The following is a 288,358-nucleotide window of genomic DNA, read 5'->3' on the forward strand; positions in this document are numbered from 1 at the left end:
ACATATAATTAAAAGTCGGTCCATTTATAAAATAGGACTAAAATTAAAAAAAATGGTGTTAAATAAAACATTAAACCAAAATTAGTATAAAAAGAAATAAAAATAAACCTCTTTAACGAAAATCAAATAAATGAGATTTATTAAAATGGTGGGTGTTACAATCTCCCTCACTAAAAGAAAGTTTCGTACTCGAAACTTAAAAGTAGAAAACAAAATTTAAAGAACAAGATTTTTTTTTAAATCATTTCAGTTGACACTTAAATTCGAGAAATCATCGTTGAGGTCATACAATTTTTAAACCAGTTTTCATAATTGAACTATTAAAAATCACTTGTCACATCTCATGGAACGAGGGAATACTGTCGCGAACCAGGATTCTGTCGTCCAAGATAAGGGTAAGTCGACATTGGGAAAATCAAATCTTATAACCATGCATCAGCAAGTACTGAACCGGTCATTAGTCGTCTTTAATGACAAGTCCAAGCATCCACAAATGTCGAAATTCAAAAGTAAATGTGCCAATTTTACTTAAAACCTTTGAACAAATCAAATTTTGAAAATACAACACCACTTTTGAAAGTTTCTAAAGACACCAAAGTATTGAAAACAAAAATTCGGAAGTATTTTCAAACGAATTTCAAGTCATTTCGAAAGAAAACCAAATTTAAATGATAACCCAAAACTAAAAGAGAAAGAGAAGTTCAAAACTTTGAAGCTAGTCATAATTCAAAATTTCCAAGATAATCAAAATATTTTTATAAAAGTCAAAATATTTTGTGTAAAATGGAATTTCTCAAAGAAAAAGGTTAACGAGAAATCAAATTTGTATATACAACATAACATTTGAATGTTTTTTTTTTTTGCATTAAATAACTTTATTTGAAACAATTCCGGTATATTTCCAAACGAGTTTTAAGACATTTGAAACAAAACAAAGTTTAGACACTAATCCAGAGTAACACTAAATATGAAATTAAAGTTTTTAAATCATAACTCAAAATTAAAATATCCGAGAACCAAACTTTGTAAAAGCCGAAACTCTTGTATAAAATGGAAATATCCGAGGAAAAAGGTCAACGGTAAATCAAGACAAAAGTTTTGAAACTAAAGCAAGGGAGAGAAGGATTTAAGAGTCATATATCTCTCTCTCTCAAGGATTATGAAAGGGGATAAACATCTCGAGATTCAAAAGAAGGAGTGCAAATTTTACTTAAAACCTTTGTACAAATCGAATTTGTAAATACAACATAACTTTTGAAACTTTTAGAAGCATCCAAACAAAAACTTTTGAAACAATTCTGAAATACTTTCAAACGAGTTTTAAAAACATTTCAAGACAAGACAAAATTTAGATACTAACCAAGAGTAAAACGAAAATAGAAGTTTAACACTTTGAAATCATAAATTTTCAAGATAATCAAAACTTTGGAGTCAAACCTTGTATAAAATAGAAATATTCGAGGAAAAAGGCTAAAGGTAAAAGTTTTCACACTTAAGCCAAGGTTAAGGTAGTAACAGATGCTTAGGTGAAGAAGTGAGAATGAGAGATTCAAAAGCTATACAAAGCTCTCTCAAGGATTACAGAAGAGGTTAAAGATCTCAAGATTTTTGGTACGACTCCTCTATGGAACCCAAGCTTTTTCTATTTCCATCGAAAGAAACACCAAGGTTATTAAACTCAGGCAACTAAGTTGTCAAGCTCAGAATTGCCAAACTTCCTAGTCTATATCCTCCAAAATTATCGATTAACACAACTTCCATCTCAAATCCTTACATGACTGATCATCCACTCAAAACATCATGGTAAAAATCCATCAAGTACTTCAACATCCAACCAACTAACTAAATTCCTCAAGTTATCAAATCCATAAGACTCCTCGAAACACCAAACAGAAAACATCGTCTAACAAAGCTCTGATGAGAATTCCTTTGAACTGAAAGCAACAATGCCTCTAACATCCAGAAGTACAATCTAACGAAGATAAAGCTCTCTTAGAAGTCCATCAAATGAATATAAATGTCTTTAAGCAGTTCATTAAATTCCCAATCATAACAATACAACAGTTAGGGGTTAAGAACTCAACCAAGCAACAATTTCGATCATATAAGGTCATCAAACAACAATTTCCTTTAAGGTAATACAGACCAAAATATTCTTCAGAGAAATACATGTACTAGGGTTAAGACATTAAGATATGATACGTATACATAATTCCTAACTCCGGGTTCATAATTCTTCAAATCAATATAATCAATCCAAACTGCAGTTGGGCTAAGACACTCCTTATTCTCGAGGTTAATACTTAAACAACCCAAATAAAGTTAAGTCACACAACCAAAAGTTCCAAGGTTCCAACCTTACATCAGAACTCAACAATCTAAATCCATAAGAATAGAAACTGAGATTAATCTAGATCAACCAAAAATGACACACGGATACTATAAAGCCTTAATCACCTCAAGTCCAAAATATGTAAATTACCTATAATCCGAAACCATTAACTACGCCAAAATTCTAACTCCATAATCCACTACTCACCATTGAAGTTAATCCTTAAGAAATAACAGTTCTTACAAGATAGACATTAAGGGTAAAACTCACTATCCTCAAACCATAAGTAACAATGCTTCACTAGACCTCAAACCTACTTAACTTCCATCACATTTCTCCAAGAAATAGTCAATTTAGCCAATGAATCTCAAGAGAATAGATACAAATGTGGAGGAATCACAAATAAGGATTAATTCATCAAAATAGGAGATGAAAATTTATAATAAGGACATAGGAAGAAGCTAAGACTGAAAAAGATTGAAGGAATAAGAATGATGATCGCAGACTAATAAAGTCTGAGACCAGAGAAGGAATCTTCAGGCATCCAGAGTACGCAATATGGCTCGTTGGATCACTCCATCACCATGTAGAGAAAACAAACACACCAGTCTTGGGTCGTTCCATCTGATGGATCCATAGTGTAATTACTCCGGGTGTACTGCACCATTATGGAACTTGAGTCCTCTCTTGGCCATCTGGTCTATAGCTTGAGCAAAACTGAATCTGGGCTGGAACAACCATTGTCACTTCCTTGTGGCATCAAGTTCTCCAAGTGGTTAGCTAGGTTGTTGAGCGAGTTCAATATCACCATAATGACCGCGTTCTGGTCCGGAAAAACACAACGTTCACGTCCACCTTCTTTCATCTTCTTCGTCGGAGAAAAAAAAAACATAGATTCAATGCCAGTCATTGATTTTGCAGGAACACATAAACTAACATTCAAGTCCTTATGGTTTCTACCCATCTCTCACTAAATCATTTATTTAGTCAAATCATTTATTAGACATTTTCCTAAAGATCAATGTGTGAGCGTCGGGAGCAGGGATGCTCTGATACCAACTTAAACCCCTATAAAATCTAGTGCAAAACAGTGGCGGAAACACTGTCGAATGGGATTAAATACACAAAGATAAAAGTTCTAACTGTTATAAATTGAGAATGTATAAAATTCTCATGGATAAAAAAAAATTAAATGGTTAAGTCTAAACAAATGCCACTTTTATAAAAGGGCGAAAATAAAGAAAACCTCCAAAAGTGTTCAAGACTAAAACCATAAAAGAAAGCAGAAAGAACAGAGCAGGATCTGCAAACTACTCGCTAGCTCACACAGAAATCCCGAGCAAAGCTAACACCTGTCATGTTATAAACATAACAGCCACAATCAGTGGGGAGTAACTCGACGTTCTCCCAGCCATATCACATGATATAATTATTATTGAAGCAGATAATATATCAAAGTAAATTGAAATGTTATAAAACATAACTAACAAAATATGATTACCAAATCACGTTAAAACAACGTGTTGCATGCTTAAAAGCAAAATATTTAAAAGACAGAATGGAAATAATTTAGTTCAGGCTAGATATCCACTTTAGCTATAATTTTGACACCGCAGCATCTTTACTAGTTTCGGGAACCTAGTGTCACGCTAAGATGACCAACTCAAGCTCGCTAACTAGACAACAAACTATAATAGGACACGACTTACCACGCAGTGCGAAGTCCTAGTTTAAGTACATGTACATAACTCTACGACGATCTGTACCGCCCGCGGGATACCCAACCATATAGCTGTTTTAGTAAAACCGTATGCCTTAGTTTATTATTCTTTGCCTTTACTTTAATTATTCCAAACTTAAAAATATCCCAAGTGATATAGTAAATTATTCAAATGGTTCGTAAGTGGACTACACTTTTATTTTATTTTTCAAATTAGAAAACTTAAAATTAAATCCAAAAGTATAAAATTTATTTAAGGACTTTAAATAAATTAAGTTATTGAAATTAAACTTTAAAGGCCATCCTTTGACGTAAGGCACTTTAGTAAAGATTTATTACTTAGGCTTTAATGAGACGGAGTTCTACATTAGTTTATAAAACTGAACAGCGGTATTGTAAAATTCATAATTAATTACAGAAACATCAAAATGACGCAAGTCCAATTTTTATGGTTTCCTGTAGTTTTTAGCTACAACTTTCATGTTTTGACCAACTTAAATTACGAAAGTATCAGGGGTCTAAAAATTCATTTCTAAAAACTGTCAGAAAACGACACCCATAATGTTTCAGTTCATAAATCCACTTTTAGAAAACATTTTAAGGCAAGGGATAATTTTAAACATAATTAAACATTATAAATATTCTTTGAGAAAATGATTAGCTACTGTATCAAAAGAAAAATATATTTTAAAAATGAATCTTTGAGAAAAGACAGAAACGCGTTTTACAGGCGAGCTGTTCACAAGTAATTTATTCTGACCAAACCGTAAGTTTAATTCTTATGAAATTTTTTATGCAGACTCTACACTTTAAAATAATAGGAGTCTATTCTTTACACCTTTGCAAATTCGAAATAAAAACAAGAGATATGAATTTTACAAACAGACGAACATATTTGACAGATTTAACAACGGTTTTCATCAAACTTGTAAAATACACCATAAATCGAAAATAATGATCCAAGACCTAAAACTTTATACAAAACCTAATACTCCATGTCTCTGCCACGTATTAAAGTTTCGTGAATTAATGATTTAATTTAGTATTTTTAACACAATTAAAACCGAACAGAATCGCTATAATCGCAAAAACTGCATCGCTACTTTAAATTATGAAATAAATACTAAAACTCCAAAACAATTACCATGAAAATTCATGGTATCTTAAAATCAACTATTAATTCCAGAAAAATAATTTACATCAGTTTAAATTATAAAAACGAATTATTAAAACCCTAATATCAGAACAATCGATTTGATCATAAAAATTGTAAATCAACCAAAATAAATACCCTATTGACAAAATAAAATCATACATAGTCAAAATAAATTATGGATATCAAAAGATTAGAAATTAAAGGTTTCAAAAATAATATGTATCAATAAATCATCATAAAACATTAAAAATCCAATAATACATACAACTACAACAATTAAATCGATGTAATACCGAGCAACGTTGAAGTTACATTCATTGTCAAGATCCGAATCAACAAAATACTAGCCTTCAAATGGATTCTCTTGAACCCTACAAAAAAAAATCAATCATATGAATAAACCATATGATAATTAATATAAAATGAAAACTAACCCTAGATCGATAAGAGTAATTGAATTACCCTTAGAATTAGGATGATTAGAGGAAGAATTAGAGCAATAAATGATGAAGCTTGAATGGGGTGTTGGTGGATGAATATCACGGCATACTCAAAGGAAAAGGGTAGGTTGTTTTTCTTATTTTGTGAGTGATAAATGACCTAATGAATTAGTCATAAAAGTAGAGTGTTTAAGAGGGAAAGAATAAATATAAGAAATAAAATCTCCTTGAAAGCTCTAGAAAAACGAGCCACAAGAGGGAATAAGTCAAAGAAAATACCTTCTAATTTTTATTGTAAAATAACTAGAAGTCGAATAAAAACAATTTATCAAAGACTTAAAGTAAGAGATATAAAACAAGTTTTAAAATAAATTTTCTAGATATAAAATACACGGTCCAAAAAGGTGATGCACCAGAATCGTTTTCCCATTTTATAAAAAAAAGTGACATATAATTAAAAGTCGGTCCATTTATAAAATAGGACTAAAATTAATAAAAATGGTGTTAAATAAAACATTAAACCAAAATTAGTATAAAAAGAAATAAAAATAAATCTCTTTAACGAAAATCAAATAAATGAGATTTAATAAAATGGTGGGTGTTACAATGTTAGCTCATAAATATACCGGCTCTATTATGACAGCTTGATTCATGTAATATGCGAGTCTGATCCATGTAATTTGTTAAATAGACTTGTTATTTTAGGTATCTCCAGGTTGACCCTCCAGATTAAAATAAAAATCCCCAAAAGTGAGTTCAAAAACTCAATCCGACTCAAATTAGTTTGATTTTATGGGTAGTGACATAAGGTCATAATAAATCAAATTCATTACTTTGATATTTGCCACCACGATCGGATCGTAATGTTTTAATACTTTTGTTCAATTGGCTCTCTACGTCATTTAGAAATTTCTCAAATGCTTCACTTTATATTTGATTAAGTAAACATATCCATATCTACTTAAATCACTGGTAAAAGTGACGAAGTAGTCATAATTTTCCTTTGCGGTGATGCTCATTGGACCACATACGTCGGTATGTACTAGTCCCAACAAAACACTTGCTCGTGTCCCTTTACCACTAAAGGGAGTACAAATCAATTTGCGAAGGAGACAAGATTCGCATATTCCATATGATTGAAAATCAAATGGTCCAATAAATCCAGTTGACACTAGCCTTTTAATGCGTTTCTCATTTATGTGACCTAATCGAAAAAGCCAAATGTACAAATCATTTGGATCACTTGATATGAGTCTTTTGGATTGTATGTTATAGATATCTTTAGTTGAGTTGGAGGTGTCTACAACATAAATACCATTTATAGAAGTGGCTTGGCTCACGGTCAAGTCATTTACAACAAAATACAACGATTGTTTTTTATGGCTAAAGAAAAATCCTTCTATGTCTAACATAGAAATGGTAATAATGTTTTTAGATGAAGTGGGATATAAATGCAACCTAAAATAATTTTCTAATGCCATGTAATTCGTTTTAGCTATTTATGCTAAAATAGTCACTATTTATGACATTTTTACACAACAAATTCAAAAATCATGCTAAATGAATCAAGTTCATCTGAAATTTTACACAGTGAGTAAAATATGCATGTAACAACATATTAAAATTTCATGGCCTATTTCGAATTTTAACTATATTTAACCATTTTACCTCCATTTAATTCATTTTTATCTCATAAAAATCATAAATCATGCAATATTAATCACATTAATACGAAATTTTACATACAATAAGTAAACTATGCTTGTGAGGTCATATAAAAATTTCAAGATCAGAGACTTAGTTTAACTATTTTTAGCATTTTAATTTCCATTTTAGTCATAAAAATGTAATAAAATAACTAAAAATCATTCAAATGAGCAATAAAATACCAGAAATCATAAAAATGACCCAAAAACATTTTAGGACCATAATATACAACATGAAATATGATATCGTGAGTTTATCTAATAAATCACAAATTTTTAGTTTTAATTAAGTTACTAATAACTCGAAAAAACTATAAATCGATTATGCATGCAACATCCTATGCTCTGATACCAATTGTTAGGTTCATATACCTATTATTAGACATTTCTAATAGTGATTTAATTAACATTTTAATCATTAGTTCTTTAGATCTAGTGCATGCATAACTAAATAAGGAATAAAATGAGAAAACAATGATTCTTACATTGTTGTATAGAACGAAATGGGCACAAGTAAGGTCTCCTACCTTCACTTGTTCTTGAGCTATTATAAGTATTAGGATGATCCTCTAAGACTCTATATTAGGAGCCCTCCTTTTGATTGCACCCAAGATTTAACCCAAAAATTACTACTAATATTAACTAGATATTTTGTAGTAATGTACCCTTAATTATTACTAATATTACCAATACTACTACATACTCTAATAATATGTCACAAATATTAGTATTTGAGTGGTAATTTGAGGTTTTGCATGTGTTGAAGATGTGAGCATCTTTTGGAGAGAACAAGTGAGGAAAAATTAGAACAACAAAAGTGTTCTCTCTCACTTCTTGATTTCGGCCAAAATGCTCTTATTAGAGCAATTTTTGTCTTCTCAAAAAACACATGCAATTGCTTTATGGGTAATGTAATATTATATAAAGGCAACCTCACAAGTGGTTCTTGTATCATAAGGTTTTTAGAGAAAATAGAAGACTTAGGACAAGTGTCCTATATTGTCCAAAAACCGGTGCCCTACTGTGGACACGGGGGGCCCACGGGGGCGCTTGGGAAAACAAGCGTTTGCATTTGTGGAGTCGCCACCAATTTATTGTGGAAAATTGGAAACCGTTCGAATACTTCGCGTCATGTCAAGACACAAAGTAGTGACATAGACACTAAGAACTCGTTACCCTTAGCATTCTATGTCTAGAATGACTCTCATGGATGCCAATGAACACGGATGTTCACAGAAATCTGGAGTAAGTGGTGAGGGTACGTATTAGGAAGCTCTTTTGATCGAACACCTAATCCCGCCCGCCTCGATAGCGCCCTCTACTAATGATTAGGGAAATTATCTATACTCGATATGTTGTCGATTATATGCATGCAATGCAACATCTAATAAATTAGTCCTAGCATGTGAGAATTAACTAAGTCGGTGAACATGTAATTTAGCATACATTAGGTCGAAATAGGGATTTAGATTGATTACATGTGAGAGCAAACAAACGATAATAAAGATAAAATAAATAAAATTACAATGGATACAACGATTTAATGATTTACGTCGAAAATATATTTAAAACAGATAATTTGAGAAAAGAAACGAAAAATAATTAAATAATTAAGGTTAGAAAACAGACAGACTAATGATGATATTACGAATAATAGTCGATTAATACGTAAACTAACAAACTAGGTAAAAGCAAAAACGGAAGTTCAGAGACAGAAATCACCTCGGAACAGGCGCAACAATGCTGCGTCCCTTGGAAGAGGCGCAGTGGTCACTGCATCTGTTCCTGAGGTGAGTTCTTGCTGTGAAGCCGGAACTGCATATTGTTAATGTTCGTTGGTGATTTAATGAACGATTATTGATATTCGACTCAAGTAGAAGTGTTTTAACAGATTATTTACATGTGAATTGGTCATAAAAGCGAATGAAGAATGGACTGAAACTAATTGTGATTAACCATAAATTATTAATACAAATTAATACAAATTAAAACAAACTTTTTAGGTTTATTTATGTTAGACTATTAAGAAAGATTGTGATAAACAGATGAAAATATACAAAAGGCGAATTCTAGAGATTTGATATGAACAAATCGAATCTCTAAAATCCGGGTTTGTTTCAATGACGAAAACCCGCAAATTTTGATTATAAGGGATTTAAGTCGTTTTAAAGACGACAAATTATTTTGAATCATGTATTATATTTAATTATGAACGAAACATGAGAAAAAATAAGAAAAGACGGAACAAAAGAGACGAATCAACAAAGGAAGAAGAAGAAGAAAGGCAGAAACTGCGGCAGCCTCAGGAAGAGGCGCATCAGATGCTGCGACTCTTCGAAGGGGCGCAACAGTTGCTGCGTTTATTCTCGACGTCTGTCTTCTGTTAATCCGTGAAAATAGGTTTGATAAAAGGTTTTATAAATCGGTTTTAAGCATATTTTCGACGCAAACCTTACATTAATTGATACAATAATAAAATACAATAATAAAATATGGGATTTACACCCTCAGACTTAGATGTTTGAGGAAACGAGATTAACAAAGTTAATGATTAGTGATTGCTCGACTCGAATGTATGATGAAAGTGCCCTCGTAAGAGGATTTAAATTAAATTGATTTGATTAATGAGTGGAGTTGGTCAAATTGGTCGGTCATGCAACGAGACTGGTGCTCATAAGGATCCGAGCTTACGTGGTCGATTGATCGAGCACGTAGACGTCAATAAGCTTAGAGCGCGGTCTTAGAATGCAAAGGTAGAAGAGAAGAGCGGACACTCGCGTGAGAAATATGAGGAACGAAGGTCCCTATTTATACTAATCACACGGAGGAATTATGGTATGACTAAAACTTTGGAAACAAGTCTCGAAAAGATCTGAAAATACGTAGAAAAGAGCTGGGGAAGAGACGCAGCAGCCACTGCATCCTTTGGAAGAGGCGCAGCAGGTGCTGCGTCCTTTCCCCAGAGGTTTCCTCCTGCGGAAGAAAGATTTTCCGCGTTTCTGTTATGGAATTGCGGTAGATCTCAACTTCCTTATTGTTCAAAATAAGATTTCGGGATATATTTTACCAAAAGATGAAAAGATTAAAATTATGGAATAGAAATATCCAGAATATTCCAGAACATTCCGACTCGGCATTTTAAACGGCTTATTAGAAAATGAAGACGGTTTTTGACCCGGACTCCAAATGGACTCTAATTACTGTCAAAACGACCGCAACGGCGCATAGATGATGACCAAGGGGTAGACACAAGTATTTGAGCTTTCACTTGATGATAAACTTACGAATTGTCATAAATCGTTCCGTGTACCAAACACGCGGCCCAATCATCACCGGGTGGTTTGCGGGAGGTGCAGAAATGAGGTATCTACAGAGCCCCCACTTTGACTGAGGCTTGGACAAGGCGAAAGTTAAAGTATAGCCATCAGGTCAATCGAAGATTACAACCTGACGACGCGAGGCGGCTCAAGGGGTCTGAGCCAAGGACCTATCGTCGGGAACATTTTAGAGTCTGTATACCATCGGGGAGGGTTGTTTAAAATCCATTAGACTACGTAAGGAAGCTTGCCAGCCATAAGAAGAAACCATACCTGAGACTTCTTCCTTTATCGAACTCCGAGGGGAAAAACGTAATATTGAAGGGCAGCAGGACGTCGGTAGAAACTGCTGGGGGAAATCTGCTTGTGTCGGTCTCAAGGAAAGTCCATATCTAGAGAAGAACAATCGGCTGTCATGAACTCTCGCTGGGAAACTAATTGAGGTGTGTCGAAACACCGTCGAAGAAAACCTGCTCGTTGTTGCAAGCAAAGTCTTGATAAAGTACTGCGACAATTCTTAGTCTGCTCGAAGGTAAAGTACTGCGACAATTCACAGTCTACTCCAAGATACGGGTCCGAACAAAGAATAAATATCAAACGGAATAAATGCATGATATATGGTGTTAGGGAAGAGGCGCACCAAAGATGGGCCCACGAATAACGAACTTGTAACGAATTTTTGAAAATCGAATTGGAGGGAAGCTAAGGAAAAGGCGCAGCAAGAGCTGCAACTCTTGGAAGAGGCGCAACACCTGCTGCGTCCTTTGCTGGGTTCGTCCCTGTCTGAGTAAAAACTCGACATAACCCGTGTTATATCATAATAATAAAACACAAATTCTCTTAAAACTCTCTCAAATTCCAACGACATTCTGCCAAAACTTGATAAAAATATTGCATTAATCATGACTAATCGAGGTATGTGTCTCATTCTTGCTTGAATATCCGCATTTTGCTTAATTTGGATCGAAAAAAACTAGGGTTTTCAACCCTAATAATTCGAAAATTTGGAGCTTTTTCCCCAAATGAATTTGCCTTGTAAAATTGACATTAGAAATGGATAATTGGTAGTGTTAGGAACATAACCATGTCTTCTTTTTGAATTTTCATTGAGTATTGAGCATTTGAGTAAAATTGAGACGGTTCCTCAGCTATTTCAAAAATTGCTTCGAAAATGGCCTTAGGATTGCCCATTTGTGACGACATTTGGTATTTGGAATCCTTGTATGATGGGTAAACTTCCTACCATCTCGGATTTTTGATTTGTGATGACTTTTTCAGGACACTTTTTTAGGGCATAATCGCCATTATAACGAAATGCTACCGAAATTTCGACTCAAACCCATGACTAGGCTCGAACTTAGACTTGACTTAACCCACTTTACCACATGAGTGGTCGGGTTCTGAAAGAACTGGCCAAAGATAGCGAGAAAAGGCCACATTCGGGACTTGAAAGGCTTGAAATCACCTTCACCGAGGCTCGTCGTCATTTGACGCAGCCTAAATTACTCTAATTTTGCAGGTGACATGGCTTCTACGTCGGCGAGGGCTCCCATGGACGTGGACACCGACTTAGACCCTTCTCTTGCTTTTGAGGAGGTGTTCGAGGAGGTCTTCGAGGAGGAGGCTGCTGAGGAGGAGGTCCCGAGGCGGGCCAACGTCGGACGAGGTGGTCGCCAGCTAGCGAGGGCACCTGAGTGGGCTGAGAAATGGGATGGTCGACATCTCATTTGGGCAGCGGAGAGTCACCTGTCTTACAGGACGGTGAGGAGTATGGTAAGTCTTGAACTTGTCATTCCCTCATCATCTTTCCTTATTCATTTCTCGTTTCATTTCTCTTTTACTTTGAGCTTTGAGCTAAAGATAGCTTTGAGTCAAACTGATACAGGAGACTGGGAACATGAGGTCCTTTTATGGCTACACGACGATGATGGAGAACTACAGGAAACTGTCGGAGGAGGAGCGGGCCATCATCGAGCTAGGAGCTTTCGGAGCCTTGGTGGGAGCGTGGAGGGAGATCAAGGAAAGGAAACTTTGGGCTAACCTTTGCCTGATTCGAGCCTTCCTTGATCGGTACTGGGACACGACCTCGACCATTCACATGCCTTTTAGCGAGGTCGGGGTCACGTTGGAGGACTACGGCATGATTTCTGGTCTGCCGTGTGGAGAGGATGCTGTGGTGTGGCCGTCGACGGCTATGAGGGTGGATTCGGCGGAGGTCAGGAGGCTGATTGGTTGGAACCTGCCGGCGAGTGCTGCTGCGGTTCCCGGGCTACTGCCGAGCACTTACGTCAGGGATTACTTTGCGAGTAAGACCCCGACGTTGGTGACGATGGATGGGAGGTAGGTGGCTCCTCCTACTTGTACTGCGAAGCAGAGAGCTCGTATGTGGCTCTTGTGGTTCTTGTCTTCACTCTACCTTGGAGACAAGGGGGAGAGGTGACGGGTGAGATTTTCGTCGTGTCTCCCAATCAAACACATTTATATTCTCAACAAACAACTAGTTAGTGGTTAAGTCGAGGTCGGTCAATGGGACGGTGTGCTTTGGGTTCTAAGTCTATCTATCTCAATTTATGCTAGTGTTACAATTTGTTTGGGTTTGTAGTTGTGAGTAATAAAGTAAAACAAACAATAAATTAAGAGATGTAAGAAAATGACTAAAAGTGCTAGAATATCATGGGTTCATAGGGGATTCATGGGAGTTGATCATACAAACATGTTCTCTACTAGATGCAAGCACTTATTGTTGGGATGGGATCGAGTTAGTGTATATCTGACAATCCCTAAGAAGGTTTTGGTCCCGGAGCTGAACCGATTAGATTGTACAACACCTACAAGTCGACTTAGTCCTTCTTATTCAACTATATGCATGGTCTAATGAGACTCGAGTTGGTTTATGTCTTACAAGTCTCATTGAAAAGATAAGTGATGGGTAAAAAATGCAAGGATTCATAGGCTCGCATTTATCAAACATAACATGTGCATAAGTTGAAATCACAACAAGTAAGCAAATTAATTATGAAAACATATTAGATTAAGCATGAATCATTCCCCATTTTTGTTTCCCCTAATTACCCATTAACCCTAGCTAAGGCAACTACTCACTCATTATCAAGTTTAACATGTTAATAAGGTTGTCAATCATACTAACAAAGCAAAATATGATGAATAAATGATGTGATTAACAATAATTAAACAAGGGTGAAAGAGAATTATACCTATGAAGATGATTCCAAATAATAAAGCAAAGAATAAAAGAAGAGAACTTGATTGATTGATGAAGAGTTGTCAATTCTCCAATAATAATACAATAATCATCAATTACCCAATAATAAACTTGAATTACCCAATAATAAACTTGAACAATAATTAAGGAAAGATTAATGTGTGATTTGTGGAATGATTAAAGAGTAATATATTCTATTCTAGTCTTAATGAAAGCTTAATCTAATCTAAGGAAGGATTTTATCTGATCTATGGAAACTTGATTCTTTGATTATTACAAATGGAGTATATATAGTGGTACATCATTATGTTAAGCAAGGGTAGATTAGTAAATAATATTGCTAAGTGTTGAGTATGGAAATGCAAGTCTCGAAGGGAGATGCGCATATCATGTAGCTAGTCCCGCCACAATATGCTCGGATCGTCTTGAAGCACGGTCGATTCTGCCAAGGGATCCGTGCATCTCTGGGAGAAGACGCTCGGATCATGGGTCTTGGAGACGCTCGGATCGAGCACGGGACGCTCGGATCTAAGACAATGTTCTTTTTCATTTTTGTCTGCCTAACAATCCGAGCATCTTGGAGAAGACAAGACGAGCGTCTTGAGTCTCGGGACGAGCGGATTGGCGGACAACTTCTCTATTTGAGCTTGGATTGTAAAACGGACGTCATTTCCTCATCCGGACTCCTATGGGAGTGATTCAACAGCCTAGACCACTTTATTTTTCAACGCCGTTTCATCTAGCATACTTTCAGAGCCAAAGGAGCAACTCTTGGTTTGGGTTCCGACCAATTTCTTCTTGCAATGGCTTCCTTCTCGTCATCCTTGCCTTTAAGCTTATGATCCTTCTATATACTCTTTATTCCTACATCCTTGGTCATCATTCTTGCCTCCTCTTCATACTAGTCGATCCAATATCGTCAAAAAGCTTCCAAATATGCATGGGAGACGGGAATTTTCGCCTAATTATCTTCTTTCCTACAAAACATACGAAATGCACTAGGAAAGCAAAATAGGAAGGAATTGACGGATAAAATGACCATGAAATGTTATAATAGTATGCAAAATAGGCTCAATTAGGGGACTAAATGTGCGCAATTATGAGTCACATCAAATATCACCAAAGCGAACCTTTACTCGTCCCGAGTAAAGAGGTGACTAAAACTAGACCTTTATTTAAACTATCCTACTAATATAGCCAATGTGAGACAATTAGCGGGTCTCACTCCGCCCCTTCAACTCACAACAAGACACCCATGAGATAAGATGCCTTCTTGGAAGGCAAGGTGGAGCCTGCCAAATTGGCGACACATCCAAGCATTAAAGCACACAAAACAAGTAATGGATGCATCTACAAAAATGAATAACCACTTTCCTCATCTAAGTGGCGGAAATTATCTACAAGGGAAGCAATCTAAGGGTACACATTCCATCATAGGTATGGTTTCTTCAAACTACTAAGCCTAGAAGGATACCAATAAATCACCTCCAAGTTGTGTCAAGCTAGGGTACCTTTGTCCTCAATTGTTAAATGCTTTCATCAAGAGTAGACTCCCTATGGTGTTAGAAACACTGGAGGATCGCGGAATTCCCCTTCTTGCCTGGACAAGAAGAAGGGTCGTCCCCTCTCTACCATGCACACAAGTGGATACGATGGAAAAGGAATCATTAGAACTTGAGTTTCATGTGGGAGTTTGCTTTGTTGTTGTTTTTCCCCCCAATTTGTGGCATTTGACATTTTGAGAATACTTTCTTTTTGCCATTTCTTTGATGTTTGGCATTTCAATACTTGACAATTTTCAACTTTCTGCATTTTCTTTTGAACATTTTTAAAGCTACCCCATTTGTAGGGAGGGTGCTTATTTTTGAAGCATAGGAGTTTTCATTTTGGTTACTCCTCTTTTCTTTTGATGCAATTGCAAACTTTCTTGTGTTTTCATTTCAATTCTTGAACTCAATTTTGAACAATTTTTGTGCCCATTCCCCTTTTGATGACAAAATGTGGTAGAATATGGAAGATGGTTGCATGGCTTCAAGGGTCACCTTGGAATAAACGGTAGCCAAAGAGTTATCACACCACAAGGTACTCTAGACTAGGCCTTAATCTATAGGTCAAAGGATACTAGCATGACACATCCTAGGGTGTTTTATAAGTATTCTAACAAGCAAAGTCTCAAGAAGAAAAAGTATTTACAAGGGCCTTATATACACTTGTCAAGATTCCCAAATAGACGGTTTCACAAAATTTTCCTAAATGCAACTATATGCCATGATGCAACTAACATTTTTACAACCTAATGCATATGCTTCTACCAACTAGTATGCCAAATAATCTAAATGCAATCCTATAATCACATTGTTTATACCGCATCAATCAAAATAAAGCCACATAGTCATCAACATAAAGAGGGAAAAGGAGATTGGAAAGATTATACCATGCGGTCTTCAATATCCTCATGTCTCGGATGTGGCGTAGTCGATCAATGTTAGAAAGGATAAACAAACACAATATATACACTATATACAAGACTACACTAGAAAGGAAATGAACATGTTTTTGGGTTTTTCAATTTTTCAAATTTTTATGGTTTTCATGTTTATGAAACAAAAAGACATGTTTTTGTATTTTTAAAAAAAAATTCAATTTTTATGCATTTTGGAATATAAATTCCCATCCCCCACATTATTTTGGACATTGTCCTCAATGTACATGTAGGAGTAGGAATGAAAAAGAAAAACATGTTTTTGGATTTTTTGATTTTATGAAAATTGAAGTACAAATGCAATGATATGATATGAATGCATGCTCTAACTAAATGCAATTCTATATGACATATATAACAAATGAATGCAATATAAACTATTCTAGATGATGCATGATTAGGTCACCTATGATCAAACCTCCCCAAACCGATTTAAGCACTACTTCTAGTGTAGGAGAAATGAGGTTGGGTCATTAGTGACTTTGCATGAACTCAAGTCTATATGCAACTAACTACATGAATCATGTGAGATATATTACAATGCAAACTATACTATATGAACTAACTAATGTGAATGCAATATGGAGTATTTCACAAATGCAAGCTAAATGTATGTATGTATATATATATATATATATATATATATATATATATATATATATATATATATATATATATATATATATATATATATATATATATATATATAACTAAATGCAAGTGCAAAATCAAAGGATAGGATATCTTATAAATGGTGGTTTGAGGGAGGACTCCAACAAACTCCATGGTTATTGATGTTGTCCATGTTGCTCAATGCTATCAATAACCGGTCAAAGGCTCGAGCACAATCTTCAAACAAGCATGAATACGGTTTGTTCCAATTCAATATGAAGCTTGGCCAAGGGATCTTGACACTTACTCTCTCATTCACCTTGCCCTTGGCACTTGAGTCTTTGCAATGCTTCAAACCAATAAGCCCATGATTCTTGTCAATATAAGGTATGCAGTATGGTTCATATTCGATCGGAGACTTCAACTCACCACCTTCTCCTTCAATTTGGGTTATGATGATAGCATTTGGATTTATCAATCCTTCAAGATTAGAAGGAGAATTCTCATAGCATTGATGATGGAATAGCTTAGGAATTGAGATTGTGGGTGCCAAATCTCCACAAGTAAGCTCATTTTCGACTTTGTTGTTGAGCATTTCCACCAAGTACCTTTTATATGATGATTTGGCTTTTTGGATAAGGTCTTCGATATCATCTCCAACAATCATAGGTCCTATGGTGGGTGCAAAAAGGTCTTCATGGTCAATAGGAGAGAGGAATTCATCTTCTTCATGGAAGCATTCCTCAAACTTCTCAAGGATGGGGTCCTCAAGTGAGGCAATATCACAACTCCATTCCTCTTCTTCATTCCATAAGTCCTTGCAAGACACATATTCCACATAAGCTCCTTCCTTAGGCTTGTCATCATCGCTATCTTCATATGAATCATAAATGGGGGCTTCACTCTTCTTCAATAATTCTTCCTCCACCATCTCAATATTCACATCAAAAGACACCATCTCATACTCACAAAGGCTAACAGTATTTGGGGTACTCAACCTCATATCTTCTTCATCAAACACCACACTTTCATACTCACAAGAGCTCAAGATGATTGGCTCTTCCCACTTCACATCTTCTTCATCAATGGTCATTACCTCAAATTCACATTCATGGTCAATGCTCAAGGATTGGTGGGGAGTGTTTGTTTGGGTTGTTTCTTGGGTTGCTCTCATTTGGGCAATTCGAATTGCCAACTCCTCACCATGGGTAACGATGCTTTGGAGAACATTGTTCCTATTTTAGCTCTCCTCCAGAATTTGTGTGAAGAAGTTTTGTTGATCTCCCATCATTTGGAGGATCACATTTTGAATGGGTTCATCTTCTTGTTGTGGGTGGGTGTAAAAGTGGTTGTATTGTGGCAATTGAAATTCATTATGAAGTGGGTATTGGGTGGGTGGTTGTTGTGGATATTGGATGTGGTGATTTTGGTGGGAAATTTTGGGGTAGTAGTTAGGATTTTCATTGTATGAATACTAAGGTAGGTTTGGGTTGACTTGCTCCTCAAACTCCCCATACCCATAGTCATACTCAAAAGATCCACCATATACTCCATATGTCAAGTCTTGAGCTATCATAGCTAAGACAAGGAAACAACTACAACCAAGGAAACTACACAAAAATGGTAAGAACGATCCTTGAGGAACAAGTTCCTCAAGGTTAGAGCAAAATTAAAATAGACAAACAAGTAAGAACTTAATCACATAACACCGTCCCCGGCAACGGCGCCATTTTAATGATGAGGGTGTAACACCCCGATATTCAGAGGAGCCTTAACTAGGCCTTCCTTAGCATATAAGGGCGTTACCATCTCGGTTGCCCGAGGTAAGTAATTATCAAACGTCAATAAAAGAACTATTGAGTTGTGTTACAAGTGATTTAAACCAAAAGACGATATAAAAGGTACAACTCAGAAGCTACTCTACACTATAAACAATCTCGTGAGGACTCGTCCCTGCCCGGACTCCAGCTATCATCAACACCAGCACCTGCTAAGACTGACTGCTCACCATAAGGGATCACGGCAGACACATAACAAACAAACAACCACACAAGGTCAGTACTGAGATAGGACAAGGCAACGGCAACTACAACAACAACACAAACCATGACATCAGATCAACCACAATCATAACAATCCAACCAAATCTATCACCGACTGTCCACTGGACCAGTCCTGCCAGTGGGGGACCGCAGCCGTTCCCACCTAAGCCCCGCTCATCGTACGAGCGATAACCCTGCTCATTAATGTGCACATCCCCTTCCGTGGCGGGTTCCACGAAGGGCGAAACTAGGGCGTGAGATCACTCCCGCAAGTGACCCCACTCAGCCGAGAACGCATCTCGAGAACCATCAACAAACACAACCACAATCACAATCACATTACAATCACTATGTCAAGCAACCACGATACTATCACAACGACCGACACACTAGACGATCTACAGCAACTGAGTAGGCGAACCTACCTTTACGCATCCGCAACCAATCCATGCCGACAAACACAGCATCCAGCGCACAAGCAAAGCCTATTACCATCATGCAAATATCTATTACTACAAGCAAAACCCTAACTATGGAAACAAAGGCACGGATGATGATTATGACATACCTATTAGGGAGAGACAAGACAAAAGACCGCTACCCGACTCAAGAGACGCTCTCCTAAGGCTTGAGGAACTTCAAGAGGCATCCATGGAGGTTTTGAGGTGAAAGGGAAGGGAAAGGGGCGACTGAAGGATAGGAGGAAAGTGGCGGAAGTGGTATGCGGATTTAACAAATCGCGATATATAACCCTCGGCTGAAACCGGGCACTCGATCGAGTACCCAACATACTCGATCGAGTAACCCCCTACTCGATCGAGTGTCCTAGCTACTCGATCAAGTAGCCTCTACTCTATCGAGTACCACCCTTAAAACGCACCCCAAGATGGTTTGGTATACTTCCCTAAGGTTACTTCCGCCCCCAAGGGCAGTCAACGCTGGTCAAAGGGATCCCTAAAAGGGCGGGTATTACAGTCTTCCCCCCTTAAAAAGAACTTCGTCCCCGAAGTTCAACTCACCTCTCCCGCTCATGGCACGGATCCAACACAATCTCACCAAACTTCCCGGTCAGACCATCACTCCTTGTAAATACTATTTCCCCCCCATGTCATCATCATCACCGTCCATACTTAAACCTATTGACTTTTGCCACTATCATGCAAGCTTTATCACATTCAACCGTTATTTTACACACATCTAAAGCATCCAACTCGGAATGCGAATCGTCGCTCACGATCTCCCAGCATACAATAATAACTATTAAATTGTCAATCTAGAACATGTCTCATATCAACTTCCATGTGGTACAACTAATGCCACCATGTTACTTGGCAACATGATTCAGATACAATCACACTCACTTTAAAGAACCAAAGAAAATAAGTCGTTATAATTCAACAACAAAATAAATGTATATATATTATTTTTTTTTTTTTTACACAAGACACCAACCCCTTCATAAACAACTACTAACAATATTATAAATCAGCAAAACACTATACGAAAACAACCTTTTTATTCCGCGACATTACTCTTCCCCTCTAAAAAGGAACTTCGTCCCCGAAGTTCACCACCTAAACTATTACGCAAATTAATTATTATCTGCATCTTAACCATTAAGGAGGACCATATTATTTGTTGTGGACATTACTCGTTAACTACATACTCACTAACCCCGAAATCATACATGAATCACCTAATAACTAGTTACCGTTGACAACTCATGTTAAATGATATGCACAATCATAGGCGGAGTTCTGACTCCGATTAGTGGATCGTAATGAGGCGTATGCCATATTAAAGTCACCGAAAAATGATTACCGCTTCACTAATCGTAACAAGAAATTACCACCACATCACCAATTGTAACAACTATGCTTATAAAATTCCAATCATGACTTGTAATGTCAGAAATTAGCGGCTCAAAGGCGTTACTATGCACTTACAACAACTTTAAACATGAAACTTGCAATTATAGAACAATTGAACATTTTGAATTTTCAAAAACCCCCTGTAACAGTGACACTCGATCGAGTAAGTTTAGGTACTCGATCGAGTGCCATGCTACTCGATCGAGTGTCTTGGCTACTCGATCGAGTAGCCCGAGATCAGAATGCTTTTTCTCATGTCATCCTGCAGCTACTCGATAGAGTACGGGGTACTCTATCGAGTACCTACAGGCCAACTCCTCATAAATCTGTCACGAGCTAACACCAATGCGCATACTTGACATATAAAATCGAGTCGGGACGACTCCCCGACGTCTAATACCCTGCAAACAGTTAGAATATCAAATTCGGCCTTATGGCCAATCATACAGATCCAACTAAGTCTCAAAACAAAAGGAAACAACTATCAAAGTCTAACAACAATACCACCATCTAACATCAACTACTATCAACAATCACGAACGAAGATAAAAACAAGGAGTATCACTCCTGCTGCTGCTGCTGCTGCTCGAACATCACCTCATCATCACCACCACCACCTCCAGATGAACCTACTCCCGCATCACCCCCGCTCCCGCTCCCGGCCCACGTACCAAGGCGTCAAGCCTCCATAAGGAAAGGACTGAGGTGCTCCCCATGTCGACTGTTCCACCCCGTAGGAATGGAAAACCCCCGAGTAATTCCCAACGCCACTCCACCAGACTGGATGCGGTCCCTCGGTCCCTATCCCCTGAGCGTACGCCATCTCATGCATGTTCCGGAGTGTCAAGGTAGATGACACTCTCTCCGCTAGGTAACTGGATCGCGTCTCCGGGGTGTCGAGGTAAGGGTAGCACGGGAAGGGGGCTGCTGCTCTTTGCGGTGGTGGTGCTCTTGGGCGAGGCCTAGCCTCTGGAGCCCTCTCCCTCACTCGACGGGGTCCCCTCACCACTCTGGGTCTCTCCACCCTCTGAACTTCCGCATTCTCTCCCTTCGTTGGCTCCGGCATCTCCTGGAGGATCGTGCCATCAATGAGATAGGTCTGCAGCTGGCGGGGTGTGTCCTCATCCTCCTCCTCCTCCTCCTCATCGTCCCCATCCACAGTCACCACTGCCGGCTCCAAGGGCTCTGTGGCTGGGAGGTGCTCAGGAGCTGGAATCTTCATCCAACTCATGCCAAGCACCCTCCACGCTAGGCTACCGTCAGCCAAGGTTCTCAACCATTTCAGGTCGAGATAGTACTCACGATCCATGGTAGGCACAGGGGTAGCTAGAGGCACGTACGCCAAAGAAGCCTCAAAGGAGGTTAGCTTTTCAGCTAACCGAGTGGCAATGGCACCACACTCGTGCAGAGAAGTAGAGGAAGCCATCAAGGCAAGAGCAAAGACAAACTATGGAAGGAGCATTAAAGACCACTTTCCTGGCCCGCTCCGGATTGAGGTACGACATCAAAAGTAAAACCTCATGGTTATTCAACTTACTGATATCTTTTCGGTCATAGAGGAGGTTTGAAAGGGAACGGAGAAAGATTCTCAAAGTGATGTCTTTGAACGTCATTAATCAAAGATATTGCTCGCGGTGGGAGCTTGCTTCCCGATCAAGCAAGGCATTAGGCGGCGGACGCCGCACTCACCGGAATGTCGGTAATGGAGTCCTTGGGAGGCTTGGCCAACCCAAGGTGAGAGGCAAACAGATCCATGGTCAAAAGGAAACTGGTATTCATCGGTCCCGAACTCCATATCGACCCGGCCGGGTCATAGTTAAAGGAACTCATGAACTCTAGGGTAAGAAAAGGGTAAGTGTGCTTCCTCACCTAGACAAACCAATAAAACCCAAGGTCTCGAATATATGACGAACATCCGTCTCTATTTCCTACTCCTCTAGCACACCGGTGTCTATACACTTTGTGGGTCTCATCTTGCGTTTTTGTAAAGCTACAAAACGCTCTCTTTGCTTAAAGTCAACAAAGACAACAGAAGGGTACTCAGAGACTGCGGGTACTACCGGTCCACTAGCCTCCCCCCTCTCAAGTGGATCAACCCTTCCCCGTTTACTCTGACGGGTTCCAAGGTTTAGTCTCGGCATCTGTTTTAGGCATAAGTCCAAACAACTTGTATAAACATCCAAACACTTATTTCATGTAATTTGAATTCACATACCCAACTAAGCACACAATTTTCCAACAATTTGACATGTGAAGCGCATAGCTCATGTTATTAAACTTGAATATTGAGATAAGTGCTCATGTTTATCAACAACTTCTAACATTTTAGCATACCAGGTCAAATTACTACTACTTCACAAGTCACGGTGGTGACGGAAATTATCATGGCGGTTACATATGTTCGACAAATTTGAGTCCTATATACTTAGCAAGTTCACTAACTCATCGACTAGTTCTATATTTGAAGCACATAAATTATATCATTAAACGTAGATGTTCAGATAGGTACACACATTTCATCAATGGTGTCCTCAATTTTTACATATGGTCTCCGATTGTAGGTTCTTATAAACTATAACTACGAAAGTTTAGCATGTGCACACATATACCCAGCAATTCGCATAACCTAGCATGCCTCTAACGGTTGTTCCATTTACATTGTTAATTACATGTTACTAAATCAAGAGAATGAACAATTTATGACAAATCAACATCATCCTTCACTTATTATGTAAAAACAACTCAATTAAAACTCTTGAGACGGTCTTTACAAACCGTGAAAATTTCGGTATATATTCCTCAATCATTGTTTCTATTAGCATATTGAAGTTCAATTCATACTTATACTGTCAATTACAACATAAATTTTCAGTTATAAATCACGAATTTCCATTTAAGGCACTTTTAAGACGGAGTTTTAAGGCAACTTTCTAAGGTGATAATCATCAAAATTCATTCTTCCACATGATATAAACAGTGTATAGTACTTAATTCCATCATCTAATCAATGTAAAATAATCAAAAATCAATTTCAAATTTGTAACCCTAGAAATTTCGATTTCATCCTTGCAACTTCCTAATCTAATTTACAGCATTTAATCTCCAACAAACATGTAAAGAAGGCATGTGAATCAAGTTTCAATCATCAAAACGACAACTTACTCATGTGAATCGAAATTTTCAGATTATGTCACTATTTTAACACATTCAAAATAATAAATCACATAGATTGAGAAGAATAACTTACCTTGATTGGTTAGCAAGATAAAGAAACGAATTAACAAGAAAATCAACCCCCAAGACTCACTACCAACCCAAGAGAAAGAGAGGATTTGAGAGAGATTAAGGGATTTGAGGGAGGTTAAGATGGTTGTGTCGAAATAAGGAGGAATAAGAAGGAGATATAGGAGGTTTAGGGGTTTTAAGAAAACCCGTAGAAATCACTGCACAGTAACCTACTCGATCGAGTGCCTGGGTACTCGATCGAGTACCACCCTACTCGATCGAGTAGGAGCTAAATCATCGAGTAACTGGGGGATTTTCCCTCATTCCGACGTTATAGCCTCCTAACTGGATCGAGTGAGGTCTACTCGGTCTAGTACGCACTCGCACTCGGTCAAGTATAGCTAAGTGCTCGATCAAAAGAACGAAGTAACTTGAAGATTCCTGCAAAAACAACACCGCGTGTCGATTCCAACTAAGTTCGGAATTCGGCACTCATTATCAAATTCATTCACGTATTACCATCATTAACAAAATCTACCGTATTGCCAAACAAATGAAGCTTATCCCACGTACACTACAACCTTTACCCTACTCGATTTACCTGCTACCGACTTTCCGTAAACATAATCACACCATCATACTACATTTAAGCTCACTTTATGTATATTACTATTAAATTGAGACATTTAAATCAATATTAACTCATTCCTTCACGTATTACATAAATGCGTACTTTTCTAAACAAACTAATCTACCATGTTTCACATTCAATCACAAGCAATTTATTTTGTCCAAATCAAATATTACGCAATGGGAAAATTTCAACTGAATAACAAGACATAAACACATTACCACATACTTGATGCGGGTCATTACCCATCTACACTATAATTATCATTATAGTCATCGCGGTAGGATATATAACCCCCCCCCCCCCCCCCCGTACAACTCCCGTAATCATAAATTCTATGGCAACTACCCACGTGTTCACTATTCCTATTACACATTTGCTTTCACATTTTCACGCATTTCCATGACGAGAAATTTCGTCGCGCATCACATAGCTATCATATAAGTTCACTAATCATTCAAGAACTCATAACTTCATCGACAATTACCATATTCAATCCAAACATTACTATCACACCGCTACTAATTCTAACAAAACTTAACCGGAGGTAGCTCCGGTACAGTTAACATACTTAACACGCATAGACACACGGACTCCACATTCCCATCCCATGTGACTGGCTTAAGTATCATGGGGCCAAGATTTTGGAATGAGGGCGCCTACTCACCAAAATCTAGCATCAGTAGGGCTCCCATCTTACATACACCAGGTTCATTTTATTAGACTTTCTATGTTCATTATGTTCATTTGTTACAGTTCCAAAATCGTCGCTCGATACCACTTTGTAACACCCCGATATTCGAGGAGCCTTAACTAGGCCTTCCTTAGCATATAAGGGCGTTACCATCTCGGTTGCCCGAGGTAAGTAATTATCAAACGTCAATAAAAGAACTATTGAGTTGTGTTACAAGTGATTTAAACCAAAAGACGATATAAAAGGTACAACTCAGAAGCTACTCTACACTATAAACAATCTCGTGAGGACTCGTCCCTGCCCGGACTCCAGCTATCATCAACACCAGCACCTGCTAAGACTGACTGCTCACCATAAGGGATCACGGCAGACACATAACAAACAAACAACCACACAAGGTCAGTACTGAGATAGGACAAGGCAACGGCAACTACAACAACAACACAAACCATGACATCAGATCAACCACAATCATAACAATCCAACCAAATCTATCACCGACTGTCCACTGGACCAGTCCTGCCAGTGGGGGACCGCAGCCGTTCCCACCTAAGCCCCGCTCATCGTACGAGCGATAACCCTGCTCATTAATGTGCACATCCCCTTCCGTGGCGGGTTCCACGAAGGGCGAAACTAGGGCGTGAGATCACTCCCGCAAGTGACCCCACTCGGTAGAGAACGCATCTCGAGAACCATCAACAAACACAACCACAATCACAATCACATTACAATCACTATGTCAAGCAACCACGATACTATCACAACGACCGACACACTAGACGATCTACAGCAACTGAGTAGGCGAACCTACCTTTACGCATCCGCAACCAATCCATGCCGACAAACACAGCATCCAGCGCACAAGCAAAGCCTATTACCATCATGCAAATATCTATTACTACAAGCAAAACCCTAACTATGGAAACAAAGGCACGGATGATGATTATGACATACCTATTAGGGAGAGACAAGACAAAAGACCGCTACCCGACTCAAGAGACGCTCTCCTAAGGCTTGAGGAACTTCAAGAGGCATCCATGGAGGTTTTGAGGTGAAAGGGAAGGGAAAGGGGCGACTGAAGGATAGGAGGAAAGTGGCGGAAGTGGTATGCGGATTTAACAAATCGCGATATATAACCCTCGCTGGAAACTGGGCACTCGATCGAGTACCCAACATACTCGATCGAGTAACCCCCTACTCGATCGAGTGTCCTAGCTACTCGATCGAGTAGCCTCTACTCTATCGAGTACCACCCTTAAAACGCACCCCAAGATGGTTTGGTATACTTCCCTAAGGTTACTTCCGCCCCCAAGGGCAGTCAACGCTGGTCAAAGGGATCCCTAAAAGGGCGGGTATTACAGAGGGTTTGTCGTCGTGTCTCCCAATCAAACACATTTATATTCTCAACAAACAACTAGTTAGTGGTTAAGTCGAGGTCGATCCATGGGATGGTGTGCTTTGGGTTCTAAGTCTATCTATCTCAATTTATGCTAGTGTCACAGTTTGTTTGGGTTTGTAGTTGTGTTCTAAACTAATGAAAGTAATAAAGTAAAACAAACAATAAATTAAGAGATGTAAACTAATGACTAAAAGTGCTAGGATATCATGGGTTCATAGGGGATTCATGGGAGTTGATCATACAAACATGTTCTCTACTAGATGCAAGCACTTATTGTTGTGATGAGATCGAGTTAGTGTATATCTTACAATCCCTAAGAAGGTTTGGGTCCCGGAGCCGAATCGATTAGATTGTACAACACCTACAAGTCGACTTAGTCCTTCCTATTCAACTATATGCATGGTCTAATGAGACTTGAGTTGATTTATGTCTTACAAGTCTCATTGAAAAGATAAGTGATGGGTAAAAAATGCAAGGATTCATAGGCTCGCATTTCATCAAACATAACATGTGCATAAGTTGAAATCACAACAAGCAAGCAAATTAATTATGAAAACATATTAGATTAAGCATGAATCATTCCCCATGTTTGTTTCCCCTAATTACCCATTAACCCTAGCTAAGGCAACTACTCACTCATTATCAAGTTTAACATGTTAATAAGGTTGTCAATCATACTAAAAAATCAAAACATGATGAATAAAATGATGTGGTTAACAATAATTAAACAAGGGTGAAAGATAATTATACCTATGAAGATGATTCCAAATAATAAAGCAAAGAATAAAATAAGAGAACTTGATTGATTGATGAAGAGTTGTCAATTCTCCAATAATAACACAATAATCTTCAATTACCCAATAATAAACTTGAATTACCCAATAATAAACTTGAACAATAATTAAGAAAAGATTAATGTGTGATTTGTGGAAAGATTAAAGAGTAATCTATTTTAATCTACTCCTAATGAAAGGTTAATCTAATCTAAGGAAGGATTTTATCTGATCTAAGGAAATTTGATTCTTTGATTATTACAAATGGAGTATATATAGTGGTACATCAGTAGGTTAAGCAAGGGTAGATTAGTAAATAACATTGCTAAGTGTTGAGTAGGGAAATGCAAGTCTCGAAGGGAGATGCGCATATCATGTAGCTAGTCGCGCCACAATATGCTCGGATCGTCTTGAAGCACGGTCGATTCTGCCAAGGGATCCGTGCGTCTCTTGGAGAAGATGCTCTGATCATGGGTCTTGGAGATGCTCGGATCGAGCACCGGACGCTCGGATCTAAGACAATGTTCTTTTTCATTTTTGTCTGCCTAACAATCCGAGCGTCTTGGAGGGGAGACGAGCGTCTTGAGTCTCGGGACGAGCGGATTGGCGGACAGCTTCTCTATTTGAGCTCGGATTGTAAAACGGACGTCATTTGCTTATCCGGACTTCTATTGGAGTGATTCAAAAGCCTAGACCACTTGATTTTTCGACTCTGTTTCATCTAGCATACTTTCAAAGCCAAAGGAGCAAATCTTGGTTTGGGTTCCGAGCAATTTCTTCTTGCAATGGCTTCCTTCTCGTCATCCTTACCTTTAAGCTTATGATCTTTCTATATACTCTTTATTCCTACATCCTTGGTCATCATTCTTGCCTCCTCTTCATACTAGTCCATCCAATATCGTCAAAAAGCTTCCAAATATGTACGGGAGATGGGAATTTCCGCCTAATTTTCTTCTTTCCTACAAAACATACGAAATGCACTAGGAAAGCAAAATAGGAAGGAATTGACGGATAAAATGGCCATGAAATGTTATAATAGTATGCAAAATGGGCTCAATTAGAGGACTAAATGTACGCAATTATGAGTCACATCAAGAGGTTGTCGACGAAGCTTCTTCCCTTCCTTTCTGACCTGAGTAACCTAGGTCGTTGGGACTGGGTCACTCCTGGCTTTGCGGTCCTCACACGCTACATGAGGGCCTTGGTCCGTCCTGAGCTGCTGGAGAGGAGGACTTCTCCTGCTACTGTCGGTCATGGACTGCTGTTGGAGGTATGAACCTTCACTTCGTATCATGAAAACTCATTTCTTCTTCTTTTTCCATCTTTTATTGAATTTGTGAAAGACCATCATCGATTGTCTTGCTTTGTAGGTGTGGGTGTACTCCTACTTTCCAGGCTTCGCGCCCAAGAGGACGGAGCCTGAGCCGAGGGCTTACCCAGTTGTTTAGGACTCGGTGATGTGTCGTAATAAGAGCCAGCGTTCTTCTTACGATGTTTGTCGACGGGGCGTGAATGCCCTGAAGCTGAGTGACGTAAGTATTTTTAATCACTTTGCCTTTATTGTTTACTCATTGCTTCTTAGAAGCGATCATAAAAATTCCCTCTTCTTTGCTTGTCTTAGTTGGTGCCCAGGCCTTGGGTGGACTACCCTGATGCCCCTCCTTTCGTGGCTGAGGTCCTTCGACCTAGGACCGCGAGTCGGTTCCGAGGAGGATCGATGGGAATCGATGGGTCCAGTGTGGTATCTGGGCGAGCGCTTGACTCGTCAGTGCTCTCGTGATGCTTTCACGGTTCCCATCGATCCTCCTCGGACGATGTTTAGAGAGCCTTCTGACGCTGAACGGGAGGCTGACTTGGCAGATGTTGGTGGCGACGCTCTTCTCCTTCCTGGTGAGGAGTACTCTCTGTTTGTTCGCCAGAGGCTGGCGTACTGGCCGGTCGTGGTAAGTGTTTCATTTTCCCTTTTTGAATTGACTTGACAAAATGATGAATGATCATCAAATAAAGACTTCATTTGAATTTTGCAGGAGGTTGAGGAGGTGGGCGTCGAGCCCCCAGCATACCCCGAGACCCTTGAGTACACTGACGCGGCGGGGATGACGACGATCTCTGAGCTTCGCGACTTTGGCGAGGCGGTGACAGATGCTGGCCTGGAGGAGTGGCAGCACTTGGTTAGGAGGGTAAGCCCAGATTCGGTTAGCTTTTGTTGTTGCATAAGAATACAATTGTTCATTTCATTGAAAATCTTTTGTTTATTCAAATGCTGGTGGCTCCGTCTCGATATGTGGTGCTGTGGAGGATAGCCAACCGGCTATGGGCTACAGCCATCGAGGCACTTGCTGGCGGCCGAGGACGACAAGTATGAACCTCTCATTCATTTTATTTTGAATTTTGTTGTAATTTTCTCGCATTTTGTTTGAAATGATTGAAATGAGGCATTTGTTTGCCATTTGCAGAGGGAGCGCGAGCTGGCGCAGTCCCAGGAGGATATAGCTCGCCTGTTGAGCGAGTTGGAGGTCAGGGACGCCGAGATTGCTGCTCTCGAGGCGAGGGTCACCGAGCGAGGTGGCAAGTAGGAGTGGTTGTCTTTGCTTGTGTTGTCGTCGGCTGTATTAAATATATCTTGTACATTTAGGACTTCATTCTGGACTTTTGGACTTGTTTTGGGCAAGAGCCCCGAGTTTGATGTACATATAGCATTTTGGTTGTGTATATGATGGCCTGAGTGCCTTTGCTGCTGGGTTGTATGTTTGTTCCTGCAGGTTAGCTCAGAACAGGTTTGGTAGATGACGGTTTACGCCGTCATGCTGCCGAAATTTACATAGACTTACACGTAAAACACACGTAAAACACACACTGTACGTATGGCTTAAACTAGCGCGAAATGAGAAGAACGACCCTAAAAAAAATTGCAAAAAATTGCCCAGAAACGAACGAGTGTGAAAACATTGCTCGAAAATGAGCGAAATGCAAAAGAATTTGTCAAAAATGACCGGACGCTAGGGAGGGCTACCTCCTCAAAAAACTTAAAAAGAAATGTGTAAGTTTGAAATGAAATGTGAAACGAGAGTGAAATGATTCCCCAAACAAAAAAGGAAATAAAATGAAATATGTAAGTGAAATGATTCCCCCAAAAAAAAGAAAATAAAATAAAATGGATAGGTGTGCTCGGTTGGCAAAAATGTCGATTTCGTCTCGAAAAGCGTGCGCGAAAAATTAGGAATCGTAAAATATGGTAATTTAACGGAATTACCAAAATAATAACCTATAGGAATAGGAAATTATATCCAAAAGAAATTAGGAAAGATCCAAGGCGAAAAAATCACGGAAGGCCTTCTGAGGAAGAGGCGCAGCAGGTGCTGCGCCATTTCCCCAGTCGGTCAGTTCTGACGGAAATTAGGAAACAGTTTTTAGTATAAATATAGACGTCGAGGGAGCTTTTATTCACATAATTCTTCCGTCCTTTTTCCGTCTATTTCATAAAAATTCTCCTATTTTCATAGAAGAAAATTCACAAATTATGGATGCCTTTGAAAACCGTCTCAAGGAGTGGACAAATGAGTTTACAAACGTAGAGAAACATAACATGGGTGCTTTCAATTTGGGGTCAATCTTGAGTCTTAAATTGGTGAAGATTGTGAAACCTTTCTTGGATGCTTGTCTCAAATATTGGGACCCTAATTTCCATGTGTTTGCCTTTCCTGGAGGCGATATCTGTCCGTTTCCTGAAGAAATTGCTGCAATTGGAGGATGGGACCCAGAAAATGCGCCTGCCATACCCTCTAGCCCTCAAGGGTATAAAAGCAAGTTTAAAGATTTGCTTGGACTTACTAAAGCTGAGGTTGACCGTGTTGTGACCTCAAAAGGAGTCCGTATGCTTGATTTCATTGATCGATTCATAAACAAGGATCACCCTTCTATCTCTTATGTGGCGAGGCGTAGGGAATTGGGGTTTTGCCTACTGCATGGTTATGTCCTCCGCGGGTATGTTGATAAGGAAATGAGAGGGGATCCTCGTTACTTGAGCTTGGTTGAACAGATGGAGCTGCGCAGGAGCCCGACGTGTCTGTGCCAAGGAGAGATCATTTTGGGGCTGGATAATAGGAAAGCCAACCGCGAGCTTCCTTATTTGGGAAGTCCTATCATTTTGCAGGTAAGAACCTCTTTTTTTTCCTTTTTTCTTTTCGTTCGTTTTTTATTTTTATTTTTTTTGATTGGATATTAATTCCCGTCTTTGGTAGGTTTGGCTCATGGAGCGTCTGCAGTTGATCGAGCCTCCAGTTAATGTGCCAGGATATCATGCTCGGTCGATTGCGATGAGGACCAGGCTCTATATGGCGGACTTCACTCGGGTTTGCAACTATTGGGAGAACAAGTTGAAGAATGAAGATGGTCCTTTGATTAGATGGATTATGCCATGGTGGCATCTCAAGTCAGTCACTGGAGTGTCATCCTTAGATCCTACTCGGTCAGTACGCATTCCTGGCTTGGAATTTATGATATGCATCTTCCCGGAGAGATTGATGAGGCAAGTGGGCCTTAAACAGAAGATTCCTAAGCTTGATACCGTTCCTCAGACTGCATTGGCACATACTACCGAGAGTCGTCGAGAGTGGGCCCTCAAGTGGGCTCAGAGGAACATGTGGTTCATACTTTCTCCTGTTGGTTCCTTATGGATATCGGATTCATACTTGCAATCGAGGAAGGCTACTACTCCCGAGGAGCGCGATAAATTGAGGAAGCGCAAGCCCGTTGACTACAAGATTCGTGAGGTAGCAAAGGAGAACCAGAAGTATTTGACTAAAGGGGGGGAAGAGGTCGGATTCCGAGTCGTTCATCCGTCGAAGAAACCGAAGATCGCTCCTGCCGCAGAGATGGTGGTTGATCGAAATGGTAAGGCTAGACCGCGAGAGAGACCTTTGGTGATTAGGTCTGAGATAGCACAGGAGCGCCCGGCTCGTGGTCGAGACAAGAAGTATGATAAAAATGACAAAGGCAAGGGTAAGATGGAAGAGTAGTAATATTTATTATTATTATTATTATTATTATTATGTAATAAATGGTGGGGTTTTTAGAATCCTAGCCTATTTATTTTCAGCATTTTATATTATGTGGCGTATTATTATTATTTATGGAAGAAATGAATAAAAGATTAATTAGTTATGAAACTGTTGTGATTTTTTCTTTTATTATTCTTGTCGAATTTCAAATGCAAATGCAAATGTCCTTCCATTTACATTTAAAATAATGGTGGTGGGTTGTATCTTGTGAAGGATTGCCTACGTATTCATTTAAAAAATGAAATCAAACCCTTGTGCGTAGTTCGAGTAAATGTAAAAGAATAATTGTTCTAAGCAAGAGCTTGTAGTGAACTAGAAAATGAGCATGTGCTTTACTTACTCCTAAAATACAATTCGATTTATTTGATGATGTGAGGATGACGAATGGTCAAAATGCAAGAGCAAGGTTACGTAAGCTTTATTTCAGCGGGCCAGGGGTCGTTTTTATTTCGTGTCGCATGAGCGGCACGTGGGTGTTACGCGAGGCGCGTGTTTCGTCCTATGTTAGGCATAATATCGTTTCAGTTGGTCGAGGTTAGTTGGATTAGAAAATTCATTCCCATTTAGGTCTGTGATCCTAACCGCACCCCTCGGGGATATGGCCTTGACTAAGAATGGTCCGGCCCAGTTGGGTTTGAACTTTCCTCGTGGATCGACAGGTAGAAGCGCTCTAACTGATTTGAGGACTAGATCTCCTACTTTGATGTTTCTAGGCTTAACCCTTTTGTTGAATGCTCGTTTGATACGTGCCTGATATGTTTGCACATTATGTAATGCGCGCAATCTTCGTTCATCCAAGAGGATGAGTTCTTCGTACATATCTCTCTTCCAATCGGCTTCTGGAATTTGACTTTCGAGCAGGATGTGTAAGGATGGGATTTCTAGTTCAACTGGTTGTACAGCTTCCATGCCGTGAGTTAAATAGAAAGGAGTAGCCCCAATGGGCGTCCTAACTGATGTGCGATATCCCCATAATGCGAATGGTATCTTACTGGGCCAATCGCGATAATTATCGATCATTTTCTTGAGGATTGTGATGACAGTCTTATTAGCTGTCTCTACCGTGCCATTGGTTTGAGGTCTGTATGGCGAGGAATGGTGATGCTTGATTTTGTACTTGGCTAGCAATTGCTCAGTCTCAGCCTGGAAATGTGATCCGTTGTCACTGATGATTTCATGTGGGCAACCATATCGACAGATGATATTGGTTTGTATGAACTTTGCCTCGTTTTTGGCTGTGAGACTAGTGTAACATGCCGCTTCGACTCATTTGGTGAAATAATCGATAGCCACCAAAATGAAACAGTGACCTCCTGTTCCGGCTGGGGTGATCTTCCCGATGATGTCAATTCCCCAAGCAGAAAATGGCCAAGGAGATGGCATGGTGTTTAGTAGTGAAGGAGGGACATGTTGCACATTCTCGAAGATTTGGCAGTTATGGAAATGTCTAACATACTTGATGCAATCGGATTCCATTGTGGTCCAGTAATATCCCAGGCGCGTGATTTTCTTTGCCATCATTGGTCCACTCATGTGAGGGCTACACTCTCCATCATGAACTTCTTCCATCACCTTCTGTGCCTGTGAATGATCAAGGCAACGTAAAACTACACCAAGAGGTGTTCTTTTGTACAATTATCCTTGCATGAGGAGATATTGAGAGGCTAGTAGGCGTATAGCAAGTTGTCCTCTCTTATCCATATCTGATGGATATGTACCATTGACTTTGAAGTTTAGAATGGCTTGAAACCAAGGTTCCCTTGGGTTTTCCTCTTCGTCTGTAATTTGGTGCACATAGGCTGGTTATGACCGTAGTTCGATGCATAAAGGCATTTCTACCATTTGGTCTGGCATGTTAATCACAGATGCAAGTTTTGCAAGAGCGTCTGCAAACTGATTTTCTTCTCGAGGTAGGTGTAGATAGGTTACTTGATCGAAGAATTGGGCAACTTGATCTATCCTAGCCTGATAGGGTGCTAGACTCTCACTTCGAATTTTCCAAGATCCCGTAATTTGGTTGATGATCAAGGATGAATCTCCATGAACTCGAAGATTTTTGTACCTAAACTTACTGCTGCTTGTAACCCGATAAGGCAAGCTTCATATTCTGCTGCGTTATTTGTCACCTCGAAGTCGAGTTTGACAGAGAGTGGCGTATGCTCACCTTCAGGAGAAATAGAAATACTCCTATTCCAAATCCTCTTAGGTTTGATGCTCCATCAAAATAAAGGTCCCAAGAGTCTACATTGGTTTGTAGTATATCATCGTCTAAGAATGACCATTTGTCTACTGCTTGGGTGTCGTTGATGGGATTATCTGCGAAGAACTCGGCAACAGCACGTCCCTTTATAACCTTCAGAGGTACATATTTGAGATCGAATTCTGAAACCATTAAGGTTCATCTTGCCAAGCGTCCGTTGAGAACGGGTTTCTCGAAGCGGGATTTGACAAGATCCATTTTGGAGTACACCTTGACAGAGTAGCTAAGCATGTAATGGCGTAGCTTTTTCGTTACCCACACAAGAGCGAGGCATGTCTTTTCGAGAGGCGTGTACTTGCATTCATACTCCAAGAACTTCTTACTAAGGTAGTAGATAACTCTTTCTTCTTTCCCGACGGTTTGTGCTAGCATAGCCCCCATGGCTGTTTTGGTCACTGTGAGATATCAACCAAGAGGTTGATCTCGTTGAGGAGGCATGAGCACTGGTGGTTTGGCTAGTATCTCCTTAATTTTGTCAAACGCCTTTTGACAGTCATCATCCCATATGGTATGATCTTTTTTCTTGAGCTTCTTGAAAATGGGTTCACAGATCACGGTAAGTTTCAATATGAATCGACTTATATATTGCACCTTGCCTAAAAATCCCCTAACTTCCTTTTCTGTATGAGTTTGTGCCATTTCGATTAGAGCTTTGATTTTTGAAGGATCGATTTCTGTTCCCCGTTGACTGACGACATATCCCAGAAGTTTGCCTGATGTTACCCCGAATGCGCATTTCTGAGGATTGAGCCTCATGTTGTACTTTCGCAGCCTTAGGAATAATTTGCGAAGGTTATCAATGTGTCCCTTCCTATCTTTGGACTTGACAATCATATCATCCACGTACACCTCTACTTCTTTATGCATCATGTCGTGTAGCAGCATGGTCGCAGTGCGTTGATATGTAGCTCCAACATTGATTAATCCGAATGGCATAACAGTATAGCAATAGGTGCCCCATTGAGTGACAAAGGCAGTCTTATGCATGTCTTCTATGGCCATCTTGATCTGATTATATCCTGCATACCCGTCCATGAAGGACAACAACGCGTGATCTGCGGTATTGTCTTCCAATATGTCGATATGTCGTAGAGGAAAATCGTCTATGAGACTTGCTTTGTTTAAGTCATTGAAATCAACACAAACTCGGATTCGCCCATCCTTTTTGGGTACGGGTACTATGTTGGCCACCCAGTCTGAATACTCGAAACCTTTGATGAACCCGACTTTGAATTGTTTATCGACTTCTTCTTTGATTTTAAGAGCCCATTCTGTCCTCATCCGACGAAGTTTCTGCTTTACAGGTTTGAAACCTGGTTTGATTGGAATTCTGTGTTCTGCAATATCCCTATCGATCCCTGGGATATCTTTGTAGGACCAAGCAAAAACGTCTTTGAACTCGTGTAGGAGGTCTATGAAATTGGCCCATTCGGTTGGGCTTAAGGTTGTCCCTATCCTAAGTTCTTGGGGTTCTAGTTCGGTTCCTACGTTGATGGGTTCAGTGTTCTCTATAACTGGTGCCCCTTCCCCCTCTTGTAATATTTCTTTAGCTATGTAGGGAGGTAGTTCGATTGAGTCTGGGTCTGGATCATCCTCATTATCATCAAAAATAAAATTGCAATCAGAATAACACAAAGCGTAAGCAGAATCTGATTTATTCATAATAAATTTTGAAAAGAGTTGAAACAAAGAAACCATTTGTTCAGTAGTCAGTGGCGGTAAAGGGACGGCTGTTGGGACACTTCCCAAACTACTGTTACTACTTGATGCTATGCTAGGAGAAACAAGGGGATTGGGAGTGACGACAGGAGGAGACTCTCTAGGGACTTCTCTAGACTCCGACTCTGATTCCAACTCCGACTCCGACTCTGACTCGAATTCATTGTCTTCGGGTTCTCCTTTGAACATCTCTGTTGGGAAATGTGTCCTCAACAATAGTGCGATCACATGATTTAAATATCATAATTAAATCTCAAATTAAGAATACGTGAGGGATGATTTATATATATATATATTCGACTGATCATCATTAACCGGTAATGATTGGCTGACTAGAGTTTGACATTACTGTCGTGCGACGGTGGTGGTCAGTTGATCCCTTAAGGTCACACCTAAAGGACAATTCCCTTAATGGATAAATTGATTAATTGTATGGCGTCGAGGTAATCGGTTCCTTAAAAGTGAACAATTTACTTGTGAGAGAGAATATTAATATCTTATTATAATGGGATTAAATAAGATTTATTTTAGTGATAAAAATACATTATTACTAAAATTGCTCATTGTTTGAGAAACAATAGAGATAAGAATGAATGGTTAATTATAATTACAAGATGTTGTGAATTATATTTTTATGACCCATTTTACTTAATGATCAAGTATCACTAGTCAATTTGTTGTATGTAATTTAATTAATTTGTAAAATGATATTTATGTGATAAATATGCATTAAAATTAATTAATAACATGTATCCTATTACATGTGACATATTGTGTGACAAATGACAAATTGACAAAATAAAATGGTAGTCCATTTTAAGAGCATGGACCGAATGGAGGGAGTTATAATGGTGTAAGATTGACTTATTTTATGATAAATAATTCATAGGCTTTACTTTTATAGCCTTACACCTATCTTACAATGTCATACACTTTTATACATTGTGAAGACCAAAAGAGAAAAGGTAAGATTCCCCTTTAGCTCCTTCCTACCCGGTCTCACCTCTTCAAATGAGGACTTTTGTCCTCATTTTTCATACAACACATTTTCATTCACATATACATGCAAGTGTCTTTGCTCCTCCTTCTCTCTAGCTTTCTCCAAGAAGTTTTTGGAGATTCACAAGTTCTTGTTTATATTTTCTAATATCAAAACTACATTACTAGTGTAGTAATAATAATAATATTAGAATCATTTTAAGGATACTAGTATAATCATCTAGTTAATTAGTATACTAGTTTAAGGGTAAGTCTTGGGTGCAATCTAAGGAGGATTTCTATACTTGGGATCTTGGAAGATCATCCATCATTATAAGCTCAAGAACAAGTGAAGGAAGGTGACCTTATTTGTGCCCATAATTTCGAACCAACCAACAATGTAAGGAACATTGTTTTTCCTATAAATCTTTCATTTAGTTATGCATGCACTAGATCAAAAGAACATATAATTAACAAGTTAATTAGTTCACTATTAGAGGAGTCTAATAATAGGTATATGAACCTAACAAGTGGTATCAGAGCATAAGGATGTTGCATGCATAATCGGTTATTGTTTTTTCCGAGTTAAAAGGTTAACATATAAAAACTACAAATTTGTGATTTATAAGTATAAGCCACGAAATCACCATGCATGTTATATATTCTGGTCCTAAAATGTTTTTAGGTCATTTTTATGATTCATGGAAATTTATTGCTCATTTTAAGGATTTTTGGTCATTTTATTACATTTTTATGACTAAAATGGGAATTAAAATGCTAAAAATAGTTAAATTTCGTTTCTGACCTTGGAAATTTTATATTATCTCACATGCATATTTTACAAGTTGTGTGTAAAAGGACGAGTTAATTTGATTAATATTGCATGATTTATGATTTTTATGAGATAAAGATGGATTAAAAGAGGTAAAATGGTTAAAAATAGTTAAATATCGAATTAAGCCATGATCTTTTAATATGATGTCACATGCAAGATTTACAGAGAGTATGTAAATTTCTATATTTAAATATCTTCTTTAGCATGATTTATGGATTTTTGAGTAAAAATGGCATAAATAGTGACTATTTTATCAAAAATTAGCTAAAACGTATTGCATGGCTTGAGAAAATTATTTTAAGTTGCATTAATATCCCACTTATCAGATCTAAATTTGTAAAAATTATTGGTTTATTTTTCGTATACTTTATACATTTTATGAGATAAAAACGATAAATATGCAACTATATTTTCTCAAAATTAATTCGAAAATTTTAACCATTATTTTTGACATTATGAGTGTCATGGATTTATTCCAGAATGTTCAAAAATTTAAAATTCATTTTTTTGAAACTTTTGTGAATTAATTTGGATTTATTTCATAAATATTGTGTTTTTAAGGTAAAAAATGAGCATAAAATTAAATCAAGTTGAATTATTGTCAAAAAATTTAGTGATGACTGATTTTTGAGTCCTAAAATGTGTTAGGATAATTAAATTGAGCTTAGATGTGATTTAAGTGTTAATTAGTGATTTTAAAAGGTTATTATCACGCATTTCCATGAAACCGGGTTATATGTACGACATAAGTTAAATAGGGCGATTTGGCACATGATTTTGCATGATAGGTACATATTATAATGCTGCATATTTCAATTGTTGAATGTCTTTTATTTATATAATTTTGAATTATGTAATTTTATCTTAGTATGGCCTTAGTTTTAATCGATATTACCCGTAATGAAAGGGAATATTGATTCGGTTGTAATTTAATGTGATCTCGTATCATTTTTATTTTTTTTTATTTCAGTAGTTTTTCCATTTTACAAATGTATAATAGGAATAGTTTTGTATTTTTATTATTATTTGTAATTATGGAGCATCTTTAAAGACGGTGCCATTTGGAAAGGTGATCCGACAAAGACGGTGTCTTGGAAGGCGTGCCAATTGAAGATTCAAGGGACCAAAGAAGTTGGTTTCCGATTATGTAATAGATTATTTGATTTTCTATTTTTAGGAAGGCCATACTAGGAATTTTATTTATTGCTTTGCATTTCTTTAATATGTTGCATGCATTGCCAAATCGCCATAACAACACATGCATATCATATCGAGTCATCGACCGTGTCAATTATAATTATCATAGTTCACCGCTTTAGTTCACTTAAAACGTGATAGATAATAAGTTGACAAGACCTCTCACATATAATAATTGAGATAAAGCCTTACCAAATAGTAGAAACCCATGAAGTACCAATTTCATAAGGGAGTTAATCCGGCTTCACCGTAATACAAACCTTGTTACGTTGGCGAAGTGGGGTAGTAAAATGTTATTACATCAAAATTTGGATTGAGCTCAACGGAAGTATTGTTGAACGTAGTCGCATGTGTTCCGGGCTAAAGATGAGAATTAGAGTAATTTTTATCGACCGAGAGTTCTAAAAGTAGAATCGATTAAAAGGTTAATCCACCGAGTTATATTAATAAGGGATGAATCGGCTCACCGTGCCCGAGTTAATATGAATTTGGATCTCGGAATCATTTATGTAGTTGGGTGGAGGTCACTATATAAATGCAATGCTTGTAGTTAAATTTACGAGTATTATTAAAACGATAGATGATAATTAATTCCTTCATTTCCTATTTTGTAGTCAAAAATTTGTTTTAATCAATCACAATGGCAACTCCAATCACGTCCGCATCCACTAGTTCCGCCACGCTTACCAATGTGTCATGGCTCCGATCCTTCATGGATCGATGTAAGTTAGAAAAATGGGTCAAATTTCGCCGATTGGGACGCGCAACTTCGCTTGGCCGCGCAAGGTGATGACAAGCTTCGTTACCTTACCGAGGCACCACCCAATGAAATTACTATTAGGTCCACCCCCGCCGCTAGGAAAACCTATGAGGTTTACCAAAGAGAGTCGGCCGCGATAAAAAATGTGTTGATCTTTGCTATGGAGGCCGAACTCCAACGAAGTGCTATAAAGATTAGCACCGCTCATGAGATCTACATGAAGCTTGTGAACATGTTTTCACGAGCTTCTAGGGTCATTCAATATGAGGCGGCTTCCACATTCTTTGATCTTAACATCAAAGAGGGCCAAAAGGTGAGCCCACATGTGCTCAAGTTTATGGAGCATGTTGAGACCTTGAAAATTCATAAGGTGGAAATTCCCAATGAACTCGTAATTGATCGAATTCTTCATTCCCTCAGCAAAATCAAAGCATATGTTCAATTCCGGGTGAATTTTAATATGCAAGATAAGAAGGTTTCCCTTGATGAGTTTCACAAAATGCTTGTGCAAGCCGAAAGGGACATGGGGCTAAGTGTTAGCACCACCAAAGATGTGCTCAATGTTAATCATAAGAGCAAAGGAACATTCAAGAAGAGCGGGAAAAAGGGAAAGAAGCGAACACCCAACAGGAACATAGCTAAGACTTATGAAGCAAGCTCCTCCAAGCCCAAGTACAGTGCCCCCTCCCGGGACAAGTGCCACTATTGTTGTGGTGTTGGACATTGGAAAAGAAATTGTTCCAAATACCTTGGCGACATCAAAGCTGGAAAGGTTATTCCAGTAGGTATATGACTATCCCTATCTTTTATGTTTCAATCTCAATTAGTATGTGATACAAGTTGTGATGATTACCCTTTTTATTGTAAATAGGGCCCCCTCCTAGCAAGGACAAAGGCAAGGAGAAGCAAGCCTAGAGGATCACGAGGGAAGCTAGTGTAGCCGACCATGGTGATGGATCATTGGAAGCTTGGATTTTATTTGCATTGTCTTTAATTTTATGATGTATTTCATGTTTTAGAACTATTTTGATTTCCTTGTTTGACTCGGAAATTAGCATGTATCCTTTAAACACGGGTTGTATTTTGGATATTGGTGATTTGGTTTTCAACCCAAATCACTTGTTTTATTATGTTATTTGTTCTAAAATCATCATCATTAATTACTTGCGTAGAGAAACATTAGATAAACAACTTAAATTGATTGATTAGACGATTATGATGATGGGATCATTATATGTCCATAAGCTATGAATTTGATTCTCCTTATGCCTTTGTCACTTAAAGTAACAACTTACTTATATAAGATCAATTCTAAAGTTGTAATGAGTTTTTGAACTCATCAAGTAGGGAATTCACGATACCAAATGGACATATTATTCTAATTGGATGGTCAACCATGAGATACCTAGAATAGAGAGTCTATTAAATAGATGACATGGATAAGACTCGTATATTATCAAGCTGCCATGTTGGGATGGCCTTTTGAAAGCTAAACTCCGTTAAATATATAAGTTTGTGCCTCACAAAGCTATCTCTCAAGAAGTTAGATGTATTTATGAGAGATAGAGTGGGAGTAGAATGTATCGTCACAAACATCTCTTATAGTTGAAATGTTACTTTGTGAAAGTAATAGAATTATAGAGTGGGAGTTGGTATTGAACTATTATCTATGAAGATAGAATGAAAGCATAGTTAAGTGGGAGTTTATCGCACATGTCTTATTGTTCAAAAATATTACTTTGTGAAAGTAATAGTATCATGACCTTGTTACATACGAGCCGAAGCATTACAATCCGAAAATTGTTGCTCATGAGTAGATTTACTTTATAGTGAGGGTCTCTTTAAAGGTAAATAGAGCTTTAGAGTACACAAATGCATAAGATTTACATGAAGATGTTGATCAAGATAAATTGTGGTAGGAATTGCCGCATTTCATTTTTATGAAGAAGGCAAATATAATTCGCTTTTCTAAAATGGGAATTTAGAGAAGGAAGTGTTTGAAACACAAAATCTTAGATGAAGATCTAAGAATCCTAACATATTATGCGTAGCTTTCTTCAATCATCATTAAAATGATCTTAAGCAAGCATTATAGGATTTTACTTTTCGTTCATGTGATTATAGTGAATTGTTTCATTCACATGATTGAAGAATCATGATATACATGAAGTTAAGTGGGAGCTAGAATTGTTTTTCCATGTCTTATACATTGAAGACATATTACTTATTGAGTATTATGTACCAATGCTCTCTTCTGGCGAGAGTAATTGGAAGACTTGGAAAGGGATGCAAAGTATTCTAGATTTTGAATCTATGTGAGAGTAAATTGGCATAGAGCTAAGAGTCTTATGAAGATAAGTTATTTCGTATCTGTTTAACATCAACAAAGTTGAATGGCTTATTCTTGATGATGAAAGTGGAATTACTATGATGGAATCATAGTCGTTCACTGAACCCATTAAGTTGTTGATTACATGAAATCGATTGCTAATGTTTCCGCCATTAGAACGATTATGTATATGCAACAGACGACGTCTTTGTGATGTACCATATGCTAGGTACATGATAAATCAATAATAAGTTAATTCATTAGATGGGCTTGTGAAAGCCTTAAAGTACAATTGATTACTTGTACACATGTTTGGATGATAAACTAAGTTAGGCGTTGAAGGGTTGCACAAACTTTAGTGTCCAAGCTTAAAAGGATTTGATGAAATCCTAAACTAATGTTATTGACTAAGGAGTAAGAAACTAAGAAAAGTGTTTTAGTTTCACGCATTGTAAATTCTACAAAAGGAATCTAAGTAAGATTGTGATAAATTGATCAACGTAGGGATTAAGGGTGAATCCCTCTACAAATGACTTTATCACAAGTTATGTGATAACAGTGGGAGCTTCTTTCAAGTTAAAGAGCCCAAGTCTAGCAAAAAGCCTAGACAAGTACTTAGAGAAATTCATGTCATTCGAGATGACATTGAATGGAAGGAAATTGCAATTAATTAAGTTGGAATATATGGATATCGGGTATATCCACTTGCCAAGCTTGTATTGCATTTTATCTAGTGTTATAATACACTAAAGATTATAAAATATGAAGTAGTAATAGTGTATTGACTGTTCATATGTGATAATCACATTTATCGTTTGAGTTTTATTAAACTCACCCGCTACCTTGTCGTATCCGAATGGGTTGTAGAGACAAATTGAACCCCATTAAAGTGAATTGGATTGATATGGTATTCGCCCCTAGTTACCTATATGAGGTGACGTCTCGAAGTGACTAAAGTGTGATGCGATTTATGGCAAGTTCAAGTGCCATAGAGTCATATGGGATGACTAGTCGATCACATAGGCAGACTGTATGGGACAATCTGTCGGGCAGTGACCGCTTATAGAGTTCTGGTAATTCATAAAGCCTGGTCGTGGCAAGAGCTACAATAATATTCTTATGAGTCAATTCTTTTGACTAGAGACTATTCGCCCAAGTTGGCACAACTTCTGATTAGCTTTGATTTATACTCTACGATTTCGTAAATGAGGTCAAACTGGGTATATTTTGGGTTATGATGGACTGTGGCTGAACGAAGGCAATAGGGCGATAGAAATTGTCCACCCTTTGTCAGGGTTGTTTGAAATCTCAAGGCCACTCGAGGAGTAGTTAACTGGAAATGCGTGGCCACGCTCGGAAGGTATCTATGATGGATAATTCCGGTCAGACAGTTAATCTCCAGATCGAGAAAACCACTCAAGATATGATCAAATATAAGTACGACCTGCAAGACACCTTACATTGAGTGGGAGATTGTAATAGGACAAGAGAATTGGTGACGCACACTTGTCGAGGACAAATGGGAGATTGTTGGGAAATGTGTCCTCAACAATAGTGCGATCACATGATTTAAATATCATAATTAAATCTCAAATTAAGAATACGTGAGGGATGATTTATATATATATATATATTCGACTGATCATCATTAATCGGTAATGATTGGCTGACTAGAGTTTGACATTACTTGTCTGCGACAGTGGTGGTGGTCGATTGATCCCTTAAGGTCACACCTAAAGGACAATTCCCTTAATGGATAAATTGATTAATTGTATGGCGATACGAGGTAATCAGTTCCTTAAAAGTGAACAATTTACTTGTGAGAGAGAATATTAATATCTTATTATAATGGGATTAAATAAGATTTATTTTAGTGATAAAAATACATTATTACTAAAATTGCTCATTGTTTGAGAAACAATAGAGATAAGAATGAATGGTTAATTATAATTACAAGATGTTGTGAATTATATTTTTATGACCCATTTTATTTAATGATCAAGTATCACTAGTCAATTTGTTGTATGTAATTTAATTAATTTGTAAAATGATATTTATGTGATAAATATGCATTAAAATTAATTAATAACATGTATCCTACTACATGTGACATATTGTGTGACAAATGACAAATTGACAAAATAAAATGGTAGTCCATTTTAAGAGCATGGACCAAATGGAGGGAGTTATAATGGTGTAAGATTGACTTATTTTATGATAAATAATTCATAGGCTTTACTTTTATAGCCTTTGTAACACCCCGGTTTATGAAGGAGCCTTTGGCAAGACATTCCCTAATAAACCGAACTGTTACCATCTCGGTTTCCCGAGGTAGTGAATAACAAATTAAACTCCAAGGCAATTTATTTAACATCTTAACTTAACTATTACAAATTCTCCTTTTAAATTAAATTACAAGAACTGACGTAAATAAAAGTGAATTCTTCTAGATGATGAACTAGCCACTAGGTCATCTGATCCAGTGTCTCACGCCCATCCAGCTCCCGTCCTATCTCATAAACCTGTCAAGTCTGCTCCCCATAAAACGGTTCATCACAGGTGTTCACGAATACACAGGGTCAACCACGAGGTTGAGTAGGGAAAACAATAAAACAGTAAATATGATATGCATGATACTCCGTCACCTCCATCTCCACCTCAACTCATCACACACAACCCCGACGCCCACCATACCGATCCCCTAGACTATATATATCGACCGTAGTCGATCCGCCCGCTCGCAGCGGAGGACACCAGGGCAAGTCCCGCAGAACCACTGGCCTTATCACAACATCGCATCATATCTCATCATCGTCACCACCACACCATCCTCCAACTCCAATGCATATGCAATGCTCAACAGTAATCAATGCAACATGATACGTATATCAATGAATGAAATCATGCCAGCTATCAAAATAATGAAATAACATAATCAACACGAACAGTTCCAACCATACTCCGATGTATGAATCATAACATAAATTACAACCACGCACAAGTCACCGATCACAAATTTCGGTCACATGTAACTCAACAACTCAACACAATTTAACAACACCGGTAAGTCAAGTGTATTTCCCTACCTCGGATCTGCAGTCAAATAGCCGGATGCTCAGTGATTATCCACAATAATTCGTCCTCTGAAAGATAATGAAATGATAACCAATTACTTAACTATTCCCGTTCCCAAAATAGAAGTTACTAAAAATAGAAACTTTCCCGATATGGAAACTCTTCTCTTTTAACAATCCCGACACAAAACCCGTTTCCAATTATTTAAATGCACTCGGGAATTAATTAATTAAATTAGAATACGACCCGATACGAAATATAACGATTAAATGATGAAAAACCCGTTTAAAAACCAAAACAGCCCGTGCCCCCTTCACCCGCACCCACTCTCCTCACGCACCACCTAAACCACCGCGACAACCGCCAGTCGTGGTCCCCACATCAACCCAGCCACCAACAACCACCCCCACTGGGGTCGACTGCCGCCGGCGAGGTGAACCACGGCCGCCACTTGGCCTGGTTCACCACCACGCATCACCAACACCTCCCGTTCTCAACCTGACCACCACCGCAACCCACAACTACCCCCTGCCCCACAACCACCATTCGACTCGCCACCAACCCACGCACACAGACAACCCAAAGACCACCTTGTCGACCTCCCCTAGTCGACGGTGGCACCACCCCAAAGCTACCCTCTACACCCGTCCGAAAATCAAAACCCAACCTCGCTTTGTCCCCTTTACTCGATGCCGCTTTTTCCGCCACCCTAACCACCTACAACCACCCCGACAACCACCAAGACACTCGTCCCTCACCACACTACCCTTATACCCCTTTGACAACCCCCATGAACGCCCCCATAAGGCACGAAACAACGGCCAACAACTCGACAGAAAGAGGAGAAGGGTTGAGCTCTTACCTTTTCTGCCGCCACAGCCGCCACCAGGGTTGCCACCGGACGTCGACAACCACCCCTAGATCCTCCCTGCTGCGCCGCCAACACTCACACTCACTCTCCCTCTCTCGATTTGCGTGAAGGCTGAGTTATGGGCCGTAGAAAAGAGGTGGACGGTTGAGGGAATAGGGTTTAGAAATGTTAGGGTAAAATTAGGTTAAATTTAGGTTAGATGATAAATGGGTCGTGGGTATGGGTAACGTGATATGGGTCATGGGTATGGGTAACGTGATATGTAAATGGGTAAGTCATCGTTCAGTTAAACCCGTCTCAACAAGTTTACGAGTAACTTGGTCTTACGATATCAACACGACTACACAATTACTCGACTCGATAAACAATATAAAATACGGGGTATTACAGTCTTTCCCCCTTAAAATGAACTTCGTCCCGAAGTTCGCTCAACTACCGAACAGATTTTCTAGTACAAGGATTCATGGGCTCAAGCGGTTGAAACGGAATGTTACATTCTACCCTCCTAAAAAGAAAGTTACGTCCCGGAACTTACTTCATGCAAACCCATCACCCCTCATGAACTCATGCAAACTATCAGAGCACCATAACAGCAGCAGTTTAATTACACAGCATAGAGGACTCATTTGTGTGGGTACCACGCAACGAAACATCAGCTTGGTCAAAACTACGATCTACAACTTGATCAAAACCACAATCTATAAACAAGTGGGACATAAACATTAAGATTTTACAATCCTACCCAACTAGAAACATGGTTACGTCCTCGTAACCTCTTCTCAACTTTCATATTCCTATGTAACAAAACACCAAACAACATGTAACGAAAAGAACACGTGATAAAAGATTGCGCGAAAACATTAACGTCGAAAACAAGGTTTTATTATGGGATTAATCGATTGTCAACAAGTAACACTTATTACTTATCTCATGCTTGACTTAAAACACAACATCAAACTAAAAGAACAACAAGAAAGAGCCAAAGGTTCACACGGTTTCATAACAGGCCGATCATGGTGTTCATAGCCCTAACCTACGGTTCTTAGGTCGCGCCTCCACTGATTCTGGTGACTTCTATGTCATTCCCTTCCTGGTTCACCTCTTCCCCAATGTCTGACATGGGTGGTTCAGTCATACTTTCGGCATCAGATACATTAGCGTAAAATTCGTGTCTCAGGTTGCCTGATATAAAGTCGAAGGTATGTTCGGGCGGGTATTTGGCCCCGCCGCATGAATGGGGTCACGGAATAGCCTCATGTAGTGGGTGGACAACTCTCTCATGTACATGCGCTTGTCCCTTTAGTATACCAGTCGGAATAGAATCGATAAGGGTATATGCTCTTAATCGAGTATTAGTTAAATACTCGGGGTGCCCATTATGGCCATACATGTCCATGGCAAAGACAAAGTCTCTCACAATGTTCATTAAAGTCAGCATCAAGTGACATGTAACGATCTTGCGGGTGTACATTGTAGGGATCCATCCTACAAAATGGAAAGTTAACAAATTAAGACCCAAGGGTGTTAAGACAAGGATTCGTCCTCGAAGTTTAAGTGTGCGAAAGCTATATAACAAGTTTTCAGGGTAATCGTTGTAATACCATGGTTTTGGTCAACTCAAGATCATCACAGTTCGCATTATCTACCAGGGAACAACCACTTTAGGAATATCAACCGCAAGAATGCACGTAAACCAGCATACAATCTAACATTGACTCCACCAAATTCCTCTCCCAAGTCAAAACCATTACCAATTTCGAACAACTGACCCGCCCTACCACTAATAAATCACCGGGAGTATTAAAACATGTGGTACATAAGCACTACTTAACACCTAGAAACCATAGAAAACATAACACGTAATCAAAACCTTTTGACTCATCAGACATACAACACGAATTAGTCAATTTGTTTGATATAAATTCTGAAACGTATTTGTTGATAAAAGTAACAACGTATGATTCATAACATCACAACATTACTTCCATATCCCACATGTGTTTGACATCATAGCAACCATATCGTTCAATTGTGTTCAGCAACTTAGTACAACTCATTTTCAGCAAAACAAACGATATCGCATAACGAGTTTAAACATACATTCATCATCTTATACTTTGTAGAATTCTAGCTATAGTAAAAGATTAGCAACTTGGACACTTCACTGATTTGCACTACTTAAATACTTGGCAACTTGTAGACTCAATTAGATGTAACTATATCGACTATCATTTAAACCAAAGCATATCATGTGAATCATCAGAGGATTATCCTATTATAATTGTCAACATAGTTATCATAACAATCTTTATGTTAATATAATTGATAGTAACGACTCGAGAATATAAATATGCCAATTGTCGTGTTATATCAAACAGTTTCCTTTATATCACACTCATGCAATTGCAAGAATCACTTTAGTATTTTTACGATATTGTAATAACGAACATATTCAATAACAAAAATAACAACACTGTTTATTATCATGTTATAGGTTTAGGTTCAACCGAAATAACTTAATGCAATGGAAGCAATAGGTATAACTATAGGCACACAGGCTCACAAAAAGGACCTTAGGACTCAGATGACATCCTACATGTGGTAATATTTAGGCATAACCATTACTACCATTCATGTGTAGACATTTAGACCTAATTATTATAATTATTCATGCGTGTATGTTAGAACAGTCAATTAACTTTTAACGCTATCAACTTACCAAGATATGACAATATAGTTTTATATTTATATATATACCCGACCACTATGCAAATAAGATGCACACCCAGAGACATTACATCATGCCAAATGTTTACAAAGTATGCAAACAACTGGACTCGTATAAACATTTCACCCTCGATTAAGAATCAAATTAAGCTATCCAATTTTACTCATGCTATCATGCCAACAATGTTATCAACTAAGTTTTAATTTTATCACTTGTTAAGATACATAACTACTGAACATGCGTGCTACTATCATCATATAAAACATTATAATTTCACCTTACTAAGGCTCATGAATTACTCAAACAACTGTGTGAAAACTTAGCATAGAACGCACATTTTACAGGTCATGATTCACGTTGTAACTTTCAAAAAAAAATCACGAATAAACAGCCGTTCAACGAAAACTTAAGTTATATTACTTTTCATAACATACAGAGAGTTAATAATTTGTGATAAAAAGAATGAGGTCGAAAATTCAAGAATTAAATTTTTAAAGAATTTTACAACTCAGTTGGTCCAAACAAGTATGTGACAGCAATTGGTCCGAAACTTGGGTCAGTTTGAAAAACTTACCATTTAATATAGAGACATCAAGAATTTTCGTGGCTTATCAATTTGAAAACATATGCGAAACCTCTAGTCGATGGAGTTGGAATTATGCAAAAATCATTTACACAAATTAAATGAGGATTTTTACAAAATCGTCGGTCAACACATCACTGCACAGGAACTTCCCAACCACAGCCAACTAAAACATTTATTACTCTTAATCTGTATACCCTATCAGCATGAAACCAACGCCAAAAGAACACTAACTCACGAGGCTATTTCTCATAAAATTTTCATCCGTAGAAAATTAACAGGAAGGAAATGACAGCAAGATCAATTACAGAGTAAAATCAAACAAAACGGATTTCAACACTAAATCATTCATTTTCCATGTTCCAAGCTCTTACAACCATACTATCGATACTAACTCATCCTAACTTAATCTCACACCTTTGTATATACATAAACGTCCATCCCATAGAAATCCCTTCGCATCCCGACCTGCCCCTCACATCTAATCACGAACGTTACAACTAGAAACAAGCAATTCAACGGTGTCTCTCATTACGATCACGATAGTATACTAGCATGGCTTTGGGATCACATAACCACATATTACCAGACATAATAGCCCTATCAACACGTCATTCACATCCATCCAGATAAATATCATAATTTCAGCACTAGGTCTCAAGGTATACATCACTCGCTTATATCCAAGGTTTTCCTTCTAACTACCCCATTCACTCGTTTTCTCTAGGGTTACCTGGTTCAAAACTGAGAGGGCAAAAGAGCACGCATTAAGGGCGCCTTCTTAACCGCACTGTGAGCTCCTAGCAGTTTATTCCCAGGGGTTCATTTTATTTAGACACATCCTACGTTCATTAGGTTCATTGGTTTAGGCCTGAGGATCGTTCTCTCTGATACCACTTTGTAACACCCCGGTTTATGAAGGAGCCTTTGGCAAGACATTCCCTAATAAACCGAACTGTTACCATCTCGGTTTCCCGAGGTAGTGAATAACAAATTAAACTCCAAGGCAATTTATTTAACATCTTAACTTAACTATTACAAATTCTCCTTTTAAATTAAATTACAAGAACTGACGTAAATAAAAGTGAATTCTTCTAGATGATGAACTAGCCACTAGGTCATCCGATCCATGTCTCACGCCCATCCAAATCCGTCCTATCTCATAAACCCGTCAAGTCTGCTCCCCATAAAACGGTTCATCACAGGTGTTCACGAATACACAGGGTCAACCACGAGGTTGAGTAGGGAAAACAATAAAACAGTAAATATGATATGCATGATACTCCGTCACCTCCATCTCCACCTCAACTCATCACACACAACCCCGGCACGCCCAGCCATACCGATCCCCGGTAGACTATATATATCGACCGTAGTCGATCTGCCCGCTCGCAGCGGAGGACACCAGGGCAAGTCCTGCAGAACCAGCCTGGGCCTTATCACAACATCGCATCATATCTCATCATCGTCACCACCACACCATCCTCCAACTCCAATGCATATGCAATGCTCAACAGTAATCAATGCAACATGATACGTATATCAATGAATGAAATCATGCCAGCTATCAAAATAATGAAATAACATAATCAACACGAATTTCAACAACCATACTCCAGTGTATGAATCATAACATAAATTACAACCACGCACAAGTCACCGATCACAGCTCGGTCACATGTAACTCAACAACTCAACACAATTTAACAACACCGGTAAGTCAAGTGTATTTCCCTACCTCGGATCTGCAGTCAAATAGCCGGATGCTCAGTGATTATCCACAATAATTCGTCCTCTGAAAGATAATGAAATGATAACCAATTACTTAACTATTCCCGTTCCCAAAATAGAAGTTACTAAAAATAGAAACTTTCCCGATATGGAAACTCTTCTCTTTTAACAATCCCGACACAAAACCCGTTTCCAATTATTTAAATGCACTCGGGAATTAATTAATTAAATTAGAATACGACCCGATACGAAATATAACGATTAAATGATGAAAAACCCGTTTAAAAACCAAAACAGCCCGTGCCCCCTTCACCCGCACCCACTCTCCTCACGCACCACCTAAACCACCGCGACAACCGCCAGTCGTGGTCCCCACATCAACCCAGCCACCAACAACCACCCCCACTGGGGTCGACTGCCGCCGGCGAGGTGAACCACGGCCGCCACTTGGCCTGGTTCACCACCACGCATCACCAACACCTCCCGTTCTCAACCTGACCACCACCGCAACCCACAACTACCCCCTGCCCCACAACCACCATTCGACTCGCCACCAACCCACGCACACAGACAACCCAGCACCACCTTGTCGACCTCCCCCTAGTCGACGGTGGCACCACCCCAAAGCTACCCCTCTACACCCGTCTGAAAATCAAAACCCAACCTGCTTTGTCCCCTTTACTCGATGCCGCCTGTTTCCGCCACCCTAACCACCTACAACCACCCCGACAACCACCAAGACACTCGTCCCTCACCACACTACCCTTATACCCCTTTGACAACCCCCATGAACGCCCCCATAAGGCACGAAACAACGGCCAACAACTCGACAGAAAGAGGAGAAGGGTTGAGCTCTTACCTTTTCTGCCGCCACAGCCGCCACCAGGGTTGCCACCGGACGTCGACAACCACCCCTAGATCCTCCCTGCTGCGCCGCCAACACTCACACTCACTCTCCCTCTCTCGATTTGCGTGAAGGCTGAGTTATGGGCCGTAGAAAAGAGGTGGACGGTTGAGGGAATAGGGTTTAGAAATGTTAGGGTAAAATTAGGTTAAATTTAGGTTAGATGATAAATGGGTCGTGGGTATGGGTAACGTGATATGGGTCATGGGTATGGGTAACGTGATATGTAAATGGGTAAGTCATCGTTCAGTTAAACCCGTCTCAACAAGTTTACGAGTAACTTGGTCTTACGATATCAACACGACTACACAATTACTCGACTCGATAAACAATATAAAATACGGGGTATTACAGCCTTACACCTATCTTACAATGTCATACACTTTTATACATTGTGAAGACCAAAAGAGAAAAGGTAAGATTCCCCTTTAGCTCCTTCCTACCCGGCCTCACCTCTTCAAATGAGGACTTTTGTCCTCATTTTTCATACAACACATTTTCATTCACATATACATGCAAGTGTCTTTGCTCCTCCTTCTCTCTAGCTTTCTCCAGCAAGTTTTTGGAGATTCACACGTTCTTGTTTATATTTTCTAATATCAAAACTACATTACTAGTGTAGTAATAATAATAATATTAGAATCATTTTAAGGATACTAGTATAATCATCTAGTTAATTAGTATACTAGTTTAAGGGTAAGTCTTGGGTGCAATCTAAGGAGGATTTTTATACTTGGGATCTTGGAAGATCATCCATCATTATAAGCTCAAGAACAAGTGAAGGAAGGTGACCTTACTTGTGCCCATAATTTCGAACCAACCAACAATGTAAGGAACATTGTTTTTCCTATAAATCTTTCATTTAGTTATGAATGCACTAGATCTAAAGAGCATATAATTAACAAGTTAATTAGTTCACTATTAGAGGAGTCTAATAATAGGTATATGAACCTAACAATCTCTCCTTCTCCAGTAGTGAGTTTGAAGAGTCTTCGTTGATTGTTCGTCCATTTTATCGACTTTCTCCATCCTTTTTGCTGATTTGAATTGGTTTCGGTGATTAATGCGGAAGGGTGACCGTCCCGAAGCATCGTGCGATGATTTCATCTGTAAGACTTTCCGCACTTTTGATCAAGAGAAGATCCTAGAGGTAGACATCTTCATCGCTGTCTGCCCATATTCCATTGACTTCCCCTTTGATCGAAGAGATAAGGTGTGAACAATCTAAAGTAGATTCTTCATTTGTAATCATCAGAACTCCAAGAGGATTCTGAGTATTGTTAGGCTTACCTCCAGGAGGTATGGGTAGGCGACCGTCTTCGATCATATCTTGCAGGACATGTTTTAGCTTGTAACATTTTTCTGTATCGTGTCCCTTACCTATATGATATTCGCAGTATGAATTTTCGTCCCAGAACTTGGACTTCTTTTCTAGGTCAGGTGTAGGCCCTATGGGTTGGAGCTTACCCTGTTTCATCAACCTTTTCAAAGCATTGGAGTACGTGTTGCCAATGTTTGTGAACTTCCTTTGGGGGTTATTCTTCTTTGATGATTCGAGAAGATTAACCTCATCAGTCTTGCTAGTAGAGCCGTATGAACGACTCATTGAGTCTTGATATCCACGACCCATCATTTTGGACAAGAGTCCTTTACGGATGTCATCTTCAATTCTTGTCCCAAGCACAGTTAAATCCTTGAAGGTCTTAATGTTTTGGTACCTCAAGTGATTTGCATAAATGGGTCTTAAGTTATCCATAAACTTTTCTACCAAGGTAGCTTTATCTGGACGCTCCACAAGTTGTGCGCTAGTCTTCCTCCACCTACTTAGGAAGTCGGTGAAGCCTTCTTTCCCATTTTGGGTAAGAACCTCTAGAGTGCGCATATTAGCTTGGATTTCAGCATTATCTGCGTATTGCTTAGCAAACTCGATTGCGGCATCATTCCAGGTGGCAATCTTATTATGCTCTAGTGAGTAGAACCATTGCTTAGGAATGGTGTCGAGAGATGAAGGAAAGATCCTTAAGAACATCTCAGGTTTGATGCCTTTGATAGACATGTAGTCTTTGAAAGCGCGAATGTGGTTTAAAGGGTTTTCATGTCCCTTGAACTTTGGGATATCAGTCATGTTGAAGTTGGTTGGCAATTTGGCGCTGACGGCCTCATACTTGCGATTGTTTTCCTTATAGATATCATCTCCTTTGAGGTACATTAGTTGCTCCTCCAAGTATTGGAGTCGCTTTTCAGCTTCAGTAAGACCTACTGGAGGATTGATTTCTGGTTGTCCAACATAGGGTAGAAGGTGATGCTCCCTAAGCACTCCTTTTTCATTTGGTTAGTATCTCAGAATCGTCTACTAACGCAAGACAGGTTTTGCAAGATGAATATTATTCGGGGTAATTGTTGCTGGCTGTGTGGGGATGCAGAGGAAACATTACAGCATTTATATTTCCAGTGTCCTTTTAGTAAACGTTGTTTGGAGCTGGTGACTGCTTGGATACATATTGATGTACCTGAGCAGGAGGTTATTGAGTGGTGGATCTCTTTACGGGAGAGGGCCTTATTGATAAAGAAGATTATTGCTACGATTATAGCTAAGTTGATATATGATATCTGGTTTGCTAGAAACAAATGTCGTATAGAGCATGTAATACCTTTGCCTGTTGTCATTATAAAACAGATGCAAGGGTAAATTAGGATGCAAATGAAAATGTTTAAGGGCTTAGGACATTCTAATCGAGTGGAGAGATGTCTTGATAGATTGGATATTGGCTTGTAATCAGCTAGGGAGCCTGTTCTCTAGTTGCTCAAAACTGGTTTGATGTGCTTAATATAATTTCTTACATTTCCCCCAAAAAAAAAACATAGGGTGGAAGGTTATCGTGCATAAATTCACTAGGAACTTCATCTTCTGCAGGAGGGATCTAGTTTCTATAGCAACAATTCGGCCTTCAATTGTGTTGAGGCGATCATAATGGTCTTGGCTTATTTGGAGACGAGCGAGCGCAGCTAGGATTTGAGCATTACCATTTGGGGGTTGACCGATGGCGCTTGTGGTACTAGTTTCGGGCATCTTGGAAAACTGGATAAGAGATCGACGATGAATCAAAACACGATCGACCACTCTAGCACACTTACTCAAAGAAAAGACTCGATTTGTGAAGTGGGAGTGTGCCACTTGTGTCAAGTGCGGTTTGAAAATGACAAAGTTTTGAAATGTTTGTCCTAATCAACTATAGTGTAGTTGAAGGAGTGTTGACTCGAAGTGAGGTTTTGAAATGGGTTTTGAGGCCCGAATTTTAACTCGATATTTGGACAGGGGTTTGACTCATTTTGCGCTAATTTGGGCATTTTTCGAAAATATTTACATCTTGAAAAAGGTTTTTGATTTTACAAAATTCGTCATGGTTTTGTTTAGAAAATGGTGATCACATATGATACAAGCATTAAAACAGGCATTATAACGATATGCTGAGTGCATTTAAAGGGTTTTGGCTTAAAAGGGTGTGTTGCCATACCGAGCAATCAAACCCGGGTCTGTGGAGAGGTCCATGCCAAACATGAGTAAGGCCGGTTCCTAGTCCATTCCCTCGAGTAGTGAAGGCCCTTGATACAAACATGAGTAAGCATCATGGTATGGTTGACATCAATCGCTATCCATCCTTAGGCCTAGATAAGAATTTGGACCGTCCAGACGGGACGATTGGTCGAATAGGTTGGGTTGGGCCTAGGAAGGCCGAATAAAATGATCTAAGAAGATCGAGTAATGAAAACCGACAACTGTCTCATATAAACTATCCCCTAACCTTGTTCGAGTTTCACCCTTAGCAACACGTAAGTGTATTACTCCCCAGCAGAGTCGCCAAACTGTGGACACGGGGGGCCCACGGGGGCGCTTGGGAAAACAAGCATTTGCATTTGTGGAGTCGCCACCAATTTATTGTGGAAAATTGGAAACCGTTCGAATACTTCGTGTCATGTCAAGACACAAAGTAGTGACATAGACACTAAGAACTCGTTACCCTTAGCATTTTATGTCTAGAATGACTCTCGTGGATGCCAATGAACACGGATGTTCACGGAAATCTGGAGTAAGGGGTGAGGGTACATATTAGGAAGCTCGTTTGAGCGAACACCTAATCCCGCCCGCCTCGATAGCGGCCTCTACTAATGATTAGGGAAATTATCTATACTCGATATGTTGTCGATTATATGCATGCAATGCAACATCCGATAAATTAGTCCTAGCATGTGAGAATTAACTAAGTCGGTGAACATGTAATTTAGCATACATTAGGTCGAAGTAGGGATTTAGATTGATTACATGTGAGTGCAAACAAACGATAATAAAGATACAATAAATAAAATATAATAAATAAAATTACAATGGATACAACGATTTAATGATTTACGTCGAAAATATATTTAAAACAGATAATTTGAGAAAAGAAAAGAAAAATAATTAAATAATTAAGGTTAGAAAACGGACAGGCTAATGGTGATATTACGAATAATAGTCGATTAATACGTAAACTAACAAACTAGGTCAAAGCAAAAACGGAAGTTCAGAGACAGAAATCACCACGGAACAGAGGCAGCAATGCTGCGTCCCTTGGAAGAGGCGCAGTGGTCACTGCGTCTGTTCCTGAGGTGAGTTCTGGCTGTGAAGCCGGAACTGCATATTGTTAATGTTCGTTGGTGATTTAATGATCGATTATTGATATTCGACTCAAGTAGAAGTGTTTTAACAGATTATTTACATGTGAATTGGACATAAAAGCGAATTAAGAATGGACTGAAACTAATTGTGATTAATCATAAATTATTAATACAAATTAATACAAATTAAAACAAACTTATTAGGTTTATTTATGTTAGACTATTAAGAAAGATTGTGATAAACAAATGAAAATATACAAAAGGCGAATTCCAGAGACTTGATATGAACAAATCGAATCTCTAAAATCCGGGTTTGATTCTAATGACGAAAACCCGCAAATATTGATTATAAGGGATTTATGTCGGATTTAAAGACGACAAATTATTATGAATCATGTATTATATTTAATTATGAACGAAACATGAGAAAAAATAAGAAAAGACGGAACAAAAGAGGCGTATCAACAAAGAACAAAGGAAGAAGAAGAAAGGCAGAAACTGCGGCAGCCTCAGGAAGAGGCGCAGTAGATGCTGCGACTCTTCGAAGGGGCGCAACAGTTGCTGCGTTTCTTCTCGACGTCTGTCTTCTGTTAATCCGTCAAAATAAGTTTGATAAAGGGTTTTATAAATCGGTTTTAAGCATATTTTCGACGTAAACCTTACATTAATTGATACAATTATAAAATACAATAATAAAATATGGGATTTACACCCTCAGACTTACATGTTTGACGAAACGAGATTAACTAAGTTAACGATTAGTGATTTCTCGACTCGAATGTATGATGAAAGTGCCCTCGTAAGAGGATTTAAATAAAATTGATTTGATTAATGAGTGGAGTTGGTCAAATTGGTCGGTCATGCAACGAGACTGGTACTCAGAAGGATTCGAGCTTACGTGGTTGATTGATCAAGCACATAGACGTCAATAAGCTTAGAGCGCAGTCTTAGAATGCAAAAGGAGAAGAGAAGGGCGGACACTCGCGTGAGAAATATGAGGAACGAAGGTCCCTATTTATACTAATCACACGGAGGAATTATGGAATGACTGAAACTTTGGAAACAAATCTCGAAAAGATCTGAAAATACGCAGAAAAGAGCTGGGGAAGAGGCGCAGCAGCCACTGCGACCTTTGGAAGAGGCGCAGCAGGTGCTGCGTCCTTTCCCCAGAGGTTTCCTCCTGCGGAAGAAAGATTTTTCGCGTTTCTGTTATGGAATTGCGGTAGATCTCAACTTCCTTATTGTTCAAAATAAGATTTCGGGATATATTTTGCCAAAAGATAAAAAGATTAAAATTATGGAATAGAAATATCCGGAATATTCCAGAACATTCCGACTCGGCATTTTAAACGGCTTATTAGAAAATGAAGACGGTTTTTGACCCGGACTCCAAATGAACTCTAATTACTGTCAAAACGACCGTTACGGCGCGTAGATGACGACCAAGGGGTATACACAAGTATTTGAGCTATCACTTGACGATAAACTTACGAATTGTCATAAATCATTCCGTGTACCAAACATGCGGCCCAATCATCACCGGGTGGTTTGCGGGAGGTGCAGAAATGAGGAATCTACACCTACACAGTTTATGGGTCCCTTTCTATCTTATAATATTTGTACCACAAATGCTTATAAGTCTTATGTTTAATTATCTTACATAATTAAATATTAATTTGATCATACAACAATTATATGACAAATTAATAAACATATATTCACTCAACTTATTGAGTAATATTTTACCATTATATCGATATATAATGGGTCCCATAATAGCTAGTTAGTTAAATTTACAGCATCTTGTAAATGTAAATAACTAATTACCTCTACCTCAAAATATTTATAAAACCTCAAGATAATTTAGTGAATTAATATATTAATCCACTAAATCGAATCTTATTTAATCACATTACAATAAGATACAAAATCCAACTCTTATAAATAAGGGATTAATTAATCCGTATCGAATACAATTAATTAATTATTTGTTTGGGTCTCATCCTATAGGTGTGACCTTAAGGGATCAACTGATCACCACTGTCAAACGACAGTAATGTCAAACTCTAGTTAGCCAATCATTACTGATTAATGTTGATCAGTTGATTATATAATTTATCATCCCTTCCGTATTCTTATTATGAGATTTAATTATGATTTTAAATCATGTGATCGCACTATTGTTGAGGACACATACTCCAACACAAACACCAGAAATACAAGCTCCAGATTTTTATCTGTCCAATAAACCTCTTAATACCAAGCTTCACATTCCAAAATGCCGAAGCCTTTTTCACCTTAACCCAGATACGGAGTCTTCAAAAAATATTTCTCCCCGGAACGGGACATGCTCATTTCATTCTTAGAGTCCACTTTTTAGTGTGCTCACATAACAATAAACATTTTCACAAACTATGCCTCTTCGATTCATGATCAAGAGGGAATTCTCTACAATCAACTTTCGAGTCACCCGACAGAATTTACCGTCGTGACCCTCAACTCCAGATTTTTATCTGTCAAACAAACCTATTATGACCAAACTCCACATTCCATAATGTCGAAGCCATTTTCACCCTGACCCAGATACGGAGTCCTCGAGTGCTTTGCTATATAGAACGGGAGATACCTAGTCTACCCTTAGGGTCCACTTTTAAGTGTGCTCACATGATAAGGAATATTTTCACAAATTAGACCTCTTTGATTCATGATCAAGGAAGAATACTCTCAAATCAATTTTCGAGTCACCGAACGGGTTTTACCGTCATGACCCTCACACTTTAAGGTCCTAACAGCTAGCTTAGGCACACACTCAGAACTACGATCTAGTTTGATTTCACATCACGTGAATACGTAGGCAGTCCTTCAAGGACGCAACCATACACCTTAAAAGCAATTATCAACACACACTCAGAACTACGATCTGGTTTGAATTCGCACACACGCGAATACGTAGGCAGTCCAAATATAAGGACACAACTACACCCCCATACACATTCAATTTTCACACCTTCAATTTGCAACCCATTGCACACACACGCAGAACTACGATCTGGTTTGATTTCGCACACACGCGAATACATAGGAAGTCATATTACGAGGGCACAACCACACCCTCACATACATTCAATTTTTACACCTTCAATTTGCGATCCATTTCGCACCCAGCAGAACTACGATCTGGTTTGATTTCGCAAACACGCGAATATGTAGGCAATCCCCCAACAAGGACAGAACCGCATACCCCTTTCAATCTCAACCATCAGCATCATTCCTCAAAAGCAGCCAACCCAGCTACAAATATTAATCTTATACCTCTTCACTGGGGGCTTCTTCCTTAAGACGTCGCCCATTCCTCCTTTTGCCAAATTCCCATATTCTCACTCGGGGAGCTTCGCTTTCGAGACGCGACCCGTCCTTTATCCTCAAACATCTCTTGAGTCTCAACTAGGGTCCAAAATAAACCACCTTTAGTCTAGTGCTCGGTTTGGATGATGACAAGGTCTTGGTTCTGCTCTCCGAATCATCAAAACTCTAGAATGGATCTCAAACGGGCAAATGGTGTCAAGGATATCTGGAGAAGATAATCAATTTGTGTTCCCCAGCCGAGCGGACCTTCTACCTCAGGGATCTGATGCGCGTTGTGACCCTTTCTTGGCTAAGGGGTTGCACACACATAAGCAGAGTTTGTAAAAGTCACCCCCGTGTCATGTCAATACCAAGTTTGTATCACGTTCACGGCCGTCTGTTTGTCAGTCTGTCAGTATGCGTCCGTGTGAGTCAACGTCGCAACGGTCACATGTCTCCAATCTATCAAATCAAGGATCTACGAGCAACAAGTCTCATTACTAAGCTTCACAACTTTCGAAACTTCTGTCTCCCCTCACGTGAGATATTAAATGCTAGTTGCTTATATGGTAATTGCTCACATGCTTATGTTCTTACGTGCTTATATGCTCGCATGCCTATGTGGTTGTCTATACGACCGCGGATTTGTGTGGTCACTAACCATGAGGATAATCTTGAGAAGAAAAACGCACTCCAACTGAATACTCGGTTCTTCCCAACAAACGCTGACCCGTCAAGTCCAAGTGCTTTAACCGAATCGATTACATGGCATACGCTACCTCCCAACGAGCGGCAACTCATATCCCCGACGAGTCCTGAGAAGTTTCTAACTCCCCAGCGAGTGCCTATTTTCAAATGGAAGTCACACGGGTCTTTCAAATATCTTCACAACATCGTTCATGATCCCGATGCAGCGCTCTCACTAATTAGTTTTCCATAGAGCCTTGCTCAGATGATTTATCCCCACGGAGTTCATTTAAGGACCCCAACAAGTTGGAGTTCGTTGCTCCCTAGTTGAACCTATCAACGTCAACCTGGTTGGAAGTCATTACCAGACAATATCTTGAAATAATCCCGATGATTCAGGCTATTTCCCATAGTCGGTCATTCGACATTCAACATGGCTGGCGAGCCTCACAACGCACATTCGACATAGCTGGAGAGCCTCACAACGCACATTCAACATGGCTGGCGATCCTCAAAATGCATCACATTCAACATGGCTGGCGAGCTTCACAACGCACATTCAACATGGCTGGCGAGCCTCAAAATGCACATTCAACATGGCTGGCAAGCCTCACAACGCACCTTTAACATGGTTGGCGAGCCTCAAAACGCACCTTCAACATGGCTGGCGAGCCTCAAAATGCATCTTCAACATGGCTGGCGAGCCTCAAAATGCACCTTCAACATGGCTGGCGAGAGTTTGCGCGCAAATGATTCAAGGACGTATCCCGAAGATGCCTCTGGTATGACTCTTTCCTATGGCTGGCGAGCCTTTATACGTAGTCTAATGGACTTTAGAAGACCCGAATCGGAAGTCGAAAGACTCTAAACTATTCCTAATGGCTGGTCCGTGACTCGAATCCTCGAGTCGCCTCGACGTCGCCCTTCCCGACGGTAGGTCCTTGGCTCAAACCCTTTTGAGTCGCCTCGACGTCGCAATGGTCTTCAGGTTGTAATCTTCGATTGACCTGGGGGCTATACTTTGACATTCGCCCCATCCAAGCCTCAGCCAAAGTAGGGGCTTTGTAGATACCCAGTATCTGCACATTCCAAAAACAACCGATGATGATCGGACTATAACATGTTTTTGATATGCGTGCGTGGATCGGCTATACATGAGACGGTTTAATGCATTACTCGAATATTAAAAATTATTTCAAAAATGGTTTTCTAACTTTATTTGCATTAAAATAACACTATTTAGAGTTAAAACCGTCTTCGGACCCAAAACTGACTCAGAAACCCGCAACTCGAGTCAACCTGAGTCAACCCGAGTCAAACTGAGTCTCGAATGTCCAAAATATTGCCACGAATGTCGTTATCATGCCATTTGAATTAAAATGACACTAATTAGAGTCAAAACCGACACCGGGTCAAAAACCGTCTCAAAATTCAAATCCCGACTCAACACGGGTCAAACCCGAGTCACGAACACAAAATACCTATCCCAAATAACACCCAAGATCAAGCTTATACGGCTAAGAAATCACCTAAGACAACAAATCACAACCAACAAAAATTGGTTAGAACAAATGGAAAATTCAAATTTCCGAAAAGGACAGGGCACCCCATTGCGTAACAGGGTGGCTCGCGCCTCTTTAGGCATCCTCCTTAGCCTCCAAGCAAACTCAACCGACCTACTATCCCACATTTCCCTATAAATTCCAACCTTCACACACCACAATACTCACGCGAGCGTCCGTGCCCTCACATCTCCCTTAAACTTCTATACTCGACTTCTTAAGTCACAAAATCGACACGTGTTTCGACCTAGCGATCGAAAACACAAGCCCTACACATTTTGTTCAGTACCGTCGCCGTGCATTCGACCGACTCATTCGACCAACTCAACATTAATTAACATGTTTTTCAACCACATGTTTTCAACTCATTTTCAAAACAAAATCCTTTTCTAAGGCACTCTTTTGAAACTTCTTTGATCGCGAGTAGTCACAACGAGAAAACCGTCTCTAAAGTCGTCTACCTCACAAACATCAATACACGTAAGTTTGAGGGTGTAAACAACTCACTTATTTCATATCTTTGCTGTTTTTATGAGTTTATAAGCATGAACAATGCATAACACGATCCAAAAATAGGAGAAATGAGCCAAAACCAGATTTTGGCCAGAGACAGAGGCTACTTGCGTAGCAGGGGAGCTCGCGCCTCAATGTCCTCTCAGACCTTAATCCAGCCGTGTTTGTGTTCATCTTTCCGCAACATTTTCCTTTTATTTTCTTTTACGGCTTTTACCGGTTTAATTCATTTTTATGACAAATATTTTAACCATCTCGAAAATCATCGTTGGTTAAATTATACCATGACGGTTTATACCGTGACTCGATGATATTATTGGTTAATTACATTTTAAAGGGTATTTTAACCCTCTTTTCTTCCATTTACCATTTTTCTCATTTATTTACATTTGCAAACACATTAGTCATAATTCATAATCATCCTTGGTTCTTTATACCATGTCGGTTCAATCCGAGTACGATGACAAACTTGACTAATTATAAAGAAATGAACTTAAAATATTAGTTCATATCAAACATTTTACATTTTTATTTGTAAACCTTACTTTTCAAACTTGCAAATCCGACAATGAATATTACTAAGATAATAATAATTATTCCGAGTCGTGTAAATCATTTAATCACAAATACGGTTTTAAACAACCTTTTTAACAACCAGGAGATGCCCCTTGGGTCGTCGTCTGACTCGCGCCCCAAGGAACCTCCTGTTTTCTACTTTCCAAACTTGGACAGGAAATGTTGCCTCGCCGTATGGCTCGCGCCCCAATAGGGCTGTCTGGCACTGTTCTGTCTCATTTTACTATTTGTCTAGGATGATCCCCGTTACGGTTAATCCGAAAACATGACGGATCAGATCGACAAGTTTACGTTTATACACTTTGTCATTTGACACCTTTTTTCAAACAAATGGATCGTGTTAAGCATCATAATCCGAACTTGGTAAATGGATGTTTAATTTCCGTTTATACATGCAAATAAATCTAAATCCAACTCGACACAAATTTCTTGGTACATGGATAAACAAACCGACTTAGGAAATTCTCAGATGTTAGGTTAAGCTTTTGGATGCGCATTCATGCATTTAAACCGTTTTATCAATTTGTGCACTTAAACAACCACGATTGATCAGTAGAGGTCGCTAACGCGGGTGGGATTGGGTGTTCGATTAAAGAGCTTCCCAATACGTGCCCTCACCCCTTACTCAGAACCTTTGGATTTTGGATGGCCTTATCGAGGGCGTACGAGGGTCATTTTAGATATAGGATGCTAAAAGGGGACGACTCATTATCTTTAGTACCTATGTCAAACACCGCTTTTTGCCTTGATTGACCTAGGTATAAAGTAGATTCGAACGGGTTCCAAGCATCCCATAATTGCTTGGTGGCGACTCCGAACATCTCTAACATCGTTTCGTGATCTTTGCCGAGACGAAACCGACCGATCTAAAATGATCCGGTCGAAAGCATCTTTTTACGCCGCCGAGCGTGGCTTTCAAGAGTCTGATGTACATCCACCGTGGCGTGCATGTGGCCCATGTCCTCAAAATCATGCTGGGGGCAGAAGTCTGTCTAACAAAGCTCCGAGACAGGGTTACTTTTCGCCTACAATGAGGGCAGACGCCATAGATTATGTCAAACGATGCGACTCATGTCAAGAGGCAGCTCCAGCCATTCACCAACAAGGAGAACCATTGTATCCCATTATCTCACCATGGCCATTTACGATGTGGGTGATGGACATAGTGGGAAAATTACCCAGAGCACCAGGAAACAGAGTGTACATGCTTGTCATGATGGATTATTTCTTGAAATGGATTAAAGCGGAAGCAATGACTGAGGTAAAGGAGACCCAACTGATCTCTTTTATAAATCGTAACATCATCTGCAGATTTGGGATACCATTCGAAATCATATGTGGTAATGGATCTCAATTCAAATACGATAACACTGAAGGATTTTGCTCACGATAGAACATAACGCTAAGAAAGTCTTCCTTCCAGTACCCACAAACAAATGGACAAGTAGAATCCAGCAATAAGATCATAGTAGAGAACCTCTGGAAAAGATTGGAGGAACTTGGAGGCAAATGGGCAGACGAATTGCCATTAGTCCATTGGTCAGATAGAACAACGCCGAAAACAGCAATATGGCAAACACCATTCAGTCTGGTGTTCGGAGCAGAAGCCGTAATTCCATCAGAAGTTCTGGTACCAACACACAGATATGGGTGCCAGACAGCAAAGCAGAATCAGATCGAAATAGCAAGGAGTCTGGCCAGAGTTGACGAACTAAGAGAAAGTGCTTACATACGCATGACATCATACAAGTAATCCGTAGCAAGAACGTATAACAAAAACTTCAACATAAGGACCCTCACAGTAGGGGACCTGGTGCTCAGAAGGGTGTTTGAAAACACCGAGAACCATAAGGTAGGAAAATTTGCTTACAAATGGGAAGGACTGTATCAGGTCGAAAGCATTGTTGGGAATTGGGCATACAGGTTGATGACCATGCAAGGTCAAATCCTGCACAAACCCTGGAACATTCGTCATCTAAAACAGTACTTTGTCTCACAAGGTGCTGAAACTTAGTGTACAAAGGACCTTTCAAGAGTCCGTGAAGCAAAAGGGTTTTTTATTCTTTTTTCAAAAAAAAAAGGGTGGGGGTTATATATATTACACTTATTAAGTTATGGTTAGTTTTTTCTTTTTTCCGTTTTTCCTTTAATTAGTTTTGAACAAATTGAGTCATTTTGAAAGCCAAGTAGTTCAAGCTGTGGCTTCCTGGATCCAGTCGTTGGCCTGGAACACCATGAGACAGCATCAGGTAATTTGTACTACTTGGAGTTTTTGTGCTTCTTGGAAGAAACGATTTGAGTACTAACGTCAGTTATTTGTCAGGCAGAATAGAATCTTGAGGGTCCAATCCCTGCCATGTAGGGTAACCAGACGTGACAAAGTCAACCACATGCAGGACGGACGAACTGGAAATGGCAGGACATGGCGATACTAAGACCATCTGCATCTCAGCGTTAATCCCGGATAAAACGTAGCTACGACAAGGGCATTGAGATCCCGGGGCCATATACATATGTGCATGAAGACAATACAAACGCTGGAACCACAAGGGATGCAACAGCCCTTGTTAACCAAAAAAGGACAATGAGAAGTACGCTTTAACTAGCTCTCCTATTGATAAAATATTTTACGCCGTGGGTAAAATATCTTATCAAAAACCTACATCATAACCAGGACTGTGTACCTGGTACCAGGGCAGTCTCCTAAAAAGTATAAGAATGGGTACTAAACCCTAGACAAAGAGGACACACCACAAAGCAATGCAAAGTATGGAAAAAGAGGCATGCGAGCCAGGCCTAGAACATTTCAAAATAAAGGCACATGCTGCCCAGAGCAGATGCCAAGAGTTTTAGCCTGTACACCGGCAGACGCAAGGAAAACCAACAACGAAAGTAAAAGTCAAAGTATAATTACAAACTTGCACCACACAGGAAAAGTCCCCAGAAACATGATTAAAATTTTTAAGACAGATCAATCCTCTCAATAACAACATCTTGATTTTTACCCTGGCCCCCGTGCTCTGTCTGCTCCTTCAATGTAGGTACCTGATCAGCTTCAGGAATCACAACAGCATCACCACCAGCCACCTGTGCCAAGACCTCCTCTACAGCATTTGTCTCACAGATGGTTCCAGAGGTATCCATGGCAAGAAATTCAAGCTCAGGGTCAGCAACCTCGGCCTCAGGAGGGCATAGAGCACTTAAGTCCATACCATTAAGGAAGGCACGAGCAAATTTAGCCTGCTCCTCCTCCAGGTTCCATGTAGTATGCCTCCCCTCAGTAAAGGCCCTGATGCAGTCAATCCTCCCCTTGAAGGCAGTATAGGCTCCCACATTTCTGTCGAGGTCTGCCATTTCCTCAGCAAGAGCCCCAGCCTTTCTCAGCCATGTGGTTAGAACACGGTGTTGGGAAATGTGTCCTCAACAATAGTGCGATCACATGATTTAAATATCATTATTAAATCTCATTACAAGAATACGGAAGGGATGATACATAATATATATATAGTCAACTGGTCCACACATATCGGTAATGATTGGCTGGCTAGAGTTTGACATTACTGTCGTGCGACGGTGGTGATCAGTTGATCCCTTGAGGTCACACCTAAAGGATGATTCCCTTAATTGAAAAGGTTAATTAATTGTATACCGATACAGATTAATTAATTCCTTAAAATTGAACAAATTATTATAAAAGAGAGAATAATGACATCTTATTATAATGTGATTAAATGAGATTTCATTTAGTAATTTAAGAAGTTATATTACTAAAATTAATCGGTGTTTGCGAAACACGCGAGATGAGAATGATAAGTTAGTTATAATTACAAGATATTGTGAATTATACTAACTAGTAATTAAATGACCATTTTATGAGAAAGTAATTTTATATTACTAGTCAATTTGTTAAATATGATTTATTTAATTTATAAATGATATTTAATTTGTTAAATATGCATTTTAAATTGAAACAAGACATAAGACATGTCACATGTCACATGACATACAATTGTACAATTGACAAAAATAAAATGGACTCAATATTACAAGGAAAACCGTTTTATATGTAGTGAGTGGGTGTTGATGGTTTTTGTTATTTAAATAATAAAATAAACATCATGATAACACCTACTACTAGCTAGCTTTTCTTGTGAAGAACAAAAGCAAATTGGGAAGAAAAATTTGTCTACTCTATGCCCTCCCAACCGGTTTTCTATACACAACATTAGAGAGAAAATTTTCTCTAATTAATTCATTCTCACTTTTTATGAAAAACCTCCCTTCTCTCTCTTGTTCTTCACAAAACTCATTTTTGTGAATCTAATTTGTTTAAATCAAACACTAATAATACTAAAAGTAGTATATGAGTATTAGTATTAGATTTTAAGGTAAACCACAATATAAACATCTAGTACATGTTAGTTTGTGGGATTAAGGGATAGTTTTGGGTGCAACTAATTGGAGGGCTTCTAATTTGAAGTCAAGTATGTTCATCCATTAATGGAAAGCTCAAGAACTAACAAGAAGGAGATCTTGTTGGTGCCCAATATGACCGAAATTATTATGGTGAGAAAATGTTTTCTTATCTTCTTTTATTAAAGTTTGCATGCATAAAATCCACCTTTAATTTTATGACAAATTAATTTTACATATATGAGTATGTTAGTATGTATATAAATCTACATTTCTTTCAATCGGTATCAAGAGCCAAGGTTGTTTGCATGCAAATCGGTTAAAAGTTTTTCCGAGTTATAAGAATAACAAATAAAACTTGTAAAATTTGTGTTATTATGAGATATCACGAAATTAATTAATGCATGTTAATATTTCTGGTCCTAAAATGTTTTAGGATATTTTGGTTAATTTTTCGGATTTTTATTGTTCATAATTTACAATAATGGCATTTAAATGTGATTTTATGAGTAAAAATGTCATTTTTGGTCTAAAATTAGCTATACTTCGAATTTTCTATTGATTTTTGGATATGTTGTCACATATATTATTTTGAGATAACCTGTAAATTTTCATAATATTTGGACTTGTTATGCTCGAAAAATGAATTTTTCATTATTAAATTCGGATTTAAGTGAAAAATAGGTTAATATGAGTTAAATTTCGAATCTGGTCATAGAAAATTAATATGTTGTCACATGCAATTTTACAAGATGTGTGTAAAATAATTGGCTATAAAGAAGTTTTTTTTGCATGATTTATGAATTTTTGAAGAAAAATAGCATAAATAGTGACATTATTAGTGGAAAATTAATAAAAACATAATCTATGACTTAGGAAAAACGTCTAATGTTGCATTTTATTATATTTTTCAGATCTAAAATTGAAAAGTTAATGAAAATAATTTTTCCATGTTTTTATGATTATTTTATTAAAAATCGATAAACCGCAACATTGTTTTTCCGGTAAATTTTCGAAATTTTTAACCTAAGATTTTGAACATTATGAGTGTCATGGAATTTTTCCAGAATGTTCATGAATTTAAATTTCAAATTTTGAATTTATTTGAAATTTTGTGATTTATTTGAAGTTTAATGGCTTATTTTTGTATTTTTGGTCCATTTATGAACAATTTTGTATATATAGGTTAATTATGGTCAAATTATTAGTGAAGACTATATTTTGAGTCCTAAGAGGTTAGGGTAATTAACTTATGCATAAATATGAGTTTATGCATTTTTGTGATTATAAAATGTTGAAATCACGCAAATCCGTAAAAACCGAGTAATATACGATATTGGCTAATTAAAGGCGATTTAGCATAAAAATTGAGCATGTTCATACATATTATAATGCTGCATTTTTCTTTATGATTGTCATAATTTTAATTTATGTAATTTTGAATTATGTAATTTTACTTAGTATGGCCTTAGATTTTAATTGGTATTTCCCGAAATGTATGGGAATATCGATTCGGTTGTAATTTTTATTGTGATCTCGTATCACCGTTTTGTAATTTAATAGATTTATTTTATTTTAGTTACAAATGTATAATAGGAAATTATGTAATTTATTATGTAATTTTATTCATTCTGGAGTTCCCAAAGACGGATTTCTTCAAGAATGGCGATACATAAAGACGGTGTTACCTCGAGATGCGTGAAACAACCGAAGTTCAAGGGACCAATGGAGTTGGTTTCTGAATATGTAATAGATAAATAGTTTTCTATTTTAGGAAAGGCCATACTAGGATTTATTTATCTTTATGCTTGCATTTTATTTTATGTCACATGCATCGCTAAATCGCCATAACTAAAACATGCATTTTTTTATCTTATCGAGTTTATCGACCGTGTCAATTCAAATTATCGTAGTTCACCGCTTTAGTTCACTTAAAACGTGATAGATAATAAATTGACATGACCTCTCGCTAAAACAATTAATTGAGACATAGCCTTACCAAATAGTAGAAACCATGAAAACCTATTTCGCGAGGGAGTGCACTCGGCTACCCCGGGTACAAACCTTGTTACGTAGGGGAAGTGGGTGATGAATGTTAATCCACCGAATTCATGTTGATAAGGGATGTATCGGCTACCCCGTGCCCAAGTTGATGTGGGTTTGGATAATGGACACATTTATTCGAAATTTGGATTGAACTCAACAAAAGTAATTGATAAGGGTTGCATCGGCTACCCCGTGCCCTTGTTGATGTGTTTTGGGCTATAGATAAACATTAGAGTAATTTTATCGACCAAGAGTTCTAAAAGTAGAATCGATTAAAAGGTTAATCCACCGAGTTATATTAATGAAGGTTGCATCGGCTACCCCGTGCCTAAGTTGATATGAATTTGGGTCTTGGAATCATTTATCATAGTTGGGTAGAGGTCACTATGTAAATGCTATACTTGTTTACAAGTATTTATAAAACGATGAATGTTAAGTTTTCCATTATTCCGTTATAATATTGTTCTATTTCTTTACCACAATTCATATACGATATCATTTCGATTTTTGATTCAAATCTCCATTAAAACATCGTAACTAAAGACAAAATTTGAATTTTTCTTCTAAAAACCTCGTTTTATCCATTGGAAGGATCTCTTGTAGAGAGTATAGATAAAAGTTATTCGTTATCAAACAGGTTTTTGATTCTTGACTAACACATCTACTTACAATGGATTGTTTTTCATATACTTAAATGAATTAAGTACCTTGAAAAGATAAAATTGTTTTGGTGATTAGATTTTCAGAATTCGTAATTGACCAAAATAACGCAACCACTTCGATGAAAGTTTTAAGACTAAAACGAACAAATGAAGAGTAATCTTCATGAAATTCAATTTTGCTTCTCAAAGCAAAGACTCATTGAAATAAGTGGGAGCATTCTCTTAAACCGTTAAGATGAGGACGAGGTTCAAGAAGTAAAGATTATAATGGAATTGATACAAGGTTATGTTAAAGGTAAAGTTGTTGAGAATGACGATACTAAACCTATCAATCCCGACTGATAAAGTTTCCGTTGTCTTAAATGTTAGACACGAGAAAGGAAACTACCCCAAATTATTGAAGAATCAACAAGTTAGTTGTGGGACATCTAATGGGACCTTCTTCTTTAAATGTTTATTTGATTAAACATAAATTTTGCTAGTACTACTTCATCAATATTAGAAACCAATGGAGGTTTTCATCATTGTACTTGATACATAGGATGATTAGAATATGACGACTAGCAACAATAATGTCGAGAGATAGAGTAATTGTGTACTCAATCTATTTTTTGGATTTAAAGTTGTACTTAATTATGACTATTAAGTGCATAAACTCTAAATAAGAATATAAACTTGTTAAGATACAAAAGAGGTTTCACTTTTGTGACCCTTTACACCACGATTTGATATATGGCTAGCCCATTATCAAGGTGATTATATTCTAAACCAAACTAGAATGATATATCATGAAGATGATGCAAGACTCAAATTGGTAACCCAAGATTAAACCTTAAATTTTGGAATGATGAACGCAAAGAGTTATCAAGTACTCTTGAAACCATTAGATTGTTAATGGTATATGCGTATCTTGTATTCAAAGCAAGATGTCTCGTGCCTTTTGGTTGAAAAGGAGATCGAGGTTTTAAATCATTGATCCAAAATAGGTTGATCATTTTCTTTTACCAACGATTTAGGTTGACGCTAATGTGTTCACTTAATAAGGTAAATAGAGAAATCTTTGAAGAATTTCAAAGAATTCAAGGAATCACGATTTAAGTCGTGATGGGATTATCAAAGTGAAGACTTTGATATAAGCCAAAGGAAATGTGATATAGTATCACAAGTTAATCTCTCTTAGCACGCATTATGGAATAATGTGATCAAACGCTATTCGATATGGTTTGGATTTCAATCAAGTTACTTTGAGTTACTTGATCATTTTGGGGATTTTTGTCTAAATTATTTTTCCACTAAATCGAATCATATGAGATATGAAATGGTAAAGGTACCATGTTTGTAAGTTTTTCACAAGAAACAAATGCTCATTTTTCCCTTGCAATTATCACGAGCACGACGGGTTTGCGGCTCATGAAGTCAGTCTTTCTAAAATACGGGTTTATTTCTAGAAGACAGAGTGGGAGAAATTATTCAAGAGCCACAAAGAATGTTATGTCGCAAGAAACTGGTCTTTCTTGGCTACATGAGACGTTTTGTGTAAGACGTTGTTTCTTCAAAACCGAGCCACAAAGAATGTTATGTCGCAAGAAACTGGTCTTTCTTGGCTACATGAGACGTTTTGTGTAAGACGTTGTTTCTTCAAAACCTAGGAGGTTAAATTCGTCACTTGTTAAAAATGATGAATTCATGCTACTTTTAAGAAAGTAAAGAGCTTATAACTTACAAAAGAAATTGTTTGATTCAAGTTGATTACTTCTAGAAAGTAATGAACATATGACTTACATAAGAGTGTTTAAGTCACAACTCAATACAAGGCTTAGAGCCATGAAAATCCGAATCAAAAGGGCTTGATTAGTGACAAAGGGTTTTGCACTAATAAAGAGATATTTCAAAGCAAATTGGTTGCAAAGGATTTTGCACTAATTGAAATGATTAAGTCTATTTGGATCTTCTTAGGGATTGTGTTTCATTATGAAGTTATGAAATACATAGCGAGTGAATCTAAAACCCACTTCTTCAATAGAAGGAATGTATTCAATACATGTCTTGAGTTTAGTAGATTTTTGCAACCCTAAGATAATGTGAAACTTGAGAGAGGGTCTTAAGTAGGACATCAATGAGTTAGAATCAACATTTTGATCATGTGACAAAACATTTCTCGATAAGTCGAGAAATTGTGTTTATACATGAAGTTTAGTGGGAGTTACGGAAGTTTTAATTAGTCCGATATGTGGATGACATATTGATCATTGAGAATGATTTAAGACTCTTGGAGTATTATAATACATCTTGAATATCCGGATTTATGAAGATAAATCCACATGATATTAGCGTCATTAAGAAGTCTTATGTTGATAAGATTCATGACTAGTTCAATTAAATTGAACATATTTGATTGATTTCATTTTGCTTCCGCTGCCGAATCAATTAAAAAGAAATGATGTATAACACTTCATATGCTTTGAGTATGATGAATTGTTTTCAAAATCGAATTTAAGTAATCTTTACCAAGTAAGCTATAAAGATTACCCTTAAGTGCTTGCAGAAGCATTAAGGCTATGATGCAAAGTGTTTATGATGCAATATTGTAAGGGTGTTACACAAGTGACAATTGACAATTGAGATTGCGCATGGTTTCCGACAAAACCATAATCAAAACACATTAGGATGGTTAAGATACCATTGTGGCAATGTTTATTAAGAAGTAGATTTTCTAGAATCGTTCTAGGCAATAAAGAACAATGAGAGATATTTATAACGGAAATTGAGTACACTTGCGATCATGAGATGTGCAAGAGGATGAGTCCCGCACACTGTGAAAACAGTGGGAGCTATTCTTAGGCTAGAGGGCCTATGTCTTGATTGGATCTCGACACGTACTCAGAAAGTTTTGTAATGCAAATGTATACATTACAAAGGAAAACGAGTATGTAGTGAGATTAAGTAAGGTACAAGAAATTGATAAAACCTACTAACCAAAGCCTTCTCAAAGGCTAAACATGATGAGTCATGTCATTTCAATTGAATTGAAATGAACAACTATGTACAAGATCAAATTAGATTATAGAACATGAAATAGTAATCAGGCATTGACTATTCATATGTGATAATCGCATTTGTCGTTCGAGTTTTACTTTAAAACTCTTTTATTATACTTTGTTACATCCAAACGGGTTGTAGAGACAATTGAACCCCGTTAAAGTGAACACGGATTAACATTGTATTTGCCCATAGTCACTTGTATGAGGTGACGTCTCGAAGTGACTAGAGTGTGATGCAATTGATGGCAAGTTCAAGTGCCATAGAGTCATGTGAGATGACTAGTCGATCACATAGGCAGACTGTTAGGAACACTTTGTCGGGCAAAGACCGCTTATAGAGTTCTCGCAAATTTATAAAGCCTGGTCGTGGCGAGAGCTACTATAGTATTCTAATGAGTCAATTCTTTTGACTAAAGACTATTCACCTAAGATGGCACAGTTTGATTAACTTTGATTTGTGTTACTACGACCTTCGTAAATGGGGTCAAATGGGCATATTTTGGGTTATGATGGTGTGGCTAGTCGAAGGGAATAAGTGCGATAAGAATTGTCCACCCCCTTGTCATGGTTAAAACAATATCTCAGGGCCACTCGAGGAGTAATTAACTGGAAATGCGTGGCCACGCTCGGAAGGTATCCAGAGTGGATAAATCCGGTCAAACAGTTATTCTCCAGATCGAGGAAACCACTCTCGATATGATCACTTGCAAGTACGACCTGAAAGACACCTTGCATTGAGTGGGAGATAGTAATAGGACAAGAGAATTGGTGACGCACACTTGTCGAGGACAAGTGGGAGATTGTTGGGAAATGTGTCCTCAACAATAGTGCGATCACATGATTTAAATATCATTATTAAATCTCATTACAAGAATACGGAAGGGATGATACATAATATATATATAGTCAACTGGTCCACACATATCGGTAATGATTGGCTGGCTAGAGTTTGACATTACTGTCGTGCGACGGTGGTGATCAGTTGATCCCTTGAGGTCACACCTAAAGGATGATTCCCTTAATTGAAAAGGTTAATTAATTGTATACCGATACAGATTAATTAATTCCTTAAAATTGAACAAATTATTATAAAAGAGAGAATAATGACATCTTATTATAATGTGATTAAATGAGATTTCATTTAGTAATTTAAGAAGTTATATTACTAAAATTAATCGGTGTTTGCGAAACACGCGAGATGAGAATGATAAGTTAGTTATAATTACAAGATATTGTGAATTATACTAACTAGTAATTAAATGACCATTTTATGAGAAAGTAATTTGTATTATTAGTCAATTTGTTAAATATGATTTATTTAATTTATAAATGATATTTAATTTGTTAAATATGCATTTTAAATTGAAACAAGACATAAGACATGTCACATGTCACATGACATACAATTGTACAATTGACAAAAATAAAATGGACTCAATATTACAAGGAAAACCGTTTTATATGTAGTGAGTGGGTGTTGATGGTTTTTGTTATTTAAATAATAAAATAAACATCATGATAACACCTACTACTAGCTAGCTTTTCTTGTGAAGAACAAAAGCAAATTGGGAAGAAAAATTTGTCTACTCTATGCCCTCCCAACCGGTTTTCTATACACAACATTAGAGAGAAAATTTTCTCTAATTAATTCATTCTCACTTTTTATGAAAAACCTCCCTTCTCTCTCTTGTTCTTCACAAAACTCATTTTTGTGAATCTAATTTGTTTAAATCAAACACTAATAATACTAAAAGTAGTATATGAGTATTAGTATTAGATTTTAAGGTAAACCACAATATAAACATCTAGTACATGTTAGTTTGTGGGATTAAGGGATAGTTTTGGGTGCAACTAATTGGAGGGCTTCTAATTTGAAGTCAAGTATGTTCATCCATTAATGGAAAGCTCAAGAACTAACAAGAAGGAGATCTTGTTGGTGCCCAATATGACCGAAATTATTATGGTGAGAAAATGTTTTCTTATCTTCTTTTATTAAAGTTTGCATGCATAAAATCCACCTTTAATTTTATGACAAATTAATTTTACATATATGAGTATGTTAGTATGTATATGAATCTACATTTCTTTCACACGGTTAGCCTCCTGCGTCCTGGCCAGTTGATCGTTGGCCACCTCTCTCTCTCCTTCTTGGCTATATGTAGCTGCTCCCTCAACTTAGCACAGGTAGCCGACAGCTCCTTGTTCTTCCCCACTACTTCAAAGCATTTAGTTTTAGCCCTCTTCAGCATGTTGCGGAGGTATAGTGAAGATTGCAGAGTCTAAGACAAATGGGAAGCAGTTAGCAGAGAAGCAGTGGAGCAATAATGAGAGCAAGAAAGAGAGTGAACATGGTGAACTTGCAACAAAAATTTGTTCAGCAGCCAAGTCAACCATCTCCTGAGGATCCATCTCATCGAAGATCTGGGAGCAGGCTGGCGTCAGGAAGCGCTCCATCAGGGGCCAATAGGCGACGTGATCTGCGTCACCATATCCAGTAGGGAGGCGAATCAAGTGGTCCTCAACATGAGGAGGGGAACCAAGGGCACGGGAGATAGGGTGACCTCTATCGGTTCAGGAGTAGGCCTGGGGGTAGGTCTTCTTTTCGAGGAAGCATGGGATGGGGTAAACTCATCAGCAACCCTATTTCTTGCCTGACGCATCAGGATCTCAGAAGCGCTGGGCCGGGTACTTCCTGCAAATTTCAGGAAGCAGGTGCAGAGTCTCAAAATTAAGAGCCGCCAGAGTTAAACTTGGAGCAGAAAGCAGACACTTACCAGAAGACATGGTTTCTTTGGTGGCAGAGGTGACAAGACCAGAAAGCAATGCAGGGAATCTTCTTTGTTCCTCGGGAATGGAGAACAGCTTAGCAACCAAGGTGTCCTTGTCTAGAGACTTCTCAGGGTTCTTAAGTTCTACAGACAAGCACAGGGTAAGGGGCATAATTAGTAGAAGGAATCAGAGAAAAAGACATACAAGCACACTTACTTTTGGTCTGGATCCAGCGCTCAAAGAGATAGTCAGCATGCAGGGGGATAGAGTCAAGCTTGATGTAGAAGAATCCCTCATACCAACCGTCATCTTTGCCCTAGGCCGCGGACTGAAGAAAATTTGCAGTCTTCTCCACGACCCTGAAGGTGTACTGGCCGTTTCCTAGGGATCGGCACTCAAATCTGTGAGCCAGATCTCCTAGCCCGATTTCAGCACCCAGATTGTTGTTTAGGCGATGGTGGACAGAAGGATTCTCCATGCATATGGAGCAATTTGAGCCATGGGAAGGGAGTTCAGACAAATGAACTCCTGGATCATGGGTGGAAAAGGAAACATGAAGCCGAGAACGAAGGGGTAAGTGTATAGACATATCCAACTCCTAAGCACGGCGTCGGCTTTCTAGTCGGGGCCAGGAATATGAATTGTCACATCATCTCCTAAACCCAGAAACGCTTTGATCTTGGGGAAGTCATTTTGGGTGAGGGAGGAATCGCAGTAATGGGGTTTTTTGAGGATACCTTGAGAAGGGAAGGTCTCGTCTGAGGGAAAGTCGTTAGGGGCAGATGAAGAGGAAGCTTGACGAGTTTTAGCCATGGTAAATTAAAAGACAAGGTGGAAATGGAATACCTGGAAGACGAAGAAGATTGAGCGGCGGCGGCGGCAAGATTAGACGGAGAAGACGTTTGGGAGATCGAGGGTTTTTGTGGGATTTGAGGAGTTTTGGATGATTGATGAGAGAGGATGAGGGGGAGACGGATGAAGAGTAAATAAGAGGTAGTTAGGTTTATATGAGAAAATCTAGGGATTGATGAGGAGTATGTGGGAAGTCACTCAACGATACACTACAATTTCCCGCTCAAATGCTAGAAAACGTTTTTCGCGAAAAATTGGAGGCAAGCTGTTAGGCCCAATTTCTGGATATGGGCTGAGCCAGTGAAACAGGACTGAAGCAGAAGAATCCTAGATGGAGCACCATGCGAAGAAGAGTCTGATTTGGACTGAAGCACTAAAAGGCCCAAGGACGGAATTGTTGGAGTATGTGTCCTCGACAATAATGCGATCACATGTTTAAATCTCATATTAAGAATACATAAGGGAATGTAACATTTTATTGTCAACTGATCCACATTAATCGGTAATGATTGGCTGACTAGAGTTTGACATTACTGTTGTGTAACGGTGGTGATCAGTTGATCCCTTAAGGTCATACCTCTAGAGAAACATTCTTAATTAACTAATTAATTAATTGTATGACGATACAAGTTAATTAATTCCTTAAAATTGAACAAATGATTTTGTGAGTAATTTAATGTATCTTATTGTAATTCGATTAAATAAGATTCGTTCTAAGTAATTAAATTGTTTTATTACTTAAGGTTTATTTATTGTTTATAAAACAATTGAAATAAGAATGAATTGATTATTATAAATACAAGTAGTTGTGATTTATAATTATATGACCCATTTTAAGTAATAGTAATTGTGAATTACTAGTTAATTTTTGCATGTGATTTATTTTGTTTATATAATGATTTTTAATTTGTTAAAGATGCATTATTTAAACAACATGTCTAGTAACATGTCCAATATGTCACACAATACATATTAACAAATTGACAAAGTTAAAATGGATCCATATTATCCATATGTGCCGTGAAAATGAAGGGGAAGTAGTTTGTTGTGCTTAATTATTATAATTAGTGGGATACCTGATCATTGCCTACTAATTATAGCCTTGCATACATATTGTTCTTGTGAAGAGCAACTACAAAATCTATTGGGCACTCTTCCCCCTCCCTCTACCCGACCACCCTAGAGAAGAGAAGGGTTTCTCTTCTTATTTTTAAGACTAATTCATTCTAATATAATTCATTCACTTGAATACAACCTTATCTCTCTACTTCTTGTTGTTGAAAAAAAAACATAAACTCTCACAAAATCACTAATATTATTCTCTTAATACTAGAAGTAGTATACTTATAATATTAGTAGTATTTTTAAGGGTACAAATATTAATTCTAGTAATCAAATTAATATTTGTATTAAGGAGGTTTTCTTGGTACAATCCTTGAGGAGAGATTTTAAATTGAATCTTGTTTATCCATTAGGAAAGCTCAAGAACTAAGTAAGATAGGAGACCTTACTAGTGCCCTAATAGCCGAAAATACATATGTAAGAAACCGATTTTTCTTCACTCTTGTATATTGTTTTGCATGCATAAGATCTAGAACTAAAAATTAATTTATCACATATTCAATATGTAAAATTTTGAGATTAACAAATCCTTACAAGTGGTATCAGAGCAACACGTTTGTTGCATGCAAAATCGGGTTAGTTTTTCGGAGTTAATTTGTTAACAAATAAAACTTGTTACTTAGGATTTATGAAGATAAATCATGAAATAATTTTGCATGTTAAAATTTTCTGGTCCTAAATGGATTTTAGGTCATATGGGACAATTTATGGATTTTTATTGTTCATTTTATATATTATTGGCATTAAAATGTGATTTTTATGAGAAAAATGTCATTTTTAGACGAAAAATAGCTAAACTTCGAATTTTTTAGTGGTTTTTGGATATGTTTTCACATATATTATCTACTGATGGCATGTTAACTCTCGTGAATAACTAAGTTGTTTTGCATGAAATATGGATTTTATAAGCTTAAATTGAATTTAAAGGGTTTATTAGGTTAATATGAGTTAAATTTCGAATCTGGTCATGGAAATTTTATATGTTGTCACATGCATTTGTACTCAGTGTGTGTAAAAATCTTAGATGAATTGAACTTTTTTCCATGATTTATGGATTTTTGAGTAAAAATTCAATAAATAGTGACTTAAATGAGCCTATAATGCTAAAATATATTTCATGACTTAAGAAAAACGTCCTATGTTGCATTTTATCCCACATTTTCAGATCTAAAAGTGAAAAGTTTATTAAAATTGATTTTCTCATATTTTATTGGTCATATTAAATAAAACCGATAAACCGCAACGATGTTTTTCTTGAAAAATTTTCGAAATTTTTAACCTAAGTTTTGAACATTATGAGTGTCATGGTATTTTTCCAGAATGTTCATGAGTTTGAATTTCAAATTTTGAAATTATTTAGAATTTTTATAATTTAATTTGGAGTTTATAGTATAATATTGTTTTTTGGTCCATAATGAACGATACTAAGAAATCAAGTTGAGTTATTGTCAAAATATTAGTGAAGACTAAGTTTTGAGTCCTAAGAAGGTTAGGGTAATTAACTTGAACATAAATATGAATCACGCAAATCCATAAAAACCGATGATAAATGCGATATTGGCTCTTAAAAGGCGATTTGGCCTAAAATTAAGCATGTTCATACATATTATAATGCTGCATTTTATTTATGATTGTCATATTTTTATTTTGTATAATTTTTGAATTATGTAGTTTTTCTTAGTATGGCCTTAGTTTTTAATTGGTATTACCCGAAATGATGGGAATATCGATTCGGTTGTAATTATTGTGATATGGTATCACCGTTTTGTAATTTAATAGATTTATTTTTATTTACAAATGTATAATAGGAAATTATGTAATTTTTACTTATTATTTATATTTTCCGGGAGTTTTCATGAAGACGGTGTTACCTCGAGATGCGTGCCAAGACCGAAGATCAAGGGACCAAAGGAGTTGGTCTCTGAATTTGTAATAGTTTATTAGATTTACTATTTTAGGAAGGCCATACTAGGACTTTATATTTATGCTTAGCATTTTCTTTATATGTTTGCATGCATCGCTAAATCGCCATAACTAAACATGCATATTATTTATCGAGTCATCGACCGTGTCAATTATAATTATCGTAGTTCACCGCTTTAGTTCACTTAAAACGTGATAGATAATAAATTGACATGACCTCTCGCTAAAATAATAATTGAGAATTAGCCTTACCAAATAGTAGAACCATGAGCCCCAATTTCATAATGGAGTTAAGCCGGCTTCACCGTAATACAAACCTTGTTACGTTGGGTAAGTGGGTAATAAAATGTTATTACATCGAAATTTGGATTGAGCTCAACGGAAGTATTCGTGACCGTAGTCGCAGGTGTTCCGGGCTAAAGATAAATATTAGAGTAATTTTATCGACCGAGAATTCTAGAAGTAGAATCGATTAAAGAGTTAATCCACCGAGTTATATTGATAAGGGATTAATCGGCTCACCGTGCCCGAATTAATATGAATTTGGATCTCGGGATCATTTATAATAGTTGGGTAGAGGTCACTATATAAATGCTTAAACTTGTTTAAAATATTAACAAGTATTATTATTATTGTTAAAACAATAGATGTTTATTAATTCCTTCATCTTTATTTTGTAGTCGAATTTGTTTTCTCATTTGCAATGGCAACTCCAAATTCAAACACATCCACTAGCTCGAACACTCTCACCAATGTTTCATGGCTCCGATCCTTCATGGATCGTTGTAAACTAGAAAAGAATGGGTCAAACTTCGCCGATTGGGACGCCCAACTTCGCTTAGCCGCGGAGGGTGACGATAAGATTCGTTACCTCACTGAGGCCTCTCCCACCGCACCGACCGCTAGGTCTACTCCCGCCGCTAGGCAAGCCTATGAGACTTACTAAAAAGAGTCGGCCGCGATCAAAAATGTGTTGATCTTTTCCATGGAGGCCGAACTCCATATGAGTGCTATAAAGATTAGCACCGCCTATGAGATCTATACGAAGCTTGTGACCATGTCTTTACAAGCTCGAGGATCATTCAATATGAAGCGGCATCCGCATTCTTCGATCTCAACATTAAGGAGGGCCAAAAGGTTAGTCCTCACGTGCTCAAGTTGATGGAACATGTTGAGACGTTGAAAATGCAAAAGGTAGACATTCCCGAAGAACTCATCATTGATCGGATTCTTCATTCCTTGAACAAGGTTAAAGCATATATTCAATTCCGGGTGAATTTTAATATGCAAAACTTGAAAGTTTCCCTTGATGAATTGCACAAAATGCTTGTGCAAGCCGAGAGGGATATGGGGCTAAATGCTAGCACCACCAAGGATGTGCTCAACATCAATCAAAAGAGCAAGGGAAAATTCAAGAAAGGTGGCGCAAAGGGTAAGAAGACAACCCCCGTTAAGAACAAAGGAAAAGCTTGTGAAGCTAGCTCCTCTAAGCCCAAGAAGGGTGCCCCGTCCGGGGACAAATGCCACTATTGTAATGGCATTGGGCATTGGAAGAGGAATTGTCCTAAGTGTTAGGATTCATTAATCTCATAAGTTTACATATTCATATATGAATTAATTTATTTAGTCATAAATTAAATACAAGATCTTATGCATGCAAACATAAAACAAAGTAGAGAAGAAATCGTCACTTCTTACATTCGTGTTTCGGATTTTGGGCACCAACAAGATCTCCTTCTTGTTAGTTCTTGAGCTTTCCAACAATGGATGAACAAGGTTCAAATTAGAACCTCTCCCAAAAGCTTATACCCAAGGAATACCCTTAATAATTATAATTAATATGATCTAGTATTAATTAAAATCTTAACTTAAAATTGACACAAAAATGGTGATTTTTGTCCTCTCTTATTTCGGTTAAGAGAAGAGGAATTTGTGAGCTTTTCTTTCTCTAAAATATTTCACAAAAATGTAGAGAGTGTGATATTTTTCTAACACTAGAAAAATAATGTTGAAGTAGTGAATAATAAGAGAAAAGGCCTTGGCTTTTCTATGCATAAACCGGTTGGGGGAGGGGAGAGAGCCAATGCATGAGGCCAGCTTTCTTCCCAAGAAGAGAAGGCTTGCATGGCTACATATGGGTAGGTTATCATTGTGTTTCTAATTGTTTAAAATATAAAAACACAACCCTAATACTCCCTCCACTAAAACCTGTTTCTACCCATAAAATGGAGGTCCATTTTATTTTTGTTATTTGTCAATTGTGACATATGTGACATGTTACTTGACATGTTACATTATAATGCATTTTTAACATATTAAAAATCATCATATTAATAAAATATGTCACATACAAAAATAACTAGTAATTAATAATTACTTGTACCAAAATGGGTCATATGATTATAAATCACATCTCCATGTGGTTATAATAATTATTCATTCTATTTTAATTGTTTCATAAACAATAAATTAATCTAAGTAATAAAACAATTCGATTACTTAGACCGAATCTTATTTAATCAAATTATAATAAGAGACGTTAACTTTACTCACAAAATCATCCGTCAATTTTAAGCAATTTAATTAACTCGTATCGGCATACGATTAATTAAATAATCAATTAAGAGTATTTCCCTATAGGTATGACCTAAGGGGATCAACTGATCACCACCGTCGCACTACGACAAGAATGTCAAACTCTAGTCAGCCAATCATTACCGATATGTGTGGACCAGTTGACTGTAAAATATTACTTCCCACATGTATTCTTAAAATGAGATTTAAACATGTGATCATTATGATCGACAGTTGTGATCGCATTATTGTCGGAGAACACTTATTCCAACAATCTCCCACTTGTCCTCGACAAGTGTGCGTCACCAATTCTCTTGTTCTATTACTATCTCCCACTCAATGCAAGGTGTCTTTCAGGTCGTACTTGCAAGTGATCATATCGAGAGTGGTTTCCTCGATCTGGGGAATAACTGATTGACCGGAATCATCTACCATAGATACCTTCCGAGTGTGGCCACGCATTTCTAGTTCATTACTCCTCGAGTGGCCCTGAGATATTGTTTTAACCCTGACAAGGGGTGGACAATTCCTATCGCACTATTCCCTTCGATTAGCCACAGCCATCATAACCCAAAATATGCCCATTTGACCCCATTTACGAAGGTCGTAGTAACATAAATCAAAGTTAATCTGAAACTGTGCCACCTTAGGCGAACAGTCTTTAGTCAAAAGAATCGACTCATTAGAATACAATATTAGCTCTCGCCACGACCAGGCTATATAAATTTGCCAGAACTCTATAAGCGGTCATAAGGCCCGACAAAGTGTTCCTAACAGTCTGCCTATGTGATCGACTAGTCATCTCATATGACTCTATGGCACTTGAACTTGCCATCAATCGCCTCACACTCTAGTCACTTCGAGACGTCACCTCATACAAGTGACTATGGGCAAATACCATGTTAATCCGAGTTCACTTTAACGGGGTTCAATATTGTCTCTACAACCCGTTTGGATGTAACAAAGTATAAAAGGAGTTTTTTAGATTTAAAAAATCGAACGACAAATGTGATTATCACATATGAATAGTCAATACCTGATTACTACTTCATATTTTTATAATCCATTTTCATCTTATATGTAGTTGTTCATCTCAATGCAATTGAAATGACATATGACATGACTCATCATGTTAAGCCTATTAGAAGGCTTTGGTTAGTAGGTTTTATCAACTTCTTGTACCTTACTCAACCTTACTACATACTCGTTTTCCTTTGTAATGTATACATTTGCATTACAAAACTTTCTGAGTACGTGTCTAGATCCAATCTAGACATAAGCTCTCTAGCCTTAGAATAGCTCCTACTGTTTTCACAGTGTGCGGGATCCATCCTCTTGCACATCTCATGATTCCAAGTGTACTCAATTTCCGTTGTAAGCATCTCTCATTGTTCTTTATTGCCTAGAACAATTCTAGCAAATCTATTTCTTAAATAACATAGCCACAATGGTTCCTTAACCATCTTCACGTGTTTTGAATATGGTTTTGTCTGAAACCTTTCGCAATCTCTATTGTCATTTGTGTAACACCCTTACACAAATTAGTTAATTGCATCAAAAACACTTAACTTTCCATCCTTAATGCTTCCTCAAGCACATAAGAATAATCTATATGGCTACTTGGTAACTATTACTTAAATTCGATTTGAAACAATTCATCATACTCAAAGTATATAAAGTGTTATACATCATTACTCATTTAATTGATCCGGCAGCGGAAGCAAATGGAATCAATCAAATATGTTCAACTCGATTGAACTAATCATGACTCTTATCAACATAAGACTTCTTATTTGGCACTAATATCATGTGGATTTATCTCCATAAATCTGGATATTAAAGATGTATTATATTTCTCCAAGTCTTAAATCATTCCCAATGATCAATATGTCATCCACATATTAGACTAATTAAAATTACCGTAACTCCCACTAAACTCCATGTATGAACACAACTTCTCGACTTATCGAGAAAAGTTTTATAACATGATCAAAACATTGATTCCAACTCATTGATGTCCTACTTAAGACCCTCTCTTAAGTTTCACATTATCTTAGGATTGCAAGAATCTACAAAACTCAAGACATGTATTGAATACATCCCTTCTAATAGAAGAAGTGGGTTTTAGATTCACTCGTTATATGTATATCATCATAATGAAACACAATCCCTAAGAAGATCCGAATAGTGCAAAACACTTTGCAACTAATCAAGCTTTGATATCTCTCTTAGATATCCAACAATTCCACTCGAAATTTATTTCTGATTATCATGGCTCTAAGCCTTGTATGAGTTGTGACTTAAACACTCTCATGTAAGTCATATATTCATTACTTTCCAAAAGTAACTTGAATCAAACAATTTTTTTGTAAGTTGTAAGCTCTTTACTTTCTTAAAAGTAACATGAATTCATCATCTTCAACAAGTGATGAATTTAACCTCCTAGGTTTCGAAGAAACAACGTTATGTAGCCAAGAAAAACCAGTTTCTTGTGACATACAATTTTTGACACAATTTTTTTGTGGCTCTTTAATAATTTCTCCCACTCTGTCTTCTAGAAATAAACTTGTATTCTAGAAAGACAGTTTCACGAGCTACAAACTCGTTGTACTCGTGATTATAGTAGGGAAAAATGAGCATTTGTTTCTTGTGAAAACTTACAAGCATGGTACCCTACCAATTCATATCTCATATGAATTGTTTTAGATTTAGTGGAAAAATAATTAAGACAAAATGATAAAATCCCCAAAAGGATCAAGTAACTCAAAGTAACTTGATTAAAGTCCAAAACATATCGAATAGGTTTTGAGTTTTTTATCCAACCACACATTATCCCATAATACGTGCTAAGAGAGATTAACTTGTGATACTATATCACATTTCCTTTGGCTTGTATCAAAGTCTTCACTTTGATAATCCCATCACGACTAAATCGTGATTCTTTGAACTTCTTCAAAGATTTCTCTATTTACCTTATTAAGTGAACACATTGGTGTCAACTTAAATTGTTGGTAAAAAAATGATCAACCTATTCTGTATCAATGATTTACATTCTTGATCTCCTTTTCAACCAAAAGGCACGAGATATCTTGCTTTGAATACAAGATACGCATATACCATAAGATTAACAATCTAATGGTTCCAAGAGTACTCGATAACTCTTTGCTTTCATCGTTCATGAATTTAAGGTTTAATCTTCGGTTACCAATTTGAGTCTTGCATCATCTACATGATATATCATTCTAGTTTGGATTAAAATATAATCACCTTGATAATGGGCTAGCCATACATCAAATCATGGTGTATAGGGTCACAAAAGTGAAACCTCTTTTGTATCTTAACAAGTTTATATTCTTATTTAGAGTTTATTCACTTAATAGTCATAATTAAGGTATAAATATAAACCCAAAACTAGATTGAGTACACAATGACTCTATCTCTCGACATCATTGTTGCTAGTCGTCATATTCAAATCGTCCTATGTATTAAATACAATGATGAAAACCACCACCGGTTTCTAATATTGACGAAGTAGTACTAGCAAAATTTATGTTAATCGAATAAACATTTAAAGAAGAAGGTCCCATTAGATGTCCCACAACTAACTTGCTGATTCTTCAATAATTTGGGGTAGTTTCCTTTCTAGCGTCCAACAATTAAGACAATGGAAACTTTATTGGTCGTGATTGATAGGTTTAGTATCGTTATTCTCAATAACTTTACTTTTAACATTACCTTGTATCAATTCCATTCTAATTTTACTTCTTTGAACCTCGTCCTTATCTTAATGGTTAAGTGAATGCTCCCACTCATTTCAATGAGTCTTTGCTTAGAGAAGCAAAATTGAATTTCATGAAGACTACTCTTCAATTCATTTGTTTAGTCTTAAAACTTTCATTGAAGTGGTTGCGGTATTTTGGTCAATTTTGATTTCCTACAAATCTAGTTACCAAAATGATGTAACGTTTCAAAGTACTTAACTCAGTTAAGCATATGAGAAACAATTCATTGTAAGTAGATATGTTAGTCAAGAATCAAAAACCCTTTTGATCACGAATAACTTTTATCTATACTCTTCACAAGAGATCCTTACAATGGATAATACGAGGTTTTTAGAAGAAAATTCAAATTTTGTCTTTAGTTACGATGCTTTAATGGAGATTTGAACTAAAATCGAAATGATATCGTATATAATTTGAGGTAAAGAATTAGAACAATATGATTAACGAAATAATGAAAATAAAACATTTATCGTTATAATAATACTTGTAAATAATTTAACAAGTAAAGCATTTACATAGTTACCTCTACCCAACTATGATAAATGATTCCAAGATCCCAATTCATAATAACTTGGGCACGGTGTAGCCGATTCATCTCTTATCAATATAACTCGGTGGATTAACTCTTTAATCGATTCTAGTTTTATAACTCTTGGTCGATAAAATTACATTAATATTTATCTTTAGCCCAAAACACATCCGGCTATGGTCGAGAATACTTTTGTTGAGTTCAACCCAAATTTCGAATAAATGTGTCCATGATCCAAATTCATATTAACTTGGGCACGGTGTAGCCGATTCATCCCTCATCAATATGAATTCGGTGGATAGACATTTATCACCCACTTCCCCTACGTAACAAGGTTTGTACCCCGGTGTGGCCGAGCGCACTCCCTCACGAAATAGGTTTTCATGGTTTCTACTTTTTGGTAAGGCTAAGTCTCAATTGTTTATTTTTAGCGAGAGGTCATGTCAATTTATTATCTATCACGTTTTAAGTGAACTAAAGCGGTGAACTACGATAATTGTAATTGACACGGTCGATAAACTCGATTTAAAAATGCATGTTTAGATATGGTGATTTAGCGATGCATGCAATATATAAATAAAATGCAAAGCATAAAAATAAAATCCTAGTATGGCCTTCCTAAAAATAGTAAATCTAGTAAACTATTACAAATTCGGAAACCAACTCCTTTGGTCCCTGGATCTTCGGTCTTGGCACGCATCTCGAGGCAACACATTCTTGATGGACCGCCTTCTCGAATGGCACCGTCTTCAAGGAACTCCGGAATATTAAATTACAAAATGAATTACATATTTTGCTATTATACATTTGTAATTAAAATAAAAATAAAAATGAATCTATTAAATTACAAAACGGTTATACGAGATCACAATAATTACAACCGAATCGATATTCCCATACATTTCGGGTAATACCAATTAAAACTAAGGTCATACTAAGTAAAATTACATAATTCAAAAAATACATAAAATTAAATTATGACAATCATAAATAAAATGCAGCATTATAATATGTATGAACATGCTTAATTTTATGCTAAATCGCCTTTTAAAAGTCAATATCGTATATTAAACGGTTTTTACGGATTTGCGTGATTTAACTTATTAGAATCACAAAAATTAGATAAATTCATATTTATGTACAAGTTAATTACCCTAACTCACTTAGGACTCAAAATTAGTCTTCACTAATATTTTGACAATAATTCAACTTGATTTGATAATATTGTTCATAAATGGACCCAAAAATACAAAATTATGCTATAAACTTCAAATTAAATTATAAAAATTTCAAATAATTTTGAAATTTGAAATTTAAACTCATGAACATTCTGGAAAATTACCATGACACTCATAATGTTCAAAACTTAGGTTAAAAATTTTGAATATTTATCGAGAAAAACAATGTTGCGGTTTATCGGTTTTAACAAATATGACCATTAAAATATGAGAAAATTTATTTTCATCAACTTTTCACTTTTAGATCTGAAATATATGATAAAATGAAACATGTGACGTTTTTCTTTAGTCATGAAGTATGTTTTAGCATTATTACTAATTTTAGTCACTATTTATGTGATTTTTCATCAAAAATTCATAAGTCATGCAAAAGACTTCACTATAGCCAAATATTTTACATACATCTTGTGAAATTGCATGTGACAACATACTAAATTTCCATGACCAGATTCGAAATATAACTCATATTAACCTATTTATCCATTTAAATACGATTTTAACTTATAAAATTCATATTTCGAGCAAAACAACTTATTTTAACATGAAAATTTACAGGCCATCAGTAAATAATATATGTGAAAACATATCCAAAAACGACTGAAAAATTCGAAGTGTAGCTATTTTTCGTCCTAAAATGACATTTTTCTCATAAAAATCACATTTTAATGCCAATAATATATAAAATGAACAATAAAATCGATAAATAAACCAAAATGTCCTAAAAATCACTTAGGACCAGAAACTTTTAACATGCAAAGTTATTTTTAGGTTTATCTTCATAAATCAAAATTAATTAGTTTTGTATGTTAATCTTATAACTCGGAAAAACCATAAACCGATTTGCATGCAAACAACCTAAGGCTCATGATACCGCTTGTTAGGATTCATTAATCTCATAAGTTTACATATTCATATATGAATTAATTTATTTAGTCATAAATTAAATACAAGATCTTATGCATGCAAACATAAAACAAAGTAGAGAAGAAATCATCACTTCTTACATTCGTGTTTCGGATTTTGGGCACCAACAAGATCTCCTTATTGTTAGTTCTTGAGCTTTCCAACAATGGATGAACAAGGTTCAAATTAGAACCTCTCCCAAAAGCTTATACCCAAGGAATACCCTTAATAATTATAATTAATATGATCTAGTATTAATTAAAATCTTAACTTAAAATTGACACAAAAATGGTGATTTTTGTCCTCTCTTATTTCGGTTAAGAGAAGAGGAATTTGTGAGCTTTTCTTTCTCTAAAATATTTCACAAAAATGTAGAGAGTGTGATATTTTTCTAACACTAGAAAAATAATGTTGAAGTAGTGAATAATAAGAGAAAAGGCCTTGGCTTTTCTATGCATAAACCGGTTGGGGGAGGGGAGAGAGCCAATGCATGAGGCCAGCTTTCTTCCCAAGAAGAGAAGGCTTGCATGGCTACATATGGGTAGGTTATCATTGTGTTTCTAATTGTTTAAAATATAAAAACACAACCCTAATACTCCCTCCACTAAAACCTGTTTCTACCCATAAAATGGAGGTCCATTTTATTTTTGTTATTTGTCAATTGTGACATATGTGACATGTTACATTATAATGCATTTTTAACATATTAAAAATCATCATATTAATAAAATATGTCACATACAAAAATAAGTAGTAATTAATAATTACTTGTACCAAAATGGGTCATATGATTATAAATCACATCTACATGTGGTTATAATAAATTATTCATTCCATTTTAATTGTTTCATAAACAATAAATTAATCTAAGTAATAAAACAATTCGATTACTTAGACCGAATCTTATTTAATCAAATTACAATAAGAGACGTTAACTTTACTCACAAAATCATCCGTCAATTTTAAGCAATTTAATTAACTCGTATCGGCATACGATTAATTAAATAATCAATTAAGAGTATTTCCCTATAGGTATGACCTAAGGGGATCAACTGATCACCACCGTCGCACGACAGTAATGTCAAACTCTAGTCAGCCAATCATTACCGATATGTGTGGACCAGTTGACTGTAAAATATTACTTCCCACATGTATTCTTAAAATGAGATTTAAACATGTGATCATTATGATCGACAGTTGTGATCGCATTATTGTCGGAGGGCACTTATTCAAACACTAAGTACCTAGGCGACATCAAAGCTGGAAAGGTTATTCCAGTAGGTAATTTAATCATCCCTATCATTTTATGTTTCGATCTCAACTTTGCTATTATGATACAAGTTGGGATAATTCCCTTTTTATTGTAATTAGGGCATCCGGGCAAGGACAAGGGCAAAGAAAAGCAAGCCTAGAAGATCTTGAGGGAAGCTAGATGTAGCCGCCCATGGTGCTAGATCAATGGGAGCTTGGCCTTATTTGTTCTTTATTTTGTGTTGTATTTTGGAATTTTAGAACTATTTTCAATTTCCTCGTTCGACTTGGGAATTTGCTATTTCCTAAAACAATGGTTGTATTTTGGATTTTGGTGACTTGGTTTGCAACCCAAGTCACTTACTTTCATCTAGAAACATAAGATTATCGACTTAAATTGATTATATAGACGATTATAATGATCGCGTCATTATATGTCCATAAGCTATGAATTCGATTCTCCTTATGTCATAGTGACTAAAAGTCACAACTTACTTATGAAAGATCAATTATCAAGTTAAGATTGAGTTGTTGAACTCATATAAGGGAACATTACCAACCTCATTTGATTCACCTATCCAACTCAAATCGTCTTGTCTAAGTTATCCTTTGAAAATGTCTCGACTAAATCACTATTAAATAGATATATGATTTATTTTTCTCCTTAACCACTATTATTTGTGGCTCAAAAGCTATCTTTGGAGAAATAAGATATTTTTCTAAAGATAGAGTGGGAGAAATTTAGCCACAAGCCTTGAGAAGGTAGATACTATGCGAGGAGACCAAAAGAAGATGTTCTTGAGGATACTACGCGAGGAGACCAAAAGAAGATTACATATTGAATATGTGATAAATTAATTTAGTCATAAAATTAATTCTAGATCTTATGCATTCAAAACAAAATACAAGAGTGAAGAAAAATCGGTTTTTTACATATGTATTTTCGGCTATTAGGGCACTAGTAAAGTCTCCTACCTTACTTAGTTCTTGAGCTTTCCTAATGGATGAACAAGATTCAATTTAGAATCTCTCCTCAAGGATTGTACCATGAAAACCTCCTTAATACAAATATTAATTTGATTACTAGAATTAATATTTGTACCCTTAAAAAATACTACTAATATTATAAGTATACTACTTCTAGTATTAAGAGAATAATATTAGCGATTTTGTGAGAGAGTATGTTTTTGTTCAACAACAAGAAGTAGAGAGATAAAGTTGTATTCAAGTGAATGAATAATATTAGAATGAATTAGTCTAAAAATAAGAAGAGAAACCCTTCTCTTCTCTAGGGTGGCAGGGTAGAGGGAGGGGGAAGAGTGCCCAATAGATTTTGTAGTTGCTCTTCACAAAAACAATTGGTATGCAAAGCTATAATTAGTAGGCAATGATCATGTATCCCACTAATTAATTGATTAATGCACAATAATCCTCCCTTCCCATATTACACGGCTCACCCATATTAAAATGGGTCCATTTTAAGTTTGTCAATTTGTTAATATGTATTGTGTGACATATTTGACATGTTACTTGACATGTTTAAATAATGCATTTTTAACAAATTAAAAAATCATTACATAAACAAAATAAATCACATATAAAAATTAACTAGTAATTCACAATTACTATTACTTAAAATGGGTCATATAATTATAACTCACAACTACTTGTATTTATAATAAATAATTCATTCTTATTTCAATTGTTTCATAAACAATAAATAAACCTTAAGTAATAAAACAATTTAATTACTTATCACGAATCTTATTTAATCAAATTACAATAAGATACGTATTACAACTCACAAAATTATTTGTTCAATTTTAAGGAATTAATTAACTTGTATCGTCATAGAATTAATTAATTAGTCAATTAAGAATGTTTCCTTAGAGGTATGACCTTAAGGGATCAACTGATCACCACCGTCGCACGACAATAATGTCAAACTCTAGTCAGCCAATCATTACCGATAAATGTGGATCAGTTGACAATAAAATGTTACATTCCCTTATGTATTCTTAATATGAGATTTAAACATGTGATCGCATTATTTTCGAGGACACATACTCCAACAATCTCCCACTTGTCTGCGACAAGTGTGCGTCACCAATTCTCTTGTCCTATTACTATCTCCCACTAAATGCAAGGTGTCTTGCAGGTCTTACTTGCATTTGATCATATCTTGAGTGATTTCCTCGATCTGGACAGACAGGAACAAACCGCGAAAACAGAGTGTATAACACTCTGTTTTTCGAGGGATTTCGTGTATTCTCAAGGGCAATTTGGCTCGTAAATCTTTGTCTAATGTGTATATGGATGTTATATGGTTAATTAGGAACAAGAAACTCGAGTTTTGATGGAGGTTTGAAGGAGGAACGAATTGTTTTTCGAAGAGGACACACAAACTGTTCCAGTTTGGATGTCGGTTTTGTGGAGGGTTTTTGAGAGGCAATTAGGGTTCGTTTCTGAGGTTTAAAGCTTGTGAGTGAAGTTAGGATGTATGGAGAACTTCGAGGAATGAATGTATGGTGAAGGGTGGGTATTTATAAGGAGTTAAGGTAGGGTAAAAGAGAGGGAGAGGCAGTCGGGCCTGCTCACGCATAGCTGCTGTCCAGCAGCTTTTGTGAGGGTTTGAGAGGGGTTTTCTTGGTGATTAAGCTAGGGTAATATGGGTAGGATACTAAGGTATGGGTTAGGGTTAATGGGTACGGCTTTTGGTGGTATTTGGAGCGGGTTTTGGGCTCGGAATTTGAGCTGCAAAACAGGGGGGCTGCTCGTGTATATGCGGGCTGTTTGGGGAGTGTTTGGGATGGAATTTGGGTCGTGGTTATGGGGTTCGAACTGGGTTGGATGGGTAGAGGCTTAGGTTGGTTAGTGTACTCGATATTCGTGCCAACTCGTAAAGAAAACGGGCTCAAAAACCGAGCTAAAATCGAGCTCAAAAACACATGTTCAAAACGAGTTTTCTTCACTTTTGAAATCGATTTTTCAAATCAATTAACACATTAAAATAAATGATTTTTCAAACCAAATATACTCATAAAATGATTTTTCAAATCAAATATTTATTTTATTTTCAATAAAATAAACTTGGAAAAATAAATTCAAAATAAAATAAAATAAATTGAATTCACCTAAAAAAGCTATAATTTAAATATTATTTAAATTAATAAAATGAACTCACTTAAAAAAAACATTAATTTAAATATCATTTAAATTAATAAAATACTTCATCGACGACGCCCATTCTACATCGTAAAACGAGCTTCAAATAATGACAATGACAACTAAAGAATACATGTGTCCTATCATCATCGGGTGTTTGTCGGGTTCTCTATAAATTCCAATATCGACGGATACGGGTATCTACAGAGCCCCCACTTTGACTGAGGCTTGGACAAGGCGAAAGTCAAAGTATACCCCAGTCCCTCTCGACCGAGGATTCTTCGGTCGTTTATAGTCCATTAGACTTGCGTATATAAGCTCGCTTGACCATAAGAAGAGACCATACCTGAAACTTCGTTGGGGATTGACTCTCGCTTCTATTGTGTCAAATTATCGTCGTTGGTCGTCGACCCATAAAATTGCATATATGGTGGATTGAGCCTTATCCTTAGGCGCCTACGTATCCGTTTCTCGACGGAATCAAACCCGCGTCGTAGTTCGGCAAGAATCGCGACACATGCCCAAAGTTTATCATCGGCTGGCACTTGTCCGAAATTCATCATCTGCTGACATTTGCCCAAAATTTATCATCCGCTGGCAGGTGTCCAAATGGGACGGGACTTTCCAAGGAGGTTGCCGCCGCTTTCATCATTTGCTTTCAGCTATGGAATTCTTCCATTTCATACTCTTGTATCGAATTGAATTCTGAGTGGATGTCATCCATTTCATCTTGATAACGGTCTCTGAAGCCAACGGCTTCAGAGCCCCCAGTTTGTGATGGCTCTAAAGTCGAAGACTTTAAAGCCCCCAGTTGAAGCATATCCTGCTATATTTGAAACACAAAAACGTACTAGCAATAATCATCACATAAGCACATTTGGATCATCGATCTTAAAATTGGATTATTTGAAAGATTGGGTCATCGACCTGAAAATTGAACTTGAAAATTTTGAATTATTGGGCCATCGACCCGAAGTTTAAATTTGACATCACTTGGTATGTTGGGCCATCGACCCGCAAAGATTCTATTACTGAATGATTGGGTCATCGACCCGCAAAGATTCTATTACTTGGATCATCTATCCGCAATTCGCAAAAGGTTGAAATTTTTGGAATTTTGGAATTTTTGAAATCAAACCTTGATGGGTGAGCATGAAATACGACACAGACGCTCTGTATGACTCGTAAACAACGTGGGCGTAGCCCGCTACCGTAAAACAAAAAAAGAAAATAAAACCGTAAGTGTGCGCGGGTTTTAATTCAATTATTGACTTGTTGGGGGTAGAAATGTAAATTGGCCATTCTAGCGCCAAAAGATGGGAAATGGGAATCTCAAGGTCGTCGGACTTGGGACAGAGACATCGTAAGGCATGGGCGTGCTCCCGAGGGCACATGGGAATCAAGATCACTTGGCATCGACAAGGTGGATTAAACTCACGGAGCAACAACGTTGGCTTCGCCCAGACACTAAACACAGACTGATTTTATGAGAACAGTTGGACATCACACATCACTCTTGTTGGGAACATTCTGCCACTCTTCTCCTCGCCTCCTTTCTTTTCAGCGAGTATTCATCATTTCTTGCCACCGCCTTCTTTCTTTTCAGCGGGCTTTTACTATTTTTCTTCCACGCCTTCTTTCTTTTCAGCGGGTTTTTCATATTTTCTGTTCCCAACACAAACCTACATCTATATGACTCGGCATCTTTGCCTAAACCGTTCGATAAAGCTCATTCTGAGACTTGATACTATTCATCTGAACCTATATCCTTATCCTAGCTTACATCGAGTACTAAGACCAACTCAAACAAAGGTGGCTTCATTTGGACTTGGTTAAAACCCGTAAGAAACCGACAAGAGGACAACTTGGATGATGGGTGGATTGAATCCCTTATTCTGAAGGACTGCCTACGTATTCGCGTGGAGCGAAATCAAATCCGACGTAGTTCGATCAAGGTGCATTAAATTGACATTTTTATTGTGTGTACACACTCAAAGGTTTCACCTAAGGTATCATGTCGTATCCCATTCTAGTCTGTAAGGTACTGTTAAATCCCGTGTCTAGGGTTGGTACAAAAGGTTGTGGTTCTTTGGGATGTGGAGCTTGGTAATAACAAGTTTGAATGGTTAACCATCATTATGAAGGTTCGTTTTGTGGTGCTAAGGCCAATGGCTATGGCTGCTGATGTGGTTGGAATGGGTGTCTCGGGTTTGATGAACCACGAGTGCAAATGGGTTGGAAATCGATGTGGGATCAAATTTCCATGTCTGGACCCTAAAGGCTGGGTGTAACAACACAAGCGGAATAATTCTCAAAATTCCCGACCATCCCTTTGTAACTGTCTCAGGAAGGACTTAGAGGGTAAAGAGGTTACTACTTAAGCTTTTGGGCTTCGCCCATTAAACTTCAACTATGGGTACTTGACTTGACTTCTGGCTTCCGTAACTTCGACATTCAACCAAAAGCGTTCTGCAATGACTTCAACATCTTTTTTCTTTTTTCTTTTTCTTTCATCTTTTTTTCATTTTTCTTTTTTTTTCATTTTTTTTCATTTTTCCAATTTTTCCCTTTTTCTCATTTTTCATTCTTTTCCATCTTTTTTCTCTCTTTGAAAATGATCTTCTATTCATTCTCTTAGTCATAAATGGATACACCTTGAAAACTGGGCTTCGCCAACTAATTTGGGTAGGAACTAACAATTCCTTGTTAGAACGGGTTGATATCTTCTCTCTTCGAGATGGGATGATTTTGCTGGGGAAAAGGCTTGCCTTCCATCATCGATAGGGGAAACAAGGAGCTAGTCCGGGTTTGTCATAGAATCATCTAAAAGCTTGTCACAAACATTGGTTCAGATGGAGGTTTTCTACCACCAGACATGGAATAGGTAAAGGAATCAAACACGGGATCCTAGTGTACCTTACATTTTGAAACAGGACATATTTCTACCCCAGGGATTCCTTTGAGTGTGTTGTGCGATTTATCATGTTTCGGAATGATTGAGGATTGGAAACAAGACATATTTGGAAACGAAACTGCAACTTTTTATTGGAAAGGCAATTGCTTAACAGACTCAAAGGAACGATTCCTAGGACACACCCTAGGTCATCGCGGGACAAACGACTCAACTTCAAGAAAAGAAAGTCCTAGACTCGACTCGACTAAGAAAAGAAAATAGATCCCGACTCATAATTTTCAAATCTGGTCTTGAGCTTTCTCTTGTTCAGCTGTCAGCTTAGATGCTCGGCTCTTGTCCTTGATCCCTTTGATGGTCTGCCTCCATCCTGAGGTAGTCCTCTGAGGATCTACGCTAGTGATGGAGGTTGGTGAATCGAATTGTCTTTTATTAACTTCGTTAATGAGAGAAGTACAGTCTAGAGCAAGACTCCCGACTTGAATTTCATTCTTCGGGTTTGGCAAGAATTCAGAGAAATCCACAAATATCTTCCCGATGAACACCCCTTTCAAGTGACATGGGTTGATAAGATGGGAATAATCGACATTGTCTTCGACAGAAACAAAGTTGGCGTGATCGCCAAATGGATTAGTGATGTTATTGGGTTTAATGGCTGGGATCGGGAGTGTTCCATTCTCGATCATGTCTTGAATTTCGTGCTTCAGTCGATAGCACCTTTCAGTATCATGGCCTTTCCCTTGATGAAAGGCACAGTAGGCATTTGGTTTATACCATTTACCTTGTTGCTCAGCGGGTGGGTCCGGAGTTGGACCAATAGGCTTCAGCTTTCCTTGGGCTATGAGCCTTTGGAGAGCGTATGTATAAGTGCATCCAATATCGGTGAATGCCCTAGGTGTTTGGCGTTGCGACTTCTTCGATTGCCCTTCTAAGAGATTGATGGCTTCATCAATATGGGTCGTTGTTGGGGCCTTGCCCTTAGACGATGAGGCCCCTTGGTACCCTTTCGGCTTTTCAACCTCTGCCCTTATGACATCATCTTCTACCTTTATCCCGATTCTTATCAATTCTTTGAAAGAGCCAAAATTCTGGTATTTCAGAGCATTGCGGTAAATAGGTCGTAGATTCTTTACGAACTTATCTACCATTTCAACTTCGTCAGGCTTCTTGGCTAACTTCACGCTTTCAACGCGCCATCTTGCAAGGAATTCCGTAAAGCCTTCCCTTTCTTTCTGTGTCATCACCTCCAATGTTCTTATGTTGGTTTGAATCTCGACATTGTCAGCATAGTGCTTACAGAACTCCACCGTAATATCTTCGAAAGTGGGGAAGTTATTAAGGTCAAGATTGTAGAACCACGCCTTCGGGTGTTCATCCAGAGATTGAGCGAAAATTTTAGAGAGCATGTCGTGAGCACTCCCTTCAAAGATGCTAAGTACCCCTTATAGGCCTTAACATGGTGGACTGGATCTTCTGTGCCCTTAAACTTTGGGATATCAGTGAGTACCATGTTTGTGGGCAACTTATCTTGAACTGGGGCATAGGCCCTAGCATTCTCATAGTGGATGTTTTTCCCCTGGGAGATTTTCAGACGGTCTTCAATGAACTTGAACCGTTTCTCCAGATCAGTCAGAGGTGGGGTAGATAGAGGGGAATCTTCACCCAGCTTAGATTCGATTGCATCCATTCGGGTCATCATGAGGTTCACGGCCTCAGTGAGCTTGTTGACAGCATCTTCCATTGCTTGACGTCGGGTTTTGGGCGGCCTTTCTACAAGAAAACCCAGAACCGAGTCAATATTTAAAGTAAGAGCCCCGACACACTTAAGGACACGAAACCAACTTGACTCAAACAAAGACTCGACTTGAGACGGATTAACCAAAGGTTCGACTCACGGTTGGATTTAGACCTTGGTTCATTTTAGACTCGGCAAAACGACATGACTCAAACTGTCATAGCACGATTCTAAACCGGACTCGGTGTGGCCAAACCCGTGATTGGAATAACATAGCCCATAGGATCGGGTGAAATGCCCTAAGTGGCCTAGCTTGGGCGTTTTTGTGGACTATCCTAGACCAAAAGGTCGACCAACATGACTCAAGGCCCAAGAGGTGAGCTTGGGTGACCCAACAAGGTCGTGTTCTAGACTCTTAGAACGAAACACACCCGGCCTAACACGGCCATGACCCGGACACGACTTGACGCATTTCATGCTTGGTTGAGGTTCGAGAGGCACTTTGGATTGATTTTGAAAAACGAAAGATTGATTCGAAAATGAGATTTGAAATGGGCGATGCATTATAAAAGCTCATTTTGGGCCGAAAATTCTAGTCCTATTTGGGCAGCATTCCGCGTTTTTAAAACCATGTTATTTTGAAAGTAAGTTGTTCAAAAGTTCGGTTTCGAAAAGGACATGGAAAATTTCGAAAAGACTCGGGAAAACAATTTGCACATTGTCATTCTCATGTTATAAGGATGTATGCTCCTAGACATCTCTAAGTCTCGGCAAGTCTTCTACAAGAAGGTCTATGCCCTCCATCCTTTTGCGGTCTTATAGAGCAAGGTGTCTTAAGGTAGAGTGTAATACTCCGTATTTATAGTCTTGGGGGTACTCTATCGAGTAGGCCTTACTCTGTCGAGTAAGGGTAAGTGGCGAAGCAAAATAGTTTCTGACCTGTTGGGCACTCGATCGAGTAGTCGGGGCACTCGATCGAGTAGAAATACTCGATCGAGTACCTTGGGTACTCGATCGAGTGTCCGGTTTTACGGGGGAGTTTTCTCGGGTTTTGTTAATTACGCGATTAAGGTATTTAAACATATTCGTAATTGTTCTAAATCACTTTTTACAAAGCCTAAAACCTGTTTAAGAGAGAAAGCAACTAGTCTTCTTCCTAATCGCGTTCTTGACAATTCTCGGAGTTCAGACGGTCAGTTCGTGTCGTAGTTCGTGTCGTTGGATTCCTTGCGTCGAGGGTAAGCTTTTAATATAATTTCTATAATGTTTTGATATGATTGATGAAACCCTAATTTAGGAATTGGGGGTTTTTATGAGTAGTATTTGAATAGTAGCATCTATGTGTTGTATGATAGGAGGAGAATTCGTAGAGGAGCCGTTTTGATACAGCTGTAGATACCGTCTGCGTGTTGTGCTTTCCAGGTAGGATTTCCTACTCAGTATTAGTCCCATAATGGGATATTGGTGATGTGCTGTAGTTAGTTGTTTGATATGATGATTGTGATTGTGATTGAGATTGTGATTGGTTGTTGATGGTTCTCGAGATGCGTTCTCGGCTGAGTGGGGTCACTTGCGGGAGTGACTTCACGCCCTAGTTTCGCCCTTCGTGGAACCCGCCACGGAAGGGGATGTGCACATTAATGGGACAGGGTTATCGCTCGGTATGATGAGCGGGGCTTAGGTGGGAACGGCCGCGGTCCCCCATCGGTGGTGGTCCAAAGTGGACGGTCGGGATTGAGATGATGGGAATTGGTGTGTGTGTGTGTGTGTGTGTGTGTGTGTGATTCAAATTGTCTGTTATCTTATTATTGTTATCTATGTTGATTGTGTGATTAGTACTGACCCCGTTTAAATGTTTTAAAAACTGTGGTGATCCATTCGGGGTGGTGAGCGATTGCTTAGCGGTATATCTTGGATACGCGTGGGATCTAGTCAGGGATGGAGTCATCACATATCAGAGTCTTTAGTCTTCCGCTGTGTTTGTTAGGACAGTTCCTTTCGGTTGGTTTATAGTTTGAGAACAGTTGTATTTTGCTTACCGTTGGTTTTGTAATGTAATCACTTAAACTTATTTAATAAAGTATGTTTCTTCATTGTCATATGATTATCATGCCTCGGGTAACCGAGATGGTAGCATCCTTATACCCGAGTGGTCCTGGTAAGGCACTTGGAGTATGGGGGTGTTACAAATGGTATTATCGAGAGCCGACGATCCCGAAACCCGTAACCAATGAATCTAATGAATCTAGGGAGTCAATTAAAATGAACCCGGGTAAAGGTTGTAGGAGCTAATGCAAAGACTTGGGAGACGTCCTAAAGTCGCGAACTCGCCCTACAATTTTGAACCGGTCACCATGGGATAAGTGTCGGGATCGTTATGTGCATATTGTGTGCTGTGTGTATTTATGTAGTAGTATGTTGCATGAATTGATGATGATGACGTGAATTATATGTTGGTGGATTGTAAAGCATGAAAGTATAATGATTGATACATGTAATTTGGCATGTTATAGTTATGTAAGGGAAAAGTGTTTTGTCTATATATATATAAAGCGATGTGTAAGTCTACATGTTGTTGTTGTCGTGTTGAGTAAAAGTACAGAAGGTTGGGAGTGTGAATTGAACATGTGCTGAGTGAATATGTTGAACGAATATGATGGATAAATATGTGGTATGATGGATGAATTAGTGGAAAAGATGAATCATCGTGGTAGTAACATGTGAATAGGGGACTTGATGTCATGTATTTGTGATTTTGTTTACGAAAAGTGATAGAATAAAAACATGTGGGTAAGTCATAATTGGCAAGTTAGATAAGTTATGTGCATGATGAATGTTGTTGTTTGGCTTTTGAAAATAGTAACATATGATTATGAATACTGGTTTTATGAGTTTTGGACTGGTTTTGTTTGCTTGGTTGTTGTTTAAGTTGTTTGGAAGTAAAAATCAAGTAGTTGTGTTTTTCGATTATAAAGAGGTTGTCTTTAAACTGTTATAACTTGAGATTCATAAATGATTTTGATGTGATTCTAATTGGAGGTGATAGCTTGTCCTTTTACGATTCTAACGATAGGTCACATGCCCAAAACGACCAAGAAATGAGTGAGTTATGACTGTTTTACTGAAAAACTGACAAATCTTGAGAATTGGGGTACTCGATCGAGTATCCTCGGTACTCGATCGAGTAAGGGGGCACTCGATCGAGTACGTTAGTTACTCGATCGAGTAGCCCTGGTGATTTGTTTTACGTGCTTCTGATCTTGACCTACTCGATCGAGTAAGTCCCTTACTCGATCGAGTGGCCTGTACTCGATCTAGTGACCCTTGTTTTGGGTCATATGCTTATCTTTTGACTTCGTTGCATATTATGTTTAATTCAAAGTTATTATTTTGCTTCTTTATGCATTGTTTTACATGTATGTTGGTCTTGACGCGTAAGTTACCCAATCTTGTGGTGTAGTGAGTGACACCTGTGGTGAGTATGAGTTCGGTGGGAGGACATGAATTATACGTGGTTGTAATAAGACAGTGGAAAAAGAAAAGGAAGATTGTTATGGCTTAATTGAGACATAGAGCATGTTTTCTGAGATGAAACGAGATGAGTGACATGATTGTATGTTGAGTAATGAAAATGTAAGTGAATGTGGGCAAGGCATGATGTAAGTTTAAGGAACGTGAGAATGAAAAGATTGAAAGAAAGGATGTGGATAGTAGCAACCTGAGATGTATAATAAATTATGGAGGGAGATGGTTAGAAATAGTGTTGAGTAAGAACATATGTAATGAAAGGTCGTTTGGAAATAGTGGTATATAGCGAACTTAATGGGACATGTCGCGACGTGGATTTGCGGTGTAGTGACCGAGTTTGGAAATTTGTGTTATCGAGAGACGAAACTACTGTGTGATTTCCTTGGGTAATTAACGGTATTAAATGAATTATGATTTCTAGAGATGTAAAAAGGGAGATGCAATTGTTTGAACATTAAACGTTGATTCTATGGATAGATTAGTGGCAAGTGTGAGTGATAGCATAATAAGAGAAGATCCATGGTAAGAAAGAGTGGGATGATGTCGGTAGAAAGTAATGGAATTTGAGTTTTGGAGCAACGAAAGGGTAACTGGATTTCTAAAGAGTTAGCTAGAAGGAATAAGGAGTTGAACTATTAATTGGTATTATTGAGTGTAAAGAGAAAAGAAGGATAAAAGTAAGCTGAGGAAAATATTCACCGGAGTTATGTGATATAAAGGTAAGGAATCATCGAAATGTGTGATATTATCATGAGGATGTTAGTTAATGGTTATATGGGAGCTTCAGGACAACATGTTTAATAATGAGTTTCGAGAAATTAAGGAAAGTAAGAAGTTAGTAGAATATCTGCATGAGATGAGATTTTGGTGGAAAAATGGATGATGATTCAATTAAGGAAAATATTGGGAAGAATGTTGAGGTAATTTTGTTCATGGATTCGATGTTCGTTGTTTGGGATGTTAACCAAAGATAGAAAAGAAATCATGATGTTTAGAGATGAGTGAAGAGGTTTGATGTCCGGACAGTGGTAGTGTTATGGTCTTTGACTAGTGGTTAAGGGTAAGGGTATATTAGAAAAGTGGCAATTCTAAAGAGGCTGATTTTGTAAAGACTGAATTGATAAAAGTATGGTTGTCAGGAAGTATAAGACATAGTCTTAGGAGGTGGTTTCTCATAATGAGTGTTAGCGGTATGGTTATGTATGGCAGAAGGTGCTGGTGATGCGAATGGAAGAATGTGATGAGGGGCATGCGAGTTAAGCTCGGACAACAGGTAACCTTTGTTGAGTGGTAACTTACGTGGTCAGGATTGACTATTTGGTTGTGATTACGGGTCTATGATATGTGTAAATGTTTGTGTGAGGTTCTGACCTCACAAGAAGTGGTATGGTGTGATAATTATAAAGCTGTTTTATGAACGTTCTGTAATATATATGTTGGACACGGTAGTTTAATTGAATGATATCCAAAAAGGTAATAATTTGATTAATTTGACATGGCTAGTTATAATTTTATGTGTATTAATAACACACGTGTATTCCGTGAAATGGTAGAGATGATGTTCATGAGATGCTTATCTGTTTAATTCATATAATATGTTGCGTTGTGATTGAGTAAAGTGGATTTGAGTAAGTTTTCTTGTCCGAAAGGTTATTTCCGAGTCAGTATTTATGGAATTGTATGTAGCTGTGATGTCTATCGATGTGGTTGTGGTGCCTCCGGTGGTGATCCGGGCACGGTATTTAGTATTGTGATGCGGGTATTTTCGCATTGTGGTGTGGCTGTTGGTGGCGGTGTTATGATGCCGTCACCGGTTGTGGTGGAGTAGGCGGGATGATTATGATTCGAGTTTTCGAAAGTGCATACCAGTTATACATAGATTGTTGTTTTGTTTGCTGTTGTTCTTTGTGAGTTTTGGTTGAACATGTAGACAGTTGTCTTGCTTATTGATGTTTTCTTTACCAGGTTAAGTTAAGAATGAGGTAGAGTATGATATGAAATAGAGTTGAATATGTTTTCGTTGTTGTCGTGGTATAGTGATATTCTGTTGATGGGACACGGTTGTGAGAGGTTGTTACAATAATTATGATCTTGTTCTAGTTAAGGTTTCAGTAGACATGGTAATGGCAAGTGAGTCGTAGAACATGTGTGGTAATGACCCGAAAGATGCAGGTGGTTCATAATCTTTTGTTGAGACAGTGAGTGTAGGGTATTGGGAATTAGTGTCATGTTAAGTTGTGTATGAGTTTTGCGGTAATAAAGGAAAGAACTTGAGGATCTAGTGTGAGTATACGTAACGAGTGTGGATCGGGAGTTATGCTTCTGGAAGATAAGTGCTTTACATAGCGAGGTATGTTGGTTTGGCAGTAATAATGAAGAGTGGGTATGGCGATTTGCTACGAGTTTATGGTATAGGTTAGGTGCTATGCCGAATGAGTTGAGGAATGAGAAATGTTTATGTACGGGAGCCTTGGATATAAGAATAGTGAGTGTTTGGTTTATAAACGGTTATCTTTGACATGTAGTGGTAAAGAGGGTAATGAAATATAGCTAAGGATTTAGTATTAGCGAGTTACGAGGACGTAACATTTGTCTTAAGAGGAGTAGGATGCAATAAAAGAGAGTTTCATGGTGGTGCATGCGGTAATATAGTTGGAAGTAGAGTGTTAGCGTAGCGTAAAGGAGGGATTTGTTTTGTGGATAATACTTATAAAAGGCCATGGCCGTGCTTGTAGTAGTGTGATGCTTCAGAGTGTGGGAATATTTTTATATAATGTTGACAGTTGGAGGATGATGTTATGAGTCTGAGTAAACTTCGAGGACGAAGTTCCTTTTAAGGGTGGTAGAATGTAACATTCCGTTTGATGTCTAGGAGTGTCTTGATTTTGGATTTGATAGTGGACGAAATTATGGAGCTAGCAGCATTAGAGGATGGTAGTTGATTATGTATGAAGTTGGTGTCGTGAGAGATATATATGTGGTGGATACGATATCGTGAGTCATGTTAAGGAAATAAACATAGTTGGTGGAGTGGGTGTTAAGAGTTCATGTTTTATGTTTGGTCGAGTTGTTGAGTTCTTAGTTGTGTTGTTGTGTCCGGTCGAGTTAGTATGGTTGTTTTTAGAGTATGGGTTGAACTTCGGGGACGAAGTTCTTTTAAGGAGGGAAGACCGTAATACTCCCGTATTTATAGTCTTGGGGTACTCTATCGAGTAGGCCTTACTCTGTCGAGTAAGGGTAAGTGGCGAGGCAAAATAGTTTCGACTGTTGGGCACTCGATCGAGTAGTCAGGGCACTCGATCGAGTAAGGGGGTACTCGATCGAGTACCTTGGGTACTCGATCGAGTGTCCGGTTTTTACGGGGAGTTTTCTCGGGTTTTGTTAATTACGCGATTAAGGTATTTAAACATATTCGTAATTGTTCTAAATCACTTTTTACAAAGCCTAAAACCTGTTTAAGAGAGAAAGCAACTAGTCTTCTTCCTAATCGCGTTCTTGACAATTCCCGAGTTCGACGGTCGGTTCGTATCGTAGTTCGTGTCGTTGGATTCCTTGCGTCGAGGGTAAGCTTTTAATATAATTTCTATAATGTTTTGATAAGATTGATGAAACCCTAATTTAGGAATTGGGGGTTTTTATGAGTAGTATTTGAATAGTAGCATCTATGTGTTGTATGATAGGAGGAGAATTCGTAGAGGAGCCGTTTTGATACAAATTGTAGAGATACCGTCTGCGTGTTGTGCTTTCCGGTAGGATTTCCTACTCGCATTAGTCCCATAATGGGATATTGGTGATGTCTTTGTAGTTAGTTGTTTGATATGATGATTGTGATTGTGATTGAGATTGTGATTGGTTGTTGATGGTTCTCGAGATGCGTTCTCGGCTGAGTGGGGTCACTTGCGGGAGTGACTTCACGCCCTAGTTTCGCCCTTCGTGGAACCCGCCACGGAAGGGGATGTGCACATTAATGGGACAGGGTTATCGCTCGGTATGATGAGCGGGGCTTAGGTGGGAACGGCTGCGGTCCCCCACTGGCGGGCTGGTCCAAAGGGATGGACGATCGGATTGAGATGATGGGAATTGGTGTGTGTGTGTGTGTGTGTGTGTGTGTGTGACAGTTCAGCTGTCTGTTATCTTATTATTGTTATCTATGTTGATTGTGTGATTAGTACTGACCCCGTTTAAATGTTTTAAAAACTGTGGTGATCCATTCGGGGTGGTGAGCGATTTGCTTAGCGGTATATCTTGGATACGCGTGGGATCTAGTTGGGGATGGAGTCATCACATATCAGAGTCTTTAGTCTTCCGCAGTGTTTGTTAGGACAGTTCCTTTCAGTTGGTTTATAGTTTGAGAACAGTTGTATTTTGCTTACAGTTGGTTTTGTAATGTAATCACTTAAACTTATTTAATAAAGTATGTTTCTTCATTGTCATATGATTATCATGCCTCGGGTAACCGAGATGGTAGCATCCTTATACCTGAGTGGTCCTGGTAAGGCACTTGGAGTATGGGGGTGTTACATAGAGTACCTAGAAGATCGTCCCCACCATCAAGAACCACGCGAGGTGAAGTGGAAGCGAGCAATGTGCAGCTTCCTAGCATAGTGGGACGTCGCCCCCCACGCATCACGAAGAAACGCTGGGACGGCCCGGGCAAGTCCTTAAGGGTTTATGCATGAATCGTAGCACTATGAGTAATGTTTTACTTTCCGACACTTTCTTTTCAAGTTTCACCTCGGAGGAAAAGACCCTAGAAACAAAGTGTAACTAGTCCTCTTTTCCCCAAAGAGTCGCCAAATCGTGGACAAGGCCCTCGGGATCTGCGTCCGCGGGATCCACACTAGGCATAATCGACTCGAGGTTCTTTCGAATCGAATTAAGACAAATTAGAGTCTCCACCAAGTTTTTTGGGAACTTGGAACCGTTCAAGTCAACTTTACACCTTTCATCGAAAAGCATAAAGCCAATCGACTACGAGTGATTAAAGATAAAGACTTGTACCCTATATCACTCGATTTGAATGACTCTCGTAATCCAATGGTATTTAGACGGATCCACAAACCATAGATCTTGAGTAAGGGGTGAGGGTACGTGTTAGGAAGCCCATAAGGACACCTAACCCCGCCCGTCAATAACGGCCTCTACTAAGTCAAGTGTCGGATTTCAAACAAGGTCATAGCTACAACGATATATGATATGCAAACATCGTTTTAAAACCCTAACATGTGAAGTTTCTATGTCGATTTAGACGCAACTAAACTAACTTTGTCGAAGTTGTAATTTAGCATGTGGGTTGATTGATCTAACAACATACAAAACAGAGCAAACAAGGCTTGATGGGAATGGAGGAGCCGTTGGGATCTACCCTATTACAACCCAGGCATTTCATGCCGACACAACGAGAAATGAATTACAACTCAATCTAATTACAACAACTATCGTAATTACTTTGACTCAGATTACAATACAAACTAACAAAATACAACTTAAACTATTAAGTCTTAATAAACGAAACAAATGTAAACAAAAAAGCTAAAGCTAAGTTAGACTAATTAAAGATGTTAGCCGAATTATTAGTTAATAAACAAATTAGATTAGAATTAAACTAATTAAATTAAAATAAATAAGTACAAAGGCTTGAAATAAATTAGGTACAACTTATTAATTAAATTGAACCCAACTTATTAAAATTATTCACCAATCCATATTTATTAAAATAGGATTAGTAAACAATTAAAGAAACAAAAGAAGAAAAGAAACTAAAACTGGCAGACCCGTGCAGTGCACGGATCAGAAGTCAGACAGACCCGTGCAAGGCACGGTTTTTGTAGAAAAGCAATGTTAATTATGTTTTAATTACGAAATCAGTAAAATAAATTACGAAAAAATTCATTAAATTAAATTTACAGATTTTGAACCATAAAAGATAATTAAAACGACTTTTAAAAAATTAGAAATAAATAAAACAAATTAAAGGTTAATTAATTACAAATTGAATTAAATAAATACGAACTAGGTTAGGTACAATTCTAAATCGTCAACGAGTGCAAATGGAAAGGTGTTAAGCACGCACTTCCATGCTAGCGAGAAAATTAGTGAAAGGGAAGATGAATTCAATTATTTACAGAATTGTTAGTTGATTTTTAAAGCTATGTCGATGTACCCTAAAGTGTCTAATTAGGTTATTAAACTGATCTAATATCATCTAAACGAGTTATATGTTAACAATCAGAGGTCATACTAACATGTGAATGGTCCTAGGGTGGGTCGAATCACACGAGAGAAGAGAGGGGTCAAAAGCGAAGAGCGAAGTCAGAATTCATTTTATTAATGCCCTACCTTGAACACGAGGATATGTAAATGAGACGGGGGTGTACCACTGACTGATGTAGCGGTTTCTTTCCCATCTCAAGTCAACGCGGGTGTTCATGGTGGTACTTTAACTCATACTCGGACTAAACTAGTTTCGTAGTTAATTAGAACAAACGATAAACAAAAAACGATAACAAACAAAAACGAACTATAAAAAAACAAACATAAAAAAAACGAAATAAAGGGAGAAAGAAGAGGATTTGATGCACCCTCAACCTACATGTATCGTTGACACCGTCTTGGGTCGTAATCGATGGTAGATTTTATCTCGAGAGGCCGTCGTCGACGAAGAAACAAAGCAAACACGCGTTTTTATCGAATCTGGACAACAACTTTCAAACAGCGATTTCTCCCTCGTTTCACGATGAAAATTCGATTTAAAAGATGTTTTAAAAACTAGAAAGAGAGGAGAACAGAGATCTTAAAGTAACCCCTGCTCGTTTTGAGTTATTGGGTACGAAAAACGAGCACAAACAGAACTGGACAGACAGGAACAAACCGCGAAAACAGAGTGTATAACACTCTGTTTTTCGAGGGATTTCGTGTACTCTCAAGGGCAATTTGGCTCGTAAATCTTTGTCTAATGTGTATATGGATGTTATATGGTTAATTAGGAACAAGAAACTCGAGTTTTGATGGAGGTTTGAAGGAGGAACGAATTGTTTTTCGAAGAGGACACACAAACTGTTCCAGTTTGGATGTCGGTTTTGTGGAGGGTTTTTGAGAGGCAATTAGGGTTTGTTTCTGAGGTTTAAAGCTTGTGAGTGAAGGTAGGATGTATGGAGAACTTCGAGGAATGAATGTATGGTGAAGGGTGGGTATTTATAAGGAGTTAAAGTAGGGTAAAAGAGAGGGAGAGGCAGTCGGGCCTGCTCACGCATAGCTGCTGTCCAGCAGCTTTTGTGAGGGTTTGAGAAGGGTTTTCTTGGTGATTAAGCTAGGGTAATATGGGTAGGATACTAGGGTATGGGTTACGGTTAATGGGTACGGGTTTTGGTGGTATTTGGAGCGGGTTTTGGGCTCGGGATTTGAGCTGCAAAACAGGGGGGCTGCTCGTGTATATGCGGGCTGTTTGGGGGGTGTTTGGGATGGAATTTGGGCCGTGGTTATGGGGGTTCGAACTGGGTTGGATGGGTAGAGGCTTAGGTTGGTTAGTGTACTCGATATTCGTGCCAACTCGTAAAGAAAACGGGCTCAAAAACCGAGCTAAAATCGAGCTCAAAAACACATGTTCAAAACTAGTTTTCTTCGCTTTTCAAATCGATTTTTCAAATCAATTAACACATTAAAATAAATGATTTTTCAAACCAAATATACTCATAAAATGATTTTTCAAATCAAATATTTATTTTATTTTCAATAAAATAAACTTGGGAAAATAAATTCAAAATAAAATAAAATAAATTGAATTCACCTAAAAAAGCTATAATTTAAATATTATTTAAATTAATAAAATGAACTCACTTAAAAAAAACATTAATTTAAATATCATTTAAATTAATAAAATACTTCATCGACGACGCCCATTCTACATCGTAAAACGAGCTCCAAATAATGACAATGACAACTAAAGAATACATGTGTCCTATCATCATCGGGTGTTTGTCGGGTTCTCTATAAATTCCAATATCGACGGATACGGGTATCTACACCTTCATTTGGAAATGACTTCCCAAATACTCCTTGACGGAGGACAACATTGGAATGTCATTTCCAATGAGTAGTATGTCATCCACATACAATATTAGGAACACAACATTGCTCCCACTGAACTTCATGTATAAACATGGTTCCTCAACACTTCGAGTAAAACCATTTTCTCTTATAACATGATTGAATCGATGATTCCAGCTTCTAGATGCTTGCTTAAGACCATAAATGGATCTCTTAAGCTTGCACACCTTGTTAGGATTTTTGAGATCTACAAAACCTTCAAGTTGCATCATGTACACCTCCTCTTCTAAATGCCCATTTAGAAAAGCGGTTTTTACATCCATTTGCCAAATTTCATAGTCATGAAATGCGGCAATCGCTAACAATATCCGAATGGATCTTAGCATGGCTACAGGGGCAAAGGTTTTATCATAGTGAAGACCCTGAACTTGGGTAAAACCGTTTACAACTAACCTAGCTTTGTAGACATCATCATGTCCTTCTATGCCATTCTTTACTTAGCATGGCTAGATGTTTTTAGTTCACTTAAAACAAAGTAAACTTAAAATCCCTTAAAACGTTGTTACATTATCAAACTATGATAAATGATACCACTTGTTAGATTCATCAATCTCAAAAGTTTACATATTAAATATGTGAATAATTAATTTAGTCATAAAATTAATTCTAGATCTTATGCATGCAAAACTTTCGAAATTAGTAAGAAGAAATCGTTTCCTTACCATATAATATTTCGGTTTCAAGGGCACAAGATAGGACTCCTTCCTAGTCTTGTTCTTGAGCTACCCATAATAGGATGATCTTCCAAGAGTGCTCCAAATCTTCAAGCTCCATAGTGGGAACTTCTCTTTAAGGATTTGTACCAAGGAAATCCTTCTTAATACAAATATTAATTTTGTTACTAGATATTAATATTTGTCCCCTTAAAATTACTAATATTATATATATACTACTTCTACTATTGATTGAATAATATTAGAGATTTATGTGAGATTTTATGAATTTTGTTCAACAACAAAACTAGTGAGATAATTATTTTCTCTAGTTCAAAACTAATTAGAATGAATTGATATATTGTAGAAAATACACTACTTGAGTGTATAGGGGAGGAGGCCACGGTTTTTCATGGCATGGGTAGAGTGCCCTATATTTTATATAATTTTTGAATTATGTAATTTTTCTTAGTAAGGCCTTAGTTTTTAATTGGTATTACCCGAAATGATGGGAATATCGATTCGGTTGTAATTATTGTTATCTTGTATCAACATTTTGTAATTTAATAGATTTATTTTTATTTACAAATGTATAATAGGAAATTATGTAATTTTTACTTATTATTTTTAATTTCCGGGAGTTTCCATGAAGACGGTGTTACCTCGAGGTGCGTGCCAAGACCGAAGATCAAGGGACCAAAGGAGTTGGTCTCCGAATTTGTAATAGTTTATTAGATTTACTATTTTAGGAAGGCCATACTAGGGCTTTATATTTATGCTTAGCATTTTCTTTATATGTTTGCATGCATCGCTAAATCGCCATAACTAAACATGCATATTATTTATCGAGTCATCGACCGTGTCAATTATAATTATCGTAGTTCACCGCTTTAGTTCACTTAAAACGTGATAAATAATAAATTGACATGACCTCTCGCTAAAATAATAATTGAGAATTAGCCTTACCAAATAGTAGAACCATGAGCCCCAATTTCATAAGGGAGTTAAGCCGGCTTCACCGTAATACAAACCTTGTTACGTTGGGTAAGTGGGTAATAAAATGTTATTACATCGAAATTTGGATTGAGCTCAACGGAAGTATTCGTGACCGTAGTCACATGTGTTCAGGGCTAAAGATAAATATTAGAGTAATTTTATCGACCGAGTGTTCTAGAAGTAGAATTGATTAAAGAGTTAATCCACCGAGTTATATTGATAAGGGATGAATCGGCTCACCGTGCCCGAATTAATATGAATTTGGATCTCGGGATCATTTATAATAGTTGGGTAGAGGTCACTATATAAATGCTTAAAACTTGTTTAAAATATTAACTAGTATTATTATTATTGTTAAAACAATAGATGTTTATTAATTCCTTCATCTTTATTTTGTAGTCGAATTTGTTTTCTCATTTGCAATGGCAACTCCAAATTCAAACGCATCCACTAGCTCGAACACTCTCACTAATGTTTCATGGCTCCGATCCTTCATGGATCGTTGTAAACTAGAAAATAATGGGTCAAACTTCGCCGATTGGGACGCCCAACTTCTCTTAGCCGCGGAGGGTGACGATAAGATTTGTTACCTCACGGAGGCCTCTCCCGCCGCACCGACCGCTAGGTCTACTCCCGTCGCTAGGCAAGCCTATGAGACTTACCAAAAGGAGTCGGCCGCGATAAAAAATGTGTTGATCTTTTCCATGGAGGCCGAACTCCAAAGGAGTGCTATAAAGATTAGCACCGCCTATGAGATCAATACGAAGCTTGTGACCATGTTTTCAGTGGCTCCGAGGATCATTCAATATGAAGCGGCATCCACATTCTTCGATCTCAACATTAAGGAGGGCCAAAAGGTTAGTCCTCACGTGCTCAAGTTGATGGAACATGTTGAGATGTTGAAAATGCTAAAGGTAGACATTCCCGAAGAACTCATCATTGATCGAATTCTTCATTCCATGAACAAGGTTAAAGCATATGTTCAATTCCGGGTGAATTTTAATATGAAAAACTTGAAAGTTTCCCTTGATGAATTGCACAAAATGCTTGTGCAAGCCGAGAGGGATATGGGGCTAAATGCTAGCACCACTAAGGATGTGCTCAACATCAATCAAAAGAGCAAGGGAAAATTCAAGAAAGGTGGCGCAAAGGATAAGAAGCCAACCCCCTTTAAGAACAAAGGAAAAGCTTGTGAAGCTAACTCCTCTAAGCCCAAGAAGGGTGCCCCGTCCGGGGACAAAAGCCACTATTGTAATGACATTGGGCATTGGAAGAGGAATTGTCCTAAGTACCTAGGCGACATCAAAGCTGGAAAGGTTATTCCAGTAGGTAATTTAATTATCCCTATCTTTTTATGTTTCGATCTCAACTTTGCTATTATGATACAAGTTGTGATCATTCCTTTTTTATTGTAATTAGGGCATCCGAGCAAGGACAAGGGCAAATAAAAGCAAGCCTAGAAGATCTTGAGGGAAGCTAGATGTAGCCGCCCATGGTGCTAGATCAATGGGAGCTTGGCCTTATTTTGTCTTTATTTTGTGTTGTATTTTGGAATTTAGAACTATTTTCAATTTCCTCGTTCGACTTGGGAATTTGCTATTTCCTAAAACAATGGTTGTATTTTGGATTTTGGTGACTTGGTTTGCAACCCAAGTCACTTACTTTATCGTATTGGTTGTTCTAAAATTTACCATCATACATTACTTGCATCTAGAAACATAAGATTATCGACTTAAATTGATTATATAGACGATTATAATGATCGCGTCATTATATGTCCATAAGCAATGAATTCGATTCTCCTTATGTCATAGTGACTAAAAGTCACAACTTACTTATGAAAGATCAATTATGAAGTTAAGATTGAGTTGTTGAACTCATATAAGGGAACATTACCAACCTCATTTGATTCACCTATCCAACTCAAATCGTCTTTACTAAGTTATCCTTTCAAAATGTCTCGACTAAATCACTATTAAATAGATATATGATTTATTTTTCTCGTTAACCACCATTATTTGTGGCTCAAAAGCTATCTTTGGAGAAATAGGATATTTTTCTAAAGATAGAGTGGGAGAAATTTTAGCCACAAGCCTTGAGAAGGTAGATACTATGCGAGGAGACCAAAAGAAGATGTTCTTGAGGATACTACGCGAGGAGACCAAAAGAAGATGTTCTTGAGGATACTACGCCAGGAGACCAAAAGAAGATGTTCTTGAGGATACTACGCAAGGAGACCAAAAGAAGATGTTCTTAAGGATACTCCTCGAGGAGACCAAAAGAAGATGTTCTTAAGGAGACTATATGAGGACACCAAAAGAAGGCGTTCTTTTGAAATTTAGATCATGATCTATGAAGTTACAAGAGATCTTAAAATTCGACATTTTACTTATGAGCCCTATGAAACTAAAATCTATGCAATTAAATGGATTTATTTGGGATAGTTGAGAACAATCCAAAGTAAATAGAAGTTTATGATTAAGAGTTGCATAGAGTGGCATGTCGATGTCTACAAGAACTAAGTTAATTGTTAACTAAGCTAAGGATTCAAAACATTGCTATTCATTATGAAAGAAAGTAAAGTATCAAAGCCACTTCCTAAATGGGTATTTTGAAAGTGATATGTGAATGACAAATATGGTGTTGATTAATACTTATTGCTATTCATTATGAAAGTAAGTAAAGTATCAAAGCCACTTCCTAAATGGGTATTTTGAAAGTGATATGTGAATGACATATATGGTTTTGATTAATACTTAGAGAAGCAATGAACATTCCATTATGTAATGTTTCCATGGAGAAACATGTGTACACATGGACTTGAGTGGGAGCAAATGACTGTCATGTTTAGACATGAAGTTCAGTGGGAGCGATCATCCTCCATGAATCGTATGACTTATTACTCATTAAATAAAAAAAAATGACGTGCAAATAGGTTTTCAATTCTGGATGATATTTGGCATTATGTATATCTATTATAACATGGGATGTTGGATTGACACTTAGATAGGTATCTTATGATGATAATGATCCTTCTTAAAACAATCAGTTAAGTAGGTTGTTCATACTGATGAAATTTGAATTATCATAGAGCTATGATTATTCACTTGAACCTAAGAACTATTGTCTACATGAATGTGATTACTAATGTTTCCGCCATTAGTATAATCATGTACACCATTATGCATATGTCCTAGATGAATTAAATGCTTGGAGCATGATAAGTCGATAACAAGTCTACCCATATGAGAGTTGTTGGTAAGCCTTAAGGAACCGTCATGAATTCTCTAAGAGAACTAGTGATATGTTCTATAGTTTGGAAGGGTTATTAGTTGTGTGTTAAGAAGTTACACAAACTCAAGTTTCCAAACTCATTTGGATTTGTGAAAATCCCAGGCAGATTATTGACATAAGGAGTGCAAGACTAGAAAAGAGTATTCTATTGTCATCCATTGCAAGTTTCTACGAAATGAACCTAAGTGCGTTGTGATTAAGTGGTGGACGTTAAAACTATAAGTAGTGTTGTCTACCGAAACCCACATCACAAGTTATGTGATAACACTAATAGCTTCTTTTAAGCTTAAGAACCTATGTCTAGTATGAAGTCTAGACATCTACTTAGTAAAAATTCATGCTATGAGGGATAACATGAAGTTGAAGGAAATCGCAATTCGGAAAAGTTTGAACACTTGGACACATGGTATGTTCACAAACTAAACTTTTATTGCGTCATACAAGTGCATAAGTGCACTAATGATTATAAGACATGGAGTAGCAACATGGTATTGACTACTCATGTGTGATAATCACATTTATTGTTTGAGTTATTATTAACTCATCTTATACCTTGTTACATCCAATTGGGATTGTTGGGACAATATTGAACCCCATTAAAGTGAACTGGATTAACATAGTATTCATCCCTAGTTACTTATATGAGGTGACATGTCGAAGCAACTAGAGTGTGATGCGATTGATGGCAAGTTCAAGTGCCATAGAGTCATAAGAGATGACTAGTCGATCACATAGGCAGACTAAGGGACACTTTGTCGGACCTATGACCGCTTATAGAGTTCTGGCAATTTTTATAGCCTGGTCGTGGCGAGAGCTACTATGGTATTCGTATGAGTCAATTCTTTGACTAATGACTATTCACCTAAGATGGCACAGTTTCAGAGTGACTTTGATTTATGTTCGGCGACCTTCGTAATTGGGGTCTAATGGGCATGTTTTGGGTCATGATGAGCTGTGGCTAGTCAAAGGGAAGAGTGCAATAGGAATTGTCCATCCCCGTCAGGGTTATCTTATATCTCTAGGCCACTCGAGGAGCAATGAACTGGAAATGTGTGGTCACGCTCGGAAGGTATCTATGGTAGATAAATTCCGGTCAGACAATTATTCTCCAGATCGAGAAAACCACTCACGATATGATCAAATGCAAGTACGACCTGCAAGACACCTTGCATTGAGTGAGATATAGTAATAGGACAAGAGAATTGGTGACGCACACTTGTCGCGGACAAGTGGGAGATTGTTGGAGTATGTGTCCTCGACAATAATGCGATCAAAAGTTTACATATTCATATTGAATATGTGAATAATTAATTTACAAGGATACCACTTGTTAGATTCATCAATCTCAAAAGTTTACATATTGAATATGTGAATAATTAATTTAGTCATAAAATTAATTCTAGATCTTATGCATGCAAAACTTTCGAAATCAGTAAGAAGAAATCATCTCCTTACCATATAATATTTCGGTTTCAAGGGCACAAGATAGGACTCCTTCCTAGTCTTGTTCTTGAGCTACCCATAATAGGATGATATTCCAAGAGTGCTCCAAATCTTCAAGCTCCATAGTAGGAACTTCTCCTTAAGGATTTGTACCAAGGAAATCCTTCTTAATAGAAATATTAATTTTGTTACTAGAAATTAATATTTGTCCCCTTAAAATTACTAATATTATATGTATACTACTTCTAGTATTGATTGAATAATATTAGAGATTTATGTGAGATTTTATGAATTTTGTTCAACAACAAAACTAGTGAGATAATTATTTTCTCTAGTTCAAAACTAATTAGAATGAATTGATATATTGTAGAAAATACACTACTTGAGTGTATAGGGGAGGAGGCCACGGTTTTTCATGGCATGGGTAGTGTGCCCAATACTTTTCCTTGTTGCTCTTCACAAGAGTTTAGGTTAGCATGCCTATTATTTGTAGGTTATGACTATGCTTCCCACTAATTAGAATAATAAAGCACAACACCTCCTATCCCTTCCATTTACACGGTTCAAGTGTGTAATATGGATCCATTTTAACTTTGTCAATTTGTCAATTTGTATTGTGTGACATATTGGACATGTTACTAGACATGTCATTTAAATAATGCATTTTTAACAAATTAAAAATCATTATATAAACAAAATAAATCACATATTAATGATGCTCCCACTAGCTACTATTTCTCAAAAATTGCAGCTAGGAAGCATCAAAGTCTTGTTGGAAAAATTAAGGATCGTTTGGGTAATACTAAGGAAGGTCTGCCTCAGGTTAATAGTGCTTTTATTGACTATTATACTTGGTTATTGGGTCAGAGAGTGCATATTGATACTTCAGAGATGGATAATCTTAAAGGACCTACTATATTTGAATCTGATTGGGATGGTCTCTGCAAAATTGTAGAGGATGCTGAAATAAAAACTGCTTTATTCTCTATTGGATCCAATAAGAGCCCAGGGCAGGATGGTTTCTCTGCTCAATTTTTCAAAAAGTCCTGGGATATCATCAAGCATGACTTCTGTAATGCTATTAGGGCTTTCTTCAGGTCGGGTTCCCTATCTAAGCAAGCTAACACCACTTTGCTTGCTCTTATTCCAAAGAAAAGTGTTGTGGACACTGTGATGGATTACAGGCCTATAGCATGTTGCACTGTGTTTTATAAGACTATTAGTAAAATCCTTTGTTCTAGACTACAACCCCTATTACCTGGCATTGTAGGACAAGAACAAGGTGCTTTTGTGACTGGGCGTAGCATCTTTGAAAATATTATGCTCACTCAATCTTTGATTAAAGGGTATGGACAGAAGGGTATTTCTCCAAGTTGCCTTATTAAAGTTGACATTAAGAAGGCCTTTGACTCCCTTCAGTGGGATTTCATTAGGAAAATGCTGCAAATTTTCAATTTTCCTCTGCAATTTCAAACTTGGATCATGGGATGCATTACCTCTACATGGTTTAGTTTGAAGCTTAATGGTGATCATGTGGGGTTTTTTAAAGGAGAGAGTGGTCTTAGGCAAGGGGACCCTCTTTCTCCTTTTCTCTTTGTTATGAGTATGGAGGTTTTGTCTCGACTTTTAAGAGTCATTCATCAGAAGCACCAGGTTACTTATCACCCCAAATGTGGTAAATTGGGTTTGAATCATTTGATTTTTGCAGATGATCTCATGCTGTTTGTTAGAGGGGATCTACCTTCTGTTCTTGCTGTAACTGAGTCTTTGAACTCTTTTGCCAAAATGTCTGGTTTACATGCTAATCCTGAGAAAACCAGCATCTATATGGGAGGGATCAATCCTGGTATTAAGCAAGCTATACTTACTAATACTGGATACACTGAAGGAGCTTTTCCCTTTAGATATTTGGGGGTCCCTTTAAATGAAGGTAAGCTTAATAAAGCCATGTTTGCTGATCTCATTACCAAAGTTCAGAAGGCTTTGCATCATTGGTCTAACTATAAATTGTCTTATGCTGGGAAGATTAGCCTACTCAATTCTGTTATTCTCGGGCTTGAACAGTTCTGGTGCTCTACTCTTTTGATTCCTAAAGGCGTGATCAAACTCATTACCACTTACTGCAGAAATTTTCTTTGGAATGCTGAAGAGGGGCATAGAAAACTTATTCTTAAAAGTTGGAAGTCTTGCTGTAACCCCTATCAGGAAGGAGGGTTTAATATTAAGGAGGTTTTAGCTTGGAACAAATGCCTTATTTGTAAATGGATATGGCATATTGTGCAGCATTCTGACAGTTCTTGGGTTTCCTGGAACTTCACTTATAATATCAAATCTGGAGATTTTTGGACTATGGCACCCAAGAGCTACCATTCAGAAAGTTGGCGTTGTATCCTCAAAGTCAGGAATGATTTATTGGCAATTGCTGGAGGGGTTCCTGAGGCTATTACTGTCCTAAATGACTGTATGCAGCAGAAGAAGTTCAAACTCCATCTGCTGTATGACAAATTCAGATGCAAAGGGAGACTTGTTAGCTGGGCTAAGAGTATATGGACTCGTGCTGTACTACCTAAGCATAGTGTCTTTACTATGCTTGCTCTGCAGCAGAGACTTGCTACTGTGGATCAGCTCCAAAGGAGACATATAATGCTTGTTAACCGCTGTGTGTTATGCAAGGAACAGTGTGAGACTCATCAACATTTGTTCTTCAAATGCAAATTCTCTACCTCAGTTTGGCAAGGTCTACTAGCCTGGATGAATGTTGCAGCTCGAACAATGAATCTCAAAAAGGAAGTGCATTGGATTGCTGCTAGGAGACATAGTCGGCATTGGAAGGCTAAATGGTCTGTAAGCTGTCTTGGTGCTGTGGTATATAGCCTATGGGAAGAAAGAAATTTGCGTATTTTCCAAGGTATAGAGCATGATTGTGCTTATATTATTCGCAAAGTCCAGTATGTTGTGAAGATCAGATTGTTGTTTGTTAGTAATTCATCATTGGATGATGACATAGTTGAGTCTCTTAATGTATGAGGTAGTCTAAGCTTATTGGTTCTACTTTTGTAAGATTTGCCTTTTATTCCCTATATGGATGAATATATGGCTTGCTTTTCTTGCAAAAAAAAAAAAAAAAAAAAAAAATAAATCACATACAAAAATTAACTAGTTATTCACAATTACCATTACTTAAAATGGGTCATATAATTATAAATTACAACTACTTGTATTTATAATAAACAATTCATTCTTATTCCAATTGTTTCATAAACAATAAATAAACCTTAAGTAATAAAAAAATTTAATTACTTAGAACGAATCTTATTTAATCAAATTACAATAAGATACATATAATCACTCACAAAATCATTTGTTAAATTTCAAGGAATTAATTAACTTGTATAGTCATACAATTAATTAATTAATCAATTAAGAATGTTTCCCTAGAGGTATGACCTTAAGGGATCAACTGATCACCACCGTCACACGACAGTAATGTCAAACTCTAGTTAGCCAATCATTACCGATTAATGTGGATCAGTTGACAATAAAATGTTACAATCCCTTGTGTATTCTTAATATGAGATTTAAACATGTGATCGCATTATTGTCGAGGACACATACTCCAACAATCTCCCACTTGTCCACGACAAGTGTGCGTCACCAATTCTCTTGTCCTATTACAATGTCCCACTCAATGCAAGGTGTCTTGCAGGTCGTACTTGCATTTGATCATATCGTGAGTGGTTTTCTCGATTTGGAGAATAACTGTCTGACCGAAATTTATCTACCATAGATACCCTCCGAGCGTGGCCACGCATTTTCAGTTCATTGCTCCTCGAGTGGCCTTGAGATATAAGATAACCCTGACGGGGATGGACAATTCCTATTGCACTCTTCCCTTCGATTAGCCACAGCTCATCATGACCCATAACATGCCCATTATACCCCAATTACGAAGGTCGCCGGACATAAATCAAAGTCACTCTGAAACTGTGCCATCTTAGGCGAATAGTCATTAGTCAAAGAATCGACTCATAAGAATACCATAGCAGCTCTCGCCACGACCAGGCTATAAAAATTGCCAGAACACTATAAGCGGTCATAAGCCTGACAGAGTGTCCCTCACAGTCCGCCTATGTGATCGACTAGTCATCTCTTATGACTCTATGACACTGGAACTTGCCATCAATCGCATCACACACTAGTCACTTCAAGACGTCACCTCATACAAGTGACTATGGGTGAATACTATGTCAATCCTCGTTCACTTTAATGGGGTTCAATCATTGTCTCTACAACCCATTTGGATGTAACAAAGTAATAAAAGAGTTTTTAACATAAAAACTCGAACGACAAATGTGATTATCACATATGAATAGTTAATACCTGATTACTACGTCATATTCTTATAATCCAATTTGATCATGTATGTAGTTGTTCATCTCAATCCAATTGAAATGACATGACTCATCATGTTAAGCCTATGAGAAGGCTTTGGTTAGTAGGTTTTATCAACTTCTTGTACCTTACTTAACCTTACTAAATATTCGTTTTCCTTTGTAATGTATACATTTGCATTACAAAACTTTCTGAGTACGTGTTTAGATCCATTCTAGACATAAGCTCTCTAGTCATAGAATAGCTCCCACTGTTTTCGCAGTGTGCGGGACCCATCCCTCTCGCACATCTCATGATTGCAAGTGTACTCAATTTCCGTTGTAAGCTACTCTCATTGTTCTTTATTGCCTAGAACGATTCTAACAAATCCATTTCTTAAATAACATAGCCACAATGGTTCCTTAACCATCTTTAGGTGTTTTGAATACGGTTTTTGTCCGAAACCTTATACAATCTCAACAGTCATTAGTGTAAGTCCTTACACAAATTAATGAATTGCATCAAAACACTTAACTTTACACTCTTAAAGCTTCTACAAGCACTTAAGGATAATTTATATGGCTACTAGGTAACTATTACTTAAATTCGATTTGAACCAACTCATCATACTCAAAGTATATGAAGTGTTATACATCATTACTCATTTAATTGATCCGGCATCGAAAGCAAATGGAATCAACCAAATATGTTCAACTCGATTGAACTAATCATGAATCTTATCAACATAAGACTTCTTATTTGGCGCTAATATCATGTGGATTTATCTCCATAAATCTGGATATTAAAGATGTATTATATTACTCCAAAATTCTTAAATCATTCCCAATGATCAATATGTCATCCACATATAAGACTAATTAGAATTTCCGTAACTCCCACTAAACTTCATGTATAAACACAACTTCTCAACCTATCGAGAAAAGTTTTATAACATGATCAAAATGTTGACTCTAACTCATTGATGTCCTAGTTAAGAATATCTCTAAAGTTGCACATTGTCTTAGGATTGTAAGAATCTACAAAACGCATGACATGTATCAAATACATTCCTTCTTTTCGAATCTAATCCAAGAAGCGGGTTTTAGATTCACTCGATATAAATATCATCATAATGAAATACAATCCCTAAGAAGATCCGAATAGACTTAAGCATTTTAACTAGTGCTAAAACCCGTTGCCACCAATCAAGCTTTGATATCTCTCTTTGATATCCAACAATTCCATTTGGAATTTATTTCCGATTTTCATGGCTCTAAGCCTTGTATTGAGTTGTGACTTAAACACTCTCATGTAAGTCATATGTTCATTACTTTCCAGAAGTACTTTGAATCAAACAATTTCTTTGTAAGTTGCAAGCTCTTTACTTTCTAAAAGTAACACGAATTCATCATCTTCAACAAGTGATGCGTTCAACCTCCTAGGTTTCAAAGAAACAACGTCACGTAGCCAAGAAAGACCAGTTTCTTGCGACATACAATTTTTTTGACACAATTCTTTTGTGGCTCTTGAATATTTTCTCCCACTCTGTCTTCTAGAAATAAACTTGTATTCTAGAAAGACAGCTTCACGAGCCACAAACCCCTTGTACTCGTGATTATTGTAAGGGAAAAATGAGCATTTGTTTCTTGTGAAAACATACAAGCATGGTACCCTACCATTTCATATCTCATATGAATCATTTTAGATTTAGTGGAAAAATAATTTTAGACAATATGATAAAATCCCCAAAAGGATCAAGTAACTTAAAGTAACTTGATTAAAGTCCAAACCATATCGAATAGGGTTTGATTTCCTTTATTCAACCATACATTATCCCATAATGTGTGCTAAGAGAGATTAACTTGTACTACTATATCACATTTCCTTTGGCTTATATCAAAGTCTTCACTTTGATAATCCCATCACCACTAAATCGTGATTCATGGAACTCTTTGAACTTCTTCAAAGATTTCTCTTTTTACCTTATTAAGTGAACATATTAGTGTCAACTTAAATCGTTAGTAAAAGAAAATGATCAACCTATTCTGGATCAATGATTTACATCCTCGATCTCCTTTTCAACCAAAAGGCACGAGACATCTTGCTTTGAATACAAGATATGCATATACCATAAGATTAACAATCTAATAGTTCTAAGAGTACTTGCTAACTCTTTGCCTTCATCATTCCATAATTAAAAGATTAATCTTGGGTTACCAATTTGAGTCTTGCATCATCTACATGATATATCATTCTAGTTTGGTTTAGAATATAATCACCTTGATAATGGGCTAGCCATACATCAAATCATGGTGTATGGGGTCACAAAAGTGAAACCTCGTTTGTATCTTAACAAGTTTATATTCTTATTTAGAGTTTATGCACTTAATAGTCATAATTAAGGTACAACGATAAACCCAAAAGTAGATTGAGTACGCAATGACTCTATCTCTCGACATCATTTGATGCTAGTCGTAATATTCTAATCATTTTATGTATCGAATATAATGATGAAAACCACCACCAGTTTCTAATATTGACGAAGTAGTACTAACAAAATTTATGTCAATCAAATAAACATTTATAGAAGAAAGTCTCATTAGATGTCCCACAACTAACTTGCTGATTCTTCAATAATTTGGGGTAGTTTCCTGTCAGTGTCCAACACTTCCAAAATGTAAACTTTATCGGTTGGGATTGATAGGTTTAGTATCGTTATTCTCAATAACTTTATTTTTACCATTACCTTGTATCAATTCCATTCTAATTTTACTTCTTTAAACCTCATCCTTTTCTTAACGGTTTAAGAGAATGCTCTCACTTATTTCAATGAGTCTTTGCTAAGAGAAGCAAAATTGAAATTTTTGAAGACTACTCTTCAATTTATTCGTTTAGTCTTAAAACTTTTATTGAAGTGGTTGCGGTATTTTGGTCAATTACGATTTCTAACAAATATAGTCACCAAAATGATTTAACGTTTCAAAGTACTTAACTCAATTAAGCACATGAGAAACAATTTATTCTAAGTAGATATGTTAGTCAAAAATCAAAAACCCTTTTGATCACGAATAACTTTTATCTATACTCTTCACAAGAGATCCTTGCAATGGATAATACGAGGTTTTTAGAAGAAAATTCTAATTTGTCTTTAGTTACGTTGTTTTAATGGAGATTTGAACTAAAATCGAAATGATATCGTATATAATTTGAGGTAAAGAATTAGAACAAAATGATTAACGGAATAATGAAAATAAAACATTTATCGTTATAATAATACTTGTAAATAATTTAACAAGTAAAGCATTTACATAGTGACCTCTACCCAACTATGATAAATGATCCCGAGATCCAAATTCATATTAACTCGGGCACGGTGAGCCGATTCATCCCTTATCAATATAACTCGGTAAATGTTTGCATGCAAATATTAATTGTGATGCGATTAACATAGTATTAGCCCCTAGTTCACTTTAATGGGGTTCATGATTGTCTCTAATGATATTAAAGATGTAACAAGGTTTGTATTACGGTAAAGCTGGCTCAACTCCCTTATGAAATTGGTACTTCATGGGTTCTACTATTTTGTAAGGCTATATCTCAATTATTAATTTAGTGAGAGGTCTTGTCAATTTATTATCTATCATTTATCTAGCCATGCTACTATAACTAATTTGCTGATTCTTCAATAATTTATGCTACTATAACATAATTTAAGGCCTAGGTGTCCTTCTACTATAACTAGGCCTTGTGTGAATGCGTCTCGGGTAGACCATATCACTAAGTCTATAAAATCCCTTTCTTTGGAAGTAAGGGATGCCGAAGTAAGTGGAAGTTCTAGCAAGCAAGTTCTTGCTACAAAAGGGAAATGGTTCAAGAGGAAGGGAAGAAAAGGGAGAAAATTCAACGATGGGGCTAGTGAGACTAGTAGAGGAGACAAAGTTGACGATGAATGCCATTATTGTCATGGCATGGGACATTGGAGGAGAAATTGCCCTATATATTTGGGAAATATAAGGGATGGACTTGTCATTCCACTTGGTAAAATTCCTTCTGAGATTTATGTTATTGATGTAAATTTCACTTCCACCACAACATGGGTACTAGATACTGGCTATGGTTCTCACATTTGTAATCATTACAGGGGCTAAGAAACGTGGAAAGGCTGAGTAAAGGCGATGTTGATCTCCGACTTGGGAATGGAGCTAGGGTAGCGGCCGCGTCCAAGGGTACTTATGTGCTTGTTCTACCGAATGGATTCGAATTGTATTTGCATAATTGTTTTTATGTACCTACTCTATCTAAGAACATTATTTCAATTGCTATGTTAGACATAGAAGGTTTCAATTTTGCCATTAAAAACAATTGTTGTACTATTTTTAGAAATGACTTGGTTATAGGCCGAGGTTCATCTGTTAATGGCATTTATGTTCTAGAGACCTCAAAGCCAAGAAAAGACATCTATAATATACAATCAAAGAAACTCAAGTCAAGTGAGCCAAATGAATCGTACATTTGGCATTGTCGATTGGGTCATATCAATGAGAATCGCATTAAAAGATTGGTTTCCACTAATGTTATTAAACCATTCGATTTTCAATCATATGGTGTATGCGAATCTTGTCTCCTAGGTAAAATGACTCGTAACCCTTTTAGTGGTAAAGGGACTCGAGCTAGTGAACTATTGGGACTTATACACACCGATGTATATGGACCAATGACCACCACCGCTAGGAGAAACTATGACTACTTCATAACCTTCACCGATGATTTAAGTAGATATGGGTATATCTACCTAATGAAGTATAAGAGTGAAGCTTTTGAGAAATTTAAAGAATTTCAAAATGAAGTAGAAAACCAATTGAACAAAAGGATAAAGGCACTACGATCCGATCGTGGTGGAGAATATCTAAGTAAGGAATTTGATTCACACTTGAAAGATTGTGGCATTGTGTCACAACTCACTCCACCGGGTACACCACAACTTAATGGTGTTGCCGAAAGGAGAAATCGAACCCTACTGGATATGGTTCGATCCATGATGAGTCTAACCGAGTTACCCGACTCGTTTTGGGGATTTGCAATCCAAACTACAATCAAATCTTTGAATAATAGTCCAACAAAGGCAACCGAAAAGACTCCATATGAGATGTGGAAGGGAAGGGTTCCTAATATATCCTATATGAAGATTTGGGGATGTAATGCTTACGTCAAGGCAAAAACCGACAACAAGCTTGCCCCACGATCCGAAAAATGCATCTTTGTAGGTTACCCCATTACCTCTCGAGGATATTACTTCTACAAACCTCAAGAAAACAAAGTGTTTGTGTCTAGTGAGGCTGTCTTCTTAGAAACTGAGTTTATTTCTAAGAGACAGAGTGGGAGAAATTTTGAACTTGATGAAGTTCAAGAGCCACAAACCGAAGTAGAGACGCAAGAAGATGTTCCTTCGTCGTCTAATCCTGTTGTTAATCCACAACCAAGGAGGTCAGGTTGAATTTTAAGACATCTTGAAAGATATGTTGGACTTATCCAAGAGGATGGAAGTCTTGATGTGTTACTTCTTGAAAGTGACGAACCGACCACCTACAAAGCTGCAATCTCTAGTCCAAATTCAGCTTTATAGCTTGAAGCCATGAAATCCGAAATTAGTTCTATGCATGAAAATTAAGTTTGGAACTTGGTAGATTTGCCTGAAGGGGTGAGACCTCTTCAGTGCAAATGGATCTTCAAATTAAAGAATGGCATAGAAGGACATGATGATGTCTACAAAGCTAGGTTAGTTGCAAAGGGTTTTACTCAAGTTCAGGGTCTTCACTATGATGAAACCTTTGCCCCTTTGGCCATGCTAAGATCCATTCGGATATTGTTAGCGATTGCCGCATTTCATGACTATGAAATTTGGCAAATGGATGTAAAAACCGCTTTTCTAAATGGGCATTTAGAAGAGGAGGTGTACATGATGCAACCTGAAGGTTTTGTAAATCTCAAAAATCCTAACAAGGTGTGCAAGCTTAAGAGATCCATTTATATTCTTAAGCAAGCATCTAGAAGCTGGAATCATCGATTCAATCATGTTATAAGAGAAAATGGTTTTACTCGAAGTGTTGAGGAACCATGTTTATACATGAAGTTTAGTGGGAGCAATGTTGTGTTCCTAATATTGTATGTGGATGACATACTACTCATTGGAAATGACATTCCAATGTTGTCCTCCGTCAAGGAGTATTTGGGAAGTCATTTCCAAATGAAGGATTTAGGAGAAGCACAACGCATACTTGGTATCCGGATCTATAGAGATAAAACCAAAAGGATATTGGCATTGAGTCAAGAATCTTACATTGACAAGATTCTTCGACGCTTCAGCATGGATAAGTCTAAGAGAGGCTTAATTCCTATCGGTAGTGGAATCTTTTTGAGCAAGTCTCAATCTCCTTCCGAACCCGAAGATATTGAGCGCATGAAATTGATTCCCTATGCTTCCGCTATTGGATCAATCATGTATGCCATGATATGCACTCGTCCAGATGTCTCATATGCTCTAAGTATGACAAGTAGATTTCAAAATAATCCAGATGAGAGTCACTGGATAGCTGTGAAGAATATCCTTAAGTTCTTGCGAAGGACTAAGGATTCTATCTTAGTGTTTGGAGGAGACTCCGAGTTGTGTGTTAAGGGTTACACAGACTCGAGCTTTCAAACAGATAGAGATGACATGAAATCAAAAGCTGGTTTTGTATTTATGCTCAATGGTGGTGCCGTCAGCTGGAGCAGCTTTAAGGAAGCTGTGATTGCGGATTCTACCACGGAGGCTGAGTACGTTGCAGCATCAGAAGCTGCCAAGGAAGCTGTATGGATTAGGCAATTCATGGGAGAGCTAAGAGTAGTTCCTACCGCCAAGGATCCCATTACTCTCTATTATGACAACAATGGAACTATCTTCCAAGCTAGAGAACCAAAGTCTAGTAATAAATCTAGACATGTACTCAGAAAGTTTCATATCATTAGTGATTTTATTGAAAGAAAGGAAATTGTGATTTGTAAGGTTGGGATGGATGATAACTTAGCTGATCCGCTCGCCAAGCCTTTATCGCAGGCGAAACATGATGGACATGTTGTATCCATGTGGCTTAAACGTATGCCCAGTTTGTACTAGACTATTTGATATGAAATAAAATGTTGTTTTATTTGTTCATATAGAATAATCGCATTTGTCTTTTAATTTTAATTTGAATTTTATTACTTTGTCATAACTAAATGGGTTGTTGAGACAATGTTGAACCCCATTAAAGTGAACTAGATTGACATAGTAATAGCCCATAGTTATTTACATGAGGTGATGTCTCGAAGTAACTACAGTGTGATGCGGTTGATGACAAGTTCAAATGCCATAGAGTCATAAGAGATGACTAGCCGATCACATAGGCAGACTGTGGGGACACTCTGCCGGGCTTATGACCGATTATAGAGTTCTGGCATTTTTTTATAGCCTGGTCGTGGCGAGAGCTACTATGGTATTCTTATGAGTCAATTCTTTGACTAATGAATGTTCGTCTGAGATGGCACAGTTTCAGAGTGACTTTGATTTATGTTCGGCGGCCTTCGTAATTGGGGTCTAATGGGCATATTTTGGGTCATGTTGAGTTGTGGCTAATCAAAGGGAAGAGTGCAATAGGAATTGTCCATCCCCGTCAGGGTTATCTTATATCTCAAGGCCACTCGAGGAGCAATGAACTGGAAATGCGTGGCCACGCTCGAAAGGTATCTATGGTAGATAACTCCGGTCAGACAGTTGTTCTCCATATCGAGGAAACAACTCAAGATATGATCAAATGCAAGTACGACTGATGCGTGTATTTTATATAAGGTTTTTACCTCATTTTTACACGCATTTCTGTACTATTTATGTAGCGTCTAGCTAAAAATACCCCCGAATATTCTACTTTGGTTCGTTTTATGTAATTTGCAGGAATAAACCAAAGAGGAGCTAAATCGAGCCTAATTCGTCCCAATTGCATGCATTTATGGAGAATAAGGAGCCGGAGCTTGGAATCTAACATTTTGGAGACGCGTGAGCTGGTTTCGGAAGGTGCTTTAATGTCTTACGTGCCAAGATAGCTCGATCGAGTGATTTATTACTCGATCGAATGCTTTATATACTCCAAGTTTCTCGATCGAGCAGTTCAAGTATACACAAGAGAAGGCTTTGCAAGGAGTGCTCGATCGATTGGTTTATTTCCACTCGATCGAGGGGTTTTTTTGCATAATTGCTCGATCGAGTGGTTTATTTCCACTCGATCGAGTAGTTTGTCCTACTTTAGATTATTTTTCGCCTAATTTCATATGGGCTTTTGTAATTAGTCCATAGATTTGGTTTAGATGGATTTTTCGTATATGACTGAAGGACTGAAGAACGTAACTCCTCTCTCATTCACTTTTACTCTACCTTTGACTACTGTTTCTTGGATTTGATCTTTCTCTCTACTCTTTTGCTAATCGGATCCGAAATTATTTTGGTACTATTATTCTTCTTTAATTCCCTAATCTTAATTATTGCTTTAATTCTTTCTCTCCTTCATTGCTATCGTAATTGCTTTAATTCAATCTTCATTAGTTTTATTATCATGTTTAGTTTTGATTATCTATATGTTATTATTGTTAATTCAATGATGATGCGTAGCTAATTCCCTTTTGCTAAGACTAAAGGGGATCCATAATTATGAAGGGATAGTAATCGATTTATATGGTTAATGCTGGTATAATCTTTGTTGTTAACTGCTGCATTTATCTGTATCTGACTAATTGAGTCGAGGCAATTAGGCATTTATATCATAGTGACCCTTAACCTGGACCGAAAGGTTGGAAAAGACGAGACTAGTAGCGAACAATAGGGCATTATAGTTAGGGCGAAAGCTAAGCTATTTTTGCTTTAGGGCGAATTGAGACCGAAAGGAGATATTCACTGCTCTTCAGACCGTATCTGCATTGACCTGAGACCTAGATTACTTGATTGAATGATTAGTGAACCGTCTGTCTTAGCTGTTTTCTCCACTTGGTTAATCTTTATTCTCCTTTTCTCTCTTCCCTATCCTTACCATTAGTTTAGAATCAATCAATTAAAACCCCCCAATTTGGTTACCGAGACGAACTTAGACAAAGCTGACATTTTCCCATCTCCCTGTGGAGATCGACCCTACTTCCCTAGCTATATTAGTTAGAGCCAGTTGGTATTTTTGATAGGTATACGACTGCCCTGTCAAATTTTGAGGCCGTTGCCGGGGAGGTGGCGCAATTTTGTTGCTTTATTTAAGTTTGTCTCTCGTCTCAAGGAATTTATTCCTTGGGATTGATCTCATTTTTGCAAAGTTTTTGATAAGTTTTGCAGGTAATTTGTTTGCTTTGTAAAGTCTATTTGCCAGAATGCCTAAATTAACCAGCCATTCAGAGCCTAATGTGGATTCGCTTCCAAAAGGTTTCCTATTACCCATTACTGATCCGGGAAACTTTGGAATCCACCCATCTTACATACAGCTGGTAGAGAGAAATCTCTTTAGGGGGTACCGAAGAAGATCCATGCGGGCATATAGAGTCATTTCTGAGTCTTGCTCTACCATTCCTCTTTCTGCTGGGGTGACACAGGACAAAGTTAAGGGAGCTCTTTTTCCTTTTTCTTTAGCTGATGATGCCCGGGAATGGTTGAGAGATCTTGATAGGGAGGCAGCCGGTGTTATCGACTGGAGTTCCCTTGCTTTGGCCTTTTACAGGCGATATTTCCCACCGCAGCGCACCAATGCGTTGAGAGCTAAGATTAGCTCTTTTGAGCAGCTGTCTACTGAAGATTTGAATGGGGCTTGGACTAGGTTCAAGAAGCTTGTCCGTTCTGTGCCTCATCACGGGTTCAAACGATGGTTCCTTTGTACTCAGTTTTATAACGGACTATATCGGAGCGAGAGAGCTATTCTTGACAGCGTAGCTAAGGGGAGATTCACGAAGAATATTGAAGATGACCAAGGGTGGCGTCTCATTGAGGAGATGGCTATTCATGTCTCTGAATATGGAAATCCCCGAGGTAGTGAGCAAGTTAATGAGTTGGCAGCAGCTGCAGTGGAAGGTCCTAGCAAAAGTCTAGGTAATGTGGAGATTACAGAAGCTTCAGGAGAGAGTGCTCAGGTTTGTTCGGCTACTGAGTATGTGGAGCTATGTGGTAGATGTGGTATGGAAGGGCATGACCCTATTGGATGTCTGGCAAGTACAGAGCGTGTCCTTGCTTATCAGAAATACAAGCAAGGAGTTCCTTTTTCTCAACTGTATGAAGAAATAAAGAATGCTCCTACTCTTTCTACGCCAGCTCCGCAGCCGGTTTCTCCTCCCGCAAATCAGGAAATTGCCGAACTGAAATCCTTTATGTTGAGCATAACACAACAGTTTGATGAGAAGTGCAATAGGAAAGAAACTGTCATAGCGGAATTGAGAAAACAAGTCGCGCAGTTAACACTCGCGAAAGACCAAGCCAAGCTTCTACCGACATGCAATTCAGCCAATGCAACGAATCTCCAAGTTGGCCTTACCTATGAAGGGCCAAAAGTACCAGAAGACGGGGTTTTGATAGGTGAAGATACCCCGGAGGATGATATAGATGAGTTTTTGGACGAAATCGTTGCTGCGTGTGGTCCAGACACTCGATCGAGTGAAAAATCTACTCGATCGAGTGATTTAATTCATCCCGTCACTCGATCGAGTGATAATTATAGTCGATCGAGAAGTTCACAAATTGAAGATGGTCGATCGAGTGATATTCTTACTCGATCGAGTAAGTTTGCTGAAGAAATCACTCGATCGACTGATAAAAATGCTCGATCGAGTAAGTCAGAAAAGGCGATCACTCGATCGAGTGAGGAAAGTGGTCGATCGAGTATTTCTCAACATGAAATCACTCGATCGAGTGATAAAAGTACTCGATCGAGTACCAGAAGCGGCGGAGATCCTATTTTACTATCTAATTCCGCTACCGTGTCATCTTCCCCTGCTGTGGAGACGTCACACACTGATAAAGGTAAAGAGAAAGTTGCGGGTCCACTCATTGCTACCAGAGTGCCCTTCCCAGGTCATTTGAAGGACGCAAAGATCGAGCGATAGTACGGTAAGTTTGTGGACGTTGTGAAGAACCTCCAGGTAACTGTCCCTTTTACCGAACTTGTTACTCAGGTACCTACTTACGCTAAGTTTATGAAAGATATTGTGACGCGTAAGAGAGATTTAAGTGAATTTGAGACAGTTTCATTTATGGAAGAGTGTAGTAATTTGCTTTTAAACAAGGCTCCACCCAAAATGAAAGACCCGGGCAGCTTTTCTATTACCTGTATTATAGGCAATGTGGTTATTGATAAGGCTCTTTGTGACTTAGGAGCCAGCGTTAGTGTCATGCCCCTATCTGTCTGCAAGAAACTGAACATGAGTCATCTTAAAGTGACTAACATTACCCTATAGATGACAGATAGATCTGTTAGGAAGCCCTTAGGTGTCTTAGAGGACGTGCCTGTGAAAATAGGCAAGCTCTTTATCCCAGTGGATTTCATTGTTTTAGACATAGCTGAGGACACCCGGACCCCAATTATCTTAGGAAGACCATTCCTTTGTACAGTGGGGTTTATTGATGTCAAACAAGGGCGTTTGACTCTTGCGATGGGGATGACGCGATAACTTTCAGTCTGCCTAGTACTTTGGCTCGGCCAATGATAGAGGATACTTGCTATTCGGTTGATATTATTGACGAGTCTATTTATGACTTCTGGTCGGGTTCTTTTTTGAAGGACCCACTAGAAGCTCTTATGCTTTTTGATGAGTGTGCAGATAGCCCAGATGACGATGACGCTGTGTTGGATTTGCTTGTTGATGATTTAGATGAGCGTGAACTCACCGACGCTGAGGGAGAGCAAGTGGAACAGATGATTAGCACTCTTTGCTCCATTGAGGTAAAGGTACCGGAACGTAAGCCTCTCCCTTCTCATCTAAAATATGTTTTCTTAGATGATACTGAGCAATATCCAGTCATTGTTAGTGCTAAGCTTGATAATGATCAGCTAACCTCTTTGTTAGCTGTACTTAAGAAAAACAGGAAAGTACTGGGCTATTCACTGGATGATATCAAGGGGATTAGTCCCGATATTTGTATGCACAGGATAGAGTGGAGGAAGATCACAAACCTTACGAGACATGGTCGTGTCAGCATCAACCGAGAAGATGCGAGGATGTTGTGATGGCCGAGGTAATGAAGGCGCTGACGCAGTATTATTTATTCTGTTGGTCATTCTAAATGGGTGAGTCCAGTACAGGTGGTCCCGAAGAAAGGAGGGACAACTGTGGTTAAGAATGATAAGAACGAGTTAATACCTACTCGAGTAGTGACTGGTTGGCGGATGTGCATAGATTACAGACAACTTAATGTCGCCACCAAGAAAGATCACTTTTCCCTTCCTTTTATTGATCAAATGGTAGAAAGGTTAGCTTCTCATAAGTTTTTCTGCTATTTAGACGGGTATTCCGGGTTCTTTCAGATCCCTATTCACCCAGACGATCAGGCTAAGACTACATTTACTTGTCCTCAGGGCGTGTTTGCTTATCGCAGGATCCCTTTTGGTTTGTGTAATGCCCCTGCCACCTTTCAAAGGTGCATGTTGGGGATATTTTCAGAGTATATTGAGTCTATTATGGAAGTTTTCATGGACGATTTCAGTGTTTATGGAAGTGATTTTTCTAACTGTCTGTCTAACCTTGAGAAAGTGTTGCAGCACTGCATTGAGGTTAATCTTGTGCTGAACTGGGAGAAGTGCCATTTCATGGTCAACGAGGGAGTGGTCTTAAGGCACTTAGTTTTTGATAGGGGAATAGAGGTTGACAAAGCAAAGGTAGAAGTGATTCAGCAATTACCACCTCCTGTTAACGTTAAGGGGGTGAGGAGTTTCCTTGGCCACGCCAGCTTTTATCGCCGGTTTATCAAGGACTTCTCAAAAATTGCTAAACCACTTATACAGCTGCTACTTAAGGATGCCCCTTTTGTGTTTACTGATGAGTGTCTTTCTTCTTTTCACAGGTTAAAGCAGGCTTTAGTCTCTGCGCCGATCATACAGCCTCCCGACTGGGACTTGCCGTTTGAGATAATGTGTGATGCCAGTGATTATGCACTAGGAGCGGTGTTAGGCTAAAGGAAAGACAAAGTTTTGAATGCTATCTACTATGCGAGCCGAACTCTGGATGAGGCTCAAGTGAAGTACACTACCACTGAAAAAGAGCTGCTAGCTGTAGTTTATGCCTTAGAGAAGTTTCGTTCTTATTTAGTTGGGTCAGAAGTTATTGTTTTTACTGACCATGTAGCTTTGAGGCATCTCCTTGCTCAGAAGGAGGCTAAACCACGGCTATTGAGATGGATACTCATTCTTCAGGAGTTTAATTTGCAGATTAAGGATAAGAAAGGAGTTGAGAATGTTGTAGCTGATCATCTGTCGCGACTGATGCGCTAGGAAGGGGAAGATCCTCTACCTATTGATGACTCCTTCCCTGACGATACTTTAATTGTTGTTATATCGTCTATTGTTAACCAAGAGCCTTGGTATGCAGATATAGCTAACTTCGTTGTCAGTGGCAAGTCAAGCCGCCGACCTTTCTCATCGCCAGAGGAAGCGTTTTCTGTATAACGCTAAGCAGTATTTCTGGGATGATCCTTATTTGTTTAAGGAATATGCAGACGGTCTCTACAGATGGTGTATTCTGCAGTGGGAGGCCAAAGTAGTCCTGGAAGGCTGTCACTCCTCTTCCTATGGTGGTCACCACGGTCCATCGCGCACCGTGGCTAAGGTACTTCGATCCTGGTTTTTGGGCCGTCTTTGTTTGCTGATGCTAAGTCTTTTGTTTCAGCTTGTGATGCTTGCCAATGATCAGGCAACATTTCAAAGAGACATGAGATGCCAGAAAACAGCATCTTAGAGGTTGAGGTTTTCGATGTCTGGGGCATTGATTTCCAAGGACCGTTCCCGTCTAGTAAAGGTAACAGGTATATCTTAGTGGCTGTAGATTATGTGTCGAAATGGGTTGAGGCCATTGCCTCACCTCATTGTGATGCCAAGACCGTGATAAAAATGTTCAAAAAGGTCATATTTCCCCGATTTGGTGTCCCTAGGGTCGTCATTAGTGATGGGGGAATGCACTTTAAGGAAAAGAAACTAACTTCTATTCTGTCTAAAGTTGGTGTCCAACACCGGCGTGGTTTGGGGTATCATCCCCAAACTAGTGGTCAGGTTGAGGTCTCTAATCGCGAGTTGAAAGAGATCTTGTCTAAAGTAGTCTCTAAATCACGGAAGGACTGGAGCCTTAAGTTAGAGGACACATTATGGGCCTACAGAACTGCCTTTAAGACACCAATTGGTGCATCACCTTATAGGTTAGTTTATGGGAAATCATGTCACTTACCTGTTGAATTCGAATGTAAGGTTTGGTGGGAAATTCGTGAGCTTAACTTTGATCCTAAGTTGTGTGGTCAGAATCGTCTTTTGCAGCTAGATGAGTTGGAAGAGTTTAGGCTTAATGCCTATGACAGTTCGCGCATTTATAAAGAAAAGACGAAGAGATGGCATGACAAGAGAATTCTACCTCGGGAGTTTCATGTTGGGAAAAAGGTGCTGCTGTTTAATGCCTGATTGAGATTATTTCCTGGCAAGCTGAAGTCCAGGTGGAGTGGTCCTTATACGGTGACAGCAGTTACCAAATTTTGATCCGTGGAGCTCGAAGATTCCGAAGGTAGTAGGTTCAAGGTGAATGGGCAATATGTGAAGCATTACCACGAGGCGAATGAAGCAGACAATCTTGTTGAAGTCCTGTACTTCGACGAGCTAGACGCGCCAGTTAATTGATGCCAGAAAGGTCGTGCGGGACCTCTTAAACCAGCACTCTCCGGGAGGCAGCCCAGACTGTTTTATTGTACTTTTGTTGAACACTCTATTTTGCTTTAGCTTTATGTTGAACTTTAGACGCTGATTTACGAACTCTATATGCTCTCCTTGCTTTTAATGTGTATTTTGCAGGTCCAGTCACTCGATCGAGTAGTTTTTCTACTCGATCGAGCACTTTTGGGGAATTATTCACTCGATCGAGTGATATATTTACTCGATCGACCAATTTCAAAATCACGTCTACTCGATCGAGTGGTTTTCTACTCGATCGAGTCCTTCCAGCTACCAGTTTACTCGATCGAGCAATTCTAAGCTACTCGATCGAGTGGTTTCGTCTTCCAGCTGCTATTTGACGTCTATGGAGCTACTGCTTGAATTTCTTTGACCCCCCATGTTCATGGTCGGTTTGGGGAGGTCCCTCTATCCGACGTTTTGTAAGTTTTCCGACTCCACTCCTCCTTTTCTCTTCAGTTTGCATTTCTTTCCCTATTTTTGGTACAATGAGGGCATTGTACGGTTTGGTTTGGGGAGGTATGCATCCATATCTGTGTCTGCATGTTTTCTTGCATTTTTGCTTGCACGTTTATTTATCTCGCATGCATTGTTGCTTTTAATTCAAAAAATCATAAAATTCAAAAAATTTTCATGTTTAATTTGAGTCGGAACGTTTGAACATTGACGCTACATTGAATCCTTACTTGAGCCTTGCATTGTCTTGACATTTACTTGGTATGATTATGTGCATGATCTACGAGTTTTTGTTTCTCTCTTATCTGAACGAATAGACTTGATTCATATATCGGCAAGCTACATTACATTCTGAGGTTAGAGCTTTATAAACTGGTGACATTCATGACTGGTTTCATTTAGGATGTGAGTAGTACTCTCTTTAAGGCATGTAACATCAATTTTCATAAGCATGAGTCTAATCTTCTTAATACCTGTATGCATTCGGTCTGTGGATGGTGACACATGTTAAGAGAGGCAGTTCCTTTTATTTCATTCTACCCATGAGCCTCACATAGCCAAATTGCCTTTTGTCCTATTAGCTACTATCTATAATCTTTCCTACCCTAGCCGAGCTAGTGACGAGTAGCTGTTTGGAATTTTTTACTGCAGTTTGGTTATTTTTATCTGATTTTCAGAAGATGGTGGAAGAACTGAAGGGAATGAAAGGAAAATGATGGATGAAAAATGAAAAAAATGAAATGAAAAGGAAAAAAGAGAACGAAAAACGAAATAAGAAAAGAAGAAAAAGAAAGAAAAATTCATGTGCGAAGAAAAAAAATGAGAAATTATATAATGTTTTTCACTCCCATGTTTTACTTATATCTTATGGGGAGTTGACGAGTTCTTGGTGTTTCGTGAGTAGAGTGCATGGTATTTGCACCGTTCATCTTGCTATATTGAGTATGAAGTTGGGATGCAGTTCAAAATTTGGATCTGTCGTTGCTAGCCTGGCTATTAACTCCACATATCCAAATTCATCTTAGCCCATTTCTACCCATTACCTCACTTACCCAAATTTAAGTCCTCGGCATGTGTCTTGGTCATTAGTATGGTTGGAATGCGTATGTACGGTTGTAGAGACTTTATTCATGTTAACTGCATGCATGTTCTTATTGGTCGAGTTAGGTGAGTGTCTTTACTTCTTCCTATCTTTCACATATATACTCACCTTGTGCCTAATTTTGAGTGATGAGCGACCCGTGAGAGTCCGATATCTTTTAAGTCTTGCAAGGTCGACAGTTCAGTAAGTTTGAAACATTGATTTAACTCGTTTGCACTTCTCATTTGCCACTCTGCCAGTTGTTACATTAAACTGGTTTTGGTGGGTGATTTGTAGCTGATGTGTTGGTCCCGTTCCACTGTTTATTCTTAGTTGCATTCATATTTTGCTTGAGGACAAGCAAAGGTTTGGTTTGGGGAGATTTGATGCGTGTATTTTATATAAGGTTTTTACCTCATTTTTACACGCATTTCTGTACTATTTATGTAGCGTCTAGCTACAAATACCCCCGAATATTCTACTTTGGTTCGTTTTATGTAATTTGCAGGAATAAACCAAAGAGGAGCTAAATCGAGCCTAATTCGTCCCAATTGCATGCATTTATGGAGAATAAGGAGCCGGAGCTTGGAATCTAACATTTTGGAGACGCGTGAGCTGGTTTCGGAAGGTGCTTTAATGTCTTACGTGCCAAGATAGCTCGATCGAGTGATTTATTACTCGATCGAATGCTTTATTACTCCAAGTTGCTCGATCGAGCAGTTCAAGTACACACAAGAGAAGACTTTGCAAGGAGTGCTCGATCGAGTGGTTTATTTCCACTCGATCGAGGGGTTTTTTTGCATAATTGCTCGATCGAGTGGTTTATTTCCACTCGATCGAGTAGTTTGTCCTGCTTTAGATTATTTTCCGCCTAATTTCGTATGGGCTTTTGTAATAAGTCCATAGATTAGGTTTAGATGGATTTTTCGTATATGACTGAAGGAGTGAACAACGTAACTCCTCTCTTATTCACTTTTACTCTACCTTTGACTACTGTTTCTTGGATTTGATCTTTCTCTCTACTCTTTTGCTAATCGGATTCGAAATTATTTTGGTACTATTATTCTTCTTTAATTCCCTAATCTTAATTATTGCTTTAATTTTTTCTCTCCTTCATTGCTATCGTAATTGCTTTAATTCAATCTTCATTAGTTTTATTATCATGTTTAGTTTTGATTATCTATATGTTATTATTGTTAATTCAATGATGATGCGTAGCTAATTCCCCTTTGCTAAGACTAAAGGGGATCCATAATTATGAAGGGATAGTAATCGATTTATAGGGTTAATGCTGGTATAATCTTTGTTGTTAACTGCTGCATTTATCTGTATCTGACTAATTGAGTCGACGCAATTAGGCATTAATATCATAGTGACCCTTAACCTGGACCGAAAGGTTGGAAAAGGCGAGACTAGTAGCGAACAATAGGGCATTATAGTTAGGGCGAAAGCTAAGCTATTTGTGCTTTAGGGCGAATTGAGACCGAAAGGAGATATTCACTGCTCCTCAGACCGTATCTGCATTGACCTGAGACCTATATTACTTGATTGAATGATTATGGTGAACCGTCTGTCTTAGCTTTTTTCTCCACTTGGTTAATCTTTATTCTCTTTTTCTCTCTTCCCTATCCTTACCATTAGTTTAGAATCAATCAATTAAAACCCCCCAATTTGGTTACCGAGACGAACTTAGACAAAGCTGACATTTTCCCATCTCCCTGTGGAGATCGATCCGACTTCCCTAGCTATAGTAGTTAGAGCCAGTTGGTATATTTGATAGGTATACGACTGCCCTGTCAACGACCTGCAAGACACCTTGCATTGAGTGGGAGATAGTAATAGGACAAGAGAATTGGTGACGCACACTTGTCGCGGACAAGTGGGAGATTGTTGGAGTATGTGTCCTCGACAATAATGCGATCACATGTTTAAATCTCATATTAAGAATACATAAGGGAATGTAACTTTTTATTGTCAACTGATCCACATTAATCGGTAATGATTGGCTGACTAGAGTTTGACATTACTGTCGTGCGACGGTGGTGATCAGTTGATCCCTTAAGGTCATACCTCTATGGAAACATTCTTAATTGACTAATTAATTAATTGTAAGACGATACAAGTCAATTAATTCCTTAAAATTGAACAAATAATTTTGTGAGTTTTAATACGTATCTTATTGTAATTTGATTAAATAAGATTTGTGATAAGTAATTAAATTATTTTATTACTTAAGGTTTATTTATTGTTTATGAAACAATTGAAATAAGAATGAATTATTTATTATAAATACAAGTAGTTGTGATTTATAATTATATGACCCATTTTAAGTAATAGTAATTGTGAATTACTAGTTAATTTTTATATGTGATTTATTTTGTTTTTGTAATGATTTTTTAATTTATTAAAAATGAATTATTTAAACAACATGTCAAGTAACATGTCAAATATGTCACACAATACATATTAACAAATTGACAAACTTAAATGGACCCATTTTAATATGGGTGAGCCGTGTAATATGGGAAGGGAGGATTATTGTGCATTAATCAATTAATTAGTGGGATACATGATCATTGCCTACTAATTATAGCCTTGCATACCTATTGTTCTTGTGAAGAGCAACTACAAAATCTATTGGGCACTCTTCCCCCTCCCTCTACCTGGCCACCCTAAAGAAGAGAAGGGTTTCTCTTCTTATTTTTAGACTAATTCATTCTAATATTATTCATTCACTTGAATACAACTTTATCTCTCTACTTCTTGTTGTTGAACAAAAACATAAACTCTCACAAAATCACTAATATTATTCTCTTAATACTAGAAGTAGTATACTGATAATATTAGTAGTATTTTTTAAGGGTACAAATATTAATTCTAGTAATCAAATTAATATTTTTATTAAGGAGGTTTTCTTGGTACAATCTGTGAGGAGAGATTCTAAATTGAATCTTGTTCATCCATTAGAAAAGCTCAAGAACTAATTAAGGTAGGAGACCTTACTAGTGCCCTAATAGCCGAAAATACATATGTAAGAAACCGATTTTTCTTAACTCTTGTATTTTGTGTTGCATGCATAAGATCTAGAATTAATTTTATGACTAAATTAATTTATCACATATTCAATATGTAAACTTTTGAGATTAACGAATCCCTACAATTGGTATCTACCTACTGGAATAACTTTTCCAGCTTTGATGTCGCCTAGGTACTTAGGACAATTCCTCTTCCAATGCCCAATGCCATTACAATAGTGGCATTTGTCCCCGGACGGGGCACCCTTCTTGGGCTTAGAGGAGCTAGCTTCACAAGCTTTTCCTTTGTTCTTAAAGGGGTTTGGCTTCTTACCCTTTGCGCCACCTTTCTTGAATTTTCCCTTGCTCTTTTGATTGATGTTGAGCACATCCTTGGTGGTGCTAGCATTTAGCCCCATATCCCTCTCGGCTTGCACAAGCATTTTGTGCAATTCATCAAGGGAAGCTTTCGAGTTTTGCATATGAAAATTCACCCGGAATTGAACATATGCTTTAACCTTGTTCAAGGAATGAAGAATTCGATCAATGATGAGTTCTTCGGGAATGTCTACCTTTTGCATTTTCAACGTCTCAGCATGTTCCATCAACTTGAGCAGGTGAGGACTAACCTTTTGGCCCTCCTTAATGTTGAGATCGAAGAATGCGGATGCCGCTTCATATTGAATGATCCTCGGAGCTTGTGAAAACATGGTCACAAGCTTCGTATAGATCTCATAGGCGGTGCTAATCTTTATAGCACTCCTTTGGAGTTCGGCCTCCATGGAAAAGATCAACACATTTTTGATCGCGGCCAACTCCTTTTAGTAAGTCTCATAGGCTTGCCTAGCGGCGGGAGTAGACCTAGCGGTCGGTGCGGCGGGAGAGGCCTCCGTGAGGTAACGAATCTTATCGTCACCCTCCGCGGCTAAGCGAAGTTGGGCATCCCAATCAGCGAAGTTTGACCCATTCTTTTCTAGTTTACAGTGATCCATGAAGGATCGGAGCCATGAAACATTGGTGAGAGTGTTCGAGCTAGTGGATGTGTTTGAATTTAGAGTTGCCATTGCAAATGAGAAAACAAATTCTACAACAAAATAAAGATGAAGAAATTAATAAACATCTATTGTTTTAACAATAATAATAATACTTGTTAATATTTTAAACAAGTTTTAAGCATTTATATAGTGACCTCTACCCAACTAAATAAATGATCCCGAGATCCAAATTCATATTAATTCGGGCACGGTGAGCCAATTCATCCCTTATCAATATAACTCGGTGGATTAACTCTTTAATCGATTCTACTTCTAGAACTCTCGGTCGATAAAATTACTCTAATATTTATCTTTAGCCCGGAACACATGCGACTACGGTCACGAATACTTCCGTTGAGCTCAATCCAAATTTCGATGTAATAATATTTTATTACCCAGCTACCCAATGTAACAAGGTTTGTATTATGGTGAAGCCGGCTTAACTCCCTTATGAAATTGGGGCTCATGGTTCTACTATTTGGTAAGGCTAATTCTCAATTATTATTTTAGCGAGAGGTCATGTCAATTTATTATCTATCACGTTTTAAGTGAACTAAAGCGGTGAACTTCGTTTTAAGTGAACCTTCAGGTTGCATCATGTACACCTCCTCTTCTAAATGCCCATTTAGAAAAGCGGTTTTTACATCCATTTGCCAAATTTCATAGTTATGAAATGCGGCAATCGCTAACAATATCCGAATGGATCTTAACATGGCTACAGGGGCAGAGGTTTCATCATAATGAAGACCCTGAACTTGAATAAAACCCTTTGCAACTAACCTAGCTTTGTAGACATCATCATGTCCTTCTATGCCATTCTTTACTTTGAAGATCCATTTGCACTGAAGAGGTCTCACCCCTTCAGGCAAATCTACCAAGTTCCAAACTTGATTTTCATGCATAGAACTAATTTCGGATTTCATGGCTTCAAGCCATAAAGCTGAATTTGGACTAGAGATTGCATCTTTGTAGGTGGTTGGTTCGTCACTTTCAAGAAGTAACACATCAAGACTTCCATCCTCTTGGATAAGTCCAACATATCTTTCAGGATGTCTTGAAATTAGACCTGACCTCCTTGGTTGTGGATAAACAACAGGATTAGACGTTGAAGGAACGTCTTCTTGCGTCTCTACTTCGGTTTGTGGCTCTTGAACTTCATCAAGTTCAAAATTTCTCCCACTCTGTCTCTTAGAAATAAACTCAGTTTCTAAGAAGACAGCCTCACTAGACACAAACACTTTGTTTTCTTGAGGTTTGTAGAAGTAATATCCTCGGGAGGTAATGGGGTAACCTACAAAGATGCATTTTTCGGATCGTGGGGCAAGCTAGTTGTCGGTTTTTTCCTTGACGTAAGCATTACATCCCCAAATCTTAAGATAGGATATATTAGGAACCCTTTCCTTCCACATCTCATATGGAGTCTTTTCGGTTGCCTTTGTTGGACTATTATTCAAAGATTTGATTGCAGTTTGGATTGCAAATCCCCAAAACGAGTCGGGTAACTCGGTTAGACTCATCATGTATCGAACCATATCCAGTAGGGTTCGATTTCTCCTTTCGGCAACACCATTAAGTTGTGGTGTACCCAGTGGAGTGAGTTGTGACACAATGCCACAATCTTTCAAGTGTGAATCAAATTCATTACTTAGATATTCTCCACCACGATCGGATCGTAGTGCCTTTATCCTTTTGTTCAATTGGTTTTCTACTTCATTTTGAAATTCTTTAAATTTCTCAAAAGCTTCACTCTTATACTTCATTAAGTAGATATACCCATATCTACTTAAATCATCGGTGAAGGTTAGGAAGTAGTCATAGTTTCCCCTAACGGTGATGGTCATTGGTCCACATACATCGGTGTGTATAAGTCCCAATAGTTCACTAGCTCGAGTCCCTTTAACACTAAAAGGGTTACGAGTCATTTTACCTAGGAGACAAGATTTGCATACACCATATGATTGAAAATCGAATGGTTTAATAACATTAGTGGAAACCAATCTTTTAATGAGATTCTCATTGATATGACCCAATTGACAATGCCAAATGTACGATTCATTTGGTTCACTTGACTTGAGTTTCTTTGATTGTATATTATAGATGTCTTTTCTTGGCTTTTAGGTCTCTAGAACATAAATGCCATTAACAAATGAACCTCGGCCTATAACCAAGTCATTTCTAGAAATAGTACAACAATTGTTTTTAATGGCAAAAGTAAAACCTTCTATGTCTAACATAGCAATTGAAATAATGTTCTTAGATAGAGTAGGTACATAAAAACAATTATGCAAATACAATTCGAATCCATTCGGTAGAACAAGCACATAAGTACCCTTGGACGCGGACGCTACCCTAGCTCCATTCCCAAGTCGGAGATCAACATCGCCTTTGCTCAGCCTTTCCACGTTTCTTAGCCCCTGTAATGATTACAAATGTGAGAACCACATCCAGTATCTAGTACCCATGTTGTGGTGGAAGTGAAATTTACATCAATAACATAAATCTCAGAAGGAATTTTACCAAGTGGAATGACAAGTCCATCCCTTATATTTCCCAAATATATAGGGCAATTTCTCATCCAATGTCTCATGCCATAACAATAATGGCATTCATCATCAACTTTGGCTCCTCTACTAGTCCCACTAGCCCCATCGTTGAATTTTCTCCCTTTTCTTCCCTTCCTCTTGAACCATTTCCCTTTTGTAGCAAGAACTTGCTTGCTAGAACTCCCACTTACTTCGGCATCCCTTTCTTCAAAAAAAAAAGGGATTTTATAGAATTAGTGATATGGTCAACCCGAGACGCATTCACACAAGGCCTAGTTATAGTAGGAGGTATAGAGGAAGTGATGAAATTGAGGTTTCCATCAGAACCGATCCCAAAATGAAGTTCTATAGTAGTATCGAGTTGGTGGTTGGAGCAAATTTCGTCAAATAATTTGTGACATGACTCAATGGTAATTGGTGTTGTTGCTTGTGATGGATCCATTGTGATATAAATGAACTACAAATGGAGGTAAATGAAATATTAACATTTGTCATCTAATAAAATTTGCAAACATTTTTAAACAAATTTTAAACATTTATATAATGACCTCTACCCAACTATTATAAATGATCCCGAGATCCAAATTCATATTAATTCGGGCACGGTGAGCCGATTCATCCCTCATCAATATAACTTGGTGGATTAACTCCTTAATCGATTCTACTTCTAGAACTCTCGGTCGATAAAATTACTCTAATATTTATCTTTAGCCCCGAACACATGCGACTACGGTCACGAATACTTCCGTTGAGCTCAATCCAAATTTCGATGTAATAACATTTTACTACCCCACTTCGCCAACGTAACAAGGTTTGTATTACGGTGAAGCCGGCTTAACTCCCTTATGAAATTGGTACTTCATGGGTTCTACTATTTGGTAAGGCTATATCTCAATTATTAATTTAGCGAGAGGTCATGTCAATTTATTATCTATCACGTTTTAAGTGAACTAAAGCGGTGAACTACGATAATTATAATTGACACGGTCGATGACTCGATAAATAATATGCATGTTTAGTTATGGCGATTTAGCGATGCATGCAAACATATAAAGAAAATGCTAAGCATGAATATAAAGTCCTAGTATGGCCTTCCTAAAAAAGTAAATCTAATAAACTATTACAAATTCGGAAACCAACTCCTTTGGTCCCTTGAACTTCGGTCTTGGCACGCATCTCGAGGTAACACCGTCTTCATGTAAACTCCGGGAAATTACAAATAATAAATAAAAATTACATAATTTCCTATTATACATTTTTAAATAAAAATAAATCTATTAAATTACAAAACGGTGATACGAGATCACAATAATTACAACCGAATCGATATTCCCATGCATTTCGGGTAATATCAATTAAAACTAGGGTTATTTCATAACAATAATCTATCCTATTGGTGGTATGCAATAATCACTCCATCCTATCAATAATCTGAATTAAATCCAACCTATGCACCATACCATCTAATAACGAACCAGTTGATAATTTTTTATGTTTTTTGTATAAAATAAACCAAGTACTTGATTCATCACTTGAAAATATTACACATAAACATCACATATACCAGCTCGGTTGTCCAAAAACTATCAAATATTCCAACATAAACTTTAAAAAATATCAGCTGGTTCGTTATTAGAAGGTATGGTGCTCAGTTTGGATTTAGTTGGGATTATTGATAGGATAGAGTGATTATTACAGACCACCAATAAGATGGATTATTTGTATGAAATAACCTTTAAAACTAAGGCCATACTAAGTAAAATTACATAATTCAAAAATTATATAAAATAAAAATATGACAATCATAAATAAAATGCAGCATTATAATATGTATGAACATGCTTAATTTTATGCTAAATCGCCTTTTAAGAGCCAATATCGCATATTTTATCGGTTTTTATGGATTTACGTGATTATAAGCTTGTTAAAATCACAAAATGTCTCATAAATCCATATTTATGTTCAAGTTAATTACCCTAACCATCTTAGGACTTAAAACTTAGTCTTCACTAACACTTTGACAATAAGTCAACGTGATTTCTTAGTATTGTTCATTATGGACCAAAAATACAATATTATATTATAAACTCCAAATTAAAATATAAAAATTCCAAATAATTTCAAAATTTGAAATTCAAACTCATGAACATTATTGAAAAATACCATGACACTCATAATGTTCAAAACTTAGGTTAAAAATTTCGAAAATTTTTCGAGAAAGACATCGTTGCGGTTTATCGGTTTTAACAACCATGACCATTAAAATATGAGAAATATAATTTTAATCAAATTTTCACTTTTAGATCTGAAATGTGGGATAAAAATGCAACATATGATGTTTTTCTATAGTCATGAAATATGTTTTAGCATTATAGGCTAATTTAAGTCACTATTTATTGAATTTTTACTCAAAAATTCATAAATCATGCATACGAAGTACAATATGTCTAAGATTTTTACACACACTGAGTAAAAACGCATGTAACAACATATAATATTTCCACCACCAGATTCGAAATTTAACTCATATTAACCTAATAAACCCTTTAAATTCAATTTAAACTTATAAAATCCATATTTCATGAATAATAACTTAGTTATTCACGAGATTTAACATGCCATTAGTAGATAATATATGTGAAAACATATCCAAAAACCACTGAAAAATTCAAAGTTTAGCTATTTTTCGTCCAAAAATGACATTTTTCTCATAAAAATCACATTTTAATGCCAATAATATATAAAATGAACAATAAAAATCCATAAATCGTCCCATATGACCTAAAATCCGTTTAGGACCAGAAACTTTTAACATGCAAAATTATTTCATGATTTATCTTCATAAATCCTAAATAACAAGTTTTATTTGTTAACAAATTAACTCGGAAAAACTAACCCGATTTTGCATGCAACAACCGTGTTGCTCTGATACCAATTGTAGGGATTCAAAACTAACCCCATTACCTCCCGAGGATATTACTTCTACAAACCTCAAGAAAACAAAGTGTTTGTGTCTAGTGAGGCTTTCTTCTTAGAAATTGAGTTTATTTCTAAGAGACAGAGTGGGAGAAATTTTGAACTTGATGAAGTTCAAGAGCCACAAACCGAAGTAGAGACGCAAGAAGATGTTCCTTCATCGTCTAATCCTGTTGTTAATCCACAACCAAGGAGGTCAGGTCGAATTTCAAGACATCCTGAAAGATACGTTGGACTTATCCAAGAGGATGGAAGTCTTGATGTGTTACTTCTTGAAAGTGACGAACCGACCACCTTCAAAGCTGCAATCTCTAGTCCAAATTCAGCTTTATGGCTTGAAGCCATGAAATCCGAAATTAGTTCTATGCATGAAAATCATGTTTGGAACTTGGTAGATTTGGCTGAAGGGGTGAGACCACTTCAGTGCAAATGGATCTTCAAAGTAAAGAATGGCATAGAAGGACATGATGATGTCCACAAAGATAGGTTAGTTGCAAAGGGTTTTACTTAAGTTCAAGGTCTTCACTATGATGAAACCTTTGCCCCTGTAGCCATGCTAAGATCCATTCGGATATTGTTAGCGATTGCCGCATTTCATGACTATGAAATTTGGCAAATGGATGTAAAAACCGCTTTTCTAAATGGGCATTTAGAAGAGGAGGTGTACATGATGCAACCTTAAGGTTTTGTAGATCTCAAAAATCCTAACAAGGTGTGCAAGCTTAAGAGATCCATTTATGGTCTTAAGCAAGCATCTAGAAGCTGGAATCATCGATTCAATCATGTTATAAGAGAAAATGGTTTTACTCGAAGTGTTGAGGAACCTTGTTTATACATGAAGTTCAGTGGGAGCAATGTTGTGTTCCTAATATTGTATGTGGATGACATACTACTCATTGGAAATGACATTCCAATGTTGTCCTCCGTCAAGGAGTATTTGGGAAGTCATTTCCAAATGAAGGATTTAGTAGAAGCACAACGCATACTTGGTATCCGGATCTATAGAGATAGAACCAAAAGGATATTGGCATTGAGTCAAGAATCTTACATTGACAAGATTCTTCGACGCTTCATCATAGATAAGTCTAAGAGAGGCTTAATTCCTATGGGTAGTGGAATCTTTTTGAGCAAGTCTCAATCTCCTTCCGAACCCGAAGATGTTGAGCGCATGAAATTAATTCCCTATGCTTCCGCTATTGGATCAATCATGTATGCCATGATATGCACTCGTCCAGATGTCTCATATGTTCTAAGTATGACAAGTAGATTTCAAAAGAATCCAGGTGAGAGTCACTGGATAGCTGTGAAGAATATCCTTAAGTACTTGCGAAGGACTAAGGATTCTATCTTAGTGTTTGGAGGAGACTCCGAGTTGTGTGTTAAGGGTCACACAGACTCGAGCTTTCAAACAGATAGAGATGACATGAAATCACAAGCTGGTTTTGTATTTATGCTCAATGGTGGTGTCGTCAGCTAGAGAAGCTTCAAGGAAGCTGTGATTGCGGATTCTACCACGGAGGCTGAGTACGTTGCAGCATCAGAAGATGCCAAGGAAGCTGTATGGATTAGGCAATTCATGGGAGACCTTAGAGTAGTTCCTACCGCCAAGGATCCCATTACTCTCTATTGTGACAACAATGGAACTATCTTCCAAGCTAGAGAACCAAAGTCTAGTAATAAATCTAGACATGTACTCAGAAAGTTTCATATCATTAGAGATTTTATTGAAAGAAAGGAAATTGCGATTTGTAAGGTTGGGATGGATGATAACTTAGCTTATCCGCTCACCAAGCCTCTATCGCAGGCGAAACATGATGGACATGTTGTATCCATGGGGCTTAAATGTATGCCCAGGTTGTACTAGACTATTTGATATGAAATAAAATGTTGTTTTATTTGTTCATATAGAATAATCGCATTTGTCTTTTAATTTTAATTTGAATTTTATTACTTTGTCATAACTAAATGGGTTGTTGAGACAATGTTGAACCCCATTAAAGTGAACTAGATTGACATAGTAATAGCCCATAGTTATTTACATGAGGTGATGTCTCGAAGTAACTACAGTGTGATGCGGTTGATGACAAGTTCAAATGCCATAGAGTCATAAGAGATGACTAGCCGATCACATAGGCAGACTGTGGGGACACTCTGCCGGGCTTATGACCGCTAATAGAGTTCTGGCATTTTTTATAGCCTGGTCGTGGCGAGAGCTACTATGGTATTCTTATGAGTCAATTCTTTGACTAATGACTGTTCGTCTGAGATGGCACAGTTTCAGAGTGACTTAAATTTATGTTCGGCGGCCTTCGTAATTGGGGTCTGATGGGCATATTTTGGGTCATGATGAGTTGTGGCTAATCGAAGGGAAGAGTGCAATAGGAATTGTCTATCCCCGTCAGGGTTATCTTATATCTCAAGGCCACTCGAGGAGCAATGAACTGGAAATGCGTGGCCACGCTCGGAAGGTATCTATGGTAGATATCTCCGGTCAGACAGTTGTTCTCAAGATCGAGGAAACAACTCAAGATATGATCAAATGCAAGTACGACCTGCAAGACACCTTGCATTGAATTGGAGGTAGTAATAGGACAAGAGAATTGGTGACGCACACTTGTCGCAGACAAGTGGGAGATTGTTGGAGTATGTGTCCTCGACAATAATGCGATCACATGTTTAAATCTCATATTAAGAATACATAAGGGAATGTAACTTTTTATTGACAACTGATCCACATTAATCGGTAATGATTGGATGACTAGAGTTTGACATTACTGTCGTGCAACGGTGGTGATTAGTTGATCCCTTAAGGTCATACCTCTAAGGAAACTTTCTTAATTGACTAATTAATTAATTGTATGACGATACAAGTTAATTAATTCCTTAAAATTGAACAAATGATATTGTGAGTTTTAATACGTATCTTATTGTAATTTGATTAAATAAGATTCGTGATAAGTAATTAAATTGTTTTATTACTTAAGGTTTATTTATTGTTTATGAAACAATTGAAATAAGAATGAATTATTTATTATAAATACAAGTAGTTGTGATTTATAATTATATGACCCATTTTAAGTAATAGTAATTGTGAATTACTAGTTAATTTTTATATGTGATTTATTTTGTTCATGTAATGATTTTTTAATTTGTTAACAATGCATTATTTAAACAACATGTCAAGTAACATGTCAAATATGTCACACAATACATATTAACAAATTGACAAACTTAAAATGGACCCATTTTAATACGGGTGAGCCGTGTAATATGGGAAGGGAGGATTATTGTGCATTAATCAATTAATTAGTGGGATACATGATCATTGCCTACTAATTATAGCCTTGCATACCTATTGTTCTTGTGAAGAGCAACTACAAAATCTATTGGGCACTCTTCCCCCTCCCTCTACCCGGCCACCCTAGAGAAGAGAAGGGTTTCTCTTCTTATTTTTAGACTAATTCATTCTAATATTATTCATTCACTTGAATACAACTTTATCTCTCTACTTCTTGTTGTTGAACAAAAACATAAACTCTCACAAAATCACTAATATTATTCTCTTAATACTAGAATTAGTATACTTATAATATTAGTAATATTTTTTAAGAGTACAAATATTAATTCTAGTAATCAAATTAATATTTGTATTATGGAGGTTTTCTTGGTACAATCCTTGAGGAGAGATTCTAAATTGAATCTTGTTCATCCATTAGGAAAGCTCAAGAACTAAGTAAGGTAGGAGACCTTACTAGTGCCCTAGTAGCCGAAAATACATATGTAAGAAACCGATTTTTCTTCTCTCTTGTATTTTGTTTTGCATGCATAAGATCTAGAATTAATTTTATGACTAAATTAATTTATCACATATTCAATATGTAAACTGTTGAGATTAACGAATCCCTACAATAATTGTTGGAGTATGTATCCTCGACAATAATGCGATCACATGTTTAAATCTCATATTAAGAATACATAAGGGAAAGTAACATTTTATTGCCAACTGATCCACATTAATCGGTAATGATTGGCTGACTAGAGTTTGACATTACTATCGTGTGACGGTGGTGATCAGTTGATCCCTTAAGGTCATACTTCTAGGGAAACATTCTTAATTGACTAATTAATTAATTGTATGACGATACAAGTTAATTAATTCCTTAAAATTGAACAAATGATTTTGTGAGTAATTTAATGTATCTTAAATTCGATTAAATAAGATTCGTTCTAAGTAATAAAATTGTTTTATTACTTGAGGTCTCTTTATTGGTTATGAAACAACCGAAATAAGAATGAATTGATTATTATAAATACAAGTAGTTATGATTTATAATTATATGACCCATTTTAAGTAATAGTAATTGTGAATTACTAGTTAATTTTTGCATGTGAGTTATTTTGTTTATATAATGATTTTTAATTTGTTAAAGATTCATTATTAAACAACATGTCTACTAACATGTCCAATATGTCACACAATACATATTAACAAATTGACAAAGTTAAAATGGATCCATATTATCCATATGTGCCATGAAAATGAAGGGGAAGTAGTTTATTGTGCTTAATTATTATAATTAGTGGGATACATGATCATTGCCTACTAATTATAGCTCTGTTACTAATTGTAGGGATTCGTTAATCTCAAAAGTCTACATATTGAATATGTTATAAATTAATTTAGTCATAAAATTAATTCTAGATCTTATGCATGCAAAACAATTTACAAGAGTGAAGAAAAATCAGTTTCTTACATATGTATTTTCGGCTATTAAGGCACTAGTAAGGTCTCCTACCTTACTTAGTTCTTGAGCTTTCCTAATGGATGAACAAGATTCAATTTAGAATCTCTCCTCAAGGATTGTACCAAGAAAACCTCCTTAATACAAATATTAATTTGTTTACTAGAATTAATATTTGTACCCTTAAAAAATACTAATAATATTATAAGTATACTACTTCTAGTATTAAGAGAATAATATTAGTGATTTTGTGACAGTTTATGTAAGTGGAATTGTTGGATATCAAAGAGAGATATCAACGCTTGATTAGTTGCAAAGTGTTTTGCACTATTCGGATCTTCTTAGGGATTGTGTTTCATTATGATGATATATATAGCGAGTGAATCTAATACCCACTTCTTCAATTAGAAGGAATGTATTCAATACATGTTATGAGTTTTGTAGATTCTTGCAATCCTAAGATAATGTGCAACTTAAGAGATGGTCTTAAGTAGGACATCAATGAGTTGGAATCAATGTTTTGATCATGTTATAAAGCTTTTCTCGATAAGTCGAGAAGTTGTGTTTATACATGAAGTTTAGTGGGAGTTACGAAAATTTTGATTAATCTTATATGTGGATGACATATTGATCATTGGGAATGAATTAAGACTTTTGGAGTAATATAATACATCTTTAATATCCGGATTTATGGAGATAAATCCACATGATATTAGTGCCAAATAAGAAGTCTTATGTTGATAAGATGCATGATTAGTTCAATCGAGTTGAACATATTTGATTGATTCTATTTGCTTCCGCTGCCGGATCAATTAAATGATTAATGATGTATAACACTTCATATACTTTGAGTATGATGAATTGTTTCAAATCGAATTTAAGTAATTGTAACACCCGCGAATTTCCCACTTTGACATTTAAACCATTTGATTACTTTATTTTATATTTTTGAATTATTCGATTTAATTAATTTTATGTCAAACACGATTTTTATAAAAGTAATATATAAAAGCTCATTTATATAAACATACGTATTATTAAATTATATTTTTTGAGGCATATTTATACAAGAATTTGTGTATACGTATTTTTGGTCGGATAATAATAGTGACGATAATAATGACCATAATAATAATAATAATAATAATAATAATAATAATAATAATAATAATAATAATAATAATAATAATGCCCGTCTTAATTTCCGTCTAACATAAGACCGTCACATTTTCACATGTGAGGCTAATCTGTTCTCAACCAATCCCGTATCAACAACACATATCAACCTAGCTTTATTAACACTCACTAAATTAATATTTATTTCACACACACGCACTTTTTTTGACCAATCCCAACTAGTTTTCCTTTCTAAGTCACCCTTCCTTTTCGAAAATTCCTGTAAAACAGCCAAAACACATTGCAGCAACAAAACGAGACCCAGACGCCATTTTTGTCGAGCTTGAATCCCAGATTTCGAATCCATTCCTTCACCTTTTCCTCTAATTTTTACACCATTCTCTTCCTCGTTCCTTCCTCATTCTTTCAAGGTAAGAAAGTTGCGGTCTTGTATGACTTTCGTTTTTGACCCGTCTTATAAAGTTTCGGTTTTGCCTCAATCTCTTTCGTTTTCTTGCTCCATGACGAAGGTTTCGAAGACCCTGCGGAAGATTGAAGCTTTTCGGACCATTTATTCGAAGAATAAGGAGCGTCTAACGTAACGGTGATAGGTTACTCGACAAAGTGTCGAAATTTCGTCTTATATGTCGTTTTTCATGCTCTTATGTGTTAAAGATTGGTTCTTTATACTTTACTACTCATTTGTATGCTCGAATTTATCGTGTTAAACTCCATCTTAAACATTGTTTTAATGGGGGTCGAAATATAACTCAATATGGCTAAATAAAAACGTGAATGAAGGAGCTGTGAGACGATTTTTGTGCTCGCTTTGGTCTATGTTTGGTTGGTGGTTCGAGCCAACTCTCTTACTTCCGTCTCAAGTGTATATCTAAGTATGATATGGGTCCTTTTTATGGTTAATTTTCCGCCTTGTACCATGCTTAAAAACTTGTCTTAAGACGGACACAAAACTGGAAATTGAAAAGTGAAACAAGGGACTGTTTTGGGTGTTTTTGGACGCGATTTGTGAGCTGAAATTGTTGTTGGTTCGAGTCAATTTGATTGCTCACGTATTTTGTGCATATACATGAATGAATATGGTCTTTTTTTTGGATGAATTAGGCCATATAACTGTTGGGGCTGGTGTCCTTTACAGTTAGTGCAAGGACTTATAAATCTCTAAAAGGATCAAAGGGTATACTTTTGTATCATAATCAGTTGGTCCACGTTTATCAATAACGGTTGGCTTGCTAGATAAGTTTGACGTTATTGTCATACAGATGGCGGTGATCAACTGGTCCCTAAAAGTCACACCTATAGGATACGTTTGAGAGATGTGACGGTATGAAAATACAGTCATGTTGATGCCAAATTTGACTAACCAGTTAGTCCGAGTTATTTGACTGATAATTAGTCAAAATGTGATGTTGAGATATTTTATTTAATACGGATTAAATAATAACGGCTAAGGCGAATTAAGCAATTAATTCGTAAATTGAATATAAACGATTTATATTTGATTAATGTATATTGAATAAATTAATTATACAATATTGTCTTTGTCGGACATGTATTAACATTTCAACTAATCCGTGTTATTAGTTAATGTTTTAATTGCCGATAACCGATGACAATTTATAATTAAAAACCCGTCGTATACGTTTTAGCAATTCAAGTTGGATCACGAGTTTAATAAGGAGGAAGTGGAAAGCCCACCCCCTCCCTAATGAAACCCACGGACCGAATGGGTAGAACAAAAGGAGAGTTTCTTCTCCTTTCTAACCTAATTCATTTTGCAAAAATAATTAGGGTTTTGAGAGACATTTTTCCTCTCAAAAATTCAGATCTCACATCTAAAGAAAACACACATCAAGTTCTCTCAATATTGCAAGGCAATTAGAGAACACATTTCTAGCACAAGGGCATATTCTCAGACGATCTTGGGTGCAACAATTAGGAGGGGATCTACTTTGATCTCTCATTGCCGAATTGCACTAGGACCGAAGGTTAATTCTTGTGCTTTATTGTTTTTCATTGTTTTTCGTTTATGACAATAAATCACGTATTAAATTTGCGTTATAGTCCTATAATTTAAGGGTTTTATACGGATATTACCCCTCAAGTGGTATCAGAGCGAGGCCACGTAAATTTTTCTATGTGATTTTCATCAAACGATTTTGAAACGATATTTTTTTGCTTGAAAACCGTGCGGCAACAGCCTGTTTCTTCTCGGCAGATTTTTTTTTATTGTTGCGTTTTTTTCTGTCTTGAGAACCGTGTCAAGTTTACACGGTGTTGGTTGTTGTTTGTCTTGTTTTCGATTTGATCTTTGCATATTTTTTTTGTAATCGATATTCATTGCAATATGTTAAAGATCTATCAATTGTTTACATAAAATTTCGTGCGGCACAAAATTTTTGTCACGGCTGGTTTGTAATTTTTACACGGCTGATTTTTGTGCATCGAAGATCGTGCCTTGTGACGATTTTCTGTTTTGTTTTCAATTTGTTCTTTGCGTATTGTTGTTTTAAACGATAATTATAACAATATGTTAAGATCATGTCAATTGTAGTTTTGTTTTCATACGAATTATGTTCAAATTGCAATTGAATTTTAACAAATCGTTTTTGTTTGGGATTGTTGTGGCTCACGGTTTTAGCTACTGTTTTTCCCCTTTTGGTCTCGGCATTTCTGCTGAAATTTTAAAAAAAAAAAAAAAAAAAAATTTTTTTGCTGTTTTTGACACGGTTTAACCGTGAAAAGAAGAAAAAAAAAAATTTGGTTTTAGGCTATATCATATGCATAATACGGATTTTATGCATTCGCTTGATAGTGAAACGGTTCACTCACGTACCATTGAATTATTTTAAAACGATTTAAAATAAAGGATTATCATGAATTAAAATTAAGTTGATGAAGCGGTTTTGTCACATAATTTTAATTGTTAAAAGGTGGTTTGGATTAAATTTAACATAATTACAGAATTATGTCACGAATAAATTTAAATTTTAGTTGATGCATTTTATTTATCGTTATTTTGAATGTTTTGAATGCTTACTTTACGTATTTATTTATTTATTTTACAATCGGTTGTAACTTAGTGTGGCCTTAGTAGAACGTGTTACCGTAATGATGGAACACGGTCTTGGTTGTATTTTGAGATCTCGTATCTCCCTTTTTATTATTTTTGAATTACAGTTTTTACTTAGAATGTAAATAGGTTTATATTTTGTAAATTTTAATTGTAATTTTTAGAAGACTAAAGATGGAGATCGGATGCTCACTCCCGCTGCATGGACAAAGATGGAACATCAAGACAAGCTTCTCGGGTCCAACTGTGGATTCCAAAGTTGTTTCATGTTCTTTTTATTAGGATAGGCCACACTAGGAATTTTTATTTACGTATTGCATTCATTTATTTATTTTATCGTAACGATAGATTGCATCATATTCCGCCTAAAACCAAACCACCTAATAATTGCATGAAAACTGACTCATATAGAGGTCACGAGTTAGTTTTCTATGACATTCATATGTCACACGTTTTAAGCCATCATCTAAATTAATTCATTCACGCAGTTGCTAGTTATTCGTTCACTTAAAATGAATTTAAACTTAGTTGATGGGATCTTCCTCGTATAAACCAAAATTGAGAATGGTCTTTATAGGTCAAACTCCAATGAGTCCCTTCTTCGTCGGTAGGCATAATATGACCCCTTCTACGTCGGGTAAGTTGGAACCGATTGACCTATTTTATCTCAACGCTATGGTCACTCGTACGATCCTGTGATCATGGTGGACTATAGATAGGATTTACGGAAATCTATCGACCAAGAGTTCTTACGGAAGAATTAGCTAAACAGTTGGCTTATCAATTTACGGAAATTGAGTCTTGGGATCACTTGTATTATTCTTGAGGGAGATCAATTATGCAAGTGCAATGAGTCTAAAATGAATTTTAAATAGACTTAAATCACCTCGATGAGTTGCTTATTTCGTTTTTTTTTCTTTCTTTTTCAGTGTAGAACACGCATTTTAAACTGCTAATAACATAATGGCTGGCATCCTCGATGACCCAATGCCAAGTGCCACATTGGACCGTGAGTCCTGGCTTCGGATCTTTATGAATTAGATGAATCAGTCCACTAGACTGAAGAATGATGGATCAAACTTCGCGGAATGGGAGGCGGCATTACGGAATGCTGCCACTGCTGACGGGAAGCTCAAGTATTTGACTGAGCCTCTCCTGCCAGCCCCAGGCCCCACGGCTCGAGTTAACGAGGTCTCCATGTATAGCGACTTCGTCATGGAAGCGGGTGCGATTAAAAACGTACTCATTTTTGCAATGGAATCCAATTTGCAGAAACGCTTCATAGCCCAAGGTGCAAACAAGATTTTCACCACGCTCACTAAGGAATTCTCGAAAGCACCGAGAATCGTGACCTATGAGCATACCACTCGCTTCTTTGATGCGAGACTCCGAGAAAGAACCAACCGGTTAGCCCACACATTCTCAGCATGATTGAGAATGTCGAGAGACTGGAGGCGCTTGATTGTAAAATCAGCGAGAACATTGTGATTGACCGCATGCTTCATTCACTCCACGATGGTTTTGCGCTCTTTAGAGTGAATTACTATATGAATGATTTGAAGAAAAGTCCCCATGAACTGCACTCCCTTCTCGTACAGACCGAGAAGGACATGAAGTTCAGTGGGAGCATGAAACAAGATGTTCTCGTCGTGACAAACAAGGGCAAGGGTAAGGGCAAAGCTCGTGCAAACCTAACATGAGGTAAACCGAAGTTCAAGAAGTCGGGTTCAGGTAAGAGTGGGCCTGGTGAGTCGAGCACCTCATCAGGCGCGACAAAGAGCAAGAATGAAAACATGGAATGCCATCATTGCCACAAGACTGGGCATTGGAGGCGTACATGTCCTGTTTATCATGAGGACTTAAAGGCAGGTCGTGTTAAACCTGTTGGTATGTCTTCATCCTCTTCTACTTTTATTCATATGATTGAGATTAACCACGCAAGTTACGGAACTTGGGTACTTGATACTGGTTGTGGTTCTCATCTGTGTAATCATGTGCAGGGGCTCCGAAACATCGAACCCCTCGTAAAGGGTGAGGTGGACCTGCGTGTCGGGAATGGAGCACGAGTGGCTGCCGTCTCGAGGGGAACATATGTGATCCAGCTTCCTAGCGGATTTGAGTTATCTTTATATAATCGCTATTATGTACCCAGTCTTTCTAAAAACATTATTTCAGTTTCTGCACTTGACAAACTTGGTTTTTCATTTGTAATAGAGAATAATTCTTGCATTTTCTCATTACACGATATGATTTATGGCAAGGCAGTCTCCATGAACGGAATTTATGTTTTAGATCAGACCACCGAAATATTACACGTAATGAATAAAAAGTTAAAGGTTGGTGACAAAGATCAAACGTATCTATGGCACTGCCGTATGGGACACATTAATGAGAAACGCGTTAAACAGCTCATAAAAAATGGAGCTATCTCGGCTTTTGATTTTCAATCATTTGGCACGTGTGAATCATGTCTCATCGGTAAGATGACTCGAATTTCCTTCAAAGGTGCTGGAATGCGCGCTGCTGACCTATTAGGACTCATACATACGGATGTATGTGGGCCTATGTCAATCACCGCACGAGAAGGCTATAGGTATTTCATCACTTTCACGGATGATTTAAGTAGATATGGCTATGTCTACTTAATGAAGCATAAAAGTGAATCCTTTGAGAAATTCAAAGAATACCAGAATAGGGTACATAACCTATTGGGTAGAAAGATTAAAACACTGCGCTCAGACCGTGGTGGCGAGTATCTTTCTCACGAGTTTGATCAACACCTTAAGGACTGTGGGATTGCCCTACGCTTAACTCCACCGGAACACCTCGGTTGAATGGTGTGTCCGAACGGAGAAATCGAACACTACTTGATATGGTTCGATCCATGATGAGTCACACCGTGTTGCCCGACTCATTGTGGGGCTATGCTCTTCCTCGGGCACTCTCTAATACTCAACCAAGTCCGTCTAAAGTCATTGACAAGACTCCATATGAACTATGGAAGGGAACGGTGCCTAACTTGTCCTTTATACGGGTTTGGGGCTGCGAAGCTTATGTCAAGTGGAGACACGAGGATAAGCTCGGCCCGCGATCGGTCAAGACATACTTTATAGGTTATCCTAAAGGAACACTTGGTCATTACTTCTATTCGCCAACCGAACAACGTGTTTTTGTTGCAGCTAGTGCGACATTCTTGGAGAAGGAATTTCTCGAGAATGCAAAGAGTGATAGAACCTTCGACCTGTCGGAGATTCCAGAACCAAATACCGAGCAACCATTGGAGGAACCAGTTCCCTCAATCCCGGCTGCGGTTAATATTCCTGAGGAACCTAGGAGGTCGGGAAGAGTCTCTATTCCTCTGGACAGATACATTGGTATGGTCGAGGAACATGACATAGATGATATACTACTCTTAACGAGTAGTGAACCCGCAACCTATAAAGGTGCCATGACCAGCTCTGACTCAAAGCTATGGCTTGAGGCCATGCAATCCGAGATGGACTCTATGTATGAGAACAACGTATGGGATTTTGTTGACTTACCTGCTAAGGTTCGTCCCCTTCAATGCAAATGGCTTTACAAGATAAAGCATTCTGTGGAAGGTCAACAAGATATCTATAAAGCACGACTAGTTGCTAAAGGTTTCACCCAAGTGCCAGGTTTGCACTACGATGAAATTTTTGCACCCGTAGTCATGCTGCGTTCCATTCGGATTATCTTAGCGATTGTCGCTTTTCATGACTATGAAATTTGGCAGATGGATGTGAAAACCGCCTTCTTAAACGGTTATTTGGAGGAAGAGTTGTACATGGTACAACCCGAAGGGGTCATCGATCCTGAACATCCTAAGAAAGTATGCAAGCTTAAGCGGTCCATTTATGGACTTAAGCAAGCATCTCGGAGTTGGAATCATCGCTTCGACCAAGTGATTAAAGAAAATGGATTTACTCGATCGGTCGAGGAACCATGTCTTTATATCAAGTCGAGTGGGAGCAAGATTGTCTTCCTAATATTGTATGTCGATGACATACTCCTGATTGGGAATGACATACCTCTCTTAACTTCGGTGAAAGTATGGTTGAAAAACCATTTCCAGATGAAGGATCTGGGTGAGGCACAAAGAATTCTGGGCATCCGTATCTATCGAGATAGATCACGTTGGATGTTATCTCTCAGTCAGGAGTCTTACATAGACAAAATCCTAGAGAGATTCAAAGATGACTAACTCCAAGAAGGGGTTTCTTCCTATGGCTCCAGGGGTGCATTTGAGCAAGTCTCGGGCACCCGAGACACCGGAAGAGAAAGAGCGCATGACACGGATTCCTTATGCCTCGGCTATAGGATCAATCATGTATGCCATGATATGCACACGTCCGGACGTGGCATATGCATTGAGTATGACAAGTCGATTCCAACAAAGATCCGGTGAATCACATTGGATGGCTGTAAAGAACATTCTTAAGTACCTACGGAGGACTAAATATTGGGCATTGACTTATGGAGGCGATCAAACGCTATGCGCAACCGGTTACGCAGATGCTAGCTTCCAAACGGATCGAGATGACTCAAAATCTCGATCCGGATTCGTTTTTACTCTTAATGGCGCTGCAGATCACCGGAAGAGTTCCAAACAAAGTGTTACAAAGAGATTCTACGATCGAGTCCGAGTACTATGCCGCGTCCGAAGCTGCAAAGGAAGCGATATGGATGCGTCAATTCTTACAAGGACTATCTGTAGTGCCTAGTTCGAATGACCCGATCACCATCTATTGCGACAATAGAGGTGCCATCTTCCAAGCTAAGGAGCCTAAGTCTAGCAACAAGTCTAGACATGTACAACGGAAAGCTCATCTAATCCGAGATTACGTGGAGCAAAAGGAAGTAGTGATAGAAAAGATTGCTACAGATGATAACATAGCAGATCCTCTCACTAAACCATTACGACAAGATAAGCATTAAGGGCATGTTAATTCCATGGGAATTAAACGTGTTCCTAAGTTGTAGTACTCTTTTATGGATTAGATTCATTCCCTTATGTACTCTATACGACATCATCGTTCTGATATTTATATATATTTTGTTTTTCATGTGGCTTTGTACGACAATTTTGAACACCACAAAGTGAACTGAACAAACATTATATTTTTAGTCCTTAATTGCCCACGTGAGCTGATAACTCAAGGTAATTATTTGTGCCGTTGGTTGATGGTGGGTTCAACGAGCCATAAGTCAACCAGTTGACTGACCAATCACAGAGGCGATTTATACGGATATTTCGTAGGACACAATTGTGACATCGACGTGGAGTCCTAAATGTTCTATAACATTCGGTGCCCGGTCGTGGATAGGACCTCCATGGTGATCCTAAGAGTCGATTCTTTTGACTATCGACTGTCTCTTGAGACTAAGGCAGATTTTGGGTGACTTTGGTTTCTTTCTCACGGTCATCCGTAACAGGGGGAAAAGTAGATTTTTTCTGGGTCATTTCATGCTGTGCTTAGATCGGAAGGAGTCGAGTTGAAGGAAATATTCAGCCTTTATCAGGTACTCGATATTTCTCGGGGCCACTCGAGGAGTCAGAATCGAAATGCATGGCCATGCTCGGATACGGATTCGTTTTATCAGTTAAGTTACTCTCTAGTCGGGGAAACCACTCTTGATACAGATCGATTGTAAAATACGACCTTTGCGGATGCGGATCTGCAAATTGTTTTACATTGAGTGGGAGAAATTTTAAATGAGTATGAGAATCGGTTATCGCACATACATTTGTATGGACAAGTGGGAGTTTGTTGGAGATGTGTCCTCCAGTTAGTGTGGATAACGTCATTGCACATACACTTGTACGGACAAGTGAGAGCTTGTTGGGGCTGGTGTCCTTTACAGTTAGTGCAAGGACTTATAAATCTCTAAAAGGATCAAAGGGTATACTTTTGTATCATAATCAGTTGGTCCACGTTTATCAATAACGGTTGGCTTGCTAGATAAGTTTGACGTTATTGTCATACAGATGGCGGTGATCAACTGGTCCCTAAAAGTCACACCTATAGGATACGTTTGAGAGATGTGACGGTATGAAAATACAGTCATGTTGATGCCAAATTTGACTAACCAGTTAGTCCGAGTTATTTGACTGATAATTAGTCAAAATGTGATGTTGAGATATTTTATTTAATACGGATTAAATAATAACGGCTAAGGCGAATTAAGCAATTAATTCGTAAATTGAATATAAACGATTTATATTTGATTAATGTATATTGAATAAATTAATTATACAATATTGTCTTTGTCGGACATGTATTAACATTTCAACTAATCCGTGTTATTAGTTAATGTTTTAATTACCGATAACCGATGACAATTTATAATTAAAAACCCGTCGTATACGTTTTAGCAATTCAAGTTGGATCACGAGTTTAATAAGGAGGAAGTGGAAAGCCCACCCCCTCCCTAATGAAACCCACGGACCGAATGGGTAGAACAAAAGGAGAGTTTCTTCTCCTTTCTAACCTAATTCATTTTGCAAAAATAATTAGGGTTTTGAGAGACATTTTTCCTCTCAAAAATTCAGATCTCACATCTAAAGAAAACACACATCAAGTTCTCTCAATATTGCAAGGCAATTAGAGAACACATTTCTAGCACAAGGGCATATTCTCAGACGATCTTGGGTGCAACAATTAGGAGGGGATCTACTTTGATCTCTCATTGCCGAATTGCACTAGGACCGAAGGTTAATTCTTGTGCTTTATTGTTTTTCATTGTTTTTCGTTTATGACAATAAATCACGTATTAAATTTGCGTTATAGTCCTATAATTTAAGGGTTTTATACGGATATTACCCCTCAGTAACATGCTTAAAAACTTGTCTTATGACGGCCTCATGAATTTGCTAGAAAAACCATCTATATATAAGTGATGATGAGTGACTTTTGTGGACTGTTTTTGAGTCGATCCCACGGATGATTTGAACCAAATAGTTGATTTCCGCCTCCTTTGTATATACAAGTATGTAATGGGTTGGTGGTATGTGAGAAATTTCACCCTTTTCATGTTTAAAATTTCGTCTTAAAATGGTCACAAAAGAACTTTATAAATCGTGAAAATGGACTTTGTCCAGCAGTTTTCGCGGGCTATTTTGACGGATTTCTTTATGCTAAATTGAACCAACTCTCTTACTATTGTCTCAAGTACACGTACATGTTGGGTTTGGGTCTCCTGTACGGGTGAAATCCGTCCCGGTTTGGCCAAGAAAACCGTCCCAAGACGGCTGGACATAAGGGGGATTTCTGCCTTTTTTTTTGTACTACATGCTGCGTGTTCTATGCTGTGCTGAGTACTACTTGCTATATCTTTCATGCTGTAATGGGGTTGGTTAAAGTAATGGGCTGATAATTTTGAAAAGAAGAAATCAGCTTTTTACCTTGTGGACTAATGTTCGATGTGGGGTGACCATGTCACAAGTTTCAATAGCATTGTTCTATTATTGTCCTTCATCAATTCACCATATTTACTTTATTGGGCTTATATGATTAAATTGTTTGGGCCAATCTTATGCTTTGTAGTAGGCTTATGAAGAAGCCACTTATATGGGTCTCCCTTTTTTTCCGTAAATTTCACATAACGTAAATTATTCATTACTACTTGTTATATTTTATTTATTTTATTTAACCGGCATGTTAATTTATGAAGTGGAATATTTATTAATATAATACTTGTATGAAATATTTATTATAAGTAGTTACTTGTAGTGAGTCGTACTCTAGATAATGTCTAGTATTTCTCGGTTGTGACGGTCTTGATTCTATTGGACACTAGGGGTGAGCCATAGGCCCTCTAGTTGCGGTATGATCGTCGGGAGTGATGTTCCCATCCGTACTTATGGTGATGCAGGCCATAAATATGAATGTGACATTAATCATCCCGTCCCTGAGTCTTGGTCCTATCGGATACTAGGGGTGAGCCATAGGCCCTCTAGTTGCGATATGATCATCGGGATTGATGTTCCCATCTGTACTTATGGTGAGATGCAAGCCATAAGTATGAATGTGACGTTAATAATCCCGTCCTATGTGCTTGTTTGTTGTATTTGGCCATGTTTTAAAGGTAATCGCTGAGCCAGATACTTGTTTGTTGTGCCTCAGATATGTTTAAAAGGTAACCTCTGAGTCGGGCACTTGTTTGTTGTATTTGGCCATGTTTTAAAGGTAACCGCTGAGCCAGATACTTGTTTGTTGTGTCTCGGACAAGTTTTAAAGGTAACCTCTGAGTCGGACACTTGTTTGTAGTATTTGGACATGTTTTAAAGTTAACCGCTGAGCCAGATACTTTATGTGTTGTGCCTTGGACATGTTTTAAAGGTAACCTCTGACTCGGGCACTTGTTTGTAGTATTTGGACATGTTTTAAAGGTAACTGCTGAGTATACTTTAGAGGTCGTGCCTTGGACATGTTTTAAAGGTAACCGCTGAGCCAAGGTACTTAAGGACTTGTGTCTCGGACTTGCATTAAAGGTAGCCTCGGAGCCGGATGCTTTGCTTATTATGTGATGTTAGTAGTCCCTTTTCATGTATTGTATGTTGTTTGGTTTTCAAAGTTGGATGTATCATATGCCTTATCTATGATTGAGTACGCATGTTTTGAATGTTTGTCTCATGCCTGAGTGCTTGCATCAAATAGTTATATTCATGATGTTCTAATATGTTCTTGTTTATCTGTGTTTCGACATTTTGTGGCTGGGAGAACCTTGAGTTACTCCTTACTGACTGTGGCGTTCATGTTTACATGAATGACAGGTTATGAAGATGCTTACGTGGGGAAGACGTGTGGGCTAGCGAGAACTAAACCCTTGGACCTTAGTTTGCTAGTTTAGAAACCCTTTATTTGTTTATTCGTGGGATATCTTTTCCCCGCTTTCTAGACTTGGGTTGTAATAATCTAAGTTTGTCTATTGTAGTATTTGTTTCATTTCTTTTTGGCACCCGCGTGTTAATCTTTAACTAGTAATTTAAAAGTTTTTAAAATCTCATAAATTTCCGCTTTAATTTATTAGTTATATTTTCCGCTTTATCGCGGGTTGTCACAGTTGGTATCAGAGCCTACGTTGCTCCCGACGCACACACGTGTACCCCAAATTTAAATGTGAACTTGACCTTGAATAATGAATGAGAGATGGGTAGACTTAAGGACCTAAGGTGGTAGTATGTAGTGTATTTGCTATTTGTTAGGTTCTAACATGTTTGTTGATTGTCATCTAATAATTGTTGTGCCCTTGGATCAAAGACCATGAGCTTTCCCGTGTTGCGATCAAGATTTGGTGCCTAGAGTCGAAAATTGAAGATTTGTTCAACCTTCGAAGAATGCTTCTACTTCCTCGAAGATATTTCTCATTCTTTTGTACCTTGCCTTATTCTTTATCTCTTGGTGCTTATCCTTCTTCTAAACTCTCTTCTGTTTTGCTTTGAAAACTACTCTTATACCCCTAACTTGTCCTTTATTCCTTGCTTATCCTCCCTTAACGCCTTTTTGATAGTACTCTTTCTTTTGAGGAATGTTGACCTTGGTTGAACAATCCGACCTTTGTGGAGTTTGTTTGGGGTTGACCCTTAACCCTGGTTTTGAGAGGTCGTGGTATTAGAAAGACTTAGGTGGTGTGAGAAGACCTACTTAATGATTCTTATACCTAGTTCCTTGATAAAGGGAGTGTGGTTGTTTAGTGGAATTATTTGTGTTGTCAAGTGTGAGTTGCATTTGTTACTAAGGTTATAGAACTTGGCTTTGTTGTTTAGGTTTGGGATTCGAAAGGCTCAGGAAGTGTAGTGAGACGTGTCTTGGGATACTAGTGCCTATTTCTTGACTTAAAATGGATGAAATGGAATGGTGGATTTGAGGATGTAGGATCGACTAAGTAAGTCGAGTTTGTGATTGGCTTTCGTAGTCGCTTGGGATATGAGGGTTTGATAATGTGTATATTACTATACGAGAAATGTCAATTGTGGAATTATTAGTTGGTCTAAGTGAGTGATCTTGATTACTACTTGAGGTATGGAATGAGAGTGAGACTAAGCTACGTTGTTGGGAAATCTTAGCGCTTGTTTTTGTAGCTAGAAAGGATAATGATATGGTTGACACTAGTTGGATATGAGTATAGCTTTGTTGGAAACTTTGACCTTAGTCTTGTAGAAGTTGCTTCTGGATGTTTGAGAATTTGGAGTGATGAGATCATACTTATAGTGGAGTACCTTGTTTCAGGGAATGGATTAGGATGAAGTAACATGAGTGTTTTGAGGAAATCCTTGGGAGTGTTGTGATTATAAGTTTTATTGTTAGGAAGTTTTCGGAACCGTTTAGGATGATGTTGTTGTTTGAGATTCGAGTACCTGGCGTTTCTTTGTTGTCTAATTTCCCTTCTCCTTTGACCATAAGCGTTACGTTCATACCTCTCTTTCTCGCTTCATCATGCTCCTCCTTTAAGTTTGGTACTCGTAACCTATGAAACTCTATCTTTGACGTCCTTGTAGATTTGACTTCAATTCTTACCCTAGGAAATTCATCATAGCTCTTTTGATTAGTTAAGTTGAATCCTTTTTGCATACCGGTATCTATGATGTCTAAGTTACTTTTTGTATTCAATTTCTAAGCTTTCAAGCTACCAGTTTTGATTCGGTGTTAAACGTTTATGTTACTTTTGTAAAACCCTATCTATTTTAAAGATTTGAAAATGAAAATTTGATTTAATTCCTTAATTATCCTTTGAATATAAACTCCTTTATCATAATTTTAACTGCTAAACCCGAGATTTCTTTAAAGTTTATCCAATTTCTGTTAAATTTGATCTATTTATTATTTCTTTGTCAAAGTTTGATGTTATCTTTTCACAAACTTGACTCCTTTTGAGTTTAAAACTGAAACCTTTATTTCTATTTTGGCTTTTGCAAAAGAAAATTTGAGTGGATTACTTTTTCTTTTGATTTTAACGTCGATCGGATGTTAGAACTCGTTATTAGAGACGTTTAATAACTTGTTCTACGCTTGTCGGCGAATTGATTTTGTTTTAAATCTGTCTTTAACTAGGAAAGTTAGCGTTCTTGAGTGCACGACAAGAGCAATTTCGTTCCATGAATGAGGCTTATACTTTTGAAAACTCTTCGTTAATGCTTTTGAAAGCATATTGATTTTTGATTTATACCAATGATTTACCTTTCAATCTGGTTCTGTCGGAAAATTTTATTTGAAACTTTTGAAAGAATTTTAATTCTTACGATAAGTAACCTTTTAAATGTTTTGGTTACCGATTCCAAAATTCCAGTTTTATTTTATTTAGCCTTTCATTTCTCGTTTCAAGTTTCGAGGACGAAACTTTTTAAAAGGTGGGGTGATTGTAACACCCGTGAATTTCCCACTTTGACATTTAAAATTTATTAAACCATTTGATTACTTTATTTTATATTTTTGAATTATTCTATTTAATTAATTTTATGTCAAACACGATTTTTATAAAACTAATATATAAAAGCTCATTTATATAAAAATACGTATTAATAAATTATATTTTTTGAGGCATATTTATACAAGAATTTGTGTATACGTATTTTTGGTTGGATAATAATAGTGACAATAATAATGACCATAATAATAATAATAATAATAATAATAATAATAATAATAATAATAATAATGATAATAATAATAATAATAATAATAATAATAATAATGCTCGTCTTAATTTCCGTCTAACATAAGACCGTCACATTTTCACATGTGAGGCTAATCTGTTCTCAACCAATCCCGTATCAACAACACATATCTACCTAGCTTTATTAACACTCACTAAAATAATATTTATTTCACACACACTCAATTTTTTTGACCAATCCCAACTAGTTTTCCTTTTTAAGTCCCCCTTCCTTTTCGAAAATTCCTGTAAAACAGCCAAAACACATTGCAGCAACAAAACGAGACCCAGACGCCATTTTTGTCGAGCTTCAATCCCAGATTTCGACTCTATTCCTTCACCTTTTCCTCTAATTTTTACACCATTCTCTTCCTCGTTCCTTCCTCATTCTTTCAAGGTAAGAAAGTTGCGGTCTTGTATGACTTTCGTTTTTAACCCGTCTTATAAAGTTTCAGTTTTGCCTCAATCTCTTTCGTTTTCTTGCTCCATGACGAAGGTTTCGAAGACCCTGCGGAAGATTGAAGCTTTTGGGACCATTTATTCGAAGAATAAGGAGCGTCTAAGGTAACTGTGGTAGGTTACTCGACAAAGTGTCGAAATTTTGTCTTATATGTCGTTTTTCATGCTCTTATGTGTTAAAGATTGGTTCTTTATACTTTACTACTAATTTGTATGCTCGAATTTATCGTGTTAAACTCCATCTTAAACCTTGTTTTAATGGGGGTCGAAATATAACTCAATATGGCTAAGTAAAAACGTGAATGAAGGAGCTGTGAGACGATTTTTGTGCTCGTTTTGGTCTATGTTTGGTTGGTGGTTCGAGCCAACTCTCTTACTTCCGTCTCAAGTGTATATCCAAGTATGATATGGGTCCTTTGTATGGTTAATTTTCCGCCTTGTACCATGCTTAAAAACTTGTCTTAAGACGGACACAAAACCGGAAATTGAAAAATGAAACAGGGGACTGTTTTGGGTGTTTTTGGACGCGATTTGTGAGCAGAAATTGTTGTTGGTTCGAGTCAATTTGATTGCTCACGTCTTTTGTGCATATACATGAATGAATATGGTGTTTTGTTTGGATGAATTCGGCCTTGTAGCATGCTTAAAATCTTGTCTTAAGACGGCCTCATGAATTTGCTAGAAAAACCATCTATATATAAGTGATGATGAGTGACTTTTGTGGACTATTTTTGAGTCTATCCCACGGATGATTTGAACCAAATAGTTGATTTCCGACTCCTTTGTATATACAAGTATGTAATGGGTTGGTGGTATGTGAGAAATTTCACCCTTTTCATGTTTAAAATTTTGCCTTAAGACGGTCACAAAAGAACTTTATAAATCGTGAAAATGGACTTTGTCGAGCAGTTTTCGCGGGCTATTTTGACGGGTTTCTTTATGCTAAATTGAACCAACTTTCTTACTATTGTCTCACGTACACGTACATGTTGGGTTTGGGTCTCCTGTACGGGTGAAATCCGTCTCGGTTTGGCCTAGAAAACCGTCCCAAGACGGCTGGACAGAAGGGGGATTTCTGCCTTTTTTTGTACTACATGTTGCGTGTTTTATGCTGTCCTGAGTACTACTTGCTATATCTTTCATGCTGTAATGGGGTTGGTTAAAGTAATGTGTTGATAATTTTGAAAAGAAGAAATCAGCTTTTTACCTTGTGGACTAATGTTCGATGTGGGGTGACCATGTCACAAGTTTCAATAGCATTGTTCTATTATTGTCCTTCATCAATTCACCATATTTACTTTATTGGGCTTATATGTTTAAATTGTTTGGGCCAATCTTATGCTTTGTAGTAGGCTTATGAAGAAGCCACTTATATGGGTCTCCCTTTTTTTCCGTAAATTTCACATAACGTAAATTATTCATTACTACTTGTTATATTTTATTTGTTTTATTTAACTGGCATGTTAATTTATGAAGTGGAATATTTATTAATATAATACTTGTATGAAATATTTTTTATAAGTAGTTACTTGTAGTGAGTCGTACTCTAGATAAACTCTAGTATTGCTCGGTTGTGAGGGTCTTGATTCTATCGGACACTAGGGGTGAGCCATAGGCCCTCTAATTGCGGTATGATCGTCGGGAGTGATGTTCCCATCCGTACTTATGGTGATGTAGGCCATAAGTATGAATGTGACATTAATCATCCCGTCCCTGAGTCTTGGTCCTATCGGATACTAGGGGTGAGCCATAGGCCCTCTAGTTGCGATGTGATCGTCGGGATTGATGTTCCCATCCGTACTTATGGTGAGATGCAAGCCATAAGTATGAATGTGACGTTAATAATCCCGTCCTATGTGCTTGTTTGTTGTATTTGGCCATGTTTTAAAGGTAACCGCTGAGCCAGATACTTGTTTGTTGTGCCTCGGATATGTTTTAAAGGTAACATCTGAGTCGGGCACTTGTTTGTTTTATTTGGCCATGTTTTAAAGGTAACCGTTGAGCCAGATATTTGTTTGTTGTGTCTCGGACATGTTTTAAAGGTAACCTCTGAGTTGGACACTTGTTTGTAGTATTTGGACATGTTTTAAAGGTAACCGCTGAGCCAGATACTTTATGTGTTGTGCCTCGGACATGTTTTAAAGGTAACCTATGAGTCGGGCACTTGTTTGTAGTATTTGGACTTGTTTTAAAGGTAACCGCTGAGCCATATACTTTAGAGATCGTGCCTTGGACATGTTTTAAAGGTAACCGCTGAGCCAAGGTACTTAAGGACTTGTGTCTCGGACTTGCTTTAAAGGTAGCCTCTGAGCCGGATGCTTTGCTTATTATGTGATATTAGTAGTCCCTTTTCATGTATTGTATGTTGTTTGGTTTTCAAAGTTGGATGTATCATATGCCTTATCTATGATTGACTACGCATGTTTTGAATGTTTATCTCATGTCTGAGTGCTTGCATAAAATAGTTATATTCATGATGTTCTAATATGTTCTTGTTTATCTGTGTTTCGACATTTTGTGGCTGGGAGAACCTTGAGTTATTCCCCACTGACTGTGGCGTTCATGTTTACATGAATGACAGGTTATGAAGATTCTTACGTGGGGAAGACGTGTGGGCTAGCGAGAACTAAACCCTTGGACCTTAGTTTGCTAGTTTAGAAACCCTTTATTTGTTTATTCGTGGGATATCTTTTCCCCGCTATCTAGACTTGGGTTGTAATAAACTAAGTTTGTCTATTGTAGTATTTGTTTCATTTCTTTTTGGCACCCGCGTGTTAATCTTTAACTAGTAATTTAAAAGTTTTTAAAATCTCATAAATTTCCGCTTTAATTTATTAGTTATATTTTCCGCTTTATCGCGGGGTGTCACAGTTGGTATCAGAGCCTACGTTGCTCCAGACGCACACACGTGTACCCCAAATTTAAATGTGAACTTGACCTTGAATAATGAATGAGATATGGGTAGACTTAAGGACTTAAGGTGGTAGTATGTAGTGTATTTGCTATTTGTTAGGTTCTAACATGTTTGTTGATTGTCATCTAATAATTGTTGTGCCCTTGGATCAATGACCATGAGCTTTCCCGTGTTGCGATCAAGACTTGGTGCCTAGAGTCGAAAATTGAAGATTTGTTCAACCTTCGAAAAATGTTTCTACTTCCTCGAAGATATTTCTCATTCTTTTGTACCTTGCCTTATTCTTTATCTCTTGGTGCTTATCCTTCTTCTAAACTCTCTTCTGTATTGCTTTGAAAACTACTCTTATACCCCTAACTTGTCCTTTGTTCCTTGCTTATCCTCCCTTAACGCCTTTTTGATAGTACTCTTTCTTTTGAGGAATGTTGACCTTGGTTGAACAATCCGACCTTTGTGGAGTTTGTTTGGGGTTGACCCTTAACAGTGGTTTTGAGAGGTCGTTGTATTAGAAAGACTTAGGTGGTGTGAGGAGACCTACTTAATGATTCTCAGACCTAGTTCCTTGATAAAGGGAGTGTGGTTGTTTAGTGGAATTATTTGTGTTGTCAAGTGTGAGTTGCATTTGTTACTAAGGTTATAGAACTTGGCTTTGTTGTTTAGGTTTGTGATTCGAAAGGCTCAGGAAGTGTAGTGAGACGTGTCTTGGGATACTAGTGCCTAGTACTTTACTTAAAATGGATGAAATGGAATGGTGGATTTGAGGATGTAGGATCGACTAAGTAAGTCGAGTTTGTGATTGGGTTTCGTAGGCGCTTGGGATATGAGGGTTTGATAATGTGTATATTACTATACGAGAAATGTCAATTGTGGAATTATTAGTTGGTCTAAGTGAGTGACCTTGATTACTACTTGAGTTATGGAATGAGAGTGAGACTAAGCTACGTTGTTGGGAAATCTTAGGTCTTGTTTTAGTAGCTAGAAAGGATAATGGTATGGTTGACACTAGTTGGATATGAGTATAGCTTTGTTGGAAACTTTGACCTTAATCTTGTAGAAGTTGCTTCTGGATGTTTGAGAATTTGGAGTGATGAGATCACACTTATAGTGGAGTACCTTGTTTCAGGGAGTGGATTAGGATTAAGTAACATGAGTGTTTTGAGGAAATCCTTGGGAGTGTTGTGATTATAAGTTTTGTTGTTAGGAAGTTTTCGGAACCGTTTAGGATGATGTTGTTGTTTGAGATTCGAGTACCTGGCGTTTCCTTGTTGTCTAATTTCCCTTCTCCTTTGACCATAAGCGTTACGTTCATACCTCTCTTTCTCGCTTCATCATGCTCCTCCTTTAAGTTTGGTACTCGTAACCTTTGTAACTCTATCTTTGACATCCTTGTAGATTTGACTTCAATTCTTACACTAGGAAATTCATCATAGCACTTTTGATCAGTTAAGTTGAATTCTTTTTGCATACCGGTATCTATGATGTCTAAGTTACTTTTTTTATTCAATTTCTAAGCTTTCAAGCTACCAGTTTTGATTCGGTGTTAAAAGTTTATGTTACTTTTGCAAAACCCTACCTATTTTAAAGATTTGAAAATGAAAATTTGATTTAATTCCTTAATATCCTTTGAATATAAACTCCTTTATCATAATTTTAACTGCTAAACCCGAGATTTCTTTAAAGTTTATCCAATTTCTGTTAAATTTGATCTATTTATTTTTTCTTTGTCAAAATTTGATGTTATCTTTTCACAAACTTGACTCCTTTTGAGTTTAAACTGAAACCTTTATTTCTATTTTGGCTTTTGCAAAAGAAAATTTGAGTGGATTACCTTTTCTTTTGATTTTATTGTCGATCGGATGTTAGAACTCGTTATTAGAGACGTTTAATATCTTGTTCTACGCTTTTTGGCGAATTGATTTTGTTTTAAATCTGTCTTTGACTTGGAAAGTTAGCGTTCTTGTGTGCACGACAAGAGCAATTTCGTTCCATGAATGAGGATTATACTTTTGAAAACTCTTCGTTAATGCTTTTGAAAGCATTTTGATTTTTAATTTATACCAATGATTTACCTTTCAATCTGGTTCTGTCGGAAAATTTTATTTGAAACTTTTGAAAGAATTTTAATTCTTACGATAAGTAACCTTTTAAATGTTTTGGTTACCGATTCCAAAATTCCAGTTTTATTTTTTTTAGCCTTTCATTTCTCGTTTCAAGTTTCGAGGACGAAACTTTTTAAAAAGTGGGGTGATTGTAACACCCGCGAATTTCCCACTTTGACATTTAAAATTTATTAAACCATTTGATTACTTTATTTTATATTTTTGAATTATTCGATTTAATTAATTTTATTTCAAACACGATTTTTATAAAAGTAATATATAAAAGCTCATTTATATAAAAATACGTTTTATTAAATTATATTTTTTTGAGGCATATTTATACAAGAATTTGTGTATACATATTTTTGGTCGGATAATAATAGTGACGATAATAATGACCATAATAATAATAATAATAATAATAATAATAATAATAACAATAATAATAATAATAATAATAATAACAACTTGTTTGAGAGAGAGACAGGGAGGGCGATTTGCTGCGATTGTTGTGCGTTTGTTGCGATCACTGCTTTTCGTCTGGTTGGACGGCCACCTCACGTCGCCGCCGGCCACCTTTCACCGTCGACACCCTCACGGCGCCGGCGTCCTTGGATCTCCCTTTTGTTTCGCTGTTTTTCATCTTCTTCCAGATTAGGGCATCGTTTCTTTTCTCTTTTAGGGCACCGTCTTTTGTCCTTAGGGTTCGTGCACAGAGGTTGTTGTCGCCTGCTCCCGTTGCCTTCGTCGCTTTTTCCATCCAACAACATCTTCTCCGGCGGCTTTCCGGTCTGTTGTTGCTCGTTCTGGTTAATGCGATCCTTTTGCGGGTTTTCGGGTTTTTCGGCTGCTTTCGTTTTCGGGGTGGTAATGGTCCTCTGATCGTCGGAGGGAGGCTATTGGCCGACTAGTTACTACTCCTGCCGTCGACGGTGGCTGCTGCACGTGCCTTGTGGTTTGCTTGCGTTTTTCTTCTTTCTTTTATTTCAAATTTTTCCCTTTGTTTTTTCTTCAACCTGCCGGTGTTTGCTGTTCTTTGCCTTGCTGCTGGTTGGTGCTAGCTGCTGACCTGGTGGTTGTCCGTGGTGGGTTCAGTGGTCATCGCTTGGTTTGTGGCTTGTGTGTTTCGGGGTTGTCGTGTGTAGTGTGGTTGGGGCTTGTGTGTTTTGCCGGAGCTCTGGTCGATATCTACCACTTATTGCCCGTAATATCTTGCCGTGGCCGTAGGTTGTTAACTGTGCAGGTGAGGAGGGCTTCCTTCATGCCCGAGCTTGTGCGGTACCATTGTCCTTTTTCGAGTCTTCATGGGTGTCGGGATGGTTTCGGTAAGGGCCTTACAAAGGCAGCTTGGAAGAAACATTTACAGGACCGACATTGTCATGAAGGGGCATTGGACCTTACGCGGCAGACTCTTTCTGATAGTTTGACTGTCTATTCCAACGCCGAGAGTTCGTTGAGACGGATGGGGTTCTGGTTGTGTGGGGTGTGTTTTATGATCCATACTCTTGGTGCTAGATGTCGGCATAATCGGGGTGATATTGTGGAGCATCCGGAGTGTGTTGATGGCATTTACTCCTTCCATATTCATGGTATTCCGAGACCTTTGGCTCCTTCTACTTCGGTTTCTTCTGATGATAGTGTGGAGCTCGTTCAGTGGTCTATATCTTCGTTGGATCGTTTGCTGTCTTTGGGTCTTCGCACTGTGAAATCTATACCTCCTAAGTGCCGTCTTGGGTTTGCTCGGGCTTTGAAAGGGGCCTTGGATGCGGTGTTTGATGCCCCTAGTGATCTCTCCCGCTGGGTTCGTTTGCTTGCTTTACCTCTTTGTTTGCTCAGGACTTTCGCTCCTCGGAGTAATCATGAGTGTCGGTCTGCTATTCGGCGTCAGCATCAGGAGGAGAGTATTGCCAGGGCTATTCTTGCTTGGGGACACCGGGGGGTTTGCAGTTGTTACAGGAGTGCTTTGATGAGGGTCCTTCTTCTTTTTATGTGGATGAGGATCTCGATTTGAGTGACCTTAACCTCCGCCAATGCCGGCGGAAAATATCAGATGGCCATTATACTGCTGCTGTACGAGTGCTTTCTTCCTCTGGGGTCGCCCCCTACTCCGATGCCACTCTCGTGGCCCTGCGTGAGAAGCATCCTGTCGCCCCGCCTCCTTCATTGCCTCCTCTGTCTGGGGATCATCATCCTCTGGTTGCCTCTTCCGCGGTGGTCTTGGATATGATTCGGAGCTTCCCTCGTGGTACTTCTTGTGGGAGGGATGGTTTTCGTGCCCTTGACACCTTATGGACTGTTTGAGTGGCGCTGCCGTGGCTATCTCCGATGATTTGATCACTTCTATTACTAGGGTGGTTAATCTTTTTCTTGAGGGGCGGTGCCCTCTTCCTCTCGGGTGAGTACATTGCCGCCGCCCTCTCACACCACTCGTTAAACCGGGTGGTGGAGTTCGTCCTATTCTTTGTCGGTGCGGTCCGGAGACGGCTTGTCTCTAAGGTTGGTGCTTCTATGGTTGGCCCGTCTTTATCTTCTTATTTTGATGGGCTTCAGTTCGGGGTGGGTGTGTCCGGTGGAGGAGAGGCTATCTTGCATGCCTTGAACCGGCTCATTGAGGCTCGGGGGAACAGTGGGGCTTTCTATGTTGCTTTGGTTGATTTCGCAATGCGTTCAACCTTGTTGACCGTTCGACCATGCTTCAGGAGGTCCGCCGTCGGTGCCCAGCTCTCTCCCGTTGGGTGGAGTTTTGTTATTCCAGCCCGCCCGCCTTTTTTATGGGGAGCACCGCTTATGGTCTTGTCAGGGTGTTCAGCAGGGTGATCCATTGGGACCTTTGCTTTTCGCGTTGGTTTTGCATCCTTTGGTTTGCAAGATCCGGGACACTTTTGACCTCACTTTGCAGGCATGGTACTTAGATGATGGCACCATTGTGGGAGATACTTTGGAGGTGGGGAAGGTGTTGGACTTGATTAGGTTGGATGGCCCTCGTTTTGGTTTACACCTAAATGTCTCCAAGACGGAGGTCTTTTGGCCTGTTGAGGATCCACGGAGCCGGCTTCCGGGGGTTTTCCCCACTTCTATTTCTCGGCCATTGCGCGGTGTTACGATTTTGGGAGGACCATCACAAGATTACTTGTCCTGGTTTTAGCAGTGAGATTGTGGCGACGAGAGTAACTAAGACCATTGAGCTGATGGATTTGGTTGCGAGGATTGAGGACCCGCAGTGTGAGTTGCTTCTTCTTCGAGCTTGTACTGGTATATCTAAGCTCTACTTCTCTCTTCGCACTTGCTCCCCTAGTGTTTTTGGGTCTGTTCATCTTCCTTTTGATGCCGCTCTGCGTTCTAGCTTGGAACGTATTGTCACTGCATCAGGGCCGGGTTTTGGGGATTGGCAGTGGCGCCTTGCTACTTTCCCTTTTCATCTGGGTGGCCTTGGTGTTTATGCGGCCGGAGATGTTTTGTTCTATGCTTTTATTGCGTCCCGCTTGCGATCTGCCGGTTTGCGAGCTAAGCTCCTCGCCCTTCTCGTGTTGTAGCCGCCGGCCCCGCTTTTGATGATGCCGCACGGTGTTTACTGCGACTACGGTTCGATATATTAGGTCACCCTAGTGAAATTGCCGCCCCCAAACTTATGAAGAAATTGGCGATATTTATTTCACGACGGTTGCTCTTTGCCTCGTAGACTGTTTTTTCTTTGACACCTCGCCGGATCGCTCTATGGCGGTCTCGGCAGGTTCTCACTCCTCGATTGGTTACGTGCGGTTCCTATCTCGGGGTTGGGGCGGACTATGAACGGGAGGACTTACCGTAGTGTCTTTGCCGGGTATCGCCTGGTGTTCCGTTATTCTCGGTATCTAGGCCATGTCCCGCTTGCTCTCGGGTTTTTTCTTTGGGGATGTTTTTGGGGACCACGCTGTTTCTTGTCTTTGATCTGTGGGCGTTAAACATCGGCATAACCTTGTCCGGGACACTCTCTTCGACATCTGCTATAGATCTGGTATTTCTGTGGGGAAGGAGGTTGATATCGGTTTGGTTGATGGGCATGGTGGCTCTCTTCGTCCTGCGGATTTATTGCTTTATTCTTGGGACAGGGGCGTGATGTGTGCGTCGACCCGACAGTTCTTCACCTTTGACTCGGATCAAGTTAGCGGATTTTGTGTCGGGCCGGGTTGTTCTTGATCTTTGCTCGAAAGTGTGCTAAGTATGGGGATTTGTGCGCGGTAGCGGGTTATGGTTTCCTACCTTTCTCTTTCTCTTCACTTGGGGAGTTGAGTTCGGATCTTTGTTGCCTTGCTCAAGCGGATCCGAAATTCTCGGTATCTCGGATCTTTGGGGCTCGGGTAGCCGCTTACATTTTTACTCGTATTAGCTTTACTATTGCTAAGGGTGTGGGAGCCCAGATTGTCTCTCGGCTCCCCACCAATTTCATGTAAACCTTTTATTTTTATTATAATGAAAGCTGCGCGCATTTTATTATAAAAAAAAAAAAAAAAAAAAATAATAATAATAATAATAATAATGCCCGTCTTAATTTCCGTCTAACATAAGACCGTCACATTTTCACATGTGAGGCTAATCTGTTCTCAACCAATCCCGTATCAACAACACATATCTACCTAGCTTTATTAACACTCACTAAATTAATATTTATTTCACACACACTCACTTTTTTTGACCAATCCCAACTAGTTTTCCTTTCTAAGTCCCCCTTCCTTTTCGAAAATTCCTGTAAAACAGCCAAAATACATTGAAGCAACAAAACGAGACCCATACGCCAATTTTGTCGAGCTTCAATCCCAGATTTGGACTCCATTACTTAACCTTTTCCTCTAATTTTTACACCATTCTCTTCCTCGTTCCGTCCTCATTCTTTCAAGGTAAGAAAGTTGCGGTCTTGTATGACTTTCGTTTTTGACCCGTCTTATAAAGTTTCGGTTTTGCCTCAATCTCTTTCGTTTTCTTGCTCCATGACGAAGGTTTCGAAGACCCTGCGGAATATTGAAGCTTTTAGGACCATTTATTCAAAGAATAAGGAGCGTCTAAGATAACGGTGATAGGTTACTCGACAAAGTGTCGAAATTTCGTCTTATATGTCGTTTTTCATGCTCTTATGTGTTAAAGATTGGTTCTTTATACTTTACTACTCATTTGTATGCTCGAATTTATCATGTTAAACTCCATCTTAAACCTTGTTTTAATGGCGGTCGAAATATAACTCAATATGGCTAAGTAAAAACGTGAATGAAGGAGCTGTGAGACGATTTTTGTGCTCGTTTTAGTCTATGTTTGGTTGGTGGTTCGAGCCAACTCTCTTACTCCGTCTCAAGTTTATATCCAAGTATGATATGGGTCCTTTGTATGGTTAATTTTCCGCCTTGTACCATGATTAAAAACTTGTCTTAAGACGGACACAAAACTGGAAATTGAAAAGTGAAACAAGGGACTGTTTTGGGTGTTTTTGGACGCGATTTGTGAGCTGAATTGTTGTTGGTTCGAGTCAATTTGATTGCTCAAGTCTTTTGTGCATATACATGAATGAATATGGTCTTTTGTTTGGATGAATCCGGCCTTGTAACATGCTTAAAATCTTTTCTTAAGACGGCCTCATGAATTTGCTAGAAAAACCATCTATATATAAGTGATGATGAGTGACTTTTGTGGACTGTTTTTGAGTCGATCCCACGGATGATTTGAACCAAATAGTTGATTCAGGCCTCCCTTGTATATACAGGTATGTAATGGGTTGGTGGTATGTGAGAAATTTCACCCTTTTCATGTTTAAAATTTCGTCTTAAGACGGTCACAAAAGAACTTTATAAATCGTGAAAATGGACTTTGTCGAGCAGTTTTCGCGGGCTATTTTGACGGGTTTCTTTATGCTAAATTGAACCAACTTTCTTACTATTGTCTCAAGTACACGTACACGTTGGGTTTGGGTCTCCTTTACGGGTGAAATCCGTCTCGGTTTGGCCTAGAAAACCGTCCACAGACGGCTGGACAGAAGGGGGATTTCTGCCTTTTTTTTTTGCACTACATGCTGCGTGTTTTATGATGTGCTGAGTACTACTTGCTATATCTTTCATGCTGTAATGGGGTTGGTTAAAGTAATGTGTTGATAATTTTGAAAAGAAGAAATCAGCTTTTTACCTTGTGGACTAATGTTCGATGTGGGGTGACCATGTCACAAGTTTCAATAGCATTGTTCTATTATTGTCCTTCATCAATTCATCATATTTACTTTATTGGGCTTATATGATTAAATTGTTTGGGCCAATCTTATGCTTTTTAGTAGGCTTATGAAGAAGCCACTTATATGGGTCTCCTTTTTTTTCCGTAAATTTCACATAACGTAAATTATTCATTACTACTTGTTATATTTTATTTATTTTATTTAACCGGCATGTTAATTTATGAAGTGTAATATTTATTAATATAATACTTATATGAAATATTTATTATAAGTAGTTACTTGTAGTGAGTCGTACTCTAGATAATGTCTAGTATTGCTCGGTTGTGAGGGTGTTGATTCTATCGAACACTAGGGGTGAGCCATAGGCCCTCTAGTTGCGGTATGATCGTCGGGAGTGATGTTCCCATCCGTACTTATGGTGATGTAGGCCATAAGTATGAATGTGACATTAATCATCCCGTCCCTGAGTCTTGGTCCTATCGGGTACTAGGGGTGAGCCATATGCCCTCTAGTTGCGATATGATCGTCGGAATTGATGTTCCCATCCGTACTTATGGTGAGATGCAAGCCATAAGTATGAATGTGACGTTAATAATCCCGTCCTATGTGCTTGTTTGTTGTATTTGGCCATGTTTTAAAGGTAACCGCTGAGCCAAATACTTGTTTGTTGTGCCTCGGATATGTTTTAAAGGTAACCTCTGAGTCAGGCAATTGTTTGTTGTATTTGGCCATGTTTTAAAGGTAACCGCTGAGCCAGATACTTGTTTGTTGTGTTTCGGACATGTTTTAAAGCTAACCTCTGAGTCTGACACTTGCTTGTAGTATTTGGACATGTTATAAAGGTAACCGCTAAGCCAGATACTTTATGTGTTGTGCCTCGGACATGTTTTAAAGGTAACCTATGAGTCGGGCACTTGTTTGTAGTATTTGGACATGTTTTAAAGGTAACCGCTAAGCCATATACTTTATAGATCGTGCCTTTGACATGTTTTAAAGGTAACCGCTGAGCCAAGGTACTTAAAGACTTGTGTCTCGGACTTGCTTTAAAGGTAGCCTCTGAGCCGGATGCTTTGCTTATTATGTGATGTTAGTAGTCTCTTTTCATGTATTGTATGTTGTTTGGTTTTCAAAGTTGGATGTATCATATGCCTTATCTATGATTGACTACGCATGTTTTGAATGTTTGTCTCATTTCTGAGTGCTTGCATCAAATAGTTATATTCATGATGTTCTAATATGTTCTTGTTTATCTGTGTTTCGACATTTTGTGGCTGGGAGAACCTTGAGTTACTCCCCACTGACTGTGGCGTTCATGTTTACATGAATGACAGGTTATGAAGATGCTTACGTGGGGAAGACGTGTGGGCTAGCGAGAACTAAACCCTTGGACCTTAGTTTGCTAGTTTAGAAACCCTTTATTTGTTTATTCGTGGGATATCTTTTCCCCGCTTTCTAGACTTGGGTTGTAATAACCTAAGTTTGTCTATTGTAGTATTTGTTTCATTTCTTTTTGGCACCCGCGTGTTAATATTTAACTAGTAATTTAAAAGTTTTTAAAATCTCAAAAATTTCCGCTTTAATTTATTAGTTATATTTTCCGCTTTATCGCGGGGTGTCACAGTTGGTATCAGAGCCTACGTTGCTCCCGACGCACACACGTGTACCCCAAATTTAAATGTGAACTTGACCTTGAATAATGAATGAGATATGGGTAGACTTAAGGAACTAAGGTGGTAGTATGTAGTGTATTTGCTATTTGTTAGGTTCTAACATGTTTGTTGATTGTCATCTAATAATTGTTGTGCCCTTGGATCAATGACCATGAGATTTCCCGTGTTGCGATCAAGACTTGGTGCCTAGAGTCTAAAATTGAAGATTTGTTCAACCTTCGAAGAATGCTTCTACTTCCTCGAAGATATTTCTCATTCTTTTGTACCTTGCCTTATTCTTTAGCTCTTGGTGCTTATCCTTCTTCTAAACTCTCTTCTGTTTTGCTTTGTTGTTTAGGTTTGGGATTTGAAAGGCTCAGGAAGTGTAGTGAGACGTGTCTTGGGATACTAGTGCCTAGTACTTGACTTAAAATGGATGAAATGGAATGGTGGATTTGAGGATGTAGGATTGACTAAGTAAGTCGAGTTTGTGATTGGTTTTCGTAGTCGCTTGGGATATGAGGGTTTGATAATGTGTATATTACTATACGAGAAATTTTAATTGTGGAATTATTAGTTGGTCTAAGTGAGTGATCTTGATTACTACTTGAGGTATGGAATGAGAGTGAGACTAAGCTACGTTGTTGGGAAATCTTAGCGCTTGTTTTAGTAGCTAGAAAGGATAATGGTATGGTTGACACTAGTTGGATATGAGTATAGCTTTGTTAGAACCTTTGACCTTAATCTTGTAGAAGTTGCTTCTGGATGTTTGGGAATTTGGAGTGATGAGATCACACTTATAGTGGAGTACCTTGTTTCAGGGAATGGATTAGGATGAAGTAACATGAGTGTTTTGAGGAAATACTTGGGAGTGTTATGATTATAAGTTTTGTTGTTAGGAAGTTTTCGGAACCGTTTAGGATGATGTTGTTGTTTGAGATTCGAGTACTTGTCGTTTCCTTGTTGTCTAATTTTCCTTCTCCTTTGACCATAAGCGTTACGTTCATACCTCTCTTTCTTGCTTCATCATGCTCCTCCTTTGAGTTTGGTACTTGTAACCTATGAAACTCTATCTTTGACATCCTTGTAGATTTGACTTCAATTCTTACCCTAGGAAATTCTTCATAGCTCTTTTGATTAGTTAAGTTGAATCCTTTTTGCATACCAATCTATGATGTCTAAGTTACCTTTTTTTATTCAATTTCTAAGCTCTCAAGCTACTAGTTTTGATTCGGTGTTAAAATTTTATGTTACTTTTGCAAAACCCTACCTATTTTAAAGATTTGAAAATGAAAACTTAATTTAATTCCTTAATTATCCTTTGAATATAAACTCCTTTATCATAATTTTAACTGCTAAACCCGAGATTTCTTTAAAGTTTATCCAATTTCTGTTAAATTTGATCTATTTATTATTTCTTTGTCAAAGTTTGATGTTATCTTTTCACAAACATGACTCCTTTTGAGTTTAAAACTGAAACCTTAATTTCTATTTTGGCTTTTGCAAAAGAAAATTTGAGTGGATTACCTTTTCTTTTGATTTTAACGTCGATCGGATGTTAGAACTCGTTATTAGAGACGTTTAATAACTTGTTCTACGCTTATCGGCGAATTGATTTTGTTTTAAATCTGTCTTTGACTTGGAAAGTTAGCGTTCTTGTGTGCACGACAAGAGTAATTTAGTTCCATGAATGAGGCTTATACTTTTGAAAACTCTTCGTTAATGCTTTTGAAAGCATTTTGATTATTGATTTATATCAATGATTTACCTTTCAATCTGGTTCTGTCGGAAAATTTTATTTGAAACTTTTGAAAGAATTTTAATTCTTACGATAAGTAACCTTTTAAATGTTTTGGTTACTGATTCCAAAATTCCAGTTTTATTTTATTTAGCCTTTCATTTCTCGTTTCAAGTTTCGAGGACGAAACTTTTTAAAAGGTGGGGTGATTGTAACACCCGCGAATTTCCCACTTTGACATTTAAAATTTATTAAACCATTTGATTACTTTATTTTATATTTTTGAAATATTCGATTTAATTAATTTTATGTCAAACACGATTTTTATAAAAGTAATATATAAAAGCTCATTTATATAAAAATACGTAATATTAAATTATATTTTTCGAGGCATATTTATACAAGAATTTGTGTATACGTATTTTTGGTCGGATAATAATAGTGACGATAATAATGACCATAATAATAATAATAATAATAATAATAATAATAATAATAATAATAAAAATAATAATAATAATAATAATAATAATAATAATAATAATAATAATAATAATAATAATAATAATAATAATAATAATAATAATAATAATAATAATAATAATAATAATAATAATAATAATAATAATAATAATAATAATAATAATAATAATAATAATAATAATAATAATAATAATAATAATAATAATAATAATAATAATAATAATAATAATAATAATAATAATAATAATAATAATAATAATAATAATAATGCCCGTCTTAATTTTCGTCTAACATAAGACCGTCACATTTTCACATGTGAGGCTAATCTGTTCTCAACCAATCCCGTATCAAGAACACATATCTACCTAGCTTTATTAACACTCACTAAATTAATATTTATTTCACACATACTCACTTTTTTTTTACCAATCCCAACTAGTTTTCCTTTCTAAGTCCCCCTTCCTTTTCGAAAATTCCTGTAAAACCGCCAAAACACATTGCAGCAACAAAACGAGACCCAGACGCCATTTTTGTCGAGCTTCAATCCCAGATTTCGACTCCATTCCTTCACCTTTTCCTCTAATTTTTACACCACTCTCTTCCTCGTTCCTTCCTCATTCTTTCAAGGTAAGAAAGTTGCGGTCTTGTATGACTTTCGTTTTTTACCCGTCTTATAAAGTTTCGGTTTTGCCTCAATCTCTTTCGTTTTCTTGCTCCATGACGAACGTTTCGAAGACCCTGCGGAAGATTGAAGCTTTTGGGACCATTTATTCGAAGAATAAGAAGCGTCTAAGGTAACGGTGATAGGTTACTCGACAAAGTATCGAAATTTCGTCTTATATGTCGTTTTTCATGCTCTTATGTGTTAAAGATTGGTTCTTTATACTTTACTACTCATTTGTATGCTCGAATTTATCGTTTTAAACTCCATCTTAAACCTTGTTTTAATGGGAGTCGAAATATAACTCAATATGGCTAAGTAAAAACGTGAATGAAGGAGCTTCGAGACGATTTTTGTGCTCGTTTTGGTCTATGTTTGGTTGGTGGTTCGAGCCAACTCTCTTACTTCCGTCTCAATTGTATATCCAAGTATGATATGGGTCCTTTTTATGGTTAATTTTCCGCCTTGTACCATGCTTAAAAACTTGTCTTAAGACGGACACAAAACTAGAAATTGAAAAGTGAAACAGCGGACTGTTTTGGGTGTTTTTGGACGCGATTTGTGAGCTGAAATTGTTGTTGGTTCGAGTCAATTTGATTTCTCACGTCTTTTGTGCATATACATGAATGAATATGGTCTTTTGTTTGGATGAATTCGGCCTTGTAACATGCTTTAAAACTTGTCTTAAGACGGCCTCATGAATTTGCTAGAAAAACCATCTATATATAATTGATGATGAGTGACTTTTGTGGACTGTTTTTGAGTCAATCCCACGGATGATTTGAACAAAATAGTTGATTCCCGCCTTCTTTGTATATACAAGTATGTAATGGGTTGGTGGTATGAGAGAAATTTCACCCTTTTCATGTTTAAAATTTCGTCTTAAAATGGTCACAAAAGAACTTTATAAATCGTGAAAATGGACTTTGTCCAGCAGTTTTCACGGGCTATTTTGACGGATTTCTTTATGCTAAATTGAACCAACTCTCTTACTATTGTCTCAAGTACACGTACATGTTGGGTTTGGGTCTCCTGTACGGGTGAAATCCGTCCCGGTTTGGCCTAGAAAACCGTCCCGGTTTGGCTTAGAAAACCGTCCCAAGACGGCTGGACAGAAGGGGGATTTCTGCCTTTTTTTTTGTACTACATGCTGCGTGTTTTATGCTGTGCTGAGTACTACTTGCTATATCTTTCATGCTGTAATGGGGTTGGTTAAAGTAATGTGTTGATAATTTTGAAAAGAAGAAATCAGCTTTTTACCTTGTGGACTAATGTTCGATGTGGGGTGACCATGTCACAAGTTTCAATAGCATTGTTCTATTATTGTCCTTCATCAATTCACCATATTTACTTCATTGGGCTTATATGATTAAATTGTTTGGGCCAATCTTATGCTTTGTAGTAGGCTTATGAAGAAGCCACTTATATGGGTCTCCCTTTTTTTCCGTAAATTTCACATAACGTAAATTATTCATTACTACTTGTTATATTTTATTTATTTTATTTAACCGGCATGTTAATTTATGAAGTGGAATATTTATTAATATAATACTTGTATGAAATATTTATTATAAGTAGTTACTTGTAGTGAGTCGTACTCTAGATAATGTCTAGTATTGCTCGGTTGTGAGGGACTTGATTCTATCGGACACTAGGGGTGAGCCATAGGCCCTCTAGTTGCGGTATGATCGTCGGGAGTGATGTTCCCATCCGTACTTATGGTGATGCTGGCCATAAGTATGAATGTGACATTAATCATCCCGTCCCTGAGTCTTGGTCCTATCGGATACTAGGGGTGAGCCATAGGCCCTCTAGTTGCGATATGATCGTCGGGATTGATGTTTCCATCCGTACTTATGGTGAGATGCAAGCCATAAGTATGAATGTGACGTTAATAATCCCATCCTATGTGCTTGTTTGTTGTATTTTGCCATGTTTTAAAGGTAACCGCTGAGCCAGATACTTGTTTGTTGTGCCTCGGATATGTTTTAAAGGTAACCTCTGAGTCGGGCACTTGTTTGTTGTATTTGGCCATGTTTTAAAGGTAACCGCTAAGCCAGATACTTGTTTGTTGTGTCTCGGACATGTTTTAAAGGTAACCTATGAGTCGGACACTTGTTTGTAGTATTTGGACATGTTTTAAAGGTAACCGCTGAGCCAGATACTTTATGTGTTGTGCCTCGGACATGTTTTGAAGGTAACCTCTGAGTCGGGCACTTGTTTGTAGTATTTGGACTTGTTTCAAAGGTAAACGCTGAGCCATATACTTTAGAGGTCGTGCCTTGGACATGTTTTAAAGGTAACCGCTGAGCCAAGGTACTTAAGGACTTGTGTCTCGTACTTGCTTTAAAGGTAGCCTCTGAGCCGGATGCTTTGCTTATTATGTGATGTTAGTAGTCCCTTTTCATGTATTATATGTTGTTTGGTTTTCAAAGTTGGATGTATCATATGCCTTATCTATGATTGACTACGCATGTTTTGAATGTTTGTCTCATGTCTGAGTGCTTGCATCAAATAGTTATATTCATGATGTTCTAATATGTTCTTGTTTATCTGTGTTTCGACATTTTGTGGCTGGGAGAACCTTAAGTTACTCCCCACTGACTATGGCGTTCATGTTTACATGAATGACGGGTTATGAAGATGCTTACGTGGGGAAGACGTGTGGGCTAGCGAGAACTAAACCCTTGGACCTTAGTTTGCTAGTTTAGAAACCCTTTATTTGTTTATTCGTGGGATATCTTTTCCCCGCTTTCTAGACTTGGGTTGTAATTGAAGGAAATGTAGAATCATATACATACTAACATACTCATATATGTCTAAATTAATTTGTCATAAAATTAAAACGGATTTTATGCATGCAAACAATAATAAAATAGAGGAGAAATCATGTCCTTACTTTGATGATTTCGGTTAAATGGGCACAAGAGAGATCACCTTTCTCTCTTGTTTTTGAGCTTTTCCTTATGGAAGAACAAGATCCAAGTGTAGGATCTCTCCCTAAGCTTTATACCCAAGGCTTTCTCTTAATTTAATTAATATTACAAATACTAGTATAATATTAATCAAGTAGAAAATTGAACCAAAATATTTATAAAACACTTATATATTTCGGTTTTTGGGAGGAAGAAGATGGGAGTTTTTATCTCTCTAAAAACTCTTATATTAGATTGTGTGTAGAATGAATAATACCACCATAACATTATAGTGTATATGTCAAAAATAAGAGGAAAAACCAAGTGGTTTTTCCTCTCTAAAAAACCGGCCAAGAGGAGGTGGAGATGAGCCAATGCATGGACTCATTTGTCTTCACAATGCACCATAAGCTTGCATGGCTACTAAAGCAAAACAATCATTATGTTTAGCTACTAATTAAACAATTAATTAGCTTAATCCTCTTCTTGTAATTTCGGTCCATTTGATAATATGGATTCCATATTATTTTTGTCAATTGTCAATATGTCACATGTCATATGTGACATAAATTTGTTATGTATTTTTAACATATTAAAAATCAACGTATTAATAAAAATACGTCACATACAAAAAATCGACTTAGTAATTTCATAATTACTTGTGCCAAAATATTTTACCATTTATAAATCACAACAGATTGTATTTATAACAATTCATTCAAATTTAATTGTTACATTAAACAATTTATTTCATCCGAGTAATTATACAATTTAATTACTCAGACCGTATCTCATTTAATCACATTTCAATTTGATACGTAAATTTTACTTCCAAAATCGTCCGTCAATTTTCAAGTAATTTAATTAACTCGCAACATAATACGATTAATTAAATAATCAATTAAGAGTGTTGCCCTATAGGTATGACCTAGGGGGTCAACTGATCACCACCGTCACACGACAGTAATGTCAAACTCTAGTCAGCCAATCATTACCGATATATGTTGACCAGTTGACAGTAACAAAATTACTTCCCAATTGTATTCTATATAATGAGATTTAAACATGTGATCATCATGATCAACAGTCGTGATCGCATTATTGTCGGAGGACACATATTCCAAGAATCTCCCACTTGTCCTCGACAAGTGTGCGTCACCAATTCTCTTGTCCTATTACTATCTCCCACTCAATGCAAGGTGTCTTTCAGGTCGTACTTGCAAGTGATCATATCGAGAGTGGTTTCCTCGATCTGGAGAATAACTGTTTGACCGGACTTATCTATCATAGATACTTTCCGAGCGTGGCCACGCATTTCCAGTTCATTACTCCTCGAGTGGCCCTGAGATATTGGTATAACCCTGACTAGGGGTGGACAATTCCTATCGCACTCATTCCCTTCGACTAGCCACAGCCATCATAACCCAAAATATGCCCATTTGACCCCATTTACGAAGGTCGTAGTAACACAAATGAAAGTTAATCAAATCGTGCCATCTTAGGCGAATAGTCTTTAGTCAAAAGAATCGACTCATTCGAATACTATAGTAGCTCTCGCCACGACCAGGCTATATAAATTTGCCAGAACTCTATAAGCGGTCATTAGGCCCGACAAAATGTTCCTAACAGTCTGCCTATGTGATCAACTAGTCATCTCACATGACTCTATGGCACTTGAACTTGCCATCAATCGCATCACACTCTAGTCACTTCGAGACGTCACCTCATACAAGTAACTATGGGCAAAAACAATGTTAATCCATGTTCACTTTAACGGGGTTCAATTGTCTCTACAACCCGTTTGGATATAACAATGTACAAGGTGAGTTAATAATAACTCAAACGACAAAAGTCGACATCACACTCGGGTAGTCAATATCATATTACAACCTTGTGATGTATATAAGTGTAAACACTCATTGACTGCAATAGAAGTTTAACATCCTATGTGTCCATGTGTTCAAACTTCTCACACTTGCAATCTCCTTCACATTCATGTTCTCTCTCATAGCATGAATCTTACCAAGTACACATCAAGGTTCCCGACCTTGGTTTCGGTTCTTTAACTTGAAAGAACTTTCTTATCGACTATCACATAACGAACGAATTTGTGATGAATAATATAACTTGTACTGATCAAGTATTCCATCCACACACAATGCACTAGGTATATGTTTTGTAGAATCTTGTAACAATTTGTCAGGATTATTAGCTTAGCACTTCTCACAAGTCCTAGCTTTACTAGGAAAGATTGTTTTTGAATAACCTCTTATTCAACCAAGCATCTTTCCAAAACTTCTCATTTCTCTTTCTGGGCTTGAAAGATTTGGGGATTCTCATAAATCCTTACATCTGCTCGGACTTCCTATAATGTGCAACCTCTTATCACATAATAGAGTATTCCGTCAAACACCGAAATCGCTCATCGGATTCTACTTGAGAATTCATGACGTTTCTATTATGGCTTACCAATGATCATCATGCTCTGATGCATATGATTCATAATTGGACATGTGCATGATTATTCTAATGGCGGAAACATTAGTAGCTAATAATCATGAGATCAACCGTTCATAGGTTCAATGAACGACCATGACTGCTAATGGCAATTCCATTTTCATCTACATGAATAACCTATGTGAATGTTGATACGATGTGTATCTCTTAATACTAATCCAACATCCCTTGATGTAATTGGATTCATCATTGTCCATTTTCATCCAGAATTGAAAACTCAAAAGCTTCTTTATAGAAGAAGGTATTAGCTCGTCATTCTTTAATGAGTGATGAGTCGTAAATATTCAATGGATGATAGCTCCCACTAAATTCCATGTCTTCACATGAGAATTTCCTAACTCCCACTCAATTCTACACATTTCGAAATTGACTTCTCAATCGAAATTTATTCAAGAATTGAAATATAAATTGCATTGCCAAGTTATTAAGATAGAACCATATATGTTCCCATCATATCCTTTCAAAATACCTATTTTGAAGTGGTCTCATCTTAACCTTACGGAAAGAGACACACACTCATGTCATAATGATGTGTAGTAATGTCATTTTCAAATATAAACAATATTTAGAATACGTCCTTCGCAAATACCCTTTTGGAAGGAGGTTTAACCATTTCATAGTGAGGTTAAACAATGACATTTGCGTGGTTAAAACTTTGGCCATTGAAGATATCGGTATATCATTCTTTGCAACTCGATCACAACTAGTATGTAACTTTGGTTCATTTAGGCTCTTAAGTAAATCTCAAGGTTGAAACTATTGGTCAAATGTTTCATAAACTTAGTCAAAAACTTGTTAAGACTTTACATTAGTCATTTTCTTCCAAAACTTTCTTTTGGTCTCCTCGTGTAGTTATCTTGAGAAAATTCTCTTATGATTACTACACTTGGTCTCTTTAGTCATATAGAACCTACTAGAGACTATAGATCTCATCTATTCGGCATACTATGTAAATAGATATACCTTCATTCAAATCATTCTCTCTTGCGTAGATCTTCATTTACACAAGTACACAATTTTATCTTGCCTTGTGATCATTCTCTCTTGCGTAGATCTTCATTTACACAAGTACACAATTTTATCTTGCCTTGTGTGTTGTGTCCTCATTTTTCTCCCACTCTATCTTTAGAATGAATACACTATAGATTCAAAGATAGCATATGAGACACAAATTAATGATGTTGAAGTATAAGGAGAACTATCTCATAGATAGACTAATAGTTATTGATTTCATATGTGTACTTGGTGATTGACATACCTTTAAGAGAGTTCATAGACTCAAAATCGCTTCATAAATGATCATACACAAGCCTTAAGCATGTGGACATATAATGAAACCCGTCATTATAATTGTCTATTAGATCACCTTTAAGTGAATAATCTTATGTTTCAAAACGCAAGCATTTTAAAGATGAAATTTAGAACATTAAAAGGATAAATGATAAAACGGGTGACTTGGGTTGCAAACCAAGTCACCATCATCCAAAATACAACTCATTATCCAAAATGCCTTTCCATGTCGAACACGGAAACTTAAAGTTCTAAAATCCAAAACATTACTTAAATTAAGACAATGAAAAACAAAGCTCCATAAAAGCTATCTTTAGCTTCTCCATGGTTTCTCATGCTTGTTTTTCTTTTCCCTTGTCTTTGCTTGGTGGAGGCCCTATTTACAATAAAAAGGGAGATACATTATCACAACTTTGCATCATAATACCATAGTTGAATTAGAAACATAAAAGAAGGTTAGTCATTTACCTACTGGAGTGATCTTTCCAGCTTTGATATCACCAAGGTATTTGGAACAATTTCTTTTCCAATGACCCATGCCATTACAATAATGGCATTTATCAAGAGGACTCTTCTTGACTTTGGATGTGCTAGCTTCACAAGACTTAGCTTTGGTGAATGTGGGAGCTTGCTTTTTACCCTTCCTTCCACTCTTCTTGAATTTCCCCTTACTCTTAGTGCTTATGTTAAGCACATCCTTGGGAGGGTTCACATTTAACCCCATGTCCCTCTAGGCTTGCACAAGTAACTTGTGCAACTCCTCAAGAGACACATCCTTGTCTTGCATGTTGAAATTCACCCGGAATTGCACATATGCCCTGACTTTGGACAAGGAGTGTAGTATCCTATCTACGATGAGTTCTTTGGGGATTTCAACCTTTTGAATTTTCAAGGTCTCGACAAGCTCCATGAGTTTGAGCACATGAGGGCTAACCTTTTGGCCCTCTTTGAAGTCGAGATCAAAGAATGCCGCGGCCGCCTCATATTGGACGATCCGCGGAGTTTGTGAAAACATGGTCACAAGTTTGGAGTAAATCTCATTAGCATTGCCCATTTTAAAGGCTCTCCTTTGGAGGTCCGCCTCCATCGCAAATATCAAGACATTTTTCATTGCGGCGGACTCCTTTTGGTAAGTCTCATAGGCTTCCCTAGTGGCCGCGGTGGACCTAGTGGAGGGTTCGGGTGGAGAGGCCTCAGTAAGGTAACGAAGCTTGTCGTCACCTTCGGCGGCTAATTTGAGTTGGGCATCCCATTCGGAGAAATTTGACCCATTCTTTTCAAGTTTACATCGATCCATAAAGGATCGGAGCCAAGACGAACTAGCGAGTGGTGTAGCATTAGGAGTTGGTGTTGATGTTGCCATTTGTTATGAAAAAGAAGTGGTCTACAAAACAAAATATAAGGAGTAAAACAAATGTCGTTTTAATAATACTCGAAAAAATGTATGATTTAAACAAGTTTTATGCATTTTTCTAGTGACCTCTACCCAACTAGATAAATGATTCCAAGACCCAAATTCATATCGACTTAGGCACGGGGTAGCCGATGAAACCTTTATCAATATAACTCGGTGGATTAACTTTTAATTGATTCTACTTTTAGAACTCTTGGTCGATAAAATTACTCTAATATTTATCTATAGCCCAAAACACATCAACAAGGGCACGGGGTAGCCGATGAAACCCTTATCGATTACTTTTGTTGAGTTCAATCCAAATTTCGAATAAATGTGTCCATTATCCAAACCCACATTAACTTAGGCACGGGGTAGCCGATGAAACCCTCATCAACATGAATTCGGTGGATTAGACATTTATCACCCACTTCCCCTATGTAACAAGGTTTGTACCCCGGGGTAGCCGAGTGCACTCCCTCGCGAAATAGGTTTTCATGGTTTCTACTATTTGGTAAGGCTATGTCTCAATTAATTGTTTTAGCGAGAGGTCATGTCAATTTATTATCTATCACGTTTTAAGTGAACTAAAGCGGTGAACTACGATAATTTTAATTGACACGGTCGATAAACTCAATAAAATAAGGATGCATGTTTTAGTTATGGCGATTTAGCAATGCATGTGACATAAAATAAAATGCAAGCATAAAGATAAATAAATCCTAGTATGGCCTTTCCTAAAATAGAAAAACTTATTTAACTATTACATATTCGGAAACCAACTCCATTGGTCCCTTGAACTTCGGTTGTGGCACGCATCTCGAGGTAACACCGTCTTTATGTATCGCCATTCTTGAAGAAATTCGTCTTTGGGTACTCCGGAATGAATAAAATTACATAATAAATTACATAATTTCCTATTATACATTTGTAACTAAAATAAAATAAATCTATTAAATTACAAAACGGTGATACGAGATCACAATAAAAATTACAACCGAATCGATATTCCCATACATTTCGGGAAATACCAATTAAAATCTAAGGCCATACTAAGTAAAATTACATAATTCAAAAATTACATAAATTAAAATATGACAATCATAAAGAAAATGCAGCATTATAATATGTATGAACATGCTCAATTTTTATGCTAAATCGCCTTTAAATAGCCAATATCGTATACTACCCGGTTTTTACGGATTTGCGTGATTTCAACATTTTATAATCACAAAAATACATAAACTCATATTTATGCATAAGTTAATTACCCTAACCTCTTGGGACTCAAAATTTAGTCTTCACTAATAATTTGACCATAATTAACCAATATTTTATAAAATTGTTCATAAATGGTCCAAAATTACAAAAATAAGCTATTAAACTTCAAATAAATCACAAAATTTCAAATAAATTCAAAATTTGAAATTTAAACTCATGAACATTCTGGAAAAATTCCATGACACTCATAATGTTCAAAATTTTAGGTTAAAAATTTCGAAATTTTTCCGGAAAAACAATGTTGCGGTTTATCGATTTTTAATAAAATAATCATAAGAAACACGGAAAAAATTATTCTCACTAACTTTTCAATTTTAGATCTGAAAAAGATAATAAAATGCAACATTATACGTTTTTCCTAAGTCATAGATTATGTTTTATTAATATTCCACTAATAATGTCACTATTTATGCTATTTTTTTTCAAAAATTCATAAATCATGCAAAAAGACTTCTTTATAGCCAATTATTTTACACACATCTTGTAAAATTGCATGTGACAACATATTAATTTTCTATGACCAGATTCGAAATTTAACTCATATTAACCTATTTTTCACTTAAATCCGAATTTAATAATGAAAAATTCATTTTTCGAGCATAACAAGTCCAAAAATTATGAAACTTTACAGGTTATCTCAAAATAATATATGTAACAACATATCCAAAAACCAACTGAAAATTCGAAGTATAGCTAATTTTAGACCAAAAATGACATTTTTACTCATAAAATCACATTTAAATGTCATTATAATGAAATATGAACAATAAAAATCCGTAAAATTAACCAAAATATCCTAAAACATTTTAGGACCAGAAATATTAACATGCATGGATTGATTTCGTGATATCTCATAATAACACAAATTTTACAAGTTTTATTTGTTATTCTTATAACTCGGAAAAACTTTTAACCGATTTGCATGCAAACAACCGTGGCTCTTGATACCGATTGAAGGAAATGTAGATTCATATACATACTAACATACTCATATATGTCTAAATTAATTTGTCATAAAATTAAAACGGATTTTATGCATGCAAACAATAATAAAATAGAGGAGAAATCATGTCCTTACTTTGATGATTTCGGTTAAATGGGCACAAGAGAGATCACCTTTCTCTCTTGTTCTTGAGCTTTTCCTTATGGAAGAACAAGATCCAAGTGTAGGATCTCTCCCTAAGCTTTATACCCAAGGCTTTCTCTTAATTTAATTAATATTACAAATACTAGTATAATATTAATCAAGTAGAAAATTGAACCAAAATATTTATAAAACACTTATATATTTCGGTTTTTGGGAGGAAGAAGATGGGAGTTTTTATCTCTCTAAAAACTCTTATATTAGATTGTGTGTAGAATGAATAATACCACCATAACATTATAGTGTATATGTCAAAAATAAGAGGAAAAACCAAGTGGTTTTTCCTCTCTAAAAAACCGGCCAAGAGGAGGTGGAGATGAGCCAATGCATGGACTCATTTGTCTTCACAATGCACCATAGGCTTGCATGGCTACTAAAGCAAAACAATCATTATGTTTATCTACTAATTAAACAATTAATTAGCTTAATCCTCTTCTTGTAATTTTGGTCCATTTGATAATATGGATTCCATATTATTTTTGTCAATTGTCAATATGTCACATGTCATATGTGACATAAATTTGTTATGTATTTTTAACATATTAAAAATCAACGTATTAATAAAAATACGTCACATACAAAAAATCGACTTAGTAATTTCATAATTACTTGTGCCAAAATATTTTACCATTTATAAATCACAACAGATTGTATTTATAACAATTCATTCAAATTTAATTGTTACATTAAACAATTTATTTCATCCGAGTAATTATACAATTTAATTACTCAGACCGTATCTCATTTAATCACATTTCAATTTGATACGTAAATTTTACTTCCAAAATCGTCCGTCAATTTTCAAGTAATTTAATTAACTCGCAACATTATACGATTAATTAAATAATCAATTAAGAGTGTTGCCCTATAGGTATGACCTAGGGGGTCAACTGATCACCACCGTCACACGACAGTAATGTCAAACTCTAGTCAGCCAATCATTACCGATATATGTTGACCAGTTGACAGTAACAAAATTACTTCCCAATTGTATTCTATATAATGAGATTTAAACATGTGATCATCATGATCAATAGTCGTGATCGCATTATTGTCGGAGGACACATATTCCAACAGTAATAACCTAAGTTTGTCTATTGTAGTATTTGTTTCAATTCTTTTTGGCACCCGCGTGTTAATCTTTAACTAGTAATTTAAAAGTTTTTAAAATCTCATAAATTTCCGCTTTAATTTATTAGTTATATTTTCCGCTTTATCGCGGGGTGTCACAGTAATAGTTACCTAGTAGCCATATAGATTATCCTTAAGTGCTTGAGAAAGCATTAAGGATGTAAAGTTAAGTGTTTTTGATACAATTCACTAATTTGTGTAAGGGCTTACACTAATGACTGTTGAGATTGCGCAAGGTTTCCGACAAAACCGTATTCAAAACACATAAAGATGGTTAAGAAACCATTGTGGCAATGTTATTTAAGAAATAGATTTGCTAGAATCGTTGTAGGCAATAAAGAACAATGAGAGATATTTACAACGGAAATTGAGTACACTTGCAATCATGAGATGTGCAAGCAGGATGAGTCCCGCACACTATGAAAACAGTGGGAGCTATTCTAAGGCAAGAGAGCCTATGTCTAGATTGGATCTAGACACGTACTCAGAATGTTTTTGTAATACAAGTGTATGCATTACGAAAGGAAAACAAGTGTGTAGCAAGGTTGAGCAAGGAGTTGCTTAAACCTACTAACCAATGCCTATTCATAGGCTTAACATGATGAGTCATGTCATTTCAATTGGATTGAGATGAACAACTACATACAAGATCTAAATTAGATTATAGAATATTAAGTAGTAATCAGGTATTGACTACTCATATGATAATCACATTTATCGTTTGAGTTATCATTAACTCATTTTGGACTTTGTTATATCCAATGGGTTGTAGAGACAATCATGAACCCCATTAAAGTGAACTGGATTAACATAGTATTCGCCCCTAGTTGCTTATATAAGGTGACGTCTCGAAATAACTAGAGTGTGATGCGATTGATGGCAAGTTCAAGTGTCATAGAGTCATAAAGAGATGACTAGTCGATCACATAGGCAGACTGTGAGGGACACTCTGTCGGGCTTATGACCGCTTATAGAGTTCTGGCAATTTTTATAGCCTGGTCGTGGCGAGAGCTACTATGGTATTCTTATGAGTCGATTCTTTGACTAATGACTGTTCGCCTAAGATGACACAGTTTCAGAGTGACTTTGATTTATGTTCAGCGACCTTCGTAATTGGGGTCTAATGGGCATGTTTTGGGTCATGATGAGCTGTGGCTAATAAAAGGGAAGAGTGCAATAGGAATTGTCCATCCCCGTCAGGGTTATCTTATATCTCAAGGCCACTCGAGGAGCAATGAACTGGAAATGCGTGGCCATGCTCGGAAGGTATCTATGGTAGATAAATTCCGGCCAGCAAGTTATTCTCCAGATCGAGAAAACCACTCACGATATGATCAAATGCAAGTACGACCTGCAAGACATCTTGCATTGAGTGAGAGATAGTAATAGGACAAGAGAATTGGTGACGCACACTTGTCGCGGACAAGTGGGAGATTGTTGGAGTATGTGTCCTCGACAATAATGCGATCACATGTTTCAATCTCATATTAAGAATACATAAGGGAATGTAACATTTTGTTGTCAACTGATCCACATTAATCGGTAATGATTGGCTGATTAGAGTTTGACATTACTGTCGTGTGACGGTGGTGATCAGTTGATCCCTTAAGGTCATACCTCCAGGGAAACATTCTTAATTGACTAATTAATTAATTGTATGACGATACAAGTTAATTAATTCCTTAAAATTGAACAAATGATTTTGTGAGTAATTTAATGTATCTTATTGTAATTCGATTAAATAAGATTCATTCTAAGTAATTAAATTGTTTTATTACTTAAGGTTTATTTATTGTTTATGAAACAATTGAAATAAGAATGAATTCATTATTATAAATACAAGTAGGTGTGATTTATAATTATATAACCCATTTTATGTAATAGTAATTGTGAATTACTAGTTAATTTTTGCATGTGATTTATTTTGTTTATATAATAATTTTTAATTTTTTAAAGATGCATTATTTAAACAACATGTCTAGTAACATGTGCAATATGTCATACAATACATATTAACAAATTGACAAAGTTAAAATGGATCCATATTATCCATATGTGCCGTGAAAATGAAGGGAAGTAGTTTGTTGTGCTTAATTATTATAATTAGTGGGATACATGATCATTGCCTACTAATTATAGCCTTGCATACCTATTGTTCTTGTGAAGAGCAACTAGAAAATCTATTGGGCACTCTTTCCCCTCCCTCTACCCGGCCACCCTAGAGAAGATAAGGGTTTCTCTTCTTATTTTTAAGACTAATTCATTCTAATATAATTCATTCACTTGAATACAACCTTATCTCTCTACTTCTTGTTGAACAAAAACATAAACTCTCACAAAATCACTAATATTATTCTCTTAATACTAGAAGTAGTATACTTATAATATTAGTAGTATTTTTAAGGGTACAAATATTAATTCTAGTAATCAAATTAATATTTGTATTAAGGAGGTTTTCTTGGTACAATTCTTGAGGAGAGATTCTAAATTGAATCTTGTTCATCCATTAGGAAAGCTCAAGAACTAAGTAAGGTAGGAGACCTTACTAGTTCCCTAATAGCTGAAAATACATACGTAAGAAACCGATTTTTCCTAACTCTTGTATATTGTTTTGCATGCATAAGATCTAGAATTAATTTTATGACTAAATTATTTTATCACATATTCAATATGTAAAGTTTAGAGATTAACGAATCCTTACAAGTGGTATCCACAAGCCTTGAGAAGGTAGATACTACGCGAGGAGACCAAAAGAAGATGTTCTTGAGGATACTACGCGAGGAGACCAAAATAAGATGTTCTTGAGGATACTACGCGAGGAGACCAAAAGAAGATGTTATTGAGGATACTACGCGAGGAGACCAAAAGAAGATGTTCTTGAGGATACTACAAAAGGAGACCAAAAGAAGATGTTCTTAAGGATACTACTCGAGGAGACCAAAAGCAGATGTTCTTAAGGAAACTATATGAGGACACCAAAAGAAGGCGTTCTTTTGAAATTTAGATCATGATCCATGAAGTTACAAGAGATCTTAAAATTCGACATTTTACTTATGAGCCCTATGAAACTAAAATCTATGCAATTAAATGGATTTATTTGGGATTGTTGAGACCAATCCAAAGTAAATAGAAGTTTATGATTAAGAGTTGCATAGAGTGGCATGTTGATGTCTATAAGAACTAAGTTAATTGTTAACTAAGCTAAGGATTCAAAACATTGCTATTCATTATGAAAGAAAGTAAAGTATCAAAGCCACTTCCTAAATGGGTATTTTGAAAGTGATATGTGAATGACATATATGGTTTTGATTAATACTAGAGAAGCAATGAATATTCCATTATGTAATGTTTCCATGGAGAAACATGTGTACACATGGACTTGAGTGGGAGAAAATGAGTGTCATGTTTAGACATGAAGTTCAGTGGGAGCGATCATCCTCCATGAATCGTATGACTTATTACTCATTAAATAAAAAAAAAATGACGTGCAAATAGGTTTTCAATTCTGGATGATATTTGGCATTATGTATATCTAATATAACATGAGATGTTGGATTGACACTTAGATAGGTATCTTATGATGATAATGATCATTCTTAATACAATCAGTTAAGTAGGTTGTTCATACTGATGAAATTTGAATTATCATAGAGCTATGATTATTCACTTGAACCTAAGAACTATTGTCTACATGAATGTGATTACTAATGTTTCCGCCATTAGTATAATCATGTACACCATTATGCATATGTCCTAGATGAATTAAATGCTTGGAGCATGATAAGTCGATAACAAGTCTACCCATATGAGAGTTGTTGGTAAGCCTTAAGGAACCGTCATGAATTCTCTAGGAGAACTAGTGATCTGTTCTATAGTTTGGAAGAGTTATAAGTTGTGTGTTAAGAAGTTACACAAACTCAAGTTTCCAAACTCATTTGGATTTGTGAAAATCCCAGGCAGATTATTGACATAAGGAGTGCAAGACTAGAAAAGAGTATTCTATTGTCATCCATTGCAAGTTTCTACGAAATGAACCTAAGTGCGTTGTGATTAAGTGGTGGACGTTAAAACTATAAGTAGTGTTGTCTACCGAAACCCACATCACAAGTTATGTGATAACACTAATAGCTTCTTTTAAGCTTAAGAACCTATGTTTAGTATGAAGTCTAGACATCTACTTAGTAAAAATTCATGCTATGAGGGATAACATGAAGTTGAAGGAAATCGCAATTCGGAAAAGTTTGAACACTTGGACACATGGTATGTTCACAAACTAAACTTTTATTGTGTCATACAAGTGCATAAGTGCACTAATGATTATAAGACATGGAGTAGCAGCATGGTATTGACTACTCATGTGTGATAATCACATTTATTGTTTGAGTTATTATTAACTCATCTTATACCTTGTTACATCCAATTGGGATTGTTGGGACAATATTGAACCCCATTAAAGTGAACTGGATTAACATAGTATTCATCCCTAGTTACTTACATGAGGTGACATCTCGAAGCAACTAGAGTGTGATGCGATTGATGGCAAGTTCAAGTGCCATAGAGTCATAAGAGATGACTAGTCGATCACATAGGCAGACTGTGAGGGACACTCTGTCGGACCTATGACCGCTTATAGAGTTCTGGCAATTTTTATAGCCTGGTCGTGGCGAGAGCTACTATGGTATTCTTATGAGTCAATTCTTTGACTATTGACTGTTCGCCTAAGATGGCACAGTATCAGAGTGACTTTGATTTGTGTTCGGCGACCTTCGTAATTGGGGTCTAATGGGCATGTTTTGGGTCATGATGAGCTGTGGCTAATCAAAGGGAAGAGTGCAATAGGAATTGTCCATCCCCGTCAGGGTTATCTTATATCTCAAGGCCACTCGAGGAGCAATGAACTGGAAATGCATGGCCACGCTCGGAAGGTATCTATGGTAGATAAATTCCGGTCAGACAGTTATTCTCCAGATCGAGAAAACCACTCACGATATGATCAAATGCAAGTACGACCTGCAAGACACCTTGCATTAAGTGAGAGATAGTAATAGGATAAGAGAATTGGTGACGCACACTTGTCGCGGACAAGTGAGAGATTGTTGGAGTATGTGTCCTCGACAATAATGCGATCACATGTTTAAATCTCATATTAAGAATACATAAGGGAATATAACATTTTATTGTTAACTGATCCACATTAATCGGTAATGATTCGCTGAATAGAGTTTGACATTACAGTCGTGTGACGGTGGTGATCAGTTGATCCCTTAAGGTCATACCTCTAGGAAAACATTCTTAATTGACTAATTAATTAATTGTATGATGATACAAGTTAATTAATTCCTTAAAATTGAACAAATGATTTTGTGAGTAATTTAATGTATCTTATTGTAATTCGATTAAATAAGATTCGTTCTAAGTAATTAAATTGTTTTATTACATAAGGTTTATTTATTGTATATGAAACAATTGAAATAAGAATGAATTGATTATTATAAATACAAGTAGTTGTGATTTATAATTATATGACCCATTTTAAGTAATAGTAATTGTGAATTACTAGTTAATTTTTGCATGTGATTTATTTTGTTTATATAATGATTTTTAATTTGTTAAAGATGCATTATTTAAACAACATATCTAGTAACATGTCCAATATGTCACACAATACATATTAACAAATTGACAAAGTTAAAATGGATCCATATTATCCATATGTGCCGTGAAAATGAAGGGGAAGTAGTTTGTTGTGCTTAATTATTATAATTAGTGGGATACATGATCGTTGCCTACTAATTATAGCCTTGCATACCTATTGTTCTTATGAAGAGCAACTACAAAATCTATTGGGCACTCTTCCCCCTCCCTCTACCCGGCCACCCTAGAGAAGAGAAGGGTTTCTCTTCTTATTTTTAAGACTAATTCATTCTAATATAATTCATTCACTTGAATACAACCTTATCTCTCTACTTCTTGTTGTTGAACAAAAACTTAAACTCCCACAAAATCACTAATATTATTCTCTTAATACTAGAAGTAGTATACTTATAATATTAGTAGTATTTTTAAGGGTACAAATATTAATTCTAGTAATCAAATTAATATTTGTATTAAGGAGGTTTTCTTGGTACAATCCTTGAGGAGAGATTCTAAATTGAATCTTGTTCATCCATTAGGAAAGCTCAAGAACTAACTAAGGTAGGAGACCTTACTAGTGCCCTAATAGCCGAAAATACATATGTAAGAAACCGATTTTTCTTCACTCTTGTATATTGTTTTGCATGCATAAGATCTAGAATTAATTTTATGACTAAATGAATTTATCACATATTCAATATGTAAACTTTTGAGATTAATGAATCCTTACAGGAATAAAGAAGTCCAAGGTATTACCAAATTCCGAAGACTTGGGGAGCAAGCAAGGAACCCTATATGTGAAGCTTCCCTATATAAGCATGAGAATGTAAGACCTAAGATTCATTCATAAATACACATAAGAAACCCTAGAATACAAAGGAACTCCATCGCAAGCTCGTTTCTCCATTGTACTCCCAATTCGATTATAGTGCAAATCTTTGTGGGATTTCGTCTCCCCCTGCGGTTGTTTCCGACATCGGGTTCCGCATCACCAATATCTCTTGTGTTCGTTATTCAACTTTAGTCAAATATCATACCTATATCGCGACAACACTCAAACAAATCATAAAACATAAACTCGTAATATTGATTAGGCACTAATACCGATTTAACCCTAATTGGTAGAAATTTACCAAAACACAACCCACGATGTTTTGAGCAGTGTCAGGTGGAACAAGACTCCAGGTGCTATTCTTGATAAGAGCGGAGTAGTGTTGGTCAGAGAGGGCTTGGTGAAGGGTACGAGGTTCAGGAGAAGAGAGGAGAGCAAAAGGGTTCATCATGGTGCTAGGTTTGAAGCTATAATTGGTTGAGCGGGTAGCATGTAGGGGAGGTGGTGGAGGAGGAGGGGGTGGTGCTGGCGAGGGAGGTGGGGAAAGAGCAGGTGATGTAGGTGAAGATTGGTTGAAGGCAGACGTGTGGGTGGAGGATTGGGATAAAACAGGGGACGAGGGAGGGGAGTGGGTACGGGCAGAGGACTAAGTAGTGGCAGAGGAGTGTGAAGGTGTCGTAGGAGAGTTGGGTTAAGATGTAGAAGGGGAGTCGAAGGGGTGTGGTGAGGCGGAGGGCGAGGCAACGGGTATGTGGTGTGGTTGAGGGTCATGAATAGTTGGTGGGGTGGGAGGAATGGCGAGGAGATCGGTGTGGGTGTGGTGTGTGTCTAACATCAAGATGAGACGCCATTGAGAAGGTGTAGGAAGATCTTGATTGGTTTCGGAGGAGGTACAGAATGGATACTGGGTGTCGACAAATTTCACATGGCGAGATGTGTAGATGTGATCATTTGTCTGGTCAAGACATAGGAAGGCGTGTTGGGTCGGAGAATATCCAAAAAACACGCAGGGTATGGATAATCTTGGGTCGAGTTTGTTGGAGGTATACGATTTGAGCCATGGGTAACAAATGCAGCCGATGTTGTAAAGGGAGAAGTATTTAGGCGGTGATTAGAAAAGGAGATGATATGGGGCGGAGTTGTCGAGTGTTGGTATCGGGATTCTTTTAATGAGGTAAGTGGCAGTTTGAAAGTCAAGACTCCAATATTTTAGAGGTAGTGAGGCATGGTCCAGTAGTGCGAGTCCAGTTTCTACCACGTGTCGATGTCGATGCTCCGCATAGCCATAGTGCTCAGGGGTGTGAGGGGGAGAAGTGAGATGTGAGATTCGGTTAGAGGCTAAAAATGGGGCTAGTGATGTGACTCATATTTACGCACATTTAGTCCCCTAACTAGCCTCGTTCCTATGCTTTCTAGCATCCATTAGGGTTGTTTCTTATCTTTAGCTTCCTATTATGCATATTCTATGAGGTTTTGTGCCCTTGGTAGGAGAGGAGTGCTAGCCTTGCATAAATGGAGAAAAATGGAGCTAAATTGATCTCATCTAACGACCAAGCAACGAGGAGGAGACCAACACTAAAGGCCTAAGTCAATAAAACAAGTAAATGGGCAATGATGAAGGACCCTACGACCCCTCAAGGATCCCCACGAGTTAAGGGGAAACCAAGTGAAAGAAGAAGCAAAACTGCCCTTCACGACAGGCGTCCCAGAGCCTGGACGGGCGTCACAATGCTCAGAACAGGCGTCTTCAAAGCAGGACGAGCGTCCCTCATTGCAGGATGAGCGTCCATAAGAGGAAGCTCGTGCGTCCCATGCCAGGACTTGTAAGGCGTTGGACTTCATTTAAGGAGCTTAATCTTCATTTAACCCCTTAGTTAACCTAATACTTGTACTTAGTATAAATACTCCCTTGTAATAGGAGATTAGTAACAAGTTATTTAGCAGATTAAGACAATTCAATTAGAGATTATACATCAATTAGCTTAATTATACTTTAATCCTTCCTTAGTTATTGTTCAAGAATTCTTAGATCTAGTTGGGTAATTGAAGATTATTTGGGTTTATTGGAGAATTGACAACTCTTCATCATCAATCAAGTTTTCTTCTATTATTCTTTCCTTTCCATTTGTTCATCTTAAGATTGATACAATTTCTTTACTCTTTACTTAATCCTTGTTTATTGATTTACTCTTTCATCATATTTATACTTGTTAAGATGATTGACACCATTGTTAACATGTTTACCATGATAATGATGAGTAGTTCCCTAACTAGGGTTAGTGGGGGATTAGGGGAGTTAATAATGGGGTAGATCTATACTTAAGAAGTTCATATGAATGCTTATTTGTTATAGTTTCAACGTATGCACATGTTATGCTTGATGAAATGCTTGTGTAGATACCCAATATCTGCTGAGACTCCAACAAACACCCGATGATTATCGGACTATAACATGCTTTGGAATCGCGACGTTTGATCGACAGTTTGTGTACAACTTTAAGTCGGAAAACTTAAAACGATTTCGAAAATAAAACATTTCAAAACTTTTCAAAAGTACCTGGAGTGTTTAATGCATGACGACGGGGTCGCAATGACACTAAGTAGAGTCAAAACCGACACCGGACCAAAAACCGACTCAAAAATTCAAATACCGACTCCAACAACGAGTCAAACCGAGTCAACCACCAAAAACAAAACATTCAAAGCCTTATATACTAAGAATTCCCGGATTCATGAATTGTCAAGTACCAAACATGTGACTACAAATCCTAGGATAGAAAAAATCATGATTGCACTTGTGTGAAAGCGACAAGACAACTCGAAGACCCGCTACGTGGCTCGCACCTTTTTTAGCAGCCCAGGTGGCCACGTCGCTCAAAACTCACACAACCACTCATTTTCCTATAAATACCCCTCAAATGCCACCATTTGAGAACTTACGCGAGTGTCCGCCCTCTCTTTTCTCCCTTAAAATTCTCGACTCGACTTCTTAAGTCACAATCCGACGCGTATTTACGACCTACCGATCGTAAATACAAGTCTTACACATTGTTTGGTACCGTCATCGTGCATTAAATCACTTGACCGACCACTTCGACCACTACACCGTCACTAATCTTAAAACACTCTTTTTACTTACCAAAACGGTTTTAAACCGAGTTTTTTCCGACCAAACGAGTTGTTACACTTACGTCGGTCACTCGCCATAACCAAACATGTAAGTATGAGGGTGTAAAAATCCTTCTTTTATCATGTTTTTATTTGTTTCATGACTACAAAATGCTAAAACATGCATAACATGAACCAAAACATGGAATAAACGAGCCAAAACTGATTTTTGGCCTGAGACAGAAGCCCCTTGGTTCGCCGGCTTGCCCGCGCCTCAATGGGGTGTCCAGGTCAGAATTCAACCGTGTTTGTTCTCGTCATTTCCGTTTAATTCATTTTCATATTTACAATCGGTTTTTACTATTTCAAATATTTTCGAACCTTTTTATTTCATTTTATTTGCTTTAACCATAAAACATTTTTTACCCATGGTTCCTCATACCATGACAGTTAAATCCGTGTTTCGGTGATAATATGTGGTTAATAACATTTAAAAGGTATTTTAAAGCCTTTTATTTCATTTTTGGGAGGTATTTTAAAGCCTTTCATCATTTCTTTACATTTTCAAAACAAGCATATTAGTCACCAACACAAAGTCATCCTTAGTTCTACATACCATGCCGGATTTTAACCCGGGTACGATGATGAGTATCGACTAATGATATTCAAATGAACTTAAAATAATTAGTTCATAATTATTTTCAAAACTATTCATGTCAAGCTTGCCAAGTCGAACCCCACACCGAATACCATCAAAATAATGATGATTATTCGAGTCTCGTTCCTCAAATCAACAAATGCGGTCTAAACGACCCCTTCAAATCAAATCGGGTCAAATACCCATTTTTCAATACGTTTTCTAAACGTTTTTCAAAAAGGTCAAAACACGGCATATCACCGTAGGTTGACCCGCGCCTAAAACAGGCCTTTCAATTCTCATTTTCAAAACCATGGGAGCCCCCTTACACCGTCGGCTGGCTTGCGCCTCATGTAGTCGTCTGGTACAGGGTCTGTTCCCTTTCCAGCATTAGTCTAGGACGATCCCGACTCCGGTTAGCCCGGATATAGGACGGATCAAATGACTATTTGCTTATTCAAAATCATATTTGAAAAATGCTTTACTAAGACAAATGGATCACGTTATGCACCATAAACCTAATACGGTAAATGGATGTTTAATTCCCGTCTTGCATGCAAATCAACCATCAATCCAACTCGACATCTTTGTAACACCCCCATACTCCAAGTGCCTTACCAGGACCACTTAAGGCATGGAAGTGCTACCATCTCGGTTTCCCGAGGCCATGATGATCAAAAGACAATAAAGAAACAACGTTTAAATAGTATAAAGTTTAGTGAATACATTCCAAACCAACTGATAAAATATGGTTACATGTTCTTAAACCAACTGTCTAAACATCTAAATAAAAAGTCTGATAAACTATCAAGCTACAGCAGAAGACTCTATCATCTGAAGGTGACACATCCCAGCTAGCCCATATGTCTCGACTCATATCTGCTCAGCAACTGCTCACCATCCCCGAATAGATCACCACAGTTTTTAAAATAATAAAAAGGGGTCAGTACTATTCACACAATCATACATAAACAACTACTATAAAACAGAAACCAACATATCTCAGCCGTCACATAACCAAAACTCCACAATCACTCCTCATCACCGACTACACACTAAAGTGTGTAGTCCTGCCAGAGACCCGTCGCAACAGGTTACTCTACACCGCCAGTGGGGGACCACAGCCGTTCCCACCTAAGCCCCGCTCATACCATAGAGCGAATAACCCAAATCCATTAATGTGCACATCCCTTCTGTGGCGGGTTCTACAGAAGGCGAATAATGGGCGTGAAGCCACTGCCGCAAGTGACCCAACTCAGCCAGGGACGCACCCGGAATACTACAGACAGATACAATCAATCATAACTACCAGCAGTAAACAATTCCAACCACCGTCACAATACTCGTATGATAGTACTCAACAACCATATATCACAAGGATGTAAAGAATGTTGCATTCCGACCTCTCAAGCTCCAGGATTTGTCAATAACACGGATGAATGCGAAGAACGCAACTTAAATCTCTTTTTAATGTAATTAGGTTTGTAAAAGTGTATTATGAAGATGACGGAATGATTTAAATACTAATCCTTGTTATTAACAAAACCCGACAAATCATCACCCGTAAATCGAGCTACTCGGTCGAGTAGCTGACGTACTCGATCGAGTGCCCCCTACTCGATCGAGTACCAAGGCTACTCGATCGGGTACCCTACAGACAGAAACTGTTTTAAAATCCAAAATACCCTTACTCAACAGAGTAAGGCCCACTCGATAGAGTACCCAGAGACTCATAAAACCATAGTATTACAGTCTTCCCTCCTTAAAAAGAACTTCGTCCCCGAAGTTCAAACCACAACAAAACAAAAACATACTACCATACTCCTGACACAACAACCAACATAAAACTTAACATAAAGACATGTTACCAACCAAACTCAACCAGACTCAAACCACTACAAAACAAACCGACACAACACAAAAAGGGTGTAAAAACTCTTTGCGATCATCTCCTACCCCCCTAAAAGAAACAAGGTTACGTCCCCGTAACCATACATACCTGATCAAAAAGAAAAGGGTAACGCTCTCTCATAGCCTCCTCTTCCTCCCATGTAGCTTCCTCTACCTCATGATTAGACCAAAGCATCTTAAGCAAAACTGTCTCACCACTCTTAGTCTTCCTAACCTTCCGGTCAGGAATCTGCTTAGGCACCTCAAGATAAGACAAGGACTCATCTAGCTCTATGCTCTCTGCCTCTAACACATGTGACGGATCACTCACATACTTCCGCAGCTGAGATACATGAAACACATTATGCACCCTATCCAAGGAAGACGGTAAAGCTAAACGGTAAGCAACCTCTCCAACCCTGTTTAGGATCTCATATGGCCCTATGAACTTCTGACTCAGCTTGCCTTTCTACCCAAATTTCATAACCCCACGCATAGGAGACACTTTCAGTAGAACCTTGTCCCCAACCTGAAACTCGATATCCCGGCGATGTAGATCTGCATAACTCTTTTGCCTATCCTGAGCTGCTCTCATCCTCTCCCTGATCATCCTAATCTGCTCAACCATGTCATGTACCATCGCTGGTCCTAAAACCACTGCCTCAGCACTGTCGTCCCAATAGATCGGACTCCTACATCTCCTCCCATATAAGGCCTCAAACGGTGTCATACCAATACTAGTGTGATAGCTGTTGTTGTAAGAAAACTCTATCAAATCTAACCTCTGTTCCCAGCTACCACCAAAGTCCATCACACAAGCTCGTAACATATCCTCAAGAGTCTTGATTGTTCTCTCTGTCTGACCATCTGTTGTAGGATGAAATGTTGTACTCATCTTCAATGTCGTTCCCAAAGATTCCTGTAACTCTTTCCAAAACTTGGAGATAAACCTCGCATCTCTGTCAGACACTATGTCTCTAGGAACCCCATGTAACTTTAGCACACTCTTCCGATAAGCCATAGCTAATTGTGCTTTAGTCCATGTATCTTTCATTGGCACAAAATGAGCTGACTTGGTCAGTCGATCCACTATAATCCATATCATGTTGTTACCCTGTTGACTCTTTGGCAAACCCACGATAAAATCCATAGAAATGGATTCCCACTTCCACTCAGGTACCTCAAGAGACTGAATCTTACCTTGTGGTCGTCGCTGTTCCCCTTTAACTCTCTGGTATGTCAAACAACGGGCCACAAACTCAGCTGTTTCTTTCTTCATCCCAGGCCACCAGAACGTGTTCTTTAAATCCTTGTATAGCTTGTCACCACCTGGATGTACCGAATACGGTGTACAATGTGCCTCTGTCATGATTGTCTTTTTCAGCTCCTCATCATTAGGGACACACCACCTCCCATCAAATCTCAAACTACCGTCTGAATGAATAGAGAATCTAGACACTGTCCCTTTTTCTACTCCAGCTCTCCACTCCACCATCTTAGGATCTAAGGCCTGTTTACCTCGAATATCATCATAAGGATTAGGCTGCACTGTCAAATCTCCCATGGCATCCCCTCTCTGCATCATATGTATCCCAAACTTCCCCACCTCATCTCTCAACCTCATTAAAGATATAGCTATATATAAAGAATGTACACACTTCCTGCTCAAAACATCTGCAACAAGACTGGCTTTCCCTTCATGGTAGATAATATCCATGTCATAGTCGCCAATCAACTCCATCCACCTCCTTTGTCTCATGTACAACTCCTTTTGGGTGAAGATGTACTTGAGACTATTGTGATCTAAAAATACCTTAAAGGTCGCCCCATAAAGGTAATGTCTCCAAATCTTGAGAGCAAACACTACTGCACCCAACTCTAGGTCGTGTGTAGGATAGTTCTCCTCATAATGCTTCAATTGCCTAGAAGCATAGGCAATTACTTTACCGTTCTGCATCAACACACATCCCAACCCATTCTTTGAGGCATCTGTATAAACCTCAAAGTTCTCACTCCCTTCAGACAATGCTAAGATTGGTGCTGTGGTCAAACGCTCCTTTAATGTTTGGAACGCCGTCTCACAACTCTCATCCCATCGAAACCTGTTCTCTTTTCTCATCAACGCTGTCATAGGTCTAGCAATCTTGGAGAAATCCTTCACGAACCGTCTTTAATATCCAGCTAAACCCAAGAAACTCCTGATCTCAGCAACATTCTTTGGTGCTTCCCACTTGGTCACTGCCTCAATCTTTGCCGGATCCACAGCTACCCGATCCTTAGAGATCACATGCCCCAGAAAAGTAACTCTCTCTAACCAGAACTCACACTTGGACAACTTAGCATATAACTCGTGCTGCCTCAAGGTCTGTAACACAATCCTCAAGAGCTCCTCATGTTCCTCCTTAGTCTTGGAATAGACTAAAATATCACCAATGAACACCACCACAAACTTGTCCAAAAACTGACTGAAGATTCTGTTCATCAAATCCATAAACACAGCCGGTGTATTAAATAACCCAAAAGGCAACACCACATACTCATAGTGGCCATACCTCGACGTGAAAGCTGTCTTTGGTATGTCCACCTCCCTAATCTTTACCTGATGGTACCCCGACCTCAAATCAATCTTGGAAAAGACTGCTGCACCACTCAACTGATCAAACAGGTCATCTATCCTTGGCAAAGGATACTTGTTCTTCACCGTCACTCGGTTCAGCTCCCTGTAATCTATGCACAACCTCAAACTCCCATCTTTTTTTTTCACAAAAAGAACTGGTGCTCCCCACGGTGATACAATTGGTCTAATGTATCCCTTCTCTATCAAATCGTTCAACTTCTTCCTGAGCTCCTCCAACTCCTTAGGACCCATCCGGTACGGTGCTTTAAAGATTGGCCCCGTCCCCGGTTTCAACTCAACCGTGAAATCTATCTCCCTCTTCGGCAGCAACCCCAGAATCTCCTCTGGAAAGACATCTGAAAATCCTCCACAACTGGAATCTGATCAACTGTCGGACTCTCTATCCGGTCATCTCTCACATGGCAAAAGATCAACGGGCACCCCTTCCTCAGATAGGACTTCAAGGTCACAGCTGCAATCAACTTAACTTTGGGTTTGACAACAAACCCACGATAAGACACACTAACGCCCTTAGGACCTCTCAGAGACACTTTCTTTTGATGACAGTCTATCTTTGCTTTATACTTTCCTAACCAATCCATCCCGACTATCATCTCAAAACCGTTTAAAGGAAACTCAAGCAAGTCTACAGGTAGATCAACTTGCCCAACTATCAAAGATACATCCCTAAACAACCTCCCACATGTTACAGACTCTCCCGAAAGTATAAAAACTTTCTCACTTACAGACTCATACTCTCTCAAGCCCAACTGTTTAACATGACTCGAAGATACAAACGACTGAGACGCCCCTGAATCAAACAAAACAAAGGTGTGAACACCATTAACAAGAAAGGTACCAGTGATAACATGTGCGTCGTCCTCAGCTGCTTGTTTGTCAATCATAAACAGCTTTCCACTGGTCTTCTGCCCACCTCCCTGGACAGTACTGGCTGAAGTAGTCGGCTTAGCACCCGACCCTTGGTTGTTGTTGTTGGTGTTGGTAACTGGTTTCGGATAAGTATTACCGCCATTGCGGTTACCTCCACCGTTGTTGTTCTGACCTCCCCGGTTGCTCCATGACCCAGCTGGTCTGTTACTCGCAAAACTCTGTGCCGACCCCTGAGAAAAACTCCCCTGCCCCGATCTCTGGTAACCCCCGCTCGCCGCACTGGTGCACTCATGTCTCTTGTGGCCTACACCACCACAGTTAAAACAGGTCATACCCCAACTACCACCACTATTACCACGGCCACGCCCGTATGAAGCCCCAGCACTAAACCCTGAACCAAAAGAATATGCTCTAGCCTGACTGTGGTTGCCTTTCTTGTAGTTAGATTGGCCACCACCCTCGCTCTCAGCCTTTCTTTTCTCAGCACCTCTCTCCCGGGCCATCTCCACCAACCTCTCAGCTCTCCCAGCCCTCTCATAAGCTTCCTTGACATCAGTAAGGACTCCCACAGGTAACTTATCCATTATCTTAGGGGTCAACCCCTTCTCGAACCTCAGAGGTAGGTTCTCCTTACTCAGTCCCATATCCTCAGCATATCTAGACTTCTCATTAAACTGCTTATAGTACTCAGCCACAGACATCTCAGAGGTCATCTTGAACCCATCAAACTCTTCCCTCAGCTTACTCCTCACATGTTCCGGCACGAACTCCCTCTTTATAGCTTTCCTAAACTCTTCCCAGGGAATAGCAGGCAGCCCCTGCTTCTCATACATCTCTCTAGCACTACCTTTCACCTTATCCCACCACTCTCTTGCTGCCTCCCTCAAGTAAAACGCAGCTTGTTCTACCCTCATCTCATCTGGACAATGCACTAAATCCAGAATGTTCTCCATCTCTCTATACGAATTATCAAGAAGAATTGGCTCCCCGGTCCCCTTATACTCTTTTGGGTTAAACCTTGTTATGTAGAGGCTGATCTTAGAGTGATCAACCTCCTTATCCTTCCCCACTCTCTTAAGGGCCTCCGTAAGAGCATCTTGATGCTCCAACATCTTAACTATGTCATCCACGTTCATACTCTCAGCTCTCGCATACAAAGCGGTTTTCTTTGGCGGAATCTTGAATATATATAAGAAAAGGTAGATATAAACATACGTACTATAACTCAAAACGCGAAAACGGCCTGCCCAGAACCCACTCGATCGAGTGCCCAAACCTACTCGATCGAGTGGAGGCTACTCAATCGAGTGCCCAACATACTCGATCGAGTGCCCCGACTCCAGACCCCAAACAGACCTTCTGATCTCTAACATACTCGATCGAGCTGCCAGGCCACTCGATCGAGTGCCCCCTACTCGATCGAGTGCCCCTACGTACTCGATCGAGTACCCAAAAACACAGTTCTGATCATAAAAACGTCAACTTAACCACTCGATCGAGTCAAACCCACTCGATCGAGCACCTTACCTACTCGATCGAGTGCCCCCTACTCGATCAAGTCATGCAGACTCGCGAAAACTACCCGCATGTTATCTCACATACCCCAACGTACTATGCATTCATTATTATCTTAACATTATAATAATAACTAAGCATGCAAATCTACGCAACTCCTCATACAATCAACAAAGATAATCTACTTCATGTTATCAAGTGCCACATTATAAACAGCTAACATGCCTTTCATTCAATTCCACATATAAAACACACTTCTTCAACTTTTAATCACACACCCAATCCTCCATTTCCAACATCCAATGATTCTCAACATATGTCATTACGTACACACACAAACCAAAAGATAACACACACAACTCCGACACATACCCCCCCATGTGAACGGTTCAAAATTGTAGGGCGAGTTCGCGACTTTAGGACGTCTCCCAAGCCTTTGCATTAGCTCCTACAACTTTTACCCCGGGTTCATTTTATTTGACTCCCTATATTCATTAGATTCATTAGTTACAGGTTTCAGGATCGTCGCTTTGATACCATTTTGTAACACCCTCATACTCCAAGTGCCTTACCAGGACCACTTAAGGCATAGAAGTGCTACCATCTCGGTTTCCCGAGGCCATGATGATCAAAAGACAATAAAGAAACAATGTTTAAATAGTATAAAGTTTAGTGAATACATTCCAAACCAACTGATAAAATACGGTCACATGTTCTTAAACCAATTGTCTAAACATCTAAATAAAAAGTCTGATAAACTATCAAGCTACAGCGGAAGACTCTATCATCTGAAGGTGACACATCCCAGCTAGCCCATATGTCTCGACTCATACCTGCTCAGCAACTGCTCACCATCCCCGAATGGATCACCACAGTTTTTAAAACACTAAAACGGGTTCAGTACTATTCACACAATCACACATAAACAACTACTATAAAACAGAAACCAACATATCTCAGCCGTCACATAACCCAAACTCCACAATCACTCCTCATCACCGACTACACACTAAAGTGTGTAGTCCTGCCAGAGACCCGTCGCAACAGGTTACTCCACTCCGCCAGTGTGGGACCGCAGTCGTTCCCACCTAAGCCCCGCTCATACCATAGAGCGAATAACCCAAATCCATTAATGTGCACATCCCTTTTATGGCGGGTTCCACAGAAGGCGAATAATGGGCGTGAAGCCACTCCCGCAATTGACCCCACTCAGCCAGGGATGCACCCGGAATATTACAGACAGATACAATCAATCATAACTACCAGCAGTAAACAATTCCAACAACCGTCACAATACTCGTATGATAATACTCAACAACCATAGATCACAACCAACACATATGTGAATAATACTGAGTAGGGAAACCCTACCTGGAATGCCAAACAATCAGATGATCTCAACAGCTGTTATCAAAAAGCCTCCTCTACGAATTCTCCTCCTAACATATGATCACATAATTACTAACAATCATAAAGAACCAACAAAACCCCCAAATCCCCAAATTAGGGTTTAAACAACCTTAATAAAATACTATAAAAACGGTACGCAGATCTTACCCTCGACGCAAGGATCACAAGGATGTAAAGAATGATGAATTTCGACCTCTCAAACTCCGGAATTTGTCAATAACACGGATGAATGCGAAGAACGCAACTTAAATCTCTTTTTAATGTAATTAGGTTTGTAAAAGTGTATTATGAAGATGACGGAATGATTTAAATACTAATCCGTGTTATTAACAAAACTCGACAAATCATCACCCGTAAACCGAGCTACTCGATCGAGTAGCTGACGTACTCGATCGAGTGCCCCCTACTCGATCGAGTACCAAGGCTACTCGATCGAGTACCCTACAGACATAAACTGTTTTAAAATCCAAAATACCCTTACTCGACAGAGTAAGGCCCACTCGATAGAGTACCCAGAGACTCATAAAACCGTAGTATTACAATCTTATACTTGATACTTGGATTAAATCAACCGACTTAGAAAGCTCTCACATGTTAGGTTTAAATTATTGGATGCGCATTCATGCATTTGAACCATTTTATCAACTTTTGCATTCAACCAACCAAGATCGATCAAGAGAGGCGCTACATGCGGCGGGATTGGGTGTCTGATTAAAGGGCTTCCCAATACGTACCTTCACCTCTTACTCAGAAACTTTGGATAGTGGACGACTTTATCCAGGGCGTACGAGAGTCATTCTAGAGATAGGATGCTAAAGAGGGACGATTTCCTTATCTTTAGTACCTATGTCAAACGCTGCATTGTGCTTCGATTTGACCGAGGTATAAAGTGGATTTCGAACGGGTTCCAAGCATCCCACAAATGCTTGGTGGCGACTCCGAACATCTCTAATCGTTTCGAGACCCTTACCGAGACGAAACCGACTTATCTAAAATGATCCGGTCGAAAGCATTTGTACGCCGCCGAGCGTGGCTTTCAAAAGACCGTTGTATGTCCACAGATCGGCTGGGCCTGCAGGTGGCTACGTCCACAGCTTGATTGACAATCTAGCATGATTCTCTTATCCTTTCAACAAGACTTGTAAGACATACACCAGCTCAAGGTTTGTTAGACCATGCATATAGTTGAATAAGGAGGACTAAGTCGATCTAGGTGTTGTAAAGTTGTGACCGACTCGCCTCCGAGACCTAAAATTCTCTAGAAATTGTGATGCGATGTGTCGTTGTCTGCCGTCAAACACATTTATACCCAACTACTAGCATATCAAATAAGTCGGAGTCGAACCCAAAGGACGGGGGTATTCGAATTGTTCAATATAATTGTAGTTGCACTAGGTTTGTCACAATTGATTTGATGAGTTGATGGTTCTAAACTAATTAAAGCAATAAATAGCAATGAAAGGTAAAACAAGCAATAAAGGAAAAGATGTAAGCAAATAGTAAAAGACACTAGGGTATCATGGGATCATAGGGGAATCATGGTAATATAGCATAAATGAGTCACATAGATGCAAGCAATTATTATTGTTAGAATCGAGTTAGTTTATGTCTTACAATTCCTAGGGAGTTTTGGGTCTCGGAGCCGAGTCGGTCACAACTTTACAACACCTACATCGACTTAATTCTCCCTATTCAACTATATGCATGGTATAACAAGCCTTGAGTTGGTTTATATCTTACAAGTCTTGTTTAAAGGATAAAAGAATCATGCTAGGTTGTCAATCAAGCATTTCATCAAACATAACATGTGCATAAGTTGAAAATACAATAAGCAAGCATTTATATGATCTCATTAAGCATATATTTATCCTATAATTACTCCCCTAATCCCCCACTAACCTTAGCTAGAAGACTACTCACTATACATCATGATTAATATGCTAGCAATGGTGTCAAACATCACAACACAAATGAACATGATGATTAAGCAAGGTAATAAAACAAGAGGTTAACAAGTAAATAAAGAAGGATTAAGAATTTTACCAACTTGGAAAGTAAAGATGAACATAAATAAAGAAGAATCCTTGAATGAAGGTGGAGACTTGTCACTTAGGGTGTGTTTGGATAACAAAAGTGGAGGGAAGGGGAGGGGAGGGGGGAGGAGGGAAGGGGAAGGGATAGAAGGTAAGGGGAAGGGTAATGGAGTGTGGTTGTTTGGATACAATTTCCCTCAAAATCTTGCCTATTGCGGAGAGATTTTGATTAGGCTTGGAGGAGGGAAATTGAATCCCTCCAAATCTCGCCTCCTCCATTTCCCTACACCCTCATTTCCTATCCAAACAAGGGATTTTAAATCCCCTACTCTCCCTCCCTTTCTTTTCCCTCCAAAAACCTCAATCCAAACACAACCTTAGTCTTCAAATACATACCCAAGAGATACAAATGTAAATAACTTGAGATGAACAAAGAAAATTGAAGAACAATAGAAGAAACCCTTTGATTAATGGTGGGGAGTTGTCAATTCCCCAATACAAACCCAAGAATTCTTCAAGTACCAAGCTAAATCTAAGATTGTTTGAGTAATAATTGAGGAAAGATTAATGTGCAATTTGTGGAATGATTAAAGACTAATTCTATTTTAATCTACTCCTAAGAAGAGCTTAATCTAACCTAAGGGAACTTAATCCCTTAATTATTACCAATGGAGTATATATAATGGGTACAATATTAGGTTAAGGGTAGATTAGGAAACATGTTAATGTGTCGGAAGGAATAATCCTTTGCACGATTCAGGAGGATCTGTGCGAGTCTCTGGGCATCACCTCGAGCGGGTTGAATCCGACTCGAGCGTGTCAATGGTCAACTCGAGCGGGTTGAGCAGCAATTCCTCTCCCTTTGCTTCTTCGCTTATGATGCTTCCATATATTCCTTATTCCTATCATCTTTGGTAACTATTCTTGCCTCCTCTTCATACTAATCCGTCTAAGATCATCAACAAGATTCCGAGTAAGCGCGAGAGAGGGGAATTCCGCCTCATTTATCTTCTTTCCTACAAGACATGTGAAATGCACTAGGAAAGCAAATAGGAGGCAATTGACAAATAAAATGGTTATGAAATCTTATATTAGTATGCAAAATTAGGCTTAGTTACGGGACTAAATGTGCGTAATTATGACCCACATCAAATTGGAGCGTTACCATCTCGGTTTCCCGAGGTAGGGTTTCAAAACTCCAATGAAAGAACATTTTATTAATGTAATGTTCAATGATTTACATAAATGTAAACAAATTAATAAAAAAAATACAACTCGTGACATCTATACTCTTCTAGCCAACTAGACTCGTCTCGTGATATCATCAAGCTCGTCCCGTCTCCCGCGTACTATCCAAACAACCTGAACATAACTTGCTCCCCATACGACCAAAGGATATCATATGGATCGACACAGGCCACCCCAAAAGAGAAAGGTGACAAAGACACAGACACACAAACGTCAGTTTCATTAAATAAATAAAGTGTGACCCATCTCGAGTCTGTGAACATACAACATGACCATGATATGGATGAACCACTGTCAAGCAACCTCCACCACGGTACCAGGACAAGCCCAGACATACCGACAACCACACTGGTACCGGGACACGCCCAGACATACCGATAAACACAAACAGGTACCGGGACACGCCCAGACGTACCGGGTCCGGAAGCCAACCAGATCCTCGGCCAGACATCGTGTCTCAACCACACGAGTCCATCCGTAACTCAAGCCATTAAAGTGCACATCCCTCTTGGACTGGGAAGCTCCAAGAGGCGACTTAAGCGTAAGACGGTCTCCCAACCGTCTTACGTCTCCAAAACAAGTAACCAAACAAACCACCATGTCCTCCGACATACAAGACAACACAATAAATACGATATACCATATAACATGCCAATTACCGACTCAGTCAATACAAATGAATGATAAAAGACTCATTTTGCAAATAAATACGACAATGAAACTGAGTAGGATAAACCTACCTCACAGCAAATCCGCATAAGCTAACCATCACACAAGCTAGGCCCGTCTCGTAAAACCGTCTCACAAAACCCATTTCCTAAAATACGATAATAATACAAATACGTATAAATATACTCATATAATCATACCAATACGTATACAAACATGTATAAATATACTAATCTAATACGTATACGAATACATATAATTATACTAATATATTTATACAAATACGTATAAATATACTAATATATTTATACAAATACGTATACTACCAAATAAACTCGGCATGAATAATTATCCAAAAACCCGACTCACCCAACGACCAATACACTACCATGAGCGGCCACTGCCACCATCATGACCTTCCCCTGCCACCACCGGCCACCACCACGGCAACCGTAACAGTGGCAGCCGGCCACAACAATGACAACAACAAACGACAACAACAAACCCTTTTATGACCATAACTCGCCCTACCACGACCACCCCTGGCCACGCCAGCCGACGACGACCACGGTGGGGCCCACCCACCACGCCGAGCTAACCACCGGCGTCAACAACAAACACCATGGCACCAGCAACCACAAACAACAACACCCCGACATCCCTCATTTCTCCCCCCTGAAACCGCCCTTCCCGCCGCCGTTACAGTCACCCACGACCACCACTCTACTCCTCTCACCACCCTCGACCCAAGCCTACCCAATACCAGACCAAAACCGACCCATAAAGCCCCTAAAACGGAAGCCCTAACTCGTGGTTCCCTAAATCTCAAAACTCAACCAAAACCCACTCGGTCAACGCTCTATACGGGTGGTCAACGGTAGCCTCGAGGTGGTCAAAAACAGGTTAAAGCCGGGACGGTTTAAAGGTATAAAATAAATAACATAAAGGCTAGTATAAGACGGTTTACCTTATGATCTCAAGGCGGAGGGACAAAAGACGATCTCTATTCTCTTCCTTTTCTTTCTCTTTTTCTCTCTTCCTTCCTCTCTCTAATTTGATGGTAGATTTTGGTGGATTACAAATGGATAAGGTTAAGGGATAAGGGTGGATAAGGGTAGTATGTATATATATGGTGGGAGTATATAATACATGTATAATGTATTATTATTATTATTATTTAATATTATAATCATTATTATTCCGTCTCAACATAACTCGTATAAATAAAATATTATTATTATATAATTATTAAATACTGGGTATTACAATCTTCCCCCCTTAAAATAAACTTCATCCCCAAAGTTTCACCTCACTCTTCCCATTCCGACTATTTCCTCAAATCTCATGTGTACTCTGTTCCCAATATTCGGTGTTCTATTCTCACTACTTCCTCACAACTCTCACTATTTCCTCACATTCCGCACTTCCTTTTTCCTAAACTTCTCAATTGTTATATTCACTCCCCCTAAAAGAGAACTTCACCCCGAAGTTCAACTATCAACCTCAAAATACGGTCTCATACACTCATTACTAAATTTCGCAAATGACCATGTTCCAGGTTCGACACTCTTTCCTATTTATTGCAAATCCATAAATAAATCAGATATGGTCCCAATGCCATTGGTATAACTCCACTCTACGAGCCTCCCAAACGTCAAGGTACAAGGTTCAGCCCACGGTTCGAAACCCTAATCCCCTAATAACTCCCAACTCAATTGGTTCTAAGTCAACGCATAAATCTCGGGGTATAACTAGATTATTACTACACACATATATATAACGTCTAATCTCATTATGGACAGATATGCAAATCAATCACGGACATGCAAACTCTAAGAAACAACCAAATGATGCAACATCATTCGTCATATGACTAAACTATGCTCAATATTCCCATATTCCGGATACCATGCCACGCATATACCGCGTCAAATCCACCACATGATCACACATGTGTTTTCAACATCCATTCCCATCTATTACCAACACTTCCGCTCATACGGAAGACCACGATACACAAATACGCAAATGACCACTATGTCACACACAATTTGTAACCACATCAATTAACATGCATCACACAAAATTATTGCATCATTTTGTCATCAATCTATTCATATCGTATTAACGACTTTCATCACATCACCAAAATGCCACACAACATGGTCAACGTAAGCAATTCACACATATCACACATGTAAGGTCAATCGTGGTCATTCAACCCAAGTCAACTAATATAAACCGTGAAATAAAGGTACATGCTCAATATTTGGTCAAATATCCACAAAACAAGGGTCAAAGCAGTCCACTCGGTCAAGTGCAGAAGGCCACTCGGCCGAGTAGGCGACCACTCGGTCGAGTGCATGGTACACTCGGTCGAGTTTCACCTGGGGCAGAATGTTTTCATTCTCAACTCGGTTCCAAACTTCCTATTTCATCACATAGATGCTAATAAATCCCGATAGTGATTCATATACCATTAAATAACCGAAGCAAACACAGCAATTGGCCTTATGGCCATCATTACTACACAACCTAAGATAAAACATCCAAGGCATGCTGCCAACACAAACATACTATTTCATCATCAACAGCTACACCGTAGTGCGATACTCTAGTCACATTGGTGTACAACACATTACGCTATCTCATGGGCACGGCCTAATCACTCATCACTCTCAAGGAATAGTAACAACATCATCATTCACTCCAGCACCACGACAAAATCACGATGCACACCGTGGGCATTTTCACATTAACGCTTGAAAGGCAATTTTACAAACAAAATCTATACTACCATTCTCAGGGTCGGAGTCCAACACAACCACTTTTACCTATCGTTCCTATGTACTTAGGTTAACGGTCACATTATGTATCAGAAATGATCAAATACCTCGATCATAAGGTTGAATCCTAAAGCATTAAATGCCCCACTCTTACTCTCATGACTACAAAACCAAACATGGTGATACCAAATCCACAATTTCATATATCTCGATTATTAGAACTCAACTCATTTACGATTATACCTCTTCACATGGTTCACTTGAAACTTCAAACAACTTCCTCACCGAATAATGAGCTACCATTTGCAAATCTCCGACTCATCTCTCGTTCTAGTACTCTCTCTCTTGTATTCCAGATTCCTAAATCTTATCACCATTTATTCAACTCATATAATTCCCAAGCCAAATTTCACATCCCCCAATTACTTTTGCAATTCATATTATCACTCTCTTTTCAACTCTCTGAGTGCCTCAACTATTCCTTCATCATTCCACATGTTCTAATTCAACCAATTTTGATTGCATTTCACTCATTATTTGTAAGTTGTCTCTCATGATCAATTCACCATACTAAAAACATTACATGGGCCAACTACCGTCCTAGTGTTCCCAAATTATAAAACTGGATGACTATGTCTAAAATCACTCATCTTGTCGAAAACATATGCCTAAAGCTATGGTGAGAAAACAACCATTTGGGTCACACACAACTCATTGCCCGGATATCCCGGGTTTACTCAACGGATAAGGATGATAGGAATTAAAACAAGCCAGAACGGATATGGAAACGATAGGAAACCAAATAACATGGAGGGGATAGGAAATCCATGACCGACACCTTAAAATTGCCCTAATAGCACACTTGAAATATGATGAACTTTGGAAAATGATGCAACTGCAAAACTCAACTCTAATGCAATTTTACTCATCTTGACTCAAAAGCGAAATGTTTTAATAAAATTTTAACATAAAGATCATTTGTCTCAAATTTCTCGAAAACTTTAATACGGAATAACCCGTCATAGGATGGTACGTGTCTCTATAGGCCAAATTCAAAGTATTACTATTTAATTGGTATAAAACATAACTTAGAAAAGTAAAAAATCCGGGTAGTTGTATCATTCACTTTCAAAGGAAAATCTTAAGACGAAAAATTTCTTATATACGATTTCACAAAACGTTGTAATCGAAGATTAGAATAATAAAGAATAAACGAAGTACGTCACGAGCGAAAAATCAAAGCTTATTTATATTTTCACAACATTTTCGAAAAATTTGTCCACCTTCAAGATGGAAAATTTTGATTCACACCATTTTATAGCAAAATCCCAAATAATAATATCATAGTTTTACAATACTATTAAACCATATTTGGGTTAAAATCAAAAATGTTCATATTCCTCACTTGGTTCAAAATTTTAGGCTAAATTTGCAACGAAATCTTCATTTTTGAGACAATGTACCACACCACTAGGGATAACGGTAGTCTTTGTAAGACGATTAAAACAAGTTTCACTCATGAAAATGAAAAGTAAGTCAAACTTTTAAATTGAAATTTTCGCATACAAGGTAAAAAATCCGACATTAACAATAAGTGTTAAGCTTTTCTTGTTCAATATGACCGAACAACAAGCATAAAAATTTGGTTATCGACTCAAAACCACAAGTTTCTAAGCTCATCCATGGTGGGAAAGAAAAACATTTATCGTAAAAATCTGATTTTGACCACTCTAATGACATAGAAAATCAACCACTACTATGAAACTGAACAAAGTCATGCAATTGTTTGATAAAACTTGAATAACCATGTGTATATATAAAACCATTTTAAATTATAAAATGAAAAAGATGACTCAATTACACGGTCAAAATTTGAGAAGACAGGTAAGAAAAAGTGGAAAAGCAAAGTGTAATTCGAACAACAATTCAATTATGAAAACTTTGAATTATTTTAAGATAAATCGATGTCGAAGTTACGGGGTTCAAGGTAGAAATGAAAAGATAAGGTAGAAAAGCAAATTTTACACGAATTTCTCAGCTAAACAGGCCCACTCGGTCGAGTGCCCGGGGCACTCGGTCGAGTGCAACTCTACTCGGTCTAGTGACAGGTTACTCGATCGAGTGGAAACTTTCCAGAAGTTTTCCAATTTCTTAAATTTGTCCACTCGGTCGAGTGACAGGTCCACTCGGTCGAGTGAACTGTCCACTCGGTCGAGTCACTGGTCAACTCGCCCAAGTATTACTCTACTCGGTTGGGTTTGGTCTCACACGCACTATCTATGGTATATTACTCCCAAAATCATAACTATTCTACCACTAACCATCATCATTCATGCTTTAACAACGACGCTAGCAAGCTCAAATACGCATATGATATTAACATGCCAAGATTTAGGATTATCGTCCCTCATATCAAAACACACTAATCACATCTACAGCCTACTACTCACATTAGTCTACTTATCCATTCATTCATGCTATTATACTCTACACAAACGATTCTATCATACGATAATATATAACGAGTAATAATACACACGTATTCACACCATATTTTACATATTATCATGCATCAAATGGACCAAGATATCATGCAAGGTACTTAATCATGATCAAGACTATATGTAATCACACAACATTTCATTTGAGTAAGTAAATCATGCAAGATGGTAAAAAAAATTCATATCACGCATATCATCATGCAACATATCACGTTACGTTTCCCGACTCGTAGCCACCCATGTAGTGTCCAACTGAGACGATAGGCACTAGCTTTGGCATGAGGGCACCTACTCATCCAAATCCGATCTCCAATTGTACTCATGTCGGGTTCATTTTACCTAGACTCTCCTAAATTCATTTTTGGTTCATTGGTTTTAGGTTCCAAAATCGTTGCTCTGATACCAGTTTGTAACACCCCAACTATCCAGCCAAGATAATTGGAGCGTTACCATCTCGGTTTCCCGAGGTAGGGTTTCAAAACTTCAATCGGAGAACATTTTATTAATGTAATGTTTAATGAATTACATGAAACATAAACAAATGAATAAATAAAATACAACTCGTGACATCTATACTCTTCTAGCCATCTAGACTCGTCTCGTGATATCATCAAGCTCGTCCCGTCTCCCGCGTACTATCCAAACAACCTGAACATAACCTGCTCCCCATATGACAAAAGAATATTATATGGATCGACACAGGCCACCCCAAAAGAGATAGGTGACAAAAGACACAGACACACAAACGTTAGTTTCATTAAATAAATAAAGTGGACCCAACTCGAGTGTGTGAACATATAACATGCCATGATATGAATGAACCACTAATAAGCAACCTCCACCACGGTACCGGGACACGCCCAAACATACCGACAACCATATTGGTACCGGGACACGCCCAGACATACCGATAACCACAAACAGCTACCAGAACACGCCCAAATGTACCGGGTCCGGAAGCCAACCGGATCCCCTGCCAAACGTCGTGTCTCAACCACACGAGTCCCTCCGTAACTCAAGCCATTAATGTGCACATCCCTCTTGGAGTGGGAAGCTCCAATAGGCGACTTAAGCACAAGACGGTCTCCCAATCGTCTTACGTGTCTAAAAAAAGTAACCAAACAAACCACCATGTCCTCCGACATACAAGACAACACAATAAATACGATATTCCATATAACATGCCAATTACCGACTCACTCAATACAAATGAATGATAAAAGACTCATTTTGTAAATAAATACGACAATGAAACTGAGTAGGATAAACTTATCTCATAGCAAATCCGCATAAGCAAACCGTCACACAAGCTAGGCCCGTCTCGTAAAATCGTCTCACAAAACCTAATTCCTAAAATATGATAATAATACAAATACGTATAAATATACTCATCTAATCATACCAATATGTATACTAATACGTATAAATATCCTAATCTAATACATATACGAATACGTATAATTATACTAATATATTTATACAAATACGTATAAATATACTAATATATTTATACAAATACGTATACGACCAAATAAACTCGTCATGTATAATTATCCAAAAACCCGACTCACCCATCCACCACTACACTACCATGAGCGGCCACTGCCATACCATGATCTTCCCCTGCCACCACCGGCCACCACCACGACAACCGTAACAGTGGCAGCCGGCCACAACAATGACAACAACAAACAACAATAACAAACCTTTCTACGACAATAACCGGCCCTACCACGACCACCCCTGGCCACACCGGCCGACGTCGACCACGGTGGGTCCAATGACCACCCACCATGCCGAGGTAACCACCGGTGTCAACAACAAACACCACTGCAGCAACCACAAACAACAACACCCCGACATCCCTCCTTTCCCGCCGCCCTCACAGACACCCACGACCACCACTCTACTCCTCTCACCACCCTCGACCCAAGCCTACCCAAGACTAGACCAAAACCGACCCATAAAGCCCCTAAAACGGAAGCCCTAACTCGTGGTTCCCTAGATCTCAAAACTCATCCAAAACCCACTCGGTCAACTGTAGCACCCGCGAATTTCCTATTTCTAGCATTTATAATTTATTTAACCGTTCAATTACTTTATTTTATATTTTAAATTATTTAATTTAATTAATTTATTTTAAACATGATTTTTGTAAAAGTAATATTTTAAAGCTTATATTATATTATATATATATATATATATATGTATATATATATGTATACGTATATATATATATATACATATATATATATATATACGTATATATATATATACGTATATATATATATATATATATATATATATATATATATATATATATATATATATATATATAGAGAGAGAGAGAGAGAGAGAGAGAGGTGAGTTCAAATGAGTCCACCTAAAATGGTGAGTCCATTAAGTCCTAATCATAGCCATTGATCTTCTAAGATTGATGGTTGAGATTTTAAAATTTTAAGATGAAAACTTTAATGTTTTATAAATGAAACTTTAATTTATGAGTATAACATCAATTCTTTACAATTATATCTTTAATGTTTAAGGCTATTTTATAAATAAAAATTTAAATTTATGTTATAATTTTTTTATTAAATATATAAAATTGTTTTTCATTGTAACTTTATGTTTTACGAATGAAACTTTAATACTAAAATTTGAAACTTTAATTTTTTTAGACAATTTTTAATATAAAAAATTTTAATTTATTTAATTTCACTGATTTATAAATGTAACGTTAATGTTTCACGAATGAAACTTTAATGCTAAAAATTGAAACTTTAATTTTTTTTAGACAATTTTTAATATAAAAATTTGAATTTATTTAATTTTACTGATTTATAAATGTAACTTTAATGTTTTACGAGTGTAACTTTAATGTTAAAAATTGAAACTTTAATTTTTTTAAACAGTTTCTAATATAAAATTTTGAATTATTTAATTTTACTGATTTATAAATGTAACTTAAATGTTTTACGGGTGAAACATTAATGGTAAAAATTGAAACTTTAATTTTTTTAGACATAATATTGGAAATTTTTTTTTTTAGGATTGTAACTTTATTCTAATTTGAATTTATGCATGTAATTTAAGTCCTTGGCGAGAATAATTAGTCCATATGATTGTAACTTTTGTCCGTATAAAAGTAACTTTATACTAACTTTAGTCCATGTAGCGTTGTAACTTTAATCCATGCCGCTGAAACGTTATATCACCACCGCCTCCGACCACCAGCCACCATAACCACGCAACACCAATTTGAGAAAAAAAAAGCTGCAATCCCACGAAAACACCACCACCATTGTAGATCTGAAAAAAAGAAATAAGAGGGGAGAGAGGCCACCATCGTAACCACCACTAGCACCCAATTCACTACTACAAATACAGGCAACTACAACGGCCCTTTAACAACGCTTATTCACGAAAATCACCATAAGACGTTGTAGAATGGATGGCGCGAATTTTATCAAACTTAATTACAACTGTTCTGTGTTGTTAACCGTTGTTATTGGTTTTAACAACGGGTCATACTTTCAAAACCGTTGTTAATATAAAAACTAATAACAACGGTTGAGTCTGTAATACATTTTAACCGTTGTTAATAATTTGGCGCAAAATTAGTGAAAAGTAATTACAACGGTTTTTTTAGAACCCGTTGTTATTAGGTTGTATCAACGGTTGTATAGTGAATAACCGTTGTTATTAATGTTATGCAAATCTTAAGAACAACAGATTGCTTTATTCTGCTATACGCTACAAAACACAAACACAAGCTAATACTGCTACTATACACAAATATCATCCTCCATTCCTCCCTGATCCCATGCTAAACAAGTGTTCTATGTCACCGATCCTATGGATAAGAAGTGGTTTGTTGTACTGTGTATAAGGAGTATAAGGAGTAGTCCATCCGATAATGGTGATGATTATCAGGATGTCGTTTTTGAGGGAATGGATCACTCTACCACTGTATCTTATTTCGACGATGTTGACACTGATCATGAGGACACTGAAAGCATCTATATGCGTGATGACCATGGTGAAGGTATTTGGGTTAACGAAGAAACTATGACATCCAAGAAACGTCCCCGATCCTGAGATGGTCCATAATGTAAGTTATTACTTCCTCCGTTCTCATATGATCTACCCACTGTATCTTATAATGAAATAGTAGCTTTTATTTTTATTTTTATTTTTTAAATACATACATACATATATATATATATATATATATATATATATATATATATATATATATTCCTTTTAGTTTTTTTTTTTTTTAAAATAACTATCTCCACGTACTGAAAATCTTACAAGACCACAGGGTTACACATTATCTTTATTTAAGTTGCCTTTTCATACAGGCCCACGTTGCTTGGAAGTTTCAGCCACAAACACGGACATATTTTGTAGAGGTTTTAGGGGTACATTGCTTGGAAAACAGCCACAACTTGGTTGTAGGCATCGACGCTTTCTGACCTGGCCGACTGCTGCCCATCAAATATGGTCACATACGACACTTGGACATAGTCCACGGTATTCTTCAGAAGCTCGGCATCCGAGTCTGTGGCTACCCAGAGGTATGGTTCAACTGTTGATCTATTCGAAGAATTCCAGTCGTTCCTGCCATGGCCTCTGAGTTGAAACATCATGTCAAGCTTAAATGCTGATTCTGCATGTGCAGGTGATTTTCCAAACTGAATGAGTAGACTCCCTTTGAATCCAAATGGCCCCCATTGTGGCTTAATTTTGCTGACCGAGTATCCCAGCTCAATAAGCTTATTCCTCAAAGAATTAAAGCTTTTGGCAGCAAATTTTCCATTGTCTATATCTATGTGGCCTGGGGCATTCATCAGGACACAATGATATGGACGACCAAAATTTTGAGTCATTTTCAGACCAGTAATTTGATGGTTTATTTGTGAGTTGTGGGGAGCTAATGGATACTGAGCTAATGGGATGCCTCTTTTCGGAATTTATAGCAAGTTTGAGATGTGTTGCTGGAGTGTATGTATGTTGTCTTTAGATTTTGGTAGCTTTAAAAAGCCAATAGAAGCAATGATCATTATTAAAGATTCCCAAATTTGGCATGGTAAATCCTGTATGTAGATATGCAGTATGCATGTGCTGTTGTTGTTGTCTTATTTTCTTGATCTTATTATTAATTGTGGATGCTGTTGTTGAAATTGCTGATTAATGTTGCAGTATATAGTGCTTCTGCTGTTTCTGCTTCTGCTATTACAGTTGTGATGTTGCTGTATTGTTACAGGTTTGGACTGTAATGCAATTACAGTAATTTAAAAAAAAAAGAGTTAAACAATAACAACGGTTATATTGACATTACCCGTTGTTATTACTTTCAACAACGGGTTATAACACAGGAACCGTTGTTATTGGTCTTATTAGATTAAAAAAGTGAGATAGGAAGTGACAACGGTTGTAGTACTTCTACCCGTTGTCATTGTTTTTTTAGACATATTTCATTTTGGCGCAAATTGGGTGAAAATATATTACGACGGGTATATTTTAACCTTTGTAATAAAGTTATGACAACGGTTGACCTTTATTAACCCGTTGTTATTAACATATAACAACGGTTTTGTTTTGAGGACCCGTTATCAATAGTTTGTCTTAATAAAAAACTAATTTACAAACACATACAACATACCATACAAACACACACAACATCAGTTCAACCGTTGGTATCCTGAGTTTATTATTCTCTCTCCCCCGCTTTCTACATTCTCTTTGTCGCCCATCGCCCAGTTTTCGACGCCCAGATTCTGTTGCCTTCTCTTATCATCCTGCTCGTTCTCTTTATCATAATCATCATCATCATCAGGTATTGTCACTTTAATTTTGTGTTTCGTCATTAGGGTTTTAAGACGATCATCTTTTTTGTTTTTCATGCATCTGTTTGTTTTTCGTCTTCTTTGTTATCTTTATCATCCCGCATCGTCATCTACTTCATTCCTCTTATTAGGGTTTAGGATTTTAGAAGCTCAAACTGTTGTTTTAAATTTTCATTCCTCTTTAGGGTTTTAGATAATACTCTGCAAGACGTCGTTGTTCATTTACTATTTCATTCATATTTGGGTTTTAGGATTATCATGGGTGAAAAACGGAAAAGAAGTCAAAAGAATAATAAGCGTGGGGATGATAATAAGCCTGGTGAGAGGGGTGCTACGAAGTGCCATGCATCCCTTGCAGCTATAGCCGCTAAAGAGCCGCTTAAAATAACATGGAGCTCGAAGGGTTTCCCTACTGGTCCAAATGTGGGTTTTTTATCCAGTTCGATTGGATGTTGCACAAGACAGTTTGTGCCTATCCATTTAGATGATGTTAGAAATTTGAATCCAAAATTGGCGGAGTTATACTTGGCTCGTATAAAGGAAGCCTTTGATATTGCCGATGAATGCCATGATAAGTATTTAATGCAGAAGGCAGGGGGTGTCCACGGGCAGTGGAAGTGTGATGTTGCTAGGGATTGGTTGTATGTGGACAAGGCAACGGGGGAGATGCGTAAGAGCCCACCGGCAAACAAGTGTCCCACCATCACTCAGGAACAATGGGATCTTTTCAAAGCGATGAGAACTAGTGAGGAGTTTCAGGTTAAATATCCTCGCCTTTTAACGATTTACCTATCATTTTTTTAATTAATGAGTTCTTTATATAATATTTTTATTATCTCATCTACTTGCGCTTTTATATAATTTGAAGGCCGTTAGTAGAAGAAATCGTGCTAACATTTCATGCAAGAAGGGGAAATGGTATGGTTCTCGAGGCGGTTACAGATTGATAGAAGACAACCTCGTAAGTAGCATGCATTCCCGTGTGAGATTTGATTTTTTTAATCACACTTGGACTTGATACACATTTACATGTATAACTGTTACCATGTTAATGTGTAGGTGGCAAAGGGAGTGACCGACTTGGATCGGCATGTAACTTATAAAGAAGGGCACACGCTTAAAGGATCCCGGTCGTGTGACAAATATGATGAGGAAGTGTTGGCCAACATAGTAAGCATTATTTAATTAAGACGAGTTCATTACTAACTTTATTATTTCAGTCATAAATATAATTTGAAGTTTATTTAATATATTATAGGACAAGGTATTGAAGGAGGTAGAAGAAGGGAAATTCACTCCCAGTGGTCGTGATGACGTTCTTGCTAGAGCGATCGGCCGACCCGAACATCCAGGTCGATTGAGGGGCGTCCCGTTACAGGTTGGAGTAACGAAATATTATGGGACAACTGCCTTGAAAAAGAAGAAAAGGAAGACTAAGGCTGAGAAGGCTGACACGGTACCATTTATTCTATTATTTTCATTTAAGTTCAATTCACATGTTATTGTTGGGATACAAATTGCTGAAACATTACATTCTTGGCACGCAGGTTCAGTTATTGGCATCCGTACTACTAAAGATGAATGCTGGAGGCAAGCCTTCCGAAGAAGAATTAAAGATGATGGAGGATGTCATTAAAGGGGGTAATAAGTTATAACAGATTGGTCAAGAGGCCGAGAACACTACTACCTTGGCAATACATGAAAAGGAAGTATCTTTCAATGAGATACAGAAAGATCAGGTACCTAATGCTTCTGAAGTTGTAACAACTAAAGCCGATCAGGTACCTAATACTTATTTTTCTTTTTTTTTTTTTTGGGTAAGATCAGGGGGTGTGTTCCCTGCCAGCTCTAATGCTATAACTTCTGACATCGTGCCATTGGTTAATTTTATTAGGTAAATAATGAGTCTGAAAAGGAGATGCAACTTGAGAAGACGGCTGATGGAAAACAGCAGCATACATCCCCTTTAAGTCAGTTCACTGTTTTCAGTAAGGTATGCATGAAGTGTTTAATTAGTTAAATGTATATGAATTCTATTAAATTTTGGGATATAATAATGTATGTGTATTCTTCAGGCCGTAAACAGGAGGGTAGTTATTCTTGCTGAACCTAAATTCGAGAAACCAATTGTGCGTGTTGGCCGGGCTCTCGTAGAAGTGCCCACCAAATCAGCGGCGGAAACTGTAGTGGTTGTTCATGGCGAAAAACGTTTGCCGAATCATAGAAAAGTGGAGATAACTAAAGTCTTTCCAGGCCATGAAAACTTTCAATTGCCCATCCCAGTTCGTGACGACATTACCATTCTGGGAGATGCGGTTGGAAGTTACATCCAATGGCCTGAATCTCACATCTTTCTAGCTCGTTCGTCTCCGCCTCAGCCGAAAGCACTTGATGAGGTATTTAATTAACTTCTCCATTTTTTTAAAAACTTCCCTTTATTTATATTTTTTCTGTATTTCTAAAAAGCATGGAAATTTTTTGTAGGGAACAAAAAAGCCGGCTAAGGCGGATAAGCCTAAGTCCCCAGACATGCCAACTACCTCGTCGAGACAACAACTTGATGAGGTATTTAATTAACTTCTCCATTTTTTTAAAAACCTCCCTTTATTTATATTTTTTTCTGTATTTCTAAAAAGCATGGAAATTCTTTTTAAGGAACAAAAAAGCCGGCTAAGGCGGATAAGCCTAAGTCCCCAGACATGCCAACTACCTCGTCGAAACAACAACTTGATGAGGTATTTAATTAACTTCTCCATTTTTTTAAAAACTTCCCTTTATTTATATTTTTTCTGTATTTCTAAAAAGCATGGAAATTTTGTGTTGGGGACAAAAAAGACGGATAAGCCTAAGTCCCCAGTCATACCTGCTACTACTGCCTCATCATTGAAAGAGCAGGTTGATGAGATATTTAGTTAAGTACTATTTTTTTTTTATTACTCCAACTAGCTAGCTTGGATATGTTACCTTTGGATTTTTTATTATTTTAATTATCTACATGTGTTGGCTGGTGGTAGTAGCACAAAATCAGAGAAGCATTATTTCCCCGAACTGAAAGATGTTAGGAGTTTAAACTCCACAAAATATTCTGGGAAGGATTACATGCTAAAAGTATGAACGGTGACGATGAGGAAACTGCATTCGGAGGCTAGCAATCGCATAGCAACCGAACAATTGATAATTATTCCGCTCGAGGAGCATATTGTAGGGGTTGAGCGCGAAGCAATTATGTCATGGGAGATGCTAGCCATTTGGGCTGGCCTAGCCGAGATTGACGTCCAACACCTATTTGTTTGGATGAAGTAAGTTTCTTAATAAATCAGTTCATATTCTAATATTCTGACTACTAGATAGTGTTTTAAATACCGGAATTAATACCGTAATAATGTAGGATATTGAAATTGAGAGTGATCCCCGAGAACAAGATTCCATGTGATCAATACGGATTCCTGTGCCCCTATGTTTTATCTATGCATATCACGATTTTTTCGTTACAAGATCGGGTAGATTATATTGCTCAGCAATTGGCGACAACCAAGGAGCTGGTTTTTGCCCCTTAGAATGAAAACGGGTAATAAAAAAATTAATATTACGTTTCCCCCTACAATTGCATTTTCATAACTAATATATGTACTTGTTAATAATAATGATGTATTTTGATGTAGGACTCATTGGGTGCTAGCAGCCATTATGCCGACGAAGAAGAAAGTTTTTTGGTTGGACTCTTTGCATAAACAACCAAGCGAGACTTTTAAGGACTTGATTATTAAGTAAGTTTATAATACTGATTTATTTGTAATAACATTAAGTTTCAATTTTTATTTATAGCGAAAAGCTCATTTTTGCCCCCAAAAATATGAGTTTCTGCCTCCTTTTTTTTTTAAAAAAAAAAGGGCCTTTGAGAAGAAAAGAGCTAACGAGCAGGATCAACCCACGAAAGATTCTGATGATGGCCCTACTTTTATTACGATAACAGGGGTACGTGCTCAAATACAATACCTTAAGTGCAAAAATCTGTGTTTAATACTAATACAATACCTAAAGTGCAAGATTCTGATGTGGGCCTTCTCTCGTCTCTTTGTTTTTATGTAGTAATAGGTCCCTCGCCAGCCGGATAGCATACAATGTGGATACTATGTTTGTCGGTTCATGTTGGAGATTATTATGCGAAAATATATCCTTATTCCAGAAAAGGTTAGTAATTTAATAATGTGTTTATTACTTTTTTTAAATTACAGCTGATGTTGTCTTGCTTGCTGCTATACCATGATGTTGCTATGCTGAATAATGTATGTTGTTACAATAACGTCTTGTCTTTGTTTTTTCCGCAGTATGTAATCAGCGCGCCACAAGAACTTCAGCAGTACAAATCGCAACATATAGACGAGGTAAGGGACATGTTGGGCAAATACGTCTTAGAACATAGCAATGCTAAAGGCTAATTAAATGCATGATACTCAGAGCTTAGATCAGCTTAGTAAATTTTTTGTTGAAGTTAGGAAATGATCTTAGTTCATGTAAAGTTAACTCCTTGTAAGTATATATACATATATATATATATATAGGGTTATGCTCATTCATGGACATGATTTACTCAATCATGGACATAAATGACTATTATACCCTTGTCATTTTTACACCCTCAATTTCCATTTTGAACAAATTCTCTCAAATTACAAACCAACTCCGTCCAAACCATCATTCTCCCCACCACCGCCTCCCCTCCCTGCACCGGGCCCATCTGCACCGGACCCCGTCACCGGATAAACCACACTTAACATTTGATAACGCAAAATCTGGGATCTCCATTTCTGGAAATGTCTTAATTAATTAGGGTTGTTCATTTTTGAAAATTCTGAATTTTGATCAATTAATTCAAACATATTACTCCATACGTCCCCGCTACTTGTGATTATTATCGTTTGCAATAATTGTACTTAGGATACAAAATAAGAAAAAGGAAGCAAAAATCTTGATACTGCAACAAACAATCAGTGAGAATACTGATGCCGTTTGTTCGAAAAAGAATGAGAGCAATAACTGAAGCAACATGTAGGAGGGCGACAAAATGCAATAAATGGGGATTATTTGGCCATAATTGTGTATAGAAATGCAAATGAGTAGTATATGCTGTATTGACACGAGTCCATAATTGATTAATTTGTCGATTTGATTGATTTTGTGAGGAAGAGAAATAGAGAGAATTTGATAATTTTGTTTTTGGGCAAGGGCAAAGTATGGAAAATAAATGACAAAAAGTCCATAAAAGAGCAAAGTTTGTCCATGAATGAGCAACTACGTATATATATATATATATGATGCTGCTATTATGGTTGAATTGAATCTATTGAGTTCTGATGAACCCGGCTGTGATTTATGCTGGTGCTGATATATGGTGCTGCTGATATATGAAGGTTTTTGAATGGCATGAAACAAATTTAATTTTTAAAACAATTAGGAGTTCGTAATAAAACGGTTACTAAAACAAAAACCGTTGTACATACCTTTCACAAATACCCGCCATAATATTCAACAACAGGTTTTAAAATAAGAACCGTTGTAATTACCTTTCACAAATACCCGCGCATAATATTCAACAACAGGTTTTAAACGAAGAACCGTTGTTACTACCTCTTTCAACAACGGTTATTTATCGTATACCCGTTGTTAAAAGTCTTCACAATTTTGGTGGGAAAGATACAACAACGGTTATTTATATGATAACCGTTGTTAATATTATTCCCACCAACATTTTGAAACACTTTCCACAACGGCTTACTCGCAACAACAACGGCTTTTAACCGTGGTGAATACTTTCGACAACGGTTTTAGTCAATAACCTAACCGTTCTAAATACATTTTAATTACAACGGCCGCATTAACAACGTCCGCTTTTTGTTTTTACAACGGTCTTTACCCGTTGTTATAGCCTGTATCTGTAGTAGTCCACCACGACCGACACCCTTCCTGATCTACGACCCGCCACCAACAAAAAAAAAATAGAGAAAAGACAAGGGGCGGCGAAAACCACCCATAACCACCAAACTCACCACAACCACTGACCCATGACCACGACACCACCGCGCACAACAGCAGCCGCCGCACGACATCACCACCACCGCCAATCAAATCTGAAAAAGAAAAAAAAAGGGAGAAACGAAGAGGCGGCGGCCTGACCCACCACCCCCACCTTCACACCAACAACAACAACCACAACCACAACCACACCCACACCTAATCCGTTTCTCAGATTTAAAAAAAAAAGGATATGCGACAGAATGGCAGAAGAAGAGAAGTGGTGTCGCGTGGAGTCCGAGAGAGGCAGAAGAGGAGAGAGGTGAAGCGGCGGGAGGAGAGGCTGAGGGCGGTGGTGGCAGGAGGAGAGGCTGAGGGTGGAGGGTTTAGAGAGAGATAGAGAATGTTTAGAGAGAATAAATGAAGTGAGGAAATGAAATGGGAGGTAGTGTGTGATTAGGGTTTGTTTGTTTTTATATCTCATCTTTTTTTTGTTTAATCTTAGCCCTTCATTTTTTTTGATCCAAAGGTTTAGAATGGGACTCATGAACTCATCTAGTCTAAGGGACTCACTTGAACCTAATTCTATATATATATATATATATATATATATATATATATATATATATTCTTGTCCACCCTATCTTTTTGAGTCCGTGAGTCCAGCGAAACAATATCACAAGTTATACTAAACAATATCACGCGTCATATTAAAAAAATATCACTCTTACTGAACTAGGTTCGCCCTCTGTTATTAACTTCTTTTCTCATACTTTTTCTTACATCCATAAGTGCTAGGGTCGGAGCTCCGACAAATACCATCATCCTCGCGCACTTTCCCACCGGTGAGTCGATTTTAGTGGCGTGTTCGTCGGAGTTATTGCATATTACTTCAATTCTTTTATATTTTTTCCTCTCTTGTTCTCTTCTTTATATTCGCCTATTTCCTTCATCGCCGGCGATGAGACCCCTAATTTAACAGCGGTGGCGTTGTTCTTAGATGGAGGTTTATGGAAGAAGGATCCTTGATTGTATGTTAGTGAGGGGTGGTAGCGATGGTCGTGAGACGGACTTGTGCACCGTGGTGGTGGTTGTTGTGGAGGTGAACGTGTGGTGGTGGGTCATGGGTGGTGGTTGTTGGGGAGGTGAAGGGGTGGTGGTGGGCCGTGGGTGGTTGCCGTCGACGATTAGTGTCACTGACTATAGTTTTAAGCCTTCTTTTTTCTTGTTTTCGTTGTATATTTTGCGTGATATTGTTCAGTATAAGCAGTGATATTGTTTCGTGTAGTGTTTGATATTCTTGTGTATAGGCTGTGATACATAAGTGGACTCACGGGACTCAAATATTTAGGTGGACTCACCGGATCTTACCTATATATATATATGGTACCAAAAGAAAAAAAATATATATATATATACATATAGTCGGATATTAATAATAGGTGGTAATAATAATAATAATAATATTTCCGTCTTATGTTACCGTCTACCAAAGATCGTCGTATTTCTCTTGTAAAGCTTTTAATTCGGACCAACCCGATTCCGACAATACAACACACTCACCTACTCTCTTACAATCTAACTTAAATAATCCTTTTATTATTATTATTATTATTATTATTATTATTATTATTATTATTATTATTATTATTATTATTATTATTATTATTATTATTATTATTATTATTATTATTATTATTATTATTATTATTATTATTATTATTATTATTATTATTATTATTATTATTATTATTATTATTATTATTATTATTATTATTATTATTATTATTATTATTATTAATATTATTATTATTATTATTATTATTATTATTATTATTATTATTATTATTATTATTATTATTATTATTATAATTATTTTTTATTATTATTTTAAAGGATGCGCGTAGCTTTCATTAAAAGAGAAAACAAAGTTTACATGAAATTGGTGGGGAGCCGAGAGACAATCTGGGCTCCCATACCCTTAGCAACAGCAAAGCTAAGTCTAGTAAAAATGTAAGCGGCCACCCGTGCCCCCGCATCCTGTGATACCGAGAATTTCTGGATCCGCTTGAGCAAGGCAACAACATCCGAACCCAGCTCCCCAAGTGAAGAGAAAGAGAAAGGAAGGAAACCATAGCCAGCCGCGCGCGCAAATCCCCATACTTAGCACACTTTCGCCGAAAGAAAGATCGGCGACAACCCGACCAGGCACAAAATCACAAACCATCGAGTCAAAGGAGAAGAACTCGTCAAGTCAACGCACACATCACGCCCCCTGTCCCAAGAATAAAGCAACAAATCCGCAGGACGAAGAGAGCCACCATGTCCATCAACCAAACCGATATCAACCTCCCTTCCCGCATTAATACCAGATCGATAACAGATGTCGAAAAGAGTACCAGTACAAGAAACAGCGTGGTCCCCAAAGACATCCTCAGAAAAAAACCTGAGAGCAAGCAGGACAGGGCCTAGATACCGTGAATAACGGAACACCCTGACGATACCCCAGCACACTATGGTAAGTCATTCCGTTCATAGTCTGACCCAACCCCGAGATAGGAACCGCACGTAACCAATCTGAGGACTGAGAACCCTGCTGAGACTGCCATAACGCAAGCTGGCGTGGTGTCAAAGAAAAAACAGACTCTGAGGTAGCAGCAACCGTCGCGAAATAAATATCTGCCAATTTATTCATAAGTTTGGGGGCAGCAATTTCACTTGGGTTACCTAATATACCAGAGCCTGTAGTCGCAGTAAACACCTGCGCGGCATCATCAAAAGCAGGGCCAGCAGCTACAATACCAGAAGGGCCAAGGAGCTTAGCCTCGCAAAACCAAAGAGATCAAAACGGGACACAATAAAAGCATAAAATAAAACATCTCCCGCCGCATAGACACCAAGACCACCAAGATGAAAAGGGAATGTAGCAAGGCGCCACTGCCAATCCCCAAAACCCGGCCGAGACGCGGTGACAATACGTTCCAAGCTAGAACGAAGAGCGACATCAAAAGGAAGATGGACTGACCCAAAAACACTAGGGGAGAAAGTACGAAGTGAGAAGTAGAGCTTGGAAATACCAGTACAAGCCCGAAGAAGAAGCAACTCACATTGCGGGTCCTCAATCCTCGCAACCAAATCCATTAGCTCAATGGTCTTGGTTACTCTCTTCGCCACAATCTCACTACTAAAATCAGGACAAGCACTGACAGTTCCACCGAAAACTGTAACACCACGCAATGGCCGAGAAATAGAAGGGGGGAAAACCCCAGGAAGCCGACTTTGAGGATCCTCGACAGGCCAAAAGACCTCCGTCTTGGAGACATTAAGATACAATCCAAAACGAGGGCCATCCACCATAATCAAATCCAAAACCTTCCCTACCTCCAAAGTATCACCCACAATGGTGCCATCATCTAAGTACCACGCCTGCATAGTGAGGTCAAAAGTGTCCCGGATCTTGCATACTAAGGGATGCAAAACCAAAGCGAAAAGCAAAGGGCCCAACGGATCACCCTGCTGGACACCCTGACAAGACCACAAGCAGTGCTCCCCATAAAAAAGACGGGCAGGGCTGGAATAACAAAAATCCACCCAACGGGAAAGGACCGGGCAGCGACGGCGGACCTCCTGAAGCATGGTCTCGCGATCAACAAGGTTGAAGGCATTCTGGAAATCCACCAGCAACATAGAAAGCCCAACCTCAGCACCCCGAGCCTCAATGAGCCGGTTCAAGGCATGCAAGATAGCCTCTCCTCCACCGGACACGCCCACCCCAAACTGAAGCCCATCAAAATAAGAAGATAGAGAAGGACCAACCATAAAAGCACCAATCTTAGAGACAAGCCATCTCCAGACCGTACCAACAGCAATAGGACGAACCCCACCGCCCGGTTTAACAAGTGGCGTGAGAGGGGCGCTGGCAATGTACTCACCCAGAGGAAGAGGACACCGGCCCTCAAGAAAAAGATTAACCACCCTAGTAATAGAAGTGATCAAATCACCAGAGATAGCCACAGCAGCGCCACTCAAACAGTCCATAAGGTGCTGGGCACGAAAACCATCCCGCCCACAAGAAGTACCGCGTGGGAAACTCCGAATCATATCCAAAACCACAGCCGAAGAAGCAACCAGAGGATGATGATCCCAAGACAGAGGAGGCAATGAATGAGGCGGGGCGACATGATGCTTCTCAGGCAAGGCCACAAGAGTGGCATCGGAGTATGGGGCGACCCTATAGGAAGAAAGCACTCGAGCAGCAGCAGTATAATGGCCATCACAAATCTACCGCCAACATTGGCGGAGGTTAAGCTCACTGAAATGCAGATCCTCATCAATATGAAACGAAGAAGGGCCCTCATCAAAACACTCCTGCAACAACTGCAAACCCCCTCCAGGTACCCCCCAAGAAAGGATAGCCCTGGCAATACTCTCCTCCTAATGCTGACGTCGAATAGCAGTCCGACACTCATGATTACTCCGAGGAGCGAAAGTCTTGAGCAAACAAAGTGGTAGAACAAGCAAACGAACCCAGGGGGAGAGATCACTAGGGGAATCAGCCACATCATCCAAAGCCCCTTTCAAAGCCCGAGCAAACCCAAGACGGCACTTAGGAGGAATAGATCTCACTGTGCGAAGGCCCAACGACAATAAACGATCAAGCGAGGATATAACTGTGGACAGCGGGGGCCACGGGGGCGCTTGGGAAACAAGCGTTTGCATTTTGTATGGAGTCGCCACAAATTTTTATGGGAAATTGGAACCGTTCGAGTACCTCGCGTCATGTCAAGACACAAAGTAGAGACATGAACACTAAGCAATCGTTACCCTTAGCATTCTATGTCTAGAATGACTCTCGTGGATGCCAATGAACACGGGTGTTCACAGATATCTGGAGTAAGGGGTGAGGGTACGTATTAGGAAGCTCTTTTGATCGAACACCTAATCCCGCCCGCCTCGATAGCGGCCTCTACTAATGATTAGGGAAGTTATTCGTACTCGATATATCGTCGGCTATATGCATGCAATGCAACATCCAAGTTTTGATCCTAGCATGTGAAGAATTAACTAAGTCGGTTGACACGTAATTAGCATACAATTGGGTCGAAGTAGGATTTAAGTTCATTTACATGTGAGAACATACAAACAATAAAAGAAATACAATAATTATGAATTACAATAATGAAAATTACAATGATTACAATGGAATAGGCGATTTATGTCGAAAATACCTTTAAAACTGATAATTTGAGAAAAAGAATAAAAGAATAAAAGAAAGAATCACGACAAAACAAAAGGTGATAATACGAATAATAGTTAATTAATACGTAAACTAATTAAACTACGTCAAAGCAGAAATGGAGTTCGGGACGAGAACTCGGCCCGAAACAGCGCAGCAGAGTCGCGCGTCCTTTGAATAGGCGCAGCAGACGCTGCGTCTGTTCCTTGGCTTAGTTCTGGCTGTGAAGCCGTAATTGCAAGCCGTTAATGTTAATTGGTGATTTAATGATCAATTGATGACATTTACTCGGATGAAAGTGATTAACATGTTATTTAACATATGAATGGGTCATGAAAACAGTAAAATATGAATGAGACGGATGCAAACGGATTATTTACATGATGGAATATTGACAGAAGTGAAAAATATTAATGAGTCAAACAAATTAATTGAATTAACTAAGTTAGATACGATGGATTGACGACGAATATGCGACGAACATGTGAAATAACAGATGAAAGCTATATCAAAGACGAATTCCAGAAACCCAATATTGATGAATTGAATCTCTACAACCCGGAATTGAATTCAATGGCGAAAACCCGCAAATATTGGATTATTTGGGATTTAAGTCGGATTTGTGATGATTAAAACATACTAATGATGATGATTTACATATGAGATAATTATGATGTAGAATTAACAAATGAACGAAACAAATTTTGGAACGAATAACGAGGGATGAACGAAGAAGAAAGGAAGCGAGAATCGCGGCACCTCACGAAGAGGCGCAGCAGGAACTGCGCTCCTTCGAAGAGGCGCAGCAGTTGCTGCGTCCTTTCTCGGCGGTTATCTACTGGAAATCCGTAAAAAAGAGGTTTTAAACATGGTTTTAGAAATCAGTTTTAATGGTATTTGCGACGTAAACCTTACAATTGATGATACAAAAGGTAAATACAATAAATAAAAGAGGAATTACACCCTCAGACTTACATGTTGATGAAACGAGAAGGACTAAGATATCGATTAGTGATGCTCGACGCGAATGCAAAGAAAGTGCCCTCGTAAGAGGAAAACGATTAATTAATTAAGTTGATTGATGTGTAGTTGGTCAAATTGATCAGTTATGCAAACGGGGAGGCTGGTACTCAGAAGGATCCGAGCTTACGTGGTCGAAAGTTCAAGCACGTAGACGCCAAAAAGTAAGAACAAAGTCTAGAATGCAAAGGGAGAAGAGAAGGGCGGACACTCGCGTGAGAAATATGAGGAGCGAAGGCTCCTATTTATACTAATCACGTGAAGGAATTAGGGTTTCGGAGACTCTTTAGAAGTGAATCTCGGAAAGATATGAAAAAGATAAGAGAAACACGCAGAAAAGGGCCTGGGAAGAGGCGCAGCAGCCACTGCGTCTCTTGGAAGAGGCGCAGCACCTGCTGCGTCTGTTCCCAAGGGATTTCCTCCTGCAGAAGAAAGATTTCCGTGTTTGAGTTATGGTAGGACGGAAATAATTCGGTTTTCCTTAATATCTTATGTGAATATTACGGGAAATTGCTTACTAAAAGATAAATTTATGAAATATGGAATAGAAATATCCGGAACATTCCAGAACATTATGACTCGGGTTTTAACGGTTATCAGAAAATGGAGACGGTTTTAGGCCCGGACTCCGAATGTACTCTAATTACTGTCAAAACGACCGTATCGGGACGTAGATGACAATTAAGAGGTAGACCTTAATATTTGAGCAATCACTTGACGATAATCTTACGAACTGTCACAAATCGTTCTGCGTACCAAACATGCGGCCCAATCATCACCGGGTGGTTTGCGGGAGGTGCAGAAATGAGGTATCTACAGAGCCCCCACTTTGACTAAGGCTTGGACAAGGCGAAAGTCAAAGTATAGCCATCAGGTCAATCGAAGATTACAACCTGACGACTATGGCGACGCGAGGCAGCTCAAGGGGTCTGAACCAAGGACCTATCGTCGGGAACAATTTAGAGTCTGTCGACTATCGGGGAGGGTCGTTTAAAGTCCATTAGACTACGTAAGGAGGCTCGCCAGCCATAAGGAGAGACCATACCTGAGACTTCTTTCTCGAGATGCTTCCGGAGGTGCGTAGGAGCTAAGGTTAAGCATGGGAGCTAAGGGTAAGACCTAAAGGATACATAAGGATTGGTGCTAGGGTGTGTGACCCTAAAGGAAAGCATCGGCGGGAGTGAGGCCTAAAGTAAGTTCAACTTAAGGGTAACTAAAGCTTGGGTATAGGAACTCTATCGGTTTGGGAACTTGAAGGCTTATGAACCTAAAAATATTGGGATCCTATAGTCAAAAAAATCCTAATTGGAGAACGACACCCTTGTCGCACTCCGCGGGGAAACAAGAAATATTGTGAGTAGCAAGACACAGGCGGGAACTGCTGAGAGGAAAACTGCTTTGGGTAGTCTTCGGGAAATAATTGCGAGTAGCGGGACACAGGCGGGAACTGCTGGGAGGAAATCTGCTTAGGTAGATTGTCAATCCTTACTTCTTGAGAGAGACAGTACGTCTGCTTACTCTCGCTAAAGACACGATTGGGAATTACTTTTCTCGTTATGAGAGGGAAAGTATATCCGCTTACTCTCACTGGAGACATAATGAAGGTGTGTCGAATTCTGTGAGGAAATGAATGCTCGTTGCGACAAGCAAAAGGTCTTGGACGGAATAAATAATACGCAACAGTCTGCTGCGGGCTTGGAAATGCGGGCCGGAACGAAAGAAAATCGCCAAACAGACCAAAAGAATGAAAATAACATCGGGGAAGAGGCGCACCAAAGATGGGCCCACAAATAACGAATTCATAACGAATTTTTGAAAAATCCGTATGGAGGGAACCAAAAGGAAGAGGCGCAGCAAGAGCTGCGTCTCTTGGAAGAGCGCGCGCCGCGCGTCTATTCCCCAACTTGATTTTCCTGCGTAAAAACGCGAAAATCAGGAGGCTTTGTTCATTTTTATTCGAAACATAAATCACACATTTCTCTCTCAAATATTCACCATTTCCGCCAAGGTTTGATTCAAAAGCTCGCATTAAACATGGCTAATCGAGGTATGTGTCTCAATATTGCATTAATCTTCTACGTTTGTCCGATTTTGAGCCGAAAAATCTAGGGTTTATGACCCTTTCGATCAAAAATTTGGGGCTTTTCCCCCAAATGAATTTGCCTTGTCAAATTGACATTTAGAAATGGATATTATACAATATTAGGAACATAACCATGTATTTGTTTCGAATTTTCATCAAGTTTTGAGCCTTTGAGTGAAATTTGAGACGGTTTTACAGCTGAACCGTAAATTGCTTCGAAAATAGCGTTAGGATTGCCCATTTGTAATGAAACTGGATATTTGGGATCCTTGAATGATGGGTAAACTTTCTACCATCTCGGAATTTTGGTTTGTGACAGCTTTTCCAGGGCATAATCGCCATTATAACGAAATGCTGCCGAAATTTCGACTCGAACCCGGAACTAGGCTTCGAATTAGGCTTGACTTGACCCAATTTATCACATGAGTGGTCGGGTTGGTGGGAATATTGCCAAGGATGGCGAAAAAAGAGCGGTTTCAGGGCTTCCGAAGGCTCGAAAATCCCTTAACCAAGGCTTGTCGTCATGTGACGCGGCCTAAATTTGCTATAATGTTGCAGGTGATGAGGCTTCTACTTCTGGGAGAGCTCCCATGCAGATCGACGCCGCCACTGTCGAGGAGGCTTTAGAGCAGGCCTTCACCGCTGCGGTGATGGCTGCCGGGGACGAGGCTCACGAGGAGGAGGCCGTTGAGGAGGAGGAGGCCCCGAGACGGGCCAACGTCGGACGAGGAGGTCGTCAGCTGAGAGGAGATCCTGCGTGGGCCGAGACTTGGGAGAGCAGGCACCTGGTGTGGGCTGCAGAGGGTCACCTGTCCTACAGGACGGTGAAGAGTTTGGTAAATAGGAATTCGCTACTCACTACTCATCCCTATTCATTTTTTATCCAAATTTCTTTCAAATTTCCTTCAAAACTAAAGATAGCTTTGTTTCAAATCATAATAGGAGGCCGGGAACATTAGGTCGTTCTCGGGTTACACGACAGCGATGGAGCACTACGAGCGGCTGTCGGCGGAGGAGAGGGCCATGATCGAGCGTGGAGCGTTCGGTCCTTTGGTTCAGGTCTGGAGGGATATCGCGAAGAGGAAGTTGTGGGCTAACCTTAGCCTGGTCCGTGTTTTCTTGGACCGATTCTGGGATACGACTTCCACGTTTCACATGCCTTTCGGTGAGGTGGGAGTCACTCTGGAGGATTACGGCATGATTTCTGGTCTGCCGTGTGGGACCGAGGAGGTGGTGTGGCCGGAGACTGCCATGAGGGCGGACTCGGCCGAGGCGAGGAGATTGATCGGCTGGAACTTGTCGCCGAAGGCTGTTACAGTGCCGGGTTTGATACCCAGTTCCTACGTCCGAGACTACTTTGCGGGGAAGACCCCGACGCTGGTGATGATTGACGGGAGGGAGACGGCTCCTCCTCCTTGTACAGCTGAGCAGAGGGCTCGTCTGTGGCTTTGGTGGTTTCTGTCTTCGATTTACCTCGAAGACAAGGGCGAGAGGCTGTCGACGAAGCTTCTTCCCTTCCTTTCTGACCTGAGTTCCCTGGGACGTTGGGACTGGGTCACTGCTGGTTTTGCGGTCCTCATCCGCTTCATGAGGGCCATGGTTCGTCCCGAGTTGATGGAGAAGGGGACTTCTCCTGGTGCTGTCGGACCTGGACTACTGCTGGAGGTATGAATCTTCCTTTGGACCAAAGTAAATTCCTTTTCTTTATCAAATTACGAAAGATCGTCATTGATTATTTTGTTTTTGCAGGCGTGGGTGTACTCCTACTTCCCGAGCCTCGCGCCCAAGAGGACGGAGCCGCTGGTGAGGGCCTATCCCGTGGTGAGGGATTGGGTGATGTGCCGGACGAAGAGCATGCGTTCTTCTCACAACGTCTACCGGCGGGACGTGAACGCTCTTCAGCTGAGCAGCGTGAGCATCCCATTTATATTTGCTCGTGCTTCTTATATTCGCTTTTAGTTGATCGTACGAATGATCCTTGCTTTATCTTGTCTCAGTGGGTGCCCCGACCTTGGGCGGAGTTCGCTGGAGCGCCTCCTTTTGTGGCTGAGGTCCTTCGACCTAGGAGCTCGGGCCGACTGCTGTTGAGGACGTCGATGGGTCCTGTGTGGTACTTGGGCGAGCGCTTGGCTCGTCAGTGCTCGCGGGGCGTGTTGACGGTTCCCGTCGATCCTCCCAGGACGATGTTTAGGGAGCCATCTGAGGCTGAGATGGAGGCGGACTTGGCTGGTGCCAGTGGTGACGCCCTTCTTCTTCCTGGCGAGGACTACTCGGCGTTCCTTTACGGGAGGTTGGCGTACTGGCCGGTAGTGGTGAGTATCTTTTATTTTTCCTTTTGATTTGATTTTTGAGAAGCATGATGAAAGATCATCGAATGATGAGAACCATTTGTCTTTGTAGGAGGTTGAGGCGGCGGGCATCGAGCCCCCAGAGTACCCCGAGACCCTTGAGTACACTGACGCGGCTGGGAGGACGACGATCTCCGAGCTGCGTGACTTTGACGTAGCTGTGACGGATGCTGGCCTGGACGACTGGCAGCATCTGATTCGGAGGGTGAGCCTCTAACTTGTATGACCTTTGTGTAAGAACACATTTGGTTGAGTTTGTTCAATTGTTTGAGAATTTCTTTTTGAAAATGCAGGTTGCGCCGTCTCAGTTTGTGGCGTTGTGGAGGGTGGCCAACCGGCTGCGAGCTACTGCCGTCGAGGCACTTGTCGGCGGTCGAGGTCGTCAGGTATGAACCTTACGCCTATTTCCTTTTTGATTGTTTTTTTTTTGTTTTTCTAGTTTTGCTTGAATCGATTGACATGAGCCAATTTTCTTGTTTACAGGGTGACCGCGAGCTGGAGCGAGAGTTGACCCAGTCTCGGGAGGAGACAGCTCGCGTGTTGAGGGAGCTCGAGGTTCGGGATGCCGAGATCGCCGTTCTCTTGGCGAGAGTTGCAGAGTTGGAGGGCTCCCAGCAGTAGTTTTGTGTAGCTTTTTTCGTATTTTGCATATTTGTACATTTGGACTACCATTTCGAACATTTTTGGACTTTGTTTGGGGCTCGAGCCCCCAGTTTGTACATTTCCTCCGTTTGGTATATATACGATGGCCTGAGTGCCTTTGCTGCTGGGTTGTGTTGCTTGTATCTGCAGGTTAGTTTCAAACAGGTTTGGTAGATGACAGTTTACGCCGTCATGCTGCCGAAATTTACATAGAAAAACACGCAAAGCATACATTTTTATATACATATGGCCTTAATTAGCGCAAAATGAGAGACTCAAAAGAACGCGAAAAAATGCAAAAAATGCAAAAATTTTGCCGGAAATGACCGGACGGTAGAGAGGGTTACCCCCTAAAAAAAGAAAAAAATAGAAATCTATAAGTTTAGAAATGAAATTAAAGAATAGAAATCAATATATACAAATTGAAATTAAAATGAAAATTATTTCCTAAAATGAAAATGAAATTTATTTCCTAAAATGAAAATATACAAGTGTGATATAGTGGCAGAAATGTCGATGTCGCCTCAAAATGCGTGCCCGCGAAATTAGGAAACCTGAAACATGGTAATCTTCCCGTATTTACCAAAATAATAACCTGTAGGAATAGGAAATTATTCGTTATGGAATTAGGAAAGATCCAACGCGAAAATCTCGAAGTGAAGCTCGGGAAGAGGCGCGGATGAGCTGCGTCCCTTTGAAGAGTCGCAGCAGGTGCTGCGCCTGTTCCCAGGTTGTTCTATTCTGACGGATTTTTGGAAACAGGAATTAGTATAAATAGAAACGTCGATAGAGCTTTTATTCACACAAATCTTCCGTCTCATCTTCGTCTAAATACATAAAATTCTCAAATAAATTTTCTCATCATGAATACTTTGGAGATCCGCTTGAAGGAATGGACCAACGAATTTTCAAATATGGAGAAGCATGATATGGGCTCTTATAACTTTGGATCGTTGTTGAGTTTGAAACTCATCAAGGTTGTGAAACCGTTCTTGGATGCTTGCCTTGACTATTGGGACCCAAATTACCATGTTTTTGCGTTCCCTGGAGGTGATATTTACCCCTTTCCCCAAGAAATTGCTTTTTATTGGTGGATGGGACCCCGAACATTTGCCTGCCATTCCTTCTACTTCTCAAGGGTACAAAAGCAAATTTAGAGATTTGCTCGGACTGACTAGACTTGAGGTGGACCGTCTAGTTACCTCAAAAGGTGTGAGAATGTTGGACTTCATAGATCGATTTATCAACAGGGCCGACCCCACCGTTTCTCATTGCTAGGCGGAGGGCATTTGGCTTTTGCTTGTTGCATGTGTATGTCTTCCAAGGGCATGTTGATGAAGACTTGAGAGGTGATCCCCGTCTTTTGGGCCTTGTTGAGCAGATGGAGCTGCGCAGGAGCCCAGCTTGCTTATGCTTAGGAGAGATCATATTGGGCTTGGATAATAGGAAATCCAGCCGTGAGCTGCCGTTCTTGGGGAGTCCCGTCATTTTAAAGGTAAAAGACACCCCCTTTTTTTTCGTTCGTTTTTTTTTTTTTTTTTTTTTTTTTTTTTTTCGTTGCCTAATACCTGCTTTTGGTAGGTTTGGCTTATTGAGCGGCTCCGATTGATCGAGCCCCCAGTTCATGCGCTTTCCTATCATGCCCGTTCGATTGCGATGAGGACGCGGTTGTACATGGTAGACTTCACCCGGGTCTGTGATTATTGGAAGAACAAGCTGAAGAGTGATGATGGTCCCTTGATTAGGTGGGTCGTACCTTGGTGGCACCTCAAGTCCGTCACTGGGGTGTCTTCTTTGGATCCCACTAGGTCGGTGCGCATTCCCGGATTGGAGTTTATGGTATGCATCTTTCCGGAAAGACTGATGAGACAACTTGGGCTGAAACAGACGATCCCGAGGCTTGATACCGTCCCGCAGACTGCTATGGCGCTTACTACAGAGAGCCGAAGAGAGTGGGCTATCAAATGGGCCCAAAGAAACATGTGGTTCTTGAATTTCTCCGCCAATGCTTTATGGGTGTCGGATTCTTATCTGAGGTGGAGAAAGGCTACAACTCCGGAAGAGCGGGAGAAATTGAGGAAGCGCGAGCCCATCGACTACAAGGTGCGCGAGGGAGAGAAAGAGAAAGAGAAGCATCTGACAGAGGGAGAAGAAGAAGCCGGGTTTCAAGTTGTTCATCCTTCGAAGAAATCAAAGACTACTCCTGTCGCAGAGATGGTGATTGGCAAAAATGGAAAAGCTAGACCTCGAGAAAGACCGTTGGTGATTAGGTCTGAAGTGGCGCAAGAGCGTCCGGCTCGAGGTCGTGACAAGAAATATGACAAGAATGACAAGGGCAAGGGGAAGATGGAGGAATAGCCCAAGTCTCTTTATCATTATTTGATTATTATTATTATTATTCTTGTTGCAATAAAAAGGAGGGATTTTTAGAATCCTAGCCTATTCTATTTTTTTATTATGTAGCGTATTATTATTAGAAGATGAATGAATGAAATAAAAAGGTTAAGTGGTTATGAAACCGTGGTGATTTTCTATTTATTTATTCTTGTCGAATTTCAAATGCAATGCAAATGTCCTTCTATTTACATTTTAGATATAATGGGTTGAATCCCGTGAAGGATTGCCTACGTATTCACTTAAAAAGCGAAATCAAACCCTTGCGCGTAGTTCGAATAAATGTAAAAGAATAATTGTTCGAAGCAAGAGCTTGTAATGAACGTAGAAAATAAGCATGAGCTTTTGCTTACTCTGAAGGTGCGAATTTAGTTTGTTTGATGATACGAGGATGACAAATTTGTCAAAATGCAAGAGCACAGTGACATTTAGCTTGTTTCAGCTTGGCCAGGGGCCGTTTATTTAGTGCCACAAGAGCGACACGTGGGGTTACGCGAGACGCGTTTTCATTCCTATTCTAGGCATAGTACCGCTTTAGTTGATCAAGGTTTGTTGGGTTTGAAAACTCATTCCCATCTAGGTCTGTGATCCTAACCGCACCCCATGGGAGTATGGATTTGACTAGAAATGGTCCGGCCCAATTAGGTTTGAATTTTCCCCGTGGGTCGGCAGGTAAAAGAGCTCTAACCGATTTGAGCACTAAGTCTCCTTCTTTGATGTTTCTTGGCCTAACCCTTTTGTTGAAAGCTCGTTTGATACGTGCTTGGTATGTTTGGACATTATGTAAGGCGCGTAGCCTACGTTCATCCAGGAGGATGAGCTCTTCATATCTATCCCTCTTTCAATCGGCCTCCGGGATTTGACTTTCTAGCAAAATACGCAAGGATGGTATTTCTAGCTCAACTGGTTGTACAGCTTCCATGCCGTAGGTCAAATAGAAAGGAGTAGCCCCAGTGGGCGTCCTGACAGATGTATAATACCCCCATAAAGCAAAGGGTATCTTGCTTGGCCAATCTCTATAGTTGTCAATCATTTTCTTGAGGATTGTGACAACATTCTTGTTTGCCGCCTCTACCGCGCCGTTAGTCTGTGGTCTATAGGGCGAAGAGTGGTGATGCTTAATCTTGTATTTGGCTAGCAATTGCTCGGTTTCAGCTTGAAATGTGATCCGTTATCGCTAATGATCTCATGTGGGCAACCATATCGATAGATGATGTTGTTTTGTATGAACTTTGCCACATTTTTCGCCGTAAGACCAGTGTAGGAAGCCGCTTCTACCCATTTGGTGAAATAGTCAATCGCTACTAGAATGAAACAGTGACCTCCTGTTCCGGCTGGGGTTATCTTCCCGATTATGTCAATTCCCCATGCAGAAAACGGCCAAGGGGATGTCATTGTATAGAGCAATGAAGGAGGGATATGTTGTACATTCCCGAAGATTTGGCAGTTGTGGCAATGTCTTACATATTTGATGCAGTCGGATTCCATTGTGGTCCAATAATATCCCAAACGTGTGATTTTCTTTGCCATCATGGGCCCACTCATGTGAGGACCGCATTCTCCGTCATGGACTTCTTTCATCACCTTTCGTGCCTGTGAATGATCAAGGCAACGTAGGATTACACCAAGAGGTGTTCTTTTGTATAATTCACCTTGCATCAGAATGTATTGGGAAGCTAGTAGGCGTATAGCACGTTGTCCCCTCTTATCCATATCTGGTGGATATGTACCGTTAAGCTTAAAATTCAGGATTGCTTGGAACCAGGGTTCCTGCGCGATTTCCTCTTCATCGGTGATTTGGTGGACATAAGCCGGCTCTGACCGTCGTTCGATGCACAAAGGCATTTCCACCATGTGATCTGGCATATTAATCAATGATGCAAGTTTCGCAAGAGCGTCTGCAAATTGATTTTCCTCCCGAGGCAGGTGTAGGTAGGTTACGTGATCAAAGAATTGAGCGACTTAGTCTATCCTAGCCTGATAATGTGCGAGGCTTTCGCTTCGGATTTTCCAAGATCCTGTAACTTGGTTAATGATTAGTGATGAATCCCCATGTACTCGGAGGTTTTTAATGCCCAAGCTCACTGCCGCTTGTAGTCCAATGAGACAAGCTTCGTATTCTGCAGCATTGTTTGTCACCTCGAAGTCGAGTTTGACAGCAATTGGTGTATGCTCGCCTTCAGGAGAAATGAGCAACACCCCTATTCCAAATCCTCTTAAGTTTGATGCTCCATCAAAGTACAGGTCCCAGGAGTCCACATCAGTTTGGAGTATATCCTCGTCTGGAAATGACCAAGTATCTATTGTTTGTGCGTCATTGATAGGATTTTCTGCGAAAAATTCGGCGACGGCGCGACCTTTTATAACTTTCAATGGCACGTATTTGAGGTCGAATTCTGAGAGCATCAAGGTCCATCTTGCTAGACGTCCGTTGAGGACGGGTTTCTCGAAGAGGTATTTGACTGGATCCATTTTGGAGTATATTTTGACGGAGTAGCTAAGCATGTAATGGCGTAGCTTCTTCGTTGCCCACACAAAACCGAGGCATGTCTTTTCGAGTTGTGAGTATTTGCACTCGTACTCCAAGAACTTCTTACTAAGATAGTAGATAGCTCTTTCTTCACTTCCTACAGTTTGAGCCAGCATGGCACCCATGGTCATTTTTTCGATTCTTCTGTGAGATATAAACCAAGAGGTTGATCTCGTTGTGGTGACATGAGCACTGGCGGTTTAGCCAATATCTCCTTGATCCGGTCGAATGCCTTTTGACAATCGTCATCCCACATGGTGTGGTCTGTTTTCTTGAGTTTCTTGAAGATAGGCTCACGAATCATCGTAAGGTTCGATATGAATCGACTTATGTACTGTACCTTTCCCAGGAATCCTCTGACTTCTTTTCTGTTTGAGGTTGTTGCATTTCGATCAGAGCTTTGATTTTGGAAGGATATATTTCTATACCTCGTTGGCTAACAACGTATCCCAGGAGTTTACCAGATGTTACCCCGAACGTGCATTTCTGAGGATTGAGCCTCATGTTGTACTTTCGTAGTCTTGCGAAGAACTTGCGAAGGTTCGCGATATGTCCCTCTCTTTCCTTAGATTTGATAATCATGTCGTCTACATATACTTCAACCTCTTTGTGCATCATGTCATGTAGGAGTGTAGTTGCGGTGCGTTGATATCTAGCTCCGGCGTTGATTAATCCAAACGGCATTACCGTATAGCAGTAGGTTCCCCATTGGGTGACGAACGCGGTCTTATGCATATCTTCCATGGCCATCTTGATTTGGTTATAACCCGCATACCCATCCATGAAGGATAGTAATGCGTGGTCCGCAGTATTGTCTACCAATATGTCGATGTGAGGTAGAGGGAAGTCATCTTTTGGACTTGCTTTGTTTAAGTCCCTAAAGTCAACACAAACGCGGATTCTCCCATCCTTCTTGGGTACGGGTACTATGTTAGCTACCCACTCAGAATACTCGGAAACTTTGATGAACCCGGCTTTGAATTGTTTGTCAACTTCTTCCTTAATCTTTAGAGCCCATTCTGTTCTCATTCGTTGAAGCTTCTGTTTCACAGGTTTGAAACCTGGCTTAATCGGAATCCTATGTTCAGCGATATCCCTGTCGATCCCTGGCATGTCTTTGTAGGACCAAGCGAAAACGTCTTTGAATTCATTTAGGAGGTCTATGAAATCGGCCTTTTCGGTAGAGCTCAAGGTAGTCCCTATCCTAAGTTCTTGGGGTTCTAGTTCGGTTCCTACGTTGATGGGTTCGGTGTCCTCTATTACTGGTCCCCCTTCCCCTTCCTGTAGTATTTCTTTGGCTACGTAGGGAGGTATTTCGATTGAGTCTGGGTCTTGGTCATCCTCAGTATCATCGTAAACAGAATTGCACTCAAGATAACACAAAGAGTAAGCAGAACCTGATTTATTCATATTAAAATTTGAGTAAAGTTGAAACAAAGAACCCAACTGATCCATGGTCAGTGGCGGCAAAGGGACAGCGGTTGGGGCATTTCCCGAACTACTTTGACTACTCGAGACTAAGCTAGGAGAAACGAAGGGAGTGGGGATGACGACAGGAGTAGACTCTCTAATGACTTCTCTAGACTCCAACTCTGACTCCGACTCCGACTCGAACTCATTGTCTTCTGGTTCTCCTTTGAACATCTCTCCTTCTCCAGTGGTGATCTTGAAGAGTCTTCCTTGATTGTTGGTCCATTTGATAGATTTTCTCCATCCTTTCTGCTGTTTTGCGTCGGTTTCTGTGATCAACGCGGTGGGGTTGAAGCGATCGTCTTGAAGTATCATAGTAATGATCTCATCCTGCGCGGCCTTAACGAATCGATCTTCTCCAAACAATAGGCTAGCGGCTTGTTCTTCTAAGCAAGGTGCTTGACGGGTTTTGACGGTAGGAACCGTTTCTGGAGGGATGAAGTAGCAATCGTGAAAGATCTCGATTCCGGCTAACTTCCTCTCGAGATAATGCCAAGGTTCGGGAAATCCGTGAAAGAGTTCTAGACTTCCTTCTTGAACAAAGTACCCATTCAATGTAGGGAGATAGGGCCTCATTTGGACTCCTACGTCCTTGCGGTTTTGGACTTGGGCAAGCATTTCAAGAACCTCCTCTTTTGTGGGTTTGTACCCTAGTCCCAGTGGTATCCTCGTTGAGTTGCCTTACTTGTATGGTGCGAAGGTATTCTTCCGAATAGGGTTCAAAGGCATTCCAGGGAAGTATCCCTGGGATTTGAGTATGTGGTTGACCACCAAGTTAGAGTAGGGATTATAGTATAAGGGTGCCAACTCACTTTCTATGACGCTTACACTTTGGAAGCCCCCAAGTTCATATACGGGATCCGCAAGGACTTGATTGTTTGATTGTTTTTCGATTATTGCCTTGATGGGTGACGAAGTGATCGTCACTACTTTGCCGTTTAGTGGGATCTTGATCTTTTGATGAAGGGTGGATGTTACCGCTTTGGAAGCATGAATCCATGGCCTTCCCAGGAGTATGTTGAAGGAAGCTTCAATGTCCACTATTTTGAAGCTAACCTTTCGTTCGATTGGTCCCGTGGCTATGGTTAGGTTAACAAGTCCTACCACCTTACGTCGTGTACCGTCATATGCACGCACACCTTGGTTGGTAGGGGTCCAATCTAACTCTTTCATGCCTAGCTTGTATGCCATTTTGAGGGGTATGACGTTGACCGCGGAGCCATCATCCACCAAGGTCATTGGCACATTCTTCTTTAGACAAATGACAGTGATGTATAGAGCAAGGTTGTGACTAGCGCCAAAAGGTGGCAAATCTTCGTCTGAGAAAGTAATAGGATTACTTAGCTTAGGTGATTCTTGGAAGACCAAGTTGACTACATCTTCAGGAGTGGAGTTGTGTGCTACGTTTAGCTTGGCCAAAGCTTGCAGTAAAGCTTGGCGATGTGGGAATGAGCTTGCTACTAGTTGCCAGACTGAAAGATCAGCCTTTGTTTTCTGTAATTGCTTGAGCAAATGATCAGTGGAGTCATCCTCGTTGTCATTTGGTGTAATAACGTTGGTTGGACCGTTTTGAGTAGCGTTTTGATATGGACGACCCGAACGAGTTATGATGCGTGTCATTTATATGATGTTTTACATCCCATTTTACACGCATTTCAGAGCTCATTCTTGTAGTTTATGCTACATTTCTCCCTATTTCCGTCTACTTCCGTATTTTGTACTTTATTGCAGAAATGTGAAGAATTCAACGGGAAATCAAGCTTAATCTGTCCCCGAGTAATCTGCATTGCAAATGACGTAAAGGACTCACTTAAGGAACGAGCTTGGTGCGCAATCCAAGGCCCAAAAGTCAAACCCACGAGTTTAAGAAGTCAAGTAGCAGCTTATCCTGTCGATCGACCATCCCTTTCTGTCGATCGACCGATGCTCGGGGTTCCAGAAGCTACTGTTGCTGAGGAGCAGTCGATCGACCAGCCTGATTAGTCGATCGACCAGATTTCTATTCCAGACGAGATTTAGAAGGTCGTGAATCTTAAAGCCCGTGAAGTTTAGGTTTTAGAAATAAGTTGTTACGTTGATTGCTATATAACGTAACACCAACATCCAGTTTTAGGATCATCGAATAACACATCACATACTTTATCAGTTTTAGTTCTATTTCGTAATTAGGGTTCTAAAGACTATTGTTCTTCCATTAATAAAGTTCGGTTCACAGTTGGTTTTTGATCTCTTCTTTACAATCCTTTACGCGGTATTCTTCTGCTCATATTTCAGTTTTACTACTTTATAGTCATTCATAGTATAGGAATTGCTAGGATAGTCTCCCGAAAGCCAACTTATCGTTCTATGTTAATTGTTTATTTCATCGCTTTGATCATGAATTCCTCTGCGTTATTAGTCAATTTTATTGTTATTGATATTCCTAGTATGAGTAGCTAATTTCATTGTGCTAGGATGTAGGCGATTTATGGCATAGGCGGCATTAGATTAGAATAGGCTGTTTCGCGTGTTGGTCGATCGACTGACCTTTTCAGTCGATCAACTGACCTCGTAGGGTTATATTCGTTTTAATTGAATTTAATCTTGTATTTAACGAATCGAATGCATGCGACCAGTTAGATACCTATTTTGTGACTGACCCATTAGATCGAAAGATAGGGGAGGCCATTAGATCGTCAATTAAATCGACTAAACTGTGCTAAGATCGAAAGATAGGTATAGTTTAGACCGTTAGTCACTTTTCAGGACGAAAGTTAGTATTAGTGACATTAGGGACCTATAGCGAGATCGAGAGATGCTATTTGTTAAGAGTGGACCGAGAGGACCTCTTTATTTCCCGACTTACCTGTGTTTGATTCAGACCGACTTAGTTTGTTTGCTTGAAGCTATAATGACCCGACCATCCTAGTACCCTTCTTTTATCTGTTTAAATCATATTTTTAGTTTATTGCCTTTATTTACTATTAGCTATAGACCAATTCAAATCAACCCCCATAGTAGTTACCTCAGACTGAACATAAATCAACTAAAGTTTACAACTGCCTCCTTGTGGTTCGACCCTGTTACCACTAGCCTAGGTTAGTCTTAATAGGAGATTATAAATTTTATCTTTGGTACTCACAACGACGGGTATCAAATTTTGGCGCCGTTGCCGGGGAGGCAATAGTCCTAATTTTAGTTGTTTTATTTTTTGTCTTTCTTAGTTTAAGGGACATCCGTTCCTTAAACTTTTCTTATATTCTTTTTGTAGTTTCATCTTATGCGCAGGTCACAGGGTGGAGAATTAGTACCGTTGAACCCTGAGCTTGAAAGATCCTTGCGCGAGTTGAGACGAACACAAAGGGTATTACCGACAGAGGAAGAGCTGAGTACTCTGTCAAGCTATCACGAGAACGATCTGTTCGAAGAAGACCCACGATCTTCACCCGTTTCCACTTCTTCACCGAGACAGTTTACTTCTCCGGAAATTCCAGTCATGGCCGAGGAAGCAAGTATAGCTAGTTATTCCGAGCCGACAGACCGACAACTTATATAAGGGGTTCGAGTTACACGGAGATGCCAGAAATTCGAACCAAAGCCCGCCTACATCACTATGGTTGAGAGAAACCATTTGGGGGAGCTGCAAATGAAGATGCAAAGAAGGCATATGGAGACCTTTATTGACTCTCATTGCTCCATTCCCCCACCAGTGGCGTGACCCGGATCAAATCAAAGAGACCATGTTCATATTCTCCCTTCGTGACGCTGCAAGGGAGTGGTATAGAGATTTGGACCGGACCGCTCGAGAGATCACGATTGGAATACATTGGCATTGGCGTTCTACAAGAAGTACTTTTCTGCTTCAAGGACGATCGCTATTAGAGCTCAAATCACGGGCTTTAAACAAGGGCCAGATGAGAATTTCCACGAGGCATGGGTCCGATTCAAGAAGTTAGTGCGAACCATACCGCATCATGGGTTCGAAAAGTGGAGTTTGTGCAATCATTTCTACAATGGGTTGTACGACGATCGAGGGCCATCTTGGATCTGCAGCCAACGGGAGATTTCTTTGAAAATTTGGGAGCAACCAAGGGGTGGAAGATCATTGACGACCTAGCTACCCACAAGGCCGAGTATGGGAATTCGAGGGGAAACCAGAGGAGAGCTGCTGAATCCTCTTCTGTTGCTGCACTTGAGGCTCTTACTGCGAGGTTTGACAAGTATGAGCTAGGAGGAGCTTCTAAGGGTGGGATATACCAAGTCAATGCTGTGTCAGACGGTCCCTTCGTCTGTGAAAGGTGTGGAGTTGAGGGTCATGTCTCGAAAAACTGCCCTAGTCCCTTTGAATCTTGTGCTGCCTTTCAACACTATAGGCAGACAAACACCTACTACGAGCCAAGCCACCCAAACTTGAGTTGGAGGAGCCAAAATGTCCAAAATCCAACCTAACATCCGCAGCAGCAACAACCCTATGTCCCGCCTCATCAAAAGCAACAGCAATACCAGAAACCTCCTTATGTGCCGCAGCAGCAACAATCACAGAATTCTGAGTTTGCCGAGCTCAAGAACATGTTGCTAAAGGAGTCCCAAGCAAGAGAGGCCGGGATGAAGTTACTTGAGAGCCAAATTGCTCAACTGGCTAGTAAAAGTAACACTCGAGCTCCCGGACACTTACCCACTCAACCCGAACAAAAGGAGACCCTAAATGCCATCACTTTGAGAAGCGGGTCCACCCTTGATGGTCCGGCAATGGTTGAGGATGCTGTTGAGAAAGATGAGCCGGAAACAAGTCAAGAGAAAGCTTCAACGAACAAATCAAAGAAATAGACGTATGCCAGGCATTTCAGTCGATCGCCTGACATACCTAGTCGATCGACTGAAACACGAGTTACAGGAGCTTCGAATCAGACATCTCGGTCGATCGACCGAGGACATGGTCGATCGACCGAGATCGCTGCGATCTTTCAAGAATTTCGTCCTTTAATGCCAAATAATCTACGAGACCACTTGTTTCGGGGAACCACCGTCCCGAAAATTTTGGGGGCAGACCCGAGTGCTGATGGGTCAGTCCCGGCTCCGAAGTTCGATCCAATGACAGTCAATGGTTCTCATTTGCGACGGTCCGAAGAGGGGTCTAGCTTCAACAAAGAAAAGGTGACGGACTTCCAGCCTAAGTCCAAGGATACCGGCACACGCGACTTAGAGGAGAGGGCTAAGGTACTCCTTACAGCCCCATATCTGGAGAGACTCGTGCCGACGAAGGAACAGGTATCTTTTAGTAAATTTGAGAAAGTTATTCGTAGCTTGAATGTTCAGGTACCCTTCCTTGAGTTAGTTAACCAAGTGCGAGCATACACTAAATTTATGAAACAGTTGTTGTCAAAGAAAAAATCGCTTGAACATGTTCACACTGTTGCGTTAACTAAAGAGTCTTGCTCCTACTTGTCTCACACTGTGCCCCATAAGTTAGAAGACCCGGGCAGTTTTTCAGTTCCTTGTAGCATAGGTACCTTTTCTATCGAAAAGGCATTGTGTGACTTAGGGGCCAGTATAAGTGTCATGCCCTTGAGTTTAGCTAGGAAACTCAAGTTGACCCGATTTGCTATCACTGACATGACAGTTCAGATGGCTGACCGATCTGCGGTCGAGCCTATAGGAGTCCTAGAGGACATACCAGTCCAGATAGGGAAGTTTTTCTTCCCTGTTGACTTTGTTGTCCTTGACATGCCTGAGGATGACCATATTCCCATTATTTTAGGTAGGCCATTTCTGCACACTGCTGGTGCAGTTATAGATGTCGGTCTAGGAACTTTGACTTTCAAAGTGGGAAAGCACTCTATTGTCTTTGCCCAGCCGGCCAAGAAAAAGGATCCCATGTGGCCCGTAACCTGTAATACGGTTTCTGAAAAGAGATCGTACTTTGTGCTTCCCGAATCGACTGTCCCTATTACTACTGCTGTGTTAACCCCTCCGCCCCGGATTGGGAGCAAGAAGGAGGAAGAATCTGTTATTTTAGATAATGCAGGAGCTGGTTTGGGGAAGGAAGAGCCGTTGGATGCTCCAGCTGCGGCGAAGCCGATCATTCAAAGAGGAGGCCTCGGACGCTTAAGCTATGGGACTGATGAGGAAGTGGAGGATGAACCAGCCCAGGTGAGATGGGCTGATTTAGACTCCGACGATTCCGAGGGAGTCCTTGATTGGGGAGATGACGAAGTTGATCAGCTGAGCTCTCCGACTGTCGAAGCTAAGAAGGGTGCAACTGATAACATGAGCACCTATGAGGCTACCTCTAGTAGCCAGAAGCCGACGAAGTGGGCCATACCGTGGTCCTTCTTGATCAACTATTAGTTGATCAAGCTCGTTATAAACTTCATTCTATTTGCTTTGTTAAGACATTTTTATTGCTTTTGTGTGCGCGAAAACTTCGCTTTTATTCTTTTTGCTAGGATTTTTAAGTACTTTAGGCTTCGTTCTGGGTTTTGCGCAATTTTGGCGCGTACTATTGTGTATTTGCAGGTATTTAGAGCTTGTTAGCTCAAATCATTGAGCAATTACGAAGAAATAAGACGCGCAAGATATTTTCGATCGATCGACTGGCACCATTGGTCGATCGACTGAATTGCAAGTTTACAGGAGCTACTGTTCACGCCCACCTGGTCGATCGACTGGTCTTCTTAGTCGATCGACCACTGCTGCTGCTACATTCGTTCACGACCTCTCCCCTGATGTGTTCGGTCGATATGCGGACCTAAGGGAGTCTTCTACTCCACTTTATTTTCCGTGGAATTATCTATTTCTTCTATTGTCTCATTCGTGCACAAATTTTTACGCTTCAAAATTATTTTCTTCGGTCTTATGCGTGGTTTTTCATTGTCTTTTCAGGTCCTTTTGGTAGCACTGCTGGCTACTGAAACCTCCTAGCTCACGCTGGTTTGGGGAGGTTTCCTTTGCTGCGCTTAAAGTCTTGTGAGTTCCATATCTTTCCTTTGTGTCTTGCTTATTTATTTCTCGCAAATTCCCAGTTCTCTTTTCTTTCACTATATGATTTTGCACAATGGGGACATTGTGCGATTTGGTTTGGGGAAGGGTTTTGCGTCGCATATCATTTGCTTGCATTCACGTTTATATTATGTTTTTGCATTGTTGTTTCTTTATTCATATTTACACAAAATTCAAAAAAAAAATTGATATAATTTCAAAAATTTCCATAAAATGCACGTTTATTTTAGCATATAGGTCGAGTCGGAACGGTAGTATTTCTATGATGATTTTGCATTTGCAACTGTTTTGCCTGAGCCTTGCTAGATTAACATGTTATTAGTAGAATCGTATAAGTGCATACCTACGAGTTTTTCGTTAATTTATTTGCTGAACTTGAGACTTGACTGTAAAAATTGGCAAACTACTTATATATTCTGGGGTTTAGAGCTTATAACTGGTGACATCCATGACCAGTTCATTTAGGAATGTCAGTAGTACTCCTTATGAGACATGTTTTCCTTAATTTGCATGAATATGAATTTGATCTACTTAATACCTGTATGCATTCGGTATGTGGTTTGTTGACACATGTGGTAGAGGTTTCCTTTTCTCATAAGCTTCACACAGCCAAAAATATCCTTTTTTGTCCCGTTTACTACATCCTACATTTAGCCTGCCCCTCGTCAAGCTAGTATTCTGTGTTCTTGGGATTGTTACTCGTTTTTGGTAGCATTTGCTCTGTTGAGATGATGATTGGAAAATGAAAAAAGGAAAGAAAGAAACAAAAGAAAAAGAAAGAAAAAATGAAAAAAAAATGATTCGAAAAAGAAATGAAAAAAAAAAGTGTCCTGTACTGTTCAAAGCAGTCGATCGACTGCCCCTTTTGGTCGATCGACTGAATATTCGAGGAAGAAATCAATTCGCATAATTCAATCCTTATCTTTTGGCGATTTTTGCTCCCATGTTTTATTCATATTTTATGGGGGTTTTATTGATTTGATAGTTTGGAGATTGTGAGTTTCGTGCTTGCTATAGCACCGTTTTGTTTTATTATGAGCAAGAAGTTGGATGTTGCCACTTGGTTCCGTTTTGGTACTAGCTTGATCACCTGTACCTCCACTCTACCATAAAATGTTTTGCCTCTTCTTACCCATACCTCACATATCCCATATATACCTCGGCATGTGTCATTGGTTATCTGTTCGGTTGGAATGCGTATGTACGATCATAGAGGTCATTTTCATATTTTATTGCTGGCATGTTTTCATAGGTCGTAGTTAGGTGAGAGTCACTACGAAATTACTTCTTTCTATCTTATATATATATCACCTGTGCTTATTGAGTGATTTGAGCGACCCGTGAGAGTCCAATTTGATAAGTCTCTATAGTCAACGGTTCAGCAGTTTTCAGCGACTTTATAATTCGTTTGCATGATTCGCATTACTAATTGATTGCTGGTTGTGCATTAAATTGGTTTAGGCCTACCCTTTGCATTTCGCTCTGAGATTGAACTCGTTCCATTAGGTCATTAGATCGAGTCTAGTTCTTGCTTGGGGACAAGCAAGGGTTTGGTTTGGGGAAGTTTGATGCGTGTCATTTATATGATGTTTTACATCCCATTTTACACGCATTTCAGAGCTCATTCTTGTAGTTTATGCTACATTTCTCCCTATTTCCGTCTACTTCCGTATTTTGTACTTTATTGTAGAAATGTGAAGAATTCAACGGGAAATCAAGCTTAATCCGTCCCCGAGTAATCTGCATTGCAAATGACGTAAAGGACTCACTTAAGGAACGAGCTTGGTGCGCAATCCAAGGCCCAAAAGTCAAACCCACGAGTTTAAGAAGTCAAGTAGCAGCTTATCCTGTCGATCGACCATCCCTTTCTGTCGATCGACCGATGCTCGGGGTTCCAGAAGCTACTGTTGCTGAGGAGCAGTCGATCGACCAGCCTGATTAGTCGATCGACCAGATTTCTATTCCAGACGAGATTTAGAAGGTCGTGAATCTTAAAGCCCGTGAAGTTTAGGTTTTAGAAATAAGTTGTTACGTTGATTGCTATATAACGTAACACCAACATCCAGTTTTAGGATCATCGAATAACACATCACATACTTTATCAGTTTTAGTTCTATTTCGTAATTAGGGTTCTAAAGACTATTGTTCTTCCATTAATAAAGTTCGGTTCACAGTTGGTTTTTGATCTCTTCTTTACAATCCTTTACGCGGTATTCTTCTGCTCTTATTTCAGTTTTACTACTTTATAGTCATTCATAGTATAGGAATTGCTAGGATAGTCTTCCGAAAGCCAACTTATCGTTCTATGTTAATTGTTTATTTCATCGCTTTGATCATGAATTCCTCTGCGTTATTAGTCAATTTTATTGTTATTGATATTCCTAGTATGAGTAGCTAATTTCATTGTGCTAGGATGTAGGCGATTTATGGCATAGGCGGCATTAGATTAGAATAGGCTGTTTCGCGTGTTGGTCGATCGACTGACCTTTTCAGTCGATCGACTGACCTCGTAGGGTTATATTCGTTTTAATTGAATTTAATCTTGTATTTAACGAATCGAATGCATGCGACCAGTTAGATACCTATTTTGTGACTGACCCATTAGATCGAAAGATAGGGGAGGCCATTAGATCGTCAATTAAATCGACTAAACTGTGCTAAGATCGAAAGATAGGTATAGTTTAGACCGTTAGTCACTTTTCAGGACGAAAGTTAGTATTAGTGACATTAGGGACCTATAGCGAGATCGAGAGATGCTATTTGTTAAGAGTGGACCGAGAGGACCTCTTTATTTCCCGACTTACCTGTGTTTGATTCAGACCGACTTAGTTTGCTACCGCCGAAGCTATAATGACCCGACCATCCTAGTACCCTTCTTTTATCTGTTTAAATCATATTTTTAGTTTATTGCCTTTATTTACTATTAGCTATAGACCAATTCAAATCAACCCCCATAGTAGTTACCTCAGACTGAACATAAATCAACTAAAGTTTACAACTGCCTCCTTGTGGTTCGACCCTGTTACCACTAGCCTAGGTTAGTCTTAATAGGAGATTATAAATTTTATCTTTGGTACTCACAACGACGGGTATCAAGTTAGGTGGTCCACATCTTGGTCTTCACCATTTTGGACTATTTCTTTGACTAGGGAGTTTTCAATGAGATACTCGTCCTCATCATCATCGGCCCAAACCCCATTGATTGCAGCTAGTTCCCTCATTCTCACGATATCATCTTCTAGTCGTATGATTTGATCGACTAGTTTATCAACCACGGTGATTATTTCTTGCATAGTGGCATTTTGAGAGAAGATTAGTGGCACACGTTCTTCGGGTATTGCGTTGGGATTGCGTAAGGTTGTTACCATGTTTTCTAGTTCCCAAACTTGCCTATCTACACTCCTTGCCCATGTGATGAAGTCGGAAATGGTAGGGGAGATAGTAGAGTAGAGCCCTTCATTCTCGATTGCATGAATTTCATTTTCGATGGGAGAAATGAGGTGTGAGCAATCTAAGGTAGATTCATCACTTGTGATCACTAGAACTCCAAGAGGATTCTGAGTGTTGTTGGGCTTACCTCCCGGTGGTATTGGGAGTCGACCATCTTCAATCATGTCTTGAAGCACGTTTTTCAACTTGTAGCATTTTTCTGTGTCGTGCCCCTTGCCCCTATGGAATTCACAGTATGAGTTCTCGTCCCAAAACATGGACTTCCTTTCGGGTTCGGGAGTAGGTCCAATGGGTTGGAGTTTACCTTGCTTCATTAACCTTTTTAGAGCGTTGGAGTAAGTGTCCCCAATGTTTGTGAATTTCCTTGGTGGGGTAGTCTTCTTGGATGGCTCGAGAAGGTTAACTTCATCGGTCTTACTAGTAGAGCCGTATGAACGACTTGTGGACCCTTGATATCCTCGACCTACCCTTTTGGACAAGAGTCCCTTACGGATGTCGTCTTCAATCCTTGTCCCTAGTGTGGTCAAGTCTTTGAAAGTCTTGATGTTTTGGTATCTCAAATGATTGGCATAGATGGGCTTGAGATTATCCACAAACTTCTCCACAAGCGTAGCCTCGTCCGGGCGTTCTACTAGTTGAGTGCTAGTTTTCCTCCACCTACTTAGGAAGTCGGTGAATCCTTCTTTGTCATTTTGGGTAAGAACCTCTAGAGTACGCATGTTGACTTGGATCTCGGCATTATCCGCATATTGCTTGGAGAACTCGATTGCGGCATCTTCCCAAGTAGCGACCTTCTTGTGATCTAAAGAGTAGAACCATTGCCTTGGGATGGTATCGAGAGATGAAGGAAAGATCCTTAAGAACATCTCGGGTTTGATGCCTTTGATAGACATGTAATCCTTGAAGGCACGAATGTGGTTCAAAGGGTTCTCGTGTCCCTTGAACTTAGGGATATCCGTCATACTAAAGTTAGTTGGCAATTTGGAATTGACGGCCTCATACTTGCGATTGTTCTCCCTATAAATGTCATCACCCTTAAGGTACATCAATTGCTCCTCTAGGTATTGGAGTCTTTTCTCACTACTGATCATCCCCATGAGAGGATTTTCGTCCTTGGATTCGTTGTCAGAGTCACGTAGTACTTCACTTTCATGAGGAGGCAACCTTCCCTCTACGGCAAAGATACGGCCTTCGATGAGCTCAAGGCGGTCATAGGTTTGTTCTTGAGTATATTGCATTTGGGCTAGCGCGGCTAGGATTCGATCATTACTATTTTGAAGTTGGTTGAAGTTTGCTTCATCACTTGATCCGGGCATCTTGGAAACTGGATAAGATATCGGCGACGAATCAAAACATGGTCAACCATTCTAACACACTTGCTAAAAAAGTTTTGACTCGTGAAGTGGGTGTGTGCCACTTGTGTTGAGTGAGTTTTGAAGAAAGACAAGGTCTTTGAAAATGTGTGTCCTAGTCAACTATAGTGTAGTTGTAGGAGTGGACTCGAAGTGAGGTTTTGAAATGGGCTTGTGGCCCGAATTTTGACACGACAAATGGACAGAGTTTTGACCGGATTTTGCGCTAATTAAAAGCCCATTACGAAATTTTGCTTGAAAATGGGTTTTGGTTTTTTTTGAAAAAATCGTCATGGTTTTGTTTAGAAATGGTGATCATGTAAGGTATACACGTTTATACAAGCATTATAACAGGATGCTGAGTCCATTTAAAAGGGTTTTGGTTTAAAGGGTGGGTTGCCATACCGAACCATCAAACCCGAAGTCTGTGGAGAGGCTCGTACCAAACAAGAGTAAGGCCGATTCCTAGTCCATTTCCTCAAGTAGTGAAGGCCCTTGATACAAACAAGAGTAAGCATCATGGTATGGATGACGTCAATCGCTATCCATCCTTAGGCCCAAATAAGAATTAGGACCGTTTAGACGGGACGATTGGTCGAATGGGTTGGGTTGGGCCTATGAAGGCCGAATAAAACGGTCTAGGAAGACCGAGTTATGAAAACCGACAATTGTCTTGTACAAACTATTCCCTAACCTTGTTCAAGTTTCACCCTTTTGGCTACACGTAAGTGTATTATCCCCAGCGGAGTCGCCAAACTGTGGACAGCGGGGGCCACGGGGGCACTTGGGAAACAAGCGTTTGCATTTTGTATGGAGTCGCCACCAATTTTTATGGGAAATTGGAACCGTTCGAGTACCTCGCGTCATGTCAAGACACAAAGTAGAGACATGAACACTAAGTAATCGTTACCCTTAGCATTCTATGTCTAGAATGACTCTCGTGGATGCCAATGAACACGGGTGTTCACAGATATCTGGAGTAAGGGGTGAGGGTACGTATTAGGAAGCTCTTTTGATCGAACACCTAATCCCGCCCGCCTCGATAGCGGCCTCTACTAATGATTAGGGAAGTTATTCGTACTCGATATATCGTCGGCTATATGCATGCAATGCAACATCCAAGTTTTGATCCTAGCATGTGAAGAATTAACTAAGTCGGTTGACACGTAATTAGCATACAATTGGGTCGAAGTAGGATTTAAGTTCATTTACATGTGAGAACATACAAACAATAAAAGAAATACAATAATTATGAATTACAATAATGAAAATTACAATGATTACAATGGAATAGGCGATTTATGTCGAAAATACCTTTAAAACGGATAATTTGAGAAAAAGAATAAAAGAATAAAAGAAAGAATCACGACAAAACAGAAGGTGATAATACGAATAATAGTTAATTAATACGTAAACTAATTAAACTACGTCAAAGCAGAAACGGAGTTCAGGGACGAACTCGGCCAGAACAGAACAACGCAATGAGTCGCTGCGTCCTTTGGAATAGCGCGCAGACGACGCGCGTCTGTTCCTTGGCTCGATTCTGGCTGTGAAGCCGTAATTGCAAGCCGTTAATGTTAATTGGTGATTTAATGATCAATTGATGACATTTACTCGGATGAAAGTGATTAACATGTTATTTAACATATGAATGGGTCATGAAAACAGTAAAATATGAATGAGACGGATGCAAACGGATTATTTACATGATGGAATAATGACAGAAGTGAAAAATATTAATGAGTCAAACAAATTAATTGAATTAACTAAGTTAGATACGATGGATTGACGACGAATATGCGACGAACATGTGAAATAACAGATGAAAGCTATATCAAAGACGAATTCCAGAAACCCAATATTGATGAATTGAATCTCTACAACCCGGAATTGAATTCAATGGCGAAAACCCGCAAATATTGGATTATTTGGGATTTAAGTCGGATTTGTGATGATTAAAACATACTAATGATGATGATTTACATATGAGATAATTATGATGTAGAATTAACAAATGAACGAAACAAATTTTGGAACGAATAACAGAGGATGAACGAAGAAGAAAGGAAGCAGGACCTGCGGCAGCCTCACGAAGAGGCGCAGCGAATCGCGCTGCCTCTCCTCAAGAGGCGCAGCGATTCTTTGCGTCCTTTCTCGGCGGTTATCTACTGGAAATCCGTAAAAAAGAGGTTTTAAACATGGTTTTAGAAATCAGTTTTAATGGTATTTGCGACGTAAACCTTACAATTGATGATACAAAAGGTAAATACAATAAATAAAAGAGGAATTACACCCTCAGAATTACATGTTGATGAAACGAGAAGGACTAAGATATCGATTAGTGATGCTCGACGCGAATGCAAAGAAAGTGCCCTCGTAAGAGGAAAACGATTAATTATTTAAGTTGATTGATGTGTAGTTGGTCAAATTGGTCGGTCATGCAAACGGGGAGGCTGGTACTCAGAAGGATCCGAGCTTACGTGGTCGAAAGTTCAAGCACGTAGACGCCAAAAAGTAAGAACAAAGTCTAGAATGCAAAGGGAGAAGAGAAGGGCGAACACTCGCGTGAGAAATATGAGGAGCGAAGGCTCCTATTTATACTAATCACGTGAAGGAATTAGGGTTTCGGATACTCTTTGGAAGTGAATCTCGGAAAGATATGAAAAAGATACGAGAAACACGCAGAAAAGGGCACGGGAAGAGGCGCAGCGAGCCACTGCGTCTCTTGGAAGAGGCGCAAAGACTGCTGCGTCTTTCCCAAGGGATTTCCTCCTGCAGAAGAAAGATTTCCGTGTTTGAGTTATGGTAGGACGGAAATAATTCGGTTTTCCTTAATATATTATGTGAATATTACGGGAAATTGCTTACTAAAAGATAAAAGTTATGAAATATGGAATAGAAATATCCGGAACATTCCAGAACATTCTGACTCGGGTTTTAACGGTTATCAGAAAATGGAGACGGTTTTAGGCCCGGACTCCGAATGTACTCTAATTACTGTCAAAATGACCGTATCGGGACGTAGATGACAATTAGGAGGTAGACATTAATATTTGAGCAATCACTTGACGATAATCTTACGAACTGTCACAAATCGTTCCGCGTACCAAACATGCGGCCCAATCATCACCGGGTGGTTTGCGGGAGGTGCAGAAATGAGGTATCTACAATAGCCCACTGAACAAGCTCAACACTATCATCAGAAGAAACCGAAGTAGAAGGAGTCGTAGGTCTCGGAATACCATATATATGAAAGGTGTATAGACCATCAACACACTCCGGATGCATCACTATATCACCCCGACTATGCTGACATCTAGCTCGAATAGTACGGGATTTAAAACACACCCCACATAACCAGAGCCCCATCCGTCTCAAAGAACTCTCGGCATTGGAATAAACAGTCAAACTATCAGTAAGAGTCTGACGGGTAAGGTCCAAAGCACCCTCATGATAATGTCGGTCCTGTAAATTTTTCTGCCATGCAGCCTGATGTGAACATTATTTGCGCACATTTAGTCCCCTAATTGAGCCTATTTTGCATACTTTTATAACATTTCATGACCATTTTATCCGTCAAATCCTTCCTATTTGCTTTCCTAGTGCATTTTACATGTTTTGTAGGAAAGAAGATAATAAGGCGGAAATTCCCGTCTTTCGTGCATATTTGGAAGCTTATTGACGATATTTGATGGACTAAGTATGAAGAGGAAGCAAGAATGATGACCAAGGAAGAATAAATAAAGAGTATATGGAAGCATCTTAGGCTTAAAAGCAAAAAGAAAGGGAATAGCAGCTCAACCCGCGCGGGTCAAGTCTATCTGGAGCAGGATACTGTGAATCGGGTCAATTTCAACCCGCTCGGGTTGAGGCTCAAGACGCCCGGATTTCGCTCGGGACGGGCGTATTCCTGGACAGGAGACTTTTTCCTTGCTACGAGAACTACAATCAGCCCGTCTTCACCCTTGGACGCCCAAATTCTTCAAGCTACGAAAAGAGAAGCCCTTCTCTCCAAAAATACCGGCTTCTCCTTGCTCAACTTAAAAAGTGTAATTACTAGTTTAGCCCTTAGTTAACCCTAATGCATCTTCCCTAATTTTCACTATAAATACCCCATTAGTCTAATTAGAGGGGCATGTTCTTCTTATCAATAATTAGTGTAGTTAATATCAATCAAATCTCTCTTCAATATTGTAATCAAGTATTAATCAAGTTTTAATCCAAGTTTTAGTTCTTTAATCTCTCTTTTGTTCATCCTTTATTTTGGGTAATTGAAGATTATTTGGGTTATTATTGGGAGATTGACAACCTCTCAATCTAGCATTCAAGTACTTCTATTATTCTTGCTTTATTATTGGAATCATTAGTAGGTATAATCTCTTAATCTCTTTTTAATTATTGCTAATTACTTTTATTTGTTCATCATGTTTCACTTTGTTAGTATGATTGACAACCTTGCTAGCATGTTCAATATGATGATGAGTGAGTAGTCTCTTAGCTAGGGTTAATGGGTGATTAGGGGAAACCAACACGGGGAATGATTCATGCTTAAATTAATATGCTTTCATGTTTTATTTGCTTGCTTGTTTTGATCTCAACTCATGCACATGTTATGTTTGATGAAATGTTAAGCCTATGAATCCTTGCATTTACTATCATCTCCTATCTTTTCAATGAGACTTGTAAGACATAACCCAACTCGAGTCTCATTAGACCATGCATGTTGTTGAGTAGGGAAGATTAAGTCGACTTGTAGGTGTTGTACAATCTAATCGATTCGGCTCCGGGACCCAAATTTTTCTAGGATTGTAAGATATAACCCAACTCAGTCCATCACAACAATAATTGCTTGCTTATAATTTGTGAACATGTTTGTATGATCATATCCCATGATTCCCCTATAATCCCATGACACCCTAGTGCTTTTTAATCAATTGTTTACATCTTTCCTTTTGTTGCTTGTTTATTGCCTTTATTAGCTTAGAATCATCAACCCATTATAATTGTGACAACCCCAGGCATAACCATAATTAGATTGAATAATTTGAGTAACCACCGTCCCATGGATCGACCTCGACTTACCACTAGCTAGTTGTATGTTGAGTTTTATAAATGTGTTTGATTGGATGAGCGACGACATCAACCCATCACAGCCTTAGTAAGGCCCTTACCAAAACCATCCCGACACGCATGAAGACCCGAAAAAGGACAATGGTACCGCACTAGCTCAGGCATGAAAGGACAGAAAAACCTAACACCCTTCCTCGCACAAAGCGGTGTTGAACAGCCTAGGGCGACCAACACACCAACCACAACAAAAATGGTTGACAAAACAGCCCTAGGTAAACCGCACAACCCGAAAAGGAAAACTGACCACCAACACACCACCCACTCCGGTGATGGCCAACAACCAGCCCTATCTCCACAGTACCAGCACCCACACAGAATAGCAGGTCAGCAGCCGGTGACAACCAGAGGGGCAGACAACCAGTAGAACAGTGACTTGCAGCGGAAAAGCAAAAAGAAAGCAAAAGAAAAAGAAAAATAAAAAAAAGAAGCAGGCTTGCAGCAGCACTCCGGCAACCACAACAGTGACTCCGGTAACCACAACAGGCGACAAAGAGACCCAAAAGCAAACACCCACTGTCGGAAAAGCAAACCCCAACTGAGAAGGCTTCTGCCCAAGAAAGGTTAAAGACAGCCCTAAAGAGAAAGCTGATCCAAAACCCCGATCAACACACAATGGCAGACGTCCGGCAACGCCGCCGACATTCACAGCCTAGGCAGGGACCGCACTAGCGAGTGTAAACCGGAACCCTAGGAAAAAAACACCAACAGAAGGCGAAATGGTAACAAAAACCCTTACCTGCGAAAATCCGAGCAACCACTTGAAAACAACACCACCAACAGCCGCGCAAGACGGAGACGTGAGGTCTAATGCCGGCGTGTTGTGGTGGTACCCCTGGTGGTAGCCGGTGGCAATAGCCCTAATGCCCTAATCGTGGTAGCAGTCGCACGATCGCAGTTCCCCTCTCCCTCTCTCACTATTATTATTATTATTATTATTATTATTATTATTATTATTATTATTATTATTATTATTATTATTATTATTATTATTATTATTATTATTATTATTATTATTATTATTATTATTATTATTATTATTATTATTATTATTATTATTATTATTATTATTATTATTATTATTATTATTATTATTATTATTATTATTATTATTATTATTATTATTATTATTATTATTATTATTATTATTATTATTATTATTATTATTATTATTATTATTATTATTATTATTATTATTATTATTATTATTATTATTATTATTATTATTATTATTATTATTATTATTATTATTATTATTATTATTATTATTATTATTATTATTATTATTATTATTATACTCACCTCACAAAAAAAAGGGTTATTTCATGGGAATAATCCATCCTATAGGTGATCTTCTTAAATTACTCCATCCTTTAAGTAATCCGAATTTAATCCATCGTATGCCCCCTTTCTTCCCAGATCAAACTCACTTAATTTTTGACCCATTGTATTAAGTCACCTTCCTTTTTTATTCCAACATTATCATCTTCCCCTCTCAGCTTTTGTCCTTCTTCTCCTGTTACTCCATCCACCATCTTTTTTTTCTATCTTTTTTCAACACATCCTCTACCACCACCCACTACCCCTCCAGTGCCCACCAAACACAACCCTTCCAACACCTCTTCGATGACCCAAACTAACCACCATCAAGGCACCGATAGTGTGTTTTCGCAATAGAGATGTCCGTTGCCCCTTCTCTGACGCCACAACCAAGGCACGACATGCTGTAGATACCCAGTATCTGCACCTTCCAAAAACCACCCAATGATGATCGAACTATAACATGTTTTTGATATGCGTGCATGGATTAGCTATACATGAGACAGTTTAATGCACTACTCGGATATGAAAAATGATTTCAAAAGTTTTCTAACTTCATTTGCATTAAAACAACACTATTTAGAGTTAAAATAGTCTTCGGACCCAAAACCGACTCAGAAACCTGCAACTCGAGTAAACCTGAGTCAACCCGAGTCAACCCAAATCTCGAATGTCGAAAATAATGCCATGAATGTCTTTATCATGTCATTTCCATTAAAATGACCCTACTTAGAGTCTAAACCGACATTGGGCCAAAACCCAAGTTGAAATTCAAATCCCGACTCACACGGGTCAAACCCGAGTCAAGAACACAAAATACCTACCCCAAATAACACCCAAGAGTAAGCTTACACGGCTAAGCAACCATCAAAGACCACAAATCACAACCAACAAAACATTGGTTAGAACAAATGCAAAATCCAAATTTCTGAAAGGGACAGTACACCCCTTTCAGTCACTAGGTAGCTCGCGCCTCTTTAGGCATGCCCTTGGCCAGCAAGCAAACTTAACCGACTTGCTACCACCCCCATTTCTCTATAAATACCCACCATCACACCCCATAATCCTCACGCGAGAGTCCGCCCCCTTCTTCTCCCTTAAACTTCTAGACCCGACTTCCTAAGTCACAAAATCGACACGTGTTTACGACCTACCGATAGTAAACACAAGCCTCACACATTTTGTTTGGTACCGTCACCGTGCATTTGACCGACCTATTTGACCAACTCAATTCATCAATCAACATGTTTTAATTAACATATTTTTAAATCATTTTCAAAACAAAATCCTTTTTTAAGGCACTCTTTTAAACTTCTTGATCGTGAGTAGTCGCTACGAGAAAACCGTCTCTAAAGTCGTCTACGTCGCAAACATCAAAATACGTAAGTTTGAGGGTGTAAATATCTCATTTATTTCATGTCTTTACTGTTTTTATGAGTTTATATGCATGAACAATGCATAACACGATCCAAATATAGGTTAGACGAGCCAAAACCGAGTTTTGGCCCGAGACAGAATCCCTTTGCTATGCAAAGAGGCTCGCGCCTCTTGTGGGTTATCGGGTCAGACTCATCCGTGTTTGTTCTCGTCTTTCCTCTTTATTTCTTTCTTATTTGCAATCTGTTTTTACCATTTCAAATGCTTCAAATCATTTTTTATGACAAACATTTTAGCCATAAATTATAATCACCCTTGGTTCCATATACCATGACGGTTTAATCTATGACTCGTTGATATTAATCGGTTAATTACATTTTAAAGGAAATTCTTTTCTTTTATTTACCATTTTAACTCATTTTTATGATAAACATATTTTGACCATTACAAAAATCATCCTTGGTTCCTTATACCATGACGGTTTATTCCGTGACTCGATGATCTTATTGGTTAATTACATTTTAATGGGTATTTTAACCCCCTTTTATTTTACTTAGCATTTTTCTCATTTATTTACATTTGCAAACATATTAGTCATAACTCATAATCATCCTTGGTTCTTTATACCATGTCAGTTTAATCCAAGTACGATGATTAACTTGACTAATTACAAATAATTGAACTTAACATAATTAGTTCAAATCAAACATTTTCCTTTTATACATTTTATTATGCTTTTCAAACTTGCAAATCCGACAACAAATATTACTAACATAATAGTAATTATTCCGAGTCATGCAAATCATACTTGCAAATCATTAATCACAAAAACAAAACGGTTTTAAACAACCTTTTTAACAACCAGGAGACGCCCCTTGGGTCGTCGTCTGACTCGCGCCCCAAGAGGCCGTCTATTTTCATATTTCAAAACCACGACAGGCCTTGTTCCATCGCCAATAGGCTCGCGCCCCAATGGGGCTGCCTGACACTGTTCTCTCTCAGTTTGGTACTTGTCTAGGATGATCCCGATTTCGGTTAACCCGAATATGTGACGGATCAGATTGATGAGATTGCTTTTTACACTTTGTCATTTGACACACTTTTTCAAATAAAGGATCGTGTTAAGCATCATAACCCGAATTTGGTAAATAGATGATCGATTTCCGTTTTCACATGCAAATCAATCGAAATCCAACTTCGACATCAAATTCATGCTATGTGGATAAACAAACCGACTTAGCAAATTCTCACATGTTAGCTTAAGCTTTTGGATTCGCATTCATGCATTTAAACCGTTTTATCAATTCTTGCACTCAAACAACCATGATCGATCAGTAGAGGCCGCTAACGCGGGCGGGATTGGGTGTCCGATTAAAGGGCTTCCCAATACGTACCCTCACCCCTTACTCAGAACCTTTGGATAGTGGATGACCTTATCCAGGGCGCACGAGAGTCATTTTAGGCATAGAATGCTAAAAGGGGGACGAGTCCTTATCTTTAGTACCTATGTCAAACACCGCTTTTTGCCTTGATTGACCAAGGTATAAAGTAGATTCGAACAGGTTCCAAGCATACCACAAATGCTTGGTGGCGACTTCGAACATCTCTAATCGTTTCGAGACCCTTGCCGAGACGAAACCGACCGATCTAAAACGATCCGGTCGAAAGCATTTTTACGCCGCCGAGCGTGGCTTTCAAAAAGACCGCTGCATGTCAACATATTTGCTTGGCGTGCAGGTGGCCCGTGACTACGGACCGGTAGGCGGCTCACGCCCGCAGACCGGCTTGTGGCCCATGTCCACACATGCGCTGTCATCGCCGTCGTCATTCACTGCCGTGTTCACCATCAGTGTGTGGGTGATTATCAGAAACCCGTAAATCCCCAAATTAACAACATAAACATCATAAAATCAGTGATAACATTTATTAGCATAAATACGGACTTGATCTCCAGCTTTGTAACGATAATCCGAACCATCATATCTCACTCCAATCAGATTAATAACAACAACAAAAATGGCCATTATTAACGTGACCTTTAATTTCTCCATGATTTATTTATTAATTAAACCACCCTGTTTTATTAATTGTGGTATTGATTGATTGAAATCAAAAGAGAAATCAGAGAAATTGAGAAGTGGATTTTGATTATAAAGAGGGAAAATGTGATTGTAGAAGAGAATTAAAGGGAGTATGATGTGAGTAAATTAAAGAAGGGAAATAAGAAGAACGAGAGTGATGAAGTTTTGTTTTTTTTTTGATGAGGAAAGGAAACTGGGTTAATCAAAGACTAACCCATAACACCCTTACGGGACGGTAACAGAAAATCAAACATTTTCAGTTACCAAAAAGAATAAAAGAGGACAAGAAGACGATGACTCTCAAGGAAGTCGGGCCTTAAAAGCGTCCACAAGAAAAAGAAAACACTATCTCAAGGAAAAAAAAAAAAAAATTTTTTAGAATTTAATATTGTTTTATTAGTTTTAGATTTTTTTTTTAAAAAAAAAGACCTTATGAGCAGGTAGTCGGTTATCTTAGACTGTTATGGGAAGCTATGTTGTATAGGATGGATTTAATTTAATTGGAATAATAGAAAGGGTGGAGTAATTTAAGAAGACGAGCTATAGAATATATTATTCTTATGAAATAACCCAAAAAAAAAATAGACGGACCACAAAAATCGTCACTTTCCCCTTCAGTTTCCTATTTCGTTCAACAGTAACATCACTCAGCAAACAACAACGAAAAACAAACAGAACATAAACTCCATTTTCATCCCGTCTTCAACCTCAGATCCCGACCTCGTTTCTCAACCATTTTCGCTAATCTTTACACCATTAGCTTCCTCATTCCGTTCTCCATCTTTCTAGGTAAGAAAGGTCCCCACTTTCCTCCCATTTCGTGTCCACCGTCCCTCCTTAGAGGTCGGGTTTCGCTAAGTTCCTCGTTTTGCGTGTGTAGATGCAAGATTGGACAACCCAAAGTAGTTTTGCGGCGGAATCGTGTTCATTGAAGGGCAAAAAGGTAACAGTGATAGGTTACTCGACAAAGCGTCGGAATTTCGCCTTATAAACTCGCTTTTAGCACGTGCGTGTGTTAAAGTTGTGTCCTTTTTAATTTCTTTCATTTGTATGGTCGAGTATGTGAGTGTAGCGGTCCTTCTACATGCTAGCTTGAGTTTTCCCATAGCTCGTTTTACATAGTGGTTTCGGCTTTGGTGTTGTTTCGAATTCAATGTCTCTGCTTTGCAGGTGTCTATGGCTGCCCTTTTCGATTTTTCATAGGTATTTCAGGTTTGATGTTGGTTTTGTTGCTTAATCGGGTTATTGAGGTAAATGGGGGTTTGACGTCATGTAGTGTTGCTTTCGTTTGGTGAGTTTCTGTCAGACGGAGCTATTTGTCTGATTGTTTTCGACACTTTGGCTGCTGTGTATTCAACAACAGTATTGTTATTTGTTTGGTCATATTAGGCTGAGTTGGGCTCAGTTTTGGGTCAGATAAATTGGTGTCTTCGGGACTGTTTTGGGGCGTAAGAATGACTGATGTGGGACGGGTTTTCTGTGCATTTTTGGGACCGTTATAATGTGTTGAGCAGGCTGTTGATTTAATCCAAATATCAAGTATAAGATGTCGAGTTGGATTAATGGTTGATTTGCATGCAAGACGGAAATTAAACATCCATTTACCGTATTAGGTTTATGGTGCATAACGTGATCCATTTGTCTTAGTAAAGCATTTTGCAAATATGGTTTTTTGAATGAGCAAATAGTCATCCGATCCGTCCTATATCCGGGCTAACCGGAGTCGGGATCGTCCTAGACTAATGCTGGAAAGGGAACAGGCCCTGTGCCAGGCGGCCATATGAGGCGCGAGCATGCCGGCAGTGTAAGGGGGCCTCGCCTGGTTTTGGAAAAAGGAAAGAAAGGGCCTGTTTAGGCGCGGGTCAACCAACGGTTATATGCCGTGTTCTGACCATTTGGAAAACGTTTATAAAACGTATTGAAAAATGGGTACTTGACTCGATTTGGTTTGAAAGGGTCGTTTAGACCGCATTTGTTGATTTGAGGACCAAGACTCGGATAATCATCATTATTTTGATGATATTCGATGTCGGGTTCGACTTGGCAAGCTTGACATGAATAGTTTTGAAAATAATTATGAACTAATTGTTTTAAGTTCATTTGAATATAATTAGTCAATACTCATCATCGTACCCGGGTTAAAATCCGGCATGGTATGTAGAACCAAGGATGACTTTGTGTTGGTGACTAATATGCTTATTTTGGAAATGTGAAGAAATGATGAAAGGCTTTAAAATACCTCCCAAAATGTAAAGAAATGAAATAAAAGGCTTTAAATACCTTTTAAATGTTATTAACCAAATATTATCACCGAAACACGGATTTAACCATCATGATATGAGGAACCAAGGGTGAAAAATGTTTTATGGTTAAAAACAAATAAAAAAATTAAAAAAAAGGTTTGAAAATATTTTAAATGGTAAAAACCGATTACAAATATGAAAATGAATTAAAGGGGAAAGACGAGAACAAACACGGTTGAGTTCTGACCTAGGCACCCCATTGAGGCGCGAGCCTATGTGCACAATAAGGGCTTCTGCCTCAGGCCAAAACTCAGTTTTAGCTCGTTTATCCCATGTTTTGGATCGTGTTATGCATGTTTTAGCATGTTATAGTCATAAAACAAATGAAGACATGATAAAAGAAGGATTTTTACACCCTCATACTTACATGTTTGGTTATGGCGAGAAACCGACGTAAGTGTAACAACTTGTTTGGTCGGAAAAGACTCAGTTTAAAACCGTTTTGGTAAGTAAAAAGAGTGTTTTATTAAGATTAGTGACGGTGTAGTGGTCGAAGTGGTCGGTCAAGTGATTTAATGCACGATGACGGTACCAAACAATGTGTAAGGCTTGTATTTACGATCGGTAGGTCGTAAATACGCGTCGGATTGTGACTTAAGAAGTCGAGTCGAGAATTTTAAGGGAGAAAACAGGGGGCGGACACTCGCGTAAGTTCTCAAATGGAGGCATTTGAGGGGTATTTATAGGAAAATGAGTGGTTGTGTGAGTTTTGAGCGACGTGGCCACCTGGGCTGCTCAAAGATGCGCGAGCCACGTCGCGGGTCTTCGCGTTGTCTTGTCGCTTTCACACAAGTGCAATCATGATTTGTTCTATCCTAAGATTTGTAGTCACATGTTTGGTACTTGACCATTCATGAATCTGGGAAATCTTAGTATAGAAGGCTTTGAATGTTTTGTTTTTGGTGGTTGACTCGGTTTGACTCGTTGTTGGAGTCGGGATTTGAATTTTTGAGTCGGTTTTTGGTCCGGTGTCGGTTTTGACTCTAGTTAGTGTCATTCCGACCCCGTCGTCGTGCATTAAACACTCCAGGTACTTTTGAAAAGTTTTGAAATGTTTTATTTTCGAAATCATTTTAAGTTTTCTGACGCAAAGTTGTACACAAACTGTCGATCAAACGCCGCGATTCCAAAGCATGTTATAGTCCGATAATCATCGGTTGTTTGTGTGAGTCTCAGCAGATACTGGGTATCTACAATTCCTAAAATATGCATTAGACTTAGAAGCACTTACCTTCAATCCAGATGCCTTGGAGAAGGTGGAGAAGGACTGTAGCAGCAACATCATAGAGGTAGCATCCCCTCTACTAAATAGGAGGACATCATCAGCAAACATTAAGCTTGTTAACCTTTGCTTTTAACACAAGGGATCGTACTTGAACTTAAACTTAGAGGCAGCATATTGTAGGGTACGTGTGAGGTATTCCATGCACAAGGTAAAAATCAGAGGAGATAGGGGATTCCCATGTCGTAGCCCTCTCTTGCCAGTGAAATACCCAAACATTTCACCATTTACAGACACGGAAAATGTGGCAGTAGTGATGCATTGCATGAGCATAACTTTGAAATTAGAGGGAAAATTAAGCACATCCAATAACTGTCCAACAAAAGACCACTCCACTGTATCATATGCTTTTGCAAATCAATCTTGAACATACATCTAGGTGAAGCATGAGGTCTTTCATACAGTCTAATCAAATCCTGGCAAATAAGTCTATGTTGGATGAAAGCTCCCTGGTTTTTTCCAACTATGAGGGGCAACACATCAGCAAGCCGAGCACACAGTAGCTTTGAGATTACCTTGTAAACTACATTGCAACAAGCAATTGGTCGAAATTGAAACACACTCTTTGGCCTATCACACTTAGGGATGAGTGTAAGATTAGTAGCATTAATTTGTAAATCAAAATTTGGTGAGCCAAAGCAGTATGCTCCCAAAAATAAGTAATAAAGTCTACCTTAACTATATAGTAGAGGTAAGTCGGGTGTCGAATCGACAGGGAAGGCGATGTAATTAATGTGTAAAATGTAAAGAGTACAAGTAACAATAATATGGGGGGTTTTGAGATTTATTATAACTAAAGAACTAATAAGAAAAGGCAATAAGTAAATGAGATGAATTCAGATGACTAAAAGGTCCCGAGTCAAGGTTTATCCACTACTAGTTAACAATTGATCATCGACCGCTAATCCTAATTTATCACTTGAGTATCCCGTTGTAAAACATACAAGAGTTTTAAGTGCTCCTTAGATAATATTACTCAGTTCGAAACGCGAGACTAAGCAACCTAATTAATGAATAATCTAATCCAAGCGTCTAGATTTAATTCATTAGCAGCATGAACGAATAGAACAATCAATGGAAATAACGACCTTTTACACACGCGGTTATCGGTTCGAATTATATATTTATTCTCCCTTTTACCCAACTACGATGAAACGCATACAAATAATTGGATTAAAGGTTGCAACTTTATCTAATGAATTGAACAATTAAGGATTCAAACATATAGAATTGCAATAGATTGAAGGATGAAATAATTAATTGGCCAAATAAATTAAATATACAATAATCATATATTAAGAATGGAGAATAAATAATACTCAAGTATAATTTAAAGGATTAAGACGGTCTCACAATTGATAAACTCGTAGCTTCAAAGTACCTTGAATTGAGAAAGGAGGACTAGTTCCTCATAATTTGCATAAGACGAATAATAATAGGGTTCTTGAGTTCTCCCCAAAATTACAACTTGAATGAATAATAATATGAATCATAGAAATATGAACTTCATACTCAACCTAATAATAATAACAACTAATAATAATAATAATAATAATAATAATAATTGAAATTAGGAAACATAGAGACAAGACACGAAATAACTCTCGGACTGCTACAACACGGGCGACCCGCGCGCACATTTGCGACTCGCGTGAACTGCTGCCATATTCTCCAAGTGCTGCGTATTTCATTGTAATTGTTTGGCCTTATGGAGACAAGGCCATGTGCCATTGTCCATTGCTTGTGCCTTTTCTTGATTTCCTTAGCTTCTTTCTTGAGCCCATTTGATATCATATTATAATACCAATTTGCTTGGGCTTCATCTCATAAATTCATCATCTCAAATACCAACATATCATAAAATGGATATTTACGCAATTGCTCCTCTAAAGCTCGACTTATGCTACCAATTATCACATAAATCGACACTCCAATAACATACTAAACCCGTCTTATCAAACTTCCCCACACTTAGATCTTTACTCGTCCTCGAGTAAACTCAAAGGACTCATTACAAGTTCAAACCAACACCGATCCACAGAAGTATAAGGAAGGTAACAAGACTTACAATGAAACTCTTGTAAGACGGTGTCCAACACAGCAAAGAGAGACAAAATAACATCGGAAGAATTTTTTTTTTTTTACCTAAATCTCTCATTTTTCCTAGAGTGCCCGCCCTTGCGAGTTTTCACTCTAGCTTTTTTTCAACTCACCTCTACTCTCAGTGGCACGCAACTCGATTCTTCATTTTTCCCGGAGCGCCCTTTCGGGTTTTTACTCCGTCCTCGGCCACATCCCAATCTTGCCTAGGCGCCCTTTCGGGTTTTCACCTATCCGGGATACTTGTTCTTTATTTTTCATCCTTTTTCTTGTTTTTCCTTTTTTTTCTTTTTTTTCATATATTTGTTTTTTTTTTGCTAAAATAAATAACATAATTAAATAACACCACACAAGTACAAATGTATACAAATCGAAACGATTCTCCCTCCCCACACTTGAATGAAACATTGTCCTCAATGTTGCAAGGACACAATAAAGGGAAAAGGAAAACAAACCTTAGTCAGACGACTCAACAGACATGTCAATCCTCAACACCGCATGTAATAGAGCAATACACGCACCACACCACCTCCCCACACTTGGCCATTAGCATCCTCCATAAAGTACAATAACAACAAGGCCAACAAAAGACAAGAGTAACCAAAGAAGACTAACGTCCCTTATTACTCCAATCTTAACCAAAGACCAAGTAGCTCTAAAAACATATGTGCCAGCAACAGATTGAACATAAATAAAATACTGCCACAACTCTGAGCTTACATGGTCAATCCTAAACTCCTCTACGCCAAATCAATAAACCATCCCACCGCATTAGCAAGGTACCACAACAACGCACCGCGGCTTCTCCACACCTTAGCCACTGTCCTACCTAACCAACCTTCTATGTCTCCCTTCTTATGTCGCCAACACTAGAAATCAAGGCATTTCCGAAATTTTTTTTTTTTCTTTTTGAACTTTTTTTTAAAAAAAAAAAAAAAAAATTGTACACACAAATCTATGGGTTGCCTCCCAGAAGCGCTGTTGTTTTACGTCGTTGGCTCGACACCTCGCGGGGTGGTAAACCACCCGACTTAAGTAAGAGTCTAGAAATGTACCTTTCAATAATCTCCTTCAACTCAATGGTATGTCAATTACGGAACAACTCAATGCCCTAAGTAGTTTATCAAACATGCTCGCAAACAAGTTAGATGAATGATGATAACAACAAAGTATAAGTTGAAACAATCCACGAACAAAATAGATACAAGCATATGAGTGATTTTCCAAACCTCTATATTGTTCAAAGATAGCTTCATTGTCGCGATATGGTTCCTTGAAAGATGACCTTGGTCTAAGGAAAACCAAATAACAGGAAGATAAGATACAAGGACCTTTAGAAACTAACTCAGGTAGCTCATTAAGATGAGCTGTGAATGGCTCCTCTTTTTGAGGGGAGAACTCAATTAACTCGTCCACTTTTACTTCCTTGATGCTCTCCTTGAAACCTGCAATTATTATATCATTCCCTAAAGGTATAAGTTCCCTAACAGATAATATATCTCTCAAATTATCAATCATGGAATGATCATCTCCAACAAAACTTAGAACCTCAAATTCTACCTCATCCACTTCAGTCTCCTCATCCATAACTCTCTCTTGCTCATCCTCAACATTCACACTTGATGAATCAACAAAGCTCAAGACATCACTCAAATCATTATGAATTAAGGAATCATTAATAGAGTGTGTCATTTCAATAATATTACAAGAGGAGTCAACATGCATACAAATAGAGGGAGGGGGTGATGAATGTGTCAAATTATAACCATCCTCCTCATCATCTTCATCCCAAAAACCATCATATTCACTATCATCATCAAACTCTTTATAAGAGTGGTTCACTTCAGGTGCAAGGGGAAGGGAGTCATGAAACTTATCAACATGCTCACCTTCCTACTTAATATAATAAGAATCAAGTTCTTCTTGTGTCATACGCTTATTAAAGTGGTTTGTCACTTGTCCAACTCGGTCCTCTAAATCTTGACTAACTAGGGTAGTCTCACATTCGGAGGGAGTAACATTAACATAAGAAGAATTCACATCAGTCACATAAGCACGTATCAAATCCTCGGTAGACAAAGGTGAGTTATCATGACAATTCAGAGCATCAGAATAAAGGGGTTGGGGTTGTATAGGGAGTGAATTGTATCGCTCCCTTTCGTTAGTGTCATAAGACAAATATTGAAAAAGCTCTCACTTTTCCTCATAGCTCAACCCATTAATAAACTTTCCCCCACTTAAAGAATGGACATTCTTCATAGTGTCATTATTTAACCCATTATAAACCACATGACAAAGTTCCCATGTTTTATACGGGTAACGACATCTAGAGACATACTCACCCAATTTATTAAAATACTTATAAAACAATTCATTCTTATATTGAGAAAAATTCAATCTAGCAGCCATCAAACAAGGAATACAGACTCAATATAGACACTTGACAAATATTAGAACTAACTAAAACTCTCTACACTATGACACATAAATTAAACAATTGCCTTCCCCGGGGACGGCGCCAAAATTTGGTGAGCCGAAGTCGTATGCTCCCAAAAATAAGTAATAAAGTCCTATTACCTTAACTATATAGTAAAGGTAAGTCGGGTATCGAATCCACAGGGAAGGCGATGAAATTAATGTGTAAAAAGTAAAGAGTACAAGTAACAATAATATGGGGGGGGGGGGTTGAGATTGATTATAACTAATGAACTAATAAGAAAATTCAATAAGTAAATGAGATGAATTCAGATGGCTAAAAGGTCCCGAGACAAGGTTTATCCACTACTAGTTAACAATTGATCGTCGACCGCTAATCCTAATTTATCACTTCAGTATCCCGTTGTAAAACGTACAAGAGTTTTAAATGCTCCTTAGATAATATTACTCAGTTCGAAACGCGAGACTAAGCAACCTAATTAATGAATAATCTAATCCAAGCGTCTAGATTTAATTCATTAGCAGCATGAATGAATAGAACAATCAATGGAAATAACGACCTTTTACACACGCGGTTATCGGTTCGAATTATATATTTATTCTCCCTTTTACCCAACTATGATGAAACGCATACAAATAATTGGATTAAAGGTTGCAACTTTATCTAATGCATTGAACAATTACGGATTCAAACATATAGAATTGCAATAGATTGAAGGATGAAATAATTAATTGGCCAAATAAATTAAACATAACAATCATATATTAAGAACGGAGAATAAATAATACTCAAGTATAATGTAAAGGATTAAGACGGTCTCACAATTGATAAACTCGTGGCTTCAACGTACCTTGAATCGAGAAAGGAGGATTAGTTCCTCATAATTTGCATAAGACGAATAATAATAGGGTTCTTGAGTTCTCCCCAAAATTACAACTTGAATGAATAATAATATGAATCATAAAAATATGAACTTCATACTCAACCTAATAATAATAATAATAATAATAATAATAATAATAATAATAATAATAATAATAATAATAATAATAATAATAATAATAATAATAATAATAATAAAAATAAAAATAAATAAAAATAAAAATAATAATAATAATAATAATAATAATAATAATAATAATAATAATAATAATAATAATAATAATAATAATAATAATAATAATAATAATAATAATAATAATAATAATAATAATAATAATAATAATAATAATAATAATAATAATAATAATAATAATAATAATAATAATAATAATAATAATAATAATAATAATAATAATAATTGAAATTAGGAAACATAGACACAAGACACGAAATAACTCTCGGACTGCTACAACACGGGTGACCCGCGCGCACATCCGCGACTCGCGTGAACTGCTGCCATATTCTCCAAGTGCTGCGTATTTCATTGTAATTGTTGGGCCTTATGGAGACAAGGCCATGTGCCATTGTCCATTGCTTGTGCCTTTTCTTGATTTCCTTAGCTTCTTACTTGAGCCCATTTGATATCATATTATAATACCAATTTGCTTGGGCTTCATCTCATAAATTCATCATCTCAAATACCAACATATCATAAAATGGATATTTACGTAATTATTCCTCTAAAGCTCGATTTATGCTACCTATTATCACATAAATCGACACTCCTATAACATACTAAACCTGTCTTATCAACATCCAATAACTGTCCAACAAAAGACCACTCCACTGTATGATATGCCTTTTGCAAATCAATCTTGAACATACATCTAGGTGAAGCATGAGGTCTTTCATACAGTCTAATCAAATCCTGGCAAATAAGTATATTTTCCTGAATGCTTCTATGTTGGATGAAAGCTCCCTGGTTTTTTCCAACTATGTGGGGCAACACTTCAGTAAGCCGAGCACACAGTAGCTTTGAGATTACCTTGTAAACTACATTGCAACAAGCAATTGGTCGAAATTGAAGCACACTCTTTGGCCTATCACACTTAGGGATGAGTGTAATATTAGTAGCATTAATTTGTTTTAGGAGCTGTCTCTGATGAAAAAAGTTATGTACAGCATTGATAACATCACCTCCTATTTCACCCCAGGCATCTTTAAAAAAATTGCTTGTGTAACCATCTGGTCCAGGAGATTTGATATCTAGAATGCTGAATAAGGCATCCTGTATCTTCTTTCCTGTAACTGGTTTCAGCAGGCTAACCCAGTGCTTATCATTACAGATAGGTCCTTGATCAATGATTTTCTTATGAATCTTCTTTGTATCCTGACTTGACCCTAGCAAATTTTGGTAGTATTCAAGAAAAGCCTCCTTAATCTATGCTTGACTTTCACACGTTTTGCCATTCATATCCTCTACCATTACTAATTTATTCATATTTCTCCTCTTTTTCAGCATGCCATGGAAATATGCACTGCTAGCATCCCCCTTTTTTATCCACTGGTGCTTGGGTTTTTGAGATAGGAAACATTCTCTAGCTTCGCTTAACTCCTGTAACTGCAGAGATGCTTCATGTTCAGCAGAGATTAACTGCAAAATTGTAGGATATTTACCAATTTGCTCTTGCAACCCCTCCACCTGTTTCTGCAATATATTAGTTGAAATTTCTATGTAACTAAAGCCCACCCAATTCAGACTCTTTAATGCGGGCTTCAGATTCTTCAAATTTTTAGCCAACCTGAACATATGAGTACCAGTAATACTAGTATCCCAAGTTCCTCTCACAATTGGTAAAAATTTCATGGAGCCACCCCACATATTGTAGTACTTAAAACACCTCTTGCCCTGAACTTGTTTAGTACTTTTTATAATGCACGGAGTATGATGAAAAAGCCCCTCTGGAAGGAAATGTGCATATAAGTCAGGAAAACTGTCACACCAGGCCTTGTTCACTAGAAACCTGTCAATTCTGCTGTATATTCTTTCCTCAGGTTTTTGTTTGTACTCCAGGTAAATATAGACCCTATTGCAGTATTATCTAACACTCCACAATTTGCAACACACCTTCTGAAAGGTTCTATCTCAAGAGAAGGAGTATTCCCACCTACTCTCTCAGTAGCAGATAGGACACAATTGAAGTCACCTGCTACTGCCCAAGGGCCACAAACAAGATTAGAAATCCTTCTCAAATTATCCCATAGAGGGTCTCTGTCATGAATCCCATTAAAAGCATATACCATGGTCATACAGAACACCCTCCTATCCACCAGTGAATGAACCTTCAGATGTATATACTGAGCATTATACTCCAAGACTTGTACTCTAAAGAGCTTTGGATTCCATAGAACCCAAATTCTTCCACCAGAGTGATAACCATTATTAGTCGAGATACACCAATTATTAAAACTACTAACAGCCTTATTAAAAGCTTTGCTCTTTATTTTTGTTTCTAGCAAACCAAATAAACCTATATTTTTATTCTGTAAAAAATAATTAATAGCTCTTTGCTTTCCTACTATATTCACCCCTCTCACATTCCAAAAGTCTATCCTATCCATTAGAGATTATAGGGGATACAACATTACCATTTCCAGCAGCACTCTTCTCGGGGGGAGAAACAACTACCTCCTTATATGAATGTGCTCCAAACGATTTTGTACTATACCCATCTTTTATAACTTCCTGTGTATTCATCTTTAGAAGTCTCTTAGTTGGAGTATGGAAACCTGTGGAGGAGGTCCCATCTTCTCGTGTCTGTGTGACTTGTCTTTGTGGCTCAAGAGCATCAGAAGTCTTAGCCTTCTTAGCAACTGGTCTCCAGACCTGTTTTACTGGCTTTTGGCTTACTTTCTTCTGTTCTCCTTTTATGCACTGCTCCATTTCATGTCCCATACCTTGGCATTTCTTACATTTAACAGGTCTCCACTCATATTCAATGTCTACCTGAATCACCCCACCATTTTCATCCTTAAAGGACACTTTGGGAGGAAACTATTGATCCACCAATAGCTCAACCATTACCCGAGCATACCCTAATCTGGTTCTTTCCTCAGTTGCCACATCATACTTAATGAATTTGCCAACAATGCTTTTAATCTTAGGCAACCCTTTTCCCCAGAATTTCAATGGTAATTTGTGAATCTTAATCCATGCCGGTACTGATTTTTCCTCATCCTTCTCATTTCCAAGTCCTTTGCCCATGATTTTACAATCATAGGTTTGTTATCAAATAGGTAATGTCCAGAACTTAACACCTTTTCTTTCATTTCCATGGATTTGAACCGAACCAAGAAGATCCCATTTGCCATAAACGAAATCTTGTCAACATTAAGCTGTGTCCATATCCGTCTTATGAGTCCCTCAACAATCTCCTATGGGGGATTGGCTCCTAAAATAAAACATATTACGGCCTGATTCCAGTATTCAATCTCATCCTCAACATCCTCTAGTTGAATTTGTAACAAGTCCTCAGACTCTGTTTTCTTGTCTTTCTCTGGGTTTCTATCCCCTGTTCCACGCTTTCACGTAAAATCTCCTCATCCTCCTTGCTTGCCTCTATTTTATCTTCTGTTTCATCCTCCTCATCTGTTTCCACTACAAGTTTTGGGATTCCCACAATATCATGAATGTTCTTAGTCTTTCCTTCCTCAGCTACATCTGGACCAGAGCATAGCCCATTAGGGCTACTTGTTTCCACATTTTCCTCATCTACCACAGCTGTAGACGCCTCAGGAGACGTAGCACGGATACTCCGTCCTCTTAAGGTCATCTCACGTTGTCTTTGCTGATTAGATTTCCTAGCCATCGGCTCGAAAATCAATGGCGGCACGAATCTCTTTCTAATCGCACATTATTTTCTCTCTCTAGGTTATTTATTGCTAATATTTTACAAGATGAATTATGTTGTCTTAAGACTAATGACCAAGCTTTTGATGTTCAAAAAGCGCTCCTTCAAATGGAAAAGAACAAACAAGACTTCTTCACTCAAATGCAAAAAGATAGCCAAGCCAAAGACACTAGCATCAACAATACCCATGTTCATACCAAGATGTTGGAAACACAAATGACCCAATTGGCCTCTTCGAGTTCCCAAAGGCAAAAAGGACAATTACCTCCCCAAGGTAATCCTTCTAAAAGGCATGAAACCATCAATGCCATTCACTTAAGGAGTGGTACACGATATGAGGGACCTAAGGAGCCAATTGAAGAGGATGTTATTGAGGAAAGTGTCAAGCCAAGAGATGTGATGGAACCATTGAGAATAAATCCTAGGGTAATGGAACCAACTACCAATGAATCATTGAAGAAGAGAAATGAAGAGAAGGCCAAAGAGGTTGAAACAGAACCTATTGTGATTAGACTTCCGTTTCCAAGTCGCCAAGCCAAGCCCAAGCTTGATGAGCAACT

The 288,358-nt window shown here is 38.3% G+C and overlaps 1 protein-coding gene across 1 annotated transcript; it reads left to right on the plus strand.

The window, feature by feature from the left end:
- The first annotated feature begins 65,022 nt into the window (after window positions 1-65,022).
- LOC141608010 (uncharacterized) lies at window positions 65,023-65,745 on the plus strand. Its single transcript, XM_074427361.1, has 2 exons — window positions 65,023-65,253; window positions 65,386-65,745. Exons 1-2 carry the CDS (start codon window positions 65,023-65,025, stop codon window positions 65,743-65,745), a joined length of 591 nt encoding a protein of 196 aa, XP_074283462.1.
- Window positions 65,746-288,358: the final 222,613 nt, after the last annotated feature.

Source organism: Silene latifolia, chromosome 10 (genome assembly GCF_048544455.1).
Source record: "Silene latifolia isolate original U9 population chromosome 10, ASM4854445v1, whole genome shotgun sequence".
In the NCBI taxonomy this organism is placed as follows: Eukaryota; Viridiplantae; Streptophyta; class Magnoliopsida; order Caryophyllales; family Caryophyllaceae; genus Silene; species Silene latifolia.

Bases quoted from the DNA above. Each gene is read 5' to 3' on its own strand.
- LOC141608010 (XM_074427361.1), top strand. From the start codon at position 65,023: ATGAGGGCAGACGCCATAGATTATGTCAAACGATGCGACTCATGTCAA. The intron at 65,254-65,385 runs GTAAAGGAGACC...TGCTCACGATAG, and splicing joins AAGCGGAAGCAATGACTGAG to AACATAACGCTAAGAAAGTC.